Here is a 245,589-nt window from a genome sequence, read left to right as displayed (position 1 = left end):
TATACAGCAGGTTCTTATTAGTTATCTATTTTATACATATTAGTGTATATATGTCAATCCCAGTCTCCCAGTTCATCCCACCACCACCACCCCGCCCCTTCTTTACCCCCTTGGTGTCCATACGTTTGTTCGCTACATCTGTGTCTCTATTTCTGCCTTGGAAACTGGTTCATCTATACCATTTTTCTAGATTCCACATATATGCGTTAATATACGATATCTGTTTTTCTCTTTCTGACTTACTTCACTCTGTATGACAGTCTCTAGGCCCATGCACATCTCTACAAATGACCCAATTTCGTTCCTTTTTACGGCTGAGTAATATTCCATTGTATACATGTACCACATCTTCTTTATCCGTGGGATTACTTTCCAAAATATACAAACAGCTCATGCAGCTCTATATCAAAAAAACAAACAACCCAATCAGAGAATGGGCAGATCTAAATAGACATTTCTCCAAAGAAGACATACAGATGGCCAAAAAGCACATGAAAAGATGCTCAACATCACTAATTATCAGGGAAATGCAAATTAAAACTACAATGAGGTATCACCTCACACCAGTCAGCATGGCCATCATTAAAAAATCTACAAACAATAAATGCTGGAGAGGATGTAGAGAAAAGGGAACCCTCCTACACTGTTGGTGGGAATGTAAATTGGTGCAGCCACTGTGGAAAACAGTATGGACATTCCTCAGAAAACTAAAAATAGAGTTGCCATATGATCCAGCAATCCCACTCCTGGGCATATATCCAGACAAAACTATAATTCAAAAAATGCACACACCACTATGTTCATAGCAGCGCTATTCACAATAGCCAAGACATGGAAACAACCTAAATGTCCATTGACAGATGGATGGATAAAGAAGATGTGGGGGACTCTCCCTGGTGGCTCAGTGGTGAAGAATCCGCCTGCCATTGCAGGGGACACGGGTTCGAGCCCTGGTCCGGGAAGATCCCACACACCGTAGAGCAACTAAGCCCGTGTGCCACAACTACTGAGCCTGTGCTCTAGAGCTCGCTTGCCACAACTAGTGAAGCCCACACACCTAGAGCCCGTGCTCCATAACAAGAGAAGCCACTGCAGTGAGAAGCCTGTGCACCTCAACAAAGAGTAGCCCCGCTCGCCGCAACTAGAGAAGGCCACACACAGCAACGAAGACCCAACACAGCCAAAAATAAAAATAAAAATAAAAATAAAAAAAAAAAATCTAAAGAAAAAAAAGATGTGGTACATATTTAGAATGGAATACTACTCAGCCATAAAAAAGAATGAAATAATTCTATTTGCAGTAACATGGATGGACCCACCTAGAGACTATTATACTAACTGAAGTAAGTCAGAAAGAGAAAGACAAATACCATATGATGTCACTTATATGTGGAATCTAAAATATGACACAAATGAACCTATCTATGAAACAGAATCACAAACATAGAGAACAGACTGGTGGTTGCCAAGGGAAAAGGGGGTTGGGGGAAGGATGGAGTGGGAGGTTGGGGTTAGCAGATGTGAACTTTTATATATAGAATGGATAAATAACAAGGTCCTACTGCATAGCACAGAGAACTATATTCAATATCCTGTGATAAACCATAATGGAAATGAATGTTTTAAAAATGGAGGGCTTCCCTGGTGGTACAGTGGTTAAGAATCCACCTGCCAATGCAGGGGACACAGGTTCGAGCCCTGGTTCGGGAAGATCCCACATGCCATGGAGCAACTAAGCCCGTGTGCCACAACTACGGAGCCCGTGAGCCACAACTACTGAGCCCACGTGCCTAGAGCCCATGCTCCGCAACAAGACAAGCCACCGACCGCAATGAGAAGCCTGCGCACCACAACAAAGAGTAGCCCCCGCTCACCGCAACTAGAGAAAGCCCACACCCAGCAACGAAGACCCAATGCAGCCAAAAGAGTTTAAAAATAGAATGTATATATATGTATAACTGAATCACTTTGCTGTATAGCAGTAATTAATGCAACATTGTAAATCAACTATACTTCAATTTTTTAAAAAAGAGATCAAATAAAAGAATAAATGTTTATTGTTTTATGCCATGGAGTTTTAGGTGCTTGTTAAACTACAGCAATAGCTAACTGATACAGTGGGGTAGTAAATGGAGGAACAAAAGTACTTTTTGAAATAAAAGTGTATTAACACAAATCAGAGAACTGTCAACCAAACATTTCTGGTTCTAAGGAACGTGGCAATGAAGCCTCAGCAATACTTGTTGTTTAGTTAAAAAAAAAAAAAACACATATATATGGAATTTAAGAAAAAAAAATGTCGTGAAAAACCTAGGGGTGAAACAGGAATAAAGACACAGACTTACTAGAGAATGGACTTGAGGATTTGGGGAGGGGGAAGGGTAAACGCTGACAAAGCGAGAGAGAGGCATGGACATATATACACTACCAAACGTAAGGTAGATAGCTAGTGGGAAGCAGCCGCATAGCACAGGGAGATCAGCTCGGTGCTTTGTGATCGCCTGGAGGGGTGGGATAGGGAGGGTGGAAGGGAGGGAGATGCAAGTGGGAAGAGATATGGGAACATATGTATATATATAACTGATTCATTTTGTTGTGAAGCTGAAACTAACATACCATTGTAAAGCAATTATACTCCAATAAAGATGTTAAAATGAAAAAAAAAAAGGGGGTCTTTCATCATTTTACTTGTCTACTAGATCTTTAAAAATTTTTTATTAAAAAAATTGTTTTAAGTGTAAGAACACTTAAAATGAGATCTACCCACTTAACAGATTTTTAAGTGCACTGTGTACTTATATACAAGCACAGTGCTGTACAGTAGAGTTCTAGAATTTATTCATTTCACATAACAGAAATTTTATACCTGTGATTAGCAATCTACTGGATCAACACATTAATTCCAAAAATGCCGTTTTCTTCTAATACTTTTATGATTTCATTTATTTACATTTAAATATTTTATCTCTTTGGTATTTACCTTGGATACGGATCCAATTTTATTTTTCTCCCTGATAACGTGTTAATAAGTCCATTTTTACTACACAGACTTAAGGTGCCACTTTCATCATACATAAAATATTTGTGTGTATTTGGTTATATTTCTGAACTTTCTATTCTGTTCCATTAGTCTTTCTGTCTATTCATGCAACAATACCACACTTTTCATTATTGTGTCTTTTGGTATGTTTAGTTATCTACTAAGATCCAATCCCCCCTCATTAATCCCCTTTTTTATTTATATTTTTATTAATAGACCTAATTTTTTCAGAAAAGTTTTATATTTACCAAATACTGAGCAGATAGCAGAGTTCCAAATATGCCCCCACAAGAGTGCACAGTTTCCATCTACTTTTTTTTTTTTTGGCTGCATTGGGTCTTCATTGCTGCACGGGCTTTCTCTAGTTGTGGCAAGCAGGAGCTACTCCTTGTTGCGTTGTGTGGGCTTCTCATTGCGGTGGCTTCTCTTGTTGTGGAGCATTGGCTCTAGGTGCATGGGCTCAGTAGTTGTGGCTCACAGGCTCAGCAGTTGTGGCGCACGGGCTTAGTTGCTCCACAGCATGTGGGATCTTCCTGGACCAGGGATTGAATCCGCGTCCCCCAAATTGGCAGGCAGATTCTTAACCACTTCACCACCAGGGAAGTCCCTATTTTTTTTAAGATTTTTTTGATATGGACCATTTTTAAAGTCTTTATTGAATTTGTTACAATATTGCTTCTGTTATGTTGTGGTTTTTTGGCCGTGAGGCATGTGGGATCTTAGCTCCCTGACCAGGGATTAAACCCACACCCCCTGCACTGGAAGGCAAAGTCTTAACCACTGCACCTCCAGGGAAGTCCCTCCATCTATTATTAATTAACATCTTATATTAATTAGTATGGTTCATTTGTTATAATTAATGAGCCAACATTAGTATATTATTAACTAAGGTCTGTAGTTTTCGCAGATTTCCTTAATTTTACTGAATGTCCTTTTCTGTTCCCGGATTCCATCCAGGATGCTACATTATATTTAATCTTCATGTCCCCTTAGGCTCTGCTACAGACTGAATGCTTGTGTCCCCATAAAATTCATATGTTGAAACCTAATCCCCAATGTGATGGTATTTGGAGGTAGGGCCTTTGGGAGGTGATCAGGTCAGGAGGCCAGATCCCTCATGAATGTGATTAGTGTGATAAAACGGACCCCAGAAATCTCTCTTGCCCCTTCCACCATGTGAGGACTTAGCAAGAAGACAGCTGTCTAGGAACCAGGAAGCAGTTCTTATCAGACACCAGATCTGCCGAAGCCTTGATCTTGGACGTCCTGGCTTCCAGAACTGTGAGAAATAAATATTATTTAAGCCAATAAATATTGTTCATGGGTTGCTGAAGTCCATTCAGCAGCCTGAATGGACTAAGGTGGGCTCTCCTTGGCTGTGGTTTTTCAGACTTCCCTTGTTTTCGATGACTTTGACAGTTTTGAGGAGTACAAGTCAGGCATTTTGTAGGATGCTCCTCTATTGGTACATGTCTGGTGTTTCTGTCATGGTTAGACTGAGGTTATGGGCTTTGGGGAGGAAGACATCAGAGGTAAAAAGGACCATTTTTATCATACCATATCAAGGGTATTACATTAGTTTCCTAGGGCTGTTGTAATGAAGCATAACAAACCAAGTGACTTAAAACAACATAAATTTGTTTTTTCACAGTTCTGGAGGCTAGAAGTCTGAAATCAAGGCGTTGGCAAGGACATGCAGCATCTGAAACCCATAGTGGGGAATCCTTCCTTGCTTCTTCCCAGCTTCCTTGACTCACTTGAGCTGCAGCACCTCAACTGCTGCCTGCATGGTCACGTGACGTTTCTCTCCTCACGTGTCTGTGTCTCTTCGCCTCTTCTTATACGGACACCAGTCACATTGGACTAATGGCCAGCCCTACTCTAGCAGGACCCTGTCTTAACTAATTACATCTGCAAAGACCCAATTTTCAAATAAAGTCCATTCTGAGGTCCTGAGAAGGACATGAATTTTGGGAGGATGCTATTCAACTCGGTACAGGTACATACCATCAATGTGGTTTTTGACTGTTGATGTTGACTTTGATCATCTGGCTGAAGTAGCATTTGCCAGGTCTCTCCACTATAATGTGACCCTTTTTCTTTCCCCCTTTCCGTACTGTACTTTGGAAGGAAGTCACCTGGAAAAGCCCACATTTAGGGAGTGGGAAGTTATGCTTCCTCCCTTGAGGGTGGTGTAGCTGCATAATTTATTTGGAATTCTTCTGAATGGGAGACTTGTCTCTTTTCCCCATTTACTACTTTATTCAATCAATCCAGTTACACGTAAAGCTGTATCAGAAGTGTTAACTCGTACCCCTGTGGGAAACAACTTAACTGATTAGAGTACAGTGCTTATGAGCCATTCCTTTTGCCTTTAGTCTAATAAACTCCATTCATTTAGGTCAGCACCTGTTTCCCCCACCCTCTTCAGTGAGGTCATTTCATACATTTAGAAAGATAGAGTTAGACTGTCTTGTCACAGTCTGCATTCTTTCCTGGGATCCGCCAATCTCCTAAATGATTTTTTTAGAAATTTGCCTGGGGACTTCCCTGGTGGTCCAGTGGGTAAGACTCTGTGTTCCCAATGCAGGGGGCCCAGGTTTGATCCCTGGTGGGGGAACTAGATCCCACATGCATGCCACAACTAAGAGTTCGCATGCCGCAACTAACAAGCCTGCATGCCGCAACTAAAGATCCCGCATGCCACAACGAAGATCCTGCCTGCTGCAACTAAGACCTGGCACAGCCAAAATAAATAAATATTTAAAGAAAGAAAGAAAGAAATTTGCCTGCACTAAGGTTCACTTTTGGTGTTGTAAAGTTCTATAGGTTGTGAAAAATGCATAATGTCGTGTATCCACCATTACAGTATCATACAGAATAGCTTTACCACCCTAAAAATCCCTTGTACTTCATTTATTCATCACCAGCCCCCTGGTCTCAAATCCCTGGCAACCACTGGTCTTTTTACTGCCTCCCTAGTTTTGTCTTTTCAGAATGTGACATGGTTGGAATCAGGGTGTAATTTTTTCAGAATGACTTCTTTCACTTAGCAATGTATATTTAAGGTTCCTCCATGTCTTTTTGTGACTTGACAGCTTATTTCTACTTTTAGCTGACAAATATTCCATTGTATGAATGGACTGCCGTTGCTTTACCCATTCACCTTTGGATGGACATTTTGGTTGTTTGGTTGTTGACATTTTAGTTTTTGGAGATTATGAAAGCTGCTATAAATATTTGTACGCAGGCTTTTGTATGGACAGAAGCTTTTCACTCAATTGGGTAAGTACCTAGAAAGACGATTGCTGGATCACATGGTAGGATTATGTTTAGCTTTGTAAGAAACTGCCAAACTGTCTTCCAACGTGACTGTACCATTTTGTATTCTCACCAGCAATGAATGAGAATTCCTGTTGCTCTGTGTCTTCATCAGTACTCGATGTCAGTTTTTAAAATTTTAGTCATCCTAATAGATGTGTAGTGTCATCTTGTTTTGTTTTAATTTGCAATTCTGTGATGACATATGATATTGAGCACCTTTTCATATGCTTATTTGCTATCAGTATATCTTCTTTGGAGAAATGCCTGTTCAGACCTTTTGCCCGTTTTTATTTTTATTTATTTATTTATTTATTTTGTGGTATGTGGGCCTCTCACTGTTGTGGCCTCTCCCGTTGTGGAGCACAGGCTCCGGACCCGCAGGCTCAGCGGCCATGGCTCATGGGCCTAGCCGCTCTGCGGCATGTGGGATCTTCCCAGACCTGGGCATGAACCCGTGTCCCCTGCATCGGCACGTGGATTCTCAACCACTGCGCCACCAGGGAAGCCCAGACCTTTTGCCCGTTTTTAAATCAGGTTGTTTGTTTTCTTATTGTTGAGTTTTTTTTTTAATAGATCTTTATTGGAGTATAATTGCTTCACAAAACCGTGTTAGTTTCTGTTGCACAACAAAGCGAATCAGTCATATGCATATACATGTCCTCATATCCCCTCTCTCTTGAGCCTCCCTCCTATCCTCCCTATCCCACCCCTCTTGGTCACCGCAAAGCACTGAGCCGATCTCCCTGTGCTATGCTGCTGCTTCTCACCAGCCAACTATTTTACATTCGGTAGTGTATATGTGTCGATGCTACTCTCACTTCGCCCCAGCTTCGCCCTCCCACCCCATGTCATCAAGTCCATTCTCTATGTCTACCTCTTTATTCCTGCCCTGCAACTGGGTTCATCAGTACGATTTTTTTTCTTTTTTTTTTAGATTCCATATATATGCGTTAGCATACGGTATTTGTTTTTCTCTTTCTGACTTACTTCATTCGCTATGACAGACTCTAGGTCCATTCACCTTACTACAAATAACTCAATTTCATTTCTTTTTATGGCTGAGTAATATTCCATTGCATATATGTGCCACATCTTATTTATCCATTCATCTGTCGATGGACATTTAGGTTGGTTCCATGTCCTGGCTAATGTAAATAGTGCTGCAATGAACATTGTGGTACATGTCTCTTTTTAAATTATGGTTTTCTCAGGGTATATGCCCAGTAGTGGGATTGCTGGGTCATATTGTAGTTCTAGTTTTAGTTTTTTAAGGAACCTCCATACTGTTTTCCATAGTGGTTGTATCAATTTACATTGCTACCAACAGTGTAGGAGGGTTCCCTTTTCACCACACCCTTTCCAGCATTTATTGTTTCTAGCTTTTTTGATAATGGCCATTATGACCAGTGTGAGGTTATACCTCATTGTAGTTTTGATTTGTATTTCTCTAATAATTAGTGATGTTGAGCATCTTTTCATGTGCCTCTTGGCCAACTGTATGTCTTCTTTGGTGAAATGTCTATTTAGGTCTTCTGCCCATTTTTTAACTGGATTGTTAGTTTTTATGATATTGAGCTCCATGAGCTGTTTGTATACTTTGGAGATTAATCCTTTGTTGTTTCGTTTGCAAATATTTTCTCCCATTCTGAGGGTTGTCTTTTTGTCTTGTTTATAGTTACCTTTGCTGTGCAAAAGCTTAATTATGTCCCATTTCTTTATTTTTGTTTTTATTTCTGTTACTCTAGGAGGTGGGTCAAAAAAGTTCTTGCTGTGGTTTATGTCAAAGAGTGTTTTTCCCTAAAAGTTTTATAGTGTCTGGTCATACATTTAGGTCTTTAATCCACTTGGAGTTTATTTTTGTGTATGGTGTTAGGGAGTGTTCTAGTTTCATTCTTTTACATGTAGCTGTCCAGTTTTCCCAGCACCACTTATTGAAGAGGCTGTCTTTTCTCCATTGTATATTTTTGCCTCCTTTGTCATAAATTAGGTGACTATATGTGAGTGGGTTTATTGCTGGGCATTCTATCCTGTACCATTGGTCTATATTTCTCTTTTTGTGCCAGTACCATACTCTCTTGATTACTATAGCTTTGTAGTATAGTTTGAAGTCGGGGAGCCTGATTCCTCCAGCTCCATTTTTCTTTCTCAAGATTGCTTTAGCTATTCGGGGTCTTTTGTGTTTCCATATGAATTGTAAGATTTTTTGTTCTAATTCTGTGAAGAATGCCATTGGTAGTTTGATGGGGATTGCATTGAATCTGTAGATTGCTTTTGGTAGTGTAGTCATTTTCACAATATTGATTCTTCTAATCCAAGAACATGGTATATTTCTCCATCTGTTTATGTCGTCTTTGGTTTCTTTCATCAGTGTATTACAGTTTTCAAAGTACAAGGCTTTCCCCTCCTTAGGTAGGTTTATTCCTAGGTATTTTATTCTTTTTGTTGCAATGGTAAATGGGAGTGTTTCCTTAATTTCTCTTTATGATTTTCGTTTTTGGTGTATAGGAATACCAGAGATTTCTGTGCATTAATTTTGTATACTGCAACCTTACCAAATTCATTGATTAATTCTAGTTTTCTGGTGGCAACTTTAGGATTTTCTATGTATAGTATCATGTCATCAGCAAAGAGTGACAGTTTTACTTCTTCTTTTCCAATTTGTATTCCTTTTATTTCTTTTTCTCTGACTGCTGTGGCTAGGACTTCCAAAACTATGTTGAATAAGAGTGGCAAGAGTGGACATCCTTGCCTTGTTCCTGATCCTAGTGGAAATGCTTTCCGTTTTTCACCATTGAGTATGATGCTTGCTGTGGGTTTGTCATATATGGCTTTTATTATGTTGAGGTAGGTTCCCACTATGCCCATTTTCTGGAGAGGTTTTATCATAAATGGGTGTTGAATTTTGTCCAAAGCTTTTTCTGCATCTATTGAGATGATCATATGGTTTTTATCCTTAATTTGTTAATGTGGTGTATCACATTTATTGATTTGCATATATTGAAGAATCCTTGCATTCCTGGGATAAACCCCACTTGATCACGGTGTATGATCCTTTTAATGTGCTGTTGGATTCTGTTGCTAGTATTTCGTTCAGGATTTTGCATCTCTGTTCATCAGTGATATTGGTCTATAATTTTCTTTTTTTGTGATATCTTTTTCTGGTTTAGGTGTCAGGGTGATGGTGGCTTTGTAGAATGAATATGGGAGTATTTCTCCCTCAGCAATATTTTGGAAGAGTTTGAGAAGGATTGGTGTTAGCACTTGTCTAAATGTTTGATAGAATTCGCCTGTGAAGCCATCTGGTCCTGGACTTTTGTTTGTTGGAAAATGTTTAATTACGGTTTCAATTTCATTACATGTGATAGGTCTGTTTATATTTTCTAATTCTTCCTGGTTCAGTCTTGGAAAATTGTACCTTTACAAGAATTTGTCCATTTCTTTGTGGTTGTCCATTTTATTGGCATATAGTTGTTCACAGTAGTCTCTTATAATCCTTTGTATTTCTGCAGTGTTGGTTGTGATTTCTACTTTTTCATTTCTAATTTTATTGATTTGCGTCCTCTCCCTTTTTTTTCTTGATGAGTCTGGCTAAGGGTTTATCAATTTTGTTTATCTTCTCAAAGAACCAGCTTTTAGTTTATTGATCTTTGCTATTGATTTCTTCGTTTCTATTTCATCTATTTCTGCTCTGATCTTTATGATTTCTTTCCTTTTACTGACTTCGGGTTTTCTTTGTTCTTCTTTCTCTAGTTGTTTTAAGTGTAGGGTTAGATTGTTTATTTGAGATTTTTTTTGTTTCTTGAGGTGAGATTGAATTGCTATAAACTTCCCTCTTAGAACTGCTTTTGCTGCGTCCCAAAGGTTTTGGGTCATTGTGTTTTCATTGTCATTTGTTTCTATGTATTTTTTTTCTTCTTTGATTTCATCAGTGAATTCTTGGTTATTTAGTAGTGCACTGTTTAGCCTCCACGTATGTGTGTTTTTTACAGGTTTTTTTTCCTGTAATTGATTTCCAATTTCATAGTGTAGTGGTCAGAAAAGATGCTTGATACAATTTCAATTTTCTTAAATTTTCCGAGGCTTGATTTGTGACCCAAGATGTGATCTATCCTGGAGAATGTTCCATGTGCACTTGAGAAGAAAGTGTATTCTGCCACTTTTGGGTGGAATGTTCCATAAATATCAATTAGATCTATTTGGTCTATTGTGTCATTTAAAGCTTGTGTTTCCTTATTTATTTTCTGTTTGGATGATCTGTCCATTGGTGTAAGTGGGGTGTTAAAGTCCCCTACTATTATTGTGTTGCTGTCGACTTCTCCTTTCATGGTTGTTAGCATTTGCTTTATGTATTGAGGTGCTCCTCTGTTGGGTGCATAAACATTCATAATTGTTACCTCTTCTTCTTGGATTGATCCTTTGATCATTATGTAGTGTCCTTCCTTATCTCTTGCAACAGTCTTTATTTTAACGTCTCTTTTATCTGAGACGAGTATTGCTACTCCAGCTTTCTTTTGATTTCCATTTGCATGGAATATCTTTTTCCATCCCTTCACTTTCAGTCTGTATGTGTCCCTAGGTCTGAAGTGGGTCTCTTGTAGACAGCATATATATGAATCTTGTTTTTGTATGTATTCAGCCAGTCTGTGTGTTTTGGTTGGGGCATTTAATCCATTTACATTCAAGGTTATTATCGATATGTATGTTCCTATTACCATTTTCTTAATTGTTTTGGGTTTGTTTTTGTGGGTCTTTTTCTTCTCTTGTGTTTCCCGCCTAGAGAAGTTTCTTTAGCATTTGCTGTAAAGCTGGTTTGGTGGTGCCGAATTCTCTTAGCTTTTGTTTGTCTGAAAAGCTTTTGCCTTCTCTATTGAATCTGAATGAGATCCTTGCTGGGTAGAGCAATCTTGGTAGTAGGTTTTTCTCTTTCAGCACTTTAAGTATATCCTGCCACTCCCTTCTGGCCTGCAGAGCGTCCACTGAAACATCAGCTGATAACCTTATGGGGATTCCTTTGTATGTTATTTTTTGTTTTTCCCTTGCTGCTTTTAATATTTTTTCTTTGTATTTAATTTTTGTTAGTTTGATATATATGTGTCTTGGTGTGTTTTTCCTAGGGTTTATCCTGTATAGGACTCTCTGTGCTTCCTGTACTTGGGTGACTATTTCCTTTCCCATGTTAGGGAAGTTTTCCACTATAATCTCTTCAAATATTTTCTCAGACCCTTTCTTTTTCTCTTCTTCTTCTGGAACCCCTATAATTCGAATGTTGGTGCGTTTAGTGTTGTCCCAGAGGCCTCTGAGATTGTCTTCCATTCTTTTTTCTTTATTCTGCTCCTCGGCAGTTATTTCCACCATTTCGTCTTCCATCTCACTTATTCATTCTTCTGCCTTCATTATTCTGTTATTGATTCCTCCCAGTGTAGTTTTCATTTCAGTTATCGTGTTGTTCATCTCTGTTTGTCTGTTCTTTAGTTCCTCTAGATCTTTGTTAAACATTTCTTTTATTTTCTCAATTCGTGCTTCCATTCTATTTCCGAGATTCTGGATCATCTTTACTATCATTACTCTGAATTCTTTTTCAGGTAGATTGCCTATTTCCTCTTCATTTATTTGGCCTTCTAGGTTTTTACCTTGCTCCTTCATCTATGACATATTTTTTTGCAGTCTCATTTTTTTTTTTTTTTTAATGAGGGGGATTGTGTTTCTGTTTTATGGGTTGTTTGGCCTGTGGCTTCCAACACTGGAGTTTGTAGGCTATTGGGTAGAGCTGGGTCTTGGTGCTGAGATGAGGAACTCTGTGAGACCTCACTCCAACGAATATTTGCAGAAGTCTGAGGTTCTCTGTTTTGCAATGGTTTGGACTCGGAGCTCCCACCACAGGAGCTTCCCCCCCGACTCCGTGTTGGCAAATCAAGATCCCACAAGCCACATGGGGTGCCCCCCCAAGAAAAAAAGAGAGAACAATAACAAAGTAAAAAATAAAATTAGACTAGGAAACTAACAGATATGTTAGAAAGAATGTAAAAATAAAAATATAGATGAATCAACAACCACAAGGTATGTCAGTACCATAATAGTAAAAAAGAGGAGGAGGGAAAAGAAAAAAAAAAAAAAAAAGGAGGGGGGAAAGGCCTTGGCTGTGGAGAGTGGGGCCTAAGAAAGGGCGAGGTTTGGGTGGTGGGTGGGGCCAATGCTCAGGACTACAGGGCTGGAAAACCCCGGGGGCTGTGGGTGGCGGGGCTTAGGCTCCAGGAACAGAAGGGGCCCAGGCGTGCCCCCCACCCCTGGTCTCAGAGGGCAGGGCACCTCACCAGGGAGCCCAGCAGGCTTCCTGGGCTCGAGTGGGCAGGGCAATCGTCCTCCACTCCTCTCCTGCTCCTCCCAGAGGGCCCCTCCTGCCTGCCTCTCCTGATCCCCCCGGCCTCCCTCCTATGCTCCCAAGGACCCACGCAGCCTGGATGGGCCTTGGAGGGCAGGGGATCGGCCTGGGAGCTCAGCAGGCTCCCCATGCCCCAGTGGGCGGGGCAATCGCCCTCCACTCCTCTCCCGCCTGTCTTTCCTGATCTCCCTGGCCTCCCTTCTAAGCCCCCAGGACCCACACGGCCTGAAGGGGGCTTTGGATTGCAGGGGACCGGCTTGGGAGCTCAGCAGGCTCCCCGGGCCCCAGTGAGCAGGGCAATCGCCCTCCACTCCTCTCCCGTGCCTCCCGGAGAGTCCCTACCACCTGCCTCTCCTGATCTCCCTGGCCTCAGGGGTGCCGATCTGGTCTGACCTCCAGTTCTCCTCCCCCCTCGGTCCCCCTACGTCCTACAGGTTCACTCTGGGGTTCCTCCTGTCTCCTTGGGGGTTAGAGTCCCCACCAGCAGCCGGCAGGCGCCCTAGTTGTGGGGAGACGCTAACTCCACGTCTTCCCACACCACCATCTTGACTCCTCCTTTTGGGTTTTAAGAGCACATCTAGCATCCAAATCTTGGTTTCTAAAAACTATTCCTGACTAAAAGGAACAGAACTCCTTGGAAAAGCAGTTGATTACTGATCTGGGCAGGGAAAAGACCAGATGAGCCTGGAGCATCTTATGGTACTACAATGTAAGACAGTGCTCATAAAAAGGTAAGGGCCAGTCTAAAGGGCAGACAAGCCTATATGACAGAGGCCCCCAGTGACCAAAGCTGGGATAATCTGAACAACAAAATAAATAATGATTGTATTAGATTATAACCTATGGAATAAAAAAAAAATCCATGAGTCTATATTGGTAATGTACAAATGATTCAGTAAATAAATAAATGAAGCAGAAGGGATGGCTCTTCCTTAGAGAATAATTCTAACTAAATAATATCAAAGAAATAAGAGACATAGAAAATCACTGTTAGAATGCCATGACAACGATGAAGGCAGGCAAGATCCACCAATGGACGCTACAAATCATGAGTGAAAGTGAGGTGAAACAGGATATTTGCAGCCTTAAACTTTCTATCCTGGTATATTCATTAACTACAAAGAGAAAAAGAGTAACTTCACAGCGCAGAAACACCACAGACATGAACTAAACTCAATGATCCAGGCTATTGCCATCAGTAATAAGACATACTGACCCCTTACACTGCTGATATGATATATTGAGAAGGGAACAACACTTCTGTAGTATTCTTGCCAAAAATGCATGGCCTCCATCTACTCGTGAGAGAACATCAGACAACCCACCCTGAGGAACGTTCAATACAGTAACTGATCCATACTCCTCAAAACGTCAAGGTCAGAAAGACAAGGAGAGACTGAGGAACTGTCACAGACTGTAGGAGATGAAGGAGACAAGACAACTAGCACCCCAGAAAACCAGAGGACATTAGTGGAAGAACGGGTGAAATCAAATTTGCAGTTTAGTAATGTACCAATTCTCTAATTGTATCAATTAGTATTTTACTAATTAGTTTTGATAATTGTACTGTGGTTATGTATAATGTAAACATTAGTGAAAACTAAGTGAAGGGTATACAGAAACTTTCTGTACTATTTTTGCAGCTTTTCTGTAAGTCTAAAATTATTTCGAGGGACTTCCCTGGTGGTCCAGTGACTAAAACTTCGCGCTCCCAATGCAGGGGACCTGGGTTCGATCCCTGGTCGGGGAACTAGATCTCACACGCCGCAACTATGAGTTTGCCTCAACTACAGATCCCACATGCCACAACTAAGACCTGGTGCAGTCAAATAAATAAAATAAAATAAATATTTTTAACAAAAATAAATAAATAAATGAAATTATTTTGAAATAAAAAGGTAAAAATAATTTGGATACTCACCCTTTATCCGTTAATCATATGAAAATATCTTCCTCTTTGGGCACTCTGGTTGAGTTGATGCGTCTCCGAGCTAGAATGTTAGCTGTTCCTTCCAAAGGCCATTCCTTCAATTGCTCTGTCAGGTCGGCGGCCTCAGGATGGGGAGGTAGACATTAGGATTAGTGGATCCCGTGGTCATCTGCCCATTACTGCGCCCGCCTTTGCTAAAAAGTGGATCCCTTGGCCTGAGGGGATGGTATGTGATATACCATGTCGGTGGGTCAAACACTGTGTGAGCCTTCAGATGCTGGTGCTGGCTGAGGCCATGCAGGCAGGAGAGGCTAACCCATACGCATAATATGTACTGCATTGATTTCAGTCAAGATAAATTGCTCCCTTTCCAGAGTGGAAAGGGTCTGACGTGGTCAACTTGTTACCAAGTGGCTGGCTGGTCTCCCTGAGGAATGGTGCCATGTGGCAGATCCAGTGTCGCTGTAGGGTGAACACTCAGCAGTGGCAGTAGCTAGGTCAGCCTTAGTGAGTGGGTGTCCATGCCGGTGGACCTGTTACTAGCCTCTCCCCTACTGCCATTGTGCCAGCGCTGGGGGGGTCTTTCACAGCGGCTGGCCGATGACTGCTGGCTGAATCACGCTGTTTACTTGGTTTAGTCTCTTCCATGGTAGATGCTCTCTGGTGGGCGTTAACATACGATACGTGTGCTATAAAGACCTCACTTTGTGTCTGGTCCTCAAGATCCATCTATGTGCCTCTTCTCCAAACCTCCTTGACCAAGGAGATGTTCCAATCTCCTCATAGGCCCCTGACCAACCAGCCAAGACATTCACCACTGCCCATGGGCCCATATATATTCCTCTATTGGACCCCTTTCCTTTCTACAAAAGGGGATGACTAGGTGCATGACCTGGAGCTCTGCCAGTCGGGAGGATCTCAGGGTTACTCCCAAGTGGGGCTGTAGTACAACAGTCCATCTTCAGCTCAAACCCTCATATTGAGCCGATCCATTCACGAATCAAGCTTGAACTTTTTCCTCCTCCATCAGCTGGTCATAAGAGTTCCCCCATACGGCTGTAGGTGTGAGCTGAGGGAAAGGTACTGGCCAAGCAATGGTGGGTGACATGGGGGTCTGGGCCACCTACTCATGCAGCTGACTTTGCCCTCTGGCCCTGCTTGTGCCCAATTTTCTTGCTCCCCTTTTTGTTTTGGACCTGCCTGACTTTATGACTTGGTGGGTCTGATAGAAGACAGGTCATGACAGCCAGCTCTGGCCACATGATCACTCAAAGGTATCTTGTGGTCACACTCACCATCTTAACCAGGACCCAGTAGTAGGCCAGGGCAGTTTTTTTGTATAGTGTGTAGGTCTCTGTTGCAGATGTCATGACCCTGCTCCAGAACCTTAGGAATCTCTATCATGGCTCTTCTTTTTAGGGTTTGCCACAAAACTCTACCTGGCATCTCTCCTCCATCCATAGATACCTCTAGTACCAACAGCTACATGTGGCTAACGGTTACCATATTGGAAAGCACAGATACAGAACATTGCTATCAGTTCAGCAAGTGTATTAGACAGTACCACATCTAGATGTAACAGTTTACAAGAAGTACAGAATCTCACAAGGATACAATCATCCAAAAACAGAATGCGGAAAATTCTACAGAACAAGTGACCCAGTTTCTTTAACAAATAAATGTCATGGAAGAATGGGGGAGAGGGAAACTGTTCTAGATTAAGACGCTTATGAGACACATTAACCAAATACATTCTGTGGACTTTCCCTGGATCTTGATTTGAACTAACCAACTGTAAAAGAGATGATTTTTGAGATAAGCCAGTTAAGCAACACACTGAGAATGGAAATGTGGGCTCATTCAAATGTGGTTGGGGAGAAGGACCCAAGTAGGAGTTTGTATTCCTGGTTTGACTGGGAAGAAAAACAAAGCCAGAAATAGCTTTATCTCAGTAATGTTAGCAACACGCTTCTTCAAATTTGCTGTGGGAGGAAAACAGAGCTTGGAATACTTTCAAGAGCAGCAGCCACCTCACTCCCCTCGATCCTGGGATATGCCCAGTGGGAGAGTGGAGACAAAGGGATGCAACAGTCTTTTCCTTGGCTGATCTGGCAAACTGTTGCTCATCCTTAGCACTCCTCTTCCAGGAAGTCTTCCTGGCTTGCCTTACTGCCCTACCCCCATCCTAACCCCCAAGAGCATCCCTGTGCTTTCCTCCTCATAGCCCCGATCAAGGCCTACTCTAACTGTGACACCGGAGCTGGGACTTGCAGGGTGAGAAAAATCAAGGGTGTGCCCCAAGCCCCTGAGCCTTGCTGGAGCTCTGGGTATTCGGACCACAAGAAGCCACTGCATAGTCTTAAGCCAGAAGTGGCGGCTGTTCTGTTTCCCTTTGTGCTCAGTAAGCCTCACCTCTTCTTTAAGAAGTACTGACTCAGCAAGGGCTGGCAGGGCCACCTTAAGGCTGTGCCACCTTAAGCAGCCCTGCCCCCAGCACAGCCAATAGGCTGGGGTGGTCACCGGCTGTTGCCCAGCTATGGCCAGCCTGCTCCGGGCTGCAACTTGGGGGATGTTCCCCTGGAGGGGCTACTGCTCCAGGGGGACGCAGGTAGGTGGGAGGAGAGGAGCCCTTTAGAGGGTGGGGGGCCCCCGATGCCGAGTTCCGGCCAGACTCTGTGCTGCCCCAGCACCAGGAGACCTTGAGCAGAGGCTCGCTGGGCTCACCCCAGGTCAAATGTGGGTGTTCAGTGCGCTGGGCCGAAGCCCTCACAGCTGCCATGAGTGGGGCTGGGGGGTGTCAACTGAAAGATTTGTGGACTCTAGGGCACCCCTTTGAGGCCCCGGAATACACACACATTTTGAAAGAATGCCTGGGAGGCAAGGAGCTGGGTTCTAGGCCAGGCCCTGTCCTGGACTTGCTGGCTTCTTTTCCTCATCTGTAAAATGGGAAGAAATCCCCAGAAGGGCTCCAAGAGCCCTACGAGCCCCCGGCCGAAGCGGGGTAGGGGTGTGGGTGCCTCTGTTCACAGGCAATGGAACCCCCACTCCCACCCCTCCCACTGGCCAGGTGGCCCCAGGTATCTTTGAGTGACCCTGCCAATGTGTTTCTCCCCTGCAGGGTGAACTCAGCGAGGGCTTTGTGGAGGCTTTGAAGGCAGTTGTGGGGAGCCCCCATGTGACTACTGCTGCTGTGGTCCGGGAGCAGCACGGGCACGATGAGTCAATGCACAGGTGGGCTCCGCCACTCCCCTGCATCAGAACCCCTGGCTGGGAGTGAGGGTCCTGGGTTATCTTCTGCCCCTCAACCCCCGCCATCTGTTTTTGGGTGATCTGGCATCCTCCACCTCTCCTCTATGCCCCCAGAAGGGTGTTCTCTGCCCCTCGCCCACTGTGCAGCCTCAGGCCCTGCCATATCTTCAAACTTGAGCAGGACCAGAGGGTACCACACACCCCTACATTGCTGAGGGTCTGGTTCCAGGTGCCAACCTCCGGACGCCGTGGTGTGGCCCCAGAATGTGGAGCAGGTCAGCCGGCTGGCAGCCCTGTGCTATGGCCAAGGCGTGCCCATCATCCCATTCGGCTCGGGCACCGGGCTTGAGGGTGGAGTCTGTGCCGTGCAGGTATGTATGGTGGGTGGACAACTCCCCTGGCCAGGCTCTAGTCCCACCACACTTGTCACACCGGCAGCTGCCTCCTCCACCACACCAGCCTGGCTGGCCAGGTCCAGCCCTCCTTACCTGCCATCCCGGGGCTCTGGTCTGGCTGCTGGGAGGTCAGCCTCGAGCTGGGGTCCTGGGGGCTGTGTCCTGGCGAAAGATCTAGGTCAGTAACCGCTTGAACGCCCTCCGCCAGGGCGGCGTCTGTGTCAACCTGACCCACATGGATCGAATCCTGGAGCTGAATCCGGAAGACTTCTCTGTGGTGGTGGAGCCCGGCGTCACCCGCAAAGCCCTCAACTCCCACCTGCGCGACAGCGGCCTCTGGTTCCCTGTGGGTAGGCTGGGGCTCCAGGACTTTCCTGGGCCTGGAGGGCTCCCTGGTGGCAGGGGTGTTTCTGGGGCTTGGCGGGACCCCTCTGCCCACGGGCACCCGCCCCAGGCTTCCTTCTGCCTGCCCTCTGCCCTCCAGACCCAGGTGCAGACGCCTCTCTCTGCGGCATGGTGGCCACCGGCGCCTCGGGCACCAACGCTGTGCGCTACGGCACTATGCGCGACAACGTGCTGAACCTGGAGGTGGTGCTGCCGGGAGGGCGGCTGCTTCACACCGCGGGCCCGGGACGTCACTTCCGGTGAGCGCCCTCTACCGGCGGCGACGGGGGCCTCCTGGAGAGGCGGGTCATGAAACTGCCCTGTGGGCCAAAGCTGGTGGTCCGGAGGCCTATTTGGGCTGTGCCAGGAAACGGCTGCCTGGGTGGCAGTCTGCACAGAGGCGGGTGAGCCCAGACCTCAGGCTCAGCTCCCCACCTGGCTTCTGGCCACAAATCCGTCGTCACGTGGCCTGGGCACTCACCTACCTCATGTCCCCGGGGACCCAGGAAGAGCGCAGCTGGCTACAACCTCACCGGGCTGTTTGTGGGCTCCGAGGGGACGCTGGGCCTCATCACGGCCGCCACACTGCGCCTGCACCCTGCCCCTGAGGCCACGGTGGCTGCCACCTGTGCCTTCCCCAGCGTCCAGGCGGCCGTGGACAGCACCGTACACATCCTCCAGGCTGCAGTGCCCGTGGCCCGCATTGGTGAGCCTGGGATTGGGCCGTCCAGGTGGGCTCCCCTTTGAAGGCCACGCGTCACCTCACGTGGCTTCTCCTTGGTCCCAGAGTTCCTGGATGACGTCATGATGGATGCCTGCAACAGGCATAGCAAGCTGAACTGCTGCGTGGCGCCCACGCTCTTCCTCGAGTTCCACGGCTCCGAGCAGGCGCTGGCAGAGCAGGTGCAGCGCACAGGTGTGCTGGGGTGCTGTGGGCGGGGCGGGGCGGGGCCTGGGCTGCCCCAGAGTAGGGCCTGGTGTCAACCCCCCGCCCCCGACAGAGGAGATCATCCGGCACAATGGAGGCTCTCACTTCTCCTGGGCCAAGGAGGCGGAGGACCGCAGCCGGCTCTGGGCAGCGCGGCACAACGCCTGGTACGCTGCCCTGGCGCTGCGGCCGGGCTGCAAGGTGAGCGGGCTGGGGTGGACACGGGAGCCTTTCCTCAGCCTACTGCCCTATTGTCCAGGGCAGCAGGCAGAGGCCCCGGCAGGCAGGACTGCCAAATCCTCGGGAGGGAGCCCCTGCCCCGAGCCAGGCCCTGGGTGCAGGGACCAAGGAGGGGCAGTGTGGACACAGAAGGCAGGCTTCCTGGAGGAAGAGGTGGTGAAGCGGAAGGGGAGGCTGGGCTCCAGGTGCTGGGGGGCCTGCACGGTAGCGGGGGTGGGGAGCAGGATGAGAGCCCTGGGAGCCTAGCTGGGCCAGTCGCCTTGTTGCACAGGGAAACTGAGGCTTAGAGACGGCAGGCACGTTCATGTGAGAGGCCGAGCACCCCGAGCCCATTCGTACCCTTGACCCCTTACCTCCCGGGCAGGCTGGGTGAGGGAGGGAAGCTCACCGGCCTGCCCCGACTCAGGGCTATTCCACCGACGTGTGTGTGCCCATCTCCCGGCTGCCGGAGATCCTGGTGCAGACCAAGGAGGACCTGCAGGCCTCGGGACTCACAGGTTATGCCTGCCCCATGTGGGGCGCGGTGGGAGGGTGGGGGCGGGGCTGGGGCAGCAGCTGTGTCCTCTGGGCCCCCAGGAACCATCGTTGGGCACGTGGGTGACGGCAATTTCCACTGCATCCTGGTGGTAGACCCGGAGGACCAGGAGGAGCTCCTCAGGGTCAAGGCCTTTGCAGAACAGCTGGTCAGGTAAGGGCAAAGCGGGAAGCAGGGTAGGGGAGAGCTGAGGGAAGTGGGAGGGGCACCCGCTGAGGACCTCTTCCCGCTGCTTCCCAGGCGAGCACTGGCACTCCGTGGCACGTGCACAGGGGAACATGGCATCGGTCTGGGCAAGCGGCAGCTGCTGCAGGAGGAGGTGGGCACGGTGGGCATTGAGACCATGCGGCAGCTCAAGGCCACGCTGGACCCCCGAGGCCTCATGAACCCAGGCAAGGTGCTGTGAGGGGCTCGGAGCACCTGGCCCACAAGCCCCCAGAGAGTGGCACCTCCCGTTCCGGAACCTGTTTTCCTTCCATGGAACAGCTCTGCCTTTGCCTGGACCCTGCAGGGGTCTTCGCCAGCCCGCTAGCCCTTTCATCCAAGCCGAGGCCAGAGAGAGGAGGGAGAAGCCTGGTCGGCCGTCTTCTCCCTGGCCCTTTTGCTGACCTCAGGAGCCTTTGGTCCAGTAAATGGCTCAGGGTCATTCCCGGTGAAGCTGCTTCCTCTCTGCTCGCTTACGCATCCTGTAAGGTGGTGTGGGTCAGTCACCCCAAAGACGAGGACGACCCCCCTCCAGCTTAGCCTCCCCACTGCCAGGGCAGGAGAACAAAGGCTGGGGGCCCCAGCACCTATAGCCCAACTCCATCTGCCTGGTGACAGGAATGCTCCTTTGCTGGTGGGGGAAGGGACCTTCCGCTCCACACTCATAGACCCCCAAAATAAACCTGAACCCCACGTGCAGTTGTCTGGAGATGAGCAGGCAGCACCTGTGAATGAACCCCTGTGCCTGCCCCCCCCACCTCCTCCAAGTTCTTTGTCCTTTGGCTGGTGACGTCCTCGTCCCTCATCCTGGGCCTGCCCTCTGACTTGCTGCAGCCTGAGGAGGGGCAGCTGCTCTGCCTCTCAGAGCCCCAGGGCCTAAGGACTTGCCCATGTCCATCATCACTTACCACAGACTCCCCCACTGAGCCCCAAGTGTACTCTAGAACATTCTGAACATGTCCTTCAAGTGGCTGCTACCAACCATTGCAAATGGAAGTGGTTTTCCTGGTACCACACCTCTCCACAGTGTGATGTATTATACTACCAGCTTTTTTGCCTCAACCTCAGGCTCAGTCCACCCTGGGGCCTGCTCCTGCCTCGGTCAGGATTCCTGATTAGAGGACCTTGTCCGGGGTACCTGGCAGTTGTTCCCCCTAAGCCCACGAGAGGGCGCCCGACACCTCAGAGCTTAGACACCAGTATCTGCTTGGGGCAGTGGTGCCCAACACTCACCTCTGCAGGGACCTGCAGCTCTCAGCTCTGGGCCCCCCACTTCCCAGGGTCTAGCAGGTGTCTGGAGTCCTGGAAACCAGTCTCTAAGCTCTCCACGCCCCTGCAGGTCCCAGGAGCCTCTAGTGCAGGCCCATCTCCCTCACCCCGAGGCCTTGGCCCTTAGGAAAAGGGCTGGGCGAGGGGTGCAGGGGAGCCAGGGGCACACTCCATCTCGCCTCACTCCCATTCTCCCAAGCCACCTCTGAGCTCCTTCCCTGCCTCCACTCCCTCCGCCCCTCCCCACATCTCCCCTCAGCTGTTCAGGCAGCCACTCTGGCTCCTGAGACCAGCTCGGTTCTTGGAACCCCTCCTTTCTGCTAACTTGGGGCTGAGCCCTGAGTTCGCTCCTCTGTGACATTTCTGTCCCTTGGATGTGCCAGGGGGTGGTGTGGGGCAAGTCCCATGGGCCCTCCCCCACAAGCACCCAATAAAGCGGACTCGAACCATCTAACCATCAGCCACCAGTGCCCTCCCCTCCACGCAGGCAGCCCACCACCAGCAGCCCCCCGGGGCAGCATTCTGCAGGGGCAGGCTCCTCCCCTACAGGGCAGGGCTTGTCTCTGATGTGCCCCTCAGTGCCTGGCAACTAGTAGGTGTTCAGCAAATGGCCACTTCCCCACAATTCTTTACTAGGAAAAACTCCAAACACGCAGGACAGTTGGAAGAACAAGTACACTGTTCACTGAAATACTAGCCACTGAAGATTCAACAATGAATATTTTTGCCTTACTTGCTTCGTGCGTGTATTTTTTGGGGAACCATTTGGAATTGAGTTACAAATTTGTTGACATCATTCACCTATATAATTCAGCATCTATTCCCTAGGAATAAGGACCTAAAAACCTCGACACCATTAAATGGCTCCTAGATGACTGGTTTTAGTGAGGTGCCCCTTTCCAGGAAGCCCCCTCCCCTTCACGTGTGCTGGGCCCTTAGCAGAGGGAGTGGGTGGAACCCACCTCCCAGTGCCTGCCAATTCCCTCCCCTCCCGGAAAGGCAGAGTTGAGGAGAGCTGTTGGGATGGAGGATGACAGACACCAGTTCCATCTGGAAAGCCCGGACAACCCCGGTCCTACCCCCGCCCAGGAGCTGGCAGTCTGGGTCTGAATTTGGAGGAGACGGCAACCAGCAGAGGGCTGCAGTGTGCCAGGTGGGAGTGAAGTCGCTGGGGGTGGGATAGGCACCAGCCCCAGGAGCCTGGAATAGCAGCCGGCGTGGGCTCCAGCCCTGCCCCAACCCAGCTCGACCCCTCAGCTCACCCAGGGCGCTGCCAAGGCTGCCAGGCCTAAGCCACCGAGGTGGGCACAGAGGCCTCCTCTGCCTGCAGGCCCAGGGGTCAGGCAAGGAGATCCTCAGGGCCAGCTTTGCTGGAGGAATTAAATATAGAACAGGCAGACATAGTTGCCAGGCAGAAGCAGGAGGTGCTGTGAATAGAACAGTGCTCTTTGCGGTGACAAAGCCACGAGCGAGCCTGCTACGCACGTGCCAGGGGCTTCTGGGCAGATCCTCTGACCCTCACGGTGGCCTCTGAGCCGCCTGACTTTGTTCCCACTTCACGTGTGGGGCATCTGAAGTTCAGATGAAGTCCTTTCCCCAGCGTGGTTCTGCCAGGCAAAGGAGCCCCATACAGACAGTTTAGAGCCCAGGTTTTTGCCACCATGGCGACTGCGGGTACCCGGGGTCACTACCCCACAAGCTCAGACCCACAAACTCCTCTTGAGTATTTCTCTGAAATGCTGAGCGTGCCAGTGCCTTGGCTCAGATTTGCCCACCAGCCTGCAATGCCCTTGTACAGAGCAGGTGCTTCAGCAAGTGTCTGACAGAAGACAACTGCAGAGCCTGGGCCTGGTGGGGTCAGAGCCCATAGAGGCAGCAGCACACAGGAGGCCCGAGAAGGGGCGGAGCAGGAGTCTTCCTCCACGTCTTTCTTCACAGGCTCTGCAGGAGGCTCTGGAATGCCGCTCCGGGAGCCGGTCTGGCACAGGGACAGAGGCGCCAGGTGGGCACTGCTACCTGCTGCCCTGAGCTTCCCACCCAGCCCAAGGTGTGCCAACTCGTGTGAGCCCTGAGTGGCTGGTTCTAGTTCAAGGGCTCTGAGCTGGCTCAGCCCCAAACCAGGGCCTCATTCTGGGCCTCAATGAAGGATGCCCATGAGTCAGCACTGAGATGTGGCCGGAGCAACAGGAAGGGCAGGGTGTGGAATGGGGAGCCAGGGATTGGGCGGGGGGCGGTCTGGGCCAGTGCCTGGAAGAACCCGCATCCTTGCAGCCTCCATCCGCTGCAAGGTCTTTGCCCTGCAGATCTTTCCAGAAGAGTTCTGTCACGACCGCTCCACAGCTGATGGCAGATAGATTCCACGAGGCTTGAATGGGTCGTAAAGCTGCGGGACTCCGGCCTGACCTGCCACGTTCCCTCACCCGGGCGTGATCGCTGAGAACCACATCACACACCTGTAGCCCCGATGCTAGCCTGAAGGAAGGCTAAGGAGGTAGGCAAGGGAGCAGGGGACAGACCGTCAACGCCCATTTCTTGATTGTGTAACAATACTTGATTAAAATGAAGTCACACAGTGCATCTTTTATTAGACATTATTTTAATACCATATCAAAACACCTTGACTAATGAAGAAAGCCTTTTCCCCCAGCTTTGAACGTATTTTTAAACATTTTATAAGGTTTTTTTTTTTTTGTATTTTAAAATATAAATACAGAAACCTATCTTGCAGGGGCTGATGCCACATGTGAACATCAATGGCTAGAATGTTCTCAAACAGAATGCCTGAAAACAGGGGCAGCTGTACATATCCCTTTAATAAGTCTTTTGTTTGTCTAGGTTTTCTGGAAAAAAAAAAATCCACAAGGGTCTAAGAAAAACGTTCAGGCATTTTTGCAGGACACTTGTGATTGTTAAATCCTCTGAACTGACCAGAACCAGGAGGGAAGAGGGGAGGAGAAATGGAAAGGAGGGGGGGAGAAGGTCCTCAGTGGGTTGGTTTTTGGCAATGAAGTCAAGATATCAGGGTCCCAAGGGGAGAAAAGTGCAAAACCAAGCCAGAAAATTGGGGAAAAAAACCAACCAAACAACAACAACAAAAAAAACCAAGGCAGAGCGGTTGATGGAGAGACCGCCGGGTGCCGGGCACGGGAGGGCTGTGAGCTCTGCTCTGCGAGTGGCGAGAACCCGGCTCTGGTCGTTTTGTCACTGAGCGGGTTCTGGCCGGGCAGCAGACGGCAATCTGTAAACATCACGAGGGAAAACACCAGTCGACACTAGACATTTTTTTTTTATAATTTTTTTTTTTTGTAAACACTTTAGAGACAGACCCACAACGCCTTTCAAAGGTGAAAAAGAAAATGCCCTTTCCCTCCTGAGATGAGGATGAGGGGAAGGATATTGGGTGATTCTTTCTTCTCTCAAACTCGCTCTCATTCAATCTGGTGTCCTCAGGGAGAAAGGGAGAACCATTCTCTGGAAGTCAGTGCAGGAGGGGTGCCCTGTTCCCACTGGTGTCCCCAGCTCAGCTCTGCCCCAGTGTCCGAAGCCTCCTCTCAGGAACGGGGGCCTGGCTGTCCCTGTGGGGACCGTAAGATGTAAGTCGTGCTCCATCGGGCCTGAGGCCAGCCGCGTGCATCCCGCTGAGGCCGGGCAGGGGCACCTGTGGTTCCGGTCTGGGGGCCCCGAAGCCAAACATCATGCCAGGAATTTGGACTTGCAGCCAGCACCAAGCTCCATTCCCTCTGCCTCACGCTTCCCCTCGCCTTTTCTTCACCCCACGTCCTCAGTTTTTGAGGTGAAGGTAAAAAGGGCAAATGTCCCTGAATAGTTTGACATCATCAGCTGTTCTGGGAGTTTACTTGGAATAAATAAAATAAACCTAACAAAGAACAAAAGAAAACAAAAAACGAGAAAAAGAGGGAGAGGGAGGGAGAGAGGGAGAGAGAGAGAGAGAGAGAGAGCGCAAAAGAGGCCCCGAGAGAAAGAGGGAGAAGGAGAGAGAGCGCAAAAGAGGCCCCCAAACCCTTGGATTCACGTGAGGTGAGGTGGGTTTTGGTTTCTCATTTGGCAGAAAACAGAAGAGTGTCAGCCCAGAACTCGAGAGGGCCAGCTAGGATGGGGACAGGAGAGAATGGTCAGCAGTAAAGCAGGGCGCCTGCGGGAGAAACTGGGGTTGGACGACGGTGACAGGGGAGCACATGTGCGCATCTCGGGAGAAAGCTGGTTATGCTGGTCTGCTGTGCAAACAGGGACTTGGGTGGCGGGGCCCCAGGTCTGGCCTGGAGGCCTCAGATTCATCTGGAAGGGGGTGAGGGCGGTGGGTGCAGGCGGGAAGAACCAGCCAAGCGCTGACTGCTGACAAGCGCTGCAGGGAATGAGGCGCCGTCCCACACTCGGTCTTGTCCAATGAGTGTGCTGTCCACGTGGGGACGCAAGAGAGATTATCCCGTCCCCAAAGAAGCAGCAGAGACACCCACGCCACCGAGGGGCAAGGACCTGCCCCGGCCCCCCAGCAAGCACGAGGCACAGCTGGGGTGCAAAGCAGCATCCTGTCCCAGGGCTTGTGCTGCTTCTCCTGCCCAGCACTTTCCAAGGGACCTTCCTGAACCTTCCTCGGGGAGATTTGCCCTAGACACGGGGAACACGAGGGGCCTTCCCCCAACTCACCTTCCTCTACCTGGCAGGTTCTTCCTCGCAACGTGCGAGTCTGGACTCTCATCCTTCCCAGGAACCCTCCCCACCTCACGGAACCCCTGCTGCTGAGATGCTCCCCTCACCCCCGACCCCTCTTGGCCGGGGGAGGCGGGGCGTGGGGTGCCGTGAGGGCAGCTCAGCCCCCCTCTCCGCCTCCAGGCCCCAGAGCAACGCGACCCCAACCACGGGCTCACCTTTGAGAGGAGTCAGCAAGCGAGCCCAGCAGGGTCAGTCCGCGGGGTGTTCTGGACAAGATCTGTTCACTTCAAACCATGAGTCTATGCAACTGAGGGGAGACGGCAAGGGAGACACATCACCGGCTGGCCAGGCCGCTCCCTGGGGGCTAGCTCCAAGCGTCAGGAATGCCTGACGCTCACCTGCGGGGACCCCACATACCCACTGTCTGCTAGCAGGAGGGAGGACACCCAGGGGGGACCTGGCACAGCCGGAGTCCCGGTGCAGTGCGTACGGGCTTGGGCTGGACCTAGGCACTGCAGGAGGTAGGGAGTGTGCCCTCGCGAGGGACAAGGCCTCAGGGGCACGGAGCCCAGGAGGACGGCAACAGCTACGGGTCAGAGGGTGAGAGTGGGGGGCTGCCCAGGGCAGCCAGTCAACTATCTCCAAGGCTTAAAGGGCAAAGAAGTGGGAACAAAGCCCCGGCAGGCTGGTCACGGCCCGGAGCAAGCCCTCTCCGGAGTCACAGGAGCAGCCTGAGGCTCCCTCCCTAGTCTCCCTCTCAGGAGGCCCCCAGGCTCTGCCTGGCTTGGCTGGCTGTGGTGGGCAGCCAGCATCTAGTCCTCCTTCCTGGAGCAGGTGGGCCAGGGGAGGACTGGCCCTGTGGCTTGGTGTCTTTGCTCAGGAGAGCCAGACAAGAGGCCAGCGGGGAAATCCTGGTCTCTAGTGTTTACAGAAAGCACTGTCTGAACAGAGAGGGAACAGAAATTGGCCCAAGACAGCTTTCTGTAAAACATCTGGGTATTTTCAAAACAGGAACCAGACAGATCATTTGCATAAGTCTCTCCCAGAGCTGAAGATTCCCTTCTTCTGGCTCTGGTCAATGCTTCCCTGGGACACTGGAGCGCTGGGTGCTGCGCCCAGGCCAAGACCGCCTCCCCTTAGGCCTCACTTGCGCCTTTCTGACACCAGCCACATCCACGTGCTGCCCCGTGGCCAGTGGCCCCGTGAGTCAGGCTTTGGAAAAGCCTGTGTGTCCGGAAGCAGCTCTGGGGCTCCAGGGGCCGAGAACAGGTGGAGGCCGCGGGCAGCACAGAGCGTCCTCCTGTCCTGGGTAAGGAGGTGTCTTCTTTCCAGTTGGAAACAAGAATGAGGCTCATGCTGGAGCCTGAGGGCGAATCTCAGTCCTGCTAATTATAGCCGCTCGCAGCACTGGGGCCCACAGGTAGTGGCTATTCCTGCCTGCTCGGCCTCTGGGGAGGAGGGGCGGGGCCAGGGCAGCCAGCACACCCCTCTGTGCTGACCACCACACCCCCACCAGACCAGGGTCTGCACACTGGAGCAGAGGGGCTCACAGAGATGGACGGGGGCTCAACCTTCCAGGGGGCAGGGGCTCCACAGGCCTCCCCGTCGGGCCCACCACCCAGGCTCTGAGCTCAGCACGTCCAGAACTCCCCACCTGCTGACCTCTGCCTCGACTCCACTCAGAGTGCTGGGGGACGGGGTGGCTAGTGACAGTCTGCCCTTCTCTCCCCCCACGCACAGGGAAGGGGCCCTCTGGGGTCTGGGGTGCAGCTAAGCTGGCCCTGCCGGCCCTCTCGTACCTTTTGTGATAAATGCACAGGCAGGGCAGCCTGGCTATCGTGTCCCCCTGAAGCAGCTCCTCCAGGCAGATCACACACTCACCCGCATCTTTAGTCAGCACGTCATCTGCAAAGGGGGGGACAGAGGAGAGTGGGGGGTCAGTCACCAGCAGGCAGGGATCTAGGAGCTGCTTGGGACTGCATGGGTCACCTGAGTCAGCGAAAGCCCAAGAGAGACCTTGATGTAAGGGTCCTCACTGTGGACACAAGACACGCAAACCACACACTAACTACCTGAAGACAAAATGGGATTAATCACCAAGTAAGCGGCCCAGGCGATGAAGGACGAAAAAGGCTTGGAGAGGAGGAGACATGCAGCAGAGGCAGCACGAGACAGAATGGTTCCCTGAACAGACTTTCCCCCTAAACATACACACCGACCAGGTGCACTGGATTTCTGGTTTGGAAAAAATGGTGATGAGGAGAGTGGTACGAGGCAAGGGTGAAGGGAAGAAACGGGTACCCCAGCAAATACGCGTACATGTGTGTCCACGGCAGCATTATTCACAAGAGCCAAAGGTGGAAGCAACCCAAAGGTCCTCCAGCGGATGAATGGAGAAATGAACCGCGTGGACCCACACAACAGCATATCCCCTCAGCCAGGAAAGGGGTGGAGAGCTGACGCCTGCTGCAACGTGGGTGCACCTCGAAAACATGGTGCCGAGTGGAAGGAGCCAGATGCAAAAGGCCACCTGCTTTCTGATCCCGATAATGTGAAATGTCCAGAGGAGGCAAATTCAGAGACAAAAAAGTAGGTCAGGCGCTGGGGGCAGGGGGCACTAGGGAGTGACTGCTTAATGAGTAAGCGATTTTCCTTTGTTTTTCTTGTGGTAACGTGAGATCTCTTAACATAAGATCTACCCTCTTAATAAAAATGTAAGAGTACAGTCTACTATTGTAGGGAAGCCCCATACCTGAAACTTTCTGCCAGTTGAATAGCAATTGCCTGTTTCCCTCTCCCCTGTCAACACTTCTACTCTCGGGTTCTATGGGGTTGACTGCTTTAGCTCCTTCATGTGAGTGGAGTCACGCAAGGAGTTCCTTCTGGGATGATGACATGTTTGGAACTAGACAAGAGATGGTGTTGCACAACATTGTGAATGTCCCAAATGCCACTGCACTGTACACGTAAAAATGGTTACTTGTGTGTTATACAAATTTTAACTCAGTTAAATATTTAGAAAAGACACCCCACACCCCACCAGAAAAGAAGGAATGGAAGGGAGCCGCTGCCCACCACGGCCCCAAGCGAAGCCGTGGCCAGGACAGCCCGAGCACAGCAGGGGGCCGAGCCAGCATCCCCTACGACACTTCTATGACATTCTGGGCACTGGCGACTCAGTGAATAAGCCACGGTCTCAGGATTCAAGAAACTCATAGCCTAGCAGGGGCGGTTGAACAAGAAGACGGAAATGAACAGCACAGGAATTCCTGGAAGTCTTACGACACACACAGATCCAGATGTGAGAAGTACGGGAGATGCCCAATCGGGGTGGGGACTGTTCAGGGAGGGCTATTCCGGGCAAAGGGGACAGCGTCTGTGCACCTGGCAAGGCAGGATGTTTGCTGTAGTAGGTGCAGAGTCCTGGGGCCGTGGGGGGGGGGGTAGGTGAGACCCATTTCCTGAGGACGGACTTGTATCCTGCTGTGCTACCTGGCCTTTATCTGGGTCACTGAAGGGCCTTGGAGACGCACTGATCACATCTAGTCTCCTGAAACTACTGGAAATGACTGGAAGAGCCCACAGATGGGGAGCCTGCTATGGAGGCTAATGCTGGGTGCAGGAGAGATGAACTCAAGGCCGGCACCAGCAATGGGGGGAGGTGGATGGCATGAATTGGGGCAGCTGGGCAAACGGGGGCCAGGGGAGGGGAGCGCACACTTGTCAGAGCGAGAGGGAGCCAGAAGGAGGCCCAGCTTGGGAAGTAATGATGAGCTCAGAGCTGGGTGGTAGGCGCTGACCGGGCGTCTCCCCCAGGACGCGCTAATGGAAACCTGCTGGAGCCCATTCAAGTCCAGATCTGGGGTTTAGAGGAGAGATGTGGGCAACAGGGGTAGATGTGGGATAAAGAGCTTAGACAAAGCTCAAGAAGGCAGACGACTGAACCCAGGTGAATTCTGATATTTGAAAGGCAGGTGAGAGAGGTGAAGTCAGCAAAAGGTTACCCGGAAGTTCTCAAAACCATAGGAGAAGTACCCTGAGAACAGGTTCTGGATGTAAAGAGAGCAAAGCCTGAAGCAGGGCAACTCCCCACTTTTGAAAGATTTTAACTGATCGTGAGCACTGCCAATGACACACACTGAGATTTCACGTGTGTTCAGTGCCTCAGGATCTTACAAGCCGGGCAGGGTACACGGTGTCATTCCTGTTTTGCAAAAGGGGACACTGCAGCCAGAGAATCAGACACCTTGCCGAAGTCAGAGAGCTCGTGAATGGGGCAGGGCCAGGGACCCTCTGTGGGGCTGCCCTCCACCACTGCGGTTTCTTTGTGCCCTCTGATAACTTTAGTGGAAGAGGAAGCATCTGGGGCCCATAAAATGAGGATTCTTCATGGCCTAGAAGGGTATGGTGACTCAGAGCCCCCCATCAGGAACCCCAAGGAAAACAACTAAGATAGAGTCAACTCAATACTTAAGTCCTTATGCACAAGAGCTGGGAGAGAAGTCACTTTCAGCTTCCAGGCCACCAGGACAGCCTGTGGTCATGTTCTCTGTTAAGATCTGCCTAACCCAAAGCCCCAGAGCCCACCTGAAAGGGCGACGTGGAGGGAAGAGCAGACAGCACACAGTCGGTCTGCCACTGGAGTGTCACCTCAGACTCCAAACGTGGCAAGGGGCACATCTGTAAAAGGGTATGATCCCATTTTTAAAAAAGCACTAGATACGATACACATTTAAATATTTGTGTGTGTGGAAGCACAGGAAAAAGTCTGGAGGGAAACACACACTTTAATAGTAGTGGAGGAAAGGAGGATTAGAAGAAAAATATTTTTATATATTTTTGAACTGTTTGAACAGGCATTACTTTTATAATTAACAACCCCCAATAAAGAAACAGACTAGTGTTTTCGTTTCACTCTGAAATGTATCGAAAGGATAATACGGATTGGTGGGTGGAGAGACATGTGATAGAGCAAGTACAGTACAATGCACACTCTAGGTGGGGGGTATTTTGGGTTTTACTGCAAAACTCTCAACTTTGCTGTACGTTTGACATTTTTCATAATAAAATACTAGGAGGAAAAAACTCCAATAAAGACGGGAGGAAAAATAGACCAGCTCTGAGAAGGCAGTCGCTGCAGACCTTCTTGGGCATTTATTCCCACTCTCTTTGCCTCCGGCATCTCATCTGTAAAGTGAGGATCTGGGATACAGCCCCTTTTCCGTGCTTCCCTCCTCACTTATGATTTCCTTGGGAACACAGCAACATTACTGATTCCGAATCAGCGTCCCCTTCTGATTGGTGAGTCAGCTGGGAGCCCAGGGGCAAGTCAGAATTCCCTCAGTCCCCAACAGTTTTCTGCATGAGCTGCGCTCTGTCTGTCCTGTCAGGTCCAGGCTGGGATAGGGGGCGGGAGCCAGGCAAGGGGATGAGACCTGGGGCTTGCTTCTTCAGCGGGACTGGACTGGACTCTCCTCTTTTCTCGCTAGGTATCACTAGGGGAAGGGGAAGGAGAAAGAGGCACGAGGGCGGTTCATCTTCTTATCAAGGACTCAGACTTGAGCACATGGAGGCTAGACACTGGACTTTTCTTACGAACAGTCGATCGCCACCACACAACCCATTACAGAGCATCTTCACGCACACTTAGCAGCCAGCCTGGATCTGCAGCACGGATGGGAAGAACTAAACCGCACAGCTGCCTGCCAGGCTGGCACAGTGGGGAGCACATTTCACCAGCACCCAGAGCCCTGGCTGCAAAAGGCTACCTGAGGGGTCCTGGGATGAAGAGGAGCCAGGGCTGGGACCCTGAGAGCACGGGGCAGCAGGGAGTGCTCACACCCAGCGCAGTGCCCGGGGAGCGACATCTCCCCACAGCGGAAGGCAGGAGCCCAAATCCAGCCACAGGCCTGAGTGGGTTGGGTAAAACTTCCCGTCCCGATCCCTGGGCTCTAGGAGTGAGCAGCCCCCAGGCGTCCCTGGGCGCCTAGCAGGCGAGGGGAAATGGCTGGAGCTGAAGCCTGGCTATCACCCAGACCCTACGAGGCTTCCGCACTGTTGTGATGGGAGCCTGCTGTCTGCTGTCGGAGGACCTTGCAGTCTGAAGCCGGGGCACAAGTTAAGGCCACTCTGCAGATGGACCCAAACGCCCCCGGGCACCCGAGGTCCCTAGAGGAGGGGGGCTCAACCGATGCTGGCTGATGAGAACACAGACCCAAGCTGTGCTTTCTTCCTTTTTCTTACGGCCTCTCAAGCACCCACAGCCGCCAGCTGCCCGACACCGTGTGCAAAGCCAACGGCCCTGCCCACGGGGGAGTGCGGAAGTGTGCCTGGCCTGAGGGATGGTGCTGACGGTGCCAACGCCTGGCCCTCTAGCCAGCCCAGAGTGGCGGGCGATGCTCTCTGTGACAGCGCTGCGGTGGGAGGCGATGGCACACTTCTGCCCCCTCCCTGACAGCTGCCGTTTATCTGAGAAAAGTGATCGAGGAGGAGGAGGAGAAAAAGGAGCCCTCACTTCTTTGGGGCCAGCTGTATGCCACAAATGTCGCACACACATCTCAGTGAGTCCTAAAGACCCTGGGGGTGGGGGGGGTCTGTGCTTCAGCTCAGGCAGCTGGTAAGTGGCCATGACTCCCACGCCAAGTTCCTTCCACTTGGCCACCCTGCCTCCTTTCCTTAAAAGACCAGGCGGTAGAGTCTCTTCCTTGTGGCTGGAAACCACCACCCATCTCACAGACAGCTTCAGATCTTCCTCTTTGTGAACTTGGTGGAGGAACCTGGGTGCTCAGCATGAACAGGCCAGGCTGAGGGAGCTGTACTGCTGCCCTGCAGAGAGCACAGGCTCGACGTCCCCCGAGGGGACCCGCAGAGCTGCCGGCGGCATGGAGGGAAGGCTGGTGTGGTGCAGCTGAGCGGTGCCGTACAGAACCCACTTCCCCTGCTGCCTGATGGCAGTCACAGTCCTGGGAGGAAGGAAGGTGGGAGCCAGAGGGAGAATCCCCAGCAAATGACTCAGAAACAAAGTCTCCACCGCCAGCCTCATTTCCAGCCTAGGTGTGGAAGAGCCCAGGCTTGAGACCCTTCGGCATGCGCAGAGCTGCTGGCCCAGCCTCCTGGGGGGACAGGAAGGGGCAGTGCTACCACTGCCAGGCGTCGCCAGCTCCCCTCTTGGGAAATCTCCAGGCAAAGGGGAGACTTTGAGTAGACAGTTCCCCTACCAGCAGTGGCGTCTCCACCGCAACCCACAGACTGTGAGGCACGACCCAATTATTCTGGATCCAATTGTTCTGACGAGATGGGCTGCGATCACAAGCAGAGCGGCTCCGCAGGGCTTCATGTTTACGGAGGCTGCCCTGTGACCCCATTCAGTCCCCTCTCCTCCGGTCTCCCTTCCACCCACTCCTCATTCACCCAGCGGCCTGCTGGGAGTCCTCCTCCCTTCCCTCCTGCAGGAAGAGCGCCCAGACAGACACCTCCAGACAGACACCTCGCAGCCAGACTCAGCCGCTGCTAGGCATCGAACAATAGCTCCTGGCAGTGCCCCACTGGGCTGGGCACACTCCCCGGCCAGAACCTGGCTCCCCAAGGCCCAAGAAAAGGCACTGCCATCCCAACCACAGGATCGCTGGGAGCAGAGACACAGGCCAAACAAGCACTATTTACACAGGTCTGCTGGCTGGGGCTAAACTAGCAGGAGGCATTCCTGCTTTGGGGGGAGCCAGATTCCCTTTCCTTTAAAGAAACCTTGTGTGACATTTACCATTTCAAGAGCCCTGAAGTTGGGGGCAATGACTGTCAGTAGAGAGGAGGGATGGATGGTCAGGACCTAAGAAGCAGGGCATGGGTCTGCGCCCCAGAAGAAAGCAAGGGGGGGAAGGAACTTTTGAAGCTGCTTTGACAGCCATCAAGCTCTCTTAATACTGCTGGCAAATGGACCTGCCACACGCCAGACTCTCCCAGAGCCAAGGACCCCTGGCTGATCCTGGAACCAGGGTCTCCTCGGCTTTCAATGGACAATCAGTCATCTGTCACGACCCCCCTCCACTCCAGTACTGTGACTCTCTTCTGTTCATAGCAGAATCAGGCCCCTCATCTCGAGGCTTGTTTTGCTGGCTTGACCAGTATGATGGTCAAAACCTGAGTGCATGTTCTTGAGAATGCAAGTTCCTGCATCTCAGAACCACAAACAGATATTGGAAAGGAAGAGAAATTACAAGGCCCAATCATGCTGACCACATTTACCTGCAGAAAGGGGTCCCGGTCCCCCCCAGCTCTCTCTCATCTTTGAGGGGTCCTGGGTTCAGAGCTGCCCGCCGAAGAGAATGGAGGATAGAAGATTCTGCGCTCTGCGGTGCAGCTCCCTTCCCTACCCCTCCGAATGGGTCACCAGGACTCACAAACCAGGTGCCTGCCAAGAAGCACCAGTTACTGGCCTTCACATTTCTCTTGAGCACTGGGTAAACCAGTTAAACTAGTCTTGCCTTTCCAAAACTGGCTTTTTTTTTTTTTTTTTTTAATCTGGCAGGTGGCTACTGGAGGCCTTCCAACCCACGGCTCAGGCCAACCCTCATAATAAGAAAAATACTACTTTCTATCTGTCTCATTTAGGAGGTTTCTACTCCCCCCCCCAACTTGGTGGTTAACTAAATTTCATCTTATATAACCGCTATAAATTTCCTAAAAATTTCCCCAACTGGTGCCAGCAGCTACAGGGAGGGTGTGTGCGCGCGTGTGTGTGTGTGCGCATGTGTGTGCCTGCGTGTGTGTGCGCGCGTGCGTGTGTGTGCGCATGTGTGTGCCTGCGTGTGTGTGCGCGCGTGCGTGTGTGTGTGCATGTGCGTGTGTGTGCGTGTGTGTGTGTGCGCAGATGGGAGTGACCAGGAATCCCAGTGAATTTTCACAAGAATATAGCACTTCTTAATCCACTAAGGAAGTCTCAGATTCTCCCCTTTCCAGAAAGATTCTGGGAGTTCTACACCTCACAAATGCTTTAAGTCTCTTCACTTTTTTCTTTTTTGGTAGAAGAGATAAAGCGAAGCTGGGGAGCTCAGGATGATAAGAAATCATTGGTAAAATACGTTACTGGCAAAACCAAAATAAATACCTAGAGGTCCGACCTGGGACTTCGGCCTAAGGCCCCGAAAGGCCTGTGCCTTATCTGAACTAAAACAGGCCCTAGACCAGCCCGGAGACTCACACTCCGTATACAAACCCCAAGTGACAAATGCCTTTCTCTTATCCGGAAGGGTTAGGTGTCTTTAGAAAAGACAAAGGCTGAATGTGAGGAATCCAGCTGTGATGGAGGGGCCAGGCCACTGTTTCTGAAGCACTTTCCTCACCTTAAGACACATTCCACTGATGGGACCAGGAACAACATGCCTTTCTTTGCCTCAGGTGGTAAAGGACTGGTTTTTGCAAAAGAGATCGTCCAGTTTAAAGCTTCTAATTTACACTCACACTCACACTCTCTCTCTCTCTCTCTCTCTCTCACACACACACACACACCCAAAGAGGTAGCTTTTCAATGAGAGGAAGGAAGAAGTGAGAAGAGACCAAGAACAGCCATGGTTATGCCTCAGACTGGTTGGCCAACCTCTGCTTCCTCTAAGGGGACTCCGACTCTGAGTGTGGCTTCTGCAGGCGACCTGTGCTCGGGCTGGGCTGTCAGGACTGCTCTCCAGGGCTGCCTCTCTTTGGAGGCAAAGAGGAAAGGCAAGGAGGACACCTATGGGGGCACTGGCACGTACGTGCTCACATGGAAGAGGCGCTGCAGGTATCCCGGGCAGTTCTCCGGGAGAGAAGCCCATGCCCTCACCTCCCCCACTGTCCAAGCCGGGCATGTGGGTCCTCCTTACAGAGTGGCCCCAAGAGCGCTCTGCCCTCCACAGCTGCCCTGCAAAGTTCTCCCTCATGACGCCAAGAGCCCAGGCCTGTCGGGTGAGCCCACTCTGAGGCTGCTTTGTGTTCTCATGACAGCAAGGCAGTGTCCACAGAGAACTCTGCCCAGCGCCCCACGGGACAAAAAGCAGCCTTCACGGGGGTGCTGTGCACGTGGGAAATAAGTGAACACGGTTTCTGAGGCCACGGCGGGGGAGGGCTGTCAGCCGCGGGAGAAGACTCAGTCATCTCCCTCCCTGGTCCCAGGCAGAGACAAGGAACGAAGTGGAGCTGAGCATCTTCGACGAGCCTGACGGGGAGCCCAGAGCTTGAGGGACGAGACTCAGAGACTCAGCATCAGTCAGTCCCCAGGGATGCGACAGGCTGTCCCCTGGGGAGAACGGGGGCTCCCTGGACAACCAGGGAGGAGAGGAAAGGGAAGGACACCTGGGCTCAGAGATGGCAAAGGTCACCAGACCACGTGTATCTGAGACAAAGGGTAACTGGCCAGCCGGCCCATGTCCAGAATCTGTTGGCGGTGCAAGAAAAGAGATCAGAGAATAGCAGGACGTGTCTTCAGGAGAATCAGGTAATCAGATTCGCCAGATTAATTTCGCAGGAACAATCTGGAATTATCTGGCCTACACAGGTGGGTCTGAGGAGGCAGGAGCCCAAGGAAGGTCTGTAAGGAGAGTCGACCTGGGAAACTTTCACGGACAGGATGGGGGTCAGGTGATGCGGGCCCACCTCCTGCCCAGCCCTGGGGCCCTGAGAAATCTCAGTGCTGTTTTCCTAAGCATCGTCGTGAATCTAACCTACAAGGCAGGCCGGGGTTGGGGTCAGGTCGGGCACACCCCTCTCAGATCCAGTGCCCATTCTCGTAGAAGACACAGTTCTCTGAGGAACATGGTTTGAAGACCAAACTAAGCACGTAAGGATGGAAAGCCCAAGAGTCACTGGCAGCACAGGGTGCAAGGAACTCAAGAGCAGACAGTCCACTTCCGAAAAGGATGAAAAGAAACCCAGGGATGGCCTTGCATCTCTCGGGGCGGCTGTAACTTCCTGAGCACTGACCATGTGTCAGGCTCCGGACTGAAAGCTTTTATGTGTAATATCTCACTTTATTCTGACAAAAATCCTACGAAGCCTGTACTGAAATCCCCATTTTAGGGACCAGAAAACCAAGGCTCTGCAAACTGAGCACTTGTTCAAGACCGCACAGCCAGTAAGTAAGTGGCCAAGGCAGGCTCTGAACCCAGAACAGTTGAGCTCCAAGCCTCCCCCAAAGTAAACCAGGCAGGTGCTGACCCTCGTTCTGTCCACAGAGGTGCCGTGGCAGGGGCGTTTCACTGAGTCCCCCGTTGTACTCACTGCTCAGCCCCGCGGCCGCCTCCAAGGCAGGAAGCAGCACAGCCTCGGGGCAGCGATGAGGTGGCAGGTCAGCATTCTCAATCCCCAAAGGTGTCCACAAATCACACCTACTCTACTGTGGAGAGTCAGGCTGAAGCACTGTGTGCAAGGCACAGCCCAGACTCCCTTCCCCACAGAGGGCTGGCACTCCCGCTGGGCCCTCTGCTGTCAGCTGTGTGACCAAGGCCTGTCTCCCAACCACAGGGGCAAGGAACTAAGTGGGTGGAAGAAAGGGCAGGGCTAACTGGCCACCCAAGGGACTTCCAGACCCCGTCCCTATGCCTTCCTCCCTGCTCCACTCCTCTTGCCGGAAGGCGGGGTGGACATGCTGCCCAGAGCCACAGAGGCTGCAAAGACCCTTGCTCAGAGCTCCCCCCACACCTCCCGCCCCAGCTAAGCTCTTACCGTTGTAGGAGAGGCGAGGTTTGCTCAGACACATTATAAAGTGCATTTCCATCTCGTCGGAAGCCACAGACTTAGAGCAAATGGGGCACTTGAAACCTGAAAAAGAGGAAATAGAATGAAATGTTTTTTTCCAAACCAAACATATTCATCATAAATGTGGAAACTCTTAGGTGACTCTGGCCATTGTGGGGTCAGAGTCAAAATGGCGAATTACAGTCTAGATACATCCTACCGCCTACTTCTTCATTAAAGGCAGGTAACATGTGGTTTTCTGATTACAGCCTCCAATTCCCATTTTTTCACTGGGGCTCACCCTTGTCATGCCCCTTGCTGAAGTTTATCAGAAGTCACTGACAGCTGATTTGAGTTTTATTTTCTTTTAGACCCTTTCCCCTTTCCCAAGGGGGTCCAGTGGGCAACGGGGACAGGGAGGCATCGATCTAATCAAGGCAACCAAATAATCTGTCTTTGAATAATAAGAGTTAAATTTAACATCCTTCCGCCTCCCAGCCCTCAAACCACTTGGCTGGATCACCTGTGGCAGGAATCCCTATAGTCCTGGGCACCTCCGTCCCTCATCCAGAGCATCTTTCCTCCCGTGGCTCGGGCAGCTGTCCTCCGAGAGTGTGCGAGCCACAGGCGGCCCTCCAGAGCGCTCCCAGATGCCACACATGCCTTGGCCATATGCCACCAAGAGTAACAGCTGTTTCACAACGATAGGCGACAGACCCTGCTGTTTTATTCCCGAGGAAGTTTGCTTATACACCCAGGGAGCTTCATCGGAACTGTATCAGTATTGGAGACTTTGGTTGAGAATCTTCTGAGCTGAACTCCATTAAGTAAACCTAGTCCTTTGATCTATTTTTTAATAAATTATTTTTTGACTTATTTTTATAGATAAATACAGATCCACTATTTTCAATTTCCCCCATTTTACTTTTATTAAAATTGCTTTCAGGGCTTCCCTGGTGGGGCAGTGGTTGGGAGTCCGCCTGCCGATGCAGGGGACACGGGTTTGTGCCCCGGTCCGGGAAGATCCCACATGCCGCGGAGCGGCTGGGCCCGTGAGCCATGGCCGCTGAGCCTGCACATCTGGAGCCTGTGCTCCGCAACAGGAGAGGCCACAGCAGTGAGAGGCCCGCGTACCGCAAAAAAAAAAAAAAAATTGCTTTCAAATGGGGAATTCCCTGGCGGTCCAGTGGTTAGGACTGTGTGCTTTCAATGCCGAGGGCCTGGGTTTGACCCCGGCTCGGGGAACTAAGATCCCACAAGCCGCACGTTGCAGTCAAAAACTAAAAAATAAAATAAAAATTACTTTAAAATGGATTACTTCTTTTCCATTCTACCAAAAAGATTGAAAAGTTATCTATTTACTTGTCCACATTGAATTTTAAACATCACAGCTGCTCCCTTTTGTGACCATAATCCCTACTTTCTCAGTCTGGAATTCCTAGGTCAAATACAGCACACTAAAATATTGTTGTGAAGATCAGACTCTTCTATTAATTTGCAGTCAAAATGTCCCACGCACAGTTTCACTGGATGCTGGTAATATCTATCAGCAATATTTACTATGAGGCGAGGGTTCATGTTGACTGTTAGCTGCTCCAGGAGGAGAGGAGTTCACACCTTCACCAGTGTCCTTCCCGAGGGGAGTCGCTCATTCTGTATGGAAAGCCCTCCACTCTGGCAGCTGGTGGTGCTCAGACAGGAAGCAAGCTGGCTCCCACGTTCCCGTGTAGGGCACAAGCACTTTGCTTGAAGTCTTCTCCAAACCCTCCTCTCTTCAGTGACAATGCTCTGAGCTACAGGACCAGACAGAAAATCCACAGTCCGGTTCACTCCAGGCAATGTGGACCTCAGACTCCGTGGCACCGTTCCCATTCCTCCAACCCCTTTCCTCAAAGAGCTTTAGCATCTAAGTGTCTTGGCTAAAAATTCTTGGAAGTGCTACCATCCCAAGGACTCTGGCCAAGCTTTGAGAAAGGGCTGTATTTTCTGATCTCTGGATGCTTTTGAATCCATTAATGACAAAACCAGAAGACAGAAAAGAAACGTGATGGGGGAGGGTCCATCCCCAGTTTCCTGGCACAGGTGAGGAATGAACTCGAGTCTGGTAGAATGAGGATGCTCTTCACATCTAACCTAAGTCCCTCTGTACCCTTGAATCTACCCTCATGGCTGTGCCCTGCAAATAAACCAATACTTAAATAACATTCCATAGAATGACCAGCCATTGGGAGATTTGTTCACCCTTTTTTCTGACTCAAAAGACCAAGGTTGGGTCTTCCCTGGCGGTCCAGTGGTTAAGACTCCGCGCTTCCAGTGCAAGGGGCACGGGTTCGATCCCTGGTCGGGGAATTGAGATCCCAACATGCTGTGTGGTGAGGCCAAAAAAATAAAAATAAAAAATTTATTAAAAAAATGTTTTAAAAAGACCAAGGTTTTGCAACCCTTTGACTACAGGATGCTTCCACTTTAAACTTGCTAAGTTAGCACGCTGTCTGCGGGCTGAGGGCTCAGGGCTGCAGGCAGGCCAGGATGGACGTGCTCCTGACAGGTCCTCTAACACTATGTCCTGATGCAGCCACTGGGAGGTGGTAAAGTGATTTCTTACTAAAGAAAAGCCCTTCACCTTGTACATTACTCACTTTTCTGATAACTCAGAACAGAGTCATTGTTGTTGCTACAATAGCATCATTCAAACCCTCACATCCCAACGTGATTCCTTGAGTACAGGAGAGGGGTCGAGTTACAGCTACGGTGCTGGGAAGAAGGCCACCCCACAAGAAGGTCTAGGAAGGAATGTCACCCGATGTTTATGTCCTAGGAAAAAACAAGTTGAGACTCACAGGTTTAGACCAATCCTCTCACTGTACAGATAAAGAAAGAGACCCCAGTGAGGCCATCAGTCAAACAATTTAGGGGCGGAGCTGAGACCAGAATCAGATTTCTTAGCTCCCAATCTAAAGTCCTTGCCATTAGGGAAGAAAAAGCTGACCGCAGGTGTGATATTGTGATTTATAGTCAGAAGTATACATTTGGTCTTTGTCCGGTTTCTGGCATAGAGCTCCTAAAACCCTTGGAATTCCCTAAGACCAATTATATTTGGTTTTCTGTCATCACTTCCTGAAATAGCTCCAGAGCCAAAGGTGAAAGGATGAAAAGGAGTGTCTTGTTATTCATAACCAGCCCCTTTCAACCACACCAGAGTTTATGTTAATGAGGTGACTTCTGGAAAGCCCTAGTTAACCTACGGATGGGGGCTGGTTGCCAAGGGAACCAACCCTGTGATTAGAGGACTGGAACTTTCAGCCCCACCTCTGGATCAATCACCAATGGCTAATGGTTGAATCAATCATGCCTATGTAATGGAGCCCCCATAAAACTCCAAAAGGACAGGGTCTGGAGAGCTCCCGCGCCGGTGCACACATGGAGATCTGAGGAGAGTGGTGTGCCTGGAGACAGCGTTGGCCCTGTGCCCTTTCCCCACACCTTGCCCTGTGCTTCTCTCCCCTTGGGCTGTTCCTCAGTTACATCCTTTTATAATAAACCATTGATCTGGTAAGTAAAATGTTTCTCTGAGTTCTGGGAGCCACTCTAGCATATTAAACAAATGTAGGGGGGGGGCATGGGAACCTCCAATCAATAGACAGTTGGGCAGAAGCAGAGGTGACAACCCGGGCTTGTGATTGGCATCTGAAGTAGGGGCAGTCTTGTGGGACTGAGCCCTTGACCTGTGGGATCTGATGCTATCTCCAGGTAGATGCTATCAGAATTAAGCTAATTGCTTGGTGGTGTTGGGAAACACATCTCAGAACAGGGTTTTAAAAAAGAGGTGGGCTGGGAAATATTATGTCTTGCAGGAAGCACCACTATAGTAGGTAGAGACCTATATTCTAATGAAAGCAGGGTCATTACCACTTGCATCACCTAACTCTGCATGTGTGTGTGTGTGTGTGTGTGTGTGTGTGTGTGTGTGTAAGGCTCAAAAAAATAACTCAGGGTCTGTCATGAGTGGGAAAGACCAAGATAACCTGGCTTTTCCAGCCTCAAGACCTTGGCAAGTTATCTACTCTCCCTGGACCTCAGTTCTTCATCTGAAAAAGAGACATTTACCTCCCTTTTGAGGATCAAATGAGATGAGAACCTGAAAGCACACTAAAAAGAAGCTAAACAAATGAACAGTGGTATCATCATCATCAAGCCAGGCAGTGCTTGACGAGGAGGAAGGAACAGGCTGGAGAAGGGATTTGGGGGGTGGGCTGAGAGATGGGGGTGACGGACCAGCAGGGCACATTGGCCACAGGTCATGCAAAAGTGTGCTGGGGGTGGCCAGCGGCCATCACTGCTGGTCGCATCTCTTCAGAGCACAGAACTTTGGAGCACTGTGTGTGGCACTTTCTGTATAGCTGACGTGGCACTGAACACACTGAGGTCCCGCCCACTTGTGCACATGATGATAAATAACAGCTTGCATTTACGTTGATATGGGAAGCCACTGGGCTTTACGTGTCTTCTCATTTGCCTGAATATGAGGTAGGTACTAACGTTAACTCTGTTTTGCAGAAGAGGACACCAAGGTAGGTCACTTGCCCAAGGTAACGCAGCCAGAGCACCAGAGCTGGCACACAACCAGGAAGTCTGACCACCCAGTGTGCACCATGTTCCCTGGGCTGTGGGACAGGCTGACTGGTACAGAAGGAGGAGACACATGGCAAAAAGGATGTGAGGGCTTCTCTGGTGGCGCAGTGGTTAAGGATCCGCCTGACAACGCAGGGGACACGGGTTCAATCCCTGGTCCGGGAAGATCCCACATGCCGTGGAGCAACTAAGCCCGTGCGCCACAACGACTGAGCCTGCGCTCTAGAGCCCACGAGCCACAACTACTGAGCCCATGAGCCACAACTACTGAAGCCCACGAGCCTAGAGCTTGTGCTCTGCAACAAGAGAAGTCAGCGCAATGAGAAGCCTGCACACTGCAATGAAGAGTAGCCCCCGCTCGTCGCAACTAGAGAAAGCCCGTGCATAGCAACGAAGACCCAACACAAATTTTTATAAATTTATAAAAATTTATTTTTATAAATAAATTACAAAAAAAAAAGAATGCAAAATGCTGCAAAGACACAAGGTAGCACCAAATATTCACCTCAAACCTTCCACATCACTCCAGCAATTTCTCCTGAAGCACCCATGGTCCTGGATAATCTCATAACCTGTAACAAAACTGATAATTTTTTCCCGGGAATTCTGTTAATATGGAAGGACAGAGCTCTGCTTTCCACTCGGGCACTGAGCCTATAGCATTGGTTCTAAGACACTGAGTTTGCAAATTACCTTTTAAATGGAAAATAAAGGGCAAAAGGTAAGAGGGATGGAAAAATATGGAGAGCCTCGGGGCGGGGGGGTGGGGAAACTAGTGTCCCCACCTTCTTTCCCAAGAGGTCATCCAATGATCAAAATGGATGTTACCACTCTCCCACCCCAATCTTTTCTCATAACTGTCCAGTCACGATTCAGCATCAATAGCCCTATGTAATAATAAATACTATGATGTTTACGAGCCATCTGAAGGTTAAAAGAATTCTAGGAAATTTTGATACCATTTTGGAAAAAAGTCCCAACTGAATTAAAATCAGCCCCGCAAACAAAGACCAAACAACGGTCCCCAAAGTCATCCGATCAACACGATTTCTGTCAATTTTCATGAGACCTCATCAGCACTCAGAAAACACGGGTAAGAGATGCTTCGTGAGAAAGCAAGCTACAGGTGGAGTTCTCAGAACACTCTCCAACTGCGCTGAGACTAGACTCTACCCATCATGCCCTGGAAGCCAGGCGAGCAGACAGCACGTGCGCCCAGCTGCCTTCCTCTCTCCCGCCTAACCTCTTTTCAGAGGCAGCCCTGCCCGCATTCTGTCCTTAACATCTGACAGCGTGAAGGGAGGTGTCGGCTAGCTCAGGCTTGCCAGCCAAGTCTGACACCGGTTCCCCTAAGCCTTTGCTCCCACCAGGCTGTGGCAGAGACAGGGAACTCACCCGGTTCCTAGTCCTTTTCTGCCAGCCTCTCAAAATGAGGGAGGAATGAATGACAGAGCACCGAGGGGGAATTTGTCTACAATCTCCCAATTCTGTGCTGGGTGGGCTCTAACAAGCAAATGCTGCTGCAGGATCCCCCCACCCCCAATCAATGAGAGAGAGAGATCCTAATGGAGACCTCATCTTCTTTCTTCCTCTCATCATCAGATCAGCCCAAGGTTATGCAGAGAGGTGATCAGCCAGAGCCCAGTTGCTTCCTGTCTTTCAACAAGCGTCTGGCTTAAGTGGGGGAATCCTTGCCATTCGACCGGCTGGACCAGAAACCGAATCTCCCGAGAAAAGACAAGCCTGCACCTGGTGCAGGGCCTTAACTCTGTTACCACCGGGCCAAAGGGAGGTGGTGTCAGGCAAGTGAACCAAGAGTGACCCAGGAATGCACACATGGCCATGTGCATCCAGCGTCTTCCTGGGTCAGGTTAACTGGGCCCCTTGGACTTCACCCAGGTGCTTCCATTTGACTGAGAGAGCAACTGAGGAAAGGTCGGGGCAAGCGGCTCAAGTTACAACAATTCTCTCAAGCCTCTACAGAATTTATCATGCAATACAAAGTTTTTCTCATTTTCCAAAACGGCAACCTTCTCCTTTAAGACCTGATTCTTGGGCAGGCAGGACATGTGCTCTACACGTTGCCCCAGTTCCCTCTCAGACCCTCCCTCCTATGCTGATGCGCTATTTTAGCCCTGCCCCAGTTCTGCCTGTCTCTGGGATCACCTAAAGGGAGAAGAATCAAAAGGAGCAACCAGGGTAAAGGAAGCCACGCTATGCAGGCAGGCCCTATGTCTGGGTGAGGGGCTGATGTAACTTCTCTCACCTAGGGGCGCAGGCAGTCCCACCCCCATACTCCATCCCTACCATCCAGTTCCTAGTTTCCAGTGTAGACTTTTTCCTCTCACATCCTTGTGGTGCTTTGAGACTTGACTAAATGAATTTTATTAAATGGGATTTATTACAAATAAAAGGTCAAGGGGTAATACCGGATGGCTTTCTTTTACAATTCTGTACCGAATGTGTCCCCAAGAGCAGAGGCTGTATCACATTCTACACACACACACACACACACACACACACACACTCTCTCTCTCTCTCTCCCTCTATCAAAGAAATAACTGGAAACCAATGCACAATTTATCAGTTGCTGATGTCTGGTTCAGTCTCTCCTGGAAAACATTCTGGACTAGGGACAGGCCCACCAGTTCTGACTGTTGCTTCTTTCAACACCTCTCTTCTGGACTCAGCCTCTAGATTCCATTCTAGGGTCTGGGGCTCACCTGTTGCCCCAGAAGCCAATAAAATTCGCATAAGCAGGTATGAGGAGAGAGCCACACTGATACTTAAAATCAATTTAATACATTAGTGTGTGTGTGTCTGTGTGTGTATTTAACTTATCTGTTGTGTTGGTCAACTTTATGTGTCAACTTGACTGGGTCATGGTGTGTGCAGATACTTGGTTAAACATTATATCTGGGTGTGTCTGTCAGGGTGTTTCTGGATGAGATTAACATTTGAATCAGTAGACTGAGTAAAGCACATTGCCCTCCCTAGTAATGGCATCATCCAATCTGTGGAAGACCTGAAGAGAATAAAAAGGCAGAGGAAGGGAGATTTTGAGCTCTCTGCCTGTTTGTTTGGGGACACTGGTATTCTCCTGCCCTTGGACTGGGCTGTATACCATAGGTTTTCTCCTGGTTCTCAGGCCTTCAGACTCAGGCTGGAACTAAAGCTGGTGGGCTTTCCTGGGTCTTCCGCTTGCAGACAGCAGATCACAGGACTTCTTGCTACCATAATTGCATGAGTCAATTCCTTATAATACCAATAAATCTCTTTATCTATATCTCCTATTGGTTCTGTTTCTCTGGAGAACTTTAATACATTTGTTTATTAAAATGCCAAACATTAAAATTTAAAAGATTGACAACAACAATGTTGGTGAGGGTGTGGACCAACTGGAACTCTCATATTGTTGGAGGGAGTGTAAAAAGACACAAGCACTTTGGGAAAAGGTCTGGTAGTTCCTTGTAAGACAAAACACACACCTAGCCTAACCCAAGAATTCCCATCTAAATATTACCTAAAAGAAACGAAAACATATGTCTACAAATAGATATTTATCAGAATGTTCATCACAGCCTTATTCTTAACAAGAAAACCCAGGAACAACCCAATTGATCATCAACGGAATGGATAAATAAACTGTGGTATAATCATGGAATGCAATAGAACACTACTCAGCAATAAAAAGCATGAACTACCGATACATGGAACATGGATGAATATTAAAAACACGCTGAGTGAAGGGCATGAAAGAGCACATATAATTAGAATTGTACAAAGTTCTAGAACAGGGAAAGCTAACCTCTGGTGGAACAAATCAGACCAGTGGCTGTCTCTAGGGGGTAGCAGTTGGGGCAGAGATTGATTGAAAAAGGGTTCAGAGAACCTTTTGGCAGGATGAAAACGTTCTGTGTCATGAGGAGGGTTTGGGTTACACACATGCATGCATTTGTCAAAATTCAGTGAATGTACACTTAAGATTTGAGATTTCATTGCTTGTAAATTTTACCAGTGAGAAAAAAAGTGTAAACAAATACTGAACTATAGTTAACGACAGGCTGAATGAAGCATTTAGAGGGAGGTGTACTAATGTCTGCATTAGAACAAAATGCATCAAAAAGTAAGATGCATAAGTTAAACTTCTTTCCACTTTTCTGTATGTTTGAAATTTTCATAATAAAACACTGGAAAAGGTGTCATTTGATAATTTACTTTTTCCTTTCTGATTCTGGATGTGTTTTATCTCTTTTCTTGCCTAATTGCTATGGCTAGGACTTCCAATACTATGTTAGATAAAAGTCTGTCTGGGTATAGGATTCTTGAGTTGCCTTCCTTTTTTCCTCAGTGGTTTGTAGATAAAATTCTACCACCTTTCAGCTTCTTGGTGTTGCAAATAGAAAATCTGATGCCAGTGTGGTTCTTTTTCCTTTGTAAATAATGTGTTCCTTTGGCCTGAAAGCTTGGAAGACTTTTCTTTGCATCCTAAAGTTAAGAAATTTTACTAGGATACACTTAGATGTATTTTACTTATTTCCCCTAGTGGTAAGTCAGGAGTGCCGTTCAGCAAATATTTCTAGCTTTCCTCCTTCCATCTATAGGGGAGGACCATACTTCCTTCCCTTTGAAGTTAAAAGTGGAGTTGTGATTTGCGTTGGCCAATGAAATAGGAGCAGAAGTGATCTGTGCACTTCCAAGCCAACTTTAAGTACTAGTTCATGATTTACCATGTTGAGACGAAGCCTCTATCACCTTTTGTTCCTGAATAACAACAATGGGCAGAGCCCCCTCCTCCCAGACCTATACTGGCTACTGCATTATGGGGGAAAAATAAACTTGTTGAGTTAAACTACTGAGGTTATGGACTGTTTGCTATTACATTTTAACCTAGTCCTAGCCTGTCCTGACTGATATGCCCTTCCTTTACCTTTTTCTCCTTTTAGCACTCCTATTACTGGTATGTCAAGTGTCTTGGTTCCATCTTCTGGGTCTCTTGCCTCCTCTTCCATAACTTCTCTGTCTTAGCATTTGCTCAGAAACTCAGCCTTTCTGACTCCTCTGAGCCCCACCTGCCCCTGCTTGCTGAAAGAGGTCAATGGTTGGCATCAGAATCAAAGAGATGAGACATGCGTTCTGGTCACACCTTCCCAGAATCCTCTCTGCCTGGATATCCATATTTCCCTCTTTTAAATACACATTCTCTTTGTATCAGCAACAATCCACACACCTGTCATTTTCAACGTCTATGCATTCTATAGTGATAATATATTGTGCTTAGCTATTTTCTTCTGTGGGTGTTTAGATTCCCAATTTTTGCCTACTATAAAGATTCTCTCAGTAGTGATCTCTATTCTCTACTCTAAGCATGGTAGATTCCACTCCCAACAAGATTCTCTCAGTAGTGATCTCTATTCTCTACTCTAAGCATGGTAGATTCCACTCCCAACATATTTTTGCTGTTTCTGAATTGTAGGCTGACTGGTTTGGAAGAAAGAAAATTATATTAGGAGTCAGAAGAAACAGGCTCTCCCAATCACTAAGTCAGGTGGCCTTGTACAAGCTCCTCAGCAATATTTGCATAGTGTCCTGCCTACTGTCCAATATAGTTCTAAAACCCAACCAAAGGTGGATGTGTGAGTGCTCTGTGCAGAGCAAAGCCATGTGAAATGTGATGTGGCCATTTTACTTGGCTGCATCCAGTGCAACTTGAATATACTGAGGCTTGCTGGTAAATCTGGCTATTTGAGGAAATTCACAAATTCTTCAGGCAAAGAACTGCAAAATGAGCTGACACTACACAATGTATTTTGTGGACTCTAAGATGCCATCAATTTTAACAGGCACCAGTATGACGCTCCGAGAGAGAGAAAAAAGCTGTCAATTATAATTTGAACATGTGATTATATGACACATCCTGATTTTAAAGTTAAATTGTGTTTAGTTGTTAAACTGTGACATGGACGTGCCTTAGAATCAATGAATATATGAAAAACACATATGTAAATATTTTAAAAATATACAGACTGAATCCCAGTCACATACTCAATACGTCTGTCCTGTTCATTTACTACAAAGGAGAACAGGCTCAATGACGTATCTACAGTGGGAACAAAGGGAAGAGCTGCAGGCTGTGCACATGGACGTGTGCCTGGTGACTTCAAACCCACCTGCTGCCACGGCAAGTCTGGGCTGCGCTCCTGCCAGGTGGAGCCCAACACCAGCATTCCAGCCAAGAGAAGAATGGACAAAGCGTTTGCCAGGAGCAGGAACTACAGCTACTAATTGGTCTTGTTCCCTTTGACCCTCTAACCCATTTCTTCCAGAGAGAGGCCCTGGAAGGACTGTTTAGGAGAGGGATTATGGGGAGGGGGGCAAGTAGGGACATGATAGTCTGATGATCTGAGCCTGAGCAGGTACAAACACAAAAAAGATGAAAGTCGCAGTGTGAGAGTGATCAAGTTCCCAGCTCCTGAACAGGAAACATGAATGTCAAATGATAATCCCTTGTCACATGGCCTACCATGCTTGGGCAAGCTTAGGGGCATCCAATCATGACTCAAAAAGTGTGGATGTGGTTTCCAGATGAACATCTGGCTTTTATTTTAGAGATGTCTTAATTAAAGGATAGACTATATGTTAAAAGAGCAAGATGGTCTAGTATCCAAAGGGCAAGCCAGAATTTCTTCAAATGCTTAAATATTAGGGATTACCTAAAGCCAGGCAATAGGATAGACAAGTCTGGCCAGGAAATGTCTAGTTACTTAGCTGGATACCATGCTTTCCTCTCAATGGCCATCCCTCCTTCATTCCAATCCTCAACACACCCATGCCCCCTGGATCCAACACCCACAGCCGCTGCTGGAGGGGGCTTTCTGGTGTTTGGGCAATGCCAGAGCACATCTTAGGAGTAGGCAGAATTCCCCAGCCTTTTCTTCACAAACTCAACAGCACTGAGTGGGGCCAAGGACCACCTTCCCTCAAAAAAGACAAAGGGAACGTAAACACCTGGGTTTTAGGCAAAGAAGGCAGTTATCTCCCCCAGCGGAGGTGGACTGCCTCCACGTTAACTACAGAAAAGGAGCCTCACTTCTCCCGATTCTAGAGGGGCATGCGGTCTGCGCAAGACACCAGTCATGCAGGTCTAGCCTCACTCACAATAGTTGCCCTCAGCAGACTTTCCCAGAGAAACAGGCCTATGCTGGGAATTGCCCTATTGCTGGCCTATATCTTTTCCAAGTCCTGGGGCCTTTTTTTTTAACATTTTAATTTTATTGAAATATAGTTGATTTACAATGTTGTGTTAGTTTCAGGTGTACAGCAAAATGATTGTTATACATATACATATATTCATTCTTTTTCAGATTCTTTTCTCGGGAATTCCCTGGTGGCGCAGTGGTTAAGAATCCGCCTGCCACTGCAGGGGACATGGGTTCGACCCCTGGTCCGGGATGATCCCACATGCCACAGAGCAACTAAGCCCACGTGCCACAGCTACTGAGCCCGCGCGCCACAACTACTGAAGCCCGCGCGCCTAGAGCCCGTGCTCCACAACAAGAGAAGCCACTGCAATGAGAAGCCCACACGCTGCAATAAAGAGCACCCCCGCTCGCCACAACTAGAGAAAGCCGTGCACAGCAATGAAGACCCAACGCAGCCAAAAAAAAAAAAAAAAATTGGCTACATTAAGAATTAAAAAAAAAAGAAGATTCTTTTCTCATATAGGTTATCACAGAATACCAGGTAGAGTTCCCTGTGCTATAAGTCGTGGGGTCTTTGTTGATATACTTAAATTTTCCAACCTTCAAGTAACTTTTTTTTTTTATGGTGTGTTTGTTTGGAGGTGGAGGTGGAGGAGAAAAGGAGATTTAGGAAAGGGAAAAGGACAAAAAAGGAAAGTTTCACACATAATCCATACAGGACCAAGAGTTTATTTCTGGGTTCCTGAAGGCATTGTCCATCCCCATGCCCATATATATGCCTGATAGAGATTTTTCACTGACAAGAAAGAAAATACTTGAACACACTATTAGATCATGTTCAGCCAGTATCTGACTCACCAGGTGCATGGACATGACACACATCTAAGTGACTGCTCATACTAAAAAATGCCATTTTCCTAGCACTGCAGAACTTGCACCTGTTCATGCCGACAGCCCTGGCCTTCGTGTCACCGGAGGTCTGCTAGAAGGCTCCACCACAGCTCCCAATATAATCTCAGGATGCAGAACATGTGCTGCTGTATTCACTCCATAAAAACTATCAGCTCTGGCTTGGGCCCTGGCATGCAGCAACACTGCAGGCTGAGCTTGGTTACGTTATTTAGCAAAATGAACACTGGCTGGCTTCTTGCCTGGACCTAGACCTGGTCCCTTCTCAGCAGGGCATCCTCTGGAGGAAGGAACTCAGAGGATACGGTCCTGTCGGCCCCAACTGTGCTTTGAAATGGCACCTAGGGCTTCCCTGGTGGCACAGTGGTTGAGAGTCCGCCTGCCGATGCAGGGGACAGGGGTTCGTGCCCCGGTCCGGGAAGATCCCACATGCCACGGAGCGGCTGGGCCCGTGAGCCATGGCTGCTGAGCCTGTGCGTCCAGAGCGCTCTGCAACGGGAGAGGCCACAACAGTGAGAGGCCCGCATACCACAAAAAAAAAAAAAAAAAAAGACACCTAAAGAGGCAGAAGCCAAGAGAATAGAATGGAGTTGTTCTGAGAGCTCAAGAGCAGTGGAGTGATCAATCCTATGAAAGAGAACTGTCAGGGTAAGAGAAGACCTTCATGCTTCAGTGTTTGCTTTTCTGTCATCCACAGCTTTGAGTACCACAGTGAAAGAGACGGGGAGACCCTAGAGAGCTATGAGGTACTGACCAGTGAGTTTAAAAAGTATTTCCCGTGGACCCTCCAGACACAAAGCATGGGCAAGAAGGGTCATCGATTCTAAGCTCCCTGAAACAGTGAATGACTTCTATCAAGACATGGAAAGTGCGCTATTATACTAGACTGGTTCAGACTACTTGGGAGCCTGGGAGACAAAAATGGGAGCGGGGGATGCAGGGGAGCAAGGAGGGCAGAGGAAGAGATTCCAACGTGGTAGCAAGAACGCGGCACTACCTCCTAAATCTTTACTCCTAATAGTTCCAAGGTTAAAAAAAGTCTGGGATCTCCTAATGATACATTGGCTGGCTGGCTGGCAAGCAAAATATTAGTAATATGCTGTTAACATGAAAACCAAGTACATGTTAGTGGACAAAATAGTAAGCCACTAAGCAGTCTCTGTCCTGGACCTTACACATGTATGTTTATGGGGAATGGGAAGGCCACGCCAACTGGGAATTAAATTCTTTCTTCACTTTGCTATTTTGCCTCGATAACTATGTTTACATAGGTTTTGACATTCCCTTATTTTGTCAAGTCAGCACATCGACTTCCCCAAATATTGGTGTCAAGAACCTAAATATTGACAAGTGTCACGAACTGAAATCTATGGAAGACAGGAGAACTAAAACACAAGCAGCCAAACAGAATGGAATGAGGTGGACAGGAGTCAGAAGTCCAGCATTCAAGCCATGAATTCTGGGGCCAAGGGGAACTGGCCTAACCTCTCTGACCTTGCACTTTCTCCTGTAAAACAGGAATAATTTTACCAACCTAGCCACTAAATGAAAACATACGTGTAAAGAGCTATAGAAATGTCTGGTTAGCAGAATAATGGTCCCCCAAAGGTGCCCACATCCTAATCCCTGGAAGCTGCAAATGTTATCTTGTATGGTGAAAAGGGCTTTGCAGATGTGATAAATTACGGATTTTAAAATGGGAGACTATCCTGGATCACTGAGGTGGGCCCAGTGGAATCACAAGGCCCTTTATAAGGGAAAGGAGACAGAGCCAGGGAAGCAGATGCCAGAGAGAGATTTGAAAATGCTGGCTGCCGGCTTTGAAGACGGATGAAGGGGCCATGAACCAAGGAAAGCCGGCGGCCTCTAGGAGCTGGAAAAGGCAAGGGAGTGGGTCCTCCTCTGGAACCTCCACAAGAAATGCAATCCTGGCAACACCTTGACCATTTCAGAATTTCACCTCCAAAAACGTAAGAGAATAAATTTGTGTTGTGATAATTTGTTACACCAGTAACAGGAAACCAATGCAAAATATAATAGGAGATGTGGTTATTTTCCTGAAGGATCAACTTTTGTTGTTGTTGTTGGCTGTACTGGGTCTTCGTTGCTGCGAGTGGGGGCTACTCTTCGTTGCGGTGCGCGGGCTTCTCATTGCGGTGGCTTCTCTTGTTGCGGGGAACGGGCTCTAGGTGTGCAGGCTTCAGTAGTTGTGGCACGTGGGCTCAATAGTTGTGGCTCGCAGGTTTAAGAGCACAGGCTCAGTAGTTGTGGTGCACGGGCTTAGCTGCTCCGTGGCATGTGGGATCTTCCCGGACCAGGGCTCGAACCCATGTCCCCTGCATTAGCAGGCGGATCCTTAACTACTGCACCTCCAGGGAAGCCCCAAGGATCAACTTTGTAAAGGCGGAAGTTACTGGGGTTCCTGGCTCTACTGAAAATTACCGAAGCGTGGCATCCTCTCTTGTGCATCACTGACAAGTGTACAGCTACGTATGTGCCACACTCAAGGAGGATGAGCAACTAAGTGAGTCAGTCTGCCTGTTCACTCATTTTTATTCCAGTTATTATTAAGTGGTAAGGAAACAAGCCAAGACATTAAATATAATTTCTCCCCTCAAGGAACTGATGATCTAGAGAAGAAGAGAGAAGACAAGGCCTCAGGGCTCTCATTTTTTCCACCATTTTCAGAGCCTTAAGTGACTGATGGTGTAGGGAATGTATCCGACACGCAGCCTCATGACTGGACACTCCTGGAACAGACGTCAGAGGATCCATCAGCCTCCTGAAATAACGTGCCAGGTTCTGCTGATAGCTGTGTTTTTCTCAAGAATGAATCTGTAGATTCAGATTTAAAACCCAAAAGTTCAGAACCATTTGGAAAACAAGAGGAAGATTGTAAATAGAAGATGAAAGCATGTTAAAACAGATATTTGAGGACAGTCCGAACATTTGTGACTTACTTTTAGCCTGGAGAAGAGGGAACTCCAAGGGAAACAGGAAACTGAACCAGGGCCTCCCCTCCCTCATGATCAGAGCTACTTAATATTTGCTAAAGCATACCAGAGGGCCGTTTACAACAAGTTCCATTAGATGCATTTTCCCTCTCTACTGAGTCAGCATACATGCAGTGGTCCCCATCTTCCACAATACTCTCAATCCCACCCCCACTTTTAACAACTGTCCCATTTACAATGACAAGCACCTTCAAAGAGTTGTCTGCAATGGCCTTCTTCACTCCCTCTCCTTCCATTCCCTCTTCAACTACTCCAATCCCCCAAATCGTTCTTACCAAGGTTACCAATGACTTCCACATGGTGGTATCTGAAAGTCAATTCTCCAGTAATCAGCAGCATCTGAGAAGGGTGACCCTCCTCCTCTCCCTGCTCCCCCCATGTTGCTGCGCTTGCTTTTTGGTCCCCCATAAAGACTCTCTCTCTGACATCTGCCCGTTCCCGCTCACCTTCCTAGACAACCACCTAAAACAGCCACCACTCTTAACCCACTCCCCCTTCAGTTCACTTTTTCTTCTTAGCACTCACCACCACTGCACCTGCTGCCACTCCCACTACAATATAAGCCCCCTGAAGGCAGTCTTTTTCTTTCACTTCTGTGTCCCTAGAGTGTGCATATGATAGGCTGGCTCTCGAAAACATCTGTTGGATGAATAAATACCGCACTTTGTGGAACTGTGTGAAAAAGGTCCAGCTGTATAACCGGAAAGAGAGAACAAATTAAGCGGATGTCAGACTGTTTGTTTGAGTCCATTCCCAGCAGAGGTTACCCTCTACCACTCAAGGCTCCAGCAACTGCTATATCACAGTGAGGGTTAAGTGGGATCATGTCGGTTAAAATGCCACTGCAGTCATGCTGCTTCCTGCCCAACCCCGTGGTCCTGATGAGAGTGTGGAAAATAATCACACGTGCATGTGCACAGACTGCAGGCACCCCTGCCACCAGCACTGGGGTGTGGAGCGGATGTGGTGCTTCGGTTGCCACCTGGGCAGGCCTTGAAAGTTCTGGCAACAGGAAAAAGGGCTGACCTTTTTTCCTGCCCCCAAACCAAGCCATGTTGAGCTAGAACACCCTCAAGTTTCTCATTCCTCCTACCAACAACAGCAGGCAGGGCCCCACCTCCCCATCCTGCCCCCGAAGGGCAGTGCCCAGAGGCGGTGGAAGAGCAGCATGGGGTGACCTGGGATTTCTACCCCAGGTAGGGGCTGCCTAGGAACCCAACAGCCATTTCCTGTACAGGAGGGCTTCTGAATGCTTCAGCCGTCTGACAGATACACTGCCTTTTCTGCGGTACGCAGGCCTCTCACTGTTGTGGCCTCTCCCGTTGCGGACCACAGGCTCCGGACGCACAGGCTCAGCGGCCATGGCGCATGGGCCCAGCCGCTCCGCAGCATGTGGGATCTTCCCGGACCGGGGCACGAACCTGCGTCCCCTGCATCGGCAGGCGGACTCTCAACTACTGTGCCACCAGGGAAGCCCTACACTGCCTTTTATGAAGCCTTTTTATTATGGAAAATTTCAGACATACAAAAAATAGAGGATATAATGAGCTCCCAAGTACTCATCACCCAGGTTTAACAGTGATCAACTCAGGATCAATTCTGTCTCATTTTCCCCGGGATGTCCTTGTCTTGGTTTGCAGGGACAACCATGGTTTAAACTTGTCCTGGTGTAATTAAAAGCCCCTCTTTTCAGGATGGACTGGTTTGCTGGGCAGAAATTGAGACACAGATGTGGAGAGCAAACATATGGACACGAAGGGGGGAAAGCTGTGGGGGTGGGGTGGGATGAATTGGGACATGGGGATTGACATGTAGTCACTAATACGTATAAAATGGATAACTAATAAGAACGTGCTGTATAAAAAAAAATAAAATAAAATTCAAAAAAAGCCCCCTCTTTCAGTCTCAAACATGCCTGGGATTGGACAACAAATCATATGGTCACCTGATCTTTACCTCACCCACTACCCCCAACACCTGGATCATTTTGAAGCCAATTACAGACAATAAGTTTATCCATAAATATCTCACCATGTGAAAGGTTTTAATACAGCTCAGCACTCTTTAGACACCAACTCACTGACCACTGTGCTCTCTCCTCTCAACACTCTTGCTGGAGGCTTTTGTGTCTCATAAGTGGCGAGCCGAGAAGGGGGAAGAGGTATGGGCCCCCCGAAAGGCTCTGTGCCCTTGCACTCGGGCCCTCCACACCCACTTTGTGGCCTGACGGCATGACTCCAGCTCATGGACTGGGCTGCCAAGCACGTGGAAAAGTCAAACGTGTGCTTATGCCGGCCCAACTCCGTTGTATGGCCTCCTTCCGCTACACCATGCTGCCTCCATACAAGAGGTCTAGAAACAGCCATGGACAACAGGACACCAGAAGAACCCTCAGCAGTCGCAGATCATTTTGTATGTGGACACGAAAGGAGCAGAGTGAGTCTGAACTATTCAGAGTAAAGAAACTCAAACTTCAAACTGACCCACAAGAGACTAAGCCCCAACCTTTGTCTCTTCTCTGGACGGTATCACTGCAAGACTCCAGAGCTAGGCTAAAAGCTACAGCAGCCTAAGCAACATACCTTCCTAGCACTTAGGAGAAAATGGAGAGAAATGGGATACAACCACCTCTTTTGAATCCCCAGAAGAAATGATCGTAGAAAGTTCACTGGTCTATGATCCCGCAAGCCCACTTCTGGTATGTTTCCCTGAGAAATCCTCCCACAGGCCAATCAGAAGGCAGCAGAGGAAGTTTACCGCAGCACAGAGCAGGGTAGCAGTGAGCTGCAGGCAGCCCGGATGAGGAACGGGAATGGGTAAGTGCCACGTGGAGCCTGTACCCTGTGAAGTGGTGCGCAGCGGGCATCAGCAATGGACTAAACACACACACAGGAGAGAGATGAACACAGTGCCGAGTAAAGATACACAAAGGATCTGGAGCACCAAGACAGTTAAGTTAAAGATGTGTGTACGTGATCAACAAAAATTCAAATCCAAAACCAAAAACTCCACATATGCACACAAAGCAACAATTCCTAATACGCCAATAAGACAATATATATCAAGCACATTTGCATGGTTGGCTACAGAGGGGAGGGGAATGGAGAACAGGAAGAAATGCGAGGAAATCAATGTAGAGGTGACTAAAACCAAGAGAACAGCCTTACCCAGACCAAGGACAATATGCCACAAATTGAGCAACAGCGTTAACTCAACCCTCTGCACCAGAGGGAGGTTTAAAAATAAAGACAAAAAAAGGAAAGGAAAGGGAAAAAAAAGCTCATTATTGCAAAAGCCAGCAAATGATCAACTTGTGAAGGGAAGCCTGGTCCCAATTTTTTTTTAATTAATTAATTTATTTTTGGCTGTGTTGGGTCTTTGTTGCTGCATGCAGGCTTTCTCTAGTTGTGGCGAGCAGGGTCTACTCTTCATTGTGGTGTGCGGGCTTCTCGTTGCAGTGGCTGCTCTTGTCGCGGAGCATGGGCTCTAGGCACACGGGCTTCAGTAGTTGTGGTACATGGGTTCAGTAGTTGTGGCACACAGGCTTAGTTGCTCTGCGGCATGTGGGATCTTCCCGGACCAGGGCTCAAACCCGTGTCCCCTGCACTGGCAGGCAGATTCTCGACAACTGCGCCACCAGGGAATTCCCCTGGTCTCAATTTTTAAAATGCCATCTTTCACCCACCTAGATAACTGGTGGACAAATGGTCCAGGACTGGGGAGGGAGAGAGCAGAGGGACTGTAAAAGGAAGCCTCACTCCTCGCTGCTGGCACACGGGAAGGGTAAGAATGGCAGCACCTGGGCTTCATCACTGGGCCAACAAGGTCCCTGCATCTCAGAGGTGAAGGCAGGAGTTCCATCCACTGCAATGCCTCCTCTCAGTGTGGGCCTGGGACTGCTGGTCCCAAAGGCGTCGGCTTCCAGTTGGATGACTCATGCCAGAGCTCTGTTTACATTTTTTACCTGCAAAAGGATGGGGGGTTGATAGGACAATCTAAACCTAAAACTGCTCTCTGCTCTAAAACTTGGTGCTTTTGTGTGAGTGCATGTGTGACAACATAGCTAATCCTATGTGTTAAACTGTTAATGCTCAATTTTATGCATAGGCCACTGTCTCTAGTGGGTGGACATTGGAGGATGAATCTATTTTCTACAGTTAGGGGGCTGCTCAGTCATTCAGGCCAAAAGTCATGTGAATGGAGAGAAGCAGGCCTGGGCCAGGCTATGCTGCCAACCCCTGGTAAACATTAAGGTCCCCTGTGCTACTGGGACCTCTGGGCTGGCTGCCCAATGGGCCATCTGGTGGATTCAGAATCCAGAAAGGACCTCTGGTCGACTCAACTCTGAACAATTATTTATCTTGATTACCTATTTTTTTGGTGTCTCCTTACACGTTGTGCCCAATCCTGGTGGAAAAGTATATGGATTAAAAACATCTCAGGGGGCTTCCCTGGTGGCGTAGTGGTTAAGAATCCGCCTGCCAATGCAGGGGACACAGGTTCGAGCCCTGGTCAGGGAAGATCCCACATGCCACAGAGCAACTAAGCCCGTGCACCACAACTACTGAGCCTGAGCTCTAGAGCCCACAAGCCACAACTACTGAGCCTGTGTGCCACAACTACTGAGCCCATGTGCCACAACTACTGAAGCCTGTGCGCCTAGAGCCCTTGCTCCACAACAAGAGAAGCCACTGCAGTGAGAAGCCCGTGCACCGCAATGAAGAGTAGCCCCAGCTCGCTGCAACTAGAGAAAGCCTGCGCACAGCAACAAAGACCCAATGCAACCAAAAACAAACAAACAAACAATAAATAAATAAAAAACAAAACAAAACATCTTGGGGACCTCCCTGGTGGTCCAGTGGTTAAGACTCCGCACTTCCAGGGCAGAGGGCACGGGTTTGATCCCTGGTTGGGAACTAAGATCCCACATGCCGCGTGGTGTGGCCCAAAAAAGAAAGAGAAAGATTTCTAATGGATTAATTCTCTTGGATTTTTTTATCCTAGAAGTGAGAGGAATGAGTGCAAAAGTAGTTAACAATGATGATCAAGTTTCTGGCTTCAGAAATTGAGTAGATAGTGGTTTTCATGGACATACGAATCCTTGAAGGAGGATGGCTAATAGAAAGGGAGGGCAGGGATAAAGATGATGGTTCAGTTTGGGACATATCACATTTCGGGAATGTGAGGGAAATGGAAATAGAGCTATCTGGTGTATCTGCTGTAAGGAACTGAGGCCCAGAGAGAAGATCTGGACTGGAGATATGGATTAGCCTAGAAACAGTTTTAAAAAAAAAAAAAAAAGGGCAAAAAAAGCCATGGGAACAGATAAGCCCAGTCCAGGAGAACATATAAGGATCCAAGTCTGAGCCTTGAGGGAAAGTAACACTTAAGGGACTGCACTTAAACACGTGTGCAAATATGGTGGCTACCAGAAGTAAAGGGGAGCAGCTAAGAATATTTAGAGTACATATCCCTGGGGTCCAGAACAAAAAATAAAAACACAAATGAAGTTCTCCAACTGTAGACATCTATCTGTAAAGCAACTCTTCTTGCCTTCTTTCTTTTTGTTCTTTTTTATTTCCCACCTTTCTCTGGCCCCATTGGTCCTCCTCAGGCATCAGCTTGATTCCATCCACTTGCTGAATGAAACCAGGGAGGAGGGAGTGGACCCCCATGTTTCTTGGGTGCACTCAAAATAACTTGGTGAGGGAGCTTCAGGTCCATTTCACAGAAGAGGAAAAAGGGTCAGACAAGTAAGGAAATAGATACAAGGTGAAAAGGGAAGTGTGTTCTTACAGCCTTAGCTACCAGGGCCAACTCCTAAACTTGGATTAGGGAGATTCCATTTCAAGCCCTGGAGGGAGGCAGGATACAGGGCTGGAGATGCGGACCTTGCTGTACAGACTCCAGACCCTAGAACAATCCTGGGCCTCCATTCACGGCCTCGGCTGGTATTGGAGACCCTCGCACACACCTGGGGCTCTCTTCCTCCAGAGGTCACACTCCAGAACTAGATCACTGGGTCTTTAACTTTTTGGGCTGACAAATGTTTGAGTTTCGCTTTAATAGGCAAAATCAATCAACCAGATCAACCATAAAAAAGGAACAGCGGGTATGGATTAGAACCCAACTTGGCCTCCTGAGAAATGAATTCGTCACAGGAGTGCGGCTGCCCCACTGCCTGCTCTCCACACAGACTGAGACCCCCGCCCCGGCCTGGCAAGCCACCTTCTTTCTTTCCACTGCTGGATTTTCTTCCCCAATCACTTAAGCATATGACGAAATGTTCGCCAATTCTAACTGCCACCTTCCTCCAGCTAAAGGCTTTCCCAGTGTGCTGCCCTCTCGGGGAAAGCTGGCACTGAACTCTAAACTCTGAGGCCAGTTTTATGTGACAGAAAAGGGTTTTATTTTTAAAATATATTTCTGGATTAAAATATTTATATCTTAAGGCTTTTTTTTCTTTACATCTACACTATTTTGAGATCTACTTTTTCATTTTAAAATACATTTTCTTCCATGGAAATGATATAATCGCCCTCATCTCTTTTAAGAAACGGTTATGTAGGACCCTACTGTATGGAGGCAGAATTGATTTAGCTGATTTCCTACAGCTAGACATTTAGCAGTGTCCTCAGTTTTTCAGTAACAGAAACCACGCTGCGTCTTGGCAGCACCTGAGCATCTTGGGCACTTGTCCAGTTTCATCCTTGGGTGAATTTCACAAAGGAGAACGGCTTAGTTAAGGCACAGATACTTTACAACCACCACGAGTACAAAAGGGGAAAAGGACAGGTCCCCACTTCAACTCCCCAGAGGTAATTATTGATAATTATCTTACATTTTGACACCTTGCAGATGGCTTTATTCTACCCTCACGTGTCTGTGAGCGGAGGCTGGCTGACTGGTTTCACGGCAAGACGTCAGGCGGCTCCTCCGAGACCTCTGTTTCAATCTTCCGGTGTGCCGGCTGATTGGATCACGCTGCACAGTTTACGGCACACTGGTCTGGGCGAGGCCTTTCTCTTGCGTCCTTTCATCCCCAGGGGTCACTCCATCCTGCTCCCTGCAGACCTTCTCCCCTGGGAGCGACCGTTTAAATCTACTTTATGTGCATCCTCTGGTTTACAGGTGTGCTTGCAAAATGTGGGTGGTTATTCTGGCCTATGCGACTTTCTTATTTTTTTTTCCTCTTTATCCTTCCCATCAGCAAACAAATATGTTAATATGTCTCTAATTTTGGAAAAATGACTTCTCTTAACTCCGCTTCACCTGACAGCTATCTTGCCGTTTCTCTGCATGGCTTTGTATCAAAAACTCCTCCAAAAGGTTGTCTATACTCGATAACGCCTTTCTTCCCTCTCACCCTAAACCCATTCCAATCAGATGTTTTTCCCTTTACCACTCCATCAAAACTGCTTTGTCAAGGGCACCACTGGCACCCACGCTACCACACCTAACAGTCACCTTTCGGTCCTCGTCTACCTGAGCTCTCACAGGAGCAGGGCCAGGTCATCTCTCCCTTCTCGGTGACTCACTGTCTTTACTTGGCTTCTAAACTGTGCTCCTTTGGTTGTCCTCTCACCCCACTGGTTGCTCTGTCTCCTTTTCTGTTTCTTCCTCTTCCTCCCAAACAATAATAATGGTCTATGCTTCAAGGCTCAGTCCTGACACCCCATTATTCTCTTTCTACATCATCTCCCTTCTGAGTCTCAAAGCTTTAAACACGATCTGTGTTTTTTTGCCTTATTTGTGCTTTACAAAGTTCCTCCTTGCTCCTGTGACACAAAGATACTCTGCACTTTTCCCTACTTTTTTATAATCCCTTATCTGCAAACCTCAGGGCTAGAGGAGTTTTGGAATTCAGATGGTTCCAGACTTAAGAAAGGTGATGTCATGTAATACTCCTGAGTAACGTCTAGGACAGCACATATCATACACATTAATAGTTTTGAAGTGACCCACCAAGGAAATAATTGATTAAGGTAAGGATCACCAATGGATAATAAAACCATTAGATATTATCATCAGAACACTAAAAATAATTTGGTTGTTGGAGAACAGGATATTTGCAAGTCACCAATGAATCTCCCTGTAAGTAACTTGCTAACTGCAAAGAGAAAAAAAAAGTACTTTTACAAGGCAAAGATCTGGCAGTCACCATCTTAACCAAATTATCAAACTTAACAGAACTATGGTGGAAAAACCTGACATTCATTACGTGTTTCCTTATGTCATACAATATGAAGTACATAGCAACACCACCTATATTCTTGTCAAAAATGTTTAAACTGAAACTAATCCAGACCTCGTCTCCAGCTGACAAAGCAATACAAAGGATAGTATCTAGAGAAACAGGTTAAATGATACCATGAGAAAACAATCAGACAAATCCAGAATGAGGGACATTCTATAAGTCAGTTGGTTCTGGTCATCACAAGAAGTCAATGTCACACACACACACACACACACACACACACACACACACACACACACACACACAGTTCTGGATCAAGAGAAATGAAAGAAACATACCAACCAAATACAATGTATGAACCTTGGCTGGATCTTAGTTCAATAAAACCATATAAAAATGTATATTTTGGGTCTCTTTAAGGCCAAATATCCCTCAAATTAGAATCACTCTAAGGTCTGAAAAGAGAGAGAATGAGTTAGGACCAGGAGGAGGATTCAGCTGTTTTCCCAACACACTATAGCAGGAGGAAGGCTCCCTTCAGAAGGAATCGATGATTCCTTGCTTCATGTCCTTATAGTATTGTTTCTGCCCGTATTATGACACTTACTGCAGCCTGTCCTGCGTCATATTTTTTTGTGTATGTTTGCTTCTCCCACACTAGATTGTTCCCAAGGAGAGCGAACACATCTATTTTTGTATTTTTCATAGTGACTTACAACAGTAGGTGTTCAATAATGTTCACTAAACATTAGTCAATGAACAGTAAACAAATAATGTTCAAATGCTCAAGAAACATGTGTTGAGTGGGGAAAAACATTTTGGGGATAATTGGGGAAGTCTGAATATGGGTATTAGATGATATTATGGAATTACTGTTAACTTTTTAAAATGTGACTATTATGATTCTGTAGGAAAATGTCCTTTTCCTTAGGAAATACCTATTCTTAGCAGTATATACAGATGAAGTATCACAATGTTTGCGACATTTCAAATGGTTCAGCAAAAAAAGAAAAAATATATACATATACACATATATAGATAAAGCAAATACAGCAAATTGATAAGCACTGAGTTGAGGTAGTAGATATACAGGTGCCCACTGGACTATCCTTTTAACTTTTCTGAATGTTTGAAAGTTTTCATAACAACAGTTTGAAAAAACACTGCAGTGAAATATGTGACATTCACATTAAGCAGGATAAATAAATGATTACAAAGAGCCTCACCTCAACTCAACTTTTGCTGCCATGTGGGTTATCAAAGAGCTTTTGGTTTTCAGAGCTTTCTGCATTTCGCATTTGTGGATAAGGGATACTGGGCCTCTATTAATTTTGTGGTGTTATCACTTTCATTTAGGCCTTTAATTCTTCCAGAATCTACCATTGTATGGGATATTACGTGGCGATCTGGTTTATGTTTTTCCATCTAGTAAGCTAATTTTCTCAACACTATCTACTGAGCAATCCATGCTTTCCTCATTGATTTGTGGTAACTTTTTATAGTATATTAAGTTCTTATATATACATGGGTCTATTTCTGAGATCTTTATTCTATTCCGTTTTTGTCTATTACCTGTTCTTGCATAGATACCATACTGCTTTTAGTACGATGGCTTGGTAGCTTACAGAGTATCTGGTGCAAAAGTCCCCTTTTTCTTTCTAAAAGTTGGCTTTGTTATTTCAAATGCATTTAAGAATAAAAGTTCTTCCCCCCAAAATTCAGTTATAATTCTGAATGGAACTGCAATTTGGGCAGACTCTGTTTTCCAAAGATGGCTGCACCAGTACATGTTTCATCCCACATGCTCTTTTTACAATGATATTAACATTCTTCTATTGATATATAGAGTCTATGTTCCCTTCCCTTCTCCCTACAGTGACCTTCACAACCTGCCTGAATCAATAATGTGCAGAGGTGATGCTACGTGACTTCCAAGGCTGCATCCAAAAAGGCTTCCCCCTGGTTCTCTCTTAGGACAAGGGATGTGGGAGCCCTGAGCCAACGTGTAAGAAGTCCAGCTACCCTGAAGGTACCATGCTGGGGAGATCAAGCAGAAAGCTTGCACATAAACAGAGATGCCCACGGATCCCCAGCTGTTCAAGCCCCAACTGCTTGAGTCTTCCCAGACCAGGCACTGACATGTGAGTGAAAAGCCTTTGCAATGGTCCCATCCACAGCCATCATCTGATTGCAACCTCATGGGAGGCCCAAAAGACAAAAATGCCTGGGAGAGCTGACTACCAAAAGTTGTGAGAGAGAATGATTATTCTTGTTTTAAGCTATTACGTTTTGAAGTAATTTGTTACTCCACAGTTACTGGGATAGCACTGAGTTTATAAATCAATGTGAAAGGAAGATTATGATCTGTATAATATTAGATCTCATGCAGGAATACAGAATATCTTTCTATTTATTTGACTTTCCCATAGAGGTTCTATATATTCTTGTTTCTGTTAATTACCAGAAACTTTATGGTTTCTTCTGTTATTATTTCTTAAATTTTGAGTTGATTATTGTAGCATAGGGAAATACAATTTAATTTGATAGATTCATCTTGTATCTGATTATATCATGTGAAAATAAAGTGTTATCTCTTCCCTTCCAACTCCTACATTTAATTTCTTTTTCTTTCCTTAATCTGTTGATCAGAACCTCCAGTAAATGAAACAGTTTCTTCAATTAAATATAATGTTTGCTATAGATTTCTGTTATATAACTTCTGTAAAACTAAGGAAGTTCCTTTTATCATGATTTTATTGAGTATTTAAAACATAAAATGCTACTGAATTTATCAATTTATTTTTCTGTATCAACTGAGATCATGTTTTCCCTCCTTTTGTCTATTGATATGACAGGTTTTCTGATGTTAAACTATCCTAGTAATTTGGGGGAAAACAGTACTTGTTTGTACATGTTCCCAATACACTATTGAATTGGTTAGCTGATAATTTATTTGGGGATTTTGGTAACAGAAGTGCCAGGCAGCTTTTTCATTTGTGACCAGACATTAGTATCTACAGATCTTTCCTCTATAGTAAGTTCAGTTTCTTCAAACACAGATCCTTCGAACTCTTGCCTCTACTCTAGGAGTTCTGGAATTGAACAGGACAGGAAGTTTGGAGCCTCTTGGTACAGTTCGGATTCTCATCCGATCTTCCTGCCTCTGGTTTGGTACCTCACTCCCATCTTCCCTTCCTTGGTGTCTGGCCAAGTCCATAAACCCCCGCTCAGTTTCTCTAGAGATGACACCTCCCAACTGTTGCAGAGCTGGGAAAGTAGCGTCACCTGACGGAGGAGAAGATCAGACTTCAGACTTTCACACTCTCCTTATTCAGACTTTCACACTATCTCCTTATTTTCAGGTTAATGGAGGTCTGGTTGATAATTTGTATAATATCCATATGATAGGCTATTAGACAGCCAAAATAAAAAGGTAAAACTTCTGTATACTAATTTGTCCACAAATTGAATTAAAAAAAAAAAAAAGCAAGTTGCAGAACAATACGTAGAGTGTGACGCCCTTAAAAAAGAAAGAAACCCACAAGCAACTCACACATGCTTGCAGAAGCATAAGCACGGACACATGTCTGCAGACACACCCACGTTTCACAGCGGCTACCTGGTCACCCACAGACCAAGAGACTGTGACGGGAGAAGAGACACAAACTTTTACTTTCAACACTGTATTATTTGATTTTGTGATAATGAACTCAGATTACTTTCATAATTACAAGAACCAAAGAAGATTTTTTTGTTACGTCCTCCCGCTCCCTAACCCCCACCCCAATTATCCCTGGATCTCAGTGAAAATCATAGTGGTTGAAACTGCTACTTACTAAGAAGGCAAAACCAGCGGTCTGGGCCCAGACGAACGACTCCAGCTGAAAAAACCTGGGGGCGTGGGCACAAGGTTGCTGCTTAGCACAACCAGCTCTGTAACAAGCCCGGGCAGGAGCAGCGCAGAGCTGCCCCAGGCTTTCGTATCATTTCTGCTTCCCTCTTCCCCATTTTCAGCCCTGGCTGCCTGCCTTTAGCACGTGTTATACTATAATTACCAAAGCAATGGGATTGGTATAGCTTCTCGCTCCATGAAAGTGCATTCCCTTCTCCCTTATTTGAAGGCACAAGAGCTACTGAGCAAGGGCCACGGCAGCAAGGCCCATCCCTCGCTAAGATAAGGTGAGAAACACCCCGTGCCCCAGGAAGAGCAGCTGCATCATCTGAATTCACTGAACACCACACGCCCGAGTGACCAGCTCCGAGCCCCGCACACCAGCTGGTTTTCCCAGCGCCTTTCCCAGGGCCCTCCGTGGGGCACGGGACAGGCACATGTGGTGCGAGGGAGGACGCACGGTGAGCCCAGGGCAGGGAGGCGCAGTCGGTCCTTCCAAAGAGCCACTCTGGCTCTCACCGATGCAAGACACGCCAGTGCCAAGCGCTGCAAGAATGGCCAAGAGCAGCGAGGAAAGGGCTCAGGGCTCTTACCACAGCAGCTCTGAACCTGCTCCTCATGCAGGGCTTCCATCCACCCAGGAGGTCGTTGGGGGAGGAGGAGGACAGGAAAATGAGAGCAGTGGCCCGCACTTCCGGAGCCATGCCTGGCACGGGTACTGGGCGCTTTATTTGCACTACTGCATGTAAGCCCTTGAACCTCTGTGCGGGGCACCATGATTATTCCCACTTTACAGGTGAGGAAATCGAGGCTCAGGGAGATGAAGGTCAGACAGTTTCAAGTGACTGGAGCCGAATCACAGCCCAGGCAGACTGACCTCAGAACAACATGGAGAACCAGATGGAGAAGTAGGATGGGGAGGGAGGAAGGAATAAAACAAGTCGACCAAAGCTCTGACCGGTTCCTCCTTTCCAGTTAAGGACAGAGCAACTGAGTTTTGGTTGAAAATCAGGCCCTTAAGTGGGCTTCCCTGGTGGCACAGTGGTTGAGAGTCCGCCTGCCGAGGCAGGTGACACGGGTTCGTGTTCCGGTCCGGGAGGATCCCACATGCCGCGGAGCGGCTAGGCCCGTGAGCCATGGCCGCTGAGCCTGCACGTCCGGAGCCTGTGCTCCGCAACGGGAGAGGCCTCAACAGTGAGAGGCCCGCGTACCGCAAAAAAAAAAAAAAAAAAAAAAAAATCAGGCCCGTAAGTCAAAGATTAGCCAATGTGAAACTCAAGGTAGGGGAGAAATTGTCAGGAATAATACTCCTATACTGCTTTGGGTATCTATAAGTTTACAGGAAGAACTACAAGGATAATGTTTTAACAAAAATCCTAAGCTGGGAGACAACCTCCACTCCTCCTCTAGTCCACCTGGCAGGAGGCAGACACACACAGGCAGGTCACAGCCACCTTGTTCCCACCTTTACCCTGAGGACAAAAGCCTCAGGTGAATCTTTGGGCCCAAAGTTTCCTCCCCTCATTCTGATAGGAAAGGGTCCCTCCCTAACCAGATGAGCCGAGTGGCAGGGGGACAACCCCACCTCTCTGACAGCTGCAGAACTTCAGGGCTCACAAAGTGACCTCCCAGACTTCATCATCCACTCTCAAAGCCACCAGTGCACTGTCTCCATTCATTTATTAATTCAAACATTTACAAGTATAGATCAAGATCTTTGGGCTGAAATCTAAAATATACACATGAAATGCCACCATATATTTTTTAAAGTAACATAACATGAACACCTATCCAAGGAAAAGGTGAACCCAGCAGGGTGGGGTGGGAGGGGAGTCGGAGATGAAGGGGGATAAGGTAAAAGTAAAACCAAGTAGAGCCTGGCTGTCAACACCCACCCCAATCTAGGCTGGAATGTACCCCTGGCCTCCAGAAATGTGAATACCCTCACCACCGCCAGGCTGGAGACTCCTTCCCGACCTCCCTGCAGGCACTCCTTGTGTATCTCCTGGCTCCAAGTGCCCAGCTTGCAGCCTGTGTGGTGGGAAAGGGACTGAGCAGGAAGCTAAAATATGAGCATTCTCATCAAGGGGTAAATCTTGACATTTCTTTTTTTTTTTTTTTTTTTTGCGGTAAGCGGGCCTCTCACTGTTGTGGCCTCTCCCGTTGCGGAGCACAGGCTCTGGACGCGCAGGCTCAGCGGCCGCGGCTCACGGGCCCAGCCGCTCCACGGCACGTGGGATCTTCCTGGACCGGGGCACGAACCCGTGTCCCCTGCATCGGCCGGCGGACTCTCAACCACTGCACCACCAGGGAAGCCCTAAATCTTGGCATTTCTGAGTCTCCACTTTTTCACCTGTAAAGTGAGGAGACTGGCTTATGCATCAAGATTCCTTCTAATTCTAAGGCTTATGGATTTAAAGTTAGTGATGACTGTGGGTCCCCTTCAGTTCAGGAAGGCCCTTGGTTTCTTCTGCCCCTGAAGAAAGGCAGTATTATTTCCAGGTAAACTAAAGGAGTTGGGTAGCCCCAGGCCTCACACATGGTAAATATTCTAAAATATTTTCAGAATTGATACCCCTGCTTAAAAAAAAAAAATTGGAAAAATTGTCCCTATTAGAAAAGGCAAGGAGGTATTTGCTATTCACATGCTGACTGTTAAACCTCTCCATGGACCAACATGCATCATCCTTCCCCCAAACCCCCTCACGAAGCCTCCATCACCTACAGTCACCTGAAGGAGAGATGGTCTCACAAAGAACTCAGGTGCATGCGGCCAAAGCTGCTATGAAAAGGTAAAGACATATTCCATATTTGCACTCCTTTTTACTTAGCTCTTTTAATCAACCCTTTCTGATAAATAATTCGTCTCACTTCAGCAACTGTCAATTTTAGTAAAAGGTCAAAGCATTAACCTTGTGCTGCTGTAGGAGGGAACTTCTCCAGAGGCCTTCAGAGAGGCCTAGAGAGGTTCTATGGAGGGAGCAGTATTTCCCACAAGACTAAGAAACGCATATTCCGAAGAGACGTGGGGTGTCTGCCTCTGATACCCTAAACTCCCAACTGCTTCCTAATGGAACAACTACAAGGCATTACCTTCTTCTGAGATGCTCTTAAACAAATAAGGTTCTAAGCATGTTATTGTAAATGAGATATAACAGGTCTGTCAAACAGGTTCTTTAAACTGTCTCGATTCTTTTGAAGTCACTGAACAGACATTTGCTTAGATCCTTCTAAGCAGTGTAATAGCGAGAACACTGATACTGTGTCAAGTCAAAAGTATAACCTAATTTTATGTTTCACAGATTAACTTGAGGGAAATACAATACAAACCAGTGTCTTCCACTGTCTCAGCAGCTAGGCTCTTCAGAAGGGGAGCTTCTCACCGTAATACTGAACTTAGGCCAATTTTCATTAAAAGGCCTCAGCCAGGTCAGAAGCCATGACAAAGCTGATTCTTTGAATTAACACTTTAAACCAAGATGATGGCAAGATGATTAATTCTGTTAAGAAAGCTGGTGAAGTGGAAGTTATACTTGGGTACAGGGATCAATTGCAAAGTTCCCATACTTTTCATGTCCTCCTCCTTCAGTCACTTCTGACTAAGGCATCACAAAACCTGCAGCGGGAACACCAGAGTGTCACTGCACGTCTGAATTCACTGTGTCCCCTGAAAGGAGGTCACCCTTGGGCAGCCTTCCTGAGATCTTCTTGCCTCATTTTCTCAGCCTCCTCCTTGTGTAGTTAAGAAACTCCAGCCCCCTCATTGAACAGAGGAGAAATTAAGAGATAATCTCAGAAGTCTTCCCCCAAATCAAGGGTACAGCCGAGACTAATATCCCAGTGTCTGGACTCCTAAACCTCCTTTGAGGCTGGTGTGCTAAGTGTGGATTTCATGGTCCTGGTGCTCAAATGTGTAGACAGAATTTATCCCCCTACTCCTGGCCCAGGCAAGGTTGGATCAGCCTAACTTACCCAGGCTATCTAGTCATATAATCCTGTCCCAACACTACGTCACTAGACTTTGTAAGTGCAAAGGAGAGATGGGAGAAATGAGGACGGGAGAGATGAAGGAACGTAAACAATAGGACTTCCAAGGGTCAGATGAACCAAAGCCAGCCTGAAGGAGAGGGGAGAGCAGTCAAATCTATCAGCCTAAGATCTTTAGTCCATTTTAAAACTGATTTATGGGAACTTCCCTGGTGGCGCAGTGGTTAAGAATCCGCCTGCCAATGCAGGGGATACAGGTTCTAAGCCCTCGTCTGGAAAGATCCCACATGCCGCGGAGCAATTAAGCCCGTGCGTCACAACTACCGAGCCTGCTCTCTAGAGCCCGCGAGCCACAACTACTGAAGCCCGCGTGCCTAGAGCCCGTGCTCCGCAACAAGAGAAGCCACTGCAATGAGAAGCACGTGCACCGCAATGAAGAGTAGCCCCCCGCTCACTGCAACTAGAGAAAAACCCACTTGCAGCAACGAAGACCCAACACAGCCATAAATAAATAAATAAAATTTTAAAAATGATTTATGGGAATTCCCTGGCGGTCCAGTGGTTAGGACTCCACGCTTCCATTGCAAGGGGGCACGGGTTTGATCCCTGGTGGGAAAACTAAGATCCTTCAAGCTGTGTGGCGTGGTGAAAACAAAACAAAAAAACTGATTTATGCAACTTCCAGTCATTACAGGGAAAGTAAAAAACTCAAGCTTTGAGCTCCAAATACTTCTCTACTCACATGGAGAACTGAGAGGATCAAATGAGACCTAAGGACAAACTTCAAGAACCAGAGTCTTCTGATGGCACAAAAACTGGTTCCTAGGTGATCGAAGCCATTTCACCACAAACAAAATAAAAAGACTCTAGTTTTTTCTGATACCCTCACAGTACCAGAGATTTATTATAATTCGTCTTGATTTATTACGCTGCTCTTTTTCAAATCCCACGGATATTTGATGCCAAGTCTGCAATGGGGAAGGTAACCGCCAAGGGTCTGTCATGAGTCCCAGTGTTTAACCTGAAGACAGTTGAGAGCGGGCTCTTCCTGCAGCAGCAGGTCTGGGACATTTTGAGGGCTTCCTTCACAGCTCCTACATGATACGCAGGCTGGAGATCAAGGCCAGTATCTAATCATTTACATTTAAACGTGAAAAGCCTAGCAGGCAGCAGCCCCTGGGATGCAGCAGCTCAGAACCAGGACAAGGGAAAACCAGTATGGTCGAAAATCTCAACAGAGGTGTGCAGAAAGCCTGGTGCAGCTTCTGGGTGAAGAGACTTGATTTATTTAAAGGAGAAAAGGAAAGGGGACAATTCCCCTCGCTCCCACCAGCCAAAGCTGCGCCCAAAGCAAGCAGAAGGCCTACTAGTTACTGCAATCTAACGTCTTACCGGTTATCAAACTCAATCCAAACACTTCTGTCCAAAGCGGCGTGATGAGAGCTGCTGCTTGTTTTGTGCCCAAGTGCAACACGAAGGGCTGGGACCCCCACTGTCCAGGAGGGCTCCAATTCCCCTTCAGGTTGCCCCTAACTTTAACCATTTCTCTCACTCTTCTGCGAGGCCTTTGGCAGGCTTTTCTTCCTCAGCCTCTGCTGCCTGCGGTGCTGCTGGGCCAGCAGGTATGGGGAAATAATCCCTGGACTTAACTGCTACTGTGGTGTTATTCTCAGAGTGCCCCTTGCTACACTGCTACTGAAAGCCAAAAAAGGAAAAAGCTGCACACCGCTGATGAGAACAGCCCACCTAACAGGACAGCCCCAGGCTATCATCGGATCTATACACTCCTGCAGGGAAAGAAAAGGGAAGGGGGCAGGTCAAGTATCAGAGTACTTACAGGCCGAGAGAGGCAGAACAAGAGGTTCTTCTCCCTCAGACCCCACATTTGCTGAGGGGTTTACAGTGGCCTCCACCCCCTCCATACTCAGCTCAGGGCTAAAACAGCGCTTCCCAAGGCAGACAGACAGCAGCGACTCCACCAACTTCCTTGCAAAGCAGCTGTGGATGACCATTCTGAGGCCTGTGCTGATGAATCCTGTCTACGAAGTTTTCATTTTCTCCTGTAAAGTTATTTTCAATCCTACTTCCTAACGCTTTTGACTCTGGAACTTGAACTAGAAGAAGGTTCAAAACTGACAGAGACCCAGAGAAAGCAGAGGAAAGAACAGAAGAAACTGGGCCATCCTGCTGCCCTGAACCGGCCAACCTCCCGGCTAAGGGAAGGCTCTTTAGCCTTGGGGCTGAAGGGGCTTGTCTTCCTCAAGCCCCTCTCAATCAAGGACCAAATTAAATCATTTAAAATCATTAAAAACGGACTTCCCTGGTAGTCCAGTGGTTAGGACTCCGTGTTTTCACTGCTGAGGACCCGGGTTCAGTCCCTGCTCGGGGAACTAAGATCCCACAAGCTGCATGGTACAGCCAAAAAACTAAAATCTGCCCCCACCAAAAAAAAATCATTAAAAACCATCTCCAGGTATTGATCAAACCTGGTGATTCTTGCTGAGCAAACAAGAAAACAAAACTCTGTCGCCATCTATATTTGTACTGGAATAACCCACTGAATTTCTCTTTAGATCAAAAGTCTGCTTGGCGTGAATAAGCACAAAACAAACAAGCCTTCGAGTTACACAGGAGTCAGAGGAGCAGGGCGGTGGAGGTGGCTGACAGGGAGGAGGTTTTGCAAAGAGGCCCCGGAGCCATCGGATTCTGAATGAAGGAAAACCCCAGGAGATTCTAACCAAATCGGAAAGAAAACACAGATCAGGACTCTGTACAGAGAAATGCCATCTTGACAAGGACCCTAAGTCTTGAGTTCCAACAAGCCAAGTAACTGAACGGGAAGATGCCACGGGACTGAATAAATGTGCTGGGGAGAAAACTTTTCCTGAGACAAGTGAAAAGTTTAAACGAAAGCCAGGGGTCTGACAGGTGGAGCCACGACCGTCCTCGAGCAAGCTTGGTCCACGGGTTCATGAGGGGATTCTCACCTGCCCTTCAAAGGCTGAACACTTCACACACTTACTGGGGTGTCACTCCAAGAACCAGAGGCACGCCTGCCGGGAAGTTTTACCTCTGAACGAATGGGAGGACACACACTGATTCTCAAAGCAGTAAACCTGGAGACACCCTGACGCATTCTCACTTTGTCTAGCTACCGAATGAACGACGTCTGTGCGCTGCAATCCCGTTTGCTTTCTTTTTCTGACAATAAAATGACCAGAGCCGGAGAACACTGGGTTTTCCAGTTGCTTCTCAAGGGACTTACTAAGGCGGACGGTTGAACTTACTGGTATTAAAAGTCTCTTCCATGAGACAAGTATGTGGCAATTTCTCCTCCCACGCACTACTTGTGAACTTCAGTCCCTTTAAGTCTGTACAAGGATACAGTTCCCACTCTTTTTAAAGAGTGCTAATGCCACGTTCATTCTTTAACCAAGAAAGGGAAACACTGACATCAGACAGAACTATATACCTGACTTTCAAACCTGTTCCGGCCACGACCACTAGAACTTATGAGCAGTATTGTCATCGAAAATGGTGGAACCCTCAGCCCAGCACCTTATTTCCAGGGTCTCTGACCAGAGCCGCCAGATAGACACATGAACTGACATTACAGCCACTGGGACCTATGGAAGGAGACAAATCCTTTCACAGTCGACTTCCTCAAGCACGGACCTCTGAAGAGGAAGATTCTAATTCATCTTTATGGATCCCTCTATTTCAAATATTAAAAAAAAAAAAAAAAAGACTTCTGAAGTGAACTGGGGAGGGGGACCTATAGAAATAACCAGCAGCTACTAATAGCTAAAATGGCTGCAGCCCTCAAAATTTTCTGAAGCAGCAAATAGTCCTCATTACATATAAATATAACCTGCCAGCTCAGCAAAGGAATGGATCCAGATTCTAAGCAGCTCCGGGATGGCTCTGGGTCACTGGCTAGCAAATGTCTTTATTGAGGAAATACCGGAGCAGAATCACTACTTGTTTTCCCCAAAGCTTGCGATGCGAATGACATGGTCTCGGTCCTTCGAGGGTACGTCCAGTGAGAGGCGAGGCTGACTTGCCCGGAGCAAGCTCAGTTCAGTAGGAAAGGCAATAATCACCCCCTACACACTACGTGTTTATGCTGTTTCTCTTCTGTAAAATCAAGATCCTTTGTCTCCAAGCTCACCTGAAGCGGTCATGAACAACATTCCCGTGCCTGTCTAGCAGAAGTGACTCTCCACAGACCGGCAGGAAGGGGTTTCTTGCTCCAGACGGAGCTGCTGTGTCCACGATGCCTCTGGCTTTGTGGGCAGAGGAAAAGGCTCTCTCCCAGAGGGAGCAGCTGTGCCATCATCAAGCCTGCAGCCTTTCCAAGAAGACCTCACTGTCTGAGGACAGAACAGGACCTGCAGCTGGCCCAGTAGCATGGCAAGTGCTGGGGACCAAGTTCTTCCCAACAAGAGACACCCAGGACCTTAAGTCAGGACCCTGGTTCCGCACAAGAAGGGAGAGATTCTAAATCCCAGGTCGGGGACTGGGAAAGTGGAGTGAATATGCACAAAGGGAGGGCCGGTACTTAGTTCTAGTTGGCCAGCACTACCACGTTATTCAAACCAGAGCAATAGTTCCTTTAGAAATCACTACAATGGAAGCAAGGGGCAAAACCCAAATGACGTTCCCACACTTCTCAGCTCTCTTCTCCCATCAGTGCTGCACGGGACGACACCTGGCCCTGCCTGCTGGGAGAGGGAAGCCAGCTCTACAAATGAACAAGGACATCGGCCCACCTGCTCTGCCACTTAGAAAGCCTTCTTTCTGCATTTGCTCTGGGAAGCTGATAAGATCACAATAATAGGTTCATCCAGACACCCTGCTCCTTTAATTACTGTTCTAAAACAAGAGAGCTACACAGGAGAACCGACCAGGAAGAGAGTCAGACCCTCTTGTTTGGACTGGACCAGTATGAAAGGCCAGGTGTGAGAGACAAGGAGGGGCTGAGACTGTCCAGCTGATGGGGGCAGTGAAAGCCAAGGCACCATCGCCACAGAGCTGGTCTCGCACTCCAGAAGAGGCAACGCTCCACGTGAACAGGTGAGGCCAATCCCCCAGTGGAATTAATAGCAGGAGAGGAACCAGGCACAATGCAGTAATGCCATCACAGGATGGGCATGGAGGAGATGGTCAGGGAAGCACAGAACGCTGCTCTTACTGACTGGTCAATTATTAAATCACTTCTTAAAGTAAAAAGCAATGATTCTAGACCCTTAAGTAGACGTGCCTGATTCAGAGATCAGAATAGGGGCTGAAAATCCAGCACAAGACCTGAGAAGCCCACAGTGATCTCCTCTGTGTCAGCTCTACCCGCTGTGCCCTCCCCACTCTTTCTCTCTGCCCAGGATCTTAGACCAGAGACCAAGAGCTAGTGCCTAGCTTATCCCTGGACCCACGGAGGCCAGCGAGGCGGCGGCAGAACACCCAGGGAATCAGGAAGGCAAAGGGGCGTCAGCTTCTCCCTGGAAGGCCATGACTGGACTTCCAGAACCAGACCCCTGAAAGTACACCGCCCCTCACAACAACAGTTGCTGGGTTTTATTTTCCTTCTCCAAACCAGGAACCACATTTCTGGATCAATACAGTTAACAAGGCGCTTCACACTCTGGAAGACAAATTGTACATGAAAACGCTACGCTGTTGAAACACACAGCAGGCCGATTATCTTCCACAGGGCTCCGCCATTTCCACAGGAACCCCAAATCCAGAGGGAACTAAGTAGTCCTGCTGGGAGGAGAGGGGGTAAGAAGTGAACTGTCAACAAGGAGGGAAGAAATGATTTTAAATGGAAGCAAACCTATGGGTTGAAGGAAGTTAATTCAATGAAAAGCGAAGTTTTGCCACCGAAGGGAATATAACAGAAGAATGTGAGTGAGCTACCATGACAAGCCAAACAAGCCAGTGGACGATGCTACAGCAGAGGCAGCCTGCACAGGGAGCCCAGGAGCCCAGAGCAATCAGGAAACCCCTAAAGGATTGTTTCTAAAGTCTAGATTTTCTTGAAAATGTGACATGTCATCCCAATGCACAAAATGAAAAGACATCATCTGAGCGCATGAGGAAAACTCTATTTCTGTGAGTCAAGTCTGCTTATTCAATACTTGCGCTGTGTTTTGCAGCACGAGGCACACCTGTGACGGGAATTACAGATGCAAAGAGAGGAAGACCTCTGGGCCCACAAGTAGCCCTTGATGGCTGCAGTTTTCATCTCTCCAGCTGGAGTCCTCAAGCTGGAGAATATAATTCTTCTCTGACCCTCTGTTCCCACCTTACACATATATTTAGATATCTGGTGTTTAACGTTAGGGTTCTAGCCACCCACCCGAACTCACTGAATTTTATAAGGTGAGGTGGGTAGTGAGATAAAAATCCCCGAGATTTCCTCTGGGATCTATGAATAGAGCTTCAGGAAGGCAGTCGGCCTACCTGGGGCAGGACTTTAAGGAAAAGAAAAGCCCGTTTCCTCAGGAGGTTCCTCCCTCACTTCCAGCACAGACGCTTCGTGGAGCCAAGTCACAGGATGTCTAGCCTCTGGAACACACGTGCCATATCCCTGATGGCAGCAAACGAAAATGCTTTTCCCATCTGCGGGCTCAGATTCTCCTCATTTTCACATGGGTCACCCGCTCTATTTTAATTTTAAAAGTTGGTGCCACAATGGAGCAGAATCACAGAGGAGATCATGGGGAGATTAAAACTGCATTTGGTGAAATGCATCGAAACGATAAGATGGGCCGATGGAGGATTGCACGGACGGAGAGTTTGTGATAAAGCAAATACAGGAAAATATTGATTGTAGAGTCTGGGTGGTGGTTATGTGGATGTTCACTGTATAACTCTCTTAATTTCACTGTCTCTGGCGGATCCGTCTGCCTGAGGATGGAGGTGGCCTTGCAGGAGCGGGGGCGCCCACACTTGTGAGATCAGAAGCCCTGGCTTCACCTTAAACATGCCTGCTGGCCTGAAGGCGGCTTGTCAGGTCAGCAACGGTACTTTACAAAGGCATACATCAGCATCAGCTTCCTCAGAGTCAGGGTCCTTTACAAACGACTCATGCTTGGGCCCCACTCTCACTCTCCTGACCCACAAGCTGAGGCTGGCAGGGTAATGTACTTTTTCTATCTCGATGGGGATTTGCATCGTTCTTGCGTATACACTGTCAAAACTCAGTGAATGTCTACTTCAAATGTGTGCATTTCACTGTATGCAAATTTTATATCAAGAGAAACTATAAACAAATACTGAACACCAGTTAATTGTATGCATGTTGAAATATTTAGAGGAAAGTACACAGATGTCTGCATTTACTTTGAAATGCGTCAAAAAATAAGATTGATGGATAGATAGAAGAGTGGCGAGATGAAAAGAAATATGATGACAAAATAAGTATAGTAAAAAAGACGTATTTGGGGTGGGTAGTGACAGCGGTGGTGTTATGGCTGTACCAGCAAACAAGTATTTTTTAGAAGTTCCTCAGGGGGGTTAAACAAACTGTGGTCCATCCGAACTGTGGAATACTGCTTAACAAAAAAAACAAAACAAAAAAGGAATGAAATCTTGATATACACAACAACTTGGAAAGGGTGGTCCAGTGGTTGAGACTCTGGGCTCCCAATGCAGGGGGCCCAGGCTCGATCCCTGGCCAGGGAACTAGATCCCACATGCCACAACTAAGAGCCCGCATGCCACAACTAAAGATCCCGTGTGCCGCAACAAAGACCTGGTGCAGCCAAATAAATAAATAAATATTTTTTTTAAGAAAAGAAAAAAGCCAATCCTGAAGGTTATACACCTGTATGATTCCATTTATAGAGCATTAACAAAATGACAAAATTATAGAGCTGGAGAATAGATCAGTGGTTGCCAGGGGTTAAGGATGGGGGGGAAAGGGATGGGTATGACAATAAAGGGAAGGACTGGGGATCTTGGTGGTGATGGAACATTCTATAGCTTGATTGTGGGGGCTGGTACTCCAACTTACACATGTGATAAAACTACACAAACTACGCACACACACACACACACACACACACACACACACGGGTGGATGTCAAGTGGTGAAATCTGAAGGTCTGTGGATCGTCCCAAAGGTACCAATGCCAATGTCCTCGTTTTGATATTGTGCCACAGTTACATAAGATATACCACTGCAAGCGAACTGCATGAAGGTACAAGGGACCACTCCATTATGCTTACACCTTCCTGTGAATCTATAATTATTTCAAAATAAAAAGTTAAACAAAAGTTCCTCAGACGATTCCAAACTTCCCTAGTTAAGAACTACTCATTTAGTCTGACCACTTACTGTAGAGAAGAAAAATCAAAAGTCTATAGAGGTCTCTTAATCACAAAAACTTCATCTTCTAATTCTAAAACTAAAGTAAACTTAATCAATTACCAAAAATGTTTATTGATATTTCTGAGCCATTTGTGCCTAAAGACATCATCCCTTCCTTCCTTGGGATAGTAATCTTGGCATTACATGAAATATTAGGATTGAGATAATCCAAATGGGTAATGTGGGGGAAAAAGAAGTAGGTCAAGTGGACCAAAAGGAGAGGAGAGGGAAAAAAAAAAAAGAGAGAGAGAGAGAGAGAGAGAGATGCTTTCTAAGTGACATTGGAGCAGGTGCAAATTTGCAAACTAAAAATTATAGAGTTTTTAAAAACTGAGTGTTTCACACCCATCATATCAAAGCCTAGGTTTGTCAAAACAGGGTTCTCTCAGTTTTCAGAGCTTCTAAACCATTATTTGCTAGTAAATTTCATGAGACGCAGAAGGGGACATGCTCTAGACACAGCTGTTTCCATCTGTTGTTGAAAATAAGATCCTGTCTAAAAAAAGAAAATGTTAAAAAGTCATAAATCCTTCAAACTACAACCTCAGCAGGGGAGTGAACCGCAATTCTTTTCATCTTTTAAAGTGTAATAACTTTGCTCTAGCTTGATCGTATAGAAAAGGAAACCATTCTGACACATTTAAATGCTGATGTGCTGATGCCCTTAAGAACCGGAAGACTAAGCAAAACAGGGCCCTCGGGGCTTCTACAACTTAACAACTTCATCATCCTCCCTGCTGCTTTTCACCACCCCATCCCTTCTCCAACCCCCAATCATTAAGAAAAAATAACCGGTAAGATCTTTGTAATCAGGATTAATAATGATTTGGGAGCTAAGAATCCGGGACTTGTTAAATCGTGAGAACGATACCAACTTGAGTCACTTGCTGAAAGTTCACAGGAGAGTAAACCTAAGACTTAAAAATTATTTGAAGAGCCAAGTCTCAATTCCCAAAATTAAAACCAGGGGAACTTCCAGTTACAGTAATATGATAGCCTAGAAAACCAGAAAACCCTACTGCTACAACTACCTAATACTATTGGAAAACAAAAGAAAGAACTGGAAATCCCCAAGTGCCAGAAACCAAGAGAACTGAAAAGAGAAAGTGAGGGTTGGGGGAGGTTGGTCTGCTTGTGCTACAGAGGAAGAAAAGCCTCTCCTGAGCTCTGCAGCTGCAGGCCTGCACCTCCTACTCTGATGATGAGGTTGCAGTCAAAAATTACAAAACACAGAGGGAAACAATCCACCAAGGGCAAGACTCCAAAACAGTACAGTCTGACAGATCCTACAAATACGTATACAGTAACGTCTACACCTTAACTTTTTTTTTCCCTTCGGCTACGTTGGGTCTTTGTTGCCGCATGCGGGCTTTCTCTAGTTGCGGTGAGCGGGGGGCTAATCTTCATTGTGGTGCGCAGGCTTCTCGTTGCGGTGGCTTCTCTTGTTGTGGAGCACGGTCTCTAGGCACGCGGGCTTCAGTAGTTGTGGCACGTGGGCTCTAGAGCGCAGGCTCAGTAGTTGTGGCCCAGGGGCTTAGTTGTTCCACAGCATGTGGGATCTTCCCAGAGCAGGGACTGAACCCGTGTCCCCTGCATTGGCAGGCGGATTCTTAACCACTGCGCCACTAGGGAAGTCCCTACATCTCAACTTTTAAATTGTTCAGAAAAAATTATACATGAAAGAGATAAGGGAGTGAGGGAAGAGAGTTCAAATACGACAAAATGTTAACTGGCTAAATCTAGGTGAGGGGAATATAGGTATTTGTTGTCCTATTCTTTAAGATTTCTGTAGGATTTAAATCTTTCAAAATAACAAATTGGGGAAAAGAAAAAACATATCTTATACATTTATAAACATAAAACCAATGTCTCTATCAAGGCAATTAAATATGGCAATGAATGTGGGGGTTAAAAAAGATTGAAAGAACTGGAGGCACTTAATGAATGATTTCATATGGTTCCAAGCCAAGTAACTTATAGAAAGAAGTAAGTCCCCAGGAGATCATTCGAGGGAGAGTTAGTTCATTTATTTCAGGGGATTTAATTTCCATACTACTTAGAGCAGATAATAGTATGCATTTGTATTGGATCATCTAAGGAAATGTAATTGCCAACCTCACCAAAAGATCTCAGAATAATATTTTCACTAGATATTCTACAGCCATGAATCCTGAATACTAAATTAGCAAAAGGCTTCTTATGTTAATGTCAAAGTGATTTTTAGAAAGAAAACAATACAAGGGGATAAAAAAATAATTCATCTGTGGATTAAAAGAGCTTGTGGGACAGCAAAGCAGAACCTATGGGAAATTTAAAATGCATATACTAGAACAGGCAAACCTATACAGGAAGTATTGATAGATTGCCTAATTCTGGGAGACTTGGGTTGGGGGGGGCAGAGAGAAGATGTGGCGGGTGCAGAGCTTCTTTCTGGGATAAATTGATGGTGATGATGGTTGCACACCCTGAATACACTAAAAAGAACTGTATACTTTAAATGCATGAATTATATGTGAATTGTATCTCAATAAAGTTGTGGAAAATGCTGGACTTCCCTGGTAGCACAGTGGTTAAGAATCTGCCTGCCAATGCAGGGGACACAGGTTTGAGTCCTGGTCCAGGAAGATCCCACATGCCGTGGAGCAACTAAGCCCATGCACCACAACTACCGAGCCTGTGCTCTAGAGCCTGCAAAGAACTACTACTTCACAACTACTGAAGCCCGCGTGGCTAGAGCCCACGCTCTGCAACAAGAGAAACCACTGCAATGAGAAGCCTGCGCACGCAACAAAGAGTAGCCCCCGCTCGCCGCAACTAGAGAAAGCCCACGCGCAGCAACGAAGACCCAACACAGCCAAAAATTAAAAAATTTATATTAAAAAGTTGTGGAAAATGAATATACGAGAAAATGATAATAACGTAAAATCATTATTGAGAGTGTCCAACTCAAAAACCTAGGAAAGAACTACAGAGCAAACCCAAATAGAGGGAAAGGGAGGACAAACTGGCCAAAAACACAGCGCCCAGCAGAAAATGACCATGGTGTTTAGGCATCAAAAAGGTTAACGGTGGCAGAGTAACATGGAAGCTAAGCTTCTGAGGACAAGGCCAAACACCGTACCACAAATGGACCAATGAGGAGCCTCCCATCTCGGGGACAGTTGAGAAAAACGCCACCATCACACCCCCCATCCCCGATGCCATTTACATGCTAGAATTTGACCCTGTCAGCATGCCGCCTCCATGGCCTCAAGTTAACTGCTCTTTCCAAATTAGCCTTGGGATGGGGCCCAGGTCATCTCTCTGGACCCTGCTGTGAGGAAAGCCAGGCATTTAAGTTTTCTGAGCTCTAACGGATGAAAGCAGGCTCTCATGAGGTTGGAACTCCAACATCCATCCCTGAGGGCAAAGAAGGGTCAGAAAGGACCTTCTCTAACCCAGTGAAAAGCATCTACAAAGCCACAGCAACGATCACTTTCGGTTGTGAAACTTTAAGAATGTTCTCTTTAAAATCCCTCTGCGGTCAGGAACAAATCAAGGATGCCCACCATAACTGCTTCCATTTTGTGGCGTATGAGACAGCTGAGCCAGCGTAGTGTTACAGGCTGAACCGTGTCCCTCCTAATTCCTATGTTGAAGTCTTAACACCCAGTAACCCAGAATGTGACTATTTGGAGATAGGGCAGTTAAGGAGGTAATTAAGGTTAAATTAGGTCATTAGGGTGGGCCCTAATCCTATATGACTAGTGACCTTATAAGAGGTGGAGATCAGGATACACACACAGAGGGAAGACAGCCATCTACAAGCCAAGGAGAGAGGTTCAGAAGAAATCGACCCTGACGACACCTTGATTTTGAATTTCCAGCCTCTAGAACTGTGAGAAAATAAATTTCTGTTGTGTAAGCCGCTCAGTTTGTGGTATCTTGTTATGGCAGTCCTAGCAAACTAACACAACAAGAAAAAGACGCAAAAGATATAAGGACCAGAAAGGAAGAAACGCAAGTGTGATATGATTATCTGCGTTAGGAAAGGCAGGAGAATCTACAAACTGCTAGAACTAATACAAGCTCAGTAAAATTGCCAGACGTGAGATCTACATACAAGAAAGTCAACAGGACTCCTCTTAATATGCCAACAACAATTAGAAAACAAACAGGTATGTTCATTAACTGTCCCTCACTGTGCAGACAGATGAAAAAGTTGAGATATATTTGTCCACATATCAAGGGAACACTACAAAGTAATTAAAATAAATGGGCTGGATCTGCACAAATACATCTCAAAAACACAAGTCTGAATTAAAAACCAAAAAAGCCAAGTTACAAAGAAACAGATACTTTCTATCTATTCATTTTTAATACACACACAAAATCACGGAGATGCATATAAGTACAGAACAGATAAATCCACAGCAAGGGTGTTTATGTTAAACATTTCATCTTGGTGATAGGAACATAGATGTTTGCCATATTATTTTCTGTACTGTCCTGTATTTTTGAAAGGCTTCATTTTTTTTTTGGATAAAAATAAAAACCTCTTGAGGTCCAGAAAAATGCAAACATTAAATTCTAAGGGGCTCATGATGTTTTAAAAAGTCCCACAACACGGTTCTCTACTATCTGTACACACATGCTTTTTCAGGGGACTTTAACCTCACTCCCACACTACTACTACCCCAGCAGGAAGGGAAAACCAGCAAAGAAAGCGATTTAATTTCCAAGACATTGATTTTCAAGTCAGAATAAAAACCAACTTTAGGTAGTGCCCTTTTCTCAGGGCTGTGATCCACTATAATCTGAAAGGTGTCAGGGATAAATATACCACATTCTCCACCTGGGAGTAATCAGGGAGATCATTAAAGAGAAGATTCAGCCTAGTCAAAAGAGCAACGCAGGATTATAGGCACCAGGGGCAATACGGTTCACATTCAAAGTCAAGTTAGGACCACGATAGGGATCCCTTGGATAAAGCCAGGGATTGATAATGTCATGGAACCTTTATTGCTAGGTTAAAAAAGAAATCTTAGATCCAGTTAAAAACCTGCACTGGCCCCACCTATGCTTATTAGCAGTAACCTTCCCCACTCATCCATCCCCTCTCTATGCCTAGGATAATGACTCAAGCTTCCACTTCCCAGCCTTTTCCTAAGGGGAAAAAACAGTCAAGAATACCTAATAAAAAACTGTAGTGCAAAGGGCAGGGAGAGTTCATGTGTTTAATTTTAGTCAGTTACCAGGTTTTTCTTGAGCCCTGGCCAGAGTTATTCTGGTTCTGGCATGGGGAATCTATTTTGCATGGGTGTGGGTTAGATTAAAAACAAAGAAATAAACAAAACTCTCACAACAGGCACTCAAAGAACATGTCCCTAACTGAATCCATGAGGTCACCAGACAAGCACTGACCACTGATCCAACCAGGACACCTGCCAGGACGTTCTGGTAAAGACGAGGGTTTCCCACGACACAGAAAGGGACAGGGGAGGCAGCTAACAGAATCACCGTCTCAAATCCTCTGCCACTGCCTCCTTCAGATGGAAGTATTAAGCAGTGTTGGAGAGAAAAAAAAAAAAATCCCACTTTCAAGAGACCCATGGATGAAAGAGAACCATGTTAAGCTCCCCTGGAAGAATAAAATATTAAATAACAGATGAGGTGCTTAAAATATTATGTTACTCCATTTATAAGTGTGTCACTATTGGTTCATTTGTTATATATACAGCCCTTTTTTTCCAAGGGAAAGCAGAATGTCCATTAAACAATTTGATCCTTGTAAAATCAATGGCAGCAAAGTGAGTCAACAGGACGAGGACGCCTGTCCTTTACCCAGCAAGGTTGATAGCTAAACCACTGCAAAAGACTTCCAAGGATTAAATTGTGAAAGCCAAGATCTGGGTTTTAAAACATGCAGCAAAGGTAGCTTCTGATTCACAGCAGATTCTTTGGAAAACAGTACTCCATTCAACCCCGAGACCCTCCTCATCTCTTATATGCTCCCTCCTATAGCTATCTGTGTACTTTTACTACACACTGTCTCTTTGACCAGAGCGTAAGCTCCATGAGGGCAAGAACCGTGTTTTGTCCATTTCTGCACATCTAGTAGGGCCTAAAATGATACCCTGCATAGAGTCAAATGCTCAATAAACATTAGCTGGGTTTAAGCAAATCCAGCCCAAAGAGGCCTAGTGAAAGAGAAGGAAGATAAGAACTACAGTCTGGAAGGAGGCCTGTTCAAGAGAAATACACATTTAAAATGTTAAAAGATGAACAGCCATCCTTTGCAGGCCAGAGATAAAATGTTCCTCTAAGTAAAACTGAGGAAGGGAAGTACCAGAGTTTCCTCTGGCAAGCTTCTGAAAAGATAAAAGAATGTCTGGTTTGAGTGATAATGTGTTACAGGCTTAAGCAAGAACAGGTGAAAAAAATCTGATAAAACCATGAAGCTGCTGGTAACTCAACGAAGAGGGAACCAGGCTTGGCCAGGCTGCTTCACAACTCATGGCTACAAAGGTGGCTTTAAAATATGGAAGGCTCAAAAAGAACAGGGAAGATAAAGGCATTATCCTCAACTCGTTCTTTATTGTACATGGTCTCTTACTCCTATTATGTATTTATGGAGTGCCAACTACTGGTGAGCCATCGAGGTTAAGAGAAACACCCCAGTCATCGCTACTCAGGAGTTGGCCTTGCCTTGTGTTCTCATTAGCTGTTCAACCCGCTATACGCCTAACCTGGAGAGAGGCCGGTACATCAAGTGTCTCTCAGGAACCGTTTATTATAACCTCTCAAAGAGCAGTCAGTTTCAGTTGCTCTCTGAGAAGTCACAAAGACTCCTGAATGAAAAACATCAGGATTCAAAAACAGATAACCATTTTGTAGAAATGGACAAGCTGACTGTAAAAATTTAGATGGAAATATAAGGACCTAGTATAGCTAAAAAGATTTTGAAAAAGAACAAATTCGAAGAACATACACTACCAGATTTCAAAACTTAACTATAAAGCTGTAAGTAACCAAGATAATGATAGTTATATAAATCAATGGAACAGAATTGAGTCCAGAAATAATCCTTTACATTTATGGCCAGTTGATTTTGCCAAGTGAATTCAGTGGGGAGAAAGAATGGTCTTTTCAACAAATGGGGCTAAGACAATTGAATGTACAAGTGGTTCTTTAAAAAAAAAAAAAAAAAAGGAGCTGAGACCCTTACCTCATACCATACCCCAATATTAACTTAAAATGGAATAGAAACATGTGTAAGAACTAAAACTATAAAACTTCTAGATGAAATCACAGGAGAAAATCTCTGTGATCTTTGGATTAGACAAACATCTTTTTACATATGACAACAAAAGCATGATCAATAAAAGAAAACCATTGGGGGCTTCCCTGGTGGTGCAGTGGTTGAGAATCTGCCTGCTAATGCAGGGGACACGGGTTCGAGCCCTGGTCTGGGAGGATCCCACATGCCGCGGAGCGGCTAGGCCCGTGAGCCACAACTACTGAGCCTGCGTGTCTGGAGCCTGTGCTCCAAACAAGAAAGGCCACGACAACGAGAGGCCCGCGCACCGCGATGAAGAGTGGCCCCTGCTTGCCACAACTAGAGAAAGCCCTCACACAGAAATGAAGATGCAACATAGCAAAAATAAATAAATAAACTCCTACCCCCAACATCTTAAAAAAAAAAAAAGAAAACCATTGATAAACTGGACTCAATCAAAATTTAAAATATTTGCTCTTTAAAAAACACCATATAAGAAAATGAAAAGACAAGCCATATATTGGGAGAAAATATTCTCAAATCACATATCCGGAATACACAGGGAACTTTTAAAACTCAGTAAGACAACAGCCAACCTGGTAAAGAACAAATGGGCGAAGGTATGAGTAGACATTTCACCAAAAAAGATATATGAATTGCTATTAGGCACACGAGAAGAGGCTCAACATCATTAGTCACTGGGGAAATGCAAATAAAAAACCACAATAAGATACCACTACCCACCTACTAGAATAGCTATAAATTCATAAGACTGACAATATCAGGTGTCTTGAGGATGTGAGAAAATTGGAACCCCTATCCACTGCTGAAATGTACAACCACTTTGGAAAAGTCTGTTTCTTAAAAGGTTAAACAAAGACCTGCCATGTGGAAACACATATCCACATAAAAACTTACACATGAATGTTCACAGCAGCATAATTCATATTTGCCTTAAACTAAAAACAGTCTAATTGTCTACCACCTGGTGAATGGACAGACAAAATGCAGTAAGTTCATACAATGGAAAACTATTTAGCATTAAAAAAGAACAACACGCTCAACATGGAGGAACCTAAAAGAAGGAAGCCAAATGCAAAAGACTTCATATTGTATAATTTCATTTATAAGAAATTCCCAGAAAACACAAATCCAGGACAGCAGATCAGTGGGACTGAGCAGGGACTGACTACAAACAGATATAATGTAACTTCTGGGGGGATGGAAGTGTTACAAAATTGGATTTTAGTGATAGTTGTACAACTCTGTAAGTGAAAATCTTTTGGGATACTTTCTAGTAGAAATGGAGTTTTCAGGCAGAGAACTAAGAAAGGGATTTCTCTATAACAGTGCTTTTCCAACTTTAGCAAGTATAAGAATCACCTGGAAAACCTGTTAAAACCCAGACACCCCAGATATCCTCCCATCCCAGATATGGATTCAGAAGGTCTGGGATGGGGCCCATGACTTTGCATTTCTAAGAAGTTCCCAGAATACTCAGTAAAATTAGATTCCAAAGTCCCACCAGAGATCTATTACACAGCCTCTTCAGGAGAGGAGGGCCTGGGAATCCACACCTCTTACAGGGAGAGTCACCCCCGGTATCCATCCACAGGGGATTGGTTCCAGGACACCCTCACCCCCTGCCCCCGCAGCGGAAACCAAAATCCATGGATGCTCAAGACGCTTACATAAGATGCATAAAACCTACATACATCCTCCCATACGCTTTAAATCATCTCTAGATTACTTACAATACCTAATACAATGTAAACACTATGTAAATATTCAATAGCTACCAGTGAGTGGCAAACTCCAGTTTTGCTTTTTGGAACTTTCTGGAATTTTTTCCATGGTTGAATCCATGCATTGGGCACCTGCGGACAGAGAGGGCCAACTGTATAGGGAGAATCCCATGCTGAATCTCATGGTTCAGCACTTCATGAACCACAACACTCTCATATACAATTAATTCCAGTAGTTTCAAGAGTAAAACTTGTGTGTTCCTGTTTTGAAAATGATAAAGTAAATGTCCTCTATTTTAAATGGTTCAAAATCAGAAGGGGTTCTGCCTTAGGCCTTTCTAAATAAAGTAATGTGCAGAGAAGTAAATTGTATTTATTCAAGGCATTCTAAATATGCCTCCACATTTTTAAAAAAAATTTCTCCTTTAAAAATGTTTAGGCCACTTTTCAGGCTGAATCTAATTTTAAATCTGTTCAGATGCAAGATCACATGTCTTTCTGAATTCTTAACAGGGATGTGCAATTGTCTGATCCATAGGCTCACAATTCTGGCTACCACAGAAAACCCTCAGCAGCAGTGGTGCCATTTTTAATGGTTCAACTCAGTAACTACTGGAGTCCAATGCTCTGCTATCACAGAAGACACAGACACAGAAGACCAAGCTCGTACTGGGAATTCACCATACTTTTTAGTATCATAAAAAACAATAGTACTAAACATCAGCGTGTGCGGGAACAGACGGGGGAAATTTTTACAGAGGTAGGACTGTGTTCTAGAAAAAAATGAAACAGCGCTTAAATTATTTTCAATTTCTCTGATCACTATGGTTCAAAGGAGAGGGAGTGGTCTCGCACATCGTATGCCATGTTGCAGGAGCCAGAAAGAGCCAGGCTGAGTGCTTAGAAGAGCACACACGGGACTTCCCTAAGAGCACCTCACCTCACCGTTTCTTCAGATTCTGACTGAAATGGCCTGGGGTGGGGCTCAAGCTCTCCAGAGGAAGGATTCAATGATAAATTATATTTCTAAAGACAGTCACAACAATACTGTCCATCCCACAGGCTTCTCTGCAATGGCCCCTCTCCTAGCCCAGATTCCTGTTTAGACCCACAGAATGTGGAGGAAATGACAGCAAGTAACTTCTGAGGCTGGACCCTAAGAGAACGTCAGCTCTGCTTTCACTGCTTGGAATGCTTGCTCTTGGAATCCAGCTCCCAAGTAATGAAACCCAAGCTAAACAAGTGGTGAGAAAGCTACTTGGAGAGGGAGAGATCCTTGCCTCCTAGCCACGCCCACCAAGGTCCCTGTCCTGTGAGTGAAGCCATCTTAGATGTTCCACCCCCCCATCACCATCAACTACAATCTCATGAAATGCCCCACCTGTGACCACACAGAGACGAACCAGCCAGCTGAGCCCTGCCTCAATTCCTGAGACACAGAATTATGAGCAAATATAAAATGGCTGTGTTCTAAAGCCATTAAGTTTTGGGGTAGGTTTTGTTACCTAACAATAGAGTATAAAAATAGGTTTCAAGTCTGCTCTCAAACGTTTTTCTAGGTAAATGGTGTGCAGACTGTAGTTAACATGTATGGACTTGGTCTCTATACACCTCAGGGGTGGGAGGAGTCTGAAATCTAGCTACCGGGGAAAGAAGATAAGTGTTCATAAGTCAGTCCCAATCTGCTTCACAGACTTTTTCACATCTGTCGGCAAAAGATTTTGTTGCTTCCCAAATAGTATATTAAAAAATCAAGTTACATGAATGTTTTATGTTTTTCTAAAGGCCAAATCAGACACAGGACTGCCACTGCACACCAACCTATCAATGTGATTCCACTCAAGAGTTTACTGAAACAGAAGGAACAAAAGACCCTAAAGACATAGCTTTCTACAGTATCATCCAGTCTGCTCTTCCCTCTGTATACCAGCACCCCTGTCAATTTTACAATAGGGAAGAGAATTTAAACCCTATCACATCTAAGATGCGACCCATCACAAAGGCTGCACAAGCAGATGCTGAGTCAGGCAGATTCAAATTCTGGCTTTGTTGTTTCCGGTCTATAAGATGGGAAGTTTGGCACTGAATGAGCACTCAAGAAATGTCAAGTTCATGTTTACCTTCTCTCTTCCCTCCCAAATCAATGCAACTGAACCTATAAAGTATTGCATAGCCCAAGGATTTTCTTGAACATCTAAGCAAACACGATAAAGAAACTGAATCACATATGGCTCAGTTCATAGTGCTCAGGGGAATTAAACATAAGTATCCAGGTACACTGAATAAATCTTACTGATCCAAGTACCATACAGGTATTACTATCCTTTCAAGTGTTTATAATTTCAACATCTGAGAAAGAAAATTAGTGAAGTTGCTTCCATATTTGTAGACAGGTTGTCCAAAAATTTTTAAATGACAGAGCAGATAACTTAGCTGCCAGAGAACAGGCCAGTCTTGTCTAGAGACAGATCCTTAAAAGGAGAAGTGCAGAGATGAGCTCTGAGCCTAAAGCAGCTATGCAAGTCTTAATGATCCCAACTCAAAACTGAGAGCTGGCTAGTGAACACTTCAGTGCTGGGAAGTAACAAGTCCTTGAGTTTATGGCTTGAGAGAGAGGAAGGCTTTGGTTGAAACAGGACAAATAGTCTTCATATTCAGAAGGATGCTAACAGGTAGAGGAGCTTAGTTCTGCCAGGGTTTAGGAGACCAAAGATTCCCAATATGATCCCTGATTCTTATATAAGGTAGTAAGTTGAATCTTCTACTCTAACTGGCATCAAATTGATACTGGCAGCCTCCTACTATTTATAGCTCAGTCTTCACCTGTCTCTGTTATACTGAAATTTCCTCACCCTTATAGTCACCTGAACCACAGAACCAGAAAAATAAGACTATATGTGCTTTCAGGTCTCAACTTAATATGATTTGCTCAAATCTTATAATGTCTGCTCTATGAACTGTGAAATCTCAATTTTATTATTTAGGGACTACTCACTCACCCTCCTCTCAGGTACAGTAGTTGAACTTGAGGCAGCAGTGAAGGACTTAGAAATCTTCGGCTGAAGGCAAATAAATGGAAGAATACTGTTGCAAGGTTCTTAGCCTATCCATGAAGTAGTATAAGACTAACTGAAGATACACTATGGTAAGTTAAAAATGTAGGATGTAAAACCTATAGCAACCCCTAAAACAAAAATAAGCCAAAGAGGTAAAAAGCTAACAAGCTCATAGTGGAGATAAAATAGAATAAAAAATTCTCTTAGTCCAAATGAAGTCAAGCAAAGAGGATAAAAAGAAACAAGGAACAGAGACAGAAAACAAGCAAGACGGTCAACTTAAACCCAATCATACTGATAACTGCATTAAATGCAAACATTCCAGTTAAAAGGCAAAGATAGTCTGGATAAAAGCAACACAAAATTGTATGTTTTCTCTAAGAAACCCATTTTAAACAAGAAGATACAGATAGATTAAAAGTAAAAGGATAGAAAAAGATAACCACGTGAACACTAATCAAAAGAAAGGTGGAGTGGCTACAATTATTGCTGGAGATTTTAACACTCTGCCCTCTATCACTGATAAAACAAGTAGACAGAAAATCAGTATAGTTCCAGAAGACCTGAAAAACACCATCAACCAAATTGACCTAACTGACATTGATAGAAGATCTACTCAAGAACAGCAGAAAACACATTCTTTTCAAATGCATGTTGAATGTTCAGCAAACTAAAACATATTGAGTCACAAAACAGATCTCAAAAAAATTTAAGAGGATTCAAGTCATACAAAGTATGTTCTCTGATCACAACAGAATTAAACTAAAAACCAATACCAGAAAGTTATCTGGAAAATCCCTAAATATCTGGCAATTAAATATGATACTTCTAATAACCTGTAAGTTATAGGGGGAAAAAAATCACAAAAAATTAGAAAATATATTGAAATGAATGAAAATAAAAGCACACTATATCAAAATTTATAGAATTCACAATATTTTTAAACGTTAAATAAAATAGTGGGTTTTTTTGTTTGTTTTCAGCAAAACATTCTCTTATTTTATTTTTATCTCAGCAAATGTTCTCATTTGGCACCTGACCGGCATCAAACCAAAGCCCTTAGGCCAACAGGCGTGGCCTGAGACCATCTGCAAACTTCCCATGTGTAGGTCTCAATGGCTATGCGCCTCAGAGCACCTGTTCCACTCTCTGGTCCCTTAGGGTGGCCTAAAGGTCTCAGGTGCACTATGCCGGCCACGAGGTAGTGGAAAAGTCGTGACACTGCAATCTGCTGGGATAGGAAGACAAGCAGCGCATTGAAAGCAAGTTCTTTTCTCAGGCAACAGATATCCAGATAGGGTCCCGATCATGCTTATTCAACATACTCCGGGCTGCCTGGGCTGGAATGAAGAAAGAGCCATCCTTCCCAGCGCAACTGGGGAGGAGACACAAGCGGGCTTACACTTTTTAGAGCTCAAGCATCTAAGGAAGTCTTGTCTGGGCAGATGGGGCAGTAAGCTCTCAGGTCAGCACTGCTGGCCAGGGGAGATCCGAGTCCAGCTTTGCAGCCTTTGCACAGTGGGTACTTTCCCAGGAGCCATGAAAATACTCAGAGCCCATCAGGACATTTTACTTATATGCAGTTTCCAACTGTCAGAGGAGTTCAGGACTGTCTGGCCTTCTCAGGATCCTTCTCAGGATCTCAATTCAAGATTAGCTATTCAAAGCATGAAATAAGAGGGGACACATTTTAAGAATCAAGGCTGCTCTTTTTAGCCCTGCTGAGGGAACAATTTCAGAGATGACTGATAGAGAGAAAGCTGGGCACCCAGCAGGGCACAAGCTGGCTTTCAGACCCAGAATTCTCCTCTGGTGCAGCAGGACCTCAGCCTGGGGTCCCGCATTCTAGCTTATCTTCTGCGAGGCTAGTTGACCCGGCAGGCACGGATCATGAGCAGCTGCAGGAGAATGAAGACCGGAGACGTGATCAGGCCGAACCAGAGTTCCCGAGTCGGCTCCACCAGCTTCTGGCACAACAACATCTCGAAGACGAACTTCAGGCTAAGAACCGTGAGGAACCAGAAAAGGCGGAGCATGGCCAGCCGCTTCTCTCCATCCTGAAAGAGGCGCACGGAGATGATAGTGGTGATGTAGGTGCTGAGCCCGTCAGCGGCGAAGAAGGGCACGAACACGTTCCACCAGGAGAGGCCGGGAGCCAGGCCGTCCACACGCAGGGCCAGCAGCACGGAGAACACCAGCAGGGCCAACAGGTGCACGAAGATCTCGAAGGTAGCGAAGCCCAGCCACTGCACCAGCTCCCGGAGCGAGAAAAGCATCGCGCCGGTTGAGCGCGGCCGATGGGCCCACCCGTCAGGCTGCGTCGCCACTCCCCAGGGGCCTCGCTGGCGCCTGCCGCTGTCGCTGCCGCGGCCAGCGAGAGGCAGAAAGCGGCCCCGCCTGCCCCGGCCCTCGGCCCCAGTATGCAGCCGATCCCCCGGCCCCCGCCCGGTACCCAGCACTGGCCACCAGCCGACGACCGCCTTGCTCGGATGCCATGCCCCGCCGGGCGCGGCCCAAGGGCCTAAAATAGTGTTTATAGGGAAATTCATGGCTTTAAATGCTTATTTTAGAAAAGAAGAAAGGTCTAAAATCAGTGATTTAAACTTCAAGCTTTAGAAGCTAGGAAAAGAAGAGCAAATTAAACTGAAAGAAGGAAGAAATAAAAAGCAGAAATCAACAAAATAGAAGAGAGAAAAACAATAGATTCAATCAATGAAACCAAAAGCTGGTTCACTGAAACAATTAATAAAATTGATAAATCTCTAGGCAGACTAATCAGAAAAAAGAGAAGACACAAATTTCCAAAGTCAGGAATGAAAGACGGGTAAACATTCTTACAGCCGCTAAAAGTATAAAGAAATATGACAAACAACTTCTTGCTGATAAATTCAACAACTTAGATGAAATGGACAAATTACATGAAAAAGACAAAACTACTAAAGCTTATTTGATAAGAAACAAATAAACTGAATAGCCCTATACCTGTTAAAGAAATTAAATTTTTAGTTAAACTTTTCTAAAAAGAAAATTCCAGGCCCAGAAGACTTTACTGGTGAATTCTATCAAACATTTAAGAAAAAAAAAATACTACACAACATCGTCCAGGAAATAGAAAAGAAACACTTCCCAAATCACTGTATGAGGCCAATATTACTGGTACCAAAACAAGACAAAAACATTACTTGAAAAGAAAATTACAAATACTCCTTATAAGCATAAAAGTAAAACTCCTTAGCAAAATTTTAACAAACTGAAATGAATAACATATAAAAAGAATAATATATCATGACCAATTGGATTCTTTTACTCTTAGAAAACAATGTTATCCATCATATTAACAGAATAAAGGAGAAAAATCTTATGATCATCACAACAGATGCAGAACAAGCATTTGACAAAACTCAACAGCCACTGAAAATAACAACTCTCAGCAAACCAAAAATAGAAGGAAACTTTATGAAACAGCTAGCATCATACTTAATAATGGGAGACTGAATGCTTCCTCCTAAGGCTGGGAACAAGCCAAAGATGCCTGTCTCACTACTTCTGTTCAACATTGTACTGTAGATCCTAGCCACTGCAATGAAGTAATAAAGCATACAGATTTAAAAAGAAGTAGTAAAGCTGTCTTGATTTGCAGATTATGTAGTTATGTGTGTAGAAAGTTCTATGGACTACACAAAAGCTACTAGAACCAGCAAGTTAACTTAGCAAGGCCATAAGATACAAAATCAACACACAAAAATCAATCATATTTATATGGCAATAAACTACAGGAAAATGAAGTTTTTTAAAAAAATATTTTCCTTATTTATTTATTTATGGCTGTGTTGGGTCTTCGTTGTTGCGCGTGGGCTTTCTCTAGTTGCAACGGGAGAAGGCTGCTCTTCGTTGCAGTGCGCGGGCTTCTCTTGCGGTGGCTTCTCTTGTTGTGCAGCACGGGCTCCAGGCACGTGGGCTTCAGTAGTTGTGGCACGTGGGCTCAGTAGTTGTGGCTCACAGGCTCTAGAGCACAGGCTCAGCAGTTATGGCGCACAGGCTTACTTGCTCCGCAGCATGTGGGATCTTCCTGGACCAGGGCTCAAACCCGTGTCCCCTGCACTGGCCGGCAGATTCTTAACCACTGCGCCACCAGGGAAGTCCCAGAAAATGAAGTTTTTAAAAGTACCCTCAACAGATATGATACCAAAAGCACAGGCAACAAAAATAAAAACAGATAAATTAGACACATCAAGATTTAAAACCTCTGTGCATCAAAGGACACAACAGCGTGAAATAGCAACCTACGGAATGGGAGAAAATATTTGCAAATCATACATCTAATAAGGGGTTAATATCCAGAATATATAAAGAACTTCTACAGCTCAACAAAAAACAAATAGCCCAATTTAAAAATAGACAGAAGACTTGAACAGAATTTCTCCAGAGAAGATATATGGATAGTCAACAAGCACATGAAAAGATGCTTAACATCACTAATGATTAGGGAAATACAAATTAAAACCACAATGACCTATCACCCTACACCTGTTAGGAAGTCTATTATCCAAAAGACAAGACATAACAAATGCTAGTAAGGATGTGGATTAAAGAGAAGCCTCGTACATTGTCGGAGGGAATGTAAACTGGTGCAGCCACTGTGGAAAACAGTATGGCAGTTTCTCAAAAAATTAAAAATAAAATTACCATATGGTCCAGCAATACCACTTCCTTGTATACATACAAAAGAACTGAAAACAAGGTCTCAAAGAGATATTTGTATATCCGTGTTCACAGCAGCATTATTCACAATAGTCAAAATATGGGAGCAATGCAAGTGTCCATCGATGAATGAATGGTTAAACAAAATGTGATATGTGTGCAACAGAATATTAATCAGCCTTAAAACGGAAAGAAACTCTGGCACTTGCTATAAATGGACAAACTCTGAGGATATCAAGCTAAGTGAAATAAGCCAGGTTACGGAAAGACAAACACCATATGATGTAGCAAAGACAAACACTTACATGAGGTAGCAAGAGTAGTCAAACGTATAGAAACAGAAGTACAATGGTGGTTTCCAAGGGCTGGGGGAGGGAGAAATGGGGAGTTGTTGTTTAATGGGCACAGAGTTTCTGTTTTTCAAGATGAAAAAGTTCTGGAAATTGGTCACACAACAATATGAATATACTTACCACTACTGAACTGAACCCTTAAAAGTGGTTAAGATGGTAAATTTTGTTATGTGTATGTTCACCACAATTAATTTTTTAAAATAATTTTAATGTGAAATTCTTAGAGATAAATGTTTAAAAATGTGTGCAAGACCTTTATTCTAAAACTGTAAAAGATTGCTGAGAGAGATTAAAGATCACTTAAATAAATGTAGAGAAAATCACTTTCATGGATTGGAGGTTGCAATATTAAAATTCATTCATAAATTTCACTCAATCCCAATCAAAATTCCTGTAGGCTTTTTTCCTAGAAACATATAAGCTGATTCTGAAATGTATATGGAAATTCAAAGGATTGAGAATACTCTAAACAATAATTTCAAAGAATAAGGTAGAGGATTTACAATATCAATATTTGATTTCAAGACTTACTATAACACCACAATAATCAAAAGAGTGTGGAATTGGCATAAGGACAGACATATAGAGCAGGACAGAATACAGTCCAGAAGTAGGCCCACAGATATATGGTGACTAGTTTCTCTTCTTTTCCTTATTCCTTTCTTTCTTATTTCGGTAACACTGGTTTATAACATATATGTTTCATGTGTACAACTTTATATTTCTACATCTGTATACACTATAGCATGCTCACCACCAAAAATTTAGTTGCCCTCTGTCACCATATAGTTGATCACTTTTACCAATTTTGCCCTTCCCCTCTCCTCTGCCTCTTCTTCTCTGGTAACCACTAATCTGTTCTCTGTATCTACGCGCTGGTCTTCCTTTGGTTTGTTCTTTTTTTTTTTTTTTTTAATTTATTTATTTTTTGCGGTACGCGGGCCTCTCACTGTTGTGGTCTCTCCCGCTGCGAAGCACAGGCTCCGGACGCGCAGGCTCACGGGCCCAGCCGCTCCGCAGCACGTGGGATCTTCCCGTACCGGGGCACGAACCCATGTCCCCTGCATCAGCAGGTGGACTCTCAACCACTGCACCACTAGGGAAGCCCCTGGTTTGTTCATTTTGTTTGTTTATTCTTCATATTCTACATATGAGTGAAATCATACAGTATTTGTCTTTCTCTGACTTATTTCACTTAGCATAATACTCTCAAGGTCCATCTATATTGTAGCAAATGGCAAGATTTCATCTTGTTTTATGGTTGAGTAGTATTCCATTGTATATATACCACATCTTCTTTATCTGTAAATAGAGTTTTTACAAAGGTTCCATGATAATTCAATAGGGGAAAGCACAGTATTTTCAACATTTGGTGCTGAAACAACTAGGGGGAAAAATGAACTATGAAAGCAAAGACAAGGCTTGTACATCAAAAACTACAAAACAGCTGAAAGAAATCAAGGAAGGTCTAAAAAACTGGAAAGACATCCCATGTTCATACACTAGAAGACTTTAATGTTGTTAAGATGTCAATACTCCCCAAATTGATCTAGAGATTCAATGCAATCCCTATCAAAATCTCAAGTGCCTTTTTCACAGAAATGGATAAACTGATCCTAAAATTCAAAGGAAATTGAAAGCAACCTCAAAAAGCCAAAACAATCTTGAAAAAGAAGAACAAAGTTGAAGGACTCATACTTCCTGACTTCAAAATTAACGACAAAGCTATAGTAATCATAACAGTATTGGCATAAGGATAAACACATAGACCAAAGGAATAGAATTGAGAGTATAGAAGTAAACCCAAATATCTATGGTTGATTGACAAGGGTGCCAAGACCATTCAACTGAGAAAGAACAGTGTTTCCAATAAATGATGCTGGAACAACTGGATATCCCCATGCAAAAAAATGAAGATGGACCCCTACCGCACACTACAGACAAAAATTAACTCAAAAGGGATCAAACACCTAAAACTATAAAACTCTTGGAAGTAAACCCAGGTGAATCTCTCTGACCTTAAATTAGACAACAATTTCTTAAAAGTACAAGAAACAAATGAAAAAAACAAATTAAGCTTCACCAAAATTTAAAACTTTTGTGCCTCAAAGGACACTATCAAGAAAATGAAAAGCCAACAGAATGGGTAACTTTTGGCAAATCATGTATCTGATAAGGGACTAGGATCCAAAATATATACAGAAAGCTTACAATTCAACAACAAAAAAACAAACAATCGAAATAAAAAATTGTCCAAGGACTTGAATAGACATTTCTCCAAAGAAGATATACAAAGGGGCAACAAATGAGAAAACATGCCTGACATCCTTAGGGAAATGCAAATCAAAACCACAATGAGATACCACTTCACAACCACAAGGATGGCTATTATCAAAGAAACAGATAATAACAAGTACTGGAAAGGATGCAGAGAAATCAGAATCCTCATGCACTGTGGGTAGGAATATAATATGGTGGAGTTTCTTTGGAAAATAATCTGGAGTTTCTCAGAAAAGACCAAACATAGTAACCATATGACCCAGCAATTTCAATCCAAGGTATATGCACAGGTGAAATGAAAACATATGTCCACACAAAAACTTGTACTTGAATGTCCTTAGCAACATTGTTTTTAATGCCCCCAAAGTGGAAACAATGCAAATGTAAATCAACAGATGAATGGATAGACAAAATCCATTGGAATATACAATGGAATATCATTCAGCCACAAAAAGGAATGAAGTACTGATATATGCTACAATATGAATGAACCTTGAAAACATTATGCTAAGTGAAAGAAATCAGACACAAAAAAACCACATATTGGGCTTCCCTGGTGGCGCAGTGGTTGAGAGTCCGCTTGCCGATGCAAGGGACACGGGTTCGTGCCCCGGTCCGGGAAGATCCCACATGCCACGGAGCGGCTGGACCCGTGAGCCATGGCCGCTGAGCCTGCGCGTCCGGAGCCTGTGCTCCGCAACGGGAGAGGCCACAACAGTGAGAGGCCCGCGTATCACAAAAAAAAAAACAAAAAACAAGAAAACCACATATTACATGGTTCCATTTTTATAAAATGTCCAGGATAGGCAAATATATACAGGTAGAAAGTAGATTAGTAGTTGTCTAGGCCTGGGGTAAGATTGAGAGAAACAGAGTTACTGCTAATGGTTATGGGGTTTCTTTCTGGGGTAATGAAAATGTTCTAAAATTTACTGTGGTGATAACTGCACAACTCTCTTAATACACTAAAAACCACTGAATTGTACATTTTAAATGGATGATTGGTATGGCATGTGAATTACATCTCAATATAGCAGTTAAATAAAAAAAAAAGTCAAGGGAGAAATCGGGGCTGGAGAGATGAATTTTGGAGTTATCAGCATATGTACAGTACTTATAACATTAGCCTCAAAAACTTCTCCAGGGTTGCGCTATACAAAAGAATGAGAAGTGGTCCAAGGACTAAGCCTCTATGTCCTTCAGCATTAGAGGTAGAATGATAAGGAGGAATCAGCAAAGGAGATAACATCAGTGAGAGAGGCAGGAAGAAAACCAGGTAAGCGTGGTATCCTGGAAGCAAGTGAACAAAGTGTTTCAAGGAGACCAACTTGTCAAATGATTCTGGCTTCCCCAAACTGAGAACTGAGAAGGGACTACTGATTTAGCAACATGAAGGTTCTCGGTGACCTCGAGAAGAGCAGTTCTGATAGAAAAGTGAGGGCAAATACATGATTACAGTGGGATCAAGGAGATTGGAAGGAGAAAAATCAGAGAATCAAGAAAAGAGAATTCTTAAGGAGTCTGCTCAAGAAGGAAGTAGAGAAACGGGTTGGTATCTGGAGGAAAAGTAGAATCAAGAGAATCTATGGTTGCTGTTTTCAAGATGAAAGAAACACCAACAGTTTAATGCTGATAGGAATGTGCCACTAGAGAAGTAACTTTTAAGAGAGAGGGGAGGAAGGCTGGAGCAACACTCTTGACTCAGCAAAGAGGAACGAAACCTAGTGCGCAAGTGGAGGCCTTGGGCTTTGCTGGGAGCATGGACGGCAAAGACCTACTAAATACAGGAAAGGGGAAATAGCACAGATGCAATTAGGTGCATAGATACGGCGGTGAGCGCCAATAATGTTTTCTCGATTAAACAGGAAGTAAGGTCATCAGCAAAGGCTGAGAAGGGACTTTTGAGAAGAGAGGAGAAGGTCTGGAACAATCCTCTAGGAGGGCAGGAGAATGAATAAACTGTAGAAATACAGCAGGATTCCCAGGCAGCACTAAGGGTCTCCTTGAGGTTAGTGATCGTGTATCAACAGTGAGGCCAGGGAATTCCCTAGCGGTCCAGTGGTTGGGACTCCCCGCTCTCACTGCTGAGGGCCCAGGTTCGATCATGAGTTGCGGACTAGGATCCCACAAGCTGTGCGGCACAGCCAAAAAAAAAAAAAACAACCAGCGAGGCCAGAGAACATGTTCAGAGTTCCCTCCAGCCAAGGAGAACACCCACAGAGCACACAGAGATTTGGATTCGACCGGAGTTGTGGTTTGGCCAAGCAAGTGTGACAAAGCAAAAGAGGGCAAGGGGACTGATAGTGTACTAGAAGAGGCAGTGATTATAATGACTGACTTGGAACTTAACATTATTTAAGGAGAAGAGTAAGGGCATGAGGGGGTGAGGGATGGAGAAGGAAATAGGATCAATGGACTATAGGACCTGTTGAGAGGACTGATGTTATGACAAAAAGCAGAAAAATGCAGTCACGGGTGGCAACTCTCACAGTTGACATGGTAAAGAAATGTGTTTTATTTCTCCATCATTTTATGAAAACACAAAGAATGCTACAGGCATTGGTAGTACTTGGTAGGAAGCACACAGGGTGGAAAAAGCCTCCCATAATTTAATTTCTGATGGCCAAACTGATTGCAATCTAATAACAATATGAGATACCATTTATTAGAGTCATATCACTTTCTACCTAATTAGGCTTGTTCCCTAACTGCTGGGGCTCAGTTTTGTCATCTGTTAAATGGGGATGATAACCATAACCACTTCCACAGGTTGAGGATTGAAAGAGTTAATATATGAGAAGTTTTTACAACTCTGCCCGGCACTTAGTAAGCAATAAATAAATGTCTGCTATTGCTAATACTGCTATAACATACTACTGTTTAAGATTGTGCATGTTTCTTATTTTTAAAAGCTGCAATAACCAACAAAAACAGACTGTTATAAAAGCAACAGTCTCAGTAGGGAAGAGTTCAAAGACTCAAGTATTAAGCCCGGCTCAGGCTCAAGTCATTACAGAATTCTTCCAAGTACTTTTCCCACTCTGCTCCAAGTTTCTCCACTTTCTGGGGACATGGGAGAAATAACACGTGCCATACAAAAGGGCTGTGAGCTCACAGGAACTCTACAAACATTAACTTTGCTGTTGGATAATGGGTTCAACTTCATCCAATACTCAATTTCTAGGTTCTGTGCCAGCTCCTTTACTTCCTACCCACATGGGTGGCCTTGATAGTCACATGGAATAGCAACATCTTAAAACAAAACAAAACAAAACACACACACACGAAAAAACCACCTTAGGAAAGGGTGCTTTTTCTTATTTAGGAACATTTCACGTGTCCATTTAGAAACACACCAGACTTCTTTTACAGTTCAAATGAGATGCCTGCTTGGTTACTGGTCATTTTCTTACTCCATAGGTCACTGGAGGAGGGAGGAGAGTCAGACATTCGCCTGCCGGTCACCTGACAGAGACTCCTCTGTGGGATGTAATCCCAGACATTGTCCAGGTCCCCGTGGATTGTTACAGGTCCCACCAGCATGCTGCCTGTTTGAAGCACCCCGAGGAAGCAAAAGCACCCATTGAGTGCAGAGCCCTAAGATTAGCTGCCTTGTACAGGCCTGGCTTGAAATGTCTCCACCCCTGCCTCCCACCTGTTGTTTTCTTTTAGGGCGGCTCAGATTGTGGATCCAAGGTAAAATTTTCTTATGCTCTAAGTCTAGCTATTGGCAGAAGCAATCATCCCATCAGAAGTAAAAATGGGAAGAAGCAGTGAACTCTGGAACGAGTTGGACATACTCAGATCGTCTCAGGATTGAGGGTGAAGGAGAGAAGAACAGGGGCCCTATGAATCCTATTGCCTGGTGTTATATATTTACCAAATATTCTCTGCATTTGGGGCTGAGCTCTGGGCTCTTTCTATTCTATAATTTAATTGCTCTACTGAGAACAAACTAAATTAACAGGAGGGGATATGTGATCTTTCCCTGCGGCATTCTTATAACAACTTACAGAGAAGTGTGACCAAATGAAAGATATGGTCTCTCTACCAAAGAGGTAAAAGGGTGAAAGCATTTTGGGGGCAAACTTCTTGGGCATCAACCTATTACATCATGAGTTCACCCAAACAGGCACGATGGCTGGGAGGTGGGCGGGGGGGATTTGCTCTGAATAGGTCCCTCCTCGCAGGTACAAATTTCTGGAGATAACAACAGAAACAAAAACAAAATAAAATCTACACATGCACATGGAATGACATGGAACAATGAAGAAAACATTAAATAAAAGACAGAGGTTGGGCTTCCCTGGTGGCGCAGTGGTTGAGAGTCCGCCTGCCGATGCAGGGGACACGGGTTCGTGCCCCAGTCCAGGAAGATCCCACATGCCGCGGAGCGGCTTGGCCCGTGAGCCATGGCCGCTGAGCCTGCACGTCTGGAGCCTGTGCTCCGCAACGGGAGAGGCCACAACAGTGAGAGGCCCGCATACCGCAAAACAAAACAAAAAACAAAAAACAAACAAACAAAAAAGACAGAGGTTGCGAAACAAGATAAGCAGAATGTGATTTCTACTGTTTTAAACATATCTACTAGTCCACGGGGGCAAAAATCTGGAGAAATACATACCAAAGGAATTATGGGGAACTTTTGCTTTCTATCAATACATCAATGTTTGAAATCTTTACAATGAATATTCTGATTATTTCTGTGATCAGGAAAAAAAACCCAGGAAGAATCCATGCTTCCAGATTTGCTTGAAAAACAAAAAACTGCTAACCTGGAAACCACAAAGGTCTGTTAACTTCTCTATTTCTGCAGAGCATCTATTAGTTCGTCCTTTCCAACTTTTCACCTGCTATAGGACATTTTTCTCTTTTACAGTTTCTTCTTTTTTCTTCTACAAATGCTGCCTCTGAATTCTTTCTAAATCCTTCCCAGTTGTCTTACAAGCCATCTTTTTCTTTTGGATTAATTTTCTTCCAGAAAGTCAACTCCAAGCTACCCTACAAATTCCACCAGGATGAACTAATAAGTAATGGATACTTTCTCATAAAAATTACCTTTATCTTCACCTCTAGAATTAACTTCCTTTTCCATGTGTATCTTCAATGAACAACTTTTATTTGGGTACCTACTCTATACCATGAGCCATGAATACTCCAGATAGAATTAGAAAAAAAAAAAAAACTTCCTCAACTACCATATTTGGTTCATAATGGTACTCTGCAATCAACGAGAACAATGTCCCTTCTCAGAATAGCAAACTCCAAACCTCAAATCCCTAACAAAGAACAGTAAACAGGTTTAGTCTCGCATGCCAACTTCAGCTAGTTAGTCTGACTTGGGGACCCAAGTACTGTGTTGAGAAGGATTCTGAGTCCATGTAGAGCTCCATAATAAAGAGTGAAGTACGTTTTTTTAGCAGTTCTTTGTCATAGGCAAAGAACAAGGTTGGGGTCACTGGCTCTTCCTTCTCTTCGCAACCTGTTGGGGCCAGGCTGGTATGACCCACATTGTTCTTATTTTTGGTCTATCTTGAGTTCAGTCGCTGTGAAATGTTGCTAAATTTGAAGAAGGTGTGGGTGTGTATATGTTGGGGGAGGGGGGGTTGGAGGAAAAAGGTACCTCTTTTCCTCTCTTGAGAATCTTTAACTGTTCTACTGCAACTCAGGAGAATGAGATGGCAATTTAAGGGGGTGGAGAAAGATGATTTCACTACAGGGAATTTCCAACCTGAGTCAAATTTCAAGTAATAAGACCTTGGGCTGGTTATCTCCAGTCACTAATGAACCCATCGTCCCTATTCTCAGTTTAATCACAATTGCATAAAATCAATAGACCCATGCAGTAATTTTTCTCCATGTTCCCCAAAGTTTATTCAACATCAGGTTCATTCACCTCTCTACTTACCCTCTTCCCGTGGTATCAAACTACAGGTAAGACAAGTAGGCTTGGGTTTACCATTTCATCCCGCAAATCATTCTCAGAATGCAATACCCTCTCTGAATTCTTCCCACATATAGACAGTACAGAATGGTGATAACTCTAAAGAAAGCCTTCTAGTTTCTGGTTATCAATAGGTTCACTTGATCTATTTTCTGAAACTACACACTTATCAATTCTCTGTCTACTGTGAGAATACTATGGAAGACTTCAGAACAGCACAGTCCGATAGAACTTTCTGCAATGATGGAAATGTTCTATATCTGTGCTGTCCAATTACAGTAGTCACTAGCAATTTGTGGCTACTGAGCACTTGAAATATGGCTAGTGTGACTCAAAGGAAGTTTTACATTTTAATTAACTGTAATTTAAATAGCCATAGGTGGCCAGTGGCTACTATACTGCATAGTGCTACTATACAGGACAGAAGAAAGAGAATAAATCCAGGCTCCCTGGAAAATGGAAAGCTCTAAAAGTTTATCCTGGAACTTCCCTCTGCATATCCTGAGTACAGAGGAAGAGTTAAGTCTTCTGTTGCCATAGAAACAGATCCTTGCCACAGCTGTGGGCCCCCAAGAGGTACAGTGCTCAAAGATTTCCCTATATGACTCAGGAGCTGCTCTTCCTCTGGGAGTAGAGAACAAAATGATGATGGGCTTACAGCTTCCTGCTTCCCTGTTCATAGTGCTTCTTTGCTCCACAGTGTAATGCCAGTGATAGGGCTTTACGGGATTTCTGAGCAGAAAGAGAACAGAAAGCAGCTAGCCAACCGCACTTACTTTCCCAAAGAGAAAAACAAACCATGAAGGTAAGGTGACTTACTCATTTAAAATTTTTTTTACACAATTGAAGGTAAAAAGTAAACAACCCACAAGGAATTTAAAATGTAGTTCAATGAAACATAAAACTCAATGAACAGGTTGAAAAACAGGTGAAGAAAGAATTACTATACTGAAAGGTAGAGACAGGAAATTACCAAGAGTGCAGCATACAGAAATAAAGAGTTAGAAAATATGGAACTGTTTAAGAAACATGAAGGATAGAAGAAAAAGGTCCAATACATGACTTCTAAGATTCCCAAAAGGAAAGATGGGAGAGAATAAAACAAAGGCAAAATTTGAAGAGATACATGGTTGAGAATTTCTCAGATTCTTTGAAAGACATGAACTCTCAGATTCAGGGACAAATAGCAAGCAAGAAAAATAAAAATAAATCAAACCCTGAACACACAACACAACAGTAAATTTGCAGAATACCATGAACAAAGCAAAGATTATAGGGACTTCCCTGGTGGTCCAGCAGTTAAGACTCCACACTCCCAATGCAGGCGGCCGCGTTAGATCCCTGGTCAAGGAACTAGATCCTTCATGCCACAACAAAGATTCTGCATGTCGCAACTAAAGATTCTGCATGCCTCAACTAAAGATCCCACATGCCACAACTAAAGATCCCACATGCCGCAACAAAGATCCCACACTCAGCAATGAAGATCCCACATGCCGCAACTAAGACCTGGCGCAGCCAAATAATAAATAAATAAATAAATAATTTTTTAAAAAAAGAAGAAGCGGGGCTTCCCTGGTGGCGCAGTGGTTGAGGGTCCGCCTGCCGATGCGGGGGACGCGGGTTCGTGCCCCAGTCCGGGAGGATCCCACATGCCGCGGAGCGGCTGGGACCGTGAGCCATGGCCGCTGAGCCTGCGCGTCTGGAGCCTGTGCTCCGCAACGGGAGAGGCCACAACAGTGAGAGGCCCGCATAACGCAAAAAAAAAAAAAAAAAAAAAAGAAGAAGAAAAGATTGTAAAGCAGCTAACAGAAAAAAACAAATTAACTGTAAGATCTGAGAATCAGACTTCTTAATTACAATACCAGATGCCAAAAGATAATGAAATAGAATAACTTTGTCCAACTGCTGAGAAAAAAATAACTGCCAACCCAGATTTTTATACCCAGCTAAATTACCATTCAATAGTTACAGCAAATAAAAACACTTTTTTAATTTGCAAGCAAAAAAAAGTGTTTATGCTTAATAAATTCTCACTGAAAAAAAACTTAACACCTACCTCTGGAAGAAGGAAATTTAACTCAGAAGGATGAAGTATGATGAAAGAAGGAACAGTAGGCAAAGAATTTGCTAAGCAGGTGGGTGACTCCAAACAAGCAGACTTTATCAAATAAGAACAGCAACAACTAATTCTAGAGTACAAAAATGAAGTGGAATTAGAATACTGAATCTTGGACTTCCCTGGTGGTGCAGTGGTTAAGAATCCACCTGCCACTGCAGGGGACACGGGTTTGAACTCTGGTCCAGGAAGATCCCACATGCCATGAAGCAACTAAGCACATGTGCCACAACTACTGAGCTTGTGCTCCAGAGCCCGTGAGCCACAACTATGAGCCCGTGAGCCACAACTACTGAGCCTGCATGCCCTAGAGCCTGCGCACCGCAATTAATGAGCCCATGCGCTACAACTATTGAAGCCTGCATGCTCTAGGGCCCACATGCTGCAACTACTGAGCCCGCATGCTGCAACTACTGAAGTCCATGCACCTAGAGCCCACAACAAGAGAAGCCACTGCAATGAGAAGCCCACGCACTGCAAGGAAGAGTAGCCCCCGCTCACTACAACTAGAGAAAGCCCGCGCACAGCAATGAAGACCCAAAGCAGACAAAAAAAAAAAAAAAAAAATACTGAATCTCAACAATGTGTAAGACAAACTGTGGGTTCTTTTTTATTTGGGAAGAGAGTAGAGATACTGATTTAACATTAGATTTTTTTTTCAAGTATGCAAGCCAAAAATTTAAGAGTAGCCTCTAAAAGAATTGAAAGCTTCCAGATGGTGATAAAGAAAACCCAAGTTATCTAACAGAAGGCAGGAAAGGAGAAAAATGCAAACAAAACATATGGTACATAACACAAAACAACATATTAAATAACAATATATTTAATAAGATATTAAATAATATATTTTATACTAATTAGATATTAAGTTAACATATAGTGGTATTCAGAATACTTTTTAAATGGATTTGGGACTTCTCTGGTGGTCCAGTGGGTAAGACTCCACTCTCCCAATGCAGGGGGCCCGGGTTCGATCCCTGGTTGGGGACTAGATCCCGCATGCCACGGCTAAGAGTTTGCATATCACAACTAAGAGCCCGCGTGCCACGACTAAAGATCCCACATGCCGCAACTAAGACCCAGCACAGCCTAAATAAATAAATATATTTTTTTAAAAATGGATTACACTTGCAAATTAAAAGTCTCAGATTAGGTTGAGGGGGGCTTCCCTGGTGGCGCAGTGGTTGAGAGTCCGCCTGCCGATTCAGGGGACACGGGTTCGTGTCCCGGTCCGGGAAGATCCCACATGCCGCGGAGCGGATAGGCTCGTGAGCCATGGCCGCTCAGCCTGCGCGTCCGGAGCCTGTGCTCCGCAACGGGAGAGGCCACAACAGTGAGAGGCCCGCGTACCGCACCAAAAAAAAAAAAAGTCTCAGATTAGGTTGAAAAAAAACCCAACTATCTGTCATTTACAGGAGACACATCTAAGACATTGGGAAACAGGGACTGAAAATAAAAGGACAGGAAAAGATACCAGCAAATAGTTACAAGAAGAAAGCTGGCATTAATACGAAAGAAAATAGACCAAAGAAAAAAGTATTACTAGAGATAAAGATGTTCTCTACAAAAGCAATTCTCCAGAAGGACATAAACAATTCTAAACAACCATATACTTGAGAAAAGTTCAAATTACACACAGCAAAATTTGACAAAATTATAAAGTGAAGTTGGCGAAGCCATGGTCAGAGAGAGTTTAACATAGTTCTCTCAGGAACTGGTAAATCAAGAACACCAAAATTTAGTAAGATAAGGAAGATTTGAACAACACAACTGATAAGCTTGATCTAAGGATATCAGAATCATATTTCACCCAACAATCAGAACACAATCTTCTCAAGCATGAATGAAATATTTATGGAAACTGACTATGCAGTGTGCCACAAATCAAGCATCAATAAAAACCAATCAGGATTATAGAGACTGCTCTGTGACTATAATGCAATCATGTTAGAGGCCAACTTAAAATTTTTTGGAAATTTTAAAATATACTTATAAATAACTCACGAATCAAAGAAATACTAAAAAGTAGAAAATACCTAGAAATGAATGATAAAGGAAACACTACAGATCAAATATCATGGGACCCAGGGACTTCCCTAGTGGTCCAGTGGTTAAGAATCCATCCTGCAATGCAAGGGACACCAGTTCGATCCCTGGCCAGGGAACTAAGATCCAATATGCCGCGGGGCAACTAAGCCCACATGCCACAACTAGAGAGGAGCCCATGTGCCACAACAAAGAGCCTGCACACCGCAATGAAAGATCCTGTATGCCGCGACTAATCCCCAATGCGGCCAAAAAATAAATATTTTAAAATAACATGGGACCCAGTTAAAGAAGTGCTCAAAGGAAAAATCTAGAGCCTTAAATGACTATATTAGAAAAGGAGATTAAAACGTAAATGAGCATAGGGTACACTTAATAAGTTAGAAAAGCATAAACAGTAAGCCCAATGAAAGTAGAAGGAAAGATAAAATACAGTTAAGAGTATAAAGCAATGAAATGTGGCAGGCAGAGGGGAGGCAATGGACAAAACCAAAAAATGCTCCTTTGAAAATAAAATAATAAAAAATAGGTCTGGCAAGACTTATCAAGAATAAAAAGAAAACATACAAATAATATTAGGAATGAAAAGGGGAACATAATATAGAGATAGACACAGAGGCTGTCTTGAAATATATGACACAAGAATAGAAAACCTGAACAGGCCAGTAACACTGAAGAACTTGAATCATTAGATAAAAGCCTACTCAACAAAAAAAGTCCTAGGTCCAGATAGTTTTACAGGAGAATTCTACATGTAAGGTCCACCAAGCATTCAAAATACAGGTATTTCCTTTGCCTTTATCTGTTTCTTCCAGATCCACTTTCCTCTCTGTTAGCCTTCTCTCCAGAAGAATAACAAGTCTGGACACGGTTTCCTTGCCTCCCAAACTTCTGTTGCATTTGGCCAATGGGAATCAAGAAACCTGAGGACAAGATGATAGAGACTGGGGGTACTTATTACCTGGTGCTCTCTGCGCTTTGCCATGGTATGGCAGTGGTTCCTTTCTCCTATGTAAGTCCACAGTTCTGTGGGACACCTCTCCCAGGGTTACAGTTCTCATCATGTTTGGTAATGGCTCCCTCCCCATGCACTTCAGATCTAGGTGTTATAAGAACTTCCCACTGTGGCCAGTCTCCAGATGCTTCACCATCCACTGTTAGTTCCTTTAATCCTGGCCACACCTTTGTAAACTGTCTGTTCAATTAAATTGGAGTGTGCCATCTGTTTGCAGCCAGAACTCTACTGCACCTTTATACAAACTCTTTGAGAAAAAAATGAACATACACTCCTAACTGCCTTATAAAAGGTTACATTAATCTTAATAACAAGAAAAAGATAGTATAAAAATTATGAGTGAAATTTTATAACATATGCAGAAATCCCAAGTAGAATATTAACATATTAAATCTAGCAATGTATAAAAATAGAACACATCACAACCAAGTAGGGTTTATTTAAAGAATATAACGATAGTTTAACACTACAAAATCTATTGATACAATTCACCTCAGTAATGAATTAAAGGAGAAGGACGATGTGAATAAATGTAAGGGAAATTTTGATAAAATAACCATTTGTGATATTTAATTTAACAAATTAAGTATAGAAGGAAATAAAGGCTAGCCATCGAAAACATACACAATGCTTCCAATGCAAGAAGCACTTCCTTTAATAGGAGGAAAACAAGGATGCCTATGGTTATAGAGTCAAATAAACTTTTTCCAGAGGAAATTGCCAGCAATCCTAAGGTAAGGAAGAGGAGTGACACACAAGAGAATTAGAAAAGGAGAAACAAAACAGTTATTATTTACCAACGTGATTCTCTTGGATTTTCTCTGTAGATGCTTTCCATTAAAACTATTAGACCTATAAGAGTTCAACAAGTCTGCTAAATATACCAGAAACCTGAAATAATTATAAAAAATTTTAAAAATACTATTTACGGCATAAACCAAAAAACTATAAGGTACCCAGGGGTAAATCTAACAAAAAAGATTCAAGATCTTTAGATAATTACTAAGCTTTACCCAGAGACATCAAATAATAATAAGAGGTTGCTTTCACTGATCACTTACTATCTGCTGGGCAATGTTTTGAGTGATGTGGATATATGCCTATAAGCTCATTTAATTGATACAATAGTACTGTATGATAGATATAATTATTATAAGCCTCACTTAACCTTAACCGCTACCCCACGCTGCCTCTCCTAAGAAGCGGTTTCACGTGTGCGTGAGTGGTATACTGGTGAGCACAGCTGCCTTCCAAGAAGGGGTGTCTCATGGCTGGCATCTCCTATGCAGGCACCTCTGGCTCAGCCAAGCCAAGCCTCCAGAAGACATTCTCAGGTGATACTGAGGCAGACTTGACCTGAACTACCCAGGCTCCAGCTGTCTGAGACTCTCAATTGAAGGGCAAGAAGCCCTTCTTCCATCAGATGAGATCACAGCACATACCGTGGGAGCAGAGCTTGGGACTTGATCTATTTCCAATCACATAAGGATACAGACCAACTCTGAAGAAAGTAGATCTCCATATTAGGGCTAGCCACCCTTCAGACACCATGTCACTTTAAGTTCATGTGGCTTTCCCATTCCTAAGAACAGGTCCATGTAGATTCCTCAGACTTGAGATGTTTTATTTATTAATACTTTAAGCTGCTTTGCAGAGTTAAGAACTTAATGGACATTCGACTATTTGTCTTTTCAGTAACATTTGAAGATTCTGGCTAACAGAAATGCAGTTTTTATTTTGCATTTTTTGCAACTTTTCTGTAAGTCTGAAATTATTTCAAAGTTTTTAAAAATGTAAAAAAATTTTATTCTTACATCTGTAAGTCCGTTCCCATCAGGTTCACGGGTAGACCCAATTTTATAAGACGGCAATTGCTAAACTCAACATAAAACTCCAGTAAATATCCTAACAGTTCTTCCCCCATAGAAGTTGACAAAGCTGATTTTTAAATTTATCTGGAAGCAAAAAGCGCCAAAAATAGCTAAGCAGTTTCTGTTGTTTTATTGTTGTTATCTGTAACATACGGAACTGTTTATTCTGCTGTTTGCAATACAAAGACATGGGGAAATGTTACTGTTTGTGCAATATAGTAGGGGAAAAAATGTGAAACTGTCCATTAGGGTCGGTTTGCCAGATGTCCTCATTAAGAATAACAGCTATAGGGCTTCCCTGGTGGCGCAGTGGTTGAGAGTCCGCCTGCCGATGCAGGGGACGCGGGTTCGTGCCCTGGTCTGGGAGGATCCCGCGTGCCGCGGAGCGGCTGGGCCCATGAGCCGGGGCCCATGAGCCGGGGCCGCTGAGCCTGCGCTCCGCAACGGAAGAGGCCACAGCAGTGAGAGGCCTGCGTACCCGTAAAAAAAAAAAAACAAAAAAACCCAGCTATAAACAGAGCAGTTCCTGGTACTCTGTACTTCATTTTGTTGATTCTACCTGGATTCCCTTATTTGTCCCTAGAAAGCTTTATTTAGACAACACAGCTTTGAAAGAGAATAAATAACAATATGAAAGGATTTGCCCTTCTACACAGCAAGACAAAACTATAGTAATTAAGAAAGTATTAGCACAAGGATAGACAACTTGACCAATGGGACAGAATAAAAAGCCCAGGAACAAATCCACGCCTGGAAGGAAACTTGATATTTTGATAGAGGTATCTTTTTCTTTTTTTTTTTCTATGCGGGCCTCCCACTGCCGTGGCCTCTCCCGTTTTGGAGCACAGGCTCCGGAAGCGGCCATGGCTCACGGGCCCAGCCGCTCCGCGGCATGTGGGATCCTCCAGGACCGGGCACGAACCCATGTCCCCTGCACCGGCAGGCAGTAGGACTCTCAACCACTGCGCCACCAGGGAAGCCCGATAGAGGTATCTTGAAACTTGATAGAGACAGCTTTGCAAATCAGTAGGACAAGACTTTACCATTCCTCACTTGCTGCTGGGAGAGCTGGTTATTCATATGGAAGAAGGAAAATATATCCTTACCTTACTCCATTCAAACAATTTAATTCTCCATAGATTAAGGACTCAAATATGAAAGGCAAAATTTTAAAACTTTTAGAAGAAAATATAAGACAATAATCTTTACGACCTCAAGGAAAGAAAAATCTTTCTTAGGACACAAAATGCACAAGCCATTAGGGAAAACACTGGAATATTCAATTATATTAAAGGTAAGTTAACCGTAAGAAATCGCAAGGAGAATAAAGAGATAACCCATACACTGGGATATACAGATGTATATCTGGAAACAAAATGAAATAAAAACACAAATTCATACAAACTAGTAAGAAAAGGATGAACCATCCAATATAAACATGGATAAAAGACATGAACAAGAATGATGATTAAATATACATCAGTATATTAATTATATGTAAATATGTATTATATCAAGTATATAAATAACAAAAATCACAACGATATACCATTTCACACTCACCAGAACTTGCCAAAAATTCAAGTATGACAATATCAAGTTTTGGCAAGAACACGTAACAAGTGAAAATATGCTATTTGGGGAGTATAAATTGGTACAAGCACATTGGCAACCTACTGGGCAATATTTAATCAAGAGTTGAAGGTATATATATGAGCCTGTGACCCAGCTATCTCAAGACTAAGGATGTACTCTAGAAAAACTCTCATTCAAGTATACAAGGAAACAGCAAAACATCCTCGAAGTCACTGAAAATAACTTTAATATCCACTGATGAGAATGGATTGATAAATGGTGATATCTGTGGTATATTCTTACAATAGACTAGAGCAGCAAAAATGAATGTGCTATAGCAGCATATAGTACAATGGATTTACAGATCTCACATCCATTTTGAGTTATATCTATAAACAGAGATATGAAAGGATAGAGACATTATAAAGTTTACATAAGTTAAATACTGTTTTGGATAGAAACAGGCAGTGAAAAGTATGAACACATACAGGATGATCAACAGGAGAGTCAGGGCAGTGGTCACTTTTGGGAAGGGAAGGAGAAAAATAGGAATTGAGCGAGCTCCATACAATTACATCTGCAATGTTCTAGTTAGAAGATGTTATGGGAAAACCCGAATGAACTTTTTGGCCAACCCAATATTAATCTGCTTGGCAGGTAAGTACATTATCTCTTTTGCATGCCTGAAATAGTTCATTTTTTGAAAAGATTCCAAGAGACAAGAACTCCTATTCAGAGTCACACCACTATGTGATTTCCTAAAATGTGCAAGTGAAACCAAAATTGAAATAGCACAAACCCCTGTGACCCTCCCATCTTACAGTCACAGGACTGAAACTTTATAGAGTTCATCTAATATATGTGAATGGACAGGAAAAGGAAGGGTCAGGATCCAGCTTGGATCCCATGACAAGATGTACCCTGGGGACCCTCAGGGAAAAGAGAGGAAAGTTATTCCTGCTCTTTTATAAAAGTGGTAATTTTTTATCACTTTTTTCTTAATTGTTTTGAGCTTCTTATGTAAAAGATACTTTGTAATTATGCCATCAATTAAAAATGTTGAGCCTCCACTATATAACCTAAGGGAAATTTGTCCTCTCAGAACAGAGGTTCCTACTGCTTTTTTCTTGTTTGAAGAAGTTGGTTAAAGTCATCTCTGCAGGATGTATCTATAATCCTAGAGACCTGGATACCTTCAAGGCCCAGAACTCCCCCTCCCAGTTCCATGCTTCTGCCCTTTTCTCTTAGTTATTGCTGGCTCTTAGGCATCAAACGCTGGCTTCCTGTTCCCCTTTATTGAGCTCTGGAGACTTGGAACTGGTAAGAGGCTTTGAAGAAAAGTACAAAGCCAGGAAAACACAGAATGGACACAACTATGACTTTCCAAAGGAAAGCAAATCTCAACAGTTGTAATAACATTTTAGACTTTCCTCTGTCTGTAGCTTACGTAAGACGTGGCTCAGACATGAGGACCTAAGAAGTACTTAAGTCACTGAAGTTGGAAACAGTGAAAACTCAGTTTCCGGCGGGCAGAGAGGCTGAGGACAGGCTTTTTTTTTTTTAATTTTATTTTTGGCTGCATTGGGTCTTCATTGCTGCGTGCGGGCTCTCTCTAGTTGCGGTGAGCGGGGGCTACTTTTCGTTGCAGTGTGTAGCCTTCTCACCGCAGTGGATTCTCTTGTTGCAGAGCACGGGCTCCAGGCGGGCGGGCTTCAGTAGTTGTGGCACGCAGGCTCAGGAGCTGTGGCTCACGGGGTTAGTTGCTCTGCAGCATGTGGGATCTTCCCAGGCCAGGGCTCGAACCTGTGTTCCCCCTGCGTTGGCAGGCAGGTAGATTCTTAACCACTGAGCCACCAGGGAAACCCAGGGGACAGGCATTTTGGATGTTGGTATTATAATCCTGGCTTGTTCTAAACTCTAAGTATCTCCAGCATGCCCTTTTCACCATCCTATAAAGACACTGGGTGAACTGTTCACTTTGGGAAACATTCTAAGTGCTTTATTAGACCTAAATTCTTCAGAGCACAGACTCTGTAGAATCCTCTCTATGTGAGGTAGTCCCACAGTCAGTGCCAAGCACCATGCCACCATTTCACAATATGGAAAAAGGAGGCACACTCGTGGCTCTTATATTCTCATCGTTAGGCCTGCAGCCATCCCTTAATCCAGAAATATGATGTTGTTCTTGTAAATGGCCTTGGGCCCTCTGACCCAGGGCCTCCATTTCATGATCCTTTTACACTACAATAGTGTTTTAATGAACTGACTTTGAATGCTGAAACTCCAGTCTCGTTGGTCATGCTACTGGGACAGTTCACTGAGCACAGCCCTCCCTATTCTATTCTGCTGTCCTGCACTTTGAATTCAGGGCTTGCTGTCAGCACGGAAAGCACCAGAGTTCTGATATGGCAGCCTTTGGTTATGTTCAACCGAGGGATTTATCTTCCACAGCCTACTCAAAACCCTCCTCCAAAAGCTACCAAAAATTCCCCTGGTGAGAAATGCTATTATGAGAAGGAGCGGCTGCTTTCTGACTCCACTGTTTCATTAAAAAGATTTTTTTTTTCCAAACAAATGTTCAGTAGAAGAATCCAAAGGTTTCCCAAAGTCACAGCAAAAACAGAACAGCTCATAATACTATTTCTCAAAGGTCTGTCACTTCATAGGAGATTCCTATACCTCAAAATGCTGGAGATGCTTAGATTCACTATCCTTTTACATTGCATTTGGCCTCTGGGCTGAGAGGAGGTAGGAAATGGATGCATTAAACTCAGCCAACAAGAGTGGGCTCATCAGATATTAAGATGGAAGGCAGCTAACTTGCAAGCCAGCCCTGGGCATAGGCCTTGGACTTACCAGAGTTCGCCAGGGCTGGCTGCAATAGTTTTGAATGTTTTAGCCATTTCTGACCAGGATTGAGGAAATCTAATAATACGTGTCATACTTCGTAATGCTTATCACAGTAGTGGGCAGTGTTACCACAAAGTTTCTTTGAAAAGCTGACTTAGGTGGTGCTGTGCCTCTGGGGGCATTAAAAGTGTGTATGGGGGCTTCCCTGGTGGCGCTAGTGGTTGGGAGTCTGCCTGCCGGTGCAGGGGACGGGGGTTCGTGACCCGGTCCGGGAAGATCCCACATGCTGCGGAGCGGCTGGGCCCGTGAGCCATGGCCACTGGGCCTGCGCGTCCGGAGCTTGTGCTCCACAGCGGGAGAGGCCACAACAGTGAGAGGCCCGCGTACCGCAAAAAAAAAATGTGCGTATGATTTAAAGAGAATAGACCAATATTACAGAAAGCTCACTTGTATTTATGGTAGACCAAGTACTTCATTGGTTTAGGCTGGAATCCCAAGGGCTCCCTCAAATCCCTGTAGGATTCCTGGAGTACTTAGGCAGGCATCAAGATAAAAGAGTCTTAATATTTCTTAGTTTTTCTCTAAGGAAAAGCACCTTCTCAGTGCGGGCCGGGGGCGGGGGGGGGCGTGGTATTTGAGAGGGAAACAAATGAAAAGATCTCCAGAGACTGGAGAAATATGGGCAAAATGACCAAGCTGGCCGGAGTCTTGGAGTCTCAGTCCTGCATTCTCCTCCTACCTCTGTCTCAGATCATCTGGATTGACTCTAGATTTAAGTTTCTCCCACACATAATAAATCAACTTTGACCTTAAAAGATACTGTACAGTACAGAGGTGGCTAATTTCAGAACAACTCCTTTTGAAGCATGGCTTATTCAATTACCCTTTGTAGAGGGCTGAAAGTACTACCAACCAGCAAGCTGGAGGCACGCTATGCAGAGTCTAATTCATCAAGACCAAAAGGACCACAGATGCTGAAATGCAACGAGGGGTTTCTCCAAAGATTATCCTTCAGAGAGTAAGGTATCACCTTACAGCCAAAGTCTGCATAAAGTCTTTCAGCATGGAACATTTCCCTACATTCTGTACTTTGGGCAAAAAAATACTCAACTATAACACAGATTTAATAATTATTCCAGGGGGGGAATGACATTTCAGTCACTACTGCTGCCTATCATAAACAAGGCTTTAAAAATTACTTAAAACAGCACTAAAGTGTCAATGTCGTGGAGCTCAGAGACAAACACAAGACCAAGGAGGAAAACTCTTACATTTCCTTATGTACATTTCGGCCTGGGATAAATTTTAGAGAGATGGGTTTAAAAGGCGGTGGATCAGGCTTCTAGAAAACAGTGTTCAGTGACCAGAAAGAAAAGTGGCTCTAGGGATGACAAAGATACTGAAGTCAAAGATAATGAAAAAACAGTTTTTCTTTTGATATTTTCATTGAGAAGATAAGAGGACCATTTATATTGGCACATATGAGGAATTTCTTCTTACCAGGCACTTGACTGGAACCACAAAGAAAAGATCACCTGCCCCAGCCCAGATAGAGGATTTAGTTAACAAGGAATAATGTGAGTGAAGAGTAGAGAGGAGATCATCCATGTAGCAGCCTCATGGACAAGCGCCTGAATTTGTTTATTCAACAGAGGAACTGATGAAGAAGGTAAGATCTTCCACAAGCTGCAATATTCAGACTTTCTCTTAAAGGAGTAGGGAAGCAAAAATTCTTAGAAAGAACAAAGTAATGCCAATCACCTTCATAATAAATATACATTCCCAGCACCTAGCACAGGTCTGGGTATACTGGAAGCACTCAATCTCAGTTGAATAAATGAATATCTTAGCTCAACAGATCTACACACACACACACAAAGTCTCATACTTTCAGTCAGCTAAAAAAAAAAGGGTATTTTGTCCACTTTAAAGTCTGGATTCATCCTGAGATCTTGTACTTGTCTAGCTGGGGATATAAGAAAGAGGATGTAACTCAGGAAGCCCTTCTGTAGCACAAGGATAGGGGACACTGCCACAACTACCTTCTGTTCGGAGCAACTCGGGACCAAGGCAGATTGGCTCAGGCCTATCTGTAGGAGAAAAATGCTTAGTACCATGTAAAAGGAAACAGCCAAAGAATGAACAATGCTCTTGCTGGGTGGATCTACCCTCTGGGAGCAATAGAAAAGAAGATTTGTATGTATTCTGCCTGGGAAATATCTGACTAGTTTAGTGATACTGAAAGTGATGCTAATGAATGCATGAGAAAAGAATTCAGAGTTCTTTCTCTCTGTTTATGGAGAGAAGAGTTAAATCCATGGTAGGGGTGCACTTCAGATATAGACGGTATTCTGACTACATTTGTAGAATCATTTGTTACAAATTCAGATTCTCCTGAACTCTGGGAGCGGGGTCCTGTCCCCTGCATTGTTAATGAGACCCTAGAGAAGACTGGACAGAGTCAAGCTTGAAAACCCTTTGAACCATTCACAGAGATCAGGAGAGCTCTTGTCTCCATCTGCCTCCTTCTCCTTACAGATCCGGGAGTGCACCATAAATTCTTGCCATGCCTCCTTTTTACGGGGCACAGCGAATTCCTCCTTCCTCTCTACTCCCAACAGAGGAAGGCTGTACTCTCAATTCCAACAACTCGAGGGAGATCTCAAGGTAAGCAGTCTCATCAGCCTACAGAGTACCCCAGCTGCGGCTTTCAGATTAAACCTGGTTCTTTATTTGCTTCGCACTTGAGGGTTGGTCTTCAGGTTACGCACCCCTCATCCATTTAGCCTATCCAAATCAGGAACCCAACTGTTGGTTTCAAGGATAAACCTGTGTTCTTATAAGGAAATAAGATTCAGAGGTGAAAACGGCCAGGCCTGTAAGAAGTCCATTCTCATACTCAAGCCTACACCCACCATAATCACCAGGAACCATCTGACGGAGACAAGGCCGTGGCAAAGCTTGGAAAAGAAACAAATGGAAATGTGTACACATCCATCATTCTAAAAGATGGGGAACAGCATTTAGGTTTTGGACTCACTTCAAGATTTTGGTACCTCAGCCTCAGTGACCCAGTCATTAAAAACACCCCCTACTTAAGGGTTAGTAAGAGCAAAACCAAGAGCTTAAGTTACCACCACTTCCCTATGACTTTTTTCCAATTTTGAAACTGTCAAAATTGAAGTTTAGTTTTAAAATTGGGTTTGCTAAAATGTAGGTGCCCAATAAGCTTGGGTTGAATGTCACATCTGTCAAATACAAAGCATGTTCCTTTCCCCAAAAGGAACTGGAGTTGCATTTCTGGTAAAGAGTGGCTTGGCTCAGAGAGTATTCCTCGTGACCTAGTTGGGGTGTGTCTTTGTTTAATGGCAAAATGTACACATCCCATAAAACACACACTTTAAGAGTGAAACCACTGTTTCTTGCAACACCTTTCAAACCCCAGTGAGGCAGAATTAACTGTTACCTTCAAGAAACGATCTTCTCCTCAAGGGAACTGTTTTTTTCTTTTATAGAAAATAAGCCCTCATGGTAATAGCTAAAAAACTCTGCTTTTTAAAAAGTCTTCCAAGAAAACCCAGTCTTCATTAAGAATAAAACTTCTGCAGGGCAGGGACCCATCATGCTCTTAGGAGGCCACAGAATGCTTTTCCTTTTCCAGAAACGATGGAGAGAACCATTACATCTAGCACACCTATAGTGAGGCACAAAGAGGCTTTCTGATCCACTCCGATGGAATTGGCAACTCTCCCTATTTAAGAACAGAGAAAATTAAATCACTTGAGAACCCTAGAGTGGCAGCAAAGTAGAACCCATGAGATATCCTGCTGGCACGTTCAAAGACTTACCAAAAAGTCACCATCTATCAGCCCCTGTTGATGGCTTGGTAACAACAGAGAACAGTTTCGTTTTCTGCACGTGCATGTGTATACATGCATCTGACTAAGAAGTTGGAGGGAGACCTCAATGACCAGCCATTTTATATTAGGGCCCAGGAAACAGGCAACCTCTTCCTTCCAACACGGTGGAGCCTCTATATTTTTTCCCCCACATCTAGAAATCTGTATTCTGAGATAAACAGGACTACAAATGGATGACCAGACCTCCAGAATACCACCCAACCATTAGGAGTTAAACACCTTATAGCAAAACGCATTTTATGTGGAAAAGAAGGGACTCTACTCGGATTCTACGAAGCAGCTCTTCTCAAGTGGCATTCTTATTATGGACGGCCCCCACAATACAGGTCAGATTTCAGTAGAGAACACTAGCTTCCATTTCGGGGAAAGAGTTCACACGATCCTAAATCTCTCTGTCCAGCAACTTCTGAAGAGATGAAAGAAGGCAGAGAACTCTAGAAGTGTCCCTGTAAGAACACCACTTCCCATTTCTATGTTATTTGGCTTTTGTAAACACCATCTCATGAGACCACGACAGCGACCCGGCAAGGTAAGCAGAACAGGTATTATCTCCATCTTACAGGTGGAGAAATGGTGACTCTGAGGCTAAATGACTCACTTGCACAAGGTCACAAGACAGGCAGTTAACTAGCAGCCTAACCGCAGGAGGAGCCTAGCCCTCTGACACGCAAGCAGTGCAATTTCCACGACGCTATCCAGCTTCCTCATGTTTTAGGTTGAGAGGCAGTAGAGGGTAATGGCTAAGAGACCAGGTGGATTCTGATGCTGGCAGAGCTGCATTTCAATCCCAACTCTGCCACCTATTAGCTATCTGGCCTTGTGTAGGTTCCTTAACCTCCCTTTACACCTCAGTTTCTTCACCTGTAAAATGGGAATTAAAACGTTTTACCTCCTAGAGTTATAGTGATGATTAAATGAGCCGATGAACATACGGCACTCTAATTCATTCACTCAACAAATATTTGTGCCTGGCACATGGAGTGCAGGAGTTACAACAGTGGTCAAGAGGCACAGTCTTCCTCTCATGGAGCTTAAAATTTAGTCAACTTAAAACAGAAAGAGTAAATGGATAAATACAATGTGTTAAGTGCTATTAAGGTAACAGGCGAGTGACTGGAGAGACTGACAGGAGGGAGCCAATTTTTAAGAGTGGTCTCTAAGGAGAAATTTAAGTTGAGCCCTAAGGGATCATAAAAGGCTATCCCTGGGCGGAATGGAAGGAAAAGCATTCCAGGCAAAGGAAATAGGGCGTGCAAGGGTCACAGCCCAGAGAAGGCAAATGTGACCGTGTGTATCCTCGCAGCATTTGGGCAGCAACTTTTACAGGCTGGCTGTATTTGTATTTTAAATTTTACAGGCTGGCTGTATTTGTATTTTAAAAATAACAAAGACAAGGCTCAAGAGAGGTGAGGTGTCTCGTCCAAGGTCACAGCTTCTCCAGGGAGGAGCTGAGACCCCAGTATTCTACCTCTTGACATAACATCAGCTCGCGCCTTTTGAGGAAGCCTCTAGCTCACTGAACTCCCCCACTTATTTCACTGACAGCTGTTTTCTGCGCCTATGAAGAGTTCCAAAAGCACCTTGAGAACACAAGCAACAACATCACATCAACTTCCAGGCATCTAGTCAACTGTGCACTGAAATCTTCACTCTTCTACTCTTAAGACACAGGAGTGAAAACTGCTGAGACCTTCCCCAAGGCTCCAAAATTTCTCTTCTTACAGCAACAAACAAGAGAGGAAGAGGATGTCCTGGAAGGAAGAGCCTGTGGCCTGTTGCAGAAGGTGAGATAGAACCACCATTGCAGAAGAGCGGAAATATCAAAGTTCCTCTCAAATGAGCTGCACAGGAAAAACTAATTATTTTATTTGAATAAAACAACAAATCCCTAAGGAGGTGGTTCTCAATCAGGCGATACCCCGCCCCCACCAAGAGCACTTTGAAATCTGTGGGAGTATTGAGTGGGCAGGGCCAGGTATGTTCAATGTCCTGCAAAAGGACAGGATGGTCCTATAACAACTATATTACCCAAAATATTAACAGCGCCCCCCATTTAATATTAATCCCTCAAGGGATTAATATGCTCCAACTTTTCCTGTAGTCCCTGGTTCAGTGGCTCTTCCTAACCTCACTACAACTAGATTTAAAAAACTTGAGGTTTTATAGCTGAGGAGTCTGTTTTGGAATCCAATTTTAAGCTCATAGCTCCAGCATGGAACTTGGTAGTGGAATAAGGAAAAAGACGTTTCTAGTAAGAGACAGACAAGAAATTTCAGCAAGGGAACTCCTTCTCCAGAGAAACCTCTATAAGATTACATTTTTGCAACACAAAATTTCTACTTGTGCTTTTTGAGAACCTCCTTACAGTACTCTTCAGCTTAAAATCAGACACTAATGACAGTTCTTTTAAAAACTTAACTACAATCATCTCAAAAATACACCTGACTCCTTCTGGACCAAATTTTATAAGAAATATTATTAAGTTCAAGATGTCTAAGGGAGGGAGATGCAAGAGGGAAGAGATATGGGGACATATGTATATGTATAACTGATTCACTTTGTTATAGAGCAGAAACTGACACACCACTGTAAAGCAATTATACTCTAATAAAGATGTTTAAAAAAAAAAGATGTCTAAAGCTGATCAAATGTCTAAAAGTACCAAAGGTAGTCATGCCTTGCATCTCATTCAGGGCAGAGTTGGAGGCATGCAGGTCAGAGAAGCTCCAATGATATCTAGAGGTCTGTTCAGGGATTAAAATTCCATCGTAGCAAAAAAAAAAAAAAAAAAAAAAAAATTTCCATCCTAGCAATTGAAAGCCACTTTCAAATATTACCCTAAATTAGTCACTAATTCTCCCTAAAAATGATTTCACAATTATTTTAAAGAACTGAAAAAAAGATTAAGACCGTTTACAGAAATAGAGATACAAAAAGTCTACCCTATTTCACAATAGCTAGAACAGTGATCCAACAAATAAATCCTCCATAAAGCAATCTTTCTTCTACACAATATCTAAATTTTCTGAAGTCTCCCAAAGGAGTATGAATATGTTAACTTCTTCACTGCAACTTGCCAATTAGCAAATAGCGGCCCCACACCCCTTCTGACCAATTTTCTAGAAGCCTAACCTGGCTTCTCAGGTTAGCTAAGCAGACAGACCTGTTTTCCTCCAGAAGCACCGAGCAGTGCCTTTTCTGCCCTGCCTGTTACAGCCTGGGAAATCCTCCTCCAGCTTTTCGCTGACCTGTCACCAGAAGTTCACAAAATGAATTCATCCAGGTTCTTTGAATCCTCCTTTCCCCCTGACATGTGCCAACAGTCAGGCGATAAAATACCACCTCTTGGTTAAAAAAAGATGCAGAATACCCAGAAGACCAAGCACTTAGCATGGAGGGGGAGAAAAAAGATGGAGGGATGCAAGAGTCATTGAGCCAAGGCTACTGCATGCAGCACGGGTAACCAGGGCCCTGGTCCTGCAAAGCCTCCCAGGGAGGCTCCCGGCTGGGCCCTCCATCCAGCAGGCCACACCTGTCTATGACAGCAGCCGCTCCACTTTAAACAATCCAAACAGATTTCCAGCAGGGTGGCAAACCTGGGCACCCGTCTCTCCCAGCAAGAGCAAGAGCCCTAATCCAAACACCACTTGGCCCCAATTTTTTCACACCCTTTGTTTAGGAGACACCGCTTGGTCAAATTGTATCCTTCTCTCTCTGTTACCGGTGAGGCAAGCACAATGCAGCAGTTGCAGAAAGAAAGCTTCGAGGCCGACTTGCGATAAGCCAGACAAGACCTGAGGATGGGGATGCCAGTGAATGAGACTTCAATAGGCATCCATAAGTGAACCAACACCTGAAGCCCTAATACGCCCGGCTCCGCAGCCTCTCAGAAAGCCTCTTTTCTAGAGGGTGGGTATCCCATTCATCCCTTGGCTTCGGAAACCAAGGGGAAGGCAGACAGATCCAGGTTGCGCACTCCACCTCCAAATCTTCGCACACGCGCGAAGGTGTGGGGCGCCCCGGCGCGCCCTCGCTTGCACTCCACCCTCTGAGGCCTCCACCAACCGCGGACTCACCACTGTGCGAGCTGAACCACCTGGGTGCGATGTGCAGAGGTAGAGCATCCGCCAGCGAGGCTCGGGAGCCCAGGTACAGCATCCCGTCTCTATGGTGACCGCCGCCCGTCTCCTGGTAACCATTGCCGTGGGCATAGGTGGAGTCGGACGCCGACCCTCCGCCGCCGGGCGCCCTCTCGGAGTCGCCGGTCCCCCGGGAGGCGGGGGTGTAGAGGCCAAAGGGCACCCCCCCGGCCGTGCTGGGGTCCATGCCCATGCCCGCCACCGAACTGACCGAGCGGCTGCGCAGCCCCATGGCCCCGCCGCCCGCCCGGTAGTGCCCAAAGTGGGGCGCCCCTCCCGGCGGGGGCACGGCGCTGTCATCGGTGGAGACCCCCGGGAAAGGGCCCCGGGAGCGGGCCGCCGTGCTCTGCTTGCCCCCCATGCTCGCCCGGGCCCCGGTGGGGCGGGAACCTGGAGGCCGAGACCCTCCCCCACTTCTCAGCAGCGGGGGGAGGGTTGGGCGAGCATAAAGGGGGAGGGAGTCAAAAAAGGAGACCGGGAAAGAAAAAAGGAAAAAAAAGAAAAAAAGAAAAGAAAACCCGCGGGCGGAAGAGGCAGGCGAGCGGGGATCCCAAACTAAGAATTTAAAACGATCCAAGCCAAACGCATGTTTCCCCTCAAGGTCCAAAGAGGCGCAGTCCGGCGCGGGCTCGGCGCGCCACAGGCCGCCCCCGGGCCCCCGAAAGCCGGGGGAGCTGCAAGGAAGGAGGGAGGGAGGCGGCGGGCGAGCGGGCGGGCGGGCGCAGGGAGGCGCCCGAGGAGGCGGCCCGCCCGACAGCAGGAGGCGGAGGAGGGCTGGGGGCGCCGGGCGCGTCCCCCGCCTCAGGACGCCGCGACCATGGACGGCGACCCGGACCCCTCCAGGCCTCGGGCGGGCTGCGGCGCTGGGCAGCCAGGCGGAGCTCGGGAAGCCGCGGTCGCGTGGCGTAGCGCTCTCGCTCCAGCCGCAGCCGCCGCCGCCGCCTGCCCCGCCAGCCGCACCGCCCTGCTCGGTCCCGGGCTGCGCTCGCCGGCGCTCCTCGCCGCCGTGGAGACAATGGAGAGAAGCAGAGCGCAGGCGCCGCCCGCGCCCCCTCCCCCTCCCCCTCCCCCCCCCCCCCCCGCCGGGTTAACCCCTTCGCGGCCCCTGCAGCGCCGGGCTCTGACGCCCGAGAGGTCCCACCCACCCACCCAGCCCGCCTGGAAACTGAGTGGCCTGAGACATGGGGCGTCAGGAACAGAAGCAAGGCGTCTTTCCAAAAAAGCCCTCTTTTAGCCCCTGAAAGTAGCTGATGATTCAGAGGGGAACCACCTATGGGGGGAGGGGCGACCATGGTTCGAGGTGTGGGAAGGAAACGCAGGGAAGAATAAAAATTACTCTAGGCGCCTACCTGGCTTTGAGGGTCACTGGTCAAGCTCCCCTCCCGGCACAAATTTGCCCCCACAGCGCCCTCTGGTGGACGTGCTGTCAGTTCTATCGGAGTTCCCCATCCTAGAACCCCTAAAGTCAGGAAGCTTAGCATTTGGGGGATTTTTAGTTTTTCGGGGGTACTTTTCACTGGGGCACTTGTGACTCCAGATTTTGCTGACAGTAGATCAGAACTTCCTATTTGGGGCTTAAGCAAATGGGTAGATTTCTTAGCTAAAATGTGATCCTGAAAATCATTAGGTGTACGATAAAAAGTGAAAAGATATAGACATGGAAATGGAATAATACAGCTAGAACTAGTGATTTTAGAAACTCCCTAGTCCAAGGCGGGACCCCTGTTTTGTTTACCATTTATCCTGGCACGCACCACAGGGCCTGCGACACAGTAGGTACTCAATAAATATTTGCTGACCAAGTCTGCACTTTGGAATATGTATCTCTCACATATTCACACTCACTGATTCATCGTTCGTTCATCCATTCATTGGTTCAACAACTATTTTTCAAGTGCTGAGTGCTGGCTATGAGCATCACCCAGTCCCTGGCCTGACTTCCTTGCCCTAAATGTCCTCCAGATACTTCCAAATCAAGGAGCCAAAACAGGATGTAAAGAAATATTAAAACCAAAAAAAGAAAGGTTGATCTGTCACAGGTATTGATTGTCCCAGTGTGACCAGCTTGGAAAGAAACAGGAGGAAGGCTATGGGCAAGCATGGAGTGCTTTTGAGGGCAGGGGAGGCAGTGAGCAAAAAGCCCTGCCGAAGGAAGTTGAGATTTCTGTATGAGAAATGATGTAGCAAAAACAGAATGTTTTAATACCCAAGAAGTTATCTGTAAGTGCCTAAATGGGGAATTTGTATACACCTAAGATCCAAATACGTGATCTGAAGAAAAACAAGAAAGTTTAAATTTAACCCAATTTCCTCCCTGAAGAAAGAAGTGGGGTATTTCAGTACCATGCAGAAAAGAGGATACTAGATCCCTTGACAGATGTCTATTGGGGAGATAAATATATAATCAATAAGTATTGTAACCATCTAACTAGCGTTTGATTTTCCTATTCATTCAACACTTTTTTTTTTAATATTGAACAAAATATGAATTTCTTTTTTCTTTTTTTTTTTTTGCTGCGTGGCACAGCTTGTGGGATCTTAGTTCCCCAACCAGGGATCAAACCTGGGCTCCGGCAGTGAAAGCGCGGTGTCCTAACCACTGGACCACCAGGGAATTCCAAACATATGAATTTCTAGTAAGTGCCAGGCACTGCACTAAGTTCTAGGATACGATAGTGAGAAAGACATATAGAGTCTTGTTCTCATAGGGCTTCAGAAGAAACACTAACCTAAATGTCCATCAACCGATGAATGGATAAACCGAATGTGGTATATCCATACGATGGACTGTTATTCAGCCATAAAAAGAATAAAGTGCTGATACATGCTACAACATGAATGAACCTTGAAAACACTAAGTAAAAGGAGCCAATCACAAAAGATCTTATATTGTCTGATTCCACTTATATGAAATGTCTAGAATAGGCAAATCCATTGAGACAGAAAGAAAGCCTGGAGGGAGGTGAGAATGGAAAATGACTGCTACTGGGTTTCTTTTTGGAGTGGTGAAAATGTTCCGGCATTAGATAATGGTGATGGTTGTACAACCTTGTAAATATACCAAAAAAGAAAAAACAACCCACTGAATTACACACTTAAAAGTGTGAATTTGATGGTGTATGAATTACAGTGCAGTAACATATATATATATATATATATATGAAGTATCAAAGGAGGCAGTGACAGTACAGTGTGGTAAATAAGCCTAGAACAGGGACTTCCCTGGTGGTGCAGTGGTTAAGAATCCGCCTGCCAATGCAGGGGACATGGGTTCAATCCCTGGTCCGGGAAAAATCCCACATGCCATGGAGCAACTAAGCCCGTGTGCCACAACTACTGAGCCTGCGCTGTAGAGCCCACAAGCCACAACTACTGAAGCCCCCGTGCCTAGAGCCTGTGCTCCACGACAAGAGAAACCACTGCAATGAGAAGCCCGCGCACCGCAACGAAGAGTAGCCCCCACTTGCCACAACTAGAGAAAGCCCGCGTGCAGCAACAAAGACCCAACACAGCCAAAAATGAATAAATAAAATTAATTAATAAAAAAAAAGCCTAGAACAGTGCCTGGCAAGTACGTGACACTCAATAAATGTTTGTGAAATGAATGAATGAATGACTAAGTGCTATGAGAGTTCAAGACCATGGTGCTGATGGAAGGAGACAGGCACAGACACAGTGATTCTAAGCCAAGACCTAAAAGATGAGTTGGAGATTAGCCAGGGAAAGCAGGGTGGAGGTGGGGCATTAGCTGTGTTTCAGGAAGAGAAGAATGTTCCAAGCAAAGGGAACAGCACGTTCAAAGGAACTGAAAGACGTAGTAGAGCTGCAAAGAGAGGAAGTGGTCCTCAGAAGCTGACAAGAGGGTCCACGGAGCCATGGGAAGGAGCATGGACCGTATCCTGAGGGGATGGGGAGCTGTGGAAAGATTTATCAACATCATTATCATTAAAAATAATGATTAATAAGGCCAATGATTAATGAAGATTCCAACTTGGAAAATTAAGAAACTTATCCTCTCCCCAAATAAAGATCTATATTTTTCTTTGCTTACATATTCATAAAGATACTGGATGGAAACATGAAACAACATAGTGTAGTCCCTTGGGGGGGTGGGCAGTAGGAACTGGAGAACTGAATGAGAGGATAGATGGGAAATGTTTCATTTAATTATATACCTTTTCGTATTTTAGTGTTTCAGCCATGTAAATTTAAATAGAGAGAGAGAGAGAGAGAGAGAGAGAGAGGTATATAGAAAGTGTATACCACATGCTTTAAGACTTCGTCTTCCAATGCAGGGGTGCGGGTTTGATCCCTGGTCGAGAAGCTAAGATCCCACATGCCTTGCGTTCAAAAAACAAAACATAAAACAGAAGCAATATTGTAACAAATTCAATAAAGACTTTAAAAATGGTCCACATCAAAAAAAAATCTTAAAAAAAAGGGTATACCACATGGACACTGAAAAGTCATACAGCTGGAAGGAGCAAAGCTGGACTTCTAAGCTTTACAGTGAACATGCCCATCAAGGAATCTTTGCATGACAATTTCATTTTCTCTCTATGCTTTCCAACGGGGTGAAAAAAATTAGATCTGCTTAACAGCTCTATTTCTTTTTGTATATTAATAATTTGCCTTTAAGTTGTATATTCCAATCTACTATCATAAGCTAGTCTCTCTCACATCTGGCACCATGTAAGTCCCCCAGACTTACATTTTTCAAGGTGATGTTCAAAACCGGGGTTTTGCACCATTGTTATGCACTGACATTGCAAAGGCAAATGGCTTTGGCAATGCTGATTTGTTTTTAAATTGAGGTATAGGGACTTCCCTGGTGGTCCAGTGGTTAGGACTCTGTGCTTCCACCACAGGGGGCCCGGTGTTCTATCCCTGGTCAGGAAACTAGGATCCCGCATGCCATGCAGCATGGCCAAAATAAATAAATAAAGATATTTTTAAATTGAGGTATAGTTGATTTACAATATTATATGTCAGGTGTATACCATAGTAATTTGCAATTTTTAAAGGTTATACTCCATTTATAGTTATTATAAAATATTGGCTACAGTCAATGCTGATTTTATCAGTTCTTTCTCCTGACTATTCTGGTAGGTGGGTTAGTGATTTATTAACCCTGTTTCACAGCTGAAGGAGAGCCACGAAGCAGTTCGCCCAGGGTAAGTGAGAGCATGAAGATAAAAAATAAAACAGAGGTCCCAAGTCTAGCTGGGGCTGTTCTTGCATCTGATATCCTTGCATCAAGAGAGTCCAGAATGCGGACTTCCCTGGTGGTCCGGCAGTTAAAACTCTGACTTCCACTGCAGGGGGCACAGGTTCGATCCCTGGTTGGGGAACCAAGATCCCACATGCTGCGTGGTGAGGCCAAAAAGTAGAAAAAATAAATACATTAAAAAAAAAAAAAAAGAGTATCCAGAATGACTTGCCACTCTCTCCAGACCTGTTGACTTTAAACCAAGAACCCACAGGAGAAACTTGGAACAAAATACGTACAGGGCTCTTGATGAAACAAACGATGAAATGAAACAAATCTGAGGCTTCAAGTCTCAGTGGATGCCTGTTGTTATGCCATGAGTCCCTCTTTCTAAGATGTAAAGGACAGAATCAAGCTACTGAATGACTGAACTTTCCCAGCTCTGTATCTTAATATTTTCATTTCAGGGGGAAATTTGTCATATGAATAACTGCACAAGGAGATAACAAGGGCATTGCCTGAGAAAGGCTGCCACTCGAGGTCCCACAGGCCACCTAAATTTAGTGTCATCACATTGCAGAGAGCAGGGGCTTCACCTTTGTAGATCAGGCTCTCAGCTGATCAGGCTCTCACAGCAACGAAGAGTAGCCCCCGCTCGCCGCAACTAGAGAAAGTCCGCGCGCAGCAACAAAGACCCAACACGGCCAAAAATAAATACATTTTTTTTGTGTGTGTGTGGTACGCGGGCCTCTCACTGCTGTGGCCTCTCCTGTTGCGGAGCACAGGCTCCGGACGCGCAGGCTCAGCGGCCATGGCTCACGGACCCAGCCGCTCCGCGGCATGTGGGATCTTCTCGGACCGGGGCACGAACCCGTGTCCCCTGCATCGGCAGACGGACTGTCAACCACTGCGCCACCAGGGAAGCCCCAATTTAAAAAAAAAAAAAAAAAAAAAAAGTAAGTCTGGGACTTGAAGTGTTCAGAAAATGGGGGAAATGGCTTGTTAGGGCCTACTCCTGGGAAATAGCCAGGGTGGGGATGGCATGGACGAGTATCTCCAAGTAAGAAACTTTCTCCCAGGCCTCTCATAGCTCTTTAGGTTTTTAATCGTTTTGCTTGAAAAGAGAAAACGTAAATAGAGAAAATCAGGGTAATGGTCAACCAAATGCATATAGCAAGGAGCCAGAGCATGTGGGCACATCCACAAATATTTGTTGATTGATGAAAAGAGGGAAATTACTGGTAGAGCTCAGGGCACGGTTCCAAGATTCCCAGATGTAGAGAGACTGAGGGGTCAGCTAACTCCACATTCTACAGAAGAGGAAACAGGGGACCAGAAAGATAAAGGATCCTGCTCAGACTTGCAAGGCTAGCTGCTGATAAGAGCCAGCCAGAGCCCTGGATTTCTGGGTTGGCCACAGACCCTTCCTTCCTGTGGCGTGGCTAGCAAGTGACCTTCTGAAAAGACATTGTTTGGTGATAAGGGCTCTGTGGCCTGGTCAGCAAGTTGAGGTCTGCTTGACAAGGGACACCTCAATGGTCTCCAGTCTCTTACTCAGGATATTCATATGCGGATCTCAGGGGAGCACACTAGTGAAGAAGCAAGCAGAGAGCTCTAGACTTAGCTCTGGAATCCTTACTCTTTCGTGGTGACAGCGTGGGTAGGAGACGGAAAGAAGGGCTGAGGAGGAAGTTAGAAAGGGGCTCATGGTCCCTCCCTCAAAAATTCTACCTTGCCTTTTTCACATTCAAGAAACAAGACACTGGGAGAACAGAGAGAACCAAGGATTTGAAACCCAAAGTACTTTCTGTACCTAATAACCATGACAAGCAGATTTTGAGAACTAGACAAAAATGAACTAAAGAGGTGGGAGTGGGGGAGGGTTGCAGAAATGCTCGGGCAGGGGCAGTCCTACTGGTTTTAGTGGGAAAGGAATTACTAAGCTGTATATAGACAGAGAACTTTGAAATCTCTCTCTCTACCTCTATCTCTATCCAAAATAAAACTTCAAAGCCTAAGCAGGACCCTTCCTTAATAGCCCTTTTCAACTTTTCTAGCTGTACTTTTTGTTACATCCTGTCACCTACCCTAAGTTACAGTTGTACCTGACTATTTGCTAACCACTCATTCAGTGGATATTTATTGAGCACCTACTACATCCTAAGCAACAGGCAAATAAATAAGAATATGATGTGTTAAATGAATTGATTCATTTATTCCTATGTGATGGCATAAGCATACCTAGAAACTATTCTTTATCTTTCCCTCTCTGTGCCCTTGAACGTGGCTTGCAGTTTTTCCCCTTCCTGGCCCTCTGAGCTGAGGCCCTTCTCTCTAGAGCAGTCTTTGGCATTTTTGGTGGAGAATTGGGAAGAAACTGGAAGGCAGGAAGAAAAGCCAGTGCAGGAGTGTGGAGGCCAGGGCTGGAGGAAATTTTTAAGGGCTGTGTTGTGTGAGTATAATAACTGATAGATGAATGAGAAAGAAAGCAAGGGATTTTACGGAGAACTATTGGTGATTCTGTATTTCTTTCTGGGTGTAAAGAACTACAAGTAAAGACCATGAATAGTTTTAGAAATTGCTTTTGGTTTCACAGAGAGCATCCTTTGGATGTAGACAGCACTGTGCGGGCATGATATATGCTTTTCGCATTTATTCATTGGACCAATATTCATGGAGTGCCATGTATGTGCGGTCGCCATGCAGGGCTGAACAAAACAGACCTGGTCCCTCTCCTCCTAAAACTTGAAAATATTCAATAAACAAATATTGAGTTACATATTGTGATGTGTATTTTGAAGGAAAGAAAGAAGCGCAGTGTCGTGAGTGTTAACTGGGGAACTGCTTTATGTCTTTGGAACACATCATCCTGCTCTTCACACTTTTTGATGCTGAAGTACTTTTTCTGATAGTGGACTCTATCAAAAATCCTAATAATATACTGAAAAGCTCAAATGTCACGGTCTTCAGGATGCTATGTCATGTCTCCCATTTAAGCTGTTCTCTCCTGGCACGTTGCTTTTATAAAACACAATTCTGCCGAGTGTATACCTGTTGTACAGTGACCAACTGTCTCTGTTTGCCCACATTGAGCAGCTTCCTGGCATGAGTTGGTCACCCTAACCTGTTGACAAGTCTGTCTTCCCCATTATATCCAACACTCTAGGAGGGAAAGGAAGCCTTCTTATCTCTATTCATGCAACAACTTGCATGTAGAAATAGAGTTAATATTAACAACAATAATAATAGCTTACACTTGAGTGTTGACTATATTCCAGGCCCTATGCTTGCTTAACTCCTTGCAACAAGCAAACAAACTTCTTCCTTCTATAGAGAAACTGAGGCTAAGCCAGTTAAGCCCAGGATTTGAGAGGCTGGGGCTGAAAAAGAGAACCTCTTAATCACCACTCCCTGTACTAGCACAGCAGTCCTCCAACTTTTTGATCTCAGGTTCTCTTTACACTCCTAAAAATCATTAATAACCCTCCAAAACTTTTGTGTGGGAGATGTCTAGTACATCAGAAATTAAAACTGAGAACTTAAAAAATATATATTTTATTTAAACATCAATGTGCATTCACATCAATAACACATTTTGTAAGTAAAAAATAACTATTTTCCAAAATAATGGTTTTGTGAGAAGAGTGGCAAATCCCTTTAATGTCTGGCTTAACAGAAACCCACTGGATTTTCACATCTGCTTCTACGTTCAATCTGTTACTAATATGTATCATGTAGCCTCTGGAAAACTCCATTGTACACTGGTGAAAGAAAATGAAAAAGGCAAATAACTTCTTTGTATGACTATGAAAATTGTTTTGCCTTCGGAGACCCCCTGGGTCCTTGGATACTTTGGCAGTCGCCGCTGTACTGTATAAAACAATTCACTCTTTCCAATGCCTTTGTGGCAGGCCTCAGGGGAAGAGGTAACCACTGGTTTGCACTAATGTCGGGCTTTGGTTATATACGGCCTGGGCCTTGCGAAGGACACCAGCGAGGAGACAGAGAGGTGCCTCCCCTCGTCCAAACCTTAACCTGCAAGCTCTTCGCGTATTGCCCACAAGTGGCCAGACCTTGGCCTACAACTCCCGGCAGAGCTCGCGGCAGGGGGCGTGTATTCACAGGCGCGAGGAGCGTGGGTGACTCTAGCAGAGTGACGAACTAAGGGGGCGTGTCTGTTTTGGGGCAGGCGCGGTGCCTCAATTGGATAATCTGGGAAGAGGGGGCGGAGCCAGTGTTTGGGTCAGCCAATGGTTTGCAGTCAGACGGAAGGGGGGACGGGGCGTGGCTGGACTGGCTCGGGGCTGCGTGGGGCTCACCGAACCCGGGAAGGCGGGTGTCGTGGGTGGGAACGCGTAGTCCTGGGACCGCCGAGTCTGGGCGCGGGAGATGGCGGCGCGATGGAGCAGCGAGAACGTGGTGGTGGAGTTCCGCGACTCCCAGGTGAGCTCGGGGCCTAATGGAGCCTTTTAAGCATGCGCCCTTTCTGGTTCCCCTCCCCCACGCTGCCGGGTCATTCTTGGGGGCGGCGGGGCGACCCCCAGTCCGGGCTGGAGAGATGGGCAAGGGAGTGACCCGGACCTGTCAGACCCAAGCGGGTGAGAGGATCCTTGATGACCGTTGCGGGTGTTTGGGGCTGGCATGGGCGGGGTTTCGGGGTTCCCCTCGTGGATACCGGGAGTGGGGTCTCCCTGGGGACATCGAACTGCAGAGATTGCGCGCTAGTGAGCGCTGAGGGGAGGCTTCCCATGACCACGGTGGTGAGCGAGGGGGTTTAGGTACCCCTGCGCCTAGTGACTTTGGGCAAGTCGCAGAACTTATTTGAGCCTCAGATGCATGGACTTAACCCTGCCTCACAGGTCTTTGGAGTGGATTCGATAAAAAAAAAAAAAAACTGCATGCAAAGTGCCTGTTTCGCGCCTAAGCTTTTAAGTGGCTACTGATGCTAGGATAGTGGAAAATACCGTAGGTGAATAGGAGTATGCACTGCATGTATTGCCCGCGTTCGAATCCCGCCTCAGCTCTTAGCCTGTCATCACTCTCTGCGCATGTTTTCTCACCTGTAAGAGGTGCGAATCGTACCTACCTCATAGGGTTGCTGTGAGAATTTTGAGGTCATACCTTTAGAATGTGTGGCACAGTGCTGGACACATAGTAAGCCCAAAGGAACGCTAGTATTTACTAGGAATTTTTACCATTTTTCTATTTCGTTCCTTCCATATGCCTTGTGCTAAGTGATCTACATTTCCTTTTTCTAATTCATGAAAGAACCAGGCAAGATAAGTAGATTTTTTTTTTTTTTCCCCCAACAGGGAAGCTGATCCCCATTTGGCTGATCCCAAGTGACTTGGCCAAGGCCTCCCATTATGTGGTCGCATTGGGATTTGAACACAGGCGTCTGGCCCCAGGGCCTTGTTGTGCTCATTACACTACTCTGCTTCATACTGTATGAGCCTGTCATACAGTCGTTTTACAATCAATATCATGCCCCCCTTTCCCCAGCACCTAGGACAGTGTGTTGGTGATTCTCTTCATGTATCGAACACATAATTTATTGAATACCTTCAGTGTGCCAGACTTTCATTCAGTCATTTTTTCAGTAAGGGTTTATTGAGCTTTTGACAGGTGCACACTGTACCAGGCACTGTGTTGGTGCGCAGGTGACTTATACTGAAGGGGAATCTGGATTTACGATAAGGGGGTGATGTGGTTTCTTCTTTCTAAAACCTATCCCTTCTTTTGCCGTAAAGATGCATGAGGGGAGAACTTCCCACCAATTTGCTCTATGGCTGCCCTTGATACATAGTGCCCATGGAGAGTTTGAGCAACCGCATTTGGGTGAAAGGATCCTAAAGCACTTTGCACTGTCAGCATGGTGTCTCTGGGAGGAAGAAAGATGCCAGACTCCCAGGGGAAAAGAACCATATTCCTGTTACCCTTTTTGTTAATTGCTTTCACTGGGGACTAAGAAGAGAATCATGTGTCCTACCTCTGAGCTTGCTAATTTGGAAGCTACTAATCTGCAAACCCTTTAATTTTCACAGAAACCCAGGTAGTCTCACCCCTACTTCTCTACACAGATGTAATTGAAAAGACCTGCAGAGAGGGTGTTGACACATATATTAGGATGCTATGAAGTCGTATCAAATAATTAAACCTAAACAGCAGTTGTCATAGTAAGAGAACAAACTAAATTGGGTAATTTAACTGCCTTGTGGGAGTTTCTGTTTTTCTTTCTTATTTTTCTATTCATTTGGAAGGGTGAGTCTTAGTGTGAATTAGCATGGTTTTGTAGTTGATTTTGGTGATCGCTGGGAGGGGTAGGGACTCATTTTATTAACTATTTCATTAATGTAGAAAGAAAAAGTTAAAACTCTTCACACCGCCTTTCTGAAAAGGCAGAACAATAAACTTTTCCTAACAGCCCACCACCTTTTTTTTTTTTTTGGCTGCATTGGATCTTCGTTGGTGTGACCCCACCACTTTTAAAAATCATTTAAAAAATTTAAAGCTTTTAGGTTTTTCAAAGAAAAACCCCAGTCTGAAAGGTGAAACTTTTTTACATTTTATATGTGTCATTTACTTTATAAAACAGATGTTACTTTCACCGATTAATAGTGAGGAAGCTGTGCTGCTTGGCATCTACTCTGAAGTGGTCCCTGGAATCGATGAGTGTGAACGCTAAGAAAGCTTAGCGATAGTTTTCTAGAGCAACACCATCCACTAGAACTTTCTGAGATGATGGAAATGTGGCTCTTCAACACTTGAAATGGGGCTAGTGTGACTGAAACAGTGTTTTTTTTTTTTTTTTTTCCGGTATGTGGGCCTCTCACTGTTGTGGCCTCTCCCGTTGCGGAGCACAGGCTCCAGACGTGCAGGCTTAGCGGCCATGGCTCACGGGCCCAGCCGCTCCGTGGCATGTGGGATCTTCCCAGACCGGGGCACGAACCCGTGTCCTCTGTATCGGCAGGCGGACTCTCAACCACTGCGCCACCAGGGAAGCCCGAGACAGTGTATTTTAATTAATTAATTAATTAATTAAAAAATAAATTTATTGTATTTATTTATTTTTGGCTGTGTTGGGTCTTCGTTGCTGCACACGGGCTTTCTCTAGTGGCGAGCGGGGGCTACTCTTCGTTGCGGTGCTCAGGCTTCTCATTGTGGTGGCTTCTCTTTGTTGCAGAGCATGGGCTCTAGGTGTGCAGGCTTCAGTAGTTGTGGCATGCGGGTTCAGTACTTGTGGCTTGCTGGCTCTAGAGCGCAGGCTCAGTAGTTGTGGTGCACGGGCTTAGTTGCTCAGGGGCATGTGGGATCTTCCCGGACCAGGGCTGGAACCCGTGTCCCCTGCATTGGCAGGTGGATTCTTAACCACTGCGCCACCAGGGAAGTCCTTTTTTTTTTAATTTTTTTTTTTTTTTTGGCTGTGTTGGGTCTTAGTTGCAGCACGTGGGATCTTCGTTGAGGCAGGCAGGATCTTTTGTTGCCGTGGGTGGGCTCTTCATTGCGGTGTGCGGGCTCCTCTCTAGTTGTGGCGTGCAGGCTCCTCTCTAGTTGTGGCGCGCAGGCTCCTCTCTAGTTGTGGCGTGTGTGTTTTCTCTTTAGTTGTGGTGCGCAGGCTCCAGAGCGCATGGGCTCTGTAGTTTGCAGCACGTGGTCTCTTTAGTTGAGGCTCCCAGGCTCAGTTGTGGCACGCAGGCTTAGTTGCCCCGCGGCATGTGGGATCTTCGCTCCCTGACCAGGGATCAAACGCGTGTCCCCTGCGTTGGAGGGCAGATTCTCTACCACTGGACCACCTGGGAAGTCCCAGCACAAGATATCTTAACATTTGTATGTGTCCTTTTCAATTTCTTTCATTAATGTTTTATAGTTTTCAGTATACATGTCTTTCACCTCCTTGGTTAAATTTATTTCTAGGTTGTAAATGGGATTGTTTGATGCAATTGTAAATGGCATTGTTTTCTTTATATCTTGTCCTGATGATGTATTAGTGTATATTAGTGTATAGAAATGCTACAGATTTTTGTGTATTAATTTTGTATCCCACAACTTTAATTAGTTTATTAGTCCTAACAGGTTTTTGATGGAGTCTTTAGAGTTTTCTGTATTTAATGTCGTGTCTTCTGCAAATGGTGACAGTTTTACTTCTTCCATTCAAATTTTGATACCTTTTATTTCTTTTTCTTGCCTAATTTGCTCTGGCTAGGACTTCCAATACTGTGTTGAATAGATGTGACAAGAGTGGGCATCCTTGTCTTGTTCCTGATCTTAGAAGAAAGGCTTTCAGTTTTTCACTGTTGAGTATGATGTTAGCTGTGGGCTTGTCATATATGGACTTTATTATGTTGAGGTACGTTCCCTCTATATTTACTTTGTTGAGAGTGTTTATCATAAATGGACGTTGAATTTTGTCAAATGCTTTTTCTGCATCTATTGAGATGTTCATATGATTTTTATTCTTCATTTTGTTAACGTGGTGTATCACATTGACTGATTTGTGGTTATTGAATCATCCTTGCATCCAAGGAATAAGTCACACTATGATCCTTTTAATGTCTTGTTGAATTCAGTTTGCTAATATTTTGTTGAGGATTTTTGCATCTGTGTTCATCAGGGATATTGGTTCTTTTCTTGTGATGTCCTTATCTCGTTTTGGTATCAGGGTAATACTGGCTTCATAAAATGAGTTTGGAAGAGTTCCCTGCTCTTACGGTTTTTGGAAAAGTTTGAGAAGGTTTGGTATTAAATCTTCTTTGGATGTTTTGTAGAATTCACCAGTGAAGCTCTCTGGTCCTGGACTTAAGTTTGTTAGCAGGTTTTTGATTACTGATTCAGTATTTTTTTTTTTTTTATTTTTTATTTTTGCAGTACGTGGGCCTCTCACTGATGTGGCCTCTCCCGTTGCGGAGCACAGGCTCCGGACGCGCAGGCTCAGCGGCCATGACTCACGGGCCCAGCCACTTCGCGGCATGTGGGATCTTCCTGGACCGGGGCACAAACTCGTGTCCCCTGCATCAGCAGGTGGACTCCCAGCCACTGCGCCACCAGGGAAGCCCTGATTCAGTCTTTTTAATAGTAATCAGTCTGTTCAGATTTTCTGTTTCATCATGATTCAATCTTAGTAGATTGTAAGTTTCTAGGAATTTACCCGTTGCTTTTGGGTTGTCCAGTTTGTTGGTATATAATTGTTCATAGTAGTCTCTTATGATGCTTTGTATTTCTATGGTATCAGTTGTAATATGTCCTCTTTCATTGCTGATTTTATTTCAGCCCTCTCCGATTTTTCTTGGTGAGGCTAGCCATAAGCTTGTCAATTTTGTTTATCTTTTCAAGGAACCAGCTCTTAGTTTCATTGATCTTCTCTATTGTCTTTTTTTTTTTTTTTTTTTTTGGCTGCTCCCTGTGGCATGCGGAACTTCCCCAACCAGAGATCGAACCCATGCCCCCTGCATTGAGAGTGTGGAGTCTTAACCACTGGACCGCCAGGGAAGTCCCTGTTATTTTCTTTCATTCTACTAACTTTGGGCTTCTTTTGTTCTTTTTCTAGTTCCTTGAGGTGTAAAGTTAGATTGTTTATTTGAGACTTCTCTTGTTTTTTGAGATAGACATTTATTGCTATGAACTTCCCTCTTAGAACTGCTTTTGCTGCATCCCACAATTTTTTGTATGTTATATTTCCATTTTTCTTTGTCTCAAGGTATTTTTTAAATTTCTTTTTATTTCTTCTTTGACCCATTTGTTGTTCAGTAGCATGTTGTTTAATTTCTACATATTTGTGAATTTTCTGCCAGTTTTGTTTGAGTGAGTAATTTCTCATTTTATACCATTGTGGTTAGAAAAGACGCTTGATATGATTTCAGTCCTCTTAAATTTATTAAGACTTGTTTTGTGGCCTAACATATGATCTATCCTGGAAAATTTTTCATGCACACTTCAGAAGAATGTGTATTCTGTTGCTTTTTTTTTTTTTAATTTTACGTTTGGCTGTGTCTGGTCTTAGGTGTGGCATGCAGGATCTTTTGTTGTGGTGCACGGTCTTCTCTAATTGCAGCACATGGGCTTCTCTCTACTTGTGGTGCACAGGCTTAGTTGCCCTGTGGCCTGTGGGATCTTAGTTCCCTGACTAGGGATCAAACCTGCATCTCCTGCATTGGAAGGCGGATTCTTAACCACTGGACCACCAGGGAAGTCCCTGTTCTGTTGCTTTTGGATGGAATATTTTAGATATAACTGTTATGTCTATCTGACCAAATGTGTTGTTTAAGGCTGATGTTTCCTTATTGACCTTCTATCTGGATGATCCATCCATTGAGGCAAGTTGGTCATTAAAATTCTCTAATATTATTATACTGTTGTCTGTTTCTTCCCTTAGGCCTGCTAATATGTGCTTTATATATTTAGGGGCTCCTATATTTAATGCATAAATGTTTATAAATATTATATCCTCTTGTTGGATTAACCCCTTTATCATTATGTAGCACCTATCTTTTTTTGGTATTTATTTATTTGTTTATTTATTTTAACATCTTTATTGGAGTATAATTGCTTTACAGTGTTGTGTTAGTTTCTGCTGTATAACCAAGTGAATCAGCTATATGTATACATATATCCCCATATCCCCTCCCTCTTGCATCTTCCTCCCACCCTCCCTAACCCACCCCTCTAGGTGGTCACAAAGCCCCAAGCTGATCTCCCTGTGCTTCCCACTAGCCATCTATTTTACATTTGGTAGTGTAACACCTATCTTTGTCTCTGCTAACAGTCTTTGTTTTAACGTCTATTCTGTCTGATAGAAGTATAGCTACTCCAGCTTTCTTCTGGTTTCCATTTGCATAGAATATCTTTTTCCATTCCTTCACTTTCAGTCTGTATGTCCTTACATCTAGAGCGAGTATCCTGTAGGCAGCATATAGATGGGTCCTGCTTTTTTTATCCATTCAGTCACTCTTTGTCTTTTGATTGGAGAATTTAGTCCTTTTACATTTGAAGTAATTATTGATAGGTTTCCCCTGTTAATAACATTTTACACTAGTGTGGTACATTTTCCACAGTTAATGAATCAATATTGATATATTAACCAAAATGCATATTTAACTCAGATTTCCTTACTTTTTACCTAATGTCTTTTTTCTGTTCTGGGATTCCATCCAGGATACCACATTATATTTAGTTGTCACGTCTCCTCAGACAGATGTCTCCTCTGCCCCTTGCATTGAGAGCATGGAGTCTAACCACTGGACCACCAGGGAAGTCCCAGATTTTTTTTTTTTTTTTGCGGTATGCGGGCCTCTCACTGCTGTGGCCTCTCCCATTGCGGAGCACAGGCTCCGGACGCGCAGGATCAGCCGCCATGGCTCACGGGCCTAGCCGCTCCACGGCATGTGGGATCCTCCCGGACCAGGGCACAAACCCATGTCCCCTGCATCGGCAGGCGGACTCTCAACCACTGCGCCACCAGGGAAGCCCTTTTTTTTTTTTTTTTTTTTAAGCCACTACACTTTCCTTCTTTTATTTATTTTTATTTTTATTTTTTTTGCGGTACGCAGGCCTCTCACTGTTGTGGCCTCTCCCGTTGCAGAGCACAGGCTCCGGACGCGCAGGCTCAGCGGCCATGGCTCACGGGCCCAGCCGCTCCGCGGCATGTGGAATCCTCCCGGACCAGGGCATGAACCTGCGTCCCCTGCATCGGCAGGCGGACTCTCAACCACTGCGCCACCAGGGAAGCCCCTTTTTTTTTTTTTTTTAAGCCACTACACTTTCCTTCTTTTTAAAAAAAAAAAAATTTGTTTATTTATTTTTGGCTGTGTTGGGTCTTCATTGCTGCACACAGGCTTTCTCTAGTTATGGCGAGTGGGGGCTACTCTTCATTGCAGTGCGTGGGCTTCTCATTTCTGTGGCTTCTCTTGTTGCGGAGCACGGGCTCTAGGTGCGCGGGTTTCAGTAGTTGTGGCACGTGGGCTTAGTAGTTGTGGCTTGTGGGCTCTAGAGCTCAGGCTCAGTAGTTGTGCACGGGCTTAATTGCTCTGCGGCATGTGGAATCTTCTTGGATGAGGGCTCAAACCCGTGTCCCGTACACTGGCAGGCAGATTCTTAACCACTGCGCCACCAAGGAAGCCCAGGAAGAGAGGTCTGAAGTGATCTTTAATGTCATGCTCAGGCTGTGGGGAACCACTAAGGGAGTGTGAGCAAGCAAGCAGCATAGCCAGAGGTAGGTCCTGCAACAGTCCTGAGGGTGGAGGGAGCAAGGCTGGTGACAGGCGGGTGTCCCTGTCCAGGGGAGGACCGACAAAGGCCTGAGCTGAGGCAGAGACAGGAAGAAATGGACGGATTAGGAACAGACTTTCCTAGCTGTTCCTTCAAGTGTCCAAAGCTAGGAAGAGTCCAGGAGGCAGTCATGTCACGAAGCCAGTGGTTTTAAGGAGGGAGTGATCATGAGTTCTGATGCTGCCACAGGATCAAGTAAAACAGCCAGTAAACAGCCAACAGTGCAGGAGGCCAGTGACAACCTGTGCTGGACCATTTTTTATTGTTGTCCACCGGAGAGGTGGTAGAAGAGGCTTCTGAATCCAGTCTGACATAAAGCCCATGCACATCCTTTCTGCTGCACCAGATGAACTGTGTTTTATGTCTGCAGAAATGCCATGTAGAAACTTTCTTCCTTTTGATGCAACACAGTCAATTTCTTTGGATTGGTGAGACCAAATGCTTAAGAACACAGCAGCCTTCATGAAAAAGTGATTTTTTTGAAAAAGGGCAGCAGCAATTTGTGTACAGAGGCTCACAGAGTCTCATGAAATGGTATCTTTTATCAGCCATCAGTTAGCTTTTCTTTTCCACGTTATGAATTACATTTTCTCTAGGCCAGTAAGAATCAACCGTCACTGTCAGTGCTATGGCAGTCTTATTTTGTAGAGGTCATATGACTCCTAAAGTGCTGCAAAGGCCACCATCCTGCAGAAAGGGCAGGGCTGTAAAGAACTTTATTCTCTTTTGTCTAAAGATGTCACCTTGACAGGGAGCATTTCTGAACATAAGTTTGTTTCCTGCAGGTGGGAGAGGAATTTTCAATTTCTAAAAACAAAGGTTCAGAAAAGGTATGGTTGGAATTTTACATCATAAAATGTGGGGATAAGGTACACAAACTTTGCTCGTCAGTTCTCTCTATTCCAATAGAAGGTTTCCCACAGCAGGCAATGAACTATCAAAGTTCATTATCCTAGGAGGTATTAAAAAAGTGAGGGAACTGGAGAAGTATAGATAAATTCATGGGTGATAAATTAGCAAGGGAAACTACTGAAAAAAATTCTTTGAGATGTCCGCACATTCCGAGCTGGGAGGACCCTGATTTTCACCTGGTTCTGACCCATCTTCAAAACTATCAGATGTGTGCAGAGTGACTGCATTCACAAAGCACCTCATTGGGAGCTCTGGGAGAAATGAAATAGGCCCTCACCTGCAGGGGCTCACAGCTCGTGGGAGAGGATCAATGTGCACAGCAGTAACTACAGTAAGTCCCCTACAAACGAACCTTCAAGTTGCGAACTTTCAAAGATGTGAACGTGCGTTCCATCTACATCAGGCGTGAGTGAAACTGCAGCTTGCCCTCCGTCTCCTATTGCTGGCGATCCTTCAGCTCTACCATCTCCCACCTCCTCTCCCTCCTCCAGTCAGTAACTCTTCTTGCCTGTTCCCTCGATGCCAGCCCCTGTATGCCAGCTGTTGTACTGTACTACTGTACTTTTCAAGGTACTGTACTGTAAGATTAAAAATGTTGTCTTTATTTTTTGTTTGTTTTTTATGTATTATTTGTGTGAAAAGTATTATAAACCTTTTACAGTACAGTACTATATAGCCAATTGTGTTAGTTGGGTACCTAGGCTAACTTGGTTGGACTTATGAACAGATTGGACTTACATACTTGCTCTCAGAATGGAACTCGTTCATGTGTAGGGGACTCACTGTACCACAAAGCAAGTTAAGGCAAGTCCTGTGATGGAGGGGCAGGGAAGGTACTTTAGGAGAAGGTGGAGTCCCCTTGGTGGACGCTGGGTGAGCTTCTTAGAGGAGGTATGTCTTGAGCCTTAAAAGTTGAGTAGAATTTCAACAGCAGAGTAGGAGAGAAGGACTTTCTAGGCGGAAGGAAGAGCTTAAGCATCTCTTCAGAATTGGGAGAGTTGCAAAATCGGGTGAGTGCTGTGAATGGGTGCGGCTTGAGCAGGTAGAGTGTGGGTCAGCCTGAGAAATTCTGTAAGTGTCTGATTTGGAAGGACCTGAAGGCTGAGGAGTCTATGCTTGATTTTATTCAGAGTGAGAAAAACCAACAAAGGTTTGAGAGCAGTGGATTGATGTAATTAGAACTCTGTCTTCAGAGGTTCAGTGTTAGGTTGAATGGAGACGGGAGACGGGAAGGTAGACTGTTGGGAGGGTGTTGCTGTAGACCAAGTCTCAGGCCTAGATGAGAAGAATGGAAAGAGAAGAGAGTTGGAAGGAGCCTCGGAAAGACAGTGCTTTTTATTATAAAATAATGCAAATATAGAAATAATACAAAAATGTAGACTCATTGAGAGGAATCAAATTAAAATCCCGTAGGAACAACTACCATCTAAACATTTTGGGATACTTTTTTCAGGCTAAGTAGCTGATTTAAATTTTAGTTCATAGTAAGGAATGAAATACCACTTTCCTGTACTCCTCTAAGTTGTCTTTAATCTGCAGCAGGGCTCTGCCTGCAGGCTGGTGGGAAGTTCTCTCTCAGTCACTATGGGGCTCCCTTCCTCTCTTTACAGAGGGATCATACGAGAACCCTATGGTTCTTCACCCCTGATGCCCAGACTTAGCATCTCTCAGCCATTCCCCATCGGGTGCACTGAGGGTGCTGAGGCCTTTCCAGGGGGATTCTTGTCCCTGACAAAGCACCACCTTTTACTCTGGTCAGTTTATTTTTAGGTCCTTTGCTTAAAGCACTTCCCTTTCTCCATTTCCCCCTTTGGGACAGCCTAGCAAACCCTCCTTCATGTGCTCCTGCAAGCATAACATTGGCCTCTTTCTTTCTGGGATAGGAGTGGGGAAATATCAGTTAGGTGTGGGTTTTTTTGTTTTACTTCTTAAAAAATAACTTGCTCTGATAAGGTGATATGGTGAGTTATGATACTCTCATTGCAGGCTCCTGCATTTTTCTATGTCATTCTTTAATGCTTCTAGAACATTTCATTGTCTAGAGATCTATAATTTACTTATAGATAACATGAATTCAACAACTCTGTGTATGAAAGTTTTGGCTGTATTTTGGATAGATTCTGGAGGTGGAATTACTGAGTCAAAGGACATGACTTTAGGGGAGTTCCTAGTGGTCCAGTGGTTGGAACTCCACGCTTCCACTGCAGGGGACATGGGTCTGATCCCTGGTCAGGGAACTAAGATCCTGCATGCTGTGCAGCGTGGCCAAAAAAAAAAAGACAAAATGACAACGTGACTTTTTTGGGAGGTATTATTACCAGATCATCCTTTATTGTCACCGTACCACAAACTTAGCAGCTTGAAGCACCACCCACTTATTAGCTCACGGTACTGTAGGTCAGAGATCCAGGCTCTGCCTGACTGCTTTCTCTCTTCAGTCTCATAGGCTGAAACCCAGGCATCCGTTGGCTGTGTTCTCGTCAGGAGGCTCAGCTGACTAGGGAAGAATCTGCTAACAAACTCATTCAGGTTGTTGGAAGCATTCGGTTCCTGAGGGTTATAGGACAGAGGTCCCTGGTTTTTTGCTGATTGTTATTTAGAGGTCACTCTCAGCTTCTGCCATGTGGTCTGTCCATCTTCACAGCCAGCAGCAAAGAGTCTTCTCCATGTTAAATCAATCCCTCACCCTTCAAATCTCTGACTTCCTCTGTCTCTGACCTCTAGACTTAGCTTTAAAGAGTTGATGTGATTAGGTCTCTCTATCTCCCCCTCCTCCCTCCCCCAAGAAATTTTTCGTCATCTCAAACGGAAACTCCGTACTCATTAAACAATAACACCCCACACCCCCAGCCCCTGGCAACCTCTACTGTACTTGCTGTTTCTATGAATTTACCTAGTCTAGACACCTCATATAAGTGGAATCATGCAGTATTTATCCTTTTTTGTCTGACATTTCACTTAGCATAATGTTTTCAAGGTTCATTCATGCTGTAGCATGTATGCCATTGTGTGTATATGCCACGTTTTGTTTGTTCATTCATCAGCTGATGGGCATTTGGGTTGTTTCGGGTCTCTCTTTCTTAGGGTTAACTGATTTGGGACTTTAATTACATCTCAAAATCCGTTTGTAGCAGTACCTAGATTAGTGTTTGAATAATGGGGAGAATGTGTATGTACACCAAGGGCCCAGAATCTTGGGGCCACCTTAGCATTCTTGCTACCACACACACTCTAGAAAGATGGTACCGTCCCTGGTTGGAGGTACCATCTTGCCCTCTTTCATACCCTTAATGTATACATTGCACAGAAGAGTTCTGGAAATGGCATCTCATTTCACTACCTGCTTTTCCAGCTGGGCTATTCTCTGCTCATGACTCTAGTGGAATGAAGGATGCATAATAATCCCTTTTCAGCCTCCAGTGAAAGCACTCTGGCTTCTTGTCCCTAATGTTACCTGTGACGTGTTTCTTGAGGGTGTACAGGTGAGAAACCCATTAATAAGACCAGCGAGAGTGAGGAAGAGAATTTCTGTTTACCATTTGTGATGTGTGAGTGTAGCAGAATGTACAAAATGCATTCTCTCTTGATAGACTCTTGGAAAGAACTTAGAGCATTTAATGACCAAACAACGGCACAAACTGTTTCAGATAATGCCCTGAGAATACAGCAGGACTTGAACTTGTCCAAATAAGAGAATTTAGGGCTATAACGCCCATGATTAAAATTAGCCTCACGCTCCCGCCTGAATGTAGATTTGTTTGGTTTGGTGTGGTCTTTGGGAAATTGGACCTCAGATCCTGAAAAGATGGTGATCCCTAGGAACTGGGAGACCTGGGAAATGGAAGGCAGTAAAAGGTGCTGGAAATCTCAGATTAAATGGGAACTGGGCATCTCAATGACAAGAATGTGACCGTGGATTCAGCAGAGGTGGTGTTTGAATATTACCAATTGCCATTCGGCTTGGAGGAGTCCATGCCCTTTGGGAAGGCATGGATGGTGTGTGTATGTGTGTATATGTGTGTGTATGTGTGTGTGTGTGTGTGTGTGTGTGTGTGTGTGAGAGAGAGAGACAGAGAGAGAAAGATGTCCCAGGTTAGATTGTGTGTAGTCCTGGTCTCAGGGGGAACAGACAACTGCTGCCCTATTGTGGAAGGTGAATGTGAGATTTGAATGAGAATTAGAAGGGGGTTAAGGTATCCACTGTAGAGAACTGCCAGCTGGGGACTGCCTGGGCCATGGGAAGAGGAAGACCCACAGGTGTCTACCTGCCTGTCTTCTCTAACCTGAGCTGGCTTTGCTGGCAGAACTGAATCTGTGTTCTCTCTCACAGGCAACTGCAATGTCTGTGGACTGTCTGGGGCAGCATGCAGTGCTTTCCGGGTAAGTGAGCGTACAGCGTTCGTCTGCCACGATTTCTGGGAACAAATTGCAAATCAAGAGGTTTCTGGGAAATTGGAAAATACTTTCTTATTTAAGGATTACAGTCATAGGGTTTAGTTCTGCTGTCCTAGTGACCTCAGTGGTAGTTGTGGGGATTATTTGCAGTTTATTTTTTTCTCTGCCCTAACAGGTGAGCAATAAAATTCCTTTGAAATGTTAGTGACTGGTAGCTTGGTCTTGAAATTGCCATTTTCTGTTTAGTGAATGGACTCTTCAGAAGGATGCTGTGTGGTATGGTCTAACAGGTAGCTAGTTCCTAGGATTGAGAGGATCTGGGTTACAGTTTGGCCATTGATTATGAGCCCTTGGACATTTATTCAGTTGGCCTCCCTGGACTTCGGTTTTCTCATGAAGCAGTTCGATTTCATCATGAAGAAGTTGAACTACATAATTTCTGTAGTGTCTTCTGGTTCAAAATTAAGATTCTGGCAATTAAGGTCCCTGCATTTGCTAATCATCCTAACATTGTACCAGTATGATAACATTTAATGGTCAGAGTCCCTTTCCTTTCATGTTGCTCTAGATTACTACCTCTCAGAGTTAGCTATATGTTCATTAACTTAGTTGTTTATGAACCCATTTATAAAATGAAGTGTTTTCTATTCATTATTTTATTTTGAAATCATGTTTTAAATTACTTTTAAATAAAACCATAGCAAACATTAATTCAGAAGGATATACCATGGAAAGTAAGTTTCCGTCCTACCTCTGACTCCACTCCCCAGAGACAGTTATTGATACCATTTTCTTGTGTCACCCTGAATGCATAGATAGGAAAAATTGGTATGTCTCTTTTCTGCCCCAGCCAAACTCACTTTTTTAAAAAATAGCTTTATCGAGATATAATTCACATACCATGCAATTCACCCTTTAAAAAAAATTATTTATTTTATTTATTTTTGGCTGCATTGGGTCTTCGTTGCTGTGCGTGGGCTTTCCCTAGTTGAGGCAAGCAGGGGCTACTCTTCCTTGGGGTGCGCAGGCTTCTCACTGTCATGGCTTCACTTGTTGCACAGCATGGGTTCCAGAGCACAGGCTCAGTAGTTGTGGCGCACGGGCTTAGTTGCTTCACAGCATGTGGGTCTTAACGGGCCAGCGATCGAACCCGTGTCCCCTGCATTGGCAGGTGGATTCTTAACCACTGCACCACCAGGGAAGCCCCCCACCTCACCTTTTTCCCCACCCTGATCTCACTCACCAGAGGCAACCAGTTAAGACTCTTTAGCTGTTTATTTTGGGTGGCTTCTATTTTTCCAAGTGGTATACTACATACACTGCTGTATCTTGATTTATCCATCACAGATATTCAAATTGACTTCTTACAGTAGATGATGAATATTTAGCACTTTTACTTCAGTTGTGAGTCCCTTATGTATATATACCTGGCCTTCCCCCTCCTTCCAATGTAGTCATGTAACAATTGTTGGGTTAAATCAGTATGTGGAGTTCTTTTTCTCAGAGTTATTGTCAAGAGATCCTATGCCATTCTGATTCTGGACTCTGTATGTGACCTATTTTTTCTCTTTGGAGAAATCCTATCTTTATCTCTAGTGTTATCTTTACCTCTCGTGTGTGTGAAATTTTCACTGTGACCGCTTTGGTATGTGTCTTTTTTCATTCATTGTGCTGGGCACTTAGAGGGACCCTCCTCCCGTTTTTGACATTATTACCTGTTTTATCCAAACAAATAGAAAAATAACATATACTTGGCATTATGTAGCCATATTAACAACCCATAAAATACTTGCAGGTGCCCTGGAAGAACTGTATCTCAGACGTTAGATTTCTCAGTATTGACTGATGTGGATATTGTCATTTGTAGCATTCTAGGAGAGAACGGGATTATATAACTGGAAATCATGCGAGTGTTCTTATTCTGATGTGTTCTTAGACATGCATACGTCCATGTTATTTTTCAACATGATCTTGAAGTTCACCATTTCATTTTCTTATATTGAACTTTAAAATATGTGTAGTAAAGTGTATGCTTAAGTGAACAGCTCAAATAAATTTACATATATATATACACCCATATGGTCACCATTCAGATTAAAATAACAAATAATTTTAGCACCTGGGACGGCCCTTTCAGTCTGGAAATCTGTGTCTTTTAGTTTGGAGAAATTTTCCAGCATTATGTCTTTGATAATTTTCCTCATTCTTTGTGGAGCTTCTCTTAGTGCATGTTGGATATCCTGTATGGATTCTCTTCTGAACTTTCGGTCTTTTTATCTTTCTGTTTTGCATTCCGGGAGTTTTCTTCAACTTTAACTTCCAACCCTTCTGTCAGGTTTTAAAATTTCAACTATAACTTTAGTTTCCAAGAGCTCTTGTTCTCTGTTCTTTAAATTGTCTTCTTTCATGTCTCTGAGAATATTAATTCTAGGTTTTCTTCTTTCCTCTGTGCCGCCCATTTCCTTCTTTTCCTTTCGGCTGTGTTGGTCTCTGTCTTTCAAGTTTCCTGCTGTGACTGATGCTCATGGGCTCTCTGTTAATATTAAAGAGTGAGTGGAATCTCTGTTTACGTGTGCAATGGTGGGATCCACTGTAGGGAGATCAGGTGGGAACTAGGCCCTTTTGTTGGAGGGTGCCCAGATGCCATCATCTCCAGGGCTTTATTGTTGTTGTTGTTTTGTTCACTTTCGTTCTTTCTTGGGCTGCACACTTCCTCCTGAGAAGAATCTGCTTGTCATTAGTCACCATCTGAAGACTAAAAGCCATGTGTTGTGAGTTCTGAGCAGGGAAAGAGGCCTGAGCGTCTCACCCTCCACTTCCTGCCCTGTTTTGAGCACAGCAGCTCTCACTCACCCCCTGCCGTGCCTCTTGTCCCAGGCCCAGGGCTCCTCTGAGGTAGTTTCTCTTCCTCTCCAGCTCCTGCGGGCCTGGATTTCCACAGTGTGAACCAGCTCGCTCTGCAGGCCCTTGGGTGCTGGTTGTTTTTCCCCTGGATCACTTAACCATTTTTCTGTCGGCTTTCCGTTTCCTCCCTCATTTTCTTTGTGGGTTTCCGTCTTTTATGTTTTCACTCTTATTCTAGTGGGTCTTCAGTGGGGGATGAAGACAAACATGTTATGTCCAATCAGGCATGTTTATCCTGAAGTGCCCACCTTCTGCTGTTCTGCATTTGCCCTGTACTGTGTCTGATTTCCCCTGCTGAAAAACACGCCATATATATAGTGCTTGGCCTTTGCCCTGTTTCATTCTAATGGGAAATGCCGGCCTGCCTGCCATGGGATCAGATGATTCCTTAGGAAGAGGTCAGAGTTTCTAGGTCTTTGTACTATATCAACTTTCTCAGAAGCCCCAGAAATTCTCTTAGTTTGTGTCTTACCTGTGCTTCCTTTCTCTCTTAATCCATCCCTCCTCGGGTTTCTGCTAGAGTTCTACATGCCATTTTAACTTTCTACTTCCTGTCTGTTCTGAGCGGGGACAGTTAATCTTTTTCTTCATTATCGAGCCCACCTGTCCTCGCCGACTCCCGGGGGCTTGGAGCGCTCCCCAACAAAGAACCGCTGATGGCTGCTGAAGAGGTTGATACACACACCAAGGATTTTTTTCTTAAAACAGAAGGAAAATAGGTGAACAAAGGACATCACCGTTTTCAGATCCTTTATATTGATTGGCACCTTGAACATTATTGGCACTTATTATTATTTTCATTATTATTATTTTTTGGTTATTGTTTCCCCTTCTGATAGTGTTAATTTAGTTCCCATCACCAAGTAGTCAACTTGCACGGGAATTTGAGATCTTCTCAAATTATTTAGCTAAGTGATAAGCGAGGTGTTTAATTTTACACACGTTTATTGCATGCAAAGCACTGTGCCTAGTGAGGAGGGACATATAGAGATATTCAAGACATGCTCCATACCCCAAACACTCAGTTGGTTTGGGACAGGAACATTTACGTTAGCAGTTCTGCTACAGAGATAAGTGCTGTGCTGTAGTCCAAATGCAGACTGTGTCATGGGAGTCGTGTGGAAGCAGCTATGATCCTAACTGGGGGATTGGAAAAGCCTGGGAGAGGGCTGGGCTGGAGCTGAATCTGGTGGAGGAGGTCAGACTTCCATGGATATGGGAGGGAGGACCATCTCTAGAGACAGATCTCACAGGGAGTATGGCTCCCACTTGCCCAGCAGCCACGAGTTACTCTTGTCACTTGTATGCCTTTCGGAGTCGATAAACGTCATGTACATCTGGGGATTTTTTGAGCACTGCTTGCGAACCGTATGTCATTCCAAATGTACTTTTCTATCTTAGTGCTAATGCTGTTCTGTTTTCATAATGTTGATGTTGTTTTCCTAGCCGCCGATTCCTATACATCGTCAGTCTAGATGCCCCCTTCGAAGGTCACCGAAAGATCTCACGCCAGAGCAAGTGGGACATTGGAGCCGTGCAGTGGAATCCTCATGACAGCTTCGCGCACTATTTTGCAGCCTCGGTGAGCTCATTCAAGGAATACAGGAAAAGGCTTTTATTTTTTTATTTTTATAAATTTATTTATTTATTTATGGCTGTGTTGGGTCTTCATTGCTGCACGCGGGCTTTCTCTAGTTGTGGCGAGTGGGAGCCACTCTTTGTTGCGGTGCGCGGGCTTCTCATTGTGGTAACTTCTCTTGTTGTGGAGCATGGGCTTTAGGTGCACGGGCTTCAGTAGTTGTGGCGCATGGGCTCAGCAGTTGTGGCTTACAAGCTCTAGAGCGCAGGCTCAGTAGTTGTGGTGCACGGGCTTAGTTGCTCCGCGGCATATGGGATCTTGCTGGACCAGGGCTCGAACCCATGTCCCCTGCATTGGCAGGCGGATTCTTAACCACTGCGCCACCAGGGAAGCCCGGAAAAGTCTTTTAAATGTGAGATCTAGGCTGGTAGGTCTGTGTTCTACGTAGAGAAGAGGACATAATCGTCATTTCTCAGGCGGCAAAGAGGGGTTGCATGGTTCAAAAAGGAAGATGGAGGCAATTACAGATTTAAATGTGTATGAAAAGAATTGGGGGTACCATCGGTAATTCAAAGAATTGAGTCCAGATTTGGAAAGGGAAACAGGTAGATACCTCTATGTCTGTGTGTGATAAGAACCCATTTTCTGCATGAATGTAACTAGCCAGTGACTGAAAGAGGTTCTAAGGAAGGACCTGGTGAGCTGGTCTGGGGGCAACTGTCATTGCTTTCAGAGGGATCAGAAGATTCCATACACCCTTCCACTCAAAGGGAGGGATTCTTTTTTGATTGAATCCTGTTCATATGTGAATTCTTCCAGGGAAAAGATGCATATGTTTCATTAGGTTTTCCAAGGGGTTCACAACTGAAAAAATATCTGGGCTTAGATCATCTCTGGTATCCCTTGCCTGATTCTTTATCAGTGTTCTGTTCTCCTAGGACAATTAGAGACCTAAACCTCTGGCTCCTTTTGCACTGGGCCGGGAGGGCAGTATTTGAAGGAGCCCTTCTCATCCTCCAGGGAATATGACCATTCGCAGTGCTGTCTGGGTCTGTTCTTGTCGGGAATGACAGTCTGTGAGAGGAAAGCGTCTCACAAAAGAAAGAAGAGCAATGCTGTCAGCTTTAGAAGGAACAAAAAGCTGCCGTTCCCCGTCATTTCCAAAATAGAATCTGACTGTCTGCCTTGAACCAGGGACAACGACTAAAGTGGACCTTATCCCTGGGACTGTTGACAGGTCAGGCCAGATCATTCTTCGTGGTGGGGGCTGTCCTGTGCTTTGTAGGAAATTGGCAGCATCCCTGGCCCCTCGCCCACTAGATGCCAGTAGCATCCTCCCCCACCCCCATCGTGACAGCCAAAAATGTCTCTAGGCATTGTCAGGTGTCCCCTGGGAAGCAAAATCTCCCCTGATTGGGAAGCACAGATTTAGGCTGACCCTTCAGTACTAGGCCCAAGTGGATTAATACTGCATGTGTTTGGGAGTGGCAAGAAAGAGCCTTATTTATTTATTTTTTTCAGACAATCATTTAAAGTGAACAATTCAGTATCATTTACTACATTCACAGTGTTATGTAACTGCCACCTTTATCTGGTTCCCAAACATTTCCATCACGCCAAAGGAAACCCCCTTACCATTAAGCAGTAATTCCCCCACCCGCAGCCCCTGGCCACCTCCAGTCTGTGTTCCATCTCTGGATTTAGCCATTCTGGATATTTCATATAAATGGGGTCATACCATACATGACCTTTTGTGTCTGGCTTCTTTATCCACGTCAGAGCATGTATCAGTACTTTACTCCTTTTTATGGCTGAATAATATTCCATCATAGGGATACACCACATTTTGTCTGTTCATCCACTGATGGACATTTGGGCTGGCTGTTATAAATAGTGCCGATAAGAACATGTACGTGCATGTACTTTTTTTAAAAAAAATATATTTATTTATTTTGGCTGCGTTGGGTCTTCGTTGCTGCGCGCGGGCTTTCTCTAGTTGCAGCGAGCGGGGGCTACTCTTTGTTGCAGCGTGCAGGCTTCTCATTGCAGTGACTTCTCTCGTTGCGGAGCACCGGCTCTAGGTGCGCAGGCTTCAGTAGTTGTGGCTCGTGAGCTCTAGAGCACAGGCTCAGTAGTTGTGGCGCATGGGCTTAGTTGCTCCGCGGCATGTGGGATCTTCCCGGGCCAGGGCTCGCACCTGTGTCGCCTGAATTGGCAGGCGAATTCTTAACCACTGCGCCACCAGGGAAGCCCTGTACATGTACTTTTTTGGGTACTCATTTTCACTTCTTTTGGGTATATATTCCTAGGAGTGATTGAAAGGCCATGTGAAGCCTGTGTTTTACTTTTTGAGGAACCATCAAACTGTTTTCTACAATGCACAAGACCGTTTTGCAGTCCCATCAGCAGTGCATCAGCATTGCATAGCAATGCACAATCCAGCCTCACCAAAATTTATTTCCTGTTTTTGTTTTTGTAATTTAAAAATTCTAGCCATCTTAGTGGGTATAAAGTGGTATCTCACTGTGGTTCTGATTTGCATTTCCCTAGTGACTAATGATGTTGAACATCCCTTCACGTGCTGGCTGGCCATTTGTATATCATTTTTTGGAGATATGTTTATTCAAGTCCTTTGCGGATTTTTGAATTGGGTTGTTTGTCTTTTTGCTGTTGAGTTATAAGAGTTCTTTATGTATTCCTGATACTAGACTCTTATCAGGGACATGATTTGCAAATATTTTCTCCAATTCTGTAGATTGTCTTTTTACTTTCTTGATAACGTCTTTTGATACATAAAAGTTTTAATTTTGATGAAGTTCAATTTACTGATTTTTTTTTCCCTTCATTGCTCTTGGTTGGAAGGCAAGCATTTTCAGGAGAAAGAACTTTGGAGTTAGGCAAATCTGAGGTCAAGTCCCAGTTTCAACACTCACTGTTTTATCTTGAGCGCCCATCCAACTTTTGGAGCCTCAGTTGCCTCACCTGTGATGTGGGTGATGACACCCAGTGTGCAGTGTGATGGGAAAGAGCAGAGGGCAGGTTTCTTAAGGTTCCTAGTGCATAAACTGGCACTAGCAGACCCTGGAAATGGCTAGGAATGTTATTATAAGATGGGGGGGGCTTCCCTGGTGGCACAGTGGTTGAGAGTCCGCCTGCCGATGCAGGGGACACGGGTTCGTGCCCTGGTCCGGGAAGATCCCACATGCCACGGAGCGGCTAGGCCCGTGAGCCATGGCCACTGAGCCTGCGCGTCCGGAGCCTGTGCTCCGCAACGGGAGAGGCCACAACAGTGAGAGGCCCGTGTACCGCAAAAAATAAATAAATAAAAAAGATGAGGGGGTGCTTTTCTTTACACTCCTATTCCCATTGGAAGCTATTTTGAATCCTTACCTTTTGACAGGAACCTTACCTATTTAGAATTGGAAACTGGCATTTCTGGATAAAAATCTCAGAGCTGTATACAACTATCTGTCTCTGAGCTAAAATGAAAATCCATCATATACATATATATATATATATCAGTTCAGAAATTATTAAATAGCCTACTAATAGTATTTAGTCTATTAGTAATCTTTATCCATTTTCAGTGTGTTTCGTGAACTCATGATATTTAGGGAGCATTTGCTGGCTTGTTTCTTTAAGAGAAATGTAGTTTGATTGAAGCTTTGTTTTTCTTCCTTCTCCTTATTGTAATTGTGGTTTCTTCTGGCCCATTTTCCCTGTGTCTTTCTGCTTAACCCTTAAAGAAGTTCATATTTCAAGGAGTCTTCTATAATTTTGCCTTCTAGGACACCCTTTTAGTGGTGATTCTGTTTTCTTTCTCATGCATGTGTTTTTTCAAAGTGTGGTAGGTGGACTCCGGGCATTTGATGGTGGGAAGGGTGAGCTGAGAACATGGAGTGTGACAGCAGCTGGGGAGATGGGTGTGTGACCGTTAGGGCAGGGAGGATTTTCTTCTGATGGTTGGGGGCGGCTCCATAACCCATAGCTCACGTGCTCACGAGTGTGTCTGTAGCCTTAGTTCAGCCATAACTGTTCAAGATGGGTTTCCCCTTGTCTCTTTTCAGAGCAACCAACGTGTCGACCTTTATAAGTGGAAAGACGGCAGTGGGGAAGTCAGCACGACCTTACAAGGCCACACTCGTGTCATCAGGTAGGCACAGCCCTCCACTGCTCCCTGGCCTGTCTCACTTTGTCGCAGTGTCTCGGGAAGTGAAACAAAGACACCGTCCCCCTCCAGGCTGGACCCTCTGTGTTGCATTGGCTCCAGGTGGCTGCTGCGTCCTTAGCAGTCCTGAAGTGATGGTCTTTGCAGCGAGGAACAGCCAGTGTTCAGGAGCCAGCATCCCTGTAGCTGTTAACCCCGATCCCAGGAGACACTTAGGTACAGCCTGGTCCAGAATAAAGGGTTAGAGCTGTTTGCTATAGGAGGGAGATGAACTTACGCCCGCAGAATCCCCCAGCTCATGGTCGGCGGTGCCCTGGAGCACAGAGACCTTGGGGGCCAGCCCTTTGCTCTCTGTCCAGCCACAGTGGGGCACCACGTGGAGCTCCTGCATCATAGTCCGTTACCCAGATGCCCAGTTGCTTCCCACTCGTGGCCTTCCAGCTGGCTTCTGGAATGTTCCTGGATCCATCCTTTTCTGGGTGGGGAAAACTTCTTGTGAGAAGTAGCAGCAGGAAGTGTGGGAGTGGTGAAGCTGACGTGGGAGGTGATGGGAAAGGCCAGAACCCCCGGCCTGTGTTAACTGTTTGTGTAGCAAGTGCCTTTCAAGGAGTGAGGACGTGGGTGGGGAGGACCAGGGCCCTGCTTGCCCTCCTTGAAAACTGTGAGGCAACACGGCAGTTTGCCAGTGCTTTAAAGATGTTGGGTTTACTCAAGGTACCTGTGGTTGAGTCTGACTTAAAAAACGATGTCAACAATTACGTGGAGTTTTTTTCTTTGTTTTGTCTTAGTTTGCGCACATGCACGTATGTGCGCTTTTGTGTGTGTATGTGTTTTAAGTTGAAATGCTCTGTTTCTTTTGGTTTGGGGGAGCAGGTGGTAACCAGGGAAGGACCTGAAAGTTTCCTTCAGAGCTTGGTTAAGTCTTCTTTCCCAAAGAACTTTGGAGATTCCCAGCCTAAACCATGTTCAGGGGCCCATTAACAGTGACTTTCTGAAGCCACTAGAAATGAAATCTGCGAATGCTTTGGAAATGGACTCTGAATTTTTTTCTCTTCGTTGTTGTCCTGTTTATTCCTTGTGTTTCCAGTGACTTGGACTGGGCAGTGTTTGAGCCAGATCTCCTGGTCACCAGCTCTGTGGACACCTACATCTACATTTGGGATATCAAGTAAGAACCGTTAAGAGGCATAACCACTTGGCTGTGGAATGATCTGGGACCTTTGTTTTAGAGATTGGGTATCTTAATTTGGTTTTCCCTAGATGCAGACCCTGAGATGAGGAGACACTGCAGATACGTTGTTTAGGAGGGGACAGAACTGCTATTGGGGGTGGGAAGAGAGACAGGATCGGGAAGGCCACACAGAGAGGGCACATCATCTAATTGGGTACCACCATGAACAGGTGGAGCTTGGTCTTACTGGGAACACTAGGGGCTGGTGTACCACTCCCTCCTCAGAGGTGTTCCCCTCCGAGGGCTGAGGAAGCGGGGGCGCCATCACTGTCAGTCATTGGTTGAAGGCTGTCCCCGGGGGCCTCAGCTCCCTGGCACTTCAGGCCTGTCACAGAGGTTTGCAAAACGGGCTTCAGCAGCCAGGGAAATCCCGTTGTCAGAGAACCACAGGTTCTGGCATTTGGAAGTCAGGCTGGAGCTTCCTGAAGTGGCAGGTGACGGTGGGGGCATTCTGAGGGGTACAGACACACACATGCTGCAGCGAGCAGTGCTCCAGGACAGCTACTTTGCTCTTGGTGACGCTTCGCTTCCCCTCTGGAAAGGGGGCTGAGAGCCACCTCGTAGAGCAACTCTCCACGGAGCAAAGAGTGGAGGAGCGCCCAGCCCAGGGCCTGGCGCGTCCTGAGTTCTTAATAAACATCCATTCCCGTTTCTCTTTGTACAGCAGATTCCTTTCCCCGTAACCGTTAACTAGAGGGCCTGTGGCCTGTGGAGTCCCCAGAAAGGACACCCTCTCCCCAGCCAGGCCACTCTGCCCCCAAATGGCGGTGACTTTGTGATGCTTTACACTGAAAGGTAAACTGTAGGCAGAGGACAAGCCAGGTATTGAGGTTTGACTGACCAGACAGACCAGGGAAAGGGATCCTCAGGGAGTAAGGATGCACACAGCTGACTTCACCTGCATCCCATGCAGGTTAGCGCTTCCAAGGTGACAGGTCTAAGGGCAGCGCCAGAGGAGGGAGAAGGAGCAGAAAATCCAGGGGAAGTGGAAGAGAGGGGCTCTTAACGAGCAAACCGCCCCCTGGGAGCTCTGGGGCAAGCGTCCCTCATTTACATGAAACAGTTGTTTTCATAATTTAAAGACTGAAAGACACTTGAACTGACTTGCCTTCTTAGGTCTTCTGAACAGTAAGCCAGGGCTGCAGATTTGCCTTGTCTGGCCCTCCTAGCCCTAGGGGGCTGCCCAGTTCTGTCATTTTGACCATTCGTGGTGAACGGTTGAGTCTCCCATTGTATCCAGGAGTAGTTTAAAAAATAAATAAAATCGTGGTAAAAGCCGCAAAGCAAAATTTACCATCTTAATCATTTTTAAGAGTGCGGTTCAGTAGTGTTAAGTATGTTCACATTGTTGTGCAACAAAGCTCCAGAACTTTTTCATCGTGCAGAACTGAAAATCTGTACCCATTAACCAACTCCCTGTTTCCCCCTCCTCTCAGTCCCTGGCAGCCACCACTCTACTTTCTGTCTCTATGAATTTGACGACTCTAGGTACCACATGTAAGTGGAATCATACAGTGTTTGTCCTTTTGTGACTGACTTACGTCACTTAGTATAATATCCTCAGGGTGCGTCCATGTTGTCGCTCATGACAGTATTGCTTTCCTTTTTAAGGTCTAATAACAATCCATTGTATGTAGAGACAGTAGTGTATTTATCCATTCATCAGTCGTGGACACTTAGGTTGCTTCTACCTCTTGGCTGTTGGGAACACCCAGAGTAGTTTTCCAGTCCACCTTGGCAGTGCTGTTGGTTCTTGCAGAATTACGCCTCCACGACTGTCCCGTTGTTCCACAGGAGAAATGACACCAGGAAGGGGTTCCCTTGGCTCCCTCCACCCCCGCATCAGAGTTACCCAGGCCACGCCAGGTCGTGTAATTTGTTCTCTGTGGATACAACTGTATAATTGGAAATTCTTAGCCTCAGCTGAAGAGGCTGAGAAAGTTCATCTCGCTGGAGGGAGACAGGCTTCTCTTTACACTACTTTTTAAGGTCCTCACATTCCCACTGAAAGGAAAGTGAAGAAATGCGAGCAGCGGGAGAAAGGCACCAGGTGGATGGGGGCAGGTGAACGGGCTTTTGACTTCTGACTCTTATGTTTCAGAGATACACGGAAGCCGACCGTTGCGCTGTCTGCTGTAGGTGAGTGGACGCCCCCCCGGCGGCCTGCATTCCCTTCCTTCCACTGCTTCGTTCCCACTGACCCCCCCCGTCCCCCATGCCCCAGGCTCTGTCCACGGTCGCGTGGACCTGTAAGGTCCACGTCACAGGGCCCTCCTCCCGCTCCTCGCAGAAGTTAGAGTCAGGACTGTAGAATGTGGTCAGGAACTTATTTCAAAATTCAAGGGCAGGAGCCACATTGGTTTGTTTTTAAGCTTTTTCTTGTGGAAACTTTCAAAAGTGTATAAAACTAGAAGAGGATGAATTGCCTTGTGTTCGTCATCCAGCTTGAACGTTGTCGACAGACAATCTTATTTCCTCTTTCACCCGCTAGTCCACCCACCCCTACCCCTATCCCCTTTGGGATTATTTTGAAGCAAATCCCAGGTGTCATATCATTTCATCAACAAATATTTCAGTTAAGTATTTTTAATAAGAGAAGAATCCTTTTAAAAAAAACATAACCACAATACCATTAGCATACCTAAAAATATTAACAGTAGCTCTTTAATGTCGTCAAATATTTAAGCAGTATTCAGATTTCCCCAGTAGTCTCAGTAGTTTTGTTTTTTGTTCTCTTTTTACAAATTATTTGAATCAATCCAAATAAAGTCCGTATTTATAAGTGGTTGATATATTTCTCATCTCTTTCAGTTGGTAGGTTTCTCCTCCCTTCCCTTTTTTGGTTGGTTGGTTTGTTTTTCCTTCCCTGCAGTTTCTTTACTGAAGAAACTGCGGTTTCCGCACAGTCTAGATTATACTGATTGTGTCCCCGTGGTATCATTTATGGGCATACTGGGCATACTGAAACTTTGAAATCACTTTCTGAGCTACCTGTTTTCATCACTCTGTTGGAATTTGACTCTTTTTGCAGTGCTGCATTGGGCCTGTTACAGAGTATTCTCACCACTTCCTGAGAGTTGAACTTGGGCATAGAACCGGTATACCTTGCCCACCATGATGAAGCCCAGCCATCAGTATTCTGTTTTGGCCTCCTTGGTCAAAACAGATCATATTATCTGTCTCTTAAATCCTGCTTTTTTGTATCTTCTTGCGTCATTTGAATTCACATTTGGTGTTTGCTCCAAAATGATCACATGATTCTTCTTTTTATCCCCCTGCACCCCAACACCTCATCATTTGAAGGCATTAAACATCATGACTGTATTAAGCAGTTGGTTGGTTTGTTCTGTGAGGTTAGGGACCACGTCTGCCTTGTTCAGGGCTGCAGACCAGGGACAGCCTAAGCGCCTGTCCTGTGGAGATGCTCTGGGAGTGTTTGTTCCATGGATGTGGAACTCAGGCACCTGTGTCGCTTGTGCTGAGTGCTTAACAGCTGTGCTGGTGCCTCCCTCACAACCTGTGCACACACACTTGTAGGCACTTATGACCTGAGGCATAGAATGGCCCACAGACGTGGTTGCAGAGGACACTGAGCTGAAAGAAACTACTAATGGTCTGTGAATGTCGCAGTCATCCATCCCTGACTTTGTTGTTTCTACTTGCAGGCTTTTAAGTTAGATGGCTTATAGAGGACCTCTAAAAAGAAAGATTATTCTAATTGCTTTCTTTTGGGAGTCTTTCTGAAAAAACAGAGGTAGGAGACTTCTTTCTTTTTTGCACCTCAGTGAGGTCTCAGTGGTGGCAGAGCTCTCATTCCCTGAGAGGTGCAGCCCGGGTGCTGCGGCTCCCCAGAGCCTGTGGTCCTCATCTCTCTGTGAGCACATTGTTTATACCTTGGGGTAGGGGGTCAGTAAGAGCATGTCCGTGTGTGCTCCAGAGCGTTATCTGTTTCTGAGAGCTCTTATGGTCTGGGAGGTCTCCGTTTGACCCTGGTGTCACAATCCTAATAAAACACATTGAATTAGGGGGTTCCCAGAATCCTCTGGGAGGCTTCATGTTCTGATGGACCACCTACTGGGAAAGGCATATTTTCTTGGAACTTATTTTTCTTTTCTTTTTCCTTTTCTTCTGGTTTTATTGAGATATAATTGACACACAGCACTGTATAAGTTTGTGTACAGCGTAATGATTTGACTTACGTACATGATGAAATGATGACCACAGTAAATTGAGTGAACATCCATCATCTCATTTAGACACAACATTAAAGACATAGAGAAAATTTTTTTCCTGTGTTGTTGAATTCTTTGGTAACTGTCACGTGGAGACGGAGCAGTATTTTTTTTTTTTCAATAAATTTATTTATTTATTTTTGGCTGCGTTGGGTCTTTGTTGCTGTGTGCAGGCTTTCTCTAGTTGCAGTGAGCGGGGGCTACTCTTCATTGCTGTATGCAGGCTTCTCATTGCGGTGGCTTTTCTTTGTTGCAGAGCACGGGCTCCAGGCGTGCGGGCTTCAGTAGTTGTGGCTCGCGGGCTCTAGAGTGCAGGCACAGTAGTTGTGGCACACGGGCCCAGTTGCTCCCTGACACGTGGGATCTTCCTGGACTGGGCCTTGAACCTGTGTCCCCTGCATTGGCAGGCGGATTCTTAACCATTGCGCCACCAGGGACCCTGGAGCAGTCTTTTTTTTTTTACACACTTTCTCCTCTAGCTGATATCATTTCTTGCAAAGAAACTGGGTCTCCTAAGTAATAGGAGACCATCCTCCAACTTCAGGGTCTCCATCATTCGTTCTTAGGTGACTTAAGGTGCCTTGTGTCTCAAGGAAAAAAAAACACAACAAAAAACCAAATAAGCAAACAAACACCCTCACCAAAACCAAGCAAGGGTAAAGTCTGGGCCTTACTCTATTTCCTGTTAGGTTCTGAGTCCTTGCTTCCTGTCTCATACTCTGCGGTTTCTTGGTCAGGTTGCTCTCCAAAGTCCTGGATCCACTGCGGTGTCCCCAAGTAATAAACACCCACCCAAAGGGAGAGGGTGTCAAAGCAGAAATGTCATGTGTTGTCTGAGCAAAGAACAAGAAGAGGTGGAGGGAGAGTCATCATGTGGTTCTGGTTTAACATCATCATCGTGATTATTTTGAGTCAGCTGGAAGTGCTGCTATGCCCCAATTTTCCACCCGTCTCAGCCCCTTCTGGCATCTTCCAGTATGCCTCCTCTCTTATGTAGCTCTTTTGTCCCCGTTGTTGTTACCTCTGTGTTCTGGCAGAGGACTGAGTTCACATGGTGCCAGGAGTGTTCCCTTTCCCTGTCTCCACGCAGGGCCACGTGTAACCGCTTGCTCATGGGGAGATGAGAGTGGGGGTGGGGTGCACATAATTTTCTGAGGGCAGAATTGGGCCACACTGGGGCTTATTCTTCAGCTGAGCCTCATCTGGAGGCTGTGTTTTTCCAAGACACTCCCTTCCCCAGAAACGAAACCAAAAAAACCAGTGTGGGAAGGAGCAGGCTTTGAGCTGAGGCTCTTCTGATTGGGAGCGCAAGCTTGGTGTCCAAGAGGATGAAGGGCCAGGTTGTGTGATGTGTCAGTTACCAGCCAGCAGAGCCGGGCTGAACCGCCGCTCTGTAAGAAACTGTATTTCCCTGCTGATTCTGCTCGGAGGTAACCTGAAGTTTTTTTTTTTTTCTCCTTAGTGAGATTATTTCCTCAATTAGGTGACTCTGATCCTGTTCCCATGTGTTAATTCATTTATTCTTTGGCTTCATTTTCTCCTTAATGATGGAGCTGATGCAGTCCTAGAAGCTTGAAGAGTTCTGTTCTTACTCATCCGGAGCTCATTATCCAGCTCCCCTGGATAAGCTCCACTCTGGTGCTGAAGGCGTTGAGGGCAACAGCTTTCCTCCCCTGATTTTTCTTTGCAGCGGGTGCCTCACAGGTCAAATGGAATAAAAAAAACGCTAATTGCCTTGCCACCAGTCATGACGGGGATGTACGGATATGGGACAAGCGGGTAAGTAATCTTTTTCCCCTCTGAGAGGATCTGAAGAGGATGCTGTGAATAGCAGGACTTGTTTTGAGAGACCAGGGTACCCTGTGCAGCCTGGTTAATTGCCACGTTAAGATCCTAGTACCAGATGACATTTGCTTCCCGATCAAACTGGTGTTGATGGAAGATAAGGGAGTGAGACATTATGATCAGTGGTTAAGAAAATGAGCTTGGGGAATTCCCTGGCAGTCCAGCAGTTAGGACTCTGAGCTTGCACTGCAGGGGACACAGGTTCAATCCTCGGTCAGGGAACTAAGATCCCGCAAGCTGCGTGCTGTGGCCAAAAAAAAAAGAAAAAAAAAAAAAGAAGATGAACTTGGCCTGACCTAGGCTAGCGTCCCATTTTGCTGCCTCCTGATTATGATATCAGGTGAGCCACAAACTTTTCCAAGCCTCAGTTTCCTTTTCTTCAGAATAAAGATGATAATAGTGTGTGTGTCCCTGAGGGGGGTCAAGCCTGGGGGACCAGATACTATTCTAGAATGGTCAGCAGGCTTCACATTCCTGCCCCAGATTGCAAAGTGAAAACTCATTGTTCTAGGACATATACCATCTAGAATTAAATCACTGAGGCAGGATACTTGGTATGCTCAAATCTTCCCTTGGAAGTCTAGCTGTGCCGTCAGCCTCAAATGAGCCTGCAGACGGTACGTTCTCCCTGCATTAGCCCATGGACCTGAGAGGCATGAAAGAGTTGCAGGGTTCTGGGCTGCTACTGTAATGGCAAGTCTGGAAGTTTGATATGTTGGCATCAGTGAGAACAGTGATGCAGGGAAAGGGCCTCTTCCATGACTAGCTGCCAGACGACTGGGTAAGAATGCAGAGAGTGGTCGACTTCGGTAAGATCTGGGGTGTAAATTCTGCTTCCTGCTCTGTGAAACCTGCCTTCGTGGGGAGGACCTACTGTTAGTTTTCCTGGAACTTGTTCAGGAACTGTCCCAACTGGGATGCTGACTGTAAAGTCTCAGCCTTGCTTCCGGCTGCCCTGCTCCCTTCCCCTTCCAGCAGGGAATAAAGTCATACAGTTGGAGAGGAGAGGGAAGTGAAGCAGAGATTGGGAGGCTGCTGGTTTGGGTGCCAAGACCTGCTGGGAAAGGGGTGTGCCGGCTGAAGCCCTCGCTTTAGGTGGCTTTTAGGTGACAAGGTGATTTTATAAGGAAAGGATGGATGGTGCATCCTCTATACGCTAGTTTTATCTCTGTCCCTTTAGTCCAGTCTGGTAATAGTCATTCTTCATCCATCTTTATTTCTTCAATTGGCAATTGGTTTTATTCATATTTGGCACTGGTATAGCATTTAAATATAGTAAATGGTTTAACTAAAATGTTTGGTTAATTTGTAGTACTTGTGTATTTGCTTTAGACTGTTTTCAGAGCCATAGGCAAAATAAACAATTGGGTATTTAGCCATGAGCTCGGTGAGGACCTGTTTTCCAAAACAGTAGCTGTGTTCCTTATCTTGTAGAAATGTACTGCTGAACTGTTTCTTTCTAGCCTTCGGATTGGTCTACTCATAACCCTGACTTCCCTTAACGAGCCTTTTATCTATTTTGTTTAAAGAGCTTTAACTTTTTCTTGGCTATTAATACCTAGGACTTCTGTTCATATGGATTGTAAAGCTTGTTGGTTGTCATTTCACTTCTCTGGCACTTTCTAGTATCAAAGCAGGACTATTGGCAGCAAGCATCACAGGCTTAAGAAAGTGTGGTATCAGTGGTAATGTTGGATTTTTCACTCAAATTCGTGAATGACTAGTAATACTAATATTTCTTTTTTTTTTTTTTTTTGCGGTACGCGGGCCTCTCACTGTTGTGGCCTCTCCCGTTGCGGAGCACAGCCTCCGGACGCGCAGGCTCAGCGGCCATGGCTCACGGGCCCAGCTGCTCCGCGGCATATGGGATCTTCCCAGACCGGGGCACGAACCTGTGTCCCCTGCATCGGCAGGCGGACTCTCAACCACTGCGCCACCAGGGAAGCCCAATACTAATATTTCTAAGTGTTCATTATGCACAGGCATTGTTCTAAGAACTTTATGTGTATTGATTCATTTCTCTTTATAACTAACCTTTAAAGTAGGTAATATTATTACCCCATTCTACAGCTGAGTAAACTGAGGCACAGTTTGTTGCCAGGATTTAAATTCAGGGAGGCTGGTTCTGGAGATTACACTGTTAACCTAATAGACCAGTGCTGATTACAGAAAGTAATACATGCTCTTTGTTGAAAATATAAAAGAGAAAATAAAAATCATTCATAGTCCTGCCCCAGAGACAAATGCTAATATTTTGGTGTTTTCTTTTCTTATGCTTTTTTTTAAAACATGGTTTATCATATCATATGCATAGTTATGCATACTTTTTTCATTTAACATTACAACAAATGCATTTCCCCTGTGTTATAAACTCTTTCTAAGTATAACTTTTAATGGCTACATCATATTGTATCAGATAGCTGTACAATAATTGGTTCTAACATTTAATTATTCCCCACTTATTATTCATGTTGTTTCTGGTTTCTAGGTGTTCCAAATAACACCAAGATGAACATCTTTGGTACCTAAAGCTTTTTGTGAATTTAGAATATTCCCTTAAGAAAGGAAGAATTTTAAGTCTGTTGATAAAAATTGTCCAGTTTTTTTCCCGAACAGGTTATACTATTTTATATGTATACCACCAGTGACAAATGCAGCCTCACTGCATTGAACATTATTTATAAATATCTTCTAACTTGATTGCTAAAAACAATCTTTTAATGTTTTAATGTATGAATATATTTCTGAGGTTTCCTTCTGAATTTGTTTTATATATGCTTATTAATAATGTATTGTTTTCTTTTGTGATGTGTGTTCATTCTCTTTTTGAGGTCTTAGGGCTTGATCATTTTAAGCTTGGTGGTTTTCCGATATAGAGAACAAACTAGTGGTTACCAGTGGGAGTGGGAAGTGGGGAGGGGCACTATAGGGGTAGGGGATTATGCGGGACAAACTATTATGTACAAAACAAGCAACAATGTTGTGTTACATTGTACAACACGGGAAATAAAGCCAGTATTTTATAATAACTATAAATGGAGTATAACCTTTAAAAATTGTGAATCACTGTATTGTACACCTGTAACATATAATATTGTACATCAACTATACTTCAATTAGAAAAAAAAAAGATTAGTGGTTTTACCCCCAGGATTGGGGTTGGGTCTGTTTAGATGTCACAGCCCCTCTTTGTGGGTGATTGTGAGGAAGGGGAGCAGGAATTGCAGACCACGGTACCAAAGGAGAAAAGCATCCACTACCTTGTGTCCTTCATTAAGGCCGTACCTGGAGCCAGAGCAGAAGTAGATTAGGCTCACAGGCCCATATTCAGAGAATGCGTGAAGGAGAGCTGGAGAAGTCTTCTGTCGTTTGTTTTCAACAAAACAAATGGAGGGCTTCCCTGGCGGCGCAGTGGTTGAGAGTCCGCCTGCCGATTCAGGGGACACAGGTTCGTGCCCCGGTCTGGGAAGATCCCACATGCCGCAGAGCGGCTGGGCCCGTGAGCCATGGCCGCTGAGCCTGCGCGTCCGGAGCCTGTGCTCCGCAACGGAAGAGGCCACAACAGTGAGAGACCCGCGTACCGCAAAAAAAAAAACCAACAAAGCGGAGTTTCTTAAGAGTAGAGATGGTCTCTGGGAGTTCTTTGTTGTTGTTTTGGCTGCGCTGTGCAGCATGCAGGATCTTAGTGTCCCGACCAGGGATCAAACCTGCGCCCCCCTCCAGTGGGAGCACGGAGCCCTAACCACTGGACCGCCAGGGAATTCCTCTGGGAGTATTTTTGTATTCCCACTTGGCACCTAGCAGACTATTATATGGTGGACACTATGAGTTCCTTCTGAAGTGACAACTCTCGTTGCTGATCCTGTTGCAGAAGCCCAGCACAGCAGTGGAGTATCTCGCAGCCCACCTCTCCAAAATCCACGGCCTGGACTGGCACCCAGACAGCGAGCACATTCTTGCTACCTCCAGTCAAGACAACTCTGTCAAGGTGAGCGGCATCCCCAGGGCAGTTGGGGGAGCGTGTTTGGGAGGCATCAGGGATGTGTCAGCACTTTCTTCAGAAGGAAATTTGCAGTAGGTTAGCATGGCACGTGTTTCAGGGGTGCATGTGCTTTTTGGGGAGCTGGGCAAGTACACCTGGTTATGTGGTCCAGCGGGAGTGATGTAGTAGCACGTATCTGATATGGCTCCTGGCATTTGTTCAGAGGCTTTTCTTCTTTCCCTTTGTGAAAGGAAGTCAGAGACAAAAACATCTAGAAAGGAAAAGAAGTTTACTTGCCAAGAAGTTGTCAGGAAGTCCCATTTCAGGACTGGCTCATCAAAATAAAAACACAACAGATAAACAAATAAAGGAGAAAAGCCCACATGGTCATTAAAGTTATCAAGTTTACCATTAGTCTGGGGTGGAAAAAGCAATTTTCTCACGTGATTATCACATCTGCACAAGTTAGGACGTCGTCGATCATCAGCATTTCCCAAGTAGAGATGGAGTTGTTTTATTAGAGATTCTCTAAGTTACAGGAGATGCTCAAGGATTTATGTATGTCGGTGACCCTGTTATTTTTGGTTCTCTCAGTGTTTCTTGTTTGTTTATCCTCTCTGACTGTGGGATGTGATATGCACCCTTGTTCAAAAGGATGCAGGGCACAGAGTTAGCCGTGCCCCACAGTTCCTGCATATGATCAGGTCTCTGCCTGGAAGGACAGAGATTTGATCGCAGCAATTTGCTTAGCAGCTTTAGGATTCAGCTTCAGCAATTTAATGCTTTGTTTTATTTACACAGGCATGTACGTCTTTTTGGTATGGTTAGCAAAGCTAGAATCGTACACTCAGGCTTAAAATCTAACTTCTCTCTGGAGGTTTGTAAATCCCCTGGGGCTGTAATTTATTCTTATGTGCCAACAGTGGTTTTTCTGTTTGTTTGTTTGTTTTGGATTTAAGTGTTTGTCCCCATACCCCATCAGCTTGTTTCCCAACTTCAGGAACCAGTAATAATCCGATTCACCTCCTTCTCTTTCTTTGAGGTCCCCAAGTTTGTCAATATTCACTGACAACTTTACTACCCTTGAGGCCTGGATTCCATAGGTAATAAAATAGAAACAGAGCAGTTTCCACATGTGAAACACAGTCCCTATTCCTTACTAGTGGGCTTAGCTTATGAATTAAATGAGATTTTTGGCATGGTATTTGATTTATTCCACTATACCCTGGTAGGAAGACAGTTTTTATTGAACATATACAAATAACATAATTGGAAAAAGTGAAGCAATTTAGAGGCACTTATAATAGTCAGCCATTGTTTTTAGTAATTGGTTGATAAGGCTCAATGCATGCCATTTTTTCCTACATAATCATTTTCTTTAGTTTATCTGACAATTTATTAGCTTATAATTTATACCAATAATTTTCATTCTATTTGTCTTTTGTGAATTCTAAGGGGTCTGCTGGAACAAGATACCGTTGAATGAGTTTCACTTCACTTTGTAGATTGTAAACTGTAAAACTGTTGTATTGAGGGTGAGAGCTAGATCAAGAAGAAAGAAAAGGATTTTTCTTCTATGACCATTAAAAATAGAACATGAACTGTAATGAAATTCGTTCATGTCAGTTTGGATAACCAATTGTTTTTTTCCTTATCTTGGGGTAAGCAGGCTATTTTACAAAATTGCCATCTTCCAGGCTGAGTCCTGGAAATCCAGACCCAGTCCCCTTGTGCATTCTGACATGTTCGTGGTATAAGGGGAGCCATATTGAGAAACCCGTACCCAGCGGCTGTGCCCTGTGATGTCAGCAGTCAGGAACCTGGTTCTTGACCGAGGGTCTTCCGACATTTCTTCAGAAAAATTTCTTTTGATCCCTAGCTTGGAGCAGAGGCCTTTGGCAATGGTAAGAGGAAAGCAGAAGTTACCTATGGATAGGGGGCAGCATGGCTCTGGTTAACTTATTATAATAACCAACTTTATCACATTGAAATAGACTGAAGTCCTCCATTCAACTATAATGTAATCATTTCATAAGACCCCATCAATGATGGCCTTGAGAATAAGAGCTTTTTTTTTTTTTTTTTTTTTCCGGTACACGGGCCTCTCACTGTTGTGGCCTCTCCCGTTGCAGAGCACAGGCTCCGGATGCGCAGGCTCAGCGGCCATGGCTCATGGGCCCAGCTGCTCCGCGGCATGTGGGATCTTCCCGGACCGGGGCACGAACCCGCGTCCCCTGCATCGGCAGGCGGACTCTCAACCACTGCGCCACCAGGGAAGCCCCTGTCACCTGTTTTTGACAATAGTTCCTTAATACCTGATAGTTCAGAGTTTCAGTCTTGGCCCTCCTGCCTTTGGTGCTCTGCCATTTCCTGCTTTCATGGCAAATGCTTGAGCTCTAAGTGTGTTTGTTTTTCTGTTAAAAGCATAAATGTCTCTAAGGCTCAGTTCTTGTCTGGCTCACCTGTGTGTTCCCTGCACCTTCTGTGTTGGAGTGGGTGGAAGAGTGGACGTGAGTGGTTGGGCCCCAAATAGTCGCACAGTCACCTTTTTGCTGTGTGGCCTTGACAAGTTACATCGTTTAGTAATTTAGCTTCCACCCTTGAAAAAGAGATTCATAACACCCACTGTATGATTGTTGTAAGGATTAGATGGGATGAAACTCTTAAAGCTCTAAGCATCTGTCTGAAATGCAGTCAGCAGTCAGTACATTTTTAACTACTAGCAATAGCGGTAGTTAATTTAGTAGTTAAATTACTCTATGTGGTGTGAAGTGATACAGGATGAAAAGTTGTCACTCCTACCTTTCAACTATGAAGGTAGTTTAATAGGCAGGCTGGCAGTGATCTGCCTCAAGGAGTGATCCTCATGTGTTCACAGAAGTCTTTGTTTCTCCTATAATGTTTCTGAGTGTGAAAGGGGCGTTTCCTGTGTGTCTCTGTCACAGGAGCATGGCCATGGGGGCTGACTCAAATGCAGTTAGAGGACAGAAAGCGTGGAATTTGAAGGCTAGGCTTATTTCTTTCCTGTTTTTTTTTTTTTAATATTTATTTGGCTGCATTGGGTCTTAGTTGTGGCACGCGGGATCTTTGTTGAGTCATGGGGGATCTTTCATTGAGGTGCACGGGCTTCTGTCTAGTTGTGGCACTTGGACTCAGTAGTTGTGGTGTGCGGGCTCTCTAGTTGTGGCACACAGGCTTAGTTGCCCCGTGGCATGTGGGATCTTAGTTCTCCGACCAGGGATTGAACCCGCATCCCCTGCATTGGAAGGAGGATTCTTAACCACTGGACCACCAGGGAAGTCCCGGCTATGCTTATTTTGATAGTTGAGGTTTTTTTGGGTTTTTTTTAATGGCATTTATTTCACAAATTGTACTGCTTTCTTTCTTCCAGTTCTGGGATTACCGCCAGCCTCGGAAATACCTCAGTATTCTCCCTTGCCAGGTGCCTGTCTGGAAGGCCCGATACACTGTGAGTGAGATGCCCTACCTCTTGCTCGGAAACATTATCTAGGTGTTTTGGACAGAAGGGGCCAGGGACATTTCCTCTTATTTTTTTGTGAGACAGTTTTCTCCTTCTGTCTTGGTTTAGAAGTGGGACAAAGGTGGTAATGACGGCATAAAAGCTGTTATCTATTTAAAAATTTGCCCTTGGGTCGTTGGGTGAGACTCTATACTAGAAGTGCGAGACTAGCTGGGCTGGGGAGCTGGGCAGTGTGAAGGTGGTCAGTAAGGGAGGGGAAGAGGGTAAGCTGGAGGGTTGAGAGGCTGGAGGTCAGTGGATTGTGGTAGAAAGAACTCTGGCTTTAGATTCAGAAGACCTTGGTTTAAGGCTTGGCAATGACATTTAATTTTTTTCTCCAGCTTTACTGAGATATAATTGACATATAACATGGCATAAGTTCAAGGTATACAACATGTTGATATGTTAGACTTACATATTGCCAAACAGTTACCACTGTAGCATTTGTTAACACTTCCATCGTCACATAATTACCATCTCTTTTCTGCAATGAGAACATTTAAGATCTATTCTCTTAACTCTCAAGTATATCATAGGTGCTATTAACCATAATCACACGCTGTACATTAGATCTCCAGAGCTTATTCATCTTATAACCAGAAGTTTGTACCCTTTGACCAGCATCTCCCTGTTTCTCCCACCCCCAACCCCTGGTAACCACCGTTATACTCTGTTTGTATGAGTTCAGCTTTTTAGATTCCACGTATAATGATATCATACAGTATTTATCTTTGTCTGACTTATTTCACTTACCATAATGCCCTCAAGGTCCATCCATATTGTGACAAATGGCAGGGTTTCCTTGTTTCTTGTCGCTGAATAATATTCCATTGTATATGTACCACATCTTCTTTATTCATTCATCCATTAACGGACATGTAGGTTGTTTCTATATCTTGGCTATTGTGAATAATGCTGTAATGAGCCATTTAATACTTGTGTGGCCTTGGGCAAGCCACCTGTGTTTTTTGAGTAATAGTTTCCTCCTGTGTCAAACATGAATAATAGTGTTTAATATCCCTTGCTCTTTTTAAAAATTGTGATAAAATTCCTTATTTTTAAGTGTCCAATTCGGTGGCATTTAGTACCTGTACAATATGTTTTCCCTTTGGAAAAAAGACATGTATGAAAATGCTGTATAAACCACAAAATGCTACAAGTATAGTGGATAGGCTGTTACCGACCTTCCAACTTTGTTGCCAGATGGATAATTGATCAGAGATAATATATTTCCTTCAGTGTCAACTTGAAAGGGAGCACAGAGATGAATGGAGGGATCTTTATGCATTAGGCTGCCACCTGCTGCGTCATGGCGTGAAGAAGAGAATTGGGGTATTACTTGGCCTTCTCATCTGGGAGCACTTGGGAGGAAGTCAGACTTTGCTCTTGTGAATTGAAATACTTCTCTGGATTAATATGTTTGCTTTAAAAAACAAACAGGAAAGCTCAGGAGTGCTGCCAAGAGGGCAGGAGACAATCAATGTGCTCTTAGGTGGCCTTGGCTTAATTCCTTAAAGAACAGAGTCTGCCTGTCAACCAAATGAGCCCCTTAGCTACCTCGCACATTGGGTGTTTATGAGTGGAAAGTGTCGGTCCTGAAATTGGAAGATTTTCCTCTGCAAAGCTGTGGTCTTGCAGGCTGTGGGAGGGCGTTGCTCCACGTCGATGGTGTGCTTCTGGTGCATTTCTGCATGGCGGGGTTTGTTTGCTGTCTGGGGTTACCCTCAATGTGCTTTGCACGCTCATTCTGGGAATGTACTCGATAACTCTCAGAGGGAACTCGTGGAGAGGAGCCGGGGTGTTCCCGTGTGCAACCCCTAGAGCCATTTGCTTATTTTACATTAAAAAACGTTCTTCTCCAAGTATTTGGCTTAGCTTTATTTTTTACTTGCTGTGGTCCCTTCCATCAGCAAAGAAAAAAAAAAAAGGAAAGCAAATGAAAAGTAGATGTTGATGGTCAACTGATGGTATTTGGAAAAATGTTCCCCAGATGGGTTGGGGCCTCCCATCATCCAGTTTATTTTAATTAGGCGAGAATTCCAACGTGGGTAACTCAAGACAGCGGATTCTCCCTGGAACAATGCCTGCTTTTCCCTCTTCTGCCACAGCCTTTCAGCAATGGATTGGTGACCGTGATGGTTCCCCAGCTGCGGAGGGAGAACAGCCTGCTCTTGTGGAATGTCTTTGACTTGAACACGCCGGTCCATACCTTCGTAGGCCATGATGATGTGGTGCTGGAATTCCAGTGGAGGAAACAGAAGGAAGGTGGGTGGGAGGGAGACCGCCAACTGATTTCCTCCTGAGCCCTGCTCACCAACAGCTCCCGTCGGGGTGGGCCCCGTGATCGGAGGGGAGGATGCAGGAACACGGCTGGCTTAGGAGCGGGAGTCAGGGAACCTCCCCCTTTAATCGTAGGTGGGTGATAGGGTGTGTGGCTGTGCTTCTTCCCCCCAAGTCCATCCTCTTGTGTTCTGTGTAGTGTCTCTCCTATGTGGAAGGGATCTGGAGAGGTTGGTAGCCTTGCTGTTGGATCATTTCTAGAGCTGAAAAACTCAGGGGTCATCGCACACTCAGAAATCCCTGGCACTTGCTCCTTCCCCCCCGTTTTTGTTTATTTGTTTGTTTGTTTTGTTTTGTTTTGGCTGCAACGTGCGGCTTGTGGTATTTTAGTTCCCCCATCAGGGATCAAACCCGGGCCCTTGGCAGTGAGAGCGTGGAGTCCTAACCACTGGATTGCCAAGGAATTCTCCCTTCCCCCTCTATTGATGAGGGAGATGCAAGGTCATCGTCAGTACCACCTACCACGTACTCCCAGTTCTCTTCACAAGCACACAGTGGTATTTCACCTCCCAACCCCTTGAAGATAGGTTTGGCCACATGACCTGCTTGGATCTTGAAACATGAACGAAAGTGATGCAGTCCCTTTTGGGTTGAAGTGGTAACAGCCAGTGTGCAATTATTTACCCTCTCTGCTTCTTCCGAGGTACCTGGAGAAACTCCATGTGGCGCTGCTCCCACCAGGGTGGGGGTGAGGTGAAGATGTAGAGAGAGCAGGAGAGCCTTGCATTAAGCCACTGAGATTTGGGGCTGTTTGTTATTGCAGCTTAATCTAGCTAGCCCTCATTCATGCATCATAAGTATAAGGGGGTTTAGGAAGCCCTCAGCCTCACTTTCTCCACCAACACACCATGCAAACTTAATTTCAACCTCCCTTGTCTTGAGATCTTATTGCCACACTCTCTAAATGTTTTCCAGACCAGAAGTATATTTCATGGTCTTTTCATATCACAAAAGGAAAACCGGGCAGTGGAGTGGTGTGACTTGTCCAGAGTCCAGGAGAGGTCTCTGGTGGACCTGGGATTAGAGCAGTCATCTTATCCCAGCTCGTTTGTGACCTTCACAAGCCGCTTCTAGGATATTTTTTTTTGTTTTTTTAAATTTTTATTTATTTATTTATTTAAAAATATTTATTCATTTATTTGGCTGCATTGGGTCTTAGTTGCGGCACGCAGGATGTTTGTTGTGGCATGCAGGATCCTTCACTGTGGCACGTGGGGTCTTCGTTGCAGCACACGAGCTTCTCTCTAGTTGTGGCTCAGGGACTCTAGAGTGCACGGGTTTAGTTGCCCCGCGGCATGTGGGATCTTAGTTCCCCGACCAGGGATTGAACCCATGTCCCCTGCATTGAAAGGTGAATTCTTAACCACTGGACCACCAGGGAAGTCCCTAGGATTGTTTTTGAAAGGAATCTTTTGATCAGGCTCTTAATTTTCCCATCTTCATTTCCATAATCTGACTTGCTTCTAGAAACACGAGGCTGCTTGGTCTCTATGCCATCAATTTCCATGCTTGACTTCATCTTTCATCTCTTTGTCCTGCATTTTGCCATTGAAAAGAGATGATAGAGTTTCCCCATGGTCTGGCAGCGAGAGGTTGGCCTGTAGTTTTGGACTGAAATAAAAAGTTTTTAGCAACCCATTTTCAGTTGTCTGTGTCATCTGTAAGCTGGCAGGGTGAATTGTATAAATTGGGGCTGTCTAGCCAGTAGTGAAATTTTGAGTACAAGTTATAGGTGTTTTCTAAAATTCCTTTTTACTGTGAGATATATCATCTACAAAATTGCATAAAACATGTAGCGTTTATAATGTGAAAATCTGTGTGACTACCACCAAGGTCAAGAAAGAAAGCATTGCTAGAACCCGGAAGCTTCCCGATCACAATCCTTTCCCTTTCCTAGGGGTAAACACTATCCTAACATTTACGATAGTGATTTCTGTTTTTATTTTTACAGTTTACCACCCATTTCTGCATCCCTAAAAATACTTTAGGTTTGTTTGTTTTTGAACCTTTTATAAATGTAGTCATCCTGCATGTATTCCTTTTTTAAAAAAAAATTATTTAGTTGCAGCATGCGGACTCTTAGTTGCAGCATGCACGCGGTATCTAGTTCCCCGACTAGGGATCGAACCTGGGCCCCCTCCATTGGGAGCCCAGAGTCTCACCCACTGGACCACCAGGGAAGTCCCCATCCTGCATGTATTCTTATATTTTACTTCTGTCTCAACCTAATGGTGTTCCATTTTCTTTTTACTGCCATGTCTTCTTAGTCAGTTTTTACTGGACCACCTCAGGCTTTGATGTTGGTTTTTCACTGTGGTGAAGGAGCTCTCAGAGGTAGGAAAAGAATCAGGATGTTGTGGTCCAAGGAAAAGGATGCTTCATGAAGGAATCAGAGGTCATTGGTTTTGGGTTTTGCTGAAGGATCTCCATGCAAAGTAAGAGAGAAGCACTTAATTGTATAAATAGGTATAAATAGGAAGCCATACGATCATTAAGAGACCAGTTCCAAAAGCTGATTGAGGAGGGAAGCCTGATTGTAAGACAGTGGAAACAGAGGCAGCACGAACTGGTTTTGTGAATGAGTTTGCCTTCAGAGGCAAGGAGTAGACTAAATTCCTAGGAGGAGGCTGCTGCCCTCTCTGTTTGAAGGCAAGGAGAAGAGGCAAGAAAGGGAGTAGGTGTGAAAGCAAAGGCCCTTTGAAAATAGGGAATAGGGCCGAAGACCCAAGTAGAGGATTTGGGTTTAGAAAGGAATTAGGCATAACTTTTCTTCAAAGTCAAGGACATGAAAAGAGGCTGGATGTGGAGTCAGAAAATTGTTGCTGGGACTTCCTTGGTGGTCCAGTGGTTAGGACTCTGTGCTTTCACTGCCGAGGGCCCGGGTTCAATCCCTGGTCGGGAAACTAAGATCCTGCAAGCCATGCAGCGATGCCAAAAAAGAAAATAAGAAAAGAAAATCGTTGTTATGAACATGGGCTAGATGGTGGTTCTCATGACAGGTAGTAGCTCAGAATAGTTGCTGTCTTGATAGTTGTACACAGGGATGTATTAAAACATGGAGGAATGAAGACCTGGTTGAAGGCAGTGACACAGAGAAGGAACTTTGGCCCTCACTCACTCTGTTCTTTGTTGCCTCAGTTTCCCCATCCATAATACGAGGGAATGGATGAAATTATTTCTAGATTCTTTGCTCTCTAAAGATGGCCATAAAGAAGATTCTAGGTACTGCAGAATTACCCTGAAATGTTCTGATCTTCCATAAAGCTCTTTCAGAAAGCACCTTGGACCTTTTTATTGATAGGATAATTTCCCTTTGACCAGTCCTATCGTGTGAAAATACAATTCAGTCAGTTAAGAACATTAAAGATTGATTATTCCTTTTATAAAGAGATGCATTTCCTTACCAAAAAATTATTTTAAACAGTAAGATGTCACGATGCATTTAAAACAATTCATTTTACAAGCAACCTATTCATCCCCAGCTCCTCTGGAGCACGTAAAAGGAAGAACATTTGTGGAGGTGAAAGTTCAGTGAGACGTTAAATCCCAGCATCTCTCTTCACTTGCTAATTTGTGAGCTATTATTTCACTTCATTTAAGTTCCTGCTCAGGACTTCCCTGGTGGCGCAGTGGTTAAGAATCTGCTTGCCAGTGCATGGGACATGGGTTCAAGTCCTGGTCCGGGAAGATCCCACATGCTGTGGAGCAGCTAAGCCCGTGCACCACAACTACTGAGCCTGCGCTCTACAGCCCGCGAGCCACAACTACTGAGCCCGTGTGCCACAACTACTGAAGCCCGCATGCCTAGAGCTCGTGCTCCAAAACGAGAAGCCACCACAATTAGAAGACCGTGCGTAGCCACGAAGACCCAGCGCAGCCAAAGATAAATAAATTTATTAAAAAAGAAATAAGGGCTTCCCTGGTGGTGCAGTGGTTGAGAGTCCTCCTGCCGATGCAGGGGACACAGGTTTGTGCCCCGGCCCGGGAAGATCCCACATGCCGCGGAGGGGCTGGGCCCGTGAGCCATGGCTGCTGAGCCTGCACATCCAGAGCCTGTGCTCCGCAACGGGAGGGGCCACAACAGTGAGAGGCCCGCGTACCGGAAAAAATAAATAAATAAATAAAAATAAGGTTCTGCTCAAAGGTGACTTCCTCAGGAAAGTCCTGTCTAAAAATAGTTCCCCTGTCGGTCTCTATCCTCTTATCCCATGTTATTTTTTTCATAACATTGTCACTACCGGACATGTTATTGTATGTTTCTACCATTGGAATGTGAGATCTGTAAAGACAGAGATTCTTTTTTTTTTTTTTGCGGTACGTGGGCCTCTCACTGTTGTAGCCTCTCCCGTTGCAGAGCACAGGCTCCGGACGCACAGGCTCAGCGGCCATGGCTCACGGGCCCAGCCCCTCAGCGGCATGTGGGATCTTCCCGGACCGGGGCATGAACCCATGTCCCCTGTATCGGCAGGCGGACTCTCAACCACTGTGCCACCAGGGAAGCCCAAGACAGAGATTCTTGTATTCACTTTATAGCCCTAGTGCCTAGAACAGTACCTGGCATATAGGAGATGTTCCATAAATATTTGTTAAATGGATGAATGGATGAATGAATCTCACCCCATCGCAACCTGTAAGAAACTTGATGTTGAATCCAGAAAAACCTCCATGATTCTTATCTGGTGATTTCTAGGGTCCAAGGACTACCAACTGGTTACGTGGTCACGGGATCAGACCCTGAGAATGTGGCGGGTGGATTCCCAGATGCAGAGGGTATGTATTCAATGATGCTGTGGAGGAATGTTAACTGGATACACCAGAAACTTAAGATAGAAGATTTGGTAGTTGAAGAAGTTAGAGGATACGTAATGGACATTTAATACGTACTTGCCTGTTGGCCGAGTGGCTTGTGTATGCTACACTGAGGCTTTGAGGTATTCAAGAGCCCACTTCAGTATTCAGCACTTGAAGGCTTCAAAGCCTCTGAGTGTCTTTTTTTCCTCTTGTCCTGATCTAAGGTAGTGTGGGTTAGCATACTGAGCAAGGGGCTTGGGGGCTTCATTTCTTTCTCTTATAAATGGGCTAGAAAATCTGCCCTGGCACTAGGCAGCGTTCAGAGTTCTCCACGTTCATCAACACCACCTGTCAAGTGAAGCCCTTTCCAGTTTTTGCCCCATAAATTGTATCTGTTCTTATATGAAGCACAGTGGTCCCTGTGTGAACTGCTTTCGTGGCCCTTGCTTTGCTCTGCCCCATCACGGGTTTCTGTCTTCTCATCTGGTGGCTAAATTCCTTGAAGGTGGGATCCTTGTCTCACTTGTATTGCATCCCATACAGCACTCTGTACAGAGTGGATAGAAAATGCTGGGTCAGATTTGCTACACTGCTTAGTACCAAGTCATTCATGAGCAATTTTGGTCAAATACCATCACCTTATTGCCTTTTAAATCTGTTTTCTCCAAAAAGTACCATTTGCTCCAAATGCTTTGAGGTTATGATATTTTTGGTCTTGTGTTGGCTGAATAACTCCATCAAGGCTGGAGTTTAAAAGGTTTTCTGAGATTTGCGTAACCTATGAACAGGATAAAACATTTTCCAGGGTAGACTAATAGAGTCTGTTACCCTGTGTATTTAACCAGGGAGAATTGGTGATGGGCAAAACTCATTTTGATTGTATGTGTTTGGGGCTGACATCTCTCGCCTTTGTGATTCCCATTTTTAAGTCAGAACTCAATCAAACACGACAGTCCTTTCCACTGACTTCTCTAGACCTAGATCTATGTCGTCCCCTCTGTTGCAGCTTTGTGCAAATGACATCTTAGATGGTGTTGATGAGTTCATTGAGAGCATTGCTCTTCTGCCGGAACCAGAGAAGACCCTTCACACTCAGGATACAGATCACCAGCACAACTCCAGCCACGGGGAGGAAGAAGGTAATTGCTCACACTGTTTTAGGTGCGGTGCCCCTCTGTGCATCTCCGAGTTGTGGCAAATACCCCAGAACTGCTCTCTGAATCCATTTCAGAAATCTTTTCCAACAAGTTACCCTCTCTCTCCTGCTAGTCTTAAAGGAAGACCCCCCAAGCAGTCTCCTGGAAGAGAAGAAATCAGAGCAGCTGGGCCTGCCTCAGACTCTGCAGCAGGAGTTCTCCCTGATCAACGTGCAGATCCGCAATGTGAACGTGGAGGTGCTCGGGCTTAGCAAACTGTCTCTCGCTTGCGGTTGGCGGTTGGTGGGTGAGGGGACTATTTCAGCCATGATTTAGGCTAGCAATATAGCTTTGCTGCTTTAACAGGGAAGTGTTCTGTGCTTGCTTTTTTGTTTTCTATGTTATCTAAGGACATAGATATTTTACAAACGCAGATTATTTTCCCTTACCCTGTTATTTTCTCATAAGATGAACCAAGGGATAAACTGATGCTCAAATGTCTTAAAATCTCCTTAGATGCTCTAACACCTCATTTTACTCTATGTGAAGATGCTCAGCTCCTGGAAAGTTTAGTGTTTTGGTGGGGGTTACTGGCAAAGTTAATGGCAGGGCTGAGTTTGGAAGCCAGCCTCCTGACTCTCCAAGGCTCTTAGTACTTTGCTGTACGATCTTGCCTTGTAAGCTGGTCATTTCCTCAAAGATTTAGATGCATGTTAAGAAGGTGACCAAGCCTCTTTGTTCATTTAACACACAGAGAGATTTACTCTTTTCCTTTTGGGCAGGTATTGAAATTCTGTGCTTCAGGGAATTGAGTCTTTCTGTGAAGGAGTTTTAAAACTTGATTAATTTTTCTCTTGCCCAGATTCAGTTAACAGTAGGCCTGGATCTGTGCACTTACATAATTGTATCATTTGGCCTTTAAAACAGCTCTGCAATAAGTGGTTTTATCCCCACTCTACAGATCAGGAAACAGAGACACTACGAAATGAAATAACTTGTCCGAGGTCAACAGCTATTTGAATCCGAGTCTCCAGATTTCCCATATGTGTGGCTCTTTTTGCCATCCTCCAGCTGCCATCTCTAGTTGGCAGCACAAGAAATCAAAAGAGATAAAGGATTCCTTGATTAATTGGTTATCTATATCAACTCAGTTTATATTCCCTTCGTCCCAGTTGAGAACAGTTTGGATATCCAGTGATCTAGTCTAAGAAGGAGATCTTGATTCCTTTCCCAGGACTGCTTTTTAAAAATGACTGAGAGGGACTTCCCTGGCGATCCAGTGGTTAAGACTCTGCACTTCCACTGCAGGGGGCGTGGGTTCAATCCCTGGTTGAAGAAGTAAGATCCCACATGCTGCGTGGCGCGGCCAAATAAAAAATAATAATAAAATAAAATAAAAATTACTGAGCTGTAATTCACATACCACAAAATTCACCCTTTTAAAGTTTACAGGGACTTCCCTGGTGGTCCAGTGGTTGAGACTTTGCCTTCCAATGCAGGGGGTATGGGTTCGATCCTTGGTCGGGGAGCTAAGATCCCACGTGCCTTGAGGCCAAAACACCAAAACATAAAGCAGAAGCAATATTGTAACAAATTCAATAAAGACTTTAAAAATGGTCCACGTCAAAAAAAAATCTTAAAAAAAAAATAAAGTGCACAATTTAGTGGTTCTTAGTACATTCACAAAGCCATGCAGCCATCACCAGTGCTACTTCCAGAGCATTTTCATCATCCCCAAAGAAGCCTTACATCCCCTAGCAGCCTCTTCCCATTTCCTCTCTCGCCAGCCCCTAGCAGCCCCCGTCTCCTTTAGAGAGAAGGATTTTCCCAGGAGTACTTTTTTTTTGTTTTGACATCTTTATTGGAGTATAACTGCTTTACATTGTTGTGTTAGTTGCTGCTGTATAACAAAGTGAATCAGCTATACGTATACATATATCCCCATATCCCCTCCCTCTTGCGTCTCCCTCCCACCCCCCCATCCCACCCCTCTAGGTGGTCACAAAGCACTGAGCTGATCTCCCTGTGCCATGTGGCTGCTTCCCACTAGCTAGCTATTTTACATTTGGTAGTGTATATATTTCATTGCCACTCTCTCACTTAGTCCCAGCTTACCCTTCCCCCTCCCCGTGTCCTCAAGTCCATTCTCTACGTCTGTGTCTTTATTCCTGTCCTGCCCCTAGGTTATTCATAACCATTTTTAAAAAAATTCTATATATATGTTAGCATACAGTAGCTAACACATGTTAGCATACATTTCTCTTTCTGACTTACTTCACTCTGTATGACAGACTCTAGGTCCATCCACCTCACTACAAATAACTCAGTTTCGTTTCTTCTTATGGCTCAGTAATATTCCATTGTATATATGTTCCACATCTTCTTTATCCATTCATCTGTTGATGGACACTTAAGTTGCTTCCATGTCCTGGCTATTGTAAATAGTGCTGCAGTGAACATTGTGGTACATGTCACTTTTTGAATTATGGTTTTCTTAAGGTACATGCCCAGTAGTGAGATTGCTGGGTCATATGGTAGTTCTATTTTTAGTTTTTTAAGGAACCTCCATACTGTTCTCCATAGTGGCTGTATCAATTTAACATTCCCACCAACAGTGCAAGAGGGTTCCCTTTTCTCCACACCCTCGCCAGCATTTATTGTTTGTAGATTTTTTGATGATGGCCATTCTGACCGGTGTGAGGTGATACCTCATTATAGTTTTGATTTGCATTTCTCTAATGATTAGTGATGTTGAGCATCCTTTCACATGTTTCTTGACAGTCTGTATATCTTCTTTGGAGAAATGTCTATTTAGGTCTTCTGCTCATTTTTGGATTGGGTTGTTTGTTTTTTTGATATTGAGCTGCATGAGTTGTGTGTATATTTCAGAGATTAATCCTTTGTCAGTTGCTTCATTTGCAAATATTTTCTCCCATTCTGAGGTTTGTCTTTTAGTCCTGTTATTAGTTTCCTTTGCTGTGCAAAAGCTTTTAAGTTTCATTAGGTCCCATTTGTTTATTTTTGTTTTTATTTCCATTTCTCTAGGAGGTGGGTCAAAAAGGATCTTGCTGTGATTTATGTCATAGAGTGTTCTGCCTATGTTTTCCTCTAAGTGTCTGGCCTTATATTTAGATCTTTAATCCATTTTGAGTTTATTTTTGAGTATGGTGTTAGGGAGTGTTCTAATTTCATTCTTTTACATGTAGCTGTCCAGTTTTCCCAGCACCATTTATTGAAGAGGCTGTCTTTTCTCCACTGTATATTCTTGCCTCCTTTATCAAAGATAAGGTAACCATATGTGTGTGGGTTTATCTCTGGGCTTTCTATCCTGTTCCATTGATCTATATTTCTGTTTTTGTGCCAGTACCATACTGTCTTGATTACTGTAGCTTTGTAGTATAGTCTGAAATCAGGGAGCCTGATTCCTCCAGCTCCGTTTTTCTTTCTCAAGATTGCTTTGGCTATTCGGGGTCTTTTGGGTTTCCATACAAATTGTGCAATTTTTTGTTCTAGTTCTGTGAAAAATGCCATTGGTAGTTTGATAGGGATTGCTTTGAATCTGTAGATGGCTCTGGGCAGTATAGTCATTTTCACAATGTTGATTCTTCCAATCCAAGAACATGGTATATCTCTCCATCTGTTTGTATCATCTTTAATTTCTTTCATCAGTGTCTTAGTTTTCTGCATACAGGTCTTTTTTCTCCTTAGGTAGGTTTATTCCTAGGTCCCCGGAGTACTTTTAACTTGAGTCAAGTTTTTAACATCTTCCTGCTTTATTTTCCCATCTCAAAATAAATATAACAAGTTTCAGCCTATCTCACAGCTTTGGGATGAAGCTTTTTTAAGCAAAAACACTTTGAATTTATTAAATCGTGCTAAAATTAAAAATCCGTTTTGAAAATGAGTTGTCCACATCTTCCAAATTCATCTTTGGAGACTCTCTCTCACTCCGTTACCAGGAACCTAGAGCATTCAGTTACCTTATTTAAACCTGTTTGCATCTGAAGACCCTTTGCAGTTCCTCTCCAAAGCAGCTATTGATTTGTCCCCTGCAGATGGACGCAGCAGACAGGAGCTGCACAGTGTCTGTGCACTGCAGCAACCACCGCGTCAAGATGCTGGTGAAGTTCCCTGCGCAGTACCCGAACCACGCGGCCCCTTCCTTCCAGTTCATTAACCCCACCACCATCACATCCACTATGAAAGCGAAGCTGCTCAAGGTGGGCATCTGTGTTCATAAATTCTCCTTGATGTCTGAAGTGGAGAGCACTGCTCATTTGCATCAGTGTCTGAGTCGAGCAGTGAAGTTGAGTGAAAAAAACGAGTCGATAAGATTTGGACATCATGTGTCCTTCCACCTAGCAGGGTTAACAGCTGTATTCTTTTTGTGTAGAAAACATTGAGCGCTGATTCTTAATCTCTTTGGTCATGGACCGCCCCCTTCTAAAGTCTAATGAAAGCCACACACCCTTCCACAGAAAAATTTGCACAGATATTGCATATAACTTCAGAAATATTGCATATAAATCATAGGCAATTATGTAATTGCATATAATCTGCTCACAGATCTCATTAAAGCTATGTGTTAATCCCAGGTTAATACAATACAATTTCATTTATTTGGAAACTGTAGGCAAAATGTATTCTGAAGCTAAAAGATACTTTCTAATCAGAAAAAAAGTATGTAAGGTCATTAAAAAAATCTGTTCCATAAAAGGAGATGTTGTTACTTAGAGTGAGGCTGGCTGGCTGGACAGGTGAGGTGTGATAGGACAGCGGTGCCTGAATGGAGGGGTACAGCCTGGCATCTCGTCTTTACCCTTACAGGTTCAGAAACTTGATTTGTCAGTTCACGCAGAGCTAATCAGGTGGAATCCTCATAAAAAAGCCCCATGAGCTGAGATACGTCTTTTTCGGTCTGAGCAGCATCGCATGTGAAATAGCAGAAATATCCTGACAGCAACAAGTTGACCTGAATGCTATTCATTTTTTGCCTAGTTTGTGTTATGTACACTTGATTGTTCTATCTTCTTGGGGTATGGTAGGTAACCAAGAAATTGTTCAAGCTTTGTGAGGGTCTGTGAAATGCTAATCACTCAGATTTTGTGGTACTTGACGTTTTGTCCTTGGAGTCTGAACATTTCGTTGCCTTGTTTGGACATACAAAAAAGGTAGATTTTTCTATTGGTATAAAAATGATAGGATAAGCAAGTGTTTTAAAGGTCTAATTCAGTGCTGTCCAATAGAAATGTGATGCAGACTACATGTAATTTTCAATTTTCTAGTAGCCATACTAATAAAAAAAGGTAAATTAATTTCAATAATATTTTAATTTAATCCAGTGTATCCAGAGTATTATCATATCAACATGTAAGCAGTATAAAAATTATTGCAAGAGCTTACATTCTTCTTTTTTTTTTTTTGGTACTAAGTCTTCAACTTTTGGTGTGAATTTTATGCTTACAGCACATCGCAATCCAGACTAGCCACACTTCATGTGCTTTATAGTCCGGTAATGACTTCCATGTTAGACAGCCCAGGTCCAATTTACATGCCTACCTTCAGTATGTGTATGTCAGGTTATACCGATAGCATGTGCTTTAAAATGTTAAGCTGCATATATGTATGTATATAAAATATATATATGTTATTCAAGTATAGTTGACTTACAACGTTGTGCCCCAATCTCTGCTGTACAGCAAAGTGACTCAGTTATACACATATATACATTCTTTTTTTAATATTCTTTTCCATTGTGGTTTATCCCGGGAGATTGGATATAGTTCCCTGTGCTATACAGTAGGACCTTGTTGTTTATCCATCCTAAATGAAATAGTTTACATTTACCAACCCTAAGTTCCCAGGCCATCTGTCTCCCTTCCCCCTCACCCTTGGCAACCCCAAGTCTGTTCTCTATGTCTGTGAGTCTGTTTCTGTTTTGTAGATGGGTTCATTTGTGCCATATTTTAGATTCCACATATAAGTGATATCATATGGTATTTGTCTTTCTCTCTCTGACTTACTTCAGTTAGTATGATAATTTCTAGTTGCATCCATGTTGCTGCAAATGGCATTATTTTGTTCTTTTTTTATGGCTGAGTAGTGTTCCATTGTATGTATGTACCACACCTTCTTTATCAATTTATTTGTCAGTGGACATTTAGGTTGTTTCCATGTTTTGGCTATTGTGAATAGTGCGCTATGAACATAGGGGTGCATGTATCTTTTTGAATTATAGTTTTGTCCAGGTATATTAGGCTTTATATTTTTAAAGGACCCCCCCCAAAAAGGTACATTTTAATTTTCACTAAAGTGAAATCTGTTCCCCCTGGCATGTATGTATCACATGGAACAGTTTTCAGTCCAGACTGGAGGATATTACTCTAAGTGATGCTGAGATTTCTCATGGAGGAGGGTGGGGTCGGGGGAGAGCAAAGGAGTAGAATTCACTATAAAGGAAGAATGGTGGTTCTAATCGTGCTCTCTGAGAGCCAGTGCATGTGCCTGCCATGGCAAAGGAAAGGGCATCTGGAAGAGGATTCACAAATGAATCTTTTCCCTGAGCCTCTCGGGGAGGGGGAAGGTGGTGTGTTGTGTTGGCAGCCTCAGACACAGCCATGCTCCGGTGCCCCAGCATCGTTGCTGCTTCCGATGCTTCACACAATAAAAAAGAATCAGGAGAAAGAATGTTGCTCTTCTTGACTGCGTTTTGTGCCTTTTCTAGATCCTGAAAGACACTTCCCTGCAAAAAGTGAAACGCAACCAGAGCTGTTTGGAGCCCTGCCTGCGCCAGCTCGTCTCCTGCCTTGAGTCTTTTGTGGTGGGACCCTTGTTACCAAGCTATGCTTTGGGGTTTCGTTTCCTTTCCTCCTCCCTAAAATCCTGGGCTCCCTGATCTTGGAATAATGTGTCCTGTTTTGTAATTTGGCTTGAAAACAGATTGTGGGTTTTAGTCTCTTGCTTTTAAAATTTCAGAACCAAGAAGACAGCGCTTCCAGCAATCCCTTCGCGCTCCCGAACTCTGTCACGCCACCCCTACCGACATTTGCCCGGGTGACCACCGCCTACGGGTCCTACCAGGATGCCAATATTCCCTTTCCCAGAACCTCGGGGGCCAGATTCTGCGGGGCAGGTTGGTCTCTTTAGGTTCTCTGATTCTAGATTTCGAGAGAGAGAAGCTAAGAATGTCTGTATAAAAATTTCCATCAGAAAATGTTTCTTTGTTTTTATTTCCTGAGAACTCAAAAGATTTCTGTCATAGTGTTATCTGAAGCCGAATTGGCATCTGGGGACATACCCTAAGAATGTTCACCAGATTTACAGACTTAACTTGTTTCATTCTGATGAGTGTGAATTTGAGTCTTGACTCAACCTATTGAAAATACACATAGGAAATATAAAGTACCTGTGAAGACTTTTTCCAAACCACATGTATCCCATCTCTCCTGAATCCTGGAGATTCTTATCTTTGTTTTTATTAAGTACGGCTGCCGTTGGTGAGCCTGTGTAGCTTAGGATACTATGTCTTATCCTTCAGGTATATTGAGGTAGACAAAAGATGGACCAGTGCTTTCTTAGGATTTCCCGTGACCAGCTCATTGACCTTGATGTGCACGTGTGATGTCTCCTTTGACAGGGTACCTGGTGTATTTCACAAGGCCCATGACGATGCACCGAGCGGTGTCTCCGACTGAGCCTACTCCGAGGTGAGTCTGGGAGATGCAGGTGTACGCTACATTCATGGGCCAGAAATAGGCAGACATCTGGGAATTTGTCTTTGGACAATTTGTGTTAGTTATCACTCATTATAAGATTAACTCCCAAAAGATCATGGTTCATTGAATTTCACCCAAGCTGAGATTTCTACTGTAAAGTTACTACTAGGAGTTGCTTGATAAAAACTGTTGTCAAAACAAGGCAAATTCTTTTTTAATGTGCTCTTCCCCTATCGCTCAAGTATTATCTGAATATTAAATAAAACTAGAATAATAGCAAGAGATAATCTATAGTCCCGTAACACTAATAGGCCACTTCTAACATTACCACACACATGTAGTGTATGTGCAGCCATCACTAGAGTCAATTCTAGAACCTTTGCATTATCCCAAAAAGAAACTTTGAATCCCTTAAGGGTCACCCCAGTCCCTAAGTCCCCCATTCCTCCAGCCCTGGGCAAACACTGATCTACCTTCTGTCTATAAATGTGCCTGTTCTGGACAGTTCATATAAATGGAATTGTATGTGTGTTCTTTTGTAACTGACGTCTTTCACTTAGTATATTTTCAAGGATCATACATGTTGTGGCATGTATCAGTACTTCATTTCTTCTTACTGCCAAATAATATTCCATTACATGTATATACCATGTTTTATTTATTCATACATCAGTCATTGGACATTGGGACTGTTTCCACTTTTTGGCCATTATGAATAATGCTGCTATGAACATTCTGTGCAAATTTTGTGTGGATATATATTTTTTCATTTTTCTTGGATATATACCTAGGAACTGAATGACTGGATCATATTGTAAATTTTTTTCTTAATTAATACACTTTATCTTTTAGAGCAATTTTGGGTTCATAGCAAAATTGAGTGCAGAGTACATATACCCCTGTCCCCACACCTTTACAACCTTCCTCATATTAGTGGTTTTTTTAAACTTAAATATTATGCTGTAGACTTCTGGTTCTGCAGTGTGATGACCAGGATAACTTGGAAACCCTCCTGCTACAAACACCTGGTTATACTGTATATGATATAATTAGCATACTTAATAATGAATAGCTAAGCTAACAAGAAAGAAAAGACATTGCACCAAGTTCATGAGCAGGTGCTACGGCTGTCCTGGGAGTTTGCCAGTTTCTGCAGTAACCCAAGCAGATGAGAACTTGACCCTACAAGAAGTGGGAGTTAAATGCCAGAGAACACCCTACATTACACTAGATTCCTTATTTGAAAGGTTGGATTAGGAAACAATCACCTACTCTTTTTTTTTTTTTTTTAATTTTATGTTTTTGGCTGAGTTGGGTCTTTGTTACTGCATGCAGGCTTTCTCTAGTTGCGGCGAGCGGGGGCTACTCTTCATTGCGCTGCGTGGGCTTCTCACTGTGGTGGCTTCTCTTGTTGTAGAGCACGGGCTCTAGGTGCGCAGGCTTCAGTAGTTGTGGCACACGGGCTCAGTAGTTGTGGCACATGGGCTCAGTAGTTGTGGCTTGTGGGCTCTAGAGTGCAGGCTCAGTAGTTGTGGCGCACGGCCTTAGTTGCTCCGCGGCATGTGGGATCTTCCCGGAGCAGGGCTCGAACCTGTGTCCCCTGCATTGGCAGGCAGATTCTTAACCACTGCACCACCAGGGAAGCCCCCAATCACCTACTCTTAAAAGGAAACAACAGATATCTGTGTCTGGACTTTGGGTCAGTGGGAAAGTGTTCCTATTAGAACATTTTTCTTACTAACAGTATTGTATTGAGGTATAATTTAGGGTACACAAATGTGAAGTCTGTACCTTGATGACCAGCACCCAGATCAGGATACAGAGCCTTGTCCTCACTCACAAAAGTTCCCTGGTCCCTTTACCCAGAGGAAATGATTCTTCTGCTTCCATCATTGAAGTTTAGTTTGCCTGTGCTTGAACTTCATCTAAGTAGAATCATCCAGCATGTCCTATTTTATGTCTGGCATGTTTTGCTCAACTTAACGTTTTTGAAATTGATCCACGTGGTTGCATGGATCAGTAGTTCCATGGTATGAAAATAATATAATTTGCTTATTCATACTCCTGTTGATGGACATTTGGATGATTTCCAGTTTTTATTTTATTATATGTAGACCTACACATACAAGTCTTTTTTTTTTTAATTTCATACAAGTCTTTTTATGGACATGTGTATTAATTTCTCTACCCAAGGAGTAGAATCCCTGGGTCATAGGATACGTGCATGTTTAATTTTATTAGAATTGCCAAAAAGTCTGTCCCCGTGGTTATGCCGTGTTACACTCTTCCAGCAACGTTCCAGAGTTCTGGCTGCTCCACATCCTCTCCAAAACTTGGTGTTTTTAGTCTTTTCAGCTTTAGCCATTGTGGTGGGTGTGTAGTATTATCTCATTGTGCTTTAATTTGTGCTTCCATGGTGGTGACTAATGATGGTGAACAGCTTTTGTGTGCTAATTGACCACTTGAATATCTTCTTTGGTGATTTGCCTGTTCTAGTATTTTGTCCAGTTTTTTTTAGACTGTGTTTCTTATTATCTATTTGTGGTAGTTCTTTATCAATTCTTATTGCAAATTCTTTGCTGGGTGTATGTATTGATTTTCTCCTAATCTATGGCTTATCTTTGTCCCTCTTTAATGATTTTCAGTTTTCAGCAGTTTTTAATTTTGATGCAGTTCAGTTTATCCTTTTTAAGTGTTAGGGTTAGTGCTTCTGTGTCCTGTCTAAAAATAATCTCTGCCTATCCCAAGGTCATGAAAATATTCTGTGTTTTCTCTTAAAAATTTACAGATGTAAATTCTTTATGTAGAGATATATAGTTGTTATATATATAGCACTATTTATGGAAAAGATTTTGCTTTTGTTGAATTTGCATTGATACCTTTGTTGAAAATCAATTGACCGTATGTTTTGGATCTGTTTCTGGACTCTTATTTTTTTCTTTGGTTTATTGGTCTCTCCTTATGCCAACAGTACACTGTTAATGTAGGTTTATATAGTAAGTCTTCAAATCTGGTAATGTTAAGTCCTCTAACTTTATTATTCTCATTCAGGATTGTGTTGGCTACTCTAGATCTTTTGCATTTCTGTAAAAATAGAAATCAGCTTACTGGTTCCTACAGAAAAAAGCCTGCTCATATTTTGATTGGAGTTGTGTTGATTCTATAGATCAACTTGGAGAAAATTGACACCTTAACAATCTGGAATCTTCTAGTCTATTAACATGGTGTATTTCTCTATTGTTTTGAGTCTTTAATTTCTCTCAGCAATATTTTGTATTTTCCATGCACTTTTTTTTTTAATGTGTTCCTAGGTATTGCATGTGTTTTTTTTTTGTGTGTGTGTGTGTGTGGTACGCGGGCCTCTCAGTGTTGTGGCCTCTCCCGTTGCGGAGCACAGGCTCCGGACGCGCAGGCTCAGCGGCCATGGCTCATGGGCCCAGCCGCTCTGCGGCATGTGGGATCTTCCCAGACCGGGGCACGAACCCGTGTCCCCTGCATCGGCAGGCGGACTCTCAACCACTGCGCCACCAGGGAAGCCCGGTATTGCATGTGTTTTGATGCTATCGTAAATGCAATTTTATTATTTTCCAAATGTTTGTTTTTAATATACAGAAATACAGTAGATTATTGTAGATTGACCTTGTATCTATATTCACTTATTAGTTTCAGTAATTTATAGACTCCTTTGAATTTTCTATGTATATAGTCATAGAAACATTCCCCGCTTCTGCAGATAAAGCATTTTTCAGTTCTAAAAGTGCTCTTTGATTCCTTTTTGGAGTTTCCATTTTTTCCCCGTTTTATCCATCTTTTTCTCCTGATTTCATCAAGCGCTGAGAATGGCATCACTTAGAACTATGGAAAGATCCAAGCCAGTACGGTTCATCGTGCCTTTTCAACCACAGGTCTCTGTCAGCTTTGTCTGCCTATCATACTGGCTTGATTGCGCCCATGAAGATCCGCACAGAGGCCCCTGGGAACCTCCGTTTGTACAGCGGGAGCCCCACGCGCAGTGAGAAGGAGCAGGTCTCCATCAGCTCCTTCTACTACAAGGAGCGGGTAAGCGGCTGATCCACGGCCTTTGATTCTTATCCCTTCCCCAGATTCTTGTCCTTGGCCTCCCTGCCTGCCACGCACAGCAGCTAAATTAGTGATACCCCTGGGGTCTTTCCCTTTCATACTTAGTGTGTTAGAGAAAGACCGTTGCTTTGTTCCTTTCGGTTGGTTTTTAACTACTGTAAATTATATAGGAGGGGGAGGGGTGGTTGGTTGTTATAATCCGTACTCTTCCCTCCCCTTTAACCCTGTCCTGTGATCCCCATACATGAAGTCGATTCCCATCCTCTGAGATAGAATCATGTAGCTTCAGGTCTTCCTGGGTATTCTGATATTTGTCACCAAATTAAGGGATGCTTCAGAAGGCTTGGGATCCTGATATATTTGGAACTTCATAGTTGTGGGAAGTTTTCAAGTTGACCTCTAAGAGGTTTTATACTTTCACAAAGTCTGCACCGAAATACCCATTTGAATGGACCGGTTTATACAAAAATCACCTGAAACTGTCCTTCTGTTCCTGGGTTCTTAAGGAACTCATCGTCCCTACAGTAGCTATTAAGCTGTCAGAAGCCTTTGGTGACGACAGTGTAGAGAATATCGGCAGAGCGTGGGAATGATTCTGAGAACTTTCTGTGTTATCAGGTTGAGTCTGGCTTAAACTGTCTTTTAACTGACATGATGTATTAACTGGTTACCACTGAGCTACTCACAAACTCAGTCCTTAGGAATTCTTTGTTGCTCTCCCACTAATTGAGAAATGATGGATTGACTATAATTAAAATTTGTTTTTTTGTTAAAAATTGAGTTATTTAAAATAAAACCCCAATTTCCAGCAGGTGTTGGAGGTGTCTTCACTTTGATTACAGTGTAGTGTCTAACCTTCCTGGTTTGCATGATGTTGGCTGTCGCTGACTTTGTCAGGTCTTAGGGTTGTATGTGACAAATGAGTGGCAGGAACTGATGCTTGAGGCATGACCAGTCTTGGGCAAAACCTTCAGTCAAACAGGGAAAATGATTTTTTGGTTGCCTTTCTGGCCAGCTCCATAGTCCCTTTCTTTGCATCTCTGACGGAGTTCTCCACCCCACCGCTGCCTCCCCCCACCCCGCCCTGTCCTGCACCTGTCACAGAACTTCTTAGAACACTTTTATCTTCCCAAGTCCTTTACATTCAAAAAAAAAATTTTTTTTTCTTTTTCTGCAAGCTAGCGAGTAACTGGTGAGAAGCTTTGATAAACTGGTTGGAACTAAGGCATTTTATTATTGATGTAGTAGCTAAACAAACTCAAGGTTGAATAAATGTGGGAATTTTCTTTAGCACCAGGGCCAGGTTGAGGAGACCTGTTAGTCAAAGAGGCAGTTCTGAATTCCCCTTTGCATCATGCCCCGTGCTTCTCGTGCTTGGGTTCAGATTGGGCAGCATAGCTGGGACTTGCACTTTTGACCCTGTGATAGTGTGTAAAGGTCGTGTTTCATCAAAATAACTCCAGTTCCAAGAAGGAGCCTCTCCTAATGCAGAAGCCTTTGTAAGGCCTACATTTATATTTTTGATGGTCTGGACTCTCTTTTACGACAAACACACTGTAATCATGAAGAGGGAACAAAGGCACATAGATAATTAGCTCTTATCAGACAGGATATGCTGGGGCGTGGAGGAAGGATTGTGATATTTCACTTTGGGGTGATTCCCAGTGTGCTGCTTCTCCCCAGAAAACAGGCCATTGTAGTCCCCTAGAATGACATAGTAAGTGGTCTCTGAATTGTATTTCAGACAGTGAGCGAATAAGGTGGGGGGGAGGTAGTTTTATTATAATTTCATATGAAACTTTTGTATTGATGTATAGCCTATGTGCAGAAAAGTTCACAAATCATAGGTCTATAATTCAGTCAATTAGCAATCACAGGAAATAGACTGTTCCAAGACATAGACTATTCCAAGAACCCTAGAAGCCCTGGGAGAGGGAGGCACATTTTAATGTATGACACATAGTAATTATTAGGTTAAATCATATGAAACTGCTGATATCTGAGCATTTTTGACCTTAAGAAAAAGTTTCACATGGTTCAGCCTAGTAAGAAGTTAAAATCAGTTATCAATAACTGGTCAGTCAGTTATTTTGTGATGAATCTAAAATAAACTTGTAAACTCTCCTTGAAGCTTGTTCACGTCCATCCCATTTACATACGGCATGGGGAAGGAATTACAGGAATGAAATATGGCCATCTTATTTTCCTCACAGAGGACACGATAACAGTTTTATCCCTCGAGAAGTATTTTCTGATTCCTGGGTGTCTAGTTTCAAATGTCAAATAATATCACTTTTATTACTTTTGTCCTGGAAACGATTCCAGTGTACTAAATTTCTCTGTGCTTAAGTCTTCATTTTCAGCCCAAATTTTATCTCCTGCATACTTTTTTTTTTTTCTCCTGCATACTTTTATTCTTGTTCAGATCTCTACCCCTGAGAGCTTTAAATGAGTAAGAAGAAAGGAAAAGAATATAACTGCATTAAAGTATAACAATGAAAGAATTATAGAGTATTTTGGAGATTGCAGAAATATCTTCCTAGAGCCACTGGGGACTAATACTCATTTTTCTTGTTTTTGTGTTTTTACCCTGCCCTACTTAAGTCATCTTGTTATATCACCCAGAGGTTCTCCAGATGGAATTCCAGTGTTTGCTCTTAAAATTTTTTTAAATGTGAGAGATGTAAAAATAAATTAATAAAACCATTAAATTTCATATAAGAAGTTAGAAAGCACAGAGAGATGCTAACATTCATTTGGTAACTGGACCATCTGTTAATAGCTGATGAAATATTGTTTATTCTTAGGGTAAATCAGAAGGCCCAGGACTTAAGATAAACATCAGGCATTGCCCTGTAAACATTTAAAAATTTTTGCAGCTTCCCACATTCACTTCAGTTGACATCACTAAAATAGCTTTAATGTAAATAACTGAGGAGGCCTTGAAGTTAATAGAGTAATTTCTGATTTTGCGAAACAGTGTTGTATGCTCCCAGTTTCACACTGATGCTCCCGTGGTTAGCAAGAGCCCTGGGGAGCATCACCCTTCAGTTCTCTCAGGCTCTCACTTCCTCGTGGCACCACTCTGAGGATGGTCCTGCAGTCCCAAGGTCAAGACTTCAGTTTCCCTGGCGTGCCCCACCCCCCCCAGCCACACACCAAAAACAATTCGGTGTTGAATCTCTTGAGGAACTTCTTCCTTTTTAGGAATGAGAAGCTTCTCGCACATACGTATGCTTTTGAAGGGGAAGCAGAGTTCTCCACCTGTTTCCTTTTTTTTTGGCTGCGCTGGCCTGTGTGGGTCTTAGCGCAGCATGAGGGATCCTAGTTCCCAACCAGGGATGGAACCCGCATCCCCTGCATTGGAAGCGTGGAGTCTTAACCTCTGGACCACCAGGGAAGTCCCTCCACCTGTTTCTTACGATCTTAATTCTTGTAAGAGAACCACAAATCTCCGTCGTAGTTCCTCTGTCAGAGCTGTGTGGATGTCAGCCTCCTGATACCTTGAAATGTGTTTCCGACTAAAGGACAACGGCATTGAAGCTGTGTATGGAGTGTGATGGGTTGGGAGGGGGGTGACGGAATCTAAATACTGCTGTGCTGAGTTTCAGATTTTTCAGTCATTCCCATCCCAATTTTGCAGTATATTATGGTACCTTTGAATCCATCAGATGTATGGGAAGCTTTCATTTTATTCTATATTTTTTCCCTTTTAATTTTCTTGGTGTTTTTCTTCCCTCCTCGTGGGTGTAACGTTTTCACGCACAGATGTCTCCTCGCTCTGCCCGGCGACGTTGGTCCATACAAGCAATTAACGACTTCCCGGTACTGTGCGCTGTGCAAATGCTCTCCTTAACTAATCCTGTCTCTGCCCAAAGGCCCAAGAATAAAATGCCACCTGCCTGGCTTTGAGGAACCTGAAATGACAGGCTGGCTGGTTTTCAGGACCAGCATAATCAATTTCTCACTCTTGGGAGTCAGGCACCAAGGACTGCCTCCTGGTTCTATCAGTTTCAAATGGGTGAATACTGATATCGTTAAGGATTGTGAATGGACTTCTTTGAAAATGAAGCTGAATGCTGGATTTCTTGGAAAGAACCCCAGTGATAAGCCTTTAGCTCACCTGATTTCACTTGGAGTATTTGTATAATTTCACAGAGCTTTCAAAAGCCTACCTTTGGCATGGCGGGGCAGCAGAGGAAGATATAAGAGGCTTCTACCATTTTGTCTCCGTTTTTATCGTCTTGCTCGAGTTCAAAGAGGGAGGTGCCCACCTGCTTCATTGGCATGACACCGAAGCTAGATTTTAATCCTTTGGGAATTTCCTGGAACAAATTTTTTCCTTGCCATCAGTATTTTGCATTGACAATAAAACCTCTGCAATGGACATCTTCTCTTCCTTTTCTCTTGCTTACTCTCTCCTCTTCTGTCTTCCTCTCCCACCCCCTTTGTGTTTCAGTCGTGCCATGGTGACCTCAGGCTGTACAAGGCAGCTTTGAGGCTTTTGTGTACGTTTCATTTGGTGTAAAAAACAAAAAAAAAAATTAGGGGCATAGTCCTATAACCTTTTCATATAAAAACCGGTTGAAATCAGGAACCTTGATTAGCAAGTTCCACTGCTGCCCAACAACCTGGGGGTGGAGCTGCCTCCATGGCCATCTTTCCTCAGAAAGCCTGTCCTACCAACCCAACTGCTGCGTTTCCACGGATTTTTCCAGAAGTCCCTGCTCCTGCTGCTATTTAAAGAGGAACTCATTTTGACTCACTGCCCACTCTGCTGATGATTATGCATTGTCGACGGGGTTGCTGCGAAGCAGTTGGTGGCTTATTCTTGGGCTGTTTTTACATTTAACCCATTTATTGCCATCGATGTTGCCTCCGATTGTAGCAGTAACACTGGTGGTTCAGTCGCAAGCTGGCTATTGGTTGTCATTCAGTGCTCTCTGCACCAGTGCCTCCCCGCTCCCACCGCCCCTCCCTCCCCACCCCGATCCTCCCTGTCCTGTTTCCCGTAATTCCATGAACACCTTCTTGGTCTGTTCAGAGGAGCATCCCAGTCTCATTGTGTGATAACTTGTCTGTCTTGCTTTGTCTCTCCTCCCTCGATCCCTGCTCATGGAATCTGTGGGGAAGGGGTGTTTTCTATCGATGGGGCATTGAGATGACCTAAGAGAAGTGCAGAGTCCTTCACCTCCCAGAGGTACCGATTTTACTGCACAGAAACGTATCCACATTTAAGCCCGTCAGAGTGGGACTGGAGCAATGCAGGAGGTTTTAGGGGGCTTTAGGGCCCCTGTGCCCTTTTCTCACCTGGAAAGGTCAGCCACACCTCATCCCGGTGTGTCATTGTCGTCACCTGACAGGTGCTCAGACTAGAGAGGTTATTCTAAAATCTCCAGCAAGATACTAAGGCAAAGAAATCTTGGGAAGGTGTGGATGAGGTATGAACCATTTTTGTTGCCAGAACACTAGAGGAAACACTCCGTGCTTCTTAGGGAGCACCTGGGTCCTAGGCCCTGACACCTGATTTGAGATCTACCACATCTTTGTTTAGGCAGCCTTGTTGGATTTGAATCCCCAGAATAATTTGCCGTGAGACAGGTTTACTGAGTGACCTCCATAGCCTGAAGGGGAGATAGTTCATGTTTAAAAGCCATCAACCTCCAAGTTTGAAGAAAAAATATTTTGTGACCCCCCCCTTAAAGATTTTTTATAATGTTTTATAGTTATTCCTTGCTGGATTAAATGAACAAAAACAGCTGTCCCTTAATTGCTTTCACACTTCGATTCTTGGTGGCAGCTACCATGAGGGTGATCCTGTGTTAGGGAATCTCCTCCTATTGTAGGCTCTAAGGCAGCTTATCGAGGTCCGTAAAGCACCACCTGTGCATCAGCACAGAGCAAACAGAGAAGCACCTGGAAGCCTGGTGTCTCCAGAAGCTGACAAGGAAGTCCCAGGAAATACAGACAGTGACTTCTGTAATTCTGTGAAGGGTAGTTGCAGAAAGCTGCCCAGACCACTATCTTCACATTTTCATCCAGGACTTATTGATGACTCACACAGGCCCGTTTCTGCCAATCTCTGTCACCCAAGACTGCAAATGGGAGAAGAGCCTTGAGACGTCTCTTGGGACCCTGAGTTTTCTTTTCTCTGAATGTGTCGAATCCTAACAAATCCAAAAAGGAAGTTAAACGGCGCGAGGTTCAGGCTCATGAGCCTGGCCTGGAACACAGCACCTTGGCCTGAGCCTGGCGTGTTAAGCCCTGTAGCCACAGGAGCTCCTTGCGTCTGCACGTTGCTCTGGCTCAGCAGCGCTTGGCAGAGAAGTGACTTCAGAAGTGAGTAATTGTAGACAGTGGTGTGTTGGACAGCCCTCACTGGAATCAGGTGATCTCTGTATATGCAGAAATGGATCTGTTTTTATATGGATCAAACTATTTACATATTAACAGGTAACTTAGTCAGGACTTAATTTTCCCCCCTTTTTAATTTAAAATCATACTCTTAAAAGCAGGTTAACAAGTATGGGCTTAGCAGCCTGAGAACCTGTGTTCAAAGCTGAGCTCTTAGGAGTGTGGCCTTGAGTAAGCTCACATCCTCATTGGTGAAGTCCAGGGCGTCTCTCATTTCCCAAATACAGGCTCCTCTCTGGCCATTGTAGAGAAGGCTCTGGGGAAATAGGATAATTGCTCGTGATCTTCTTCTACATCCATTACCCAGGTCCCTCTGCTCAAGTATTTTTGACATTCTGAAAATGATCCTTTTTAGAAATATTTCAAGTCTGCTAGGAAAAACATTCTGACGTGAACTAGTCTATTTGCAAATGAACCACTTTGGGCACATGGGCCTTAATATTATGCTTTCATTGGGTTTGCTTAAAAAGTCAGGCAACTGTGGATGTTTCCAGTGTGGTCTGAAAGCTGTAGACCCCATCCCTCACGAGGTGTCCATTGGTTTCCACTGTTCAGTTAAACGGATCTGTCGTGAATTGCTCAATTGTTGAAGGGCTTCTTATTTTCTCTTTGTAATAAGGAGCCAGAGTCAGTGCCTGGAACTGTTTTAGAAGCCTTTCAACAAACCTGGAAGACCCAATTAGATGGATCCTATTTGATTCCAGATGGAATCTTTTGAATGTAGATCTTTTCTTTCTGCCTTTAAAAAAAAATCCAGTACCCTAAATGTCATTGGAGATGACGAGTTATGTGGGGCCTTGTGGGTATGTAATTTCCCGGGATTCTTAAACTTCCAGAGGTCTGGATAAAAGTCACAGTGAAGTGAGTTTATGGACTGATGCCCTCCGTGTTCTAGTTAACCATGTTGTGCCGTCCCATCACTGCAGGGTCGGTGTATGCTGAGTTACTCTCTGTAAAACTGGTCCTAGTGCTCAGGGCACGTGTGACAGCACAGTCTAATGTCAGTAAACGCTGGCCTGGCTCCAGCCCATCCTGACAGGCCGTTTTTCTCGTTAGCACACTCACCCCTTACTTGCACCCACATCACAGTTCTTCTTTAGAAAATAACCAAGGCCAGCAGAGAATTGAAGGGCTACTAGCCCCCAAGAATAGATGCAGTTTCCTCTTGTGTTGCAGAATAATGACTTGTGTATGGATACATAGTAACTGAACTGCTTCTAAGACCAAATAGGTTAAGATTCCAAATTGATAGCATATGTATTTACAAACGATGTTGAACAATTCAAATACTTTAGCTAAACATCTACATTTACCTGCCATGCACTGAGTCCGGGTGTCCTGGGTTTAGCAGGTTCCATGCCGCTTACTAATCCTATGGGAAGTTACGTGCGTTGAACAACTTTGGGCGTTAGATGGGACGTGAACGGTCAGAAATGCCTGGATATAGACCATGACTGATTTATGGAAGAGTGATTGTATCAAAATCACTGGTGGAAAACGAATTTATCTATGAACCATCTAAATAATACTCTACATGCCCGAGCGTTTATGGACATTTATAATAATTACAGATTTTTAAATTGCACTTTTTCAGTTGACACTTTGCAATCTCACCTTTTCATTGTCCCCTGATTAACCTTGTGAGATTGGAACCACAGAGCTTATCAGGAGCCCAGAGTTACCAGTGAGCAAAGAGAGAGTGACACAAGCCTGAATTCACCACAAAAAAGGAACGTGCCTGGGATCGCAATGAGACAGGGCATGTGTTAATAAGACCAGTAAGACTTGGTTTTCTGACTCCACATTACTGGGCCCTTTCACTGGTTCCTTTTGCCTCCTTTGTTAATAAATATGTCACTTCCCTCCTGAGATGAATCACTTTGGCGACCCCCTTTCTAACTTCTGGCAATAAAATAAAATAGAATATTGCTCCCTTGGCTGGTCGTCATTTTGAAGATACCAGATGGGGCTACACTCTCATAATTCTCATTTTCCAGGACATCTCTCATTTCCCACATACAGGCTCCTCTGTAGCCATTTGTAGGGAAGGCTCTGGGGAAATAGGATAATTGCTTATGATCTTCCACATCCATTACCCAGGTCCCTCTGCTCAGGCATTTTTGACATTCTAAATGATCACTTTTAGAAATAATTCAAATGGGCTAGGGAAGACAGGGTAACTTTTCTTGAGCTGCTCAGTTTCTGTGTCTGCCTCCCATAGATGAAAGTTTGCAGATCCCACACTGCTGTGTCTGAATTAAATTTCAACAAATCCAATTTAAATTGTCTGAAAAGGAAAGAAAAAAAAACTTTAATTAGTTTCAAGCAAGAATTTGAACCTAGGGCTGAACCCAACCTTAAAAGTTGCTCTTCTCCCACATTTTTGTGGTCTTTACTAACTTATTTACTTGCTGTTCTTTCTTTTTTAAATTCTGGCTTCAAGGTGTTTTTGAGCACCTGCAGAATGTATATAGCACTGCAGTAGGTGCTTATTTTCCTCTTAGGATTCTGGGCCATGAGCTCAATGCCCTTTGTCATCCTTTTATTTTCTACAGATGCTGATTCATATAATTGTGGGCATGATGTAATGCAAGGTCTCTGCAAATTACCAATGACCCAACTATGGTGTGCTCTGCAAATGTAGGTTTCCATTCATCGAAGTCCCCATTAGTTATATGTTGTCATTTCCCCCAGAAATCAAGGAGATGGAAAAGTAAGCGTGAGGGATCAGACTCTGGGAATCGACCAATCAAGGCTGCTGGGAAAGTGGTCATTCAGGATATTGCCTGCCTTCTTCCTGTTCACAAGTCATTGGGAGAACTATACATGTAAGTTCAGAATTTCAACTATGCCGTGCTTCCCACTTAGATATGAATATCAAAGTCGTTTATTTTATTTTTTGGCCGTGCCTTGCAGGATCTCAGTTCTCTGACGAGGGATTGAACCCAGGCAGTTGAAAGCCTGGAATCCTAATCACTAGGCCACTGGGGAACTCCCTGTTTATTTTAGTTTTTGAGATACTGGAATCCTTTTTAGAAGAGGCCCAGTGCATTAGCTTTCTTCTGCTGCATAGCAAATTACCACAGACCTAGTGTTTAAACAACACACATTTATTATCTCAAAGCTTCTCTGGGTCAGGAGTCTGGGCATGGCTTACCTGGTTCCTTGCTCTGGTCTCCCCAGGCTGAAATTATGAAGTCAGCCACGTGGTGGTCTTAACCAATGCTCAGGGTCCTCTTCCAAACTCATTCAGGTTGTTAGCAGAATTCAGTTCCTTGCAGCCGGAGAACTCAGGGAATTTCATCTTCTCCAAGACCAGCAGAAGTGTCTCACTGATGCTTCACTGTCTTTCTAAGGTCTCATCTGATTAGGTCAGGCCCACCCAGGAGAATCTCCCTTTTGACAATTACAGGAGTGATATGTCATCAGTATTGACTGGTCTTGACCCCGTTTAAAGGGAGGGTTTATACAAGGCCTGTAAAGCAGGGGCCAGCAATCTCGGGCACAGTCTCAGGATTCTGCCTCCTGTACTTAATATGTAAAACAGTTTAAAAGCAGAGCTACTTTGGTTGAAGGGAGCTGGAAGGTGGGTGACAGGCACACAGAAGCTGCTGACCTGTGGTTCCCCTTCTTCCTGAACTTGAACACATAATAAAAAATACTTATTTTGTTGTTTATGTACAACACATTACTCCTTGTTAGAAACTGCAGTCAGCATTATACATATCTAAATCAATTTTTATTCAACCCTTAAGCCTGGGGAACTCCCCAGAAAAGCTAGCTGGCAAATTGTTCTTTGAATCTGGCCTCCTTTCCTGACTTCGAAGAGGTAAGCAATTTCACCTTCCCCAGGCCTGAACTCACAGTGTAACATCAGCTGTAGGTAAGCTTTTTCTCCATGTTACGTAGAAAGGGAGCTTAAGGCCAATACGAATAAAACATTTTGAGTGACAACCAAAGAGGCAGTTTTTACTTTATTTGTTAAACCAGGAGTAATTGATTTAGAAGTCAACTGGAAAGAAACTTTTTAATTCTTCTTAAATTTCAGATTGAATGTGAATGATATTCAAGAAACATGTCAGAAGAATGCCACTTCTGCCTTGCTTGTTGGAAGGAAGGATCTCGTCCAGGTATTTTCCATTCCTTTTGTTGGAGATCTGGATTTTTCTCTTGGAGCAGGTTCCTTTCACTTTATTGTTGTGGTTTAGTGACATTTCAAGGTGTACCTCCTATTTTGTAATTTCTTTCCCATTTTCTTTGCCAAACTGTAGGGCTAGAGCAGCTTTTTAAATCCCTTAGATGTTTTTCTTATTAGTGCTTAGTTGAGGAGGTCCTAAAGCATTTACTAAGTGTTTTTATAACATCCCTTTTCTATTCTAGGGCAGGGTGATTGTTAGTACGTAAATTTGGACGTCTTTATCTTTGCCATTTACACCCTCAGTTCTGTTTTGTTTGTTTTTTACTTTTAAAAATGCTTCATTTCATAAAAGGTTTACCAAGGCATTCCTTAAGATAGAGACACATTCAGTTTTAAAACAAGGTGTAATATTACAAGAATTAAAATTTCCTTCATCTTTGCAGAAACACATCAGTGCTTAAGCAAGTTGCTCCTATATTGGTGAGGTTTTTTGTTTTTTAGTTATTTATTTATTTTTGTTTGTTTGGCTGTGCCACGCGACTTGCGGGATCTTAGTTCCCTGACTAGGGATCGAACCTGGGCCCTCCACAGTGAAAGCGTGGATTCCCAACCACTGGACCACCAGGGAATTCCTGGTGTTTTTTTTTTTTAAACTGTTTTATTGAGATTATAGTCCATAGACCACGCAATTTACACATTTAAGATGTACCATTCAGTGGCTTTTAGTATATTCACAGCATTTTGCAATCGTCACCATAAACAATTTTGGAACATTTCCTTTACCCTGTAAAGGCACCCCACACCCCTTGTCACTGCTCAAGCCCCCCTTCCCCCATCCAGCCCTCGCCAACCACTAATCTATGTTCTGCCTCTATTGCATCTTTTATTCTTTAGTATGAGGATTAGATCGAGCAATGGAAACTATGAGCTGCTGTCCTATCTGCTCAGTTTTTTCCTTGTAACCCTCCAAATGACCCAGAGCTAAGGCCTCCCCTTGATTTTTATCTGATTGAAAAATCCCTAAGATTTCCTTTTGTCTCCTAGTAAACACCGTCAAGTCTCTGCTGCAAACCCTTTTAAGTGAAACTTAGAGTCACGGATTTAATCTGTTTCTCTAAGGACCCAGCCACCTAAAATTCTGCAAACACTAAGAAGGCAAAACAGAGTAGTGGAAATAGTGGGGAATTTCTAACAGGAGGCGTCAGCCCGACTCTGCTACGTAATGGTGTAACACTGGGCCAAGTATTTCTGACTCTCTCAGCCTCTGTATATTGGTCAGATGAGACCCAAGAGAATAATTGCCTCATAGGGTTGATGAGAAGATTGGTTCACGTGCTGAAAAAACATTATCTGAGGAAAAATTACTTCCTAAAGTGTTTTTTTTTTTTCTTTTAAGTTTTTAGGACTTTTATGGCAGGGTTGATTTGGAAGTTCAGGCTAGTCCGAGTGAAGTGGAAAGACCCTTCCCTGGGGTTCAGACATACCTGGGTTTACATCTGGGCTCTGTCCCTTTCATGTTGTGTGATCCTAGGCAGCTACCTAATCATTCTGAACTTCAGTTTCCTCAACTATAAAATAGGAACAATACTTCTAAGGTCCTTATGAGAACTAAATAAGGTAATATGCATACAGTTTCCATACCTGTATCTGGTAGATGTAAATACCCAGTATGTGGCAAATTATTGCTGCTGTTCTTGCAATTGCAGTCATCATTGTGGTGTGGTCTTCCTTAACGGACTGGAAATGACATCAGTGCAAATGCTTGGAGAATTTTTTGTTGTTGTTCTTTTTGCACATATTGAAGATGATGTGTGTACTGTTTTGCCTAAGAGTTACAGGAATAAACCTGTCAACTATTTCTGTTGAAGGCGCTTAGGAAACGTGTATTACAAGTGAGGAAATAATGGGCCCAAGTTGTCAGCCAGGGTAGTAAACATCCTTTCCTATCCCAGAAACCTATGAACTTCATCCAGCAACCATCCAGGTGGTCCATTGATCATAGAAATGAATATTTTTCTTTTGAACCAATACTTGTGGGGGTTATTTAAGTACACTGGAGCCACACAATTTAATTGATTTTTTTAACATGTCTGATGTGTTTCTATACCTGTTTTTCAGTATTTTTATTTGCTTATTCTTTTTTTCCTTCTATTTTAAACTCTTTGATTCAAAATCTGTATCTTCTTCCTTTCGGGTTTTTCTCAGAGTCTAGTAGTGTTTTCCAGTTGGTGGGCATACAGTGATATATTGCTAGTAAGAAAGATTTCCCCAAAATAATATTCCATTAAAAATATATATATTTATTTATTTATTTGGCTGTGCCGGGTCTTAGTTGCAGCGTGTGGGATCTTTTAGTAGCAGCATGCGGGCTGCTTAGTTGCAGCGTGTGGGCTCTTAGTTGTGGCACACATGTGGGATCTAGTTCCCTGACCAGGGATCGAACCTGGGCCCCCTGCATTAGGAACACAGAGTCTTAACCGCTGGACCACCAGGGAAGTCCCCAGTATTCCATTTTTAAAGGTATAGAGGGGAGGGGACTCTGTTGATGGTGTGATGTATTTACATTTAGTGTGTGCTAAATCTTGGATCTAATAGACACGTCATGGACATTAGTTTCTGCTTGAGGACTCCAAGCCCCGTGAGGTTTCAAGTTTGGGGATATTCCTCAGATTTGATGTCAACCAAAAGAAAGCCGAGTCTATTTTTTCTTGGCCTATTTTTCTGTAACTTCAGAGAATATAATGAAACTTTTGTAATGGAAGGTTTTTCATTATTTGGGCAAAGGACAATCTTAAGTGTGATACCAAATGCATTTTTTTCTCCCTGCCAGTTCACTAATGAAGCAGCAGAAAAAGTCACATGAGTCAGTGGTTAAATAGACCATGCAGGGAAGTTGTTGCCTGGTGTCATTCCTCTGTCATCTGCTTCATAAAAGCCTTCAAGGCTGGTGTTTCTCACATGTGCACACAAGTCCCCCGAGAATCTTGCTAAAATGCAAATTCTGCTTCAGTAGGTCTGGAGTGGGGTGTCAGACTCTGCATTTCAGTAAGCTCCCAGCTTTGGCCGCCCCCAGAGTAGCAAGGCTTTAGGCTGTGTGTGGAGGAGGAGGTGGGGTTCTTTCGTGGTTCGCGGTCCTGTGCTCACCAGTCTGAGTGTGGGTATTTCTCTTTGATCTGTGCAGGTTTGGTCGCTGGCTACCGTAGCTACGGATCTTTGCCTCGGTCCGAAGTCTGACCCAGATTTGGAAACACCCTGGGCTCGACATCCATTTGGGCGACAGCTACTGGAGTCCCTGTAGGTTTTGAGCGCTAAAAGTGAGGAAAATGAGTGATGTCAATTTTAGGTCTGTAAACACTTCCAGTGTTTTTGTCTAAGAGAAAAGTACAAAGGCCTGAGGCATGAGAAGAGGAAGTGAGACCCTTCCTTTTAGGGCTGCTATAATTTCTGTACAGAACTCACTTCTTAGAGCAGAAGGAATTATACCATATTTGTCATTTATAACAAGGCTTTGGGACTCATGTGTCCTTGAGAGAGTTATGCTTTGGCCCAGAAGTACATCAGTCTGAACACAGGAGTTTGAGTTCTTGAGGTAGAAAGTTTCTTGGGTGCTATAGAATCTCGCCCCTGAGAGCAGGTTAGAGAATTGCACGTTGGCCATCGTGTTTTCCAAAGGCCACGATGCATTCACCCTGTTAGACAGTTTATGAAAACCTTGAGTTTGTGTTTGATTTATTGCACTGAAATATGGCAAACTGGAAATACAGTGTGCAGAATGATTCACAACCAGGAAAAACCACTTGAGGTTCCAAGACAGGGAGGCCCAGGTCCTGACAGAGAGATGGAAAAGCGCTCCTTCCTTCAGGTGGAGGTTTGCTTTACCTACTCGTTGAGGCCAGACCTGGGACACGTGCTTATGCTTCAGGTTGCTCATGGTGCTTGTTCTACCCACCTCATATGAGGCTCATGAGATAGTGTGAAAACACCTTAAAACTATTAGACATTGCTTGGTAGGAAAGTGTCAAGTCCCTGGGATCTCTACCTCACATTCTGTCTAGCACAGTTGTACTGAAAGGAGCAAAGGGGATGTGAGGACCTAAAAGGTAAAACTATCCCCTGTTGTTCTTACTTAATAGCTCAGACTCATAATGCCACCTCCCGAGTCTGTGACCTGCTCCCCATACTGTGGTGGCACCGTGCTCTCTGAGCACCTCCATGTAGCCTTAGGTCATATGAATGGAGGACATAGAACCCCTCCAGGAAGCAGTGTGATGCCTCCTTGGAGTTGGGGAGGCCGAGAGAGCATGTATGGCCTCACTCAGATGTGAGCTGAGTCTCCTTAATTCTTGAAGAAGCTCCATTCAAGTCTGAGCCCAGGCCTGGTTGCCAGCTAGGAGCTTTCAGATTGGTTATATCTAGGTCATGTGTCATACTCAGATACATGTTATTCCAAAACAAATTTAGCCAAACTCAAAGTCGATCACGCCCCCGGATCTGCAGAAAGCCCTCGTTCCTGATGGGGGCTTTGGAGGCAGAATCAAGAATTCTCCCTTCCTTTATGGTTTATCACAGGATATAGTTCCCTGTGCTATACAGTAGGACCTTGTGGTTTATCCATTCTATATAAATGATAATGGAAAAGAGTATGAAAAAGAATGTATATATATGTATAACTGAAGAACTTGGCTGTACAGTAGAAATTGACACAACACTGTAAATCAACTATCCTTCAATAATATAAATTTAAAAAAAAATTCTGACATCCGACCCTGATGGCAACAACCCGCCGCTGTCGTGACAGTCATCCTTCCCCCTGGCCTTCTCGTGACTTCTCCTCTCCTGCCCCCTTTCTCTCCAGGCTGGCTCATTACTGCCGGCTCCGGGACGTGCAGACGTTGGCTATGCTCTGCAGTGTGTTTGAAGCCCAGTCTCGGCCGCAGGGGATACCAAACCCCTTCGGGCCTTTTCCCAGCCGCTCATCTAACCTTGTGGTGTCCCACAGTCGATACGTAAGTTGGGGGTTTCCTGGTGTGAGTTTGACTTTTCCCAGAGGTCGCCGTCACGGGGAATGGCACTCTCACACTGCTCCTGTTTGCTCTGCAGCCCAGCTTTACATCCTCTGGTTCCTGCTCGAGTATGTCCGACCCAGGATTCAACACTGGTGGCTGGAACATAGGTTGGTATGGCCTTAGCCCACGCTGGGTTTTTTTGGTTTTTTTTAAACATCTTTATTGGAGTATAATTGCTTTACAGTGGTGTGTTAGTTTCCACGCTGGGTTTTTATACTCTAAATGTGGTGTGCGATTTAATATGTAATCTTTACTTGATGAATACTCTCCATATTTTTCCTTGTTTCTCATTCACACACACACACACACACACACACACACACACACACACACACACACACACACACAGAGTGCGCCGCGAAGCTTGCGGGATCTTAGTTCATCTTAGTTCCCCGACCAGGGATCGAACCTGGGCCCGCTGCAGTGGAAGCTTGGAGTCTTAACCACTGGACCGCCAGGGAATTCCCCCTCTTTGCCCTTTTTTTTAAAAAATTAATTAATTAATTAATTAATGTATTTATTTATGGCTGCGTTGGGTTTTCGTTGCTGCACGCAGGCTTTCTCTACTTGAGGCAAGCGGGAGCTACTCTGTTGCGGTGCGCAGGCTTCTCATTGCGGTGGCTTCTCTTGTTGCAGAGCATGGGCTCTCGGTGCATGGGCTTCAGTAGTTGTGGCACACAGGCTCAGTAGTTGTGGCTCATGGGCTCTAGAGCGCAGGCTCAGTAGTTGTGGCGCACAGGCTTAGTTGCTCTGTGGCATGTGGAATCTTCCCAGACCAGAACTCGGACCCGTGTCCCCTGCATTGGCAGGCGGATTCTTAACCACTGCACCACCAGGGAAGCCCCCCCCACCTCATTGCCCTTTAAATTGAATATGATGGGGATACTGTAGTCAGCAAGGTCTGGGCTTTTCGTGTTTGAACAGGCTGGTTTCTGGTCTCTCTGCCTTGCTGGGTTGCTTTCCATCTTGTAACCTTAAGAAACTGACAGTGGGACTTCCCAGTGTCCCCCCACAAACGCTAACCCTTATCCTTTCTCCTGCACAAGCCCCTTTCCCAATCATCTGCCACTTCCTGTTACCTCCCTCTCCCCACGTACCTCCTTCAAGGTAGAGAAATAAAGCTGAGCCTGGTTCCAGGTGGCCGTAAAGGTCTGTTTAACGAGGAAGTGTATTTGTGTTTTCTGGATATTTTAAATTTCTTTTTAAAAATGATCTTAGTTTTGTTGATTACAAAAGTACTATTTGCCCAGTGAAGAAAAACAAAACAAAAAGCATTAGTGGAGAAAATAGTAATCATTGATTCCCCCACCTAGAAATAACATCTGTTAACATTCCAGAACATTTTCTTCCAATCTTTGTGTGTGTGGGGGGGGTCATTCTATATTTGTGGTTTTTGTGTTCCATTTTTGATTTTGTCATGAGCATTTTCTCATGTCATTTAAAGAGTTTTTATAAGTAATGCCTGCCTAACAGTCTACATCATCTCTACCATAATTTGCTTAATCATTATGTGTGTACTTAATTATCAAGTTACCTTAATAGTAAACACCTAGACAAAAAGGTAAGGCTAAGAAAGTGTTCTGTTTAGTTCCATTTCTCAGGATCTTCAACTTAGCTTATCTTTCTTCCAGGGAGTAAATTGGACACAAGTACATTATGAGAGTTTTCAGGTATTTCCATGCCTTCTCTGATTTTCATCTTCTCTTTCCATTTGATTTTTTTCAGTGGGAAGAGAGACAGAGCACATATCTTCACCCTGGGGAGAGTCCTCACCAGAAGAAATCCGATTTGGGAGTCTGACCTACAGTGATCCTCGTGAGCGAGAGCGTGACCAGCACGATAAAAATAAAAGGTAACGACCTTCGCGGGTGGGAGCTGCAATTTCATGACGCTTAGATTCTCCAAAATCAGGACTCTTAGCACATTATGTGTCATTTGTTATACTAAGTGCTGTTTGGCCTTGAGCTTGTTTCTCTTAAAGGAACTGACCGGAATTTTGAATTTGATCCAGGCTTCTGGACCCCGCCAATACCCAGCAATTTGATGACTTTAAGAAATGCTATGGAGAAATCCTCTACCGCTGGGGTCTGAGGGAGAAACGAGCTGAAGTGCTGAAGTTTGTTTCCTGCCCTCCTGATCCTCACAAAGGAATCGGTGAGTAAGAATTTCTTTCTGTTCCCGTCACTCTCTGAAAAGTCCTATAATTTAATGTGCCCATAACATAATACTTGGAATGAAGTTCCAGTTTCTCATTTATAAGCAGAAATTTCTGAAGCATTTTGAGCCTGTTTCAAGCTTCTGAAAACCCTGGCATTTCATGAGGTGATTACATTTTTATTGTAACGGAAGAAGTTTTCCATACAATCCTCAGATATTGATTGGAAGTAGGGATATTTATTCAGTGATTCAACTAATGTTTATCAAATTCCTCTCAGTCACAGTGCTAGCACACTCACTCCTTCCCGTGGTGGAACTCACAGACCAGTGGGAGAGAAAAATATAATTACAAATTGTGATCAGTATTTATGAGCAAACAAAAGGGGTGTTGGGGCAGGGAAGCAGCGGGGGAGAATCTTAGAAGATGTGTCGAGCTGTATCGGGAAGGCTCTCTGAGGAGCTGAGGTTTGCAGGATGGGGTGGAGCCACACATGCAGCGAGAGAGCAGCACGAAGGGCATCCCATGCAGAGGGAGCAGGTCCGTGGGGGAAATAACTTGTTCTTCTAAACAAGTGGAGGAAGACCAGTGTGGCTAGAACATAAGGAGTGAGAAGAGTGATGTAAAATTAGACTGTAGGATAGTCAGACTTGAGAGTCATGGTAAAGAATTTGGATTATATTCTAAGTCCAATGGTGAACTTCAAAGGGCATCGATAGGTAAGTTATATGACTTCCCTGGTGGTCCAGTGCTTAGGACTCTGTGCTTTCACTGCCATGGGCCCGGGTTCGATCCCTGGTCAGGGAACTAAGATCCCGCAAGCCGTGTGGTGAGGCCAAAAAAAAAAAAAAAGAAAAGTAAGTGATGTGCTCTTGTTTCCATTATAAGAGGATCCCTTTGGCTGTTATAGGAAGAAAGGGTTGGAGGAGGATAGAAGCAGAGGTAGGAAGGCCATTTGAAGATTCTTAGAGTAGTCAGAGAGAGATGGACAGCCTAGTCTCTGGGTGACATCAGTGAAGGTGGAGAGAGATGAGTGGAGTAAAAATGTATTTTAGAGGTAGACTCAATATGACTTACTAACAAGTTGGGTATGGGCTTGAGGAGAAGAGGCAAAGCTTAGATGATTCCCAAGTTTCCAGCTCAAGCAACTGGGTAGATGATGGTGCCATATTCTACAATAGAAAAGATTGGAAGAAAATTGAAAACTCAGTTTGGGACAATTGGAAATGTTGGTGAGGTTCAGACTGTAGAAGTCATGCAGGCAGTTGGATATGAGTCTGGAGCTGAAACGACAGTTCAGGGCTAAAACTAGGAATGTGGGAATCTTCCCCATGTCGGTGGTGTTCAAGCTGTGAGAGTTGAGTGCGTTTACCTGGGAGCTGGGGGGTGGGGAGGAAGAGGATGGGAGGAGCAAATAAGAGAGCCCACTTACTCTGGGCCTTGAGAGAAACCAGGACTTGGGGATTGAGTCTTGGAGGAAGAACCTGAAACAGAGACTTAGAATGAGATATCAGTGAGTTTTGAGGAAAAGCAAGACTGTACTATGAAAGAAGCTAAGAGAAGAGATGTTTTCTAAAGAGTGACATGGGGCTTCCTTGGTGGTGCAGTGGTTGAGAGTCCGCCTGCCGATGCAGGGGACACGGGTTTGTGCCCCGGTCCGGGAGGATCCCACATGCCGCGGAGCAGCTGGGCCTGTGAGCCATGGCTGCTGAGCCTGCACGTCTGGAGCCTGTGCTTCGCAACGGGAGAGGCCACAACAGTAAGAGGCCCGCGTACCGGTTAAAAAAAAAAAAAAAAAAAAGAGTGACATGAAAGACAGATACAAGAGTGGACTGAACACACAGTGATTTCCTTTCTCTCCCAGATCCTGCCGAAGTGCCTACATAGAGCTTTTCTGTAAAGACACAACCATGCGAGGAGAAGTAATGTTGGCAGTAAAACTTGGGACCTGGTGGGGCAGATAGGTTAGTGATACCTCATCTCACGGGGAGAAAGCTGAGCCCTGAACGGGCAGGCAGAAAAACAGCAACGCACATGGCAGAACCCCCAGGTGGCTCAGGAATTAGTGGTACCGTGTACCTCTGCAAGTGGCATGAAGGTGAGGTCAAAAACAGGAGTATTGTGTCATGGCCTTTCTAGGGTCCCCAGATCCCCACTCCTAGTTTGCAGAGCAGTTACCACCCTTCCTCTCCCCCAGCAGAAAACGGAAGTTCATTCTCCAAAGAAGGTGGACACATTTCCCAATAAAGGGGCCGCCACGTAGCTAGCATACGAATGAGGAAAGACCCAGGAATGTAGAGAAGATCCTAGAAGCTTCCAGAGAGAGAAAACAGGTCACATACAAAGGGTAGGAATACGAATAGCATCACACTCCTCGGGAGCGGTGAACTAGATACTGGAACTAGATGACAGCAGTGCAGCAGTGCCTTCCCTGTTCTCAAGAAAATGACCCTCTTAGAATCTCTTAGAATTCTAACCTAGAATTCTGTACCCAAGTTATCCATCAAGTGTAAAAGTAGGCCTTCAGCCTATCCAAGGAGGAGAAATAGATTCAAGCCAGGAAACCAGGGTGTTGGGATGATGGTGAAGGGAGATGTACGTGACAGACCTGAAGACAGACCAGTCCAGGTTGGAGCTTCAGAGCATTGTCTCCAAGAAGAGAAAAAAAAATCTGTGTATTTCAGTATATATAGTGTATTTCAGTATTCAGTGTATTTACAGAAGATTCAGATGTTTGGAGATGAATTATCAATAAGTACGTAACTAAGCAAACAGGAAAAACAAGACTAACTCTAGGAGGAACAAAATGTGCAAGAAAGAAAGGAAGTCATCATGGTACGTGGCTTGGCTTGAATAATATTTACCTAGAGAAATAATGTGAAAACAGTACTGATCCAACCAACTGATAATAGAACCACATGGGGAAGATGAGGAACAGGTGGTACATGAGTCTGGGGGAGATTGGGGAATGAAAGAGCTTCCACCGGGGAAGGTCAAGAGACAGTGCTTAAATATGACAATTAAGAAATAGCTTTATGAACATGTTGTGTAGAGATAGGGAGGTAGGAACAGAAGAAATAGTTAAGAATTTCCTCTAGAGGGTGATGGATGTGGGAGTGGAAGGGAATGCTGCTTTTCATAACACGATACATAGAATAATTTAACCCTTTAAGTTGTGCGAGTATAGTTTCAATTAAAAAAAACAAACCAAACTAATATATAAATACATACATACTAATACATACATTGAATAACAAGGATTATTTTAATATGGATTATCTTTTTTAAAATTTATTTATTTTTTTAAATTTTTGGTTGTGTGGGGTCTTTGTTGCTGTGCACGGGCTTTCTCTAGTTTTGGCGAGCGGGGGCTACTCTTCGTTGCGGTGCGCAGGCTTCTCATTGTCGTGTCTTCTCTTGTTGCAGAGCACGGGCTTTAGGTGCGCAGGCTTCAGTAGTTATGGCACGTGGGCTCAGTAGTTGTGGCTCGCGGGCTCTAGAGTGCAAGCTCAGTAGTTGTGGCGCACGGGCTTAGTTGCTCCATGGTATGTGGGATCTTCCCGGGCTGTGGCTCAAACCCGTGTCCCCTGCATTGGCAGGCGGATTCTTAACCACTGCGCCACCAGGGAAGCCCCAAATATGGATTATCTTGGTGCGCGTACGTAAAGAAATGCAGACAGAAAATGCTGTTTGGGTACATATTTTTCAGAGCATCTACATGCAAGAAAGTATATCAGGGAGAGATTAATGATGGCCTGGAGCAATTTGTCTTTTAAAATTAGTTTCCAGGAAAATAAATGAATCACAGAGATACATAACTGATGTGTCAATCCATCAATCAGTTAGACGTATTGACATCTCCTATTATAAAGGTCGTGCTGGGTTCTGTGGGCTGGACAAAGAACTGTAAGGTGTGGTTTGGGGAGGGGGTCATTCAAGAAGTCTATAATCCAATCAGAGAGATGAAACAGAAGCTCATGAAGACTTAAATGATGTTTGAGAATGAATAGTCTGTCCTAATACCATTACAAACAATGCTACAAAATTTCAGAAAGAAGGGGGGAGTGTGGATTGTGGAAGAGTCACAGACAAAAACATTAAGTATTTCATCCTTAAAGTTTTTCCTTTGGAAGAGTCAGACTACCCAAATACAGGAAATAGCAGGTATTGAATATGACAAGGTTGCCAAGTTGGTCTCCTCCTGGTGGAAAACCAGCAGTTTCCTCTCACACTTACCACATCTGCAAGGGTCACTCCGCATCAGCAGCAAGATTTGAGGGATGAAGTTGTTTTCATTTAGGGGATTAGATATTTATAGAAAGGACTCCAGGCTTCATTTATTTTGAGGGGATAATGCTAGACAGAGTATTCTTTAAAAAAAGAAAAAAGGAAAAAAAACTCCATATGCAAGGTGGTTTTTGTCTTTGTTTTTTCTATTGAGGTATGAGGCGCTAGGTCAGAATGGTGGTAGAGAAGGTGCAGCCCACCCCCAGTTCCTATCTGCCCACCTGAATTTTATTCAGCAATTTTCTGTTTTGGTTTATTAATTTAATGTCTTATTTACTTGGCTGGGTTTACTTACATTTGTGTAATGTGGTGTTAATTAACACACATAACTCTTCTGTGTGATTAACAAACTAGAATTGTATGACACTAAACCTTTGGAGTTAGCTTCCACCTGGAGGTTCCATAAAGCCTTGGGAATCATAATTTGATCGTTCCATGTACCAGCAGTATTTTTATTGTCCTTATTAGTTTGTCTGTTAGGAACCAAGAATGATCCATTTCGCCTCTACCAGGTTTCACCTGCAAAGCCTGTACCTGTGATTCTGTGCCTCCTTCCCTGAGATCCCCCAAGTTAATCAGTGTTCAGGGAAAGACACTTGACAGCTTTGTGGTTTTCATCAGTGTCTTATAGTTTTCCGAGTAAAGGTCTTCTACCTCCTTAGGTAGGTTTATTCCTAGGTATTTTATTCTTTTTGATGTGATGGTAAATGGGATTGTTTCCTTAATTTATCTTCCTGATAGTTCATTGTTAGTGTATAGAAATGCAACAGATTTCTGTATATTAATTTTGTATCCTGCAACTTTACTGAATTCGTTGATGAGCTCTAGTAGTTTTCTGGTGGTGTCTTTAGGATTTTCTGTGTATGGTATCATGTCATCTGCAAACAGTGACATTTTTGCTTCTTCCTTTCCAATTTGGATTTCTTTTATTTATTTATTTTTCTTGTCTGTTTGCTGTGGCTAGGGCTTCCAGTATTATGTTGAATAAAAGTGGCAAGAGTGGTCATCCTTGTCTTGTTCCTGATCTTAGAGGAAATGCTTTCAGCTTTTCACTGTTGAGTATGATGCTAGCTGTGGGTTTGTCATATAAGACCTTTATTATGTTGAGGTATGTTCTCTCTATGCCCACTTTATGGAGAGTTTTTATCATAAATGGATGCTTAATTTTGTCAAAAGCTTTTTCTGCATCTATTGAGATGATCATATGGTTTTTATTCTTCAATTTGTTAATGTGATGTATCACACTGATTGATTTGCTGAAAAATCCTTGCATCTGTGGGATGAATCCACTTGATCAAGGTGTATGATCCTTTTAGTGTATTGTTGGATTCAGTTTGTTAAAATTTTGTTGAGAATTTTTGCATCTGTGTTCATCAGTGATATTGGCCTGTAATTTTCTTTTTTTGTGTGGTATCTTTGTCTGGTTCTGGTATCAGGGTGATGCTGACCTTGTAAATTATGAGTGTTCCTTCCTCTGTGATTTTTTGGAATAGTTTGAGAAGGATAGGTGTTAACCCTTCTCTAAACGTTTGGTAGAATTCACCCGTAAAGACTTCTGGTCCTGGACTCTTGTTTGTTGGGAGTTTTTAAATTACTGATTAAATTTCATTACTGGTAATTGGTCTGTTCATATTTTCTTTTTCTTCCTGGTTCAGTCTTGGGAGATTGTACATTTCTAAGCGATTTTGAACACATTCCACATCCCTTTGTACCTCCTAAAGTGACAAAAGTTAGCATGTTTACCAGCATCACCCAAAGTGGATGCATACTCTTACCAACTGTTAACTGGTGGTCATGCCATTATGTGCAACAATGAGTGGCAAGAGAGAATATTAAGATTATGCTCAGTGACTTAGTGTTTTTGTATTTTTTCTCTTTGGGAATTTAAATCCATTTAGAAATTGTCTACACCCCTAAAGATTATTTGTTAGTTAAATGAAATATAAGTTCAAGGTCTTAAAGTTAATAAGGATGTTAGAAATTATGTTTAAGTGACACACTAAAAAGAAACATGATTACTAATGATGTATTGAATTTTTCAGCAAGATGACATTTTAATCATTTTACCCAGATAGAAGTGGAGAATAGTTTACATATACAGTTATCTCAAGTGCCAAAGAACAACCCTTTTAAAAAGACGTGTTATTATCATTCAGTTTACGTGAACACATGGTTTTTACATTTTCATAATTTTAAATGTTGAATCTTTTCAAACCAATAAAACCAGTAAAGGAAACTTAAGAAATACTAACTAATCAGTTTTTAATGAGAACACAAAGTCTTACATAATATATACAGTTATGCTTTACAGAACTAGAACAAAAAATTCTTTAATTTGTATGGAAACACAAAAGACCCCACATAGCCAAAGCAATCCTGAGAAAGAAAAATGGAGCTGGAGGAATCAGGCTCCCTAACTTCAGACTGTACTACAAAGCTACAGTAATCAAAACAGTGTGGTACTGGTGCAAAAACAGAACTATAGATCAATGGAACAGGATAGAAAGCCCAGAGATAAACCCATACACCTATGGTCAATTAATCTATGACAGAGGAGGCAAGAATATACAATGGAGAAAAGACAGTCTCTTCAATAACTGGTGCTGGGAAAACTGGACAACTACATGTAAAAGAATGAAATTAGAACACTCTCTAACATCATACTCAAAAAGAAACTCATAATGGACCAAAGACCTAAATGTAAGGCCAGACACTATAAAACTCTTAGAGGAAAACATAGGCAGAACACTCTTTGACATAAATCGCAGCAATATCTTTTTTGATCTGTCTCCTAGAGTAATAAAAATAAAAACAAAAATAAATAAATGGGACCTAATTAAGCTTAAAAGCTTCTGCAGAGCAAAGGAAACCATAAACAAAACAAAAAGACAACCCACAGAACGGGAGAAGATGTTTGCAAATGAAGCGACCAATAAGGAATTAATCTCCAAAATATGCAAACAGCTTATGCAGCTCTGTATCAAAAAAAAAACCCCAAACAACCCAATCAAAGAATGGGCAGAAGACCTAAATAGACATTTCTCCAAAGAAAACATACAGATGGCCAAAAAGCACATGAAAAGGTGCTAAACATCACTAATTATCAAAGAAATGCAAATTAAAACTACAATGAGGTATCACCTCACACCAGTCAGAATGGCCATCATCAAAAAGTCTACAAACAATAAATGCTGGAGGGGCTGTGGAGAAAAGGGAACCCTCCTACACTGTTGGTGGGAATGTAAATTGGTGTAACCACTATAGAGGTTCCTTAGCAAACTAAAAATCGAACTACTGTATGATCCAGCAATCCTACCAGGACATATATCCAGAGAAAAACATACTTTGAAAAGACACATTCATCTCTATGTTCATAGCAGCACTATTCATAATAGCCAAGACATGGAAGCAACTTAAGTGTCCACTGACAGATGAATGGATAAAGAAGATGTGATACGTATATACAATGGAATATTATTCAGCCATAAAATAACAAAATAATGCTATTTGCAGCATCATGGATGAACCTAGAGATTATCATACTAAGTGAAGTAAGCCAGAAAGAGAAAGAGAAATATCATATGATATCACTCATATGTGGAATCTAATTTTTTTTAAATGATACAAACGAACTTATTTACAAAACAGAAACAGACGTACAGATACTGAAAACAAACTTATGGTTACCAAAGGGGAAACGTGACGGGGGAAGGATAAATCAAGAACTTGGGATTAACATACACACATTACTATATATGATAGATAACCAACTAGGACCTACTGTAGAGCACAGGGAACTCTACTCAATATTCTGTGATAACCTATATGAGAAAAGAATCTGAAAATGAATGAATATATGTATAACTGAATCACTTTGCTGTATACTTGAAACTAACACAACATTGTAAATCAACTATACTCTAAGAAATTTTTTTTAAAAAGTTATGCTTAGAGAAAGAAGACACCTTTTTTCTGGGGGGGGTGGGGGGGGCTGCGTTGGGTCTTCCTTGCTGTGTGGGGGCTTTCTCTAGTTGCAGTGAGTGGGCGCTACTCTTCATTGCGGTGCGTGGGCTTCTCATTGTGGTGGCTTCTCTTGTTGCAGAGCACAGGCTGTGGGCTCAGTAGTTGCAGCACGCGGGCTTCAGTAGTCGTGGTGCACGGGCTTAGTTGCTCCATGGCATGTGGGATCTTCCCGGACCAGGGCTCGAATCTGTGACCTCTGCATGGGCAGGTGGAGTCTTAACCACTGCGCCACCAGGGAAGTCCCAAGACATAGCTATTTTTAACCCAAATTTTCAAACCAGTTTATCTCAGGATTTACTTTAACTAGGAACTACCATAAAATTTTTTCCTTAGTTACCATGTATTTGGAGTCTCTATTTGTCCGTTTTTATGACTACGTGTTGTGGTGAAGCAGAGGAGCTGGCTTTGATAGAAGAAAGAAACCAGGACCCTTCCTCTACAGTAGGAGGTGAAAGAAGAGGGAGATGTGACGAATTGAGGGTGTTGAGATGAAGTGTCCCCCATTGGAAGGCTTCTGTTTTCTTAGGGAAGGGAGGGAAGAGGCCATCGGGTGAGAGAGAGAGAGGCATGTGGGAAGGGTTTAAGAATATGGCAGAGGTGTGACGTGGGCACCTGGGAGTCGGGGAGGAAGAGCCTGACCACTGCACACAAGCCAGGAGTCTACCTGGAGGTGCGGTCAGTGAGACGAGCATCCTGACGGTGCGCCTTCCCATGGGAACGCTCCTGGGCTGACGCGGAGGAGGCCAGGGATGGGGCTCATCCAGGTGAAGGTTTTGCCAGGTGGTACCATGAGGGAGAGAGGGGCCAAGGAGTTCAGGATATTTGCAAAAAAGTGACTGTGGGGCTTCCCTGGTGGCGCAGTGGTTGAGAGTCCGCCTGCCGATGCAGGGGACACGGGTTCGTGCCCCGGTCCGGGAAAATCCCACACGCCGTGGAGCGGCTAGGCCCGTGAGCCATGGCCGCTGGGCCTGCGCATCCGGAGCCTGTGCTCCGCAACGGAAGAGGCCACAACAGTGAGAGGCCCGCGTACCGCAAAAAAAAAAAAAAAAAAAGTGACTATGAAGTGGAACCGTGTGATTCAGGCTGGTCAGAGGGGAAACTACAGCCAGAGAGGGGCTGATCGCATGGAAGTGCAAGTGGACTTTGGATAGAATGAGAGACGGTGGTGGATTAGAGGTGAGAGGACGGTGACCTGGGAGGCCAGGTGTGCAGAGGGTTAGTGGCGTGGATTTTGAAGATGCCAAGGATTGAGGTGGAGGGAAGATTGAGAACCAAGAGCAGAAATCTTCAGGGCATGGGGTGGTGGGTGTCCAGAATATCGGTAGATGACAGTAGAGGGAAAGGGGAAAGGCTGGTGAAGCCAGGGAGCAGTAGCCTCAAGAGGAGAGTACGGTCTGGAGGCAGCCATGCGCCACCCTCCCCTCCCACCCCTCCATCTTTAGGATGTAAGACGGAGCCGGCCTTCCCTTCGGAGGAGGCTGAGACACAGCGGGGTTTGGTTAGGGCCAGGTGGTGAGGGGACCGTTCCCAAAAGAGCCTGTAGAGCACGTGGGAAGGTCTGCAGTCGATGCAGCACAGTGGAAGGCGGTCTGGGAGGAGGAAGGATCTCCAGGTAGCAGGGCGTGAGCAAGGGAGCTGGGCGGTTAACGTGGGCCGCCTGGCCCCAGGGCCGTGGCTGAAGCGGACAGGGACTTCGGGGCAGGCGGGGACCAGCGGAGCAGGGCGGTCCTAACCGCTCTGCCCCACGCTGGGGCAGCCCTGTGGTGGCCTGACTCCGTCCATCTTAGGCTGCTGGGTCATTGGCAGGCAGGTAGGGAAGAGATTGTAAGACCAATCAGCTCTTGCCTGAGTGTCGACTGATCCTTCAGTGCTTTCAGACAAATATTTGTTAACTGCCTTCTCTGCATCTGTAGCTGTTGGGGTGGAAGAGGAATGAGATGGAGCCTCGACCACTGCAGACACTGGGGTTTCCACCCAGGGCCTCGGGGAGCAAGGCGCCTGCTGTACCCTCTGCCCGCACCCTTCCACTGTGGTGATGACAGCAGCTCCTTAGTGAGGTTGTAGAAGAAGGGGTTCTGCCATTAAAAAAAAGAAAATTGAACAGCAGGGGTCTAATAGGATCCTACAGAATCCCCCAGATGAGTACCTCGTTATTACTCACAATGCCTGGTTCCCCTTTGCAGAACTGAACTCACCATGTCTCTTTTTCGGCCATCTCCACCCTTCTCCAGAGTTCGGTGTGTACTGCAGCCACTGCCGGAGTGAGGTCAGGGGCACGCAGTGCGCCATCTGCAAAGGCTTCACGTTCCAGTGCGCCATCTGCCACGTGGCCGTGCGAGGGTCGTCCAACTTCTGCCTGACCTGTGGGCATGGGGGACACACCAGCCACATGATGGAGTGGTTTCGGACCCAGGAGGTGTGTCCCACCGGGTGTGGGTGCCACTGCCTGCTGGAAAGCACTTTCTGAACTGACAGCCCGTGGGAGTTGTGGGAAATCCCAGAGAACCCGTCAATGCCGGTTGACAAGCTCTCTGCCAGGAGAGAGGCTCCAGAACCCACCCCTAACTAGACAGGGATGTGTTCTCCTCAGAGGCTGACACGGTGCCAGCTGTTCATGAGCCTTTGCTTCTCTTTTGTTGGCTGTTGGTGGCATGGATGTCGGTGGAGGAGGACACAGGCAGGTGGAAGTTTTCTTGGAGAAAAGCACCTGCCTCCAGAGCCGTGTTTACCTTTAAGACGACAGCATCCTTTCTGATGCCATCAGAGAGATCAAGTTTGGTTGCAAAGGACAGTCTCCTGAGCCAAAGGACCGTGGACAAATGGGCCTGTGACATAAGTTTATGCATTTATGACCTGATGGACTGTGGCCTTTTAAAATATACTTAAGTTATAAATACGTAATGTACTTAAGGATCCTTAAGATGTATTTTTCTGTTTGTTATTTCTCTTCCAGCTATTCTCCCTTGGCTAATAAAATTCTAGTCATCGCTTGAAAAACAAAGAGATGAGGTTGAACGATATTTTAGTGAATGGTTTTTTATTCTGCTTCTAATTGAAATTAACTGTTTGGCGTAGGACCAAAGTCAGCGCTCACATTTTCAAAGGAAATGCTGATTTGCTTTTGTCATCCGGCAGGAGAAAATAGAATTTGACATTTAAGGTTCTTCCCAACCCCAAGAGTTTTTTTTTTAATCATTTCTTTTAACAAAGGAAAATGAAATTACATGGCAGCATTGCTGTGAGAGTCTCCCGTTGCCACTGTGTTGGTTGGCTGGGTTCCCGTAAGCGCCTCCACTCTTCCCTTGGGCTCCTTCATAGGCTTTGACCCATGTTTCTCTGCATCCACCAGTTCTCCAGAATGATTCTCAATGCTTCCCATTTTGTATGTGCCAGGAAAGAGACATCTTCTTTTCAATATTGCTACTGAAATTTATATTTATTTATTTTTAATTTTTATTTTTTTGGCTGCATTGGGTCTTAGTTGTGGCACAAAGGGATCTTTTGTTGCAGCGTGGGCTTCTCTCTAGTTGTGGCATGCGGGCTTTCTGTCTCTAGGTGTGGTGCGCGGGCTCCAGAGCATGTGGGCTCTGTAGTTGTGGCGTGTGGGCTCTCTAGTTGAGGCGCACGGCCTCAGTAGTTGTGGTGCGCAGGCTTAGTTGCCCCGCAACATGTGGGATCTCAGCTACCTGACCAGGGATTGAACCCATGTCCCCTGCATTAGAAGGCAGATTCTTTACCATTGGACCACCAGGGAAGTCCCTATATTTATTTCTTAGAATTTTACAATTCCAAATTGATTAGCTTAAGAAATATAACTCCATGTCTCAGAATGTGAAAGTGTTGTACATCACTGTGGGGTTTTTTGTTTGTCTTGTTTTGTTCTTGAATTTTCATTCATTTATTTATTTTTTGGCTGCACTGGGTCTTTGTTGCTGCGCAAGGGCTTTCTCTAGTTGTGGTGAGCGAGGGCTACTCTTCGTTGTGGTGCGCGGGCTTCTCATTGTGGTGGCTTCTCTTGTGGAGCACGGGCTCTAGGTGTGCGGGCTTCAGTAGTTGTGGCATGTGGGCTCAGTAGTTGTGATTCATGGGCTCTAGAGCACAGGCTCAGTAGTTGTGGTGCACGGGATTAGTTGCTCTGAAGCATGTGGGATCTTCCCGGACCAGGGCTCGAACCTGCGTCCCCTGCATTGGTAGGCAGATTCTTAACCGCTGCGCCACTGGGGAAGTCTGCATCGCTGTGTTTTAAACTACAGGTCAGGACCCATTAATAGATTGTGAAATCAATGTAGTGGATAAAAACCAGAATTTTAAAAAATGAAACAGAGTGGAAGAGATGTATCAGAACTTACCAGACATAGTGTAAACATTATTTTCTGTAACTTGTTTACCAGTGTATATGCACACACCTGCACATGTGTATAACAGATCACAGTGTAAATTCCTTCCTTCCTGAGGGTTGTGGTCAAAACGTTTTCAAAGCACTGTTTTGGATGATGCTTATATGAACATCATCCCTGTGTTACTGGGCACAAAACACCATGTCATAAGAAAGACCTGGATCCTGTGCAGTGAGAGCAGAGCTTTAACCTTGGGCTGTGATCCGAGGTAAGATGCCAGCGTCTTTGCAGAGTGGGCTGAATAACTAGGTGTAGTAGGTACATGGGAGGTGGATAAAGGAGGCGGCCAAAGACATCGGAATTTGTTCACTCTTGTTCACTTGTTTATATCGACACTGCTGTAATGGCACCACGGGATAAGTTGACAGGTTTTTACAGTAAGTCCCCTATGTACGAACAAGTTCCATTCCGAGAGCGTGTTCGTAAGTCCAATTTGTAAGTCCAACAAAGTTAGCCTAGGTACCCAACTAACACAATTGGCTGTATAGTACCGTACTGTAATAGGTTTATAATACTTTTCACACAAATAATACATAAAAAACAAATAAAGACAACATTTTTAATCTTACCGTACAGTACCTTGAAAAGTACAGTAGTACAGCACAACAGCTGGCATACAGGGACTGGCATCGAGTGAACAGGCAAGAAGAGTTACTGACTGGAGGAGGGAGAGGAGGTGGGAGATGGTAGAGCTGAAGGATCGCCAGCAACAGGAGACAGAGGGCAAGCTGCAATTTCACTCATGCCTGACGTTGATGGCAAAGGTTCCGGTTCCTTGCTGGACTGAATTCTATCTACCCTCTTGAAAAAATGGGTAGTAGCTCTTTTTTCTCGTCATAGATGACACGGTAGCACTGGATTGCATTCTGAATGGCTGCTGCAACCTTCTTGTACCGTTCTGTGTTCGGGTCCTGTGGCTCAAAAACTAACAGTACCTCCTCAAATAAAGAAAATCCCCTTGCCATTTCCTCCGTTGTGAATCTCTTCGGTTCTTCAGTTACTTCTTCCTCTTGTCTCTCTTCGTCCTTTCTCTGGGCCTCCAATTCCATCAGGTCTTCATTAGTAAGCTCCTCGTGTTACCCAGCAACAGCACTGTACAATAAAGTACACAAAAGCACAATCACTTGTAGAGGATGCACGTATGTGACAATGTATGCCAGACACGTGAACTAACTTACTTGATGGGACAGGCACGTTCTCATCTTTGAAAGTTTGCAACTTGAAGGTTTGTATGTAGGGGACTTACTGTACTGAGGATCTGTCACGTTCCTCAATGAAGTCACACCATTTGCAGAGAACAGTCTTTTCCTGTTCCCCCAGTGCTTGAGCTCATGTCCTTTGACTCTGTTCCCTTATGGCAGTTATCATTATTTTCCAGTAAGACTTGTGATTGAAAAGCAGTCAAAACTTTCAGGAATAGATAAATGGATGTGAACTCGGCCTTCACTTTGAAAATGTACAACTAATCCTGGAAGACTGGTTATTACCTCCCGAACCAAGTAGCAGAAATCCCTAGCTTTGCCACCAAGGGGGATGCCTGTTAGTGTTTGGGAAGTCCTGTATGGGAAGGCCCATGGATAAATTCGTTTAATTTGGACTAACAGAAAAAAAGGTAGGAAAAGCACAGACAGGAGTATCCGGCTTTCCCTTCTATCTTAAAGATATTCCTCTTACAGTAACACAACTCTCATAACAATCTCTTAGTACTGTCTTTATTTGGCTACGTTCAGCCAAGATACAGTATAAAGGATGCGAAGCGATTGGATAGAGATGATGTCCCTTTTCTCACTGAGCTCAGCTTTGCTGTCACGGCTCTGGATTGCCATGCAGGAAAGCACTGTCTCTCACTCTCTGTGCTTTCAGAAGATTGAAAGTATGGCCTCCATAAGCTGGCCCTCCCTGCTAGATGCCTCTGTGTCCAAACTGGGAGTAACTCTGGTTTAAAGGCCTGGGGCCAGGCCAGACATTACTGTCTTCTGCCACTATCTTGATTTAGAGAGAATCGTTGATGAAGAACACCTCCAAAACCGTCTCTGTGGTTTTTCTTCTTTTTCTAGTGGAGATCAGAAATGGAAGAAAGGGAGAAAAGATCAACACTGGTATCCAAAATAGGTGGATTTTCTTTCCTGTCAGGAAAATGTCCCACTTTTCCCAAACCTTGCTGGCTTTTAAGAGGCTTGGGCCAACCTGTTTCTTAATCAAACATTTTTCCTTCCGTAAACATTTTGGACACAGACGCAACAGAGGTAAAATAGGTGTGCAGTACAAATAGAAAATATACTCTTTCTTGTTTTAGCCACAAAAAGCTTTGATAGAGTTGGAAATCCTGAAATAGAAATGGTCGAAGGAATTCCAGGTGAAATTTTTTTCAGAGCCTAGAGCTTCCTGACTTTCTACCTTTTTAAACCTGAGAAACTGTTAACACTAGGTGGCAGCAGAGATCTAGACTTGGTGAATCTGATAGCTTCCTAAGACTGAAAGGAGGTTGCCGATAAAGATTAAACCAGACTAGTCTATACCTGGTTCTCCAGTTGTGAAAGGAAAGATCTGCTCAATTCATCTAGGTTCATCGATCCGGTGATTGAACAGATATATGCCATCGGAAAAGGAAAGCTAGTTGAAGTCGTGCCCATCACCTCCTCTAGTATGAAAATTTCTCACACATCATGGCATTCCCTCTACCTACCTCATTATGTCCTTTCATTCAAAGATCAACTTTGGGTTGGCAAACATTTAATACGTCTCAATACATTAATACTTAAGTAACGAGTTTTTTTTTAAAGGACAGATTCTACTTTTCCACCCATCCACTTAACAAGTATCCGTTCGGTTTCAGGCACTGTGCTACCCTTTGTAGAAACGTGCTTGTTCATTAGACATGATTCCTTCTGTTTCATGATCTTGCATTTTAGTGTGCGCTATGCTTATAACGAAGGTCTTCTGGGTTAGAAATTTGGAGTGGTGGAAATAGGGGCTGTGAATCTCAAGACCTGTGTTCCCACCCCAGCTTTGCTGTGTGACTGTAGTGCAGGCACAGAGCTTCTGTAAATCTCTAATTACTCACCTATTAGGAAAAGGGGCAGAACTATTTCAGGTGTTGCAAATTCCAAAGCTTATGGGGATCAGGCACGTACCAGAAATACAGGAAGCAAGTGGATGTTATGATTTGTTTTATAAAGACACTTTAAGTGGAATTCTTTAGAAAGACATTTTGCATATGAAGCACATTGGACTGTTTTCTCTTACACAAAGAATTTGTCTTCTCTCCCATTTTTTTTCTTGAAACCCTCAGCCTTCTAGATCTTCCATTTGTCTTCCCATGTTGGTAGAGTCACAGTGTAAAGCGTTTTAGTTCAGCCACAGCCGACTTTACCACAGCTGGGAATAATCAGTGAAAGAGAAGTAGCTCACAGAATCTAGGAGGGCTGGAAATCAGGCTTGCGGTCATGCAGACAAGGGGAGTGTTAAAATACAGGATGCCCTGGTCGATTTGAATTTCACTTGGAACATACAAGTTGTTCATCTGAGGTTCAAATTGAGTGGAGATCTTGTATTTTTTGTTGTTGTTTGGCTACGTTGGGTCTTCGTTGCTGCGCGCGGGCTTTCCCTAGTTGCGGCGAGCGGGGGCTACTCTTCTTTGAGGTGCGCGGTCTTCTCGTTGCAGTGGCTTCTCTTGTTGCGGAGCACGGGCTCTTGGGTGCGCAGGTTTCAGTAGATGTGGCACACGGGCTCAGTAGTTGTGGCTTGTGGGCTCTAGAGCGCAGGCTCAGTATTGTGGCGCATGGGCTTCGTTGCTCCACGACATGTGGGATCCTCCCGGACCAGGGCTTGAACCCATGTTCCCTGCATTGGCAGGTGGATCCTTAACCACTGAGCCACCAGGGAAGTCCCAGATCTTGTATTTTTATTTGCTAAATCTGGCGATCCTCACCAAGGGTCGTGCTTAAATTATACCCTGAGATGATTCCAGCTGCTGGCTCCAGCAGGGCCCCCACTTTGAGCATGGGATGCCACCCCTCCAGGTCTCTGCCAGCTCTGACTCTGGGGTCTCACCCTGAATCTGTTCCTCATGGCTCCTTCTTTGTATCACCTGTCCAAAATGAGGTCTTGAAAAGAAGTCCAATAGCCAATACAACAAAGGAAAGATGCCCCATCTCACGGGTAATCTGGGACATGCAAGTTAAGACAAAAGATAGCATTGGTGAGGCAGTACGCACAGTGCTAAGAGCCTGGACCCTGTGGCCTGAATGTGTGGATTGCATCTCAGCTTGCCTGTATCCTTGGCACTGTGCCTCACTTTCCTCTTCTGTCAAGTATGAGTAACAGTGCTTACCCCAGTGGGGTCATTTTGAACAGTATATTTTTCTGAATTTCCAAGATTGCTTCAAAGTTCATTGTGCTCTGGCATAGAGTTCTTTCTGCTCCCTCGGCAGGGTCTCCTAGAGAATGAGGGGTCTCCTAACTGCCTAATAATCAGCCTCGCCGCCACAATTTACTTTGGAAACCCTCAGGACTCAATTCGTCATGTCCTGTAACCTTGCTTATGTCAACAAAGTTAATAAATGTATGTCACTCGGCCAGATGATCAAGGTCAGCAGTGACAGTGATTAGTCATGTTGACAGTGTGATACGATAATGTGACGAATAGGGCATTTTACCTCCATGGTCATCCTCTCCCAAATCCACAAGCCCAGTCTAATCATGAGAAAAACATCAGGCTAATCCCAGCTGAGGGACATTCTACAAAATACCTGGCCAGGACTCCTCAAAACTGTCAAGGTCATCAAACAAGGAAACTGAAAAACTGTCACAGCCCAGAGGAGCCACAGGAGACGTGACAACTAAATGTAACGTGGCATTCTGGATGGGACCCTGGAACAGAAAAAGCACATTAGGGAAAAACTAAGGAGATCTGAGTAAAGGATGAACTTTAGTTAATAATAATGTACCAATCAATATTGGTTTATTCATTGTGACAAATGTACCATATTAACGTACGGAGTTAATAAATAGGGAAACTGGGTGTGGAGTGTCTGGGAACTGTCTGTAGTATCTTTGCAATTTTTCTGTAAGTCTGAATCTCTTCTAAAATAAAAAGGTTGTTTAAATGAATTTCAGTAAGGAATTTTAAATTTCTCTTAGTGACAGTAATAACTTTCTTCCAAAGCTATTCAGAAGAGGTAAGGCAAAGTTTGAAGATGTACTGTACTCCCTTTTCTATTAGCCTATTCTTAGGACTGCCTGTTTCACATGCACATACAATATTCATTGTCATCATTAGCATGATTTCAAATGACATGTGCTGATATTTCTAAATAACTGAATCAAAATTGTAATCATTCCTGATGTCACCTTGTTAGTTCCCTCAATTCTTAGCTTGACATTTTAAGATCAAAGAGTAATCAGAAGGGAATTCCCTGGCTGTCCAGTGGTTAGGACTCTGCGCTTTCACTGCTGAGGGCGTGAGTTCAGTCCCTGGTCGGGGAACTAAGGTCCTGCAAGCCATGTGGTGTGGCCAAAAAATAAAATAAAAAATAGACAAATTTTGAAAAAAAGAGTAATCAGGAAGTGACTCCCAAGCACTGCTCAGTATATAATTAATCTTTCCAATTTAGGCTGCAAAGCCAATTAATCACTCTTAGACATAAGGATAAACTTTTGAAATATCAACCATCCCTGTTACTACCTTGATTTATTTAATTGAGTCACCATGTTCAGAAATGGCAGTAACCTTGCACTCATGGTGGACTGGCACACACACAAAAACACACACAGGAAATGTCATTTTTCCACCTATCAGACTGGCGAAGATAAAAAAGTTGAAGCACAAATGTTGGCTAGTGTGTGGGGAAGCATGCAGCATTATATACTGCAGGTGAGAGTGGTAATGGCTGCAGCCTTCTTAGAAAACAGTTTGTCAATAGCTCTCAAACTGTTCACTACCCAACCCTTAGACTCAATTTCCTTTTTAGGAATTTATTCCACAGAGGCAGTTACACAAATGCACGAAAACGCTTGTATGAGCATGTTTATTTTCACATTGTTTATTATAGTGGAAAAAAATGAGACAACCTAAATGCTCATCAATCGGGGACTGATTAAATAAATTGTGATGTGTTCATACAATGGACTATTATGTCACCATTGGAAAAACATGGATGCAGGGTGTTTGTGCTGCTGTATATATTGTTAAGTGAAAGAGCATACTGACAAACTGTATCGAGTATGGTCCTGTTTCTGTTTTTTTAAGTGATATATACATATACATTTATAAAGGCATAGAAATTTCTCAAAGGATACACTATTCAAAGGAATGTTCTCCGGAGAATAGGGCTGGAGGGGTTTGGGATGGAAAATAATTTTACTTTTTATTTTTAATTTTTTTGTACTATCTGTTTTTTTTAATATGTTACTTTGACTTTTAATGTAACAAAAACAAATAAATATTGTAAGGTTTCCTTGTCAAAAACAAACGAGCAACTTTTTTAAATACAAAAAGAAGTTTTTATTGGCAGCTCAGTGCTTGACTGAGAAGAATTTTGTGTATTCAAGACAGCTGGGAGCAAACCACTCCAGTTCCTCCATTTTGTTTTAAACAGGATAGCTGTATCTGGGGCAACATGTTTACATGGGTCAGAAAGGCACACACCCAAAGAATAGGTGCTTATATTGGGAGACTTCTGCTGAGCAGATTTATCACTAGATAAATTTTATGGGTGTGTTTCACATTTCAGATGTGATGCCAGTTTGGTCTGAGGTATTGGCCTGAAGTAATTAACTTGAAGGTTAATATTGATAGCTTAGTTAATAGGTAATGGCAACTAAAATCAGCTTTTAAAAGTCCTTCCCTAAAGAGTTTTGGCATGATGTTTATTACAATCCTTGGAATGATTATGCTGCCCAAGAAAACTTGACTCTTCTTCCAAAATAGTCTCAAAAGACAATTATAAAGAGTAAAAGGAAAGAGGGATTCTATCTCAAATAGGCTAGCTGAAGTCTGTTCCAAGAAATTTGAATTCAGAAAGTTCGGAGTGGGGCTTCCCTGGTGGCGCAGTGGTTAAGAATCTGCCTGCCAACGCAGGGGACATGGGTTTGATCCCTGGTCCGGGAAGATCCCACATGCCACGGAGCAGCTAAGCCCATGGGCCACAACTATTGAGCCGGCGAGGCACAACTACCAAAACCCATGCTCCTAGAGCCCGTGCTCCGCAACAAGAGAAGCCACTGCAATGAGAAGCCCGCGCACCTAAACAAAGAGTAGCCCCCGCTTGCCACAACTAGAGAAAGCCCTCGTGCAGCAACAAAGACCCAACACAGCCAAAAAATAAATAAAATAAAAATTTTTAAAAAATTAAAAAAGTTTGGAGCAATGTGGAGCCAATAATGGTAATATATTAAGTGAAAAAGACATGATAAAGAACTTATATTTATGTTAGTATTCTAATTGTGTAAAACCAAAAAATGCACGTATGCACATTTAAAATCGTGGAATAATAATCCCATTTCCAACTCCAGTCCTTCTGCCTCTGGGCTTCCCGGTGTAGTGAGGACTTGAGCGCCCCCAGCTGTGGGGTAAGTGCTTGGCAGCAAACTCGGAGCACCCTGCGGATGGCCCTGGAGGCTCCCTGGGCCCCGTGAGAGGAGGGAGGTCTACACTAGCCTCATAGAGAGGACCTGAGTCCCTGGGGCCCCCGGAAGCCAAGGAGTTGAACAGGTAAGCTGAGTCGGGGCAGTTACCTGAAAAAATGAGATTAGCGGTGGTTACCGAGAGCAACGGGAAATAGAGTTTGGAAAGGCGACGACTAAATCTACTCACTGTGGGAAGCAATCATGAAGGCGGGTTGACCTATGAGTACGTATTTGGGGGCAGGATCCATTGTTTTTAAAGGTCTTTTTTCTAGTTTTATGGAGATATAATAGACATATAGCACTGTATATGTTTAAGGTGTACAGCATAAGGATTTGACTTACATGAATCACGAAGTTATTATCACAGTAAGTTTAGTGAACATCCTTCATCTCATTTAGATACAAAATCAAAGAATTGGAAAAAATATTTTTTCTTGTGTTGAGAACTCTTAGGATTTACTCTCTTAACTTTCATAGATAACATACAGCAGTGTTAATTATATTTATCATTGTATGTTACATCCCTGGTACTTATTTATCTTATAACTGGTTTTATTTTATTTTATTTTTTAATAATATTTTTTAAACTATTTATTTAGGCTGTGCCAGGTCTTAGTTGTAGCACATGGGATCTTTAGTTACGGCATGTGGACTTCTTAGTTGTGGCATGCCCGTGGATCTGGTTCCCTGACCAGGGATCGAGCCTGGGCCCTCCGCATTGGGAGCACGTAGTCTTACCCACTGGATCACCAGGAAAGTCCTTATAACTGGTTTTAAAGGTTTAAAGCAAACCTCTGTCAATACCACCCAGCTGAAGATCATCAGAATCACACTTTTGGGTGAACAAGGTGAGATTTTGCCTGTTGCAGAGAGGGAGACCACTCGCCCTGGACCCTGGGGCATGTTGGTGAGAGGCTGCTCTAAGGACCTTCTTACAGGGTTTGCACTTGTGTTAGGTGATTTTGATGTGAGTTCATGGAAGTGGAGGTTTGCTCCGGGTTGGATGTTTTGTTCCTGTCGGAAGCAAGGATAATTCTATGATTAGATACATTAATAAAACGTAATGAGAGAGGGGGAGACCAGAGTGAGGCTACAGCTGTAGTTGGTAAAGAAGCAGCCATCACTCATATTGGCTGGGAGAGGGGGATGGCTGGTATTTTAGGGCTTGGATAGCGTTCAGCTTTTATTTGTGTTCAGACACGGTTCCCAGGTGGTCTTGTTCTCGTCTTGCTCCACATGGTCTCAGAGTGGCCCTGTCCAGTGTTGATATGACATTGTCTGTTCACCAGGAGAACAGCAAGACCTCTCTCGGGGATTCAGACCAACCTTTGGCCGTAAGGAAAAGCTTTCCTCTGGTGCACCCACAATTACAATAAATTTTGTCAGACGAATACCACTTTCAAAGTAACAAACCAAGTTTTATCTACTCAACCAAATCCTTAGCAACTTGGTAGCTTTTCTTATACTCGAGTCATTTTTTTTTTTTAACAAATGGTGTATAAAAGGGCCACAGGTCAAAGTGTTATCCGTCAGTATCTTAATGATCCCTTAACCTTTAATCAAGGGTCTTTTATCAGTCAGATGACAGCAAGAAAAGAACTCAAGACAAACAAACAAAAACACACTATGAAGCTATGCATTTTCTGTGGTACCTGTATATGCCTATAAATGCATGGAGAACATTCTGGAAGAACACACGTTAAACCGAACACACGTTACCTTGGAGCAGCAGGGAGACCAAGATTGGCAGTGATGATCAAAGGGAACCTAACGTTTTTAAAAAAGAGACTTATTTTAGTTTTAGGTTCACAGCAAAGTTGAGTGGGAAGTACAGAAAGTTCCCATCTACCCGCTTCCCCACACATACATAGTCTCCTATATTACCAACATCACCCCCCCCGCCGCCCGCAGAGTGTTACATTTATTACAAATGATGAACCTACACTGACACCCAACGTCCATGGTTTACCTTAGGGTTCACTCTTGGTGCTGTACGTTCTGTGGGTTTGGACAAATGTGTAATAACTTGTATCTGTCATTATGGTATCATTCATAAGTTACGGTGTCATAACTTAAATATTGTGGGAAGTGGTTTGTAAATATTTGCTAAATTGGTCTTTTTTCTAATGGTCTTTAACCAGGTACGATGTTGCACCGATAGTGCTCTTATTATTTTCAAGGTTTCTCACTAAGTTCTAATTTTATGTGGAGGCTTCTGACTTCAGTCGTATTTTCTAGCCATTGTGAAATGAAAGAATGTGGGACATACGTTTTTCTGTTTCCATGATGCTTCTTCCACTTAGTTCCCCATCTTTACTTATTTTTCCAGTTCCTATATTTTTTTGAATTTTATTTTATTTTTTTATATAGCAGGTTCTTATTAGTTATCTATTTTATACATATGAGTGTATATATGTCAACCCCAATCTCCCAATTCATCCCACCACCCCCAACCCCATTTTTCCCTTGGTGTCCATACGTTTGTTCTCTACATCTGTGTCTCTATTTCTGCCTTGCAAGCCAGTTCATCTGTACCATTTTTCTAGATTCCGCATACATGCGTTAATATACGATATTTGTTTTTCTCTTTCTGACTTACTTCGCTCTGTATGACAGTCTCTAGGTCCATCCACATCTCTACAAATGACCCAATTTCGTTCCTTTTTATGTAGTTCCCCATCTTTAAACTGGTCCTTTCTGTGTACATTTCAGTTCCATTCCTGGGAGCCCCCAAGGGGAAAAAAATAGCATATTTATTTTCACTAAAACATAACTTAAATTTATCATTCCTTTCAATTAGTATGAAGGCATGCAAATTTTTGGGGGGTCATAATGAATATTCTATTTAAGTTACATGTTTACCCCTCAGTTTTTCTTAAACGCCTCCCTTTAAAAAAAGTTTTTAGGGACTTCCCTGATGGCGCAGTGGTTGGGAGTCCACCTGCCAATGCAGGGGACACGGGTTCAAGCCCTGGTCCAGGAAGATCCCCCATGACGCAGAGCAACTAAGCCCGTGTACCACAACTACTGAGCCTGCACTCTAGAGCCCACGAGCCACAACTGCTGAAGCCCGGGTGCCTGGAGCCTGTGCTCCGCAACAAAGAGAAGCCACCTCAATGAGAAGCCCGTGCACCGCAACTAGAGAAAACCCATGCACAGCAATGAAGACACAATGCAACCAAAAATAAATAAATAATTTTTTTAAAAAAAACTTAAAAATTTTTTCAAATATTTACAAAGGTAAAATAGTATAATGAACTCTCACGTATGTCTCACCAGCTTTCACAATTGTCAATATCTGCCTATCCCATTTTTATCTCTATTCCTGACACCCTACCCCTCCCAGCTTGCCACGGGATTGTTTTGTAGCCAGTCTCAGACATCATATCATTTCATCAATAACACTTCAATATGTATCTTTAAAAGATAAAAATTCTCTTGTGAAATCCAACCATGCTACTTAAAACTTTTAACACTGAGTCCTAAATATTCAGTTAATTTTCATATTTCCTAAATTGCGTCACAAATGTTTATTCCAATCAGGATCCAAAGTCCACACTTTAAATTTATTGCCATGTCTATCAAGTCTCTTTTAATCCAAAGGGTCTCTAGGTTTCCTCCCTTTTTCATCCCTGCAATTTTTCTGTCAAAGAATAAAATGTTTTTTTTCTTCCAGTTAGCAAATAAACTATTGTTTCTTTGCAAATGATTTGTAGAAGGACATGTGTCCTGGAGAGTTTTCTGCATTCTAGATTTTGTTGATTGTATTCATTCTATTTCCTGTGAACTGGTAGTTAGATTTAGAGTAGGGTTTCCAGATAAAATACAGGACACCCAATTAAATTTGAATTTTGACTAAACAATGAATATTTTTTAGTGTAAGAGTGCTCAGTAGTGCAATATTTGGTCATCTTGTATTTTTATTTGCTAAATTTGACAACCGTAATCTAGAGAGTTATCACATTCCGGCTTGGGTTTTGGGCAAGAATACATTCAATTTAGTGTTGTGTACTTCTATCAGGAGACACATAAGGTCTGGTTGTTTCTCTTCTTGTGATGTGAAAAATAATGCGAGGGTTCACGTTTTGTCAGCTGGATGCATCCGTTGTTAATACAACCCTTCAGCTTCTTACCTGATGATTTTGGCAGGTGATGACCATTGCCCAGAATCACTGCTTTATTAGGGCTTGCAGAATGATGCTATTCCAGGTGTATCATTCCTTCTGCGTTCATTAGCTAGTATTCTCTATAAAGAACTTACTCTTCTGTGCAGTTTATGTATTGATAGGAAAGTTAAGCTGTTTCCTTAAGTCAGAATTTTGCAAGCACCTAAGAGAGAGCCTTACAAATCTAACAGTGAAATCTTGCTATGGATTTAGATAACTTACAAATCCAGTAAATCAAAATATACATTCAGTAAGGTTAAATTTTTTTTTTTTTTTTTTTGCGGTACGCGGGCCTCTCACCGTTGTGGCCTCTCCCGTTGTGGAGCACAGGCTCCAGATGCGCAGGCTCAGCGGCCATGGCTCACGGGCCCAGCCGCTCCGCGGCATGTGGGATCTTCCCGGACCGGGACACGAACCCGTGTCCCCTGCATCGGCAGGCGGACCCTCAACCACTGTGCCACCAGGGAAGCCCAGTAAGGTTAAATTTTTAAAACGTTTCTATATGTTAAAAATCAAACATACATTTAGAAAACCAGAATTCTTCAGCATTGAAATGTTGACAGCACACTGAATTAGTTAAATCTTCCTAAGGATTACAATTAAAATTAGATGTTAAATTCTCTAGTATATCAGATTATCTGAAATGAAAACTGAAAATTTTTCTTTTCTATTTTTTCTTCACTGAAAACTGAATAAAGCCTATAAAAAGAGGCACAGTGATTATACAACTTTTCACACCTGGTTTTACACAGTATATATCAAAACTTTATTTCCTCACCATCTATATGTTTATTATTTATGCCTTTTTAGGATTGCACTCATCCACTTAGGGGAGCTGAGTAAGCATCGTTAGTTTCCTACCACACCTGAGAGTGTTTCAAGGCAACATGCCAGAAAGGGCAGACAGAACGTGGGAACTTGGATCCACCAAACCCCATATGGACAAGCCCAGGCCTTCCCGTGTCTGGCTCTCGAGTCCACATCTTTGAACTGGAGTTAATTATAAATTTTTCAATTCAGAGCATCATACATTCTGGTTGTCTTTCCAACTTCATCCTTACGAATCTTTACTTTCTGATGTAGGTAGATGGAATTCGGCACCTCTTCTCGTCCTCCCAACATGAGTTGTAGCCAGTCTTCCCGCTGCCTGTTAAGAGCTCACTGGATTCTGCACTCTCTCTGTTTTGCTTCTGTATCTACCCATCAGCCCCCATTGCACAGTTGTTTGCTGACAAATCAACCTTAGAACTCCAGATGAAATATGGAACTGTCCCTGTCAAGTTTCTTATTCTTATTGATATTTTTCAGGTAAAGAAATAGCCACTGAGAAATTAAGCAGGTGTTTCTCATGACAAGTTTTCAGCTAAGGAGCCAGGGCTATAATTCAGGAGTACTTTCCCATCATTACTAGGTCAGAAGTAGGCACTATGTGACCTGGATGCTGTCATTGGGTGTTCGTCTTAATTGTCTCAGGCAGATGTCCTATCTACCTCCCATCTGACCTTTAATTCTTCCATTTCTTCATATCTAAGGGTAAGAGATCAGTGAAAACAAATGAGCTCGTTTACAAAGATACCATGGTGCAACAAATTGATCGTGACATCTGCATATCTTGAACACAAAAATCTCTTTTTAGTCATTATTCACTCAGTTATATAAAATGCTGACTTCCACTGACTTGTTGGAGTGGGCTTTGAGGCTTTCAGGTAAAGATATTGTTTAAAGTAAACTGTATTATTCCTTTTACTATTAAGCAACAAATTTCCAATCTAAAGGTGGAGATTACTACTGTCTCTCAGCTCACCTAGCCCATTTCTGTTGTTGATTTGTCCTTGTTTTACAGAGTCATTTGCAGTTTCATAATCTACTCTGGAAACTCCTAAGTATAAAAAAAATTTTTATGTACTTGCCTAATTCTATATTAGCTTTAAAAATTCGATATATTTCTTTAAAAGCAGAATGGAAGATAGAATCTACGTTATGCATTCTAGCTTGGGGCATTTATCATTTTAATAGGGTTGACTGTAAAAAAGGGCTTTAAAATTTTTATTTATTTATTTATTTTTGGCTACGTTGGGTCTTCGTTGCTGCGCACGGGCTTTCTCTAGTTGCGGCAAGCAGGGGCTACTTTTCCTTGCGGTGTATGGGCTTCTCATGCTGGTGGCTTGTCTTGTTGCAGAGCACGGGCTCTAGGTGAACGGGCTTCAGTAGTTGTGGCACGCAGGCTCAGTAGTTGTGGTGCACAGGCTTAGTTCCTCCACGGCATGTGGGATCTTCCCGGACCAGGGCTTGTACCCACGTCCCCTGCATTGGCAGGTGGATTCTTAACCACTGAGCCACCAAGGAAGTCCAGTGCTTTTGTTTATCTTGCTGATTGTAATAGCTTCCTTTTCCTCATGGACTCTGTTCTTATTTTAAGACTTTGTCATTAGGAGCATTGTGTGATGTTGAGAGTATAGTTGGAAATATCCCAAAGGATTAAAGCAGCCATGTCTTGGCTAGCTCATAGAGCAGAGAGGTCATAAACACCTGATGTCTCTTAGCCTTATCGAGTGATAGTTATGCATCTCAACCCTGGAGGGATTTTGAAAACTCTCAGAGGTTCCCATGGCTGGTTAGCTCTGGCTACTTGAATGCCAAGTTGGGCAACAAGAGCAAACTAATAAAATCTAGACCAGAACTAAAATTCTGTTTTCTATTCATTTGTAAAAGCATTATTGTAGGCAGCTTACGGTATAAAATCTCACTGTGTTAGGCTGAATTATGACCCCCTCCCCAAAGATATACACATTCTAATCCCAGGAGCTTGTGAATTTGTTATTTTACATGGTATCTTAGTCTGTTTGGGCCACTATAACAAAATTCCATAGACTTGAGTAGCCAATAAACAACAGACATTTATTTCTCACTGGCAGATTCAGTGTCTGGTGAGAACTCACTTCCTGATTCACAGGTGACAGTCTTCTTGCTGTGTCCTTACAGGGCAGAAGGGGTTAGGGAGCTCTCTGGAATCTCTTTTATAAGGGCACTAATCCCGTTCATGAGGGCTCCACCTTTATCACCTAATCACCTTGCAAACTCCCATCTCCTAGTACCATCCCACTGGGGATTAGGTTTCAGCCTATGAATTTTGGGGAGACATGGACATTCAGTCTACAGTACATGGTAAAAGAGACTTTGCAGATGTTATTAAATCAAAGATCTTGAGATAGAGAGATTATCCTGGATTAACCAGTTGGGCCCAGTGTAATCATAAGAGTCCTTAGGGAGGCAGGAGGGTCAGAACAGAGAAGAGACCTGAAAAGGGAATCAGATGTTGAAGTGATGTGATTTGCAGATGGAGGAAGGGGCCACAAGCCAAGAAACGTGGGCAGCATCTAGAAGATGGAGAAGGCAAGGAAACAGATTCTCCCCTAGAGTCTGCAGAATAAATATGGCTCTGCCTAAACATTGATTTTTAGCCCCCAAGACCCATTCTTGGACTTCTGACCTCCAGAACGGTAAGATAATTAATTTGTATTACATTAAGGCAAATATATTTTCAAAAAAATAAGTAAAATTACAAGCATTTTGCAAGTTTTTCCCCTGACCCAGAAAATACAGGGTGAGGTCACTGAAGCAGGGACAAGAGAGCAAAACAGCCCTGAACTCCACAGAAGGTAAATGACCTGTTTGACTGTAGCCTGACCAGCTCTTAGAAGGAGAAATTAATGACCAAGGACGTGTGAAACAAGGAAAAGCCTTCAAAAGCTAGAACTGTAGCCAGGATCGCTGGTTGTGCAGATAAGCAGTTGGCATTGATACGGTGAAAGTGACTCTTGCCACCTTTGGAAAATGATGACGGTTATTCAAGGTTTACTTTCTTGGATAGAATAAGCTGTCATAATTCTTTCTCTAAGTCTTTATAACTCTTTTTAACTTTCCGGTACTTTTTTTTTTTTTGCGGTACGCGGGCCTCTCACTGTTGTGGCCTCTCGCATTGCGGAGCACAGGCTCCGGACGCGCAGACTCAGCGGCCATGGCTCACGGGCCCAGCCGCTCTGCGGCACGTGGGATCTTCCCGGACGGGGGCACAAGCCCATGTCCCTTGCATCAGCAGGCGGACTCTCAACCACTGCACCACCAGGGAAGCCCTAACTTTCCAGTACTTTTAAAGTCAATACTTTACCTAAATGCAAGAAGGTTTTAATAAATCTATCATGAGAAGCCATAAAATAAATGAAATGATAATTATTGAATGCAATTAAGGACAAATCCTGAACTATTAGTTCTCCACATGGAAGCAAAACACTCCTGTAAGGAGTAATATGGGTCAATCCTGTTAGATTCTGCTAGTTCTAGCTAGAAATCCTTCCAAAAAGAATAAATTTTTTTTTTAAAAAAAGTCTTGGCTCTGTAGGAAAATACTTTCTTCTTTTAAACTACACAGATTGTCAAGATCTCAGGAAACAAGGCAAGGTTGATCAGTGCTTGGGTAGCTAATAAATATCCAGGTTCTAAGTGGGTACATTTATTGAGCATTTATTGTTGATGATTAACAAGATTGTTAATATTATTTTTTTAGTGGATAAATAAATTTATTTATTTACTTATTTATGGCTATGTCGGGTCTTCATTGCTGCGTGTGGGCTTTCTCTAGTTGTGGCAAGCGGGGGCTACTCTTCTTTGCAGTTAGCAGGCTTCTCATTGCGGTGGCTTCTCTTGTTGCAGAGCACAGGCTCTAGGTGCACGGGCTCCAGTAGTTGTGGCATGTGGGCTCAGTAGTTGTGGCTCAAGGGCTCTAGAGCATAGGCTCAGTAGTTATGGCACACAGCTTAGCTGCTCGACGGCATGTGGAATCTTCCCGAACCAGGGCTTGAACCCGTGTCCCCTGCATTGGCAGGCGGATTCTTAACCACTTCTCCACCAGGGAAGTCCTTTTAATATTATTAATAATGTAATTACTAACAATAGGTAATTAACAAGGTAATTATTAATATAATATTATTAATAATGTAAATATTTTTATTAGTAGGAAATTTGTCCTTAACTATATGTCTCCTTTTCTCTGATTTATTCTGAGGGGTAAATAGTTGGTTGCTTTATACTCACGGCATGACTTTATCACCAAATTTTGTAAGTGATGTTCAATCTTGTTTAATGGAAGAGTAAATATTAGTGATCTATTTTTCTTTTTCTTCAAATTCTAAAATTGAGATATAATTGACATATAATGTTATATTGGTTTTGGGTGTACAACATAGTAATTTGATATATGTCTAAATTGTGAAATGATTGCTACAATAAGTTTAGTTAACATGCCTCACCTCACATAGTTACAATTTTTTTTCTTGTGATGAGAACTTCTAGACCTACTCTCTTAGCAACTTTCAAATGCACAATACAGTGTTGTTAACTATATTCACCATACTATCCATTACATTCCCAGGACTTACTTATCTTGTAACTGGAAGTTTGTACCTTTTGACCATCTTCAAAAGGTAAAAACTTTTGGGAGTTTGTACTTTTTAACCACCTTCAAAAAGTTAAACTTTGGGGGGCATGGGCGAAATGGGAAGAGGTGTCCAAATGTATTTTTCAAGAGTAATCTAACGATAATGTATAGTCTTTCCATTTTCATTTTAATAGAATATGTAAGGTTATGTGTGGTGACCATAAGAATGGAACTGGGCCCTGGAGGGGGTTTTCTGAGCTCTTTTTTTAAAAAAAATAAATTTATTTATTTATTTTTGGCTGCATTGGGTCTTCGTTGCTGCGCACAGGCTTTCTCTAGTTGTGGCGAACGGGGGCTACTCTTCGTTGCGTTGAGCGGGCTCCTCATTAAAGTGGCTTCTCTTGTTGTGGAGCACAGGCTCTAGGCGCGCGGGCTTTGGTAGTTGTGGTTCGCAGACTCAGTAGTTGTGGTTCGCGGGCTCTAGAGCGCAGGCTCAGTAGTTGTGGCGCACGGGCTTAGTTGCTCCACGGCATGTGGGATCTTCCTGGACCGGAGCTTGAACCCGTGTTCCCTGCATTGGCAGACGGATTCTTAACCATTGCGCCACCAGGGAAGCCCCATCTGAGCTCTTAAATGAAGAGTTTCCAGGGGAACAACTGGCTTTTTTAAAAAATTGGAGTACAGTTGATTTACAGTGTTGTATTAGGTTCAGGTGTACAGCAAAGTGAATCAGTTATACGTATACATATATCTACTCTTTTTTTTTTTTAGATTCTTTTCCTATATAGGTCATTACAGAGTATTGAGTAGAGTTCCCTGTGCTCTCCAGTAGGTCCTTATTAGTTATCTATTTCATATATAATCGTGTGTGCATGTTAATCCCAACCTCCCAGTTTATCCTCCCCCACCTTACCCCCTGGTAACTATAAGTTTGTTTTCTACATCTGTGCCTCTATTTCTGTTTTGTAGATAAGTTCATTTGTACCCTTTTTTTTAAAGATTCCACATATAAGCAGTATCATATGATATTTGTCTTTGTCTGACTTACTTCACTCGAAACTGACTTTTTAAAAAAAATTTATTATATATGTTACAAATATTGCTTCTGAATTTGTTCCTTATATATATATATATATATATATTTGTTGTTGTTGTTGTTTATCTTTTGGCCGTACTCTGCGGCATGTGGCATCTTAGTTCCCCGACCAGGGATCAAACCTGCGCCCCCTGCATTGGCAGCTCAGAGTCTTAACCACTGGACCACCAGGGAAAACTGGCTTTCTGAAGTCAAAAGAGAGAGACCCTGGTGGATGTGTGCATCCCCCCACCCCAGGATCGGTGCCTCCCACCCACCTCTCCCTGTGCTTTCTGCCCCTCCCGTTGTAGCCCCACCCATATTGCAGCTGGCTCTGTCCCTAGAACATAAGCTCCCCCAGGACAAGGGCCATTTTTGCCTGCCTCCACATCTCAGGCCAGGCACAATCCCAGGCATGTGGTAAGTGCTTTAACAAGTACATAGCCTCTTGGAGAACCTTGCCCCAGTCCTACAAGGTTCTCCAGCTACCTAGCTACCTAGCTCGCGCTGTCACTGAGTCTTCAAAAGGCCATGCCACCATTCTGTCAAACCAGTTGCTTCAGGATGGCGGGGACATGATAAGACCAGTAAATTCCATGCGCATGGGCCCATTGCTGTACTTCTTTTACCGTGAAGTGAGGTTCTTAATCAGAAGCAGTGCTGTGTAGAGTACCACGATGATGGAGAAAACATTCTGTAAGTCCATGGATGGTAGTTTGGGCAGAAGCATTGTGTACAGGGAAGGGAAATCTGTATCCAGAGGAAGTGTCTACAGGCACACCTCGTTTTATTGCACTTCACTTTGTTGTGGTTTGCAAATACAGTGTTTTGACAAATCGAAGCTTGTGGCAGCCCCGTGTCGTCAGATTACGGTTAGCGGGGTTTTTTTAGCAATGAAGTATTTTTAAATTAAGATATGTACTTTTTTTAAAAATGTAATGCTATTGCACACTTAAAAGACTACAGTATAGTATGAACGTAACTTTTATTTGTACTGGGAAACCAGAAAGTTCATGTGACTCACTTTATTGTGATATTCACTTTATCTCGGTGGTCTGGAACCAAACCTGCAGTATCTCCGAGGTCTGCCAGTATTGCAATAAAGACAAAATGCTGCCCCTTCCATGATGGAAACAGTCCAATGCAGTCAAGCTGCCACCAGGTGGATGGCTGAGCACCCCAGAGAATGGTTCCGTATCAAGGGCTCAGTGTTGTTCTCTGCTTCTGACCAGTTGGACAGTTGGTGGTCATAGCCAGGTCATCCTGGCTATCAAGTCCATATTTCTGAGTCCATGTGTAAAATTCCATCCCCGCCACTACGGCCACTTTGTTCATGAGCCCATTGGGTGATGACAGGAGTGGCTGGGGAAAGAGGCTGATTGGTAACCACGAAAAGGTCATCCCATCCACTTGATTATTAAAATCCTCTTTTGCTGAGTTCACTCTTTGGTGAGAATTCACAGGAGGCAAAAATATCTTCTTCACATTTTTTGCCCATTCGGAGAGGTCTCTCCATGTACCTCTTTCCCAAAATTTCTTTGTCCCCAATTTTCCAATCATGTCCCTTCCAAGTCCCTGACCATCCAGCCAAACCATTGGCTACAGCCCATGAATTGGTATAGAATCCCACATATGGCCATTTCTCCTTCCAAGCTAAGCGTACAACCAGGTACACTGCTAGAAGTTCTGACCCCTGGGAGGATTCTCCTTCACCATCATCTTTTAGGGATGTCCCAGAGAGGGGTTCTAGTGCTGCAGCTGTCCATTTGTGGGTGGTACCTACGTATCTACAGAACTGTCTGTAAGCGAGATCTGAGTCATTACTTCCTCTGTCAGTTGATGATAGGGAACTGCCCATGAAGCCATAAGCACAGCCTGGGAGAGACAAGACAGAGTAGCAGGGGTGGGACCACAGGCATTTGGGCCACTTCATCGTGTAACTTACTTGTGCTTTCAGGGCCTGCTTGGGCCAGATCGTGTATATACCAGTTCCATTTGATGATGCACACCCAACATTATGGCTTGGTGGGTCAGATAACACCCAGTTCATGATGGGCAGCTCAGGTCACGTGGTACCTTTGGCCCACGGTCAAGTGTTCAGTCTCCACTAAGGCCCAGCAGCAGCCAGGAGCTGTTTTTCTAAAGGAGAGTAGTTGTGTGTGGATGATGGCAGAGTCTTGCCCTAAAGCCCTAAAGGCAGTGCTGTGATTCACCCTTTCTCTGCCTTTTTGTTCTATTTGCTAATCATACTGGTAAGGGTGATCTTTTTTTTTTTTTTAAAGAAGATGTTGGGGGTAGGAGTTTATTAATTAATTAATTTATTTTTGCTGTGTTGGGTCTTCTCTTCTGTGCAAGGGTTTTCTCTGGTTGTGGCAAGCGGGGACCACTCTTCATCGCGGTGCGCGGGCCTCTCACTATCGCGGCCTCTCGTTGCGGAGCGCAGGCTCAGTAGTTGTGGCTCACAGGCCTAGTTGCTCTGCGGCATGTGGGATCCTCCCAGACCAGGACTCGAACCCGTGTCCCCTGCATTAGCAGGCAGATTCTCAACCACTGCGCCACCAGGGAAGCCCAGGGTGACCTTTTGATTACCCTGATTAATCTTTTGATTGAGTAATGTGTTGTTTCAAATGCTAATCTCTTATAGAAGCACTCTTACCAGACACACTCAGAGATAATATTTTACCAGCTCTCTGGGCATCCCTTAGCCAAGTCAAGTTGACACGTGGAATTAACCATCCCGCATGGTAACTATTAGCCACATGTGACTATTTCCATTTAAATTAATTAAAATTTAAAATTCAGTGTCTCATTCACACTAACCATAGTTCAACTGATCACTAACTAGTGGCCACATATTGGACAGATACAGAACATTTCCATCCTTACAGAAAGCTCTAGTGGACAGCACTGCTTTGGAGGATGAAACCAAGATGTGAAAAAATTCTCTGACTTGACAGAGATCAAAGATAAGTCTGTGGAACCATCAAGAGAAACACTCTTCTCTTAAACAATCCCAGAGTAGTAGATAATGGCAGGATGATGGATGGAGGGTCAGGGAAGAGTGGTAATGTTTTTGAAACTTCAGCCAGCCTCCTCGGACATCCATATTCGGGTATGTATACGCAATTCCAATTCCTCTGCCAACACAATGATTATTAAAAATCTCCTTCTGCACAGTTTTCTTCTAGTGTGGAGGCCCCAACTTTGTTTCTGAAGTTGCTAAACCTTCTGAGAATCTGATGCAACTATTATTCCCTGTCTCCACCCAACCCAGCCCATTTTTCTGTATATGAAATGAGGGACTGGGGAAAAGATTGGAAGATATGTTTGTAATTTATGTTCCTGTTTTAGGCAGAGTCACTTATCTGCTTCCAAAGACAAAATGAAAATGAATCTATTTTCTGGGAAGATGTGAGTAGATAGAGCCCATAAGTTGGAGTTTTGTGTGAGTGAACGATGGGCTTTTTGCCAATTCTGGTAGAGCTCCTATGGCCCTTTCTAGTAATAATCATTGCTAACATTTATTGAAGTGTTACTGTGTACCAGGCACTATGCTAATTGCTTTGCATACTTTATTTAATAGCAGTCCTCTGAAGAGATTACTAATGTTAACTTTTCTTTGCAAGTGAGGAGGCAGCCAGAGGTTAAACGCCTTTTCAAGGTCATGCAGCTTCCACCTAGCAGAACCAAGATTTATCCATCTGCCTGCAGAGTTTGTGCTCAGAGCCTGGCACTGTACTTTTTCTTGATCATGTCCCTGGTATTGTCTTTATTATTCTGTGTTGGGTTTCATCTATCTGTTATGTGTCTCTCCTTCAAGACTGAGAGCTTCTTTTTTTTTTTTTAATTTATTAATTTATTTATTTTTGGCTGCGTTGGGTCTTCGTTGCTGCGCTCGGGCTTTCTCTAGTTGCGGCGAGAGGGGGCTGCTCTTCATTGTGGTGCACGGGCGTCTCATTGCTGTGGCTTCTCCTGTTGTGAAGCACGGGATCTAGGCATGCGGGCTTCAGTAGTTGAGGCACACGGGTTCAGTAGTTGTGGCTCGCGGGCTCTAGAGCACAGGCTCAGTAGTTGTGGCACACAGGCTTAGTTGCTCCACGGCATGTGGGATCTTCCCAGACCAGGGCTCGAACCCGTGTACCTGCATTGGCAGGTGGATTCATTTTTTTTTTTTTTTTTTTTTAGCAGGCGGATTCTTAACCACCACGCCACCAGGGAAGCCCAAGACTGAGAGCTTCTTAAGCAGAAAGTCAGTGCCTTACTTACTCAAGTGTGTAGTTGATTTTGGCGACCACAGCCATTCCTATTTTTGAGCTCTCCCCGCCACCACCACTGGCTTTGTAGAGTTTACCTCCCCTGTGACAGCATCAAAGGATAAGAAGCACTCTTTCCCTGTCGCAGGCCCTTAGGGTATGGACATAGGACCTAGCTTGGCCGATCACTTCTCCCACCTGGGACACAGAATCTTGAACTAGCGACACAAAGAGGATGATACGGTTAGGCCTTGTTCACGGTGATGGTGGTAGCATCCCGACCAAATGGTTTCTGCTAAAAAATGGTGTCTGTCTTTCTGCTTGCTGACCCTCCACCGCTGCCTTATTTCCTGTCCATTTCCCAAACCCAGTTCTCCTCCCTCCCATTTATTTCTTCCAAATATTCTTTTTGTGTGTGTAGCGTTGGTTTCTGCTGCTTGCAACCAAGAATCATTACTAACACGGTCAGCTTTGTATAACCAAAGGATGAGGGTAATGCTTTAGTAACTGTTTGTTGAGTGAATGAATGAAATCTCATAAGCTGTCAACATGTCTTATAGAAGGGTGGACTAAAAGGGGGAAGTAGGCTATAAGAATATAATATGAATATGCTATAAGAATATAAGTATGTTATAAGAAAGTGAGGTGGGGAGGAATAGTTTTCTTTTTAAATTCTTCTCCTTTTAACTTGCCAGATGTGCTTGCTGTAATGTGGAAGCTCTGACAAAGACAGGACGTGGGACAACTGTCATTCTTAAAAATTAAATTTTTAGAAAATTTTTTTTAAAAATTGTCATTCCAAAAATTTTTTAAGAAAATTAAAACTTTTTAATTTAAAAATTCTTTTAAAAATTCTTTAAAATACAGTTAGAAAAGAAAATCCCTCTGCTTAAATCTGAGGTGCAGGTCTTCAGCCTCCTCTGAAGCTTCCTATAACTTCCACTGTGAGTCTCTTCAACAGCTGCTTTTCAAACACATTTCTCCCTGGTGGGAGAATTAAGATCTCGCATGCCTCGCAGCATGGACAAAAAAAAAAAACAAAAAAAAAACCTCATTAAAGTTTTCTATAGTGATGGCATATTGTCTTGATAATATTTTGGGTATATTGAGTTACATAAAATATATTATTGAAATTAATTTCACCTGGTTCTTCTTATCTTTTTAATGTGGCTACTAGGCAATTTCAGTTTCCATTGGTGGCTTCCACATAATTTCCCGTAAAACTTTATTGGGTTTACACTTAACCAATTTATTGAATATCTACCCTGAACTGGGCCATGCAGAGAGGAATGTGTCAAGTACCACTGGAGTACACAGGGAGGAGAGCCGTGCCCACGGCATTAGGGAGGCCTTCAAGGAGGAGGTGGCATCTGCCCTGGTACTCACTCTCTTCAGAAATCAGCAAGACGTTCAAGGGTGTGGTCTCGCTGTGGGCTTTGCTCCCTTCGGCATTTTAAAAGCATGGAAGACAGCACCATACACCTCTACCCTATGAAAACCTGACAGCCACACGAGTCCTGGCTTTCCAGCAAAGGGTCAAATCAAGGTAAGGGATATTCTGATATCTGAACCTTAATCTCAGTATCTGGCCTCATGTGCTTAGTATTAATATCATGAAGTGAGCAGTAGACAAACATTGCTGGAAAAGTTGTTTGCCTTTCAAGGACATCTAAATAATGATTTCTAAAATATAGTGCCAAGTAAAGCATACTGTTTTTTTCTGTTTGTTTACAAATTTACTACTGATTTAATATTCAGTTGGGCTTGGGAAGTCATCCTCAGCTGCGACTGTGATAATCTTTGAGCTCTAGGGGACGTTGAAATGACATTGCTAACCAGCCAATTTGCTCTATGGATTAAGAGTAGCTTCAGCCTGATCCCAGGGGAGCTCTCGGATGTGGCATGTATCACTGAGGTTGTCCTTCCACACACAGCCAGAGGCAAGGGAGCAGGGCTGTTGTACTCCCACATAGACTAGTCACTGGCCACAGGCTTCCCTCCAAGGATGGTGCAGAACCTTCCAGGCATCTCCAGACAAAGCCGTGGTGGCCAGCCAAGGACAGGAGGAGGGTGTAGGGGTGAGCAGTTAGCAGCCAACACCCTGGAGCTGGAGGACAGGTGCATGCCCCAATGAGGGCATCTGGACAGGACACCAACAGTTGTGTCACAGTCACACTTTGGGAAAAACCATGGCGAGCCTCAGTCCTGCCTATGGTGTCTCCTGTGGCTGCACAAGAATCAGGCTAGTCTTTGGAGCACCTGCTATTATTCTCCTGGCCATTCCTGTTCTGGACTGTCATCATCTCTAAGATAGAGATACCTTACCAGACGAAGGGGAAATTTCATCTTGCAGTTGCAAGACTACGCAGTCGGACGAATGGCTCTCATCTGTGTGAGAATTTTTTTAAAAAGACAAAAGAAGGGGCTTCCCTGGTGGCGCAGTGGTTGAGAGTCCGCCTGCCGATGTAGGGGACACGGGTTCGTGGCCCGGTCCGGGAGGATCCCACATGCCGTGGAGCGGCTGGGCCCATGAGCCATGGCCGCTGAGCCTGCGCGTCCGGAGCCTGTGCTCCGCAACGGGAGAGGCCACAACAGTGAGAGACCCATGTACCGCAAAAAAAAAAAAAAGACAAAAGAAACCAGTGTTCACTAGCATAAGAAGCTGGCTAAAGTCACCAGGGTCAATGTTAGGACCTCCAGTAGACTCAGGGCTTCAGACTCAAAAACCAGTGCTTCACCACTGGTAACCACAAATATGATCTACTATCTATTTTCTGTGATTTTTGTTTTGTTTTGTTTTAGATTCCACATAGAAGTGAGATCATCAGACACCTCTTAAACTCCCATAGAGCTGTATGTCAGTTATATCTCAATAAAATGGAAAAAACAAACCCCCCAAACCCAATGCTTCAACAGACACTA

At 44.6% G+C, this 245,589-nt stretch overlaps 4 protein-coding genes and 1 non-coding gene across 17 annotated transcripts; 2 read left to right on the top strand and 3 right to left on the bottom strand.

Moving 5' to 3' along the window:
• Positions 1-17,168: 17,168 nt before the first annotated feature.
• LDHD (lactate dehydrogenase D) lies at positions 17,169-24,438 on the top strand. 3 transcript variants are annotated; one of them, XM_067721058.1, is made up of 11 exons: positions 17,169-17,281; positions 17,792-17,904; positions 18,152-18,293; positions 18,526-18,667; positions 18,802-18,961; positions 19,208-19,407; positions 19,489-19,617; positions 19,703-19,830; positions 20,276-20,366; positions 20,446-20,557; positions 24,181-24,438. In XM_067721058.1, exons 1-11 carry the CDS (start codon positions 17,210-17,212, stop codon positions 24,245-24,247), a joined length of 1,356 nt encoding a protein of 451 aa, XP_067577159.1. In that variant the 5' UTR covers positions 17,169-17,209; the 3' UTR covers positions 24,248-24,438. The 3 variants fall into 3 exon arrangements, with proteins under 3 accessions (XP_067577159.1, XP_067577158.1, XP_067577157.1); XM_067721057.1 differs by lacking the exon at positions 24,181-24,438 and adding an exon at positions 20,645-22,609 and having other exon boundaries at positions 20,500-20,557; XM_067721056.1 differs by lacking the exon at positions 24,181-24,438 and adding an exon at positions 20,645-22,609.
• An 18-nt stretch (positions 24,439-24,456) lies between these two features.
• Positions 24,457-124,328, bottom strand: ZNRF1 (zinc and ring finger 1). Of its 3 annotated transcripts, XR_010939350.1 has the most exons (6): positions 123,268-124,328; positions 38,240-38,335; positions 28,348-28,453; positions 26,764-26,855; positions 25,536-25,754; positions 25,122-25,452 (listed from the first exon to the last, which is right to left on the bottom strand). XR_010939350.1 is itself a non-coding variant. In XM_067721060.1 (5 exons), the coding sequence occupies exons 1-4, from the start codon at positions 123,689-123,691 to the stop codon at positions 26,798-26,800; spliced, it is 684 nt and encodes a 227-aa protein (XP_067577161.1). In that variant the 5' UTR covers positions 123,692-124,327; the 3' UTR covers positions 24,457-25,115; positions 26,764-26,797. The 3 variants fall into 3 exon arrangements, 2 of the variants coding, with proteins under 2 accessions (XP_067577161.1, XP_067577160.1); XM_067721060.1 differs by lacking the exons at positions 25,122-25,452; positions 25,536-25,754 and adding an exon at positions 24,457-25,115 and having other exon boundaries at positions 123,268-124,327; XM_067721059.1 differs by lacking the exon at positions 25,536-25,754 and having other exon boundaries at positions 123,268-124,325.
• Positions 91,434-92,864, bottom strand: LOC137214386 (transmembrane protein 203-like). Its single transcript, XM_067718072.1, has one exon. It carries the CDS (start codon positions 92,791-92,793, stop codon positions 92,383-92,385), a length of 411 nt encoding a protein of 136 aa, XP_067574173.1. The 5' UTR covers positions 92,794-92,864; the 3' UTR covers positions 91,434-92,382.
• An 8,483-nt stretch (positions 124,329-132,811) lies between the features above and the next one.
• Positions 132,812-242,734, top strand: WDR59 (WD repeat domain 59). Of its 9 annotated transcripts, XM_067719806.1 has the most exons (28): positions 132,812-132,982; positions 146,043-146,092; positions 150,458-150,593; positions 154,658-154,743; positions 155,846-155,926; positions 158,091-158,128; positions 161,912-162,000; positions 165,938-166,054; positions 169,440-169,517; positions 171,677-171,833; positions 176,599-176,678; positions 177,706-177,838; positions 177,969-178,093; positions 181,891-182,055; positions 184,560-184,655; positions 184,811-184,967; positions 185,472-185,541; positions 189,456-189,609; positions 193,399-193,455; positions 198,739-198,872; positions 200,093-200,174; positions 203,364-203,476; positions 205,038-205,188; positions 205,283-205,355; positions 206,974-207,100; positions 207,260-207,402; positions 241,766-241,825; positions 242,600-242,734. In XM_067719806.1, the coding sequence occupies exons 1-27, from the start codon at positions 132,929-132,931 to the stop codon at positions 241,798-241,800; spliced, it is 2,781 nt and encodes a 926-aa protein (XP_067575907.1). In that variant the 5' UTR covers positions 132,812-132,928; the 3' UTR covers positions 241,801-241,825; positions 242,600-242,734. The 9 variants fall into 9 exon arrangements, with proteins under 9 accessions (XP_067575907.1, XP_067575908.1, XP_067575906.1 ...); XM_067719807.1 differs by lacking the exons at positions 241,766-241,825; positions 242,600-242,734 and adding an exon at positions 241,303-241,714; XM_067719805.1 differs by lacking the exons at positions 241,766-241,825; positions 242,600-242,734 and adding an exon at positions 235,243-235,831.
• On the bottom strand, positions 202,605-202,677 carry TRNAR-CCU (transfer RNA arginine (anticodon CCU)). Its single transcript has one exon. It is a non-coding gene; the product is annotated as a tRNA-Arg (tRNA).
• Positions 242,735-245,589: the final 2,855 nt, after the last annotated feature.

This window comes from Pseudorca crassidens, chromosome 20, assembly GCF_039906515.1.
Source record: "Pseudorca crassidens isolate mPseCra1 chromosome 20, mPseCra1.hap1, whole genome shotgun sequence".
In the NCBI taxonomy this organism is placed as follows: Eukaryota; Metazoa; Chordata; class Mammalia; order Artiodactyla; family Delphinidae; genus Pseudorca; species Pseudorca crassidens.
Note: the sequence above shows the minus strand (reverse complement) of the source record. Positions and strands in the feature narration are given on the sequence as shown.

What these genes read in the sequence shown, in the direction of transcription:
- LOC137214386 (XM_067718072.1), bottom strand. Translation starts at nt 92,793, where the DNA reads ATGCTTTTCTCGCTCCGGGAGCTGGTGCAGTGGCTGGGCTTCGCTACC.
- ZNRF1 (XM_067721060.1), bottom strand. Translation starts at nt 123,691, where the DNA reads ATGGGGGGCAAGCAGAGCACGGCGGCCCGCTCCCGGGGCCCTTTCCCG. An exon ending in ACCTCGCCTCTCCTACAACG is followed by an intron (nt 28,454 to 38,239) that starts GTAAGAGCTTAG and finishes CCCCCTTTGCAG; the next exon opens with ATGACGTGCTGACTAAAGAT. An exon ending in CTGTGCATTTATCACAAAAG is followed by an intron (nt 26,856 to 28,347) that starts GTACGAGAGGGC and finishes GTCTCCCCTCAG; the next exon opens with TTGCATAGACTCATGGTTTG.
- WDR59 (XM_067719802.1), top strand. Translation starts at nt 132,929, where the DNA reads ATGGCGGCGCGATGGAGCAGCGAGAACGTGGTGGTGGAGTTCCGCGAC. An exon ending in GTCAAGACAACTCTGTCAAG is followed by an intron (nt 166,055 to 169,439) that starts GTGAGCGGCATC and finishes TCTTTCTTCCAG; the next exon opens with TTCTGGGATTACCGCCAGCC. An exon ending in TGATCCTCACAAAGGAATCG is followed by an intron (nt 207,403 to 217,944) that starts GTGAGTAAGAAT and finishes ACCCTTCTCCAG; the next exon opens with AGTTCGGTGTGTACTGCAGC.
- LDHD (XM_067721056.1), top strand. Translation starts at nt 17,210, where the DNA reads ATGGCCAGCCTGCTCCGGGCTGCAACTTGGGGGATGTTCCCCTGGAGG. An exon ending in CACGATGAGTCAATGCACAG is followed by an intron (nt 17,905 to 18,151) that starts GTGGGCTCCGCC and finishes GTCTGGTTCCAG; the next exon opens with GTGCCAACCTCCGGACGCCG. An exon ending in AGTGCCCGTGGCCCGCATTG is followed by an intron (nt 19,408 to 19,488) that starts GTGAGCCTGGGA and finishes CCTTGGTCCCAG; the next exon opens with AGTTCCTGGATGACGTCATG.